Source organism: Mobula hypostoma, chromosome 5 (genome assembly GCF_963921235.1).
Source record: "Mobula hypostoma chromosome 5, sMobHyp1.1, whole genome shotgun sequence".
NCBI classification, from domain to species: Eukaryota; Metazoa; Chordata; class Chondrichthyes; order Myliobatiformes; family Myliobatidae; genus Mobula; species Mobula hypostoma.
Window position 1 is genome coordinate 133562888 of NC_086101.1, and position 288358 is coordinate 133851245.

General features: G+C 42.2%; 1 protein-coding gene across 4 annotated transcripts; it reads right to left on the minus strand.

Annotated features, from left to right (window-relative positions):
* Positions 1-332: 332 nt before the first annotated feature.
* On the minus strand, positions 333-136522 carry plppr1 (phospholipid phosphatase related 1). Of its 4 annotated transcripts, XR_010017896.1 has the most exons (10): positions 136179-136522; positions 131560-131671; positions 58709-58897; positions 43563-43695; positions 32756-33006; positions 23320-23496; positions 7523-7654; positions 4935-5026; positions 3112-3174; positions 333-642 (listed from the first exon to the last, which is right to left on the minus strand). XR_010017896.1 is itself a non-coding variant. In XM_063047652.1 (9 exons), the coding sequence occupies exons 2-8, from the start codon at positions 131629-131631 to the stop codon at positions 3154-3156; spliced, it is 975 nt and encodes a 324-aa protein (XP_062903722.1). In that variant the 5' UTR covers positions 131632-131671; positions 136179-136521; the 3' UTR covers positions 333-642; positions 3112-3153. The 4 variants fall into 4 exon arrangements, 3 of the variants coding, with proteins under 3 accessions (XP_062903722.1, XP_062903720.1, XP_062903721.1); XM_063047652.1 differs by lacking the exon at positions 4935-5026 and having other exon boundaries at positions 136179-136521; XM_063047650.1 differs by lacking the exon at positions 3112-3174 and having other exon boundaries at positions 136179-136521.
* Positions 136523-288358: the final 151836 nt, after the last annotated feature.

The following is a 288358-nucleotide window of genomic DNA, read 5'->3' on the forward strand; positions in this document are numbered from 1 at the left end:
TTAGTTCTCCAAGGCAGTGATTTGGCACTGCACCACCCTAAAGGCTTTCTGCAGCAATTCACCAAGGCTTCTTTGATAGTACCTCCTGAATTTCACCTCTAGTAACTGAAGGGTCAGGGAAGCACCACTATCTTCAATCTCCCCTTTGAATCACATGCAGTCTTAACTTGGCATTTATTATCTGCTGAACGAAAATTTTGGAAATCCTACTGGACTGTCCAGGGGGAATTACATTGGGAAGAGGTCCTGTGGAATCATCAAGTTGGAAACTAGATTGAAAGCAGTTCTTGGAACAAAATACACCGATCATCTCACAAGGTAGTGTGTATAAACCAGACCACGCACTTTATTGTACAAAGACCACAAAACACAACTTGAATTTACATAAGAAATTAGAAATGTTTACATCATATGCTTTAAGAGAAAGGTACTGAAACAGACTATAAGGTCAAGGTATGCTACAACACTTTGTCATACAAAATGTACAAAACACCTGATACTAACTAGACATGTTCTTGAGTTGCACTTTCCACAGTTTAACACTCATTATAAAAAAAAGTACCAGTTTGTGTTTTTATTTGTTTTAAAGAAGGAGAGAAAGATTTCTCTTCAGGTCACTTCTGTTATTGAAGCAGAGTGGTTCTGTAAGAGAACAAATTCAAAAAAATTATAATCACTTCAACTGAATGAACGATGGAATTTAATTCAGCTAACAAAAATTGCATACTGCAAACATTTTTTTTCCAGTGGTGTTTCCAGTTAAAAGAATATTTAATTTAGACACTGCTGAGGAGCTTCCAAATTATTTTATCATCAAGGAAATATTTTATGAAGTGAAGCTGGTTTTGTAATGAAACAGCAGCAATCAATTTGTGCACAGCAGGTTCCCACAGCCATCAATATGACTTCTCACAAATTATAATTTCTTCATGGTGAATAAAATTGTGGGATCAATATTGACTAGGGCACTGACAAAAAAAAACTCTGCTGCTATTCAGTACAGTGAAGGGGATCTTTTCCATGTATCTGAATAAAGAAAGGGTCTTACTTCATGGCTTCATCCATATCACTGCACTTCCAAAGGTGCAAATAAGACGATATCAGGGCATCCCAGATTGTTGGCTGAAACCTTTGAAGTAGTACTGAGTTAAGGAGTGAGACCACTATGTGTAGGTCTACAATCATAAATAAAAAGGTTTCATTATTGTACAATGGTAATCCAAGTAAAATTACTTTGCAAACCACTTTATCACAGTGCAAAATACTGTGTGAGCCATCCAATCACTGATATAATGTTTGCAATGTGCTGATATTAAAGAAAACCACTTATACTGGACAGACACAGATTGCAACAAACATCCTGTGAAGAGGGAGAGAGTCATTGGTGTAAAAGGGTTACCCACAAGGAACAGTATGGAAGACATTTCATGTTAGAACAGACTGAAGTAAGGTCCAAAGCTCTCAAAAGTGGTTCCTGAGAAGATAGTTTCATTCAATCGCAGCAAAAACAGAGTATCTTAAGGATGAGTTTACAATATACTCACTGCTGCTCCAGCTTTATAAACTATGTGGGTGATAATTTACCTTTGATCATACTAAGTGAATGTGTGCATCTCAGCCATGGGGTATATTCAACTCCGCACATTGACTTCAGTGAAAACAGGGGAGGGGGTTCCAACCAGCCACTGATCACCACAATTAGCACTAGTAGCAAAAGGCAAATTTATCCCCCAAGAGATGTCAAGCTAGATTACAAAGTGCCTCAGCCGAGACCTTAAACAAAGTGGAAAATACAGTCAACTTAGCTGGACCTTACCATCATGAACAGAAATGTAATGGAATGTTGAGTCTTCTACCACTATTCAGACACGGGGGTTATTAAAAGATAGAGAATATGTTTTCAACAACACATTCAGAAGACCTTTTTTTTGAAGACTTAACCAAACCATGTATGTCAATGATACAGGATGTTTCAGTTAAGGTAACATCTTACAGCACAAGAGGAGATCATTCAACACATCATGATTGTTCTGGTGCTTGGAGAATTAGACAGGTGGGAGGTGGCGGACCCTTGCAGATCTGAGACATTGTGGAAGGGGAATCCACTGTCCATTAGGCACAGAGAGCAGCAGGAAAGAGAGTGGAGGGGGAATTTGAACAGGGCCAATTGTGAATGCCTGCTACAGTGCAGCCAACAATGGCATTGATAGAGACTAGCGTCATTTATCCTGTGCCAGTCCCTCAGCTGTAGATCAAAGAAGGAGTGAAAAAGGAAAGAAGACTGTGACAGAAAATTAAGAACAGAAGGCCACAATGGGAGAAATTGGAATAAAGCAGCAACACACCTTTGAATCAGCATCAGACTTTACATTACTCTCCTGTTGACCATTATGGAAGAGATTCAAGAGTTGTAATGGGCTTCCTGGCATAACATGGTTTAAGTTGTCAAACTGGAAGTCTAGTGATGGTTGCCTGTGATAATGCAACCTAGTCTGCTACCAAGATGAGCAGGAAATTTGTGTGTATCCTATTTTCATTGCTCCAATCTCTGCCAGAGGTGGGCAAGGTCTCAGGTTGAAATTCACCTCAATGTTGAGGAACATGAGGAAGGGTGGGTGTGAGGAAAGGGCTGATCATTTTAGTGGCTAGCTGATTATTAAATATTGCATTCTTCCTCATTCCATTTACTCAGCCTCTGCCAAGTACATAAACCAAACAAGGAGCCAGAAGTGAGTGGAACCAACAAAAACTGAGCACTTTGTGGCGACCTAAGATATATTTATTGAACCAGTGTGAATTAATTAGCATGTCAAAATATTATTGCAGCAGGTGCTACCTTGAAAGACATGGCTACTTCCACTTCCACTTTGTTTTGATGCTTGCTCAGAATATGTTGGTAGAGGATGGGCCATATATATAAGCAGGATGGGAAAAAAAAACACTCCACCAGCATGGCCCAGGAATGAGTGATCTTCCAAAGAAAATTTGCCATGGATTTTCAACTGGTAGTACTCCCCGCCACATGCTCCCATGGACGGACATAACATAATGGGAGGGCAAGGTGAAATGTCATCAGGCCCTAGGCAAGATGGCATTTGCATGCACACTCACGCGCCCCCTCTTTTCATTGGGAGATGAAAGCACCCATGCGAATCACCTCTGCGACCTAATCACCTGAAACAGAAAGAAAGCCCTGCCTCAAACAGAGGAAAGTCAGATAAAAAGATGGTTTACAATCAAAGAGGCCAGGTGACTTACCTGTCTTAACCCCCTTGTATGCTTTCACGCAATATATGTGGGGCATATCATTTAGTCCAATCAAAGGAAAATCTTTCAGGGGCTCAGTGTTAACTTCAGACCTGTGATAATCTTCAGCTGGCTTGACAAAGAGGTTGGTCCCCTCTGTTCAGCAGAAGTGTTTGCTCTGGCTCAGAGGGCTACTACTCAAGTTTGCAAAGAGTCTTGTACCACAGATTTTCACCGACTGGGCGCTGTTACCCAAAATGCTTGGGCCTTAGAAAGACAATGCTTTCACCCTATTAATTTTGTTTATAATTAAATTCTGGACCAAACCAAGAACAGATTTTCAGCCAAGCTCACTTATCTGAGCGTTTCAAAGCTATTTTGGTATACCAGAAGAATTTAGTAATTGAAACCCTCACTAACCACAAAATAAAGAATTTTAAAACTTAAATAAACATTAAAGCTCAGAAACTGGCAATTTAGCCCCTTTGATCAACAAATGACATCCCACATTGATTACCTTCTGCTGCAATTCATCCTACCCTATCAATGTGCCTCACGCCTTGGGCTTAAAATTCCTTTACATGAGTTCGGTTTTCATGCAGTTTAACGGGACTGCTCATAGCTCACAGAGGCAGTGGAGTGTGTGAGCTGGGTGATAAGTTTATTCTTGTATAGCTTATATTTTGAGAACGCATAGAGGAAGCCTTTTTCCCAGTTTATCCTACCAATGTTCAATCACAATCACAGACTGATAACCCCTAATTCACCAGTGTTGTGAAAAGCAGTGAAAGAGGAGTATTTCTTCTGAATAGCCAATTCTTCCTTCAAATGTCTGAAATGTCTGTTCAACCAGGATAGACCCCTATCCTGAAGAGCTTATAAGAGACAGAGAGGCAGACAAATAGAGATGGAGACAGTGACAGAGACGGAAACAGATACAGATACAGAGACAGGAAAAGCTCCACTACCTGGAGAAGTACTGCCTGAGATATTGGCACAGGAAGCTGCCATGACAGACTATAAATTAGTTCATCAGTACTATTTGATGTTCTATTTCCATTCAGTGAGTGCATAATTTAACACAACATCCAGTCAGAGCACCTCAAATGTTCTCTCATTATTTGCAATACTTAGATGCTGAGGTCCAAGTTGTAGGAGGTAGACTTGAACTACCGACCTTCTGACTTCGACAGATGGGTGCTAACCACTGACGCACTGCTGACTTGGCAAAACTTAGCCTTCTTACCTTAAATCACTTTGTTTAGCAGAATAACCCAAGAGTGTTACCACAGCACAATAACAAAACGATGCAGTTCTAAAGCAGAAAGATGCAAATGTCTATTGCCCAGCACCAAGATCAGGTCTCTGAATGTGCCCACTTGGGTAACTGCAGTAAAATTGCCACAATGCCAGGCAGGCAGGTAAGGACCAAGGCCCAAAAAGAAAACCAAGAGAGGAGGCCCACTGAGAACATCAGAGGCAACATGGCCAAAAGCACAGTAAAATATAGCTAGAAGATGCAAACACAGATTACACAGTGTCAGAGTCACGTGGAACACAATAGAAAGGCCATCAGCCCAGAAGCAACAGAGGCAATCACGCAGAGCAGAATCTCACCACAACACCAGACTTTGAAAGCCCCCAGCTCACAGTGGAGCTCTGTCCTTGGGTGATTATTAAGCATATACCTCCTGTTGACTTGGGTATCTGGCTGATCCTGGAAAATGACCCTGGGACGAAACACCCCCTCTCGGGGGGGCTGCTGATGTCTCCCACCTTGCTGTCATGCCAGCATAAAGGGAAAAAGAGCCACGATATAAGATCAGTGTTACAAGAGCAAAATACCATGAAACAGTAATTTACACTTCTTTCAGTTTAGTTTACCATATCCGACGTGGTCTCCTCTACTTCCAGAAGATTCAAGCACAGATTGAGTGAACACTATGTAGAAAATGAGTGTCATCCAAGTATCTATTGCTTGTCACCTTAATTCGTTCTCCCATTCTGACCTCCTTGTCTGCAGCCTCCAACACTGCACCGACAAAGCCCAACATAACCTCATAGAAGAACATTTCATTTTGTTATGAAACACATTGTAGGCATCCAGGTACAAAATTGAGATTTGGAAGTTTCAAGAAATCATCCTACTTTTCCATTTTCACTCTCTAACCCATGCAGAATGATTTCATAGTCACTGTCTTTGGCCTTTCATTATTCTATCTTTCAATATCTCAACCTCCTTCTTTCATTCTTGCCTTGCCTCACGCCACACATACACCCACTCCTCCCAGCTTTCTTGGCGTCTTAAAAATCCTACTTTAACTTTTTTTCAACCTAATGAAAATGTACAGATCTTAGGTTTATTTTACTCTCCACAGATGCTGTGTGACATGATTAGTTTCTCAGGCATAGTTTTTGTTTTTAGTCACTGACATCTGTCACTCATCTGCGGTTGTCCTTGAGCACATTGTGAGGTCATTTCAATTACTGAATAACTACTGACAAAACAGCTTCTGCTTCTAAATTGGAGGTGAGACTGGAAGCCATCAATTCTGAAGCAAAGTCAGTTTACTTAGAACAGAATATTGAAAGTGTGGATTAAAGAGAAACTATAAAACATCCTCCCATTTAAAGTAGAATATTTTTCAGTCAAATGCTGTGAGTGGAGGATAGTTGCATATAACTACTCTGTACCCAGTCTGTGTTAATCACTTACAGAGGGACAGTCCCGGCCCGAAACGTCGACTGTACCTCTTCCTATAGATGCTGCCTGGCCTGCTGCGTTCACCAGTGTTTTTTGTGTGTGTTGTTATGGCAATTTAACTGGGTTATATGCTCACATGCACTACAGCAGGTTAAACTGGGACAGGATCCATGCACTTATTCTGTTCCATGAAGATCTTACAAGCATGAGGCTTTTACTTTTTTACATTATTTGTACTGTATTTGCTGTGGTCTTATAAACTTTTTAATACTATTTTTTGTTAGTTATTTTTGGAACTATTTATTTTTGCAATTTATGATAAATTTATGAATACCTGTGTACTGTACCACTGCAAAATGACATATTTCATGTCATTTTAGTCAGTGATAATAAATCTGACTGATTCTGAACTTAAAAGCATTTTAAATGATTTTTGATGTTTTCTTAAGTAAAGGCATTTCATTATAAATCAGACTAAAAAGAGAAAAAATCTTATTAATAGAGCATAAATGTTTTAGCTGTCAGAACCTTGACCTAAATGCTCTCGACAAATTGTTTATCTCGTTGAACCAGGAAGAAGAAAGAAAGAACTTTTGGATAAAGATTGTAAAAGTATCTTTCACTCTGCCAATCTTGTGACTCAGTGGAAGATGCATCAGTGACATTGAAATAATTTCTCTGTTATATTTGATAATTAGACAATGCATGTCGAAGTCCCATTCCAAAATTAATTTCTAATGGCTGAGTTATCAATATAACTTACTTTCCGAAATAGAATTTAACACTTGCATGCTTGCAACATACAAACAGAAAGCAGATGTTTGCATCCAGATGTTTTAGTAGTTGACCATTTGTTCTACAGTATCTGCATCCAGGGATACAATTATATTAAATTACAGGACCAGGGATCCACAGATTTGAGCTGGGATAATCCTGGAGGAAAGAGCTGGCGGAATAACGATGACTCAAAAACGTCCAGATTGTCATAAAAATTATTAACATATAAGGAAGTCTGTCAGCTTCACTTAGTCTAGGTTGTAGACTATTGCAGATCCCGGCCTGAGTGGCTGACTCTTAACTGAGATGGCTTAGCAAGCTGTTCAATTCTACTTAATCTTGTTGGAAACATTTCCCCACTTGGTGTGCAGACATTCACAGAGCTTTATTTTGCCACTGATTTCTTTTGGATAATTAGAAGCAGGTAACAAACTTTGCTTTTGCCTGTCTTGTCCATGTCCAGTATGTAACAGCAAACTGGAAATTATAAGTACAGCTCTCACCCGAGATGAATGTAAGGTTAGGAGGAGCGTGTGGCCCTCATTACTGTTAATAACCTAGGAAGGCAGAGGGAACTAGCAAGGCCTTGAGAAGCTGGATGCGGTTGCTAAGTTGGAATACCATTGGTGTCACCTTACTTCACCTTAGTTTGCCAATTCCAAAAATGGACGTTTTGGTGCTATCTTCCCACTCACTCCATAGTTGACTACATACTACAAGTAAGGTGGCTAAAAGGTTATTTCTGTTCATTGTGTGAAACAGGAACTAGAGTAGAAGGCGGTCAGTTGGGCTTACCTGTGCACTCAACGTTTCAAGTGGACTCTCCACCCGAGGGAATGTCATTAATGGCACTCCATGTGGATCCTTGGGTTTCTGCTTAACAGATGTGGTCTGTGTCCCTTTGAAGTTGTGAACAACACATATACCCTGGCAATAAAAATGGATAGTTATGTCATCAATAACTCAGCATGGAAACATATCTGTTGGCCCACTGAGTCCATGCTAATTATTAATATTAATCCTACATCAAACCTATTTTATTATACGCAAATTCTCATCAGTTTCCCCAAGGTTCTTCCATTCATACCTTTACTGGGAGTAGTGGCCAACTAACCTACCAATCTCCATGTTCATGGGATTTGGGAAACTGAAGTACTCAGAGAGAATCCATGCAGTCACCAAGAGAACTTGTAAACTTCATACAAATAGTATTCAAGGTCAAGACTGAGTCCAAGTCACTGGAGATGTTCAAAGCAGGTGAAACATTTTTGGCAGAGTATGCTTTTGATAAGGGCAAACCACATATTGTTTTCTCTCACCCAAGGTAACATGTTTGTGCACCTTCGGTTAGAGCACGGGTATTTCCTGTTCTTCTTCTGGAAACCTGGAGTAACCTCATAGGCTCTGAAAGACAGGTGCCACTCAGCCTAAGGTTCTGATACACCACCTGTCCTGTCCTCTTAAGGAAATATTGCTGTATTCTATTATGCTATAAGGTATAAGTGTTTAACCCTTTCCTCTTCAATCTCTATGAAATCACCAGAAGAAATATCCATGGGAAAAGACCAAAGACTGATAGCTTGAACAGGTCTCCCAAACAAGAACCAATCTGAAGTGAGGCAAGTAATTGAAATAGAGTAGAAATAATCTCTAAATTTACACAATTTCAAGTTTGGGCTCTATATCTCAGAAAGGATGAGCTTGCATTGGAAAGGGTCCAAAAAAGGTAATGAAAATGACCCCAGGAATGAAAGTGTTAACATATGAGGAAAGTTTGATAGTTCTGGACCTGTACTCACTAGAAATTAGAAGAATGAGGGGGTGTGGATCTAACTGAAACCTATCAAATGTTGAAAGACCTAGATAGAGTGGGTGTGGAGAGATGTTTCCTATAGTAGGAGAGTCTAGGACCAGAGGACACAGTATCAGAATAGAAGTACAAGCTTTCAGTACAGAGATGAGGCAGAATTTCTTCAGCTAGAGGGTGGCAAATCTGTAGAATTCATTGCCACAGATGGCTGTGGAGATCATGTCATTAGGTGTATGTAAAGCAGAGGTTGATAGGTTCTTGATTAGTCAGGGTGTTAAATATTATGGGGAGAAGGCAGGAGAATGGGTTCAGAGGGAAAATAAATCATCCATTATCAATCAGTGGAGCAGACTCAATGGGTTGAATCAACTAATTCAGCTCCTTAAATTTATGGAGTCATTATGTGATGGAAACAGGCCCTATAGTCCAATTGGTCCATGCTGAACAAAATGCCCCATCCAAGCTAGCCATAATTTGCCGCATATCTTTCTAAACCTTTCCAGTCCTTGTACTATTCCAATCTATGTGCCTATACTGATAGCTACTAGCACAATGGAATGCTAGTAGAGAGCATCAGCCATCTTTTCCATGTTCTAAGCTCTCCTGTTGATGAGGGTATTTGTTCAGTTACTGAGGGGAAAGGGTGGGTTTTACTGCATAGCAGGTCAATCAATCAGAATGACTCAATATGCAATAAATATTGTCTTATTGCTTGCATGTCTCTATTTTCACTAAGGATAATGTATCTTGCACCAGTGCTCACTTCAGGTGAGGATGTAAACCAAACAGCTCATGACGGACATTCACCTCATATCCCATCCAGAAAAAATGCTATGGCAGCTTCACCAAACCATTGTAATTTTAATAAAGACAGATAATAGTCAAATGAAGGTAGATATCTCAGAGAGAGAGAGAGAAAGAACAAGAGAGAGAGAGAGAGAGAGGAAGAATGAGAGAGAGAGAGAGAAAGAGAGAGAGAGAGAGAGAGAGAGAAATGAGAGAAAATATTCATAAAGAAACAGCCAAAGATAAACGCAGGATTATTTAGGATTCAACCCATTGAGTCTGCTCCACTGATTGATAGGCACTGATTATTTAGATAAGTACAGACTGATACTTACAATATATAAGAGATGATTAAAGAGAGAGCTAAATAGGAGAAAATACATACCTATAACTCTATAGGGAGAACAAATATCTGCACGGAGAGAATTCAATCTAAACAGATGCCTATATGGATTGGGTTAACTAGAACAAGATGCCTACATAGGAAAAACTTCAAAATAGATAAATACCTCGATGAGGAGAGTTAAGTATCAGTGAATAACCATAACAGAGTGTTCTTGACCTAATGGTAATAGTTTGGTGATAATTAATTACAGAGTGATACTTCTATAGAAAGGATTCAATGCAGATACAAACTTTTTAGAAAAGGTCAAACATAGACCCCCCCCCCACCTATTTCAACTGAATACAGACAGATGGATCATAATATAGAGATGGTTAAATTCAAGCAGATAACTGTACAGAGAATAGATCTGAATATTGGCAGAAGCTCACTTAGGGAAAGTTCAATACAGGCAGATACCCGAACAGAAATAAAGTTAAATATAGAGAGGATAAATACTTATGGCAACCTAAATAGAAAGGTTTAAGTTCAGAAAGGTTAAATATAAACAGACACCAATATAAAAAGAGCAGTAGATGTAGTGCATATAGATTTCAGCAAGACATTTGATAAGGTACCCCATGCAAGGCTAATTGAGAAAGTAAGGAGGTATGGGATCCAAGGGGACCTTGCATTGTGGATCCAGAACTGGCTTGCCCACAGAAGTGGTTATAGATGGGTCATATTCTGCATGGAGGTCGGTGACCAGTGGTGTGCCTCAGGGATCTGTTCTGGGACCCCTACTCCTCGTGATTTTTATAAATGACCTGGATGAGGAAATGGAGGGATGGGTTAGTAAATTTGCTGATGACACAAAGGTTGGGGGTGTTGTGGATAGTGTGGAGGGCTGTCAGAGGTGACAGCGGGACATTCATAGGATGCAAAACTGGGCTGAGAAGTGGCAGATGGAGTTCAACACAGATAAGCGTGAGGTGGTTCATTTTGGTATGTCAAAAATGATGGCAGAATATAGTATTAATGGTAAGACTCTTGGCAGTGTGGAGGATCAGAGGGATCTTGGGGTCTGAGTTCATAGGACATTCAAAGCTGCTGTGCAGGTTGACTCTGTGGTTAAGAAAGCATACACTGCAATGGCCTTCATCAATCATGGGATTGAGTTTAGGAACCAAGAGGTAATGTTGCAGCTATACTACTGGTCAGACCCCACTTGGAGTACTGTGCTCAGTTCTGGTCGCCTCACTACAGGAAGGATGTGGAAACCATAGAAAGGGTGCAGAGGAGATTTACAAGGATGTTGCCTGGATTGGGGAGCATGCCTTATGAAAACAGGTTGAGTGAACTCGACCTTTTCTCCTTGGAGTGACGGAGGATGAAAGGTGACCTGATAGGGGTGTATAAGATGATGAGAGGCACTGATCATGTGGATAGGCAGAGGTTTTCTCCCAGGACTGAAATAGCTAGCATGAGAGGGCACAGTTTTAAGGTGCTTGGAAGTAGGTACCGAGGAGATGTCAGGGCTAAGTTTTTTACGCAGAGTGTGTGGAATGGACTGCTGGCGACGGTGATGGAGGTGGATACCATAGGGTCTTTTAAGAGACTTCTGGATAGGTACATGGAGCTTAGAAAAATAGCGGGCTATGGGTAACCCTGGGTAATTTCTGAAGTAGGGACATGTTCAGCACAGCTTTGTGGGCCGGAAGACCTGTATTGTGCTGTAGGTTTTCTATGCTTCTATGTTTCTAAAAAAAGGGTTTAATAGACATTCATCTGTATGGGGAGTTCCAAACTGGGTCATAAAGCTACATACGGCTCAACGCGTGAAAAGGGAGTTTTGAAATGAGACAGATATGTATTTAAAAGAGCTACTTGAATAGTGCCCAGTGACTTTGCAGAGAGAGAAATAATGAAAAAGTGATGGATACCAAAAAAGAACGCAGTTATAATGTAAAAAAAATGTTGTTTTGTCATTCAATTCTATTTTTGTCTGAGCTTCCAACATTCTCAAATGCACAATTAAAAGGCAACAACTCTAACATCTATAACTTTCAGCCTACCATATAATTTTTGAATTAAACTCACTGGAAACATGTACATTTGCAAAAGGCAATCTGTAATACCAGTCGTGGGAAATGTTTACTGTTTTCACAGAAGACAACAGATGTAACGGTCCATTAAGTTTGGGAATGACTAAATGAAAAATTTGTATAAAAGATATTTTGATGCTCTCGAGAAGGATGGATTGTGCTTATATCAAGTTTTTTCTGCAACTGAGCATATCTAAAAGGAAGGTTTAGGCAAACTGAACCAGCTAGTTTACCCCAACATTTTGGACCTTATCCTGCCCCTTCTCCTATTCGATTCCCAAGGATAATGAAAAGTTTCCTTTTTCACCTGTAATCAATGGTCAGCGCAGTCTGGTGGCAGTGTTCAGTGTAATCAATAGTGAATAGTCACTGAACAGTAAATGGTCAGTGCAGTGAATAGTGAATGGTCAGTACAGTCTGATGACAATGGTCAGTGAATAGTGAATGGTCAATCCAGTCGGATGACAATGGTCAGCACAGTCTGATGACAATGATCAGTGAATGGTCAGTGCAGTCTGATGACAATGGTCAGCGCAGTCTGATGACAATGATTAGTGAATGGTCAGTGCAGTCTGATGACAATGGTCAGTGAATGGTCAGTGAAGTCTGATGTAAATGATTAGTGAATGGTCAGTGCAGTCTGATGACAATGATCAGTGAATGGTCAGTGCAGTCTGATGACAATGGTCAGTGAATGGTCAGCGCAGTCTGATGACAATGATTAGTGAATGGTCAGCGCAGTCTGATGACAATGATTAGTGAATGGTCAGCGCAGTCTGATGACAATGGTCAGCGCAGTCTGATGACAATGATTAGTGAATGGTCAGTGCAGTCTGATGACAATGATTAGTGAATGGTCAGTGCAGTCTGATGACAATGGTCAGTGAATGGTCAGTGCAGTCTGATGACAATGATTAGTGAATGGTCAGTGCAGTCTGATGACAATGGTCAGTGAATGGTCAGTGCAGTCTGATGACAATGATCAGTGAATGGTCAGTGCAGTCTGATGACAATGATTAGTGAATGGTCAGCGCAGTCTGATGACAATGATTAGTGAATGGTCAGCGCAGTCTGATGACAATGATTAGTGAATGGTCAGCGCAGTCTGATGACAATGATTAGTGAATGGTCAGTGCAGTCTGATGACAATGGTCAGTGAATGGTCAGTGCAGTCTGATGACAATGATTAGTGAATGGTCAGTGCAGTCTGATGACAATGATTAGTGAATGGTCAGTGCAGTCTGATGACAATGATTAGTGAATGGTCAGTGCAGTCTGATGACAATGGTCAGTGAATGGTCAGCGCAGTCTGATGACAATGATTAGTGAATGGTCAGTGCAGTCTGATGTAAATGATTAGTGAATGGTCAGTGCAGTCTGATGACAATGGTCAGCACAGTCTGATGACAATGATTAGTGAATGGTCAGTGCAGTCTGATGACAATGATTAGTGAATGGTCAGTGCAGTCTGATGACAATGATTAGCGAATGGTCAGTGCAGTCTGATGACAATGGTCAGTGAATGGTCAGTGCAGTCTGATGACAATGGTCAGTGAATGGTCAGCGCAGTCTGATGACAATGGTCAGTGAATGGTCAGCGCAGTCTGATGACAATGGTCAGTGAATGGTCAGTGCAGTCTGATGTAAATGATCAGTGAATGGTCAGCGCAGTCTGATGACAATGGTCAGCGCAGTCTGATGACAATGATTAGTGAATGGTCAGCGCAGTCTGATGACAATGATTAGTGAATGGTCAGCGCAGTCTGATGACAATGGTCAGCGCAGTCTGATGACAATGATTAGTGAATGGTCAGTGCAGTCTGATGACAATGGTCAGTGAATGGTCAGTGCAGTCTGATGACAATGATCAGTGAATGGTCAGTGCAGTCTGATGACAATGATTAGTGAATGGTCAGCGCAGTCTGATGACAATGATTAGTGAATGGTCAGCGCAGTCTGATGACAATGGTCAGCGCAGTCTGATGACAATGATTAGTGAATGGTCAGTGCAGTCTGATGACAATGGTCAGTGAATGGTCAGTGCAGTCTGATGACAATGATTAGTGAATGGTCAGTGCAGTCTGATGACAATGGTCAGTGAATGGTCAGCGCAGTCTGATGACAATGATTAGTGAATGGTCAGCGCAGTCTGATGACAATGGTCAGCGCAGTCTGATGACAATGATTAGTGAATGGTCAGTGCAGTCTGATGACAATGGTCAGTGAATGGTCAGCGCAGTCTGATGACAATGATTAGTGAATGGTCAGCACAGTCTGATGACAATGATTAGTGAATGGTCAGCGCAGTCTGATGACAATGGTCAGCGCAGTCTGATGACAATGATTAGTGAATGGTCAGTGCAGTCTGATGACAATGGTCAGTGAATGGTCAGTGCAGTCTGATGACAATGATTAGTGAATGGTCAGTGCAGTCTGATGACAATGGTCAGTGAATGGTCAGCGCAGTCTGATGACAATGATTAGTGAATGGTCAGCGCAGTCTGATGACAATGGTCAGCGCAGTCTGATGACAATGATTAGTGAATGGTCAGTGCAGTCTGATGACAATGGTCAGTGAATGGTCAGTGCAGTCTGATGTAAATGATTAGTGAATGGTCAGTGCAGTCTGATGTAAATGATTAGTGAATGGTCAGTGCAGTCTGATGACAATGATTAGTGAATGGTCAGCGCAGTCTGATGACAATGATTAGTGAATGGTCAGCGCAGTCTGATGACAATGGTCAGCGCAGTCTGATGACAATGATTAGTGAATGGTCAGTGCAGTCTGATGACAATGGTCAGTGAATGGTCAGTGCAGTCTGATGACAATGATTAGTGAATGGTCAGTGCAGTCTGATGACAATGATTAGTGAATGGTCAGCGCAGTCTGATGACAATGATTAGTGAATGGTCAGTGCAGTCTGATGACAATGATTAGTGAATGGTCAGCGCAGTCTGATGACAATGATTAGTGAATGGTCAGCGCAGTCTGATGACAATGGTCAGCGCAGTCTGATGACAATGATTAGTGAATGGTCAGTGCAGTCTGATGACAATGGTCAGTGAATGGTCAGCGCAGTCTGATGACAATGATTAGTGAATGGTCAGCGCAGTCTGATGACAATGGTCAGTGAATGGTCAGTGCAGTCTGATGACAATGATTAGTGAATGGTCAGTGCAGTCTGATGACAATGGTCAGTGAATGGTCAGCGCAGTCTGATGACAATGATTAGTGAATGGTCAGCGCAGTCTGATGACAATGGTCAGCGCAGTCTGATGACAATGATTAGTGAATGGTCAGTGCAGTCTGATGACAATGGTCAGTGAATGGTCAGCACAGTCTGATGACAATGGTCAGTGAATGGTCAGTGCAGTCTGATGTAAATGATCAGTGAATGGTCAGCACAGTCTGATGACAATGATCAGTGAATGGTCAGTGCAGTCTGATGACAATGGTCAGTGAATGGTCAGCGCAGTCTGATGACAATGATTAGTGAATGGTCAGCGCAGTCTGATGTAAATGATTAGTGAATGGTCAGTGCAGTCTGATGACAATGGTCAGTGAATGGTCAGTGCAGTCTGATGACAATGGTCAGTGAATGGTCAGTGCAGTCTGATGTAAATGATTAGTGAATGGTCAGTGCAGTCTGATGACAATGGTCAGTGAATGGTCAGTGCAGTCTGATGACAATGGTCAGTGAATGGTCAGTGCAGTCTGATGACAATGGTCAGTGAATGGTCAGTGCAGTCTGATGACAATGGTCAGTGAATGGTCAGTGCAGTCTGATGACAATGGTCAGTGAATGGTCAGCGCAGTCTGATGACAATGGTCAGTGAATGGTCAGCACAGTCTGATGACAATGGTCAGTGAATGGTCAGTGCAGTCTGATGACAATGGTCAGTGAATGGTCAGCACAGTCTGATGACAATGGTCAGTGAATGGTCAGTGCAGTCTGATGACAATGGTCAGTGAATGGTCAGTGCAGTCTGATGTAAATGATCAGTGAATGGTCAGCACAGTCTGATGACAATGGTCAGTGCAGTCTGATGACAATGATTAGTGAATGGTCAGCGCAGTCTGATGACAATGATTAGTGAATGGTCAGTGAAGTCTGATGACAATGGTCAGTGCAGTCTGATGACAATGGTCAGTGAATGGTCAGCACAGTCTGATGACAATGATTAGTGAATGGTCAGTGAAGTCTGATGACAATGGTCAGTGCAGTCTGATGACAATGGTCAGTGAATGGTCAGCACAGTCTGATGACAATGATTAGTGAATGGTCAGTGAAGTCTGATGACAATGGTCAGTGAATGGTCAGCGCAGTCTGATGACAATGGTCAGTGAATGGTCAGTGCAGTCTGATGTAAATGATCAGTGAATGGTCAGCACAGTCTGATGACAATGGTCAGTGCAGTCTGATGACAATGATTAGTGAATGGTCAGCGCAGTCTGATGACAATGATTAGTGAATGGTCAGTGAAGTCTGATGACAATGGTCAGCGCAGTCTGATGACAATGGTCAGTGAATGGTCAGCACAGTCTGATGACAATGATTAGTGAATGGTCAGTGAAGTCTGATGACAATGGTCAGTGCAGTCTGATGACAATGGTCAGTGAATGGTCAGCACAGTCTGATGACAATGATTAGTGAATGGTCAGTGAAGTCTGATGACAATGATTAGTGAATGGTCAGCGCAGTCTGATGACAATGATTAGTGAATGGTCAGCGCAGTCTGATGACAATGATTAGTGAATGGTCAGTGCAGTCTGATGACAATGGTCAGTGAATGGTCAGCACAGTCTGATGACAATGATTAGTGAATGGTCAGTGCAGTCTGATGACAATGGTCAGTGAATGGTCAGTGCAGTCTGATGACAATGGTCAGTGAATGGTCAGCGCAGTCTGATGACAATGATTAGTGAATGGTCAGTGCAGTCTGATGACAATGATTAGTGAATGGTCAGCACAGTCTGATGACAATGATTAGTGAATGGTCAGTACAGTATGATGACAATGATTAGTGAATGGTCAGTGCAGTCTGATGACAATGATTAGTGAATGGTCAGCACAGTCTGATGACAATGGTCAGTGAATGGTCAGCGCAGTCTGATGACAATGATTAGTGAATGGTCAGCACAGTCTGATGACAATGATTAGTGAATGGTCAGTACAGTATGATGACAATGATTAGTGAATGGTCAGCACAGTCTGATGACAATGGTCAGTGAATGGTCAGCGCAGTCTGATGACAATGATTAGCGAATGGTCAGTGCAGTCTGATGACAATGGTCAGTGAATGGTCAGCGCAGTCTGATGACAATGATTAGTGAATGGTCAGTGCAGTCTGATGACAATGGTCAGTGAATGGTCAGCGCAGTCTGATGACAATGGTCAGTGAATGGTCAGCGCAGTCTGATGACAATGATTAGTGAATGGTCAGCGCAGTCTGATGACAATGGTCAGTGAATGGTCAGCACAGTCTGATGACAATGATTAGTGAATGGTCAGTGCAGTCTGATGACAATGGTCAGTGAATGGTCAGCGCAGTCTGATGACAATGGTCAGTGCAGTCTGATGACAATGATTAGTGAATGGTCAGTACAGTCTGATGACAATGATTAGTGAATGGTCAGCGCAGTCTGATGACAATGGTCAGTGAATGGTCAGCGCAGTCTGATGACAATGGTCAGTGAAGTCTGATGACAATGATTAGTGAATGGTCAGCACAGTCTGATGACAATGATTAGTGAATGGTCAGTGCAGTCTGATGACAATGGTCAGTGAATGGTCAGCGCAGTCTGATGACAATGGTCAGTGAAGTCTGATGACAATGGTCAGTGAATGGTCAGCGCAGTCTGATGACAATGATTAGTGAATGGTCAGTGCAGTCTGATGACAATGATTAGTGAATGGTCAGCGCAGTCTGATGACAATGATTAGTGAATGGTCAGTGAAGTCTGATGACAATGATTAGTGAATGGTCAGTACAGTCTGATGACAATGATTAGTGAATGGTCAGCGCAGTCTGATGACAATGATTAGTGAATGGTCAGTACAGTCTGATGACAATGATTAGTGAATGGTCAGCGCAGTCTGATGACAATGGTCAGTGAAGTCTGATGACAATGATTAGTGAATGGTCAGTGCAGTCTGATGACAATGGTCAGTGAATGGTCAGCACAGTCTGATGACAATGATTAGTGAATGGTCAGCGCAGTCTGATGACAATGGTCAGTGAATGGTCAGCACAGTCTGATGACAATGATTAGTGAATGGTCAGTGCAGTATGATGACAATGGTCAGTGAATGGTCAGCGCAGTCTGATGACAATGATTAGTGAATGGTCAGTGCAGTATGATGACAATGGTCAGTGAATGGTCAGTGCAGTCTGATGACAATGGTTAGTGAATGGTCAGTGCAGTCTGATGGCAATGGTCAGTGAATGGTCAGTGCAGTCTGATAGCAATAGTCAGTAAATCGTCGTGGCTATCCCTCGAGGTCGAGGATTATGGTCTTTGTTCCATTGATCTATTTATGGGCTCTCAAGTGGCTTACAAGTCTAATCTTGGCTTTGAAAGTTCTTCCACATTCGGGACAGGTAGTTCCAGATGGCAGATCGGGCTTTGGTTGTTGCTACCTCTCCTTCCATTTTCTTATCTTTTCTTCTACTTCTGCACATCTGTTGGCTTCGAAAGTTACTGTTCTTTCTCGGATGATGGCTTTCCAGAGTTTCATGTCCTTGGCATTGTTGATGTTGAAGTTACATTTCTTCATGTTGGCTTTTAAGACATCTTTGAATCTCTTCTGTTGTCCGCCTCTTTTATATTTGCCTTCTTTAAGCTGGGAGTATAAGATTTGTTTCGGCAGACGTTCGTCTTTCATCCAAACAACATGACCGCTCCATCTTAGTTGTTTCTTGATGACATAGACTTCAATGCTTGTTGTTTTTGCTTCATTTAGCACACTGACATTGGTTCTTCTATCTTCCCAGCTGATACTTAAGATGTTTCAAAGACAGCGTTGATGGAACTTTTCAAGTGCCTTCAGATGTCGTTGGTATGTTGTCCAGGTCTCCGATGCATACGGGAGCGTTGGGAACACCACTGCTTTGTTCACTAACATTTTGGTGTCTGTTCGGATGTCACGATCATGAAAGACCTTTGTTCGGAGATGTCCAAAAGCTATTCCAGCACATTTAAGACGATGTTGGATCTTGTCATTAAGGTCGACATTGGAGGAGAGGTGACTTCCAAGATACAGAAAGTGGTCCATGTTTTCCAGGATTGTTTCGCCAAGTTGAATTGATGGTTCTATCTGATTTGTCTCAGTTGGTGACGGTTGGTAGGAGATCTGAGTCTTCTTGGAATTGATGGTAAGTCCAAGTTTCATGTATGCAGGGTTGAAGGTGGTCAGAATCTATAGCAGGTGGTTTTCTGAGAGAGCTGCAACACTGTTGTCATCTGCGTATTGGAACTCGATGAGGGAACTCGTGGATGTCTTGTTTTTGGACTTGAGACGGGCAAGATTGAAAAGTCTGCCATCTGTTCTGTAGACAATTTTGATTCCTGGGGGTAGGTCGTCCTTGATGATGTGGATGATTGTTGCAATGAAGATGGTGAACAAAGTTGGGGCAATCATGTATCCCTGTTTTACTCCTGATCTAACTTGAAAAGACTTACAGTTACTGTTGCTGACCATGACTGTGGCAAGCATGCCATCGTGGAGGAGTCTCAGGATTCAAATGTATTTTTCAGAGCACCCTTAGGTAGTTAGGACATCCCATAGGAGTTCCCTTGATACCGAGTCAAAGGCTTTGGTGAGGTCGATGAATGCCATGTACAAAGTTTGAAGTTGTTCACAACATTTTTCTTATAGTTGTCGCATTTTGAAGATCATGTTGATTGCTCCACGTGATGGTCTAAAACCAGTTTGTGTCTCCGGAAGAATCTTCTCAGCTAAAGGCTTGAGCTGGTTGTTCATGATGCGGGTGACGATCATTCCTGCTGTTGCTAACGGAAATTCCACGATAGTTTCCGCATTCGGATCGATCACCTTTCCTTTTATAGATGATAATGATTACTGAGTCTCTAAAGTCTGCTGGTACGTCTTCACTTATCCAGATCTTGATGAGAATTTGATGCAGTTGGTAATGAAGTGGCGTACCTTCAATTTTGTAGACCTCGGCTGGTATTCCATCAAGTCCAGCGGTCTTGTTGTTTTTCAAGGTTTTGATGGCTTCCTTGACTTCTTCAAGTGTTGGTATTTTGCTTAGGAAGTCGTCAACAGGCTGTTTTGGAATGTTATTAATCACATTCCCGTCAAATGAGACAGTTTGATTTAGAAGATCTTAAAAGTGCTCCCTCCATCTAGAATTGATGTCAGCATTGCTCTTCAGGATGGTTGAACCATCTTTGCTTTTGAAAGGGGCTTGACCATGAGTGGATGGGCCAAAAATAGCTTTAGTTGTGTTGAAAAAGTCTGGAGTGTTGTTGGTGTCTGCTAGTTGTTGGATTTCCTGAGCTTTCTTCCTCCACCATTAGTTTTTCAGGTTTCTGGTGCTCTTCTGGACTGCAGCCTTGTATTCCTGACAGCGTTTCCTTTTAGTAGCCAATTATTGGTTATTTTGTAAGGTGATGAAAGCTTTTCTCTTTTCGTTGATGAATTGTTGGAGTAGTTTGTCGTTATCATCGAACCAATCCTGATGTTTTCTCGTCTTGAACCCAATTGTTTCTTTGCTGGACGTGATGATAGCATTCTTCAATTGATTCCAGTGTTCTTCTACAGATGGTGGGATTTATTGAGGCAGTTGTTCTTGAAAATTTTGTTGGAACTTCTGTACATGGTCAATGTTGACATTGAACATTGAACATTGGATTTCAACATTGAATTTCTTAATACTGTTCTGATTTTGGTGTTTCCTTTTGGGCCGAATCTTCATTCTCATGGTGGATGAGATCAGTCGATGGTCTGTCCAGCACTCATTGGCACCAGTAACAGCTCTTGTTATCAGTACATCTCATTGGTCCCGAGATTGTACGATGATGTAGTCAATGAGGTGCCAGTGTTTGGAGCATGGATGCTGCCAGGAGACTTTGTGCCTGTCTTTCTGGCAAAATAGGGTGTTTATATTCACCAGGTTGTGTTCAGCACATTTGGTGAGGAGGAGTGTTCCATTGGCGTTGACCTTGCCAACTCCTTCCTTGCTTATTATTCCAGTCCAGAGCCTATGATCTTTCCCGACTCTGGCATTGAAGTCTCCTAAGAGAATGATCTTGTCATTGCTAGGAACAGAGGAAAGGACGTTATCAATTTGAGCGTAGAAGTTCATCTTTACTTCATTTTCAGCAGAGTTGGAGCATAGACGCTGATGATAGTGGCGTGCTGGTTCTTGACAAGTTGGATTCGCAGAGTCATGAGATGTCCATTGATTCCCAGTGGTTGCTCTGTCAGCTTCTGAAGTAGGCTGTTTCGGATGGCAAAACCTACTCCATGGATCCTCAGTTGTTCAAGATCAAGTCCTTTCCAGAAAAAGGGGTATTGACCTTGCTCTTCCTTTAGTTGCCCTTATCCATCTCTGCGGGCCTCACTCAGAGAAACAATGTCAAAGTTGAATTTTTGGAGTTCTCAGGCAACAAAGGCAGTTCTCCTCTCTGGTCGGTCTGAGTTTGGGTTATCCATCAGAGTTCGTATACTCCAGGTTCCAAATTTCATAGTTTCACTTCTCGATGTTTTTCGACTGCATGATGGTGATCCCTCTGGACACGGCTTTCCAGACAGGATAGGGTGAAGCAGCCTATTTTTTGGGCACCTTTTCTAGCCCCTTCCCAGTTCAGGGAGAGCAGAGTGGATCCTAAATGGGGCTGCTCAGATGTGAATACTGCTACCAAACAACTTTCCTGCTTCTGTCCAAAAGTTGAGCGACTGAATCAAGTATTCACTGCTTTCATGTCGGTTCTTGATTGGGAGCTTCCAGCCATCACATTGCCTGCTCCCGTCGCCCTCCTCCAATCGCTGAAAGACTTGAAGAAGTGGTCCACAGAGCGAAGACACCTGTGCGTGTAATTGTTTAACGTATATTTGATGTTGCACTCCAAGAATCACACGATACTTCACAAATCAACCAACTGATTCCAATGGCATGGAAACCACGACGACTGGAGCTGATGGATTTGTTGCAGTCTTCATCCGCCTTCACAGCCATTGAGTTCAAAGTAACTTCGTCCATCTGTTCCACCGTTGAGGTCTTGGTTGGATTGTTCTTTGTCAGGGACCTCACCCTTGACCTTACCACCATGGGTGACCCTACCAGGAGCATAGCTCCAGACGGCATCGCTCTTGGGATCACAGGACCACACGAGCTTCTCCACCACGACAAGGTGACAATCCACGGAGAAGTCAGTGCAGTCTGATGACAATGATTACTGAATAGTAAATGGTCAGTGCAGTCTGATGACAATGATTAGTACTAAAGCTTCATCTATGCAAATGTAAGAATATGTAGGATCTTAGAGAATTTTTTCCCCAGTAAGTCAGTGAAACAATGTTGGCAACTGTAATGTTACTGCCTTTCTGAGAGGGGCAGACAATGTCATATGGACACTGCGATCTGGTGTGACTTTGATTATCTGACATACTGGGGAGAAAATTTGCAGACTATTGAACCTTTAATTTTCCTCTGACTTATCAGTCTCTTCCAGGATGACGACAGGGGAAGGGTGTGGAGGAGATGGGGGGAACAAATGTTGGAAAATTAACCATTTGGGGATGCCTCAGTAGGCCTGGCTATGAGACTAAATGAGGGTTTGCATGTAGTTCCAATATTATCCATTTTCAGTTGTACATTGTTGTCTGGAGAGAGAAAACAAGCCCTACACTGGAACAGTCTCTCACAACCTCTTCTGCAAAGTGTGCCCAGAAAAATGATTTACCTGCATTTCTGTACTGCCTTTCATGACCTCACATGTCTCAATACACTTCACAAGTACATTCTGATATGTGATTAACACTGTCAATATTGCATTGAAGATTGCATTGAACTAATAGTTCTCAAACTGAATTAATTAAGAACCAAGTGATCAACCCAAAAGCTCGGATTAAAATGGATGTGTGCTCAAGAGGAATTGGCAAAAATGTCTTCCACAGTTCAACAGCCTGGTTCCACATATTGACAGAGACACAAGCAAAAGCAAATGTTGGAATCTGGACCAATATGCAAAATGCTGGAGGAGAGCTGTGAGTCAGGCAACATCTATGAAGGGAAATGGACATTCCCCATTCCAGGTCAAGACCACTCAGCTGTACTGATTTCACAGAATGTTAGAATGGCACTCAGGCAAGATTCAAGTTAGCCACTAATGTCCTCAGAGGAATGGGGACTGAAGTAGATAAAGAAAATCTGACATGAAACGCTTTGGGCTGCTTTACTATATTAAATGTGACTAGTTATTCTAATTGAGGAAATGTGTTTTTAAATATTTGTAGCTTACTATAAATTTTTACTTTGTTGTTCTGCAAAAGCATCTTTAATTTGATACATTAGCTTCAGTGCCGTAATGTGGACTTACCAAAAACAAAGCTACTGTGCTGCCCAGTACAAAACCCGCAATCACATCAGAGCAGTGATTGCGATATTCCGACACCCGGTTCAGTCCTGTTAGGAAGGCGGCGCAGAGAGCACCCAAGCACAAGACAGGTTTGGCTAACCTGCTGCTTTTGGTCTTTATCGTGCTGGTGATGTACATCTGCAACAGAACAAGGTTGCACATAGAGTTTTAATAGCACACAAACTAGAATATATTACACAGAACAGCAAAGTACCGTAACAGGCCCTTTGTCCCACAATATCTGCATCAAACATTGTGTCAAATTAATCTAAATCTCTTCTGCATGTACAACATACATATCCCTACATAACAGCCTCTTCTTCTTCTTCTATTTCCGGCTGTTTAGACGCATCTAGGTGTATTACAGCCCGCCACAGGATGTATAATTAATTATAGAACTTCAAGGAACTCAAATTCTCGAAAACAACCTAGTCTCACATATAAACTGAATAATAGCCTCTTCAATCAGATGTTGATTCTTTTGATGGCCAAACAAAGATTTAATAGAAAACCAAACTAAACTTACGCCAGATAGCCTCTTGAACAACATGCTTCTTTCAATTTTGTATCAATTACAGCTCAGCAAAACATACTGGACTGTCTCTGGACTACCACAGTCACATAATCCAGTAGGATGTTTTCCTATTATCTTTAAATAATAGTTTAGCCCACAATGCCCCAACCTAAGTCTTGTAAATTTCACCATATCTCTACGAGTTAAAAGGTAACAGTCTGAGACCTTTTTAACTAGTGGGTGACTAGAAAAATAACGCCTGCCCCTTAATTCATTTTTCCAATCCTCCTGCCACTTCTTCTCTATACCTTTTTTAATCCTACTTCTCAATTCTGCTCTGCCTAGGGGAACTCTAATTTCTACTTGCCTGCTCTGTAAGGAAGACTTTGCAATGCCATCCACAATTTCATTTCCCTCCACCCCAGCATGCCCAGGTATTCATGAAAATCTAACTGCACAATCCATCTTCCCTACTCTAAAGAACACTAAGAGAATCTTAATAATTATGTCAGGACGAGCTTTTGATTTACTCCCTTTTATACCCTCTAAAGCAGCAGCAGAATCCGAACAGATGATAAACCTACATGGTCGAGAGTCTTCTATCCACCATAAGGCCCAGGGGATTGCCAATAATTCTGTTGCAAAGACACTAACCCTGGCATTATATTCCAGGTATCTACTGTTACATTTTGTGTATCCAGAAACTAATCAAAAGAAAAATATGGGAGACAGGTTACTTGGATACTTGGTTTTACTTTAGCATATGACGTGGTGGTGTAACGACAAATGCCATTCACATACTTCTTACATATAACCTGTAAACCATTATGTAAACAAACAAAGAATGCCCAAGCAAACAAAATATTTACTATACTAGTCATATATTACTTAAATATTAAATACAGAAGATTCCTCCTTCTTTAGCTGTAAACTCCAACTCAATATAGAATACATCTCAGCTTATATTTGCACTATATATACAGTATACTATATAATACAACTACTATATAGACATCCACAGCAGTGTAAATTATAAATTGTCCCATTCAGATCTCAAAAGTTAATCACTGTGGAAGATTTCTTACTCATCTGGGATATTGTCTTTCATGATGGGCTGGGGATAAGGGAGAAGTCACTCTGCTTGGCAGGTGAGACTTGCGGCTGTGAAACAATCTCAGGTTCTGGGGCCTCCTCTGTGACTGCTTTAGCAGTTGACACTGGGACTTCCAGGAAGTGGTTCTGAAAGCTCTGGACACTTTTCTTCTTTAACAACTGAGACTGCTCTCCTCAATGGCTCGATATATCACCACCAGAGGTCATCAGAGGCAATATCCACTGTGTAGGAGAGTGGACCAATTCTGTCCTTATTCTTTACAAGCACCCATTTTTGATTGCCTCCTTAGTCCCTCGCCAGGTCTGCTTGTCCAGGAGTGAAACATGTTTGAGGAGCTCTCAATTTGGCTCAGCTGGTTAACCTGCATACTCTTCTGAGATTAGGTTTGAGGAGAGTGTGAGTTCAAGGGATGGCCCAGGAATAACATAGCTGATTGCGATGTGTGCTGCATTGAGATATGCAAGGAGAAAATTGCACGAACTTCTGCGTCAGTGTCAGTGCAGTGTGTCCTGATGACATTGCTCACAGTACATTCTTTGCACTGGACAAACAAGGCCATTGGTAGCTGGGTAGTACAGTGCAGATGTACCATGTTTTATTCCATTCATTTTCAGGAATAACTGAAACCGTCCTGCAACAAACTGTGGACCATTGTCACTGATTAAGTCTTCTGGAACACCATTCCTTGAGAGGAGGCTTCTCAACACATCAACAATGTGCAAGGCTATGGTGGATGTGATTGGGAACTTCATAGCTGCATCCACTACTACCAAGAAATTTGTACCCATGAAAGGTCTGGCAAAATCCATATGAATCCTCTGCCAGGGTAATGCAGACCATTCCCCAGGGAGGGACAGGCGCTGCTCTTGGCATCTTCTGGATGTATTGGCATCGCAAACTGTGCATGGAGAGTTGCTTGATCTGCTGATCTAGCCTAGGCCACCAGATAAAGCTTCAAGGCAACACTTTCATTTTGACCATGACTAGATGACTGGCCTGTAGCTTCTCCAACACCAGCTCCCAGCTTCGATGGTACAACAGCACTCAATCCTCACATAAGGCAACCCTCTGGTGCTTTTAAAAATAGGGGAACTGGAATTTCTGCAGCACATTCCAGCCATTTTGCCATGTAGACCTGAACCAGTGTGGGGTCTTTTCTGGTTTTGTTTTGGATCATCTCAGTCATAATAGGGAGATTTAAAGTTTGTATTGGGGAGAATACGTCAAACAGAGTGTCCTCTTTTGTAAATTTTTCAGTTAATTCTTTTTCCAACAGTAAATGGTACAACCCATCAGCATTTCCATAATTAGTCGTCTTCCTGAATTCAATCTTGTAATTTTGTCCTCCAAGAAACAGAGCCCATCTCTGCATTCATTTTGCTGCTGTTAATCGGACACCATTCTGTGGATTGAAAATGGACCCCAGTGGTTGGTGATCAGTAATGAGGGTAAACTTTCTCCAATAAGGTACTGGTTGAAACTGTTAACACCCTAAACAAGATTCAAGGCTTCTCTGTCAATCTCAGCGTAACTTTTACTCTGCAGCAATATGGGAACATGATACAAAGGCTTTGGGGTGTTCACTTCCATCACTCATAACTTGGGACATGATGGCTTAAGGCAAGGCGTCACAGGCAAGCTGCACTGGACAATGTGGATCATAATGTGTGAGTACAGTGTCTGACATCCCCACTTCCTTTAACTTTTTTGAAAGCCACCTCACACTCCTTTCAAGTAGAGGAGATTAAGAGAGGATGTAATTAAGATGTATGAAATTATGATGAATATAAGAAGGGTAGACTGATACAGGAAAAACCCTCCCCGCCATTGTGCACATCTACAATGAGTGCTGCCACAAGAAAGCACTATTTATCATCAAAGACCCACAGCATACCACCAGATTCAGAAACAGTTACTACCTTTCAACCATCAGGCTCCTGAACCAGCATGGACATCTTCACACACTGGAACACCGAGCTCATCATTGAACACAACCTACGGACTCACTATCATAAGAAAATGGGCCTTGTGATTCTTATGGGTGCTCTGCTCTTCTTATGGCAACAGAGAATTCAGTGACTTGTTACACCTACACATTTACTCTATACACCAAAGAAAATTAAATTCAGGAAGTTGGAATTCAGAGCAACACAGAAAACACTGGAGGAACTCAGCAGGTTTAGATGAAGGGTCTTGACCCAAAATGTCTGTGTTTATTTCCCTCCACAGATGATCCCTGAACTACTTGATTTCCTCCAGCATTTTGTACGAATGCTGTGAGTGACGGCAGAGCAACAGTGGGAAAAGATTGTCTTTGTTTGCTCCCCATTGTTCTTCCAATCGGTACTTTGTAGATCTAAATGTTGGCAGGAGGAGTTTAGAGGCAGAGTATAACAAATGTTCCAGCATGATTGTCACCACCAACAACAGACTATTTTCCAAGCCTGAGTGTTTATTCTGGATGAGAATCTGCAGGCAAAGGTCAACAACAAACAAATGACACATCATTCTGCCAGCCAGCAAGATAAACAAAGTTTGGTGGAAGTAAAGGAAGTGGGGTTTTCACATCTTTCATATTAATTAAGTACTGCACAGACCACTTCAACACCTCATACAAGACCATAAAACCATCAGACATCGGAGTAGAGTTAGGCCAATCATCTCATGGAGTCTGCTCTGCCATTTAATCATGGCTGATTTATCATCCCTCTCAACCCCAACCTCCTGCCTTCTCCCTCTAACCTTTGACACCCTTACTGATCAAGAATCCATCAACCTCCATTTTAAATATACCCAACGACTTAGCCTCTGCAGCCATCTATGGAAATAAATTCCACAGACTTATTACCCCTGGCTAAAGAAATTCCTCCTCATCTCTCTTATAAAGGGATGCCCTTCTATTCTGAGGGTGTGTCCTCTGATGCTAGATTCATTAACTACAGGAAACATTCTTTCCACTCTACTTAGGCCTTTGAATAATTGCCAGGTTTCAATGATCTTTTCATTTCAAACTCCAGCAATTACAGGCCCAGTGCAATCAACCCTTTCATTTTCGGGATCAGTCTCGTGAACCTCTTCTGGATCTTACCCAATAGCAACACATCGTTTCTTAGGTAAGGGGCCCAAAACCATTCACAATATTCAAAGTGCAGTCTGATCAATACCTTTAAAGCCTCAGCATTACATCCTTCCTCTTATATTCCAATCCTCTTGAAATGAATGCTAACATCGCTTGTGCCTTCCTCACCACCGACTCAAACTGCAAGTTAACTTTCACTGAATCCAGCACGAGGACTCCCAAGCCTCTTTACACCTCTGATTTCTGAGTTTACTTTCCATTTAGAAAATAGTCTACACCTTTATTCCTTCTACAAATGTGTTCATACATTTCCCTACATTGTATTCCACCTGACTCTTCTTTGCCCATTCTCCTAGTCTGTCTAATCCCTTCTGCAAAATCCCTGCTTCCTCAACACTACCAGTCCCTCCACTATCTTTGTATTGTCTGCAAACTTGGTAATAGGGCCATTAATTCTGTCATCCAAATCACTGGCATTTAATGTGAGTAAAAGTGGTCCGAACACTGAGCTCTGTGGAACACCATTGACCTTCAACAGCCAAACAGAAAAGGCCTCTTTTATTCCCACTCTTTGCCTCCCACCAGTCACCCAATCCATGCTAGTATCTTTCCAATAATACAAAGGCTCTTATCTCGTTAGGCAGCCTCAAGTACAGCACCTGTTAAAGGCTTCCTGAAGATCCAAGTAAACGACATCCACAGACTCACGTTTATCTATCCTGCCTGTAATTTCCTCAAAGAATTCCAACAGATTTGTCAGGCAATATTTCCGCTGAAGGAAAGCATGCTGATTTTGGCCTATTTTATCCTGTTCCTCCAAGCACCCTGAAACCTCAAACTTAATAATGGACTTCAAAATCTTCCCAGCCACTGAAGTCAGGCTAACTGGCCTATAATTTCCTGTCTTATGCCTACCTCCCTTCTTAAAAAGTAGAGTAACATTTTCAATTTTCCAGAGATCCAGAACTTTTCCAAAATCCAGTGATTCTTGAAAGACTTCTTAGGGAAACGACACAAGCATTAACCACCATAAGGCATATAGCATGCACTTAAATTTGCAGTGAAGCTACACATAAACAGTTATATCAGTGAACCATTGACATTTGTTTAGTTTTATATATGGAGGGGTTTGAAAGTGCAGGAGTGATGTCATTTTGAAAGAGATTTATTGCAGTAGAAATCAGCTTGTGGATTATTTTTGGGGGGACTTTAGACAGAGATTGTTTTAATCGAACCGTTAAAACGATGCAATTCTTCAGCTAAAATTCTAATATAAGTATGTAAATACGTTCATGAAGAGATACAGCATAGAAACAGGCCCTTCAACCCACTGTCCATGCTGATCATCAAGCACACATTTTTAAAATAATCCTACTCAATTTGTTCTATTATTCTCTCATTCCCAGCATTTTAACCTCATCCCCAAATTCTGTCACTCACCTGCACATGAGAAGTCATTTTCAGGAACTCCCTTTAGTTGTAGTTACTGATGAGAAACACTTCCTAACATCCCATGAAATCCCTGCAGGCACCATTTTTATTATCTTAAACAAAAGCAAGCTTTAATGTTCTGTATGTCACTATTTCAAAGAAATCAGATTCACTGCAACTCAACCTTCATCCTTGGTGGCGAGTTTTTCATTGGGATCTTGTTAACATTTTGCCGTATTGTTTCAAGAGAACAGCAGGCATCATCTAGCACAACAACAGGAATTCTACAGATGCTGGAAATTCAAGCAACACACATCAAAGTGACTGGTGAACGCAGCAGGCCAGACAGCATCTCTAGGAAGAGGTACAGTCGACGTTTCAGGCCGAGACCCTTCGTCAGGACTAACTGAAGGAAGAGTTAGTAAGAGATTTGAAAGTGGGAGGGGGAGGAGGAGATCCAAAATAATAGGAGAAGACAGGAGGGGGAGGGATGGAGCCAAGAGCTGGACAGGTGATTGGCAAAGGGATATGAGAGGATCATGGGACAGGAGGCCCAGGGAGAAAGACAAGGGGGGGGGGAACCAGAGGATGGGAAAGGGGTATAGTCAGAGGGACAGCAGGAGAAAAAGGAGAGTGAGAGAAAGAATGTGTGTATAAAAATAAATAATGGATGGGGTACGAGGGGGAGGTGGGGCATTAGCGGAAGTTAGAGACACTGGACGCAGTATATCACCCCAGCCGACTCACAGGTGAAGTGTCGCCTCACCTGGAAGGACTGTCTGGGGCCCTGAATGGTGGTAAGAGAGGAAGTGTAAGGGCATGTGTAGCACTTGTTCTGCTTACAAGGATAAGTGCCAAGAGGGAGATCAGTGGGGAGGGATGGGGGGGACGAATGGACAAGGGAGTCATGTAGGGAGTGAACGTCCTCCCGATGTGGCCTTCTATATATTGGTGAGATCCGACGCAGACTGGGAGACCGCTTTGCTGAACACCTACGCTCTGTCCGCCAGAGAAAGCAGGATCTCCCAGTGGCCACACATTTTAAGTCCACATCCCATTCCCACTCTGACATGTCTATCCACGGCCTCCTCCACTGTATAGATGAAGCCACACTCAGGTTGGAGGAACAACACCTTATATTCCGTCTGGGTAGCCTCCAACCTGATGGCATGAACATCGACTTCTCTAACTTCTGCTAATGCCCCACCTCCCCCTTGTACCCCATCCGTTATTTATTTTTATACACACATTCTTTCACTCACTCTCCTTTTTCTCCCTCTGTCCCTCTGACTATACCCCTTGCCCATCCTCTGGGTTCCCCCCCCCCCCTTGTCTTTCTCCCCGGACCTCCTGTCCCATGATCCTCGCATATCCCCCTTTGCCAATCACCTGTCCAGCTCTTGGCTCCATCCCTCCCCCTCCTGTCTTCTCCTATCATTTTGGATCTCCCCCTCCCCCTCCCACTTTCAAATATCTTACTAACTCTTCCTTCAGTTAGTCCTGACGAAGGGTCTCGGCCTGAAACGTCGACTGTACTTCTTCCTAGAGATGCTGCCTGGCCTGCTGCGTTCACCGGCAACTTTGATGTGTGTTGCATCATCTAGCACATGGCCGCCTCCTGATGCTGCCACCAGGCAAGAGGAACAGCAGCTTGAAGACCCACACCTCACAGTTCAACAACAGCTTTTTTTCCACTGCCATCAGCTGCTTGAACTGACTTGAAAAACCCTAACACTAAGTCAGACTACATTTCCTTTTCTCTCTCTCATCTGACATTTGTGTCATTATGTTTGCTTCCTCATGTAAATTATGCATGATTTATGTTAATTTATGTTTATGTTAATTTAGTCTTGTCATGTTTGTAATGTACGGTGCTGCTGCTGCTAAAAGCTCATTTTCAGGGCATTTATTTATACTCTGTGTATACTTGCCCATGACAATAAACATAAACTTGAACTTGAAGATATCTGTATCAGTTTAAAAGTTGTCAATTTCAAAGCACTCCTGGCCATTTTTCCTCTCTCTATCCAATTAAAGCTAGAGGACATTTCAGACTCTGTTGTCCATGTCTGAGCTTATAAAAAGTTCTTTCTGTCCATCACCCCTGTACTTGCTAACACACCTTAGTTTCATCCTGCATTTTAAAATTCTCATCATTGTTCTCCAGTTCTGCCCACCCCTTGATCTTATTTCCTTCCTGTCTCCAAGACTGAGGAATTGTCTTGTTCTTCCATGTGCCGCTCATTCATGGTGCACTCAACAATTAGGTGCACTTCCGGTGTTTAGTCCACACTGGCTCCTGGTACACATGGTACCCAGTTTAAACCATCCAGGTGACACAGAAATACTGCTGTATGAAGCCAACTGGTATGGCAATATCCACCGAAAAAACAATGTTATCAGATGAACAGCAGAGAACTCAAAAACCCTTCTGTTCAAATGTGTTATTCCAACTCAGTTGCCATTAATTTCACTTGCAGTCACTGAAAATGATTCACTGCTCATATTGAAGAATGGAAACTCCCCACATCATGAATCAGCTTGCTGCAAACAAGTCTTCTAGACCCTTTGGCTAACTGCCCTTTTTCTAGACCCAGCAATTAACTTCTGTGGAAGACACTTCTTTCAGAACAAGTGAAATTTAGTAAGACAAATAAATTGTTCACACTGAGATGCACACTGACATTTAAATAAAATTAAAATATCTCAAAACCCAAAAACCCCTGGCACAGAGAACAGTGAAATCAAGAAAATATGGACATAATCAGAATCAGCAAAGAGTGAAGCATAATTAATATTTCAGGCTGATAAATATTTAATCAAAACTGAAAAAGTTAAAGGTAAAACAAGATTTAAGATATATGAAACCAGGAAGGACTGAGAGAAAATTAATGTAAAAATCTGTGTTTAAGCAGATTACTCCAGACTTCCAAGGTATCTTTATGTCTCTGCTCCCCTTTCTCTGCATCTAAAAACTTTTTTTTACCTCTTCTCCCCAGCTTTGATGAAGGAAGTTCATCAACCTTAAACTATAACTGTTTCTTTTCCCACACATCCTGTCTGACTACTGAGTATATCAAGCATTTCCATCTATTATTAAGGCATTCTTTTACTTGAGAACAAGTAATTAATCTAGTATGCTTTGATACAATCTGCCCATCTGATTATAAACAATTGATCAAAATTTGGGAGGGACACACATGAAACATGGTCTGCTCCTAACAATAGGAGTCCATCAGCTAAGGAATCACAACCTTACCGTTGCATACAAGGCACAGTAGATGCTCAAAGACGCATCCTTCGATGGAAAGGATCTCCGCGCATATGCAATGACCTCTGGGTTCCCAGTGCAGATGTGTTCATTGGTTAGAAAGCGTGAACGGGAACGACAGTCAGTTCCTGTGTAATTAGGTTTGCAGACGGTTATAAAGTATGGGGTTAGGCTCCCTGTGACTACTTGGCCTGCGTTTACGAATATATCCGTGGCAAACAGACCAAAGGCAAACACACCTGTGGGGGAGAAAGAAACAGGGAGTCATGAATAGGTGGTAATCCATTCTGCAGTTTGAGATTACGCTACGGTGTCGCATCACTTCATGTGAGGCCAGACATAATGTGGCTAGTGAGTTGCCTAATGCCCCCAGATCCTTTTCACCATTTGTAAGACATAAAAAAGGACCATGATAGAAGATTGTCCAGAATTGTGAATATTATCAAGAAATTCTCAACCCATCCATGACATATGAACCCGGTTGAGCGGCATGTGTTCAACCACCCTAAACAATCATCCCCTCCATCACTTGTGCACAGTGGTTCTGTGTGTGCTGTCTACAAAGTGCACTGTAGTTTCTCATCTAGACAGCTCTCGAACATCGAAAACTAAGGACAAATGCAACAGGTTCATGGAAACATCAGCACTCAAAGTTCTCCCTATTCAGGACATTTACAGCAACAGGTACTTAAAAAAAGCTCGAAGGATCATTGGGGACCCAAACTACAACCACAACCACATACTGTTCCAGCTGCTACCTTCTGGGAAACAGTACTTCAGCATTAAAGCCAGGACCAACAGGCTTCAGGACAGCTTCTTCCATAAGGCCATCAGACTGATTAATTCATGCTGACATAATGGTATTTCAAAGCTATATTGACTGTTCTGTTGTACATCTTACTGTACATACTACTTATTACAAATTACTATTATTTGCACATTGCACATTATACGTAGCATAAAAATATTTACTCCTCTTGTATGTGAGGGATGTAAGAAATAAAGTCAATTCAATTCAATTCAGCCATCCTAATCTGTAAATATATTACTGCTCCGTGATCATCACCAGGTCTATGGGAGATGAGGCTGAGTACAGGGCTACGGTAGGAAACTTTGTCACATGGTGTGAGCAGAATTATCTGCCGCTTAATGTGAAAAAGGCTAAGGAGCTGGTGGTAGACCTGAGGAGAGCTAAGGTACCGGTGACCCCTGTTTCCATCCAGGGGGTCAGTGTGGACATGGTGGAGGATTACAAACACCTGGGGATACGAATTGACAATAAACTGGACTGGTCAAAGAACACTGAGGCTGTCTACAAGAAGGGTCAGAGCCGTCTCTATTTCCTGAGGAGACTGAGGTCCTTTAACATCTGCCGGACGATGCTGAGGATGTTCTACGAGTCTATGGTGGCCAGTGCTATCATGTTTGCTGTTGTGGGCTGGGGCAGCAGGTTGAGGGTAGCAGACACTAACAGAATCAACAAACTCATTTGTAAGGTCAATGATGTTGTGGGGATGGAACTGGACTCTCTCACGGTGGTGTCTGAAAAGAGGATGCTGTCTAAGTTGCATGCCATCTTGGTCAATGTCTCCCATCCACTACATAATGTACTGGGTGGGCACAGGAGTGCATTCAGCCGGAGACTCATTCCACCGAGATGCAGCACAGAGTGTCATAGGAAGTCATTCCTACCTGTGGCCATCAAACTTTACAACTCCTCCTTTGGAGGGTCAGACACCCTGAGCCAATAGGCTGGTCCTGGACTTATTTCATAATTTACTAGCATAATTTAAATATTATTATTTAACTATTAGACCATAAGACAAAGGAGCAGAAGTAGGCCATTCAGCCCATCGAGTCTGCACCACCATTTTATCATGAGCTGATCCATTTTATCCTATTTAGTCCCACTGCCCCGCCTTCTCACCATAACCTTTGATGCCCTGGCTACTCAGATACTTATCAATCTCTGCCTTAAATACACACAATGACTTGGTCTCCACTGCTGCCCGTGGCAACAAATTCCATAGATTCACCACCCTCTGACTAAAAAAATTTCTTCGCGTTTCTGTTCTGAAAGGGCGCCCTTCAATCCTGAAGTCATGCCCTCTCGTACTAGACTCCCCCATCATGGGAAACAACTTTGCCACATGCACTCTGTCCATGCTGTTTAACATTCGAAATGTTTCTATGAGGTCTCCCCTCATTCTTCTAAACTCCAAGGAATACAGTCCAAGAGCGGACAAACGTTCCTCATATATTAACCCTCTCATTCCTGGAATCATTCTAGTGAATCTTCTCTGTACCCTCTCCAACGTCAGCACATCCTTTCTTAAATAAGGAGACCAAAACTGCCCACAGTACTCCAAGTGAAGTCTCACCAGCGCCTTATAGAGCCTCAACATCACATCCCTGCTCCTATACTCTATTCCTCTAGAAATGAATGCCAACATTGCATTTGCCTTCTCCACTACTGACTCAACCTGAGGGTTAACTTTACGGGAATCCTGTACGAGGACTCCCAAGTCCCGTTGCATCTCAGAACTTTGAATTCTTTCCCCATTTAAATAATAGTCTGCCCGTTTATTTTTTCTGCCAAAGTGCATAACCATACACTTTCCAACATTGTACTTCATTTGCCACTTCTCTACCCATTCTTCCAATCTATCCGAGTCTCTCTGCAGACTCTCCGTTTCCTCAGCACTACCGGCCCCTCCACCTATCTTCGTATCGTCAGCAAACTTAGCCACAAAGCCATCTATTCCATAATCCAAATCGTTGATGTACAATGTAAAAAGAAGCGGCCTCAACACTGATCCCTGTGGAACACCACTGGTAACCAGCAGCCAACCAGAATAGGATCCCTTTATTCCCACTCTCTGTTTCCTACCAATCAGCCAACGCTCTATCCACATATGTAACTTTCCTGTAATTCCATGGGCTCTTATCTTGTTAAGTAGCCTCATGTATGGCACCTTTATGGTTCTATTACTATTTATTATTTATGGTGCAACTGTAACGAAAACCAATTTCCCCCGGGATCAATAAAGTATGACTATGACTATGTCTAACTCTTTCCCCAAAGGAAGTGTGGGAGTATCTTCACAGGTGGACCAAATCGATTCAAGAAGTGACTCACCACTGTTTTCTCAAGGACCATTTGGATTGGCCAATAGTGTAGGCCTTGTCAGAGAAGCCTAGGCCTCAAAAAATGAATGTATTAACAAAAATTTTAAATTTTAACATCTCATTCAACTATTTGATAGCCATTTAAATCACTTTCAGGTATTCTTGTTATGTAGCCCAGGGCCTTGCCAATGCCAATGAGCCAAAGCTATGGTCCACTGGCATCACAAAAAAGAGGATTATGTAAAATATGGACATATATTTGTGGGCTTTCAGTCATGGTGGATCAAAACCATTACAGTTTAAAAGTGACGTAGGCAGTTTGTAAAGTCATAAAGCACTTAAACTCCCATTATGTGTGAATTCGTTCTACTTCTTGCTGAAAATTTCATGCATACTGTTACGTACCCTGTACCTAGGTTGCCAAACCAGCAGAAATGGACCACTTAGTTGGAGTCTGGTTAACAGAAACTAATAAGGTTTTATTGAAGAAATAAGTAACACAGTACTCTAATCGTACGGATATAAATGCAACAGGTTAGCAATGATAAAACACACATGTACACAGAACTAGGGTAATAGGAATCAATAAAGCTCTATCACAGTCTAGGGGTAAAATGATCAGTCTCAAGTGACGCAGAGTTCAGTTCAGCTTAGTACAGTTCGCAGTAATCGCTGTTGTGCCGTTGGAGAGAGAGGGAGAGGGAGAGAGAGAGAATACGCAAATCTGATTCAGCAGACCTTTGATGTTCTTTGCAGTTGGCTTTCGAGCGGACCCTTTTATGTCTTCTATGGTCACCGACTGTGGCCCCTCCGTTCCGGATACGACCGTTCTTCCGCGGTGAACCCAGCACCCAGGCAAGGGCGGACACACACACCAGGTTCCCACCGATCGTCCCTTTTCACCCTGTGCATCTATGGTCGGTTCCCGCAACCAGACCTCCAAACTCCCACCAACTTGTGGGGGCACACCGCTCTTCCAGGGTCTCGTTATCTCATGATCTCGTGGTGTGGCATGCGTTAGCGAACCTGTTCTTTTTATCCCCCTGCTGGGGTATCGCCTGCCATCAAACTTCAAACAGTTCAGGTTCAAAGCAATCGGTCTGTCAATATCTGAAATGTGTTTCTTTCTCGTTAATCTCTCTCTTCTCTCTTATTAGCATTTTGAATGTTTCTCCATTGTCTCCCTTATCTCTCTCTCATTAGCATCAATCATCTGATAACTTGGTTTTTCGTCACAATACATAAAAAACATTTTACTCATGGTGAAGTAGTTTTGAATTCTGGTCACTGTTCGAAAGAAAGAAACATGGCAGCCAATCGGTTCACAGCAAACAACCATGAGAACCTGCTGTAGCCTCCCTTCCCTTTCCCTCTTTCTCTCGTTATTCCCCCATTTATAGAAGTCACAGGTTTGGTCCTTGCACAAAACATTTGGGTTCAAGTCATCCTCGCCAAGAAGATGAAGCAGAACTAACTGATGCTGCAGAAGAGCCGTATGAAAACCAGTACAAGATCAGGTGCAAATCTAATTAGAGACAGTGAAGAAGGAGCAAAACGAGCTTGTAAAAGAATTCACCACCACTGGCACACTACCAGCCATCAACCCCCACCTGTATCTGCTACACGGTGAGAGAATGGGATCACAGATTTGAAGCAAAATGGGTTGGAGAGGGTGTAAAACATTCTTGTTTTTTTTCTGATTGTGGAAAAAATAAAATGATTGAAATGTTTGACAAAACAAGTGTCGTAAAGACCAGGTTATCAGCATGTGATCACTGAAGGATACATATTGGATAAGACACAGAGGAGAGATCCTCTGATCCTTTCTCAGCATCGTCCTTGGGATTTTTGTTTAATGTCAGATAGTGTTGGGCTTCTTTTAAGTTAATGGGGCTGTGTTTATCCAGGCAAGTAGAGGGTATTCTTTGATTCACATGCTCAGAGAAATGGTGTTCCCTTTTCATGTGGCTCTGCTGCACAATTAGGTGGTTCTGTTTCATCTTCTTGGTGAGGATGCCTTAAACCCGAAGGTTTTGTATGAGGGCAATTGTGGAATGATGAGAAAAAGAGGGAAATAGAGGGGAGAATGCAGCAGGTTCCCTTCATTTGTGTAAATGGTGGGATCAGGAGGTGAGTCACTCACTGCAGATAACCACACTCTGACCTTTTCTTGCAAACATAGAATTTATGTGGCTGCTCCATTTGAGTTTCTAGTCAATGCCAATGGTGGAATACTTAGCAATGGACATGTCATTGAATATCAAGGGTAAGTGCTTAAGAGACTTTCTTATTGGAGTTACTCATTGCCTGCCCCAAATGTTGCAAGCCCTTTTTCAACTATCTCTGAATATCGTCGATGTTTTTGCTCGATACTGGCAGGGTCTCACAAATACTCACACCTTGATCAACACCATTAATACCTCATTATTCCTTTGTTGTTTGTGGGTGCTCTCGTTGCACTCTGCTGCATTTGCATTTCAACCGTGACCACATTTCACAAACATCACAAATAGCCTTTTCCGATCCATCCTAGTAGATGACTCTCTACCTAGAGAGTGCACCAGCATCTTGACTTCATCAGAATCTAAGGAAATCCAGCATCGTCCTGATGATCATCACCAGTTATATAGATGCACCTATCCAGATGCATCATGGCTTCGTATAGCAATTTCTCTGCGAAATAATGCAAGAAACTGCAAAGTTGTGGACACAGCTCAGCACATCACAAATAGCAGTCTCTCTTCATAGACTTTGCCTGCATATCTCATTTCCTTTGAAAAACAGCCAAGATGACCATAGACCCCTTCCACCCATAGAACCATAGAACCATAGAACACTAGAGCACAGAAAACGGGCCATTTGGCCCTTCTAGTCTGTGCCAAAACATTATTCCGCTAGTGCCATTAACCTGCATCCAGTCCATAACCCTCTAGACCTCTCCCATCCATGTACCTATCCAATTTATTCTTAAAACTTAAGAGTGAGCCCACATTTACCACGTCAGATGGCAGCTCATTCCACACTCCTACCACTCTCTGAGTGAAGAAGTTCCCCCTAAACCTTTTCCCTTTCACCCTAAAGTCATGTCCCCTCGTATTTATCTCTCCTAATCTAAGTGGAAAGAGCCTATTCACATTTACTCTGTCTATACCCCTCATAATTTTGTAAACCTCCATCAAATCTCCCCCATTCTTCTACGCTACAAGGAATAAAGTCCTACCCTGTTCAATCTTTCCCTGTACCTCAACTCCTGAAGATCTGGCAACATCCTAATATATCTTCTCTGCAAAATCTTACTGATATCCTTCCTATAGTTAGGTGACCAGAACTGTACACAATACTCCAAATTTGGCCTCACCAATGTCTTATACAACCTCCCCATATCATCCCAACTCCTATACTCAATACTTCGATTTATGAATGCCAGGATGCCAAAAGCCTTCTTTACAACCCTGTCTACCTCTGACGCCACTTTCCAGGAATTATGTATCTGAACTCCCAGATCCCTTTGTTCCTCCGCACTCCTCAGTGCCCTACCATTTACTGTGTATGTCCTATCTTGATTTATCCTTTCAAAATGCAACACCTCACACATGTCTGCATTAAGTTTCATCTGCCATTTTCTGGCCCATTTTTCCAGTTAGTCTAGATCCCTCTGCAAGCTTTGAAAGTCTTCCTCGCTGTCCACAGCGCCTCCAATCTTAGTGTCATCAGCAAACTTGCTGATCCAATTTACCACATTATTATCTAGATCATTGATATAGACAACAAACAACAATGGTCCCAGCACAGATCCTTGAGGCACACCACTAGTCACAGACCTCCAGTCTGATAGGCAATCATCCCAGACATACTTTCTTCTCCCTCTTCCATTGGGCAGCAAATACGGAAGCCTGAAAGCACATACCACCAGACTCAAAGGCGGCTTCTATCCCACTGTTATAGGAATAGCCCCCAGTACAATAAAATGGACTCTTAACTTCACAATATACCATGTCATTGCCTTGCACCTTATTGTAGAGCACGACAAGACACAGAAGATGTCCTGGTCATCCACTGCATCTAGTTCCATCTCCAACCGTCTCAACTCTTGTCTTGCCACTGGATCCAGATGGGATTTGGGAAGAGAGAGTGAGGCTGACACTGCGCAACTCTCCCTCATTTAAATCCAAATCAAGTGCTAATCTTGACACCATCATGGTGTTGAGGTCTTCATCGATGCGATGAATGAACAACAACATTGTCTACCTGCAGTGCACTTTCTATGGAACTGTAACACTATGTTCCACATTATGTCATTGCTTTTCCCTTGTACTAACTCCGTATCCTGATGTTGTGAAATGATCTGTACGGATAGCATAAAATTACTGTACCTCAGTACATTTAACTATAATAAACCAACTACCAATTGCTTTATTGGCCATGAAATTCTTTACAATATCCTAAGGTGCTGAAATGCACTATATAAACTGAAATATTTCTTTCTAGTGCCTGAAAGTACAAACTATTTTCTAGATATAGATCCACAGGTATTGTCAGTCTTCTAAATTATTTTATCAAAGTACTTGGTTGCTGTTTCCAGGAGAAGAGAAAGCTCCCAAGCTCACCCACCCTGCCCAAAAATGCAACATATCAGCAACAGCAAAATCGCTCAGCCCAACAGCTGTACACATCCTAAATAAACGCACTATAATTACAGTATATCTTTGCATCCTGTCCCCATCTCCCTATATCCCTTCCTGGTAACCACCCCTTGAAATACATTTTTTCTTATTAGATATCAGTAGATATTTATGACTTGCTTTTAGAGAGCTCAACGTGCTTTTGACAGCCTATTAAATTCCATCATTCACTCTGGACCCTTACTTCTCCTGTACATCTTTCAGTTCTTTGTTGCTTCCAGCATCCCAATGTAATTGCCCTCCTCTTTAAGAAAGAGGCATGTAGATTGCATAATCAGCAAAGGTCCATTGCAAGAATTAACCATCTGCTTCTGATCCAGTTCCATAACATGTCATCATCTTCCCTAATGTTCTGAAGTTCTTCTGATTTTGGGTTGTGTGATTCTGAACAAATAACCAGCATCCATCATGGTTCCACGGGAGCGTTCAAGTGATAGTTGAATGTACATTTTCCTCCACTTCTATCTCCACACCAATAACATTTCAGGAACATATTTCTCAAGTTAACTTTTATTGGCTGCTGCTGCTTGGAACCTGGGAAAACAAGTCCATATTCCTGAAAGCATAGGCTGCCTCTAGGTACATGGTCAGTCATCTTGGGTACAGATTAAACATCTTCAAAGTGAGATCTTGTTAGGTATATTTCACAATTGTTATGGTACATTCAAGTGCAGTTTTACTACCCTGGTAATAAAATAGAGTGGGAATTCTAGACTTATGAGCTGTAATGTTGAACAACACCAGTCTAGAAGGTTCTTTCTACCCTGCAACCCACCACAATGTCTGCAGTCTTCCCATTATAATGTTTAACGAAACAGCTATTTCATTCAATCCCACCTCTGGCAACCAAACCTTTAACTGCCATTGTCCTAAACTCTGGAATTCTCTCCCTGCATGTTAACACCTCTTTTTAAGATGCTCCTCTAAACTCATCTTTTTGACTAAGCAGTTGATTTAGAGTTGTAATATTTTTATATACAACTTGGTATCAACTTTCCTTTAACAATGCTGCTTCCAAAACAACTGGGACACTTCCCAATGTTAAAAGAATTGTACAAATATACACTGGATCTCCCAGTGGCCACATATTTAATTCCACATCCCATTCCCATTCTGACATGTCTATCCACGGCCTCCTCTACTGTAAAGATGAAGCCACACTCAGGTTGGAGGAACAACACCTTATATTCTGTCTAGGTAGCCTCCAGCCTGATGGCATGAACATTGACTTCTCTAACTTCCGCTAATGCCCCACCTCCCCCTTGTACCCTATCCGCTATTTATATACACACATTCTTTCTCTCACTCTCCTTTTTCTCCCTCTGTCCCTCTGACTATACCCCTTGCCCATCCTCTGGGTTTCCCCGCCCCCTTTTCCTTCTTCCTCGGCCTCCTGTCCCATGATCCTCTCATATCCCTTTTGCCAATCACCTGTCCAGATCTTGGCTCTATCCCTCCCCCTCCTGTCTTCTCCTATCATTTTGGATCTCCCCCTCCTCCTCCCACTTTCAAATCTCTTACTAACTCTTCCTTCAGTTAGTCCTGACGAAGGGTCTCAGCCTGAAACGTCAACTGTACCTCTTCCTAGAGATGCTGCCTGGCCTGCTGCGTTCACCAGCATCATTAATGTGTGTTGCTTGAATTTCCAGCATCTGTTGAATTCCTCGTGTTTGCAAATATACACTGCTGTTTTATTGTAACTGAAAGCCATTTCAACAGCGTTGACAACACTGAAATGCCAGGCCAACACTGATTGAACAAGAGCAATGTTATAATAAGTGGCTTCTTTGCTTACTAAGCAACCATTGCTGAAAATTTACTTGTTATGCATTGTTAAAGCAAACCTTTCTGTTAATACTGCTCTATGGCCAAATGTGCTATTAAAATAAAATCTAATGAAAACTGGAAAATTCTGCAGAATATTAAAGATGGGCTTGGCTTGAAGAGTATTGTATTGTGAAAAATGTTGTGATCTAAAGGCTGGTGCTGTGAATAGATGAGATGGGCTTAGACAGACTGTTTTCCATGGAACATGCCTGCAACACTCAGTAGCTTTGGATCTTAAATAAACCCTGTAATGGCGTCCCACAACCAGTGATACTCGTCATCCAGTTGATTCTTCTAGAAAGAGTAACTGCTGAACAAAGCTTCTGAAACAGCCTTGTTTGGCTAGTGTTAAAGATAACATCCCATCTTGCTTTATGAAATCGTCTGGAAGGCATGTGACCCCGGATCCTTTGACGCTGTATAACCTGTATGTCCCGTTATATCACTGGCCAGAGTGAAAATTTAAAATTTCACCAAAAGACATAAATCTGAAGACAATGGATGATATCAAATCATTTAACATATAACACAGAAGGATATTGCAAAGAATGCTTTGTAATCCCTTATGGAAGGTTAGGAGAAAACATAATCAGATGTTTACTATAATTAAATAAATCAAAGATTAGACTGAAGTGACTTCTGGGGGCAGAGCTCAGATCAAGGGAGCATAGCAGAGATATCAGGAATACTGCAGCACACTTGGGGAGCACTAGAACTTGCCCCTGCAAACTCAGCAGGCCAACCATGCTGGAAGTCCATTCTGAATTTCCAAACTGAGATTGTCAGCTTCTTCTTAGATCAAGTTTATTGAGAATGACTAATGAAGGTGGTAGGTGGAATCAAAGTACAAATAGAGTAAGTCGTAACCCAGTGAAGGTCAACCCTTTTAGACTACTACATTGCACACAGCAGAAATAAAAGAGGACAAATTTCTACTCATCACCATCCCCTTGTCAGTCTGTGCCTTATGTCTAGACAGATGAAGGAGTTTTCTTTTACCTTCTCTTTCCATTAACTGTGAAATCTGAAGCACCCCTGATAACTTTCTCTCCTCTGCGTTAGGTGCAAGTTAAATAGGTTTCTGTGGTACTTCGTTGAATTATGTGAGGCAACCCATGCCCCTTCACATAGTAAAGATGCTTAATACCATGGCTTACCTATAAACCTTATAATTCTTCGGAACAGAGGACTCAAATAACAACATTCTCCTGTTACGATCGTCTTCTCCTGGCGGAGCAGATTTTCTCTTGTCGATTTTATAAAATACATTGAAATCTCACCGATGAAAATCTGCAATGAAGCAACATATGCTGTATCAGGCAGAATATTAAAATTGTAAATAATTGACTTTATCAACAATGACAAAGTGAGTTGAATGAACTGTGCATAGGGTATGTAATAAACTAGAAGGTGATCTCATCAATACAAATGAGATTCTGAAAGGGATGGGCAACAAGATACCACCAGAGGTTGTAATGTTTGGAATTAGGGGCATATTTCCAGAGTAAGGGGTCATTAATTTATGATAAAGAAATGTAAAGGAATTTCTTCACTCAAAGAGTTGTACATTTTTGAAGTTCTCTTCACCAGAGGTGCTGGATGCTAATTCTGAGTATATTCAAAGGTGAGAATATCTTTGGAAACTCAGGATAATAGAAGATAAGGAGATAGGGCACTGAAGTTCACTTGAAGCATAGGATAAGCCACACTTACTCCGGATTCTATTCCTTCTGTTCTTTTGTAAGAAGATGAGGATAGGAGAAACAAAAACATTCGCAGGTCACATTGCCCTCTGAGCTGCTCCAGCACGTAATCAATGCGGCTGGTCTAAACATCACTCCTCTTTGCAACCTTTTCTCCATAATCTGAGCATCTCTCCAAATATTTAATGGTGCAGCTTCTTGGAGTACAAAATTCCAAATATTCTTACTGTGACCGTGTGGGCTTCCTCTGGGAATTTCATTGCCTCACCATAAGCAGTCATGCCTTCTGTTGCCAATGCCCTGAGCCCTAAAATGTTTTCTCTATACTTCTCTCTACCTCACTTACCTTCTTTAAGACATTTCTTAAAAACCCGCGTCTTTGACCAAGCACTTGGTAAACATTCTTAGTGTCTCCTTTTGTGATTGTGCCAAATTTTATTTTCCTTACAATGCAACAAATCTCAGCAAGTGCATTAGGGCCTTAATGGTACAATATAAATACAGTTCCAAAATATAGATTCATTCCAAAAACTGTCGTTTAGCGAATAGTGAATCAGTGCTCTCTGGGTGTTATTTTCTGCACCAGAGGGATAAATATTCTTTTTCTGTACGAGGCTTTAGTCAACAAAATGCAACTGTTGATATTGCCCCTTTCATGGGTATGTCCAACAATCATCAACCACAAATCTCACACAGAGGAGATTTTAGAGTAACTGATGCGGTAAATGGGGAAGCTGCTTGATTCAATTGAAGGCAAAGATTTGAGGCCACTGTTGCTGACTGCCATAATTATCACTCAGACTGGTCAAGCAAGGCTGCATCTTCACTCCATTTCTGAATCTTCCTTGCAATGCCGCACCTCAACTCCGAAAACTTCCTGTTGCAGTAAGGCCAATCCACAAGGTAACGGACAAGTAGGCCAATCTATGCCATCTCTACTTTAGAATCTACCCTCTGACCTCAGTCACTGAGCAGCGGACACAGACAAAATAACCCATAGTGTGTAATACTGCCCTCTAACGATAAAGGCCCACAAGACACCAGAAAACATGGACCATGCTATAACTTAGGAAAGCAGGCATCAATGATGAAATTTACTATCAACTTGGATAGGTCAGCACAGCCAGTATCCACCTGAGGAAATTAATAAATATCAAAACCCAGAAGTAGTAGGAAGTTCATGGTCCATCAGGCGGTCGTGATCCCACACCCACCTAATGAACCACTGAATGCTAACTCCAGATCAACTGGCAGATTAACTGGCTAAAAATGGTGCTGGTGAAGCCCAGTGACTACTTATTGATGGGAAACAAAATGAAGAATACAACTAAATACTTCATAAAAACTTCATAATATTGATAAAATTTCTGCACTACAAACAATAGAGGTGAGCAGAGGCAAAGCAGAGTTGGGGCAGTGGAGGCATGGTCCATCCAGTAAAACTGAGAGTGAGGAAAGACCTGAGGTTTGATCCGTCTGAGCACCAGGCTGATTTGGGAAGGTTGGGTACAGGCCGAAAGATAATGGCGGGGTCCAGGCCCAGAACATATTGAATTGACAGGGCCCAAGTCCTACAGTGAGAAATTACCCAATGTTTAGGTGATTTAAACTTTGAGTCAGATTGGAAAGGCAGGGTGTCGGGACCAGGGGCAAGGGTCGTGCCAGTTCTGTTCACTGCTTCATGACATTTACTTGGCTCTGCACTGAACTGAGACTGAGACCTGGCCTGCTCCAGGCTTTGTGTCTGTGGACTCACTTTTTTTCTGATTACTATTTGCTTATTTTTATTGTTTGCACAATTTGTTTTTTTTCCCTTTCTCTCTCTCTCTGCATATTGGAGATGATTGACAGTCTTCTTTTTTCAGGTTTTCTTTTGGGTTTCATTGTTTTGTGGCTGCCTGTAAGGAGACGAATCTCAAGGTTGTATAATGTAATAAATGCACTTTGAATTTGAACTTTGAACAGATGCCAGCACCCTCTCCCAGGCCCACTGAGTACCTGATTGCATTCAAACGGACTTCATGGGTAAGTCACATTATTTGAAATCCCAATATTTGAATTTCCAACAAACTCACTGTGTTCAGAGCTTCATGATATCAAGAAACAGCTTTATGGAGAGAGTAAATGATTCTGGCATGTTCTCAACGTTTCCTTGAAGAAGTGTAAAATGCTCAGGAACTCCAGGGAATCCTGTTACTGTTCAAAATGGCAAAAGAGCATTTGGAAGCTATTCAGAACCCTGAGTGCACGGAGATGTAGTGCACTACATCACAAAGTACCCACAAACCCACCAAGTCAGACACGCCCTGCCCCATCTGGGTCAGAGTCCACAGTTCCCACATTGTCCTCATTGGCATGTTCAGAACCCACAAAACCAGAGTGAAGCAAATCATCCTTGATCTAAAGGGACTTTCTATGAAGGAGGGATTATAGAATGCAGAACAACACAGATGTCTTGAGCAGTTTCTACTCTCCTCCTGTAATAATACGCTGTGGAGCATTAAAGATATAAATGCAGATTAATATTTAATTAAGCACTGCTATGTCTTCAAAATAGTACATTATGCAAAATTTTACAAAAAGGATCCAAAGTCTGTTTGATGAAAAGGCTAATTATCAAACTTGTTCCATCACCCCTCTAACCCCTCAGAGACTACAGACCTTAAGAAAATTTGCAACAAAAGCTTATCTAGGTCAGTCACAGAACTGTTTCAACAGGACTTGGAAGCAAACAGCAAATTTGATAACAAATAGGCACTTGCAGATAAAGGGTACAGCCAAGTTTTAACACCTTCAGATTGTTGGATTGGGAAAACTGTGTAATGCTTCATAGTATTACACACTTGTTTCTCAGTTGAATTATCATGGATTTCCATCTAACTCTAGTCTAATGCTTCGGTGCAATACTAAGGGAGTTCTGTTGTATTTTGCTGGCAACGTTGGTAATGTTAACCATGGCACCGTGCCCTCATTCATATTTTAGAGACCTGTGGCACACTTTGGAGATAATTTGAATCAGAATTAGGTTTAATATAGAACATAGAACATAGAATAATACAGCACAGTACAGGCCCTTCGGCCCACAATGTTGTGCCAACCCTCAAACCCTGCCTCTCATATAACCCTCCACCTTAAATTCCTTAAATTTAAATTTAAACTCTTAAATTTCACTAGTGTATCTGCTTCCACCACTGACTCAGGCACTTCCCACCCCTTACCTTAAAGCCATGTCCTCTTGTATTGAGCAGTGGTGCCCTGGGGAAGGAGTGCTGGCTATCCACTCTATCTATTCCTCTTAATATCTTGTATACCTCTATCATGTCTCCTCTCATCCTCCTTCTCTCCAAAGAGTAAAGCCCTAGCTCCATTAATCTCTGATCATAATCCATACTCTCTAAACCAGGCAGCATCCTGGTAAATCTCCTCTTTACCCTTTCCAATGCTTCCACATCCTTCCTATAGTGAGGCAACCAGAAATGGACACAGTACTCCAAGTGTGGCCCAACCAGAGTTTTATAGAGCTGCATCATGACCTCGCGACTCTTAAACTCTATCCCTCGACTTATGAAAGCCAACACCCCATAAGCTTTCTTAACTACCCTATCTGCATGTGAGGCAACTTTCAGGGATCTGTGGACATGTACCCCCAGATCCCTCTGCTCCTCCACACTACCAAGTATCCTGCCATTTACTTTGTACTCTGCCTTGGTGTTTGTCTTTCCAAAGCATACCACCTCACACTTCTCCAGGTTGAACTCCATCTGCTGTTTCTCAGCCCATTTCCGCATCCTATCAATGTCTCTCTGCAATCTTCGACAATTCTCTACACTATCTACAACACCACCAACCTTTATGTCGTCTGCAAACCTGCCAACCCACCCTTCTACCCCCACATCCAGGTCATTAATAAAAATCACAGAAAGTAGAGGTCCCTGAACCGATCCTTGTAGGACACCACTAGTCACAACCCTCCAATCCGAATGTACTCCCTCCACCACCACCCTCTGCCTTCTGCAGGCAAGCCAATTCTGAATCCACCTGGCCAAACTTCCCTGGATCCCATGTCTTCTGACTTTCTGAATAAGCCTATCGTGTGGAACCTTGTCAAATGCCTTACTAAAATCCATATAGGTCACATCCACTGCACTACCCTCATATATATGCCTGGTCACCTCCTCAAAGAAATTTATCAGAATTGTTAGACACGATCTGTCCTTCACAAAGCCATGCTGACTGTCCCTAATCAGACCATGACTCTCTAAATGCCCATAGATCCTATCTCTAAGGATCTTTTCCAACAACTTTCCCACCACAGACATATGTCGAGAAATTTGTTGTTTGCAGCAGCAATACAGTGCAATATATAAAAATACTATAAATTAGAATAAGAAATATATATTCCAGTTAATTGAGACACATCAGGACCAATACACCTTGGTCCAATTAAGTGGCTGCCCCAGTTAGCCAAAATTTCATGGAAATAGTTAAAAGGGTATAAAAAAGAAAAACTACTATTCAACTGAGTTACAAATGAATGATTTCAATGAAATACAGAACAAATAAGAACACTAAAAATATCTCTATAGTATTTTAAAACTGTGTATTAGTTCCTAATAGTTATTGACAGAGAAATTCATCTGCCGTGTTCTTTTGATTGACTATAAATGAACAAAGTCAGTACCTAGTGTAGATAGTGAACTGCCTATATACATTGCTATTGACAATTGAATCCTTCAAATCTTCATTATCATTGTAACATTCAGGATGATTTTCAATATCTTCAAATTCTTCATAGTTCATAACTTGTTGAAGTAGTGAATTTTTTTTTCCAGCCATTTCTGGTATCTCCAAGCCTGCACGCTTGAAACCACAGTGAGCAAACAGTTCTGAGTTGCCTTCCTGCTTATATGTCGCCAACTATCTGTGACAAAAATCACTGCTTTTTGAACACAAACACACACAACTGATGCTACTTAAACTGTTCGCTCTAAGCGCAGTGTAGTATCTAATGGCCATGCAAGTGCACACAACTGAGGCTAGTTAGAAACTGTTCAGTAACAGTCCCCTGCCCCAATGAAGTGGCATTGTGTCCCAAATAAAAGAAGGGAATCCCGGCTATGTTCTTAATTAGTTTTTGTTCTTTAAGAGTTGTTCCAAATAAGTGGTTGCCCCAATTAACCAATGGCCCAATTAACCAGAATCCACTATTGCACAGTACGTGGGATGGTTCATTGTCCATTCAGAAATTTGATGGTGGAAGGGAAGAATCTGTTCTTAAAACTTTGAGTGCATGTCTTCAGCCTCCTGTACTTTCCCTCTGATGGTAAGTAGAAGAGAGCACGTCCTGGGTGATGGGGCTCCTTCAATGATGGATGCTGTTACCTGAGGTATTGCTTTTTGACCATATCCTCAATGTTAGGGAGACTAGTGCTCATTATGGAGCTGGCTGAGTTTGCAAGCCTCTACACCTCCCTCAAATCCTATGCGGAGGCCCCTCCATCGCAGATGGTGATGCAACCAACTAGAATGCTCTCCATAGTACCTCTGTAAAAATTTGCTTGAGACGTTGGGCTCAAGATAAATCTTCAGAGATGTTGACACCCAGGGGGAGAGAGTCAACTGAGTTATTCCAGTGTCCAGGTAATATTTATACCTCATCGTCCTCAGTAGTTATTATTACTGTACTGTTTGTGGGAATTTGCTATGTGCAAACTTGGCATGTGACCTGCACTCCATAAATATTTAATTGGCTATGAAGCCATTCAGGCTGCCCTTAGAGTGAAATCAGGAAGTATATATATAAAAAAAAACTTTTTATTTTGAACTGTTTCAAAACTTACCAAGTATTCTGACCATAAACTCATAACATTTCCTTTCTCCTTCACATGAGTACTAGAGTTGTGAGATGTCAGGAACTCACTCAAACACCAGTTGTTGAGATGTGTCAGCAACAGATTTCCTATTGGATTTGATGCAGCTGAGATGTTTACCTTCACAACTGTGCTTCTGCAAAGATTCCTTAATGAATGTTCCATTCTGCTGGTGAACCTGTGATACCGAGAGACGGAAATAACTCCCAAGGATACTAACAATGACAACTCTAACTCAAGTAGTTAACTTTCTGAGATGGCCAGAGGTTTCCAGAAATTGTACGTTCATCTCTTGGTGACAGGCTGTGAAAAATTATATTGGGGCTTTTTGGTTTCAAGTATATGTTTACTCGTAAAGATACCAAAAAAATGATAAAATTGTCTTCTTGGGGGATGGCAAAGAATCAGTCAGTTGGGAAATAAAGTGACTCTTTCTTTTCCTGTTGCCATTTAAAGTAGGGGTATGAATGTAGGGCAAATGGTAATGGGAACACAGTCTGGCCTGGTCCATCATTCAGTTGGAATAACTGAAACTCAAAAGATCCTGACTCCCCACCACAATGTCATCTCTTGACCCCCTCAATTCCTCAACCCTGGTGCTTGAATCCCCCCGATCCATGAATTCTGACACCCTTACTCCGTATGTCCCTGACACCACAACCCATCACTACATTCACAACTCTTAAACTTCTGTTTTCCTACCAATCTCTGATTACTCCATCCCAGATCTCCAATTTTCCCACAGCCACCCTCATACCCCCTCCAATTTTCTACTCCACCCACCTTTTCCAAACCTTTTTAAAGCCCAGACCTCAAATTCCCTCACCCTTGATTAATTTGAATCCCCACCAACACAGATATCCCATTTCCAATTCAACCTCCTCTCAAATAGCTGAATACTCCTCCCAACCTTTTGCCCTCATAATCACTTCCACTTTGTGACCCAATCACTTCACATCTTCTCCCATACTGGACAGATCCCCCTGGATTTAATTTCCATTGTACATACAGGGAAGCTGGACTTCAGTGTTTACGTGTTCTCTGTCCACTCTAATCTCCTCATGACACAAAATGAAATACGTATCAGTCTCATCTCCTATATCATTTTTATAATTTCAAAATCAGAATCTGAATCAGAATCAGGTTTATTCTCACCGGCATGTGACATGAAATTAGCAGCTGCAGTTCAATGCAATACATAATCCAGAAGAGCAAAAAATAATAAACGAAAATTTTAAAAATTATACGAAATAAACAAATAAATCAATTACAGTATACGTATATCGAATAGATTTTTTAAAAATCATGCAAAAAACAGAAATACTGTATATTAAAAAAAGTGAGGTGGTACCAAGGATTCAATGTCCATTTAGGAATCGAAAGGCAGAGGGAAGAAGATGTTCCTGAATCACTGAGTGTGTGCCTTCAGGTTTCTGTACCTCCTATCTGATGGTAACAGTGAGAAAAGGCCATGCTCTGGGTTCTGGAGGTCCTTAATAATGGATGCTGCCTTTCTGAGACACCGCTCCCTGAAGATGTCCTGGGTACTTTGTAGGCTAGTACCCAAGATGGAGCTGACTAGATTTACAAACTTCTGCAGCTTCTTTTGGTCCTGTGCAGTAGCTCATCCATACCAGACAGTGATGCAGCCTGTCAGGATGCTCTCCACAGTACAACTATAGAAGTTTTTGAGTTTATTTGTTGACATGCCAAATCTCTTCAAACTCTTAATGAAATATAGCCGCTGTCTTCCCTACTTTATAACTACATCAATATGTTGGGACCAGGTTAGATCCTTAGAGATCTTGACACTCAGGAACTTGAAACTGCTCAGTCTCTCCACTTATGATCCCTCTATGAGGATTGTTGTGTGTTCTCCTTGTCTTACCCTTCCTGAAGTCCACAATCAGCTCTTTTGTCTTAATGATTTTGAGTGCCAGGTTGTTGCTGCGACACCATTCCACTAGTTGGCATATCTCACTCCTGTACGCCCTCTCGTCACCACCTGAGATTCTACCAACAATGGTTGTATTGTCAGCAAATTTATAGATGGTAATTTTCAATATAAGCTGCAGCCATTCTTTCTTGTGTGGAGAAGGAAGCAGCAAATCTATAAATATAGGATTAGAAACTGAATTTCATCCATTTTTGCCACACTAAGCCACCATAACATTTAGAATTAAAGGCTGTATTCTGAAATGATTACACAACTGGCCAAAGAGATCAATAAAACTCTGAAGAGATGCTTCACATGAAGTAAAATGTGCTAAGACTGAGCCAGCACAATTCCCAGTACAACATCACTCGGTTTAGCACATCACTCAACCGCTCACTCTAATGATCTCTGACCCTGTACTCCACCAACTCTGTGACCCATGCACTGGTTGATGGGTTGTGCAGCAGACAGCACACAAGCGTGGAGAATCTGTAGTAACTGGGTGTACTGTAGGGTGTCTCTGAGAGACTGTACAGTCTGGAGAATCAGGAAATAACTACATCTTCTGCTGTGGCTCTGGTACTCGCATTGCTCTCACTTTATCGATGCACAGTGGCAGTGGTCAGAGAGAGCACTGCTGGTCCCCAAAAATGTTTGACAGCTTGTCCTCCACGAGGACAAAGGAGCGCCATGGTGGCATTGGGGTTAGTGCAATGCTATTACAACTTGGGGCTTCCTGGAGTCTGGAGTTCAATTCTGGCACCATCTCCAAGACATACCGGTTAATAGGTTAATTGGTTATTGAAAATTGTCCTGTGATTAAGCTAAGGATAAATTTATATATATATATATATATATATATATATATATAGATTATGGATACATAGATACATATAGACAGACAGATAGATCGATAAATCAATAAATGGAGAGAATTTCCTTGAAACAAGGCATTTTCCATGAAGAGACTGCAGTTACTGGAAATTTGGAGCCACACACAAAGGAGCTGGAGGAACTCAATGGATCAGGCAGCATTTATGGATTGAAGCGGCCAGTCAAAGTTTCATGTCAAGACCTTACTGTCACGATCCTGATCAGTTATTCCCTGGTTCCCCTTAAATTTCCTTTGCGTCACTATCAGGACCATTGACTCCTTGTTTTCTTTTAATTCATTGTTTCCCCATGTTATGGGCTCTGTAATTAAAGGCACTTGATTCTCAGCTGAACGGTCAGTATATAGTGTCGGGCTTACAGCTGCTCGGGACTAGGCTGTCACCAACATCACCTCACGTCACTGAAGCAAGTGCCGGAGCGAGCTAAGTCACATCGCTGGAGCAAGTCAAGTCTTCTTCCCGAAGCGAGTGCCAGTAAGTCGCCTCTCCTCGCTGGAGCTAGCCGGTCAAGTTACTGCGCCTGAGGGAGCCACTAAGCTACCGCACCAGAGCGGGTCCGTCAAGTTAACCCGCTGGAGTGAGTCTAGAGCCACTGTCTGTAGTTCCGGGGCCAAGTCAAGAGCTCGCCACTACTTGGAGCCACTTTGTGCCAAGATAAAGAACTGTCTATCGTTGTGTGGTTTTGTCTCTTCGCGTCCTTGTCTCAGCTGGGTAGGTCCAACCGTTTGCCGCTACTTTCAGTTGGGAACTGTCTCTTTGTGTCCTGGCCTCCGCAGGGTAGGTCCGGCCATTTGCCACTACCCTGAGTTGGGAACAGTCTCTTCATGTCCTCGTCTCCGCTGGGTAGGTCCGGCCGTATGCCACTACCTTGAGTGGAGAACTGTCTCTTCGTGTTCTGTGTTCTGTGTCCTGTATCCAAGGAAGAGTCCCGGCTCTGTGTCCTGCGTCCAAGAAGAGTCCTGGCTCTGTGTCTCATATCCAAGGAAGGGTCCCGGCTCTGTGTTCCGAAGTTCCGAGTTCCGAGATCCAAGTCCAAGTCCGGGTCCCAAGTTCCAAGTCCCAGTCCAAGTCCAAGACCGGGTTCCAAGTCCCAGGCCAAGTCCAAGTCCGGGTCCCGAGTCCCAGGCCAAGTCCAGGCCCTGAGTCCCAGTCTAAGTCCAGGGTCTGAGCCCAAATCCAGCCATGCATATTCCAGCTTCCACTTTATTCATTCCTTGATGTCTCTCTGTACAATCCTTGCTTCCCTGCTTTCCTAGTAACTGTTAATAAACTCTATTTTTGTTAATGCTACAAAACGCATTTGTGTCCTGCATTTGTGCCCACCCGTGCTCCGCACTTGTGACGCTTACATCATTACCATTAGGAAGCTCTTCTGGTGGTCCATAACCATAATGAAAATGTGGAAACTTTCCTGTCGAGGAGAAGTCTGTTGTTTTTAAGAGTGCCTCCTTGTAGGCACAAGTGCAGACAATGGCTGTTTGCCCTCTGCAATGCAGGCAGGACACAATGCTTTAGATGTTACCTGCTGGGCACTAACTCTAAAGTAGACAATTATTTTCCCCATGAAACTTGAGTCCAGCTGATGTCTCTGAGGCAGTGTTGAGGGGCAAACTGTATCGTTACCTTGACCTCCATGGTGTAATGGGCAGAGAACTTGCCATATCACTCAGTGATTCCAGCCTAGGAAAACTGACCCAGGGAAAGCACTGTTTATCAGACAGGCTCAGGTACGATACCATGATGGAATCTCTATGCTTCCTTATTCTGCTCTTCACAGATGGCATATATTTGTTTGCTGCCTTGAGTTCCCCCAGCACTGGTGGCTGGTCGTTATCATACTGTGCCTCCAGTAATGAAATGCTATCAGCAATCTCACCAGTGAGTCACCAATTAAACAGCTGTGAAAGACAATAATCCCTGTTTAGATTATGAAGACATGTAGTCCTCTTTTATTGTCATTTAGCAATGTATGCATTAAGAAATGATATATTATTTCCTCCGGTGCGATATCACAGAAACACAGGACAGACCAAGACTGAAAAAACTGACAAAATCACATAATTATAACATATAGTTACAACAGTGCACAATAGCATAACTTGATGAAGAAGTCCATGAGCACAGTAAAGTTCAAAGTTTCTCAAATGTCCCACATCTCACGCAGACGGGAGAAGGAAGAAAAACTCTCCCTGCCATTCCGACCACAATCCGACTCTGAATCATCCGAAAACTTCGAGCTCTGATCAGCTCTCCAACACCGAGTACTGAGCGCCATCTCTGTCCGAACGATTCAACCTCCTTCTCGGTCGCGAAAAGCAGGCAAGGCCGGGGATTTTGAGGCCTACCCTCCGAAAGATTCCCGACCACACAGTAACGACAGCAGCGAACGGGCGTTTCAGAAATTTCTCCAGATGTTCCTCTGTGCTTTCACGTCCATTCTCCATCAAATCAGAATTGTCCACGGCCCCTATTTAACAGATACGATACCATTTTTCACCGGAGGTCTGCGCACACGCAGGCGTGCCGCCAACTCCTCCTCCCGCCTGTTTGTTTCAGCATACTCTGTGGGCTTTGCAAACAAGTCTCTCAATGCCAGCAGTGTGTACTTAACTAATAGTAAAAGCAACAATGTACTGTGAGCTGCTTCCAACTCTGCTGGGATTGGTCTACAGTGGCTGGCTATTGCAGTCTGAAGCTCCAGTTTGTATTGATAAGGGCAGAAAATGGTGTTGCACTCGGACTGATGGTATAGGATGTCCATCTGTCACCGCAATGTTTTAAGACCATAAGACATAGCAGTAGAATTAGGCCATTTGGCCCACTGAGTCTTCACTGCCATTCAATCATGGCTGAATCCTTTTTTCCCCTCCTCAGCCCCACTCCCTGGCCTTCTCCCTGTAACCTTTGATGCCATGTCTAATGAAGAACCTATCAAGCTCTGCCTTAAATACACCCAATGACCTGGCCTCCGCAGATGCCTGTGGTAACAAATTCCACAAATTTACCACCCTCTGGCTAAAGAAATTTCTCCCTATCTGTCTCTGTTTTATATGGACGCTCCTCTATCCTGAGGCTGTGCCCTTTTGTCCTAGACTCCCCCATCATGGGAAACATCTTTTCCACATCTACTCTGCCTAGGCCTTTCAACATTCGAAAGGTTTCAATGAGATCCCCCACTCATCCTTCTAAATTCCAGCGAGGACAGACCCTCATCACTGACTCTACTTGCAAGTTAACCTTTAGGATGTTCTGCACAAGGTCTCCCAAGTTTCTTTGCATCTCAGATTATTGGATTTTTTTCCTGGTTTAGAAAATAGTCTGCAAATTTATTTCTACTACCAAAGTGCATGACCATGCATTTTCCAACATTGTATTTCATGTGCCATTTTAGGGGACAAGATTCTCTTAATCTGTCTAAGTCCTTCCACAGCCTACCTGTTTCCTCAACACTACCTGCTGTTCCATCAATCTTCGTATCATCTGCAAACTTGGCTACAAAGCCATCTATTCCATCATCCAAATCATTGACATACAGCATAAAAAGAAGTGATCTCAACACCCTTGCAGAACACCACTAGTCACCGGCAGCCAACCAGAAAAGGATCCTTTTATTCCCACTCGCTGCCTCCTACCAATCAGCCAAGGCTCTAACCATGCCAGAACTTTCCTGTAATACCATGGGCTCTTAACTTAGTAAGCAGCCTCACATGTGGAACCTTGTCAAAGGCCTTCTGAAAATCCAAATATACACCTTCCACTACATCCCCTTTATCTATCCTTCATGTAATCTCCTTAAAGAATTCCAACAGGTTCGTCAGGCAAAATTTTCCCTTAAGAAAACCTTGTTACATGATTGTTAATGCCAGCTGTGCATGGAAGCACTTAGTTCAATTTCATAATAGTTGTAATTTTACCTAGTAATTATGGGAAGTGTGTCTAGTGTGTTTTAACTGGGCTTCTGCCTGATTTGCACAAACAAGAGTTAGGTCACATAGCTTTTAGACCCTGGTCTTCCAAAATATTTCTAAAGTTAAAAAGAAGGGCGATAGACCTTCTGGAAAATGTCATCATTCTGGGAGTGAAAACAATTGCTTCACCTTTTCATCAGATACTTTAATTAGCTCAGCAATAACACCGGACAACAATTTTTTTTCATAAGTTTTGCTTCCTCAGGATTTTTTTGCTTTTGTTTATGATAGACCACTTGAAAGCTGAACACAAATATAACTTCAGATTACTTGTATCATGTAGGAGTTTGGAAAACCAAAAAAATTAATTTTTATTGAATATAGTGCATTTAATTGCATAACTGTGCTGATTTGACTCTGCATTAGTTCAACTGAGCTAAAAAAAGTTTTTTGATGATTTTCATTTGCACTCAGTGCCTGGAGCTCCTTGCTTCACTGTCCAACAATAATCAGCCAGCATTGATGGATTCCATTTGCTCTGATACCCCTTCTCCATGACCTTTTACCATGCTTGTCACTGACAGTGCCAAGATTTGCAGGGAAGAAGTCTAAATGGAATGCAGAAATGAATCTTAAGTGACATGTTGTACTTCATGGTTTTGTATGCTTGAAGCATGTTGTCAACCAGCTGCAGGTAGTTTGGTGCTCCGCAGTTGCCAAGAGAATTTTCAACATCATCCTTGAATGCCTTCCATGCGATTTTCCCCAGTCCCACCAGAAGTTCTTTAAATTGCCTATCATTGATGACCGTTTGATCTATGGACCAACAAAAATGTGTTCCTTGATTTTGGCATTAGCTATTCTGGGAAACCCCATCTGTCTCAAATATCAAAATACTTCATGGAAATTTATGGACTTTATAGAACCTCTCCTGCCATGCAGCATCCAACCTGCCTAAGCATGCCAGGGCATGCCTGGACAAAGGTAGAAAACTTCTCAGCTTACATTATAGGCATATTTTAATTGACTTGAATTATGAATTGAAATAACAAATAGAGGTGATGTTTTTAAAAACCGGTGTGTGATAGGGAAACTTCATGGTGGTTTTCATGAACAGCAGCCCAAAATCGATAAGATACACCCAAAAGTGTTCAGGAAGCAAAATCTTTGCTGTCCAGTGTGATGGTTCCAATATGGAGAGAAATGACTGAGAGTCTTTCACTGGAAAGACTGATCTCACAGAGCTGTTGTACTTAGCTGGTATCTATGATTTTGATTGATTGGGCTAATGCATAAATGACAATGGAGAAAGCTTAAAATTGTAGAAAAGTAAATAAGAATCAATTTTTAAATTTGCTGTACATTCAAATTAAAACATGGTGAATTTCTAGATTACAAGACACAAGGTGAATCCACTTCTCTCTACCTGTCTGTCACTAGTACCAAGTACACTGTTCACATATAGTAAAAGGCAAATAGGTGTGAGAATATGAGGGAGTGACAGAAACGTCGAATGGAATGTTACTTCAGTGAAACCACTGAGGTTTCATTACAGTCACAGAGCAGCAGCTAGCTTATCAGAGAGTGACATAAAAGCACAAGCATGCGAACAAAAACACCAGCTACACACAGAGTTAGCTATGGAAGGATGGTAGCATAATTTTTCATTTTAAGCTGAATTTCAAACCATAATTCAATGCATTACCAAAACTAGTTTAGGAAATTTTCCAGGAAATCTTTAAAAAAATTATATGGATACACCAAGGTTATGAGCTGTGCTCTGAACTGAAATAATTTCCAAAGGGTATAACATTCTAGTGAGTCATCCGTAAAGAGGAAGAGAAATGAGAAAGAGGGTTGAGCAGAGATGGGTGACAGAGGTACGGTTCTGCAGGAAGAGGTGTTTGAGGGTAGGAAGGAAACTCAAAGTGACAAGTAGGGAGAGTTTGAGAGGAATTATACAGCACTTATCAGTGTAGTTTATGTTACTTACAACAATGGTAGGAACTGCTGCCAGCACACAGTACAGGACGATTGGGGGGATGAAGCTGTCTTCTTCTGGTCCTGGGTAGGGTTTCATTAAGTCAGCATCCTGGCAGAAGAACCCTTGGACGTGCACCTCGAAGGTGTCTGTACACTCAAAGTAATAGGCGAGCAGTACGGTCCCAGCCATTATGACGAGCTGAAAGTACAGCATAGTTAATATAGAGGGGTGCTGTCATCACTCCTGGTTCCTCAGATGCTGTGGTCCCATAGTGCAAGCTCCCTACAGCAACCCAGTGATGCTTCCATATCTGAGTGATATGCTCTCTCTTTGATCCAGCCCTTATATAAACCTTCTGGCAGATGACACAAATGAATGTTTCATACGGAACCGGGGGCCGGGCAAGGGAACTGATGATTTCAGTAGCTGCTTTGTCAGAAGGCACAGCAGTGTCACTAATGATTAAGTGATCAAAGTTGACTACAAAAGCAATGTGTCCTCAAGTTAAACATTAAAATATGCTCTATTTTTATCTACCCCATCTGTTTCCAGTGACATTATGGTTGGCAAATTCTCGTCAAGTTCTCCACATTTCGAGGGTAACTAAAATGTGCTGTAATATCAACCAGCTGCAACTCACTCCCAAAAATCAACCTCAGTTACATGCAAACAGGCTAAAGTCCTGGGAAGTATGGGTAAGACAGTTCAGCACACTGCAATATTTATCTTCAAAAATCACAAATGATTATTGAGTAAAGTTTCACTAGATTCTAGCAGGGTTTAAGGGGCAGTACCTAGCCTAATTTTGCAAATTAAAATTGACATTTGCTTTACTTGCTGGGAAACTAAAATGGAAACAAATACTCAGCAGATCAAACAGCATCTGAAGAACAAAAAACTGATAATATTTTAGGTCAGTTCTGACAGAGTCTTTGAGCCAAAATGCTAATTCTGCTTCACCTGGCATTAGCACTAGTTGACTGCATACTTTTTCCAGAATTTCCTGGAGCTTAATTTTTCCTAATTTTAGAACATCTTCTTTGAGAATTATTTTCTCCACAATTGGAACTACAAAATCGCACAGAATAGAAAATGTATTAAAAAAATGTCATTTGGCACAACAAATCTCTGCTGCTCAGAGGAAAATTAAAGGATTAAAATACAAAATGAACATGTCAGCTCAAGGACTGAGATTCACCACAAGGGCAACAAGGCCATCTTTTCAAGTGATATGAGGAATTGGCAATAGATGCAGGCTTTACTTGACAGTCACAAATCTAATAGATGAATGAAAAAGTTATCTTTCTGCCTGCCTTTTCACTTGGAAGTGTTCAAGGTATATAAGAAATAGACAGAAGGCACAGATTTCAAGCTGCTTACTCCTACCTGGAAAGTGAAACTTAGAAGAACTTACTAAGTTTGTGAGAATCAGCAAATGTTTCTCACACACAGCCATCAACTTCACTCTGACAGAACTTAGATTCATTCCTGGAAAGCAACAGGAGCTGCTTAATATATACCTAATTTAGCAGTAGAACAGTATAATGCCTATACTAAACTGTAACATCATCCTACCCTACTATGAGGAAAGATAAGAGAGGAGCAGTACATTCCCTTTGACTATGTAGACTAGTGACACAGCAATGCAGAGTTACTTTAGTCAATCAGCTTATGTCTCAGCAAAAACAAACCCATTAGCTTTGACAAACATGAACAAATCTGCAGATGCTGGAAATCCAAAGCAACACAGACAAAATGCTGGAGGAACTCAACAGGCTAGGCAAGATCAGTGGAAAACCAAAGGAACATGTTCCAGGCCTACACCAGCATCGCTCCCCAACTCTTCCTATGCTACATCGATGACTGCTTTGGTGCAACTTCTTAAGCAACTCCTTTGTTCACTCGTCCCTCCCCACTGATCTCCCTCTTGGCACTTATCCTTGCAAGTGGAACAAGTGCTACACCTGCCTTTACACCTCTTCTCTCACTACCATTCAGGTCCCCAAACAGTCTTCCAGATGAGGCAACACTTCATCTACAAATCTGCTGGGATCAGCTACTGTATCCAGTGCTCCCAATGTGGCCCCCCCGGTATATCAGTGAAACCCGATGTAGATTGGGAAACCGCTTCGCCAAGCAGTTTGGCTCCACCCGCCACAAAAAACAGAATCTCCCAGTGACAACCCATTTCAATTCTAGTTCCCATTCCCTGTTCCGACATGTCAGTCCATTGCCTCCTCTACTGCTATGATGAAGCCACACTCAGGTTGGAGGAATAACACCTTATATTCCATCTGGGTAGCTTCAACTGATGCCCTGAATATCAATTTCTCGAACTTCCAATCCTTGCCCCTCCTTCACCATTCCCATTCCAGTTTCCCTCTCTCAACTTATCTCCTTCCCTGCCCATCATCTCCCTTTGGTGCTCCTCCCCTTCCTTTTCTTCCAATGTCTTTTGTCCTCTCCAATCAGATCCCCCCTTTATCTCTTTCACCAATCATCTGCCCAGCTCTTTATTTCACCCCTCCTCCCCCCGTTTTCACCTATTACCTACCGCTGTGTATTTCTTCCTTCCTTCCCCCACCTTCTTTCTCTGACTTCTCCACTTCCTTTCTAATCTTGTTGAAGGGTCTTGGCCCAAAATGTCAACTGTTTACTCTTTTCCATAGATGCTGCCTGGCCTGCTGAGCTCATTAGCTTTGACTCTTGTCTAGGTTTCTACTGCTGGCATTGTGCACTGTGATAACATTAATCGATAACCTCATTATGAAAGCACTTTAGACAACAACCACCATAAAATGATAGAATGTAAAGGCAACAAGAAGGAATGAAAATGGAATTAGCTAAAAATGAACTGGCAGATTATTTCAAAAAATCAGGCAAGATGTCAAGGCAGACATTTTAGGGATATTTCAAAAAACATAGAATGGATACCTTCCAGTAAGAAAGAAACTTGCAAAGCAATTTAACTTTATGTCTTTGCTAACTTACATGTCTATCAATCATCCCACAGACATTACAACATAGAAGCTGACCAACAAATCCCAATGAAGTTCCAAGTAAAATTCACAAGTTAATAGGAAAAGTTGAAGATAATATAAATATATAAAAAACATATAATTCCGAAAGTACAAGGGCAGGTCAAAAGATAGGGCGGAATATAAAGAAAACAGCAAAATAAAACTAAAAGAGCAAAAGGAAAAAAAAATGAATATACAATAAAGCTTGGCAGAAACGTCAAATACAGAAAGAGTTTCTGAAGATGTTTCAAAAAGAGTTAAAGTAAGTGTTAGTCTCAGAGGAGTGATTATAGGGAATTAAGAAATGGAAGCGAGCAATGGTTGATCAATTGATAGGTATTTTAGAGAGGTATCCTTACTCTTCCTACAGAGGATACAAGTCACAACCCAGAAATTGTAAATCTAGAAATGGATCAGAGAAATTGCACTAGGACAGTAGAACACGCAATTTCAAAGTGCTTGGATTGATAAATCTTTTCTTCCTGATGAACTTCCTGAAGAAACAACTACTGAGATAGTAGATACATTGCTATTAATTTTCTAAAATTCCATTAGATTGTAAAATAGCATATGTAAATAATTTATTCAAAAAAGGACAGAGACTGAAAGCAGTCAGCTGAACATCTGTCTGAAAGACAATGTTGGAAGTTATTACTACAGTGTTATAGCAGGACACTTAGAAAATAAATCATGGGAATTAGGCAAAGTCAGCATGGTTAGTGAAAGGAAATTTTGTCTGATGAAGTAATTGTAGTTCTTTGAAGAAGTAACATGTAGCATGGATGAAGGATAACCAGTTTTAGGCATTTGTTAAGGTGCCACACCAAAAGGTTACTGTGGGAGACCAAAAAAAAAACATGTAATGTAGGTAGTAACATACTGGCATCAATAGAAGGTTAGCTGTCTGACAGAAAATAGAGAATAAGCATAAATGAGTCTTGAGACACAAAAGAGAGAAGATATTGAAATCTGCTTAAGGAACTGAGTAGGTCCAACAGCATCTGTGAAGAGTAAAGAACTTATCTATGTTTCAAGTCGAAACCTTGTATCAGCACCCTATGCATTATCCTGATGTAAGGCTTTGAACAGAAACATTGACAGTTACTTCCCCCACAGTTGCTTGCTGAACTTGCTGAGTTCTCCAGAAGATTGTTTGTTGCTCCATGGATGAGCCTTTTCTTGATTGGCAAGTGTGGTGTGCCACAAGGAGAGAGACCAGAATCAGAATCAGAATCAGAATCAGGTTTATTATCACTGGCATGTGACGTGAAATTTGTTAACTTAGCAGCAGCAGTTCAATGCAATGCATAATCTAGCAGAGAGAGAGAGAGAGAGAGAGAGAGAGAAATAATAATAATTAATAAAATAAAACATAATAAATAAACAAGTAAATCAATTACATATATTGAATAGATTATTTTTAAAATGTGCAAAAACAGAAATACTGTATATTAAAAAAAGTGAGGTAGTGTCCAAAGCTTCAAAGTCCATTTAGGAATCGGATGGCATAAGGGGAGAGGGCCTCAACTTTTATCATTTACATAAATGATTTGGATGAAGGCACCGACGTATGATTGCTGAATTTGCTGATGTCAGAAAAGTCAGTTGGAGAGGGGAGGGGATATAAAGAGTCTACAAAGATTTATAGATAGGTCAAGAGGGAGGGTAAATTAAATATAATGTTGGGAAATGGTTCATTGCCTAGTTGGAACAAATACAAAAATGAGTACATTATCTAAGTGGAGAGGTATTTCAGATTATTTTATTCACAGAAAGAGTGACTGAAGCATATAAGGTCCTTGAGGGCCTTGTCAGGATGCGTGTGCTGAGGACGTTTCTTCTTGCAGGAATCTGGAAAACAAGGTATCCCTATTTAAAAATCAGGGGTCATCTATCTAAGAAAAGATGAAGTAGAGTACAATGTTATTTTCTTAGTTCGGAGTCTTTGGAACTCTTCCTTTAAAAGTAGGTTGCTTGAATATTTTTAAGACAGTAATAGATGGATAATCGATCAGAAAGGAGAATGAAAGGCTACCAGGAGTAGAAAGGAATGCAAAGTTGAGATAGCAATCAAATCAACAATGATCTTATGAAATGGTGGGGGCATGGTTGCCTAATTGAGGTCCTGCCTCTAATTTATGTGTTTGTTAATTTATATCCCATCATCCACATGATAAGAAAAGACTCACCAGAAGCTGGCCAACAAATCCCAAGCAAGTTCCAAGTAAGACTCTTAACTTGTTAAAAAGCTTAGAGGTTCATAATTTATATTGCCTGCATTTCTAAGCACCTTTGGGAAAACGGGCCATAAATAAAGGATAGTTTAAAAATAAGAAACCATAAATAAGTGAAAACTTTACAGAGAACATGAATGTCACATTGGATTTTGTACTTTCGAATAAGAATCAGAATCAGGTTTAATATCACTGGCATATGTCATGAAATTTGTTGTTTTGTGGCAGCAGTACATTGCAATACATAATAATAAAGCAAACGTTTTGAAGGTGCCCTCAGTGTTACAGAGGCTAGTGCTCATGATGGAGCTGGATGAGTTTACAACTTTCTGCAGCTTTTTCCAAAACTATGCAGTGAGCCATCTATACTAGATGATAATTCAGCCATATAGAATGCTCTCCACGCTACATCTATATAAATTTGTGAGTGTCATTCGTGACAAAACAAGTCTCCTCAAACTCAAATGAAATATAGCTGCTGTCATACCTTCTTTGTAATTGCATCAATATGTTGGGCCCAGGATAGATCTTCAGAGATGCTGACACCCAGAAACTTTGAACGCATTTACACTGAAGAGCAAGAAGGGCTTTCAAAGTGACCATCTCTCATACATTTCCCCAGTAGTTACCTCAGTAGTGGCTCCGTGCTGCTTTTAAAAAACTAAACCACTTACTCTTCAGAGGTCATGTCTTACTTCAAGTCACAAGGAGGATTAATGGATAGTGAAGCCCCGATGCAAAGGCACTTCCACTCATCACATCTCCAAGGTCACACTGACATTCTACCCTATCTTTTATCCAGTGGAAGGCTCTGCTGACATCGTACACTTCAATCCTCAATTTAAACGGGCACTATTTGTAACCTGCCATACTTGAAGCCACTGCACTTTGAAACCATTCTTTCCTCTGCCTCTTGTTATTCTTTCTGCAAATGTCAGCTCCTCATAGGGTAATTCCATCAATCCGATTCCTTGGCTTATTCTTCAGAATCCTAAAAACTATTTTCCCACAAGTACCTAATCAAATTCACTTCTGGAAGTCCTGAGTAATTCAATTTCTACCACCTTTACCACCATTGGGGTCCAAATCATTACTATATCAGCAATAAATTAGTTTTCATTATATGTTATTTGTATCTTTTTCCATCAGGTTAAACCTCTGTTCATACTCATGACACAACCCGTTTCACTCTAATCCATCAGGTTTATGCTGTCTATCAGAACATTCCTATCAGACCAATTACTTGTAACACACACAAAATGATGGAGATACTCAGCAGGCCAGGCAGCGTCTATGGTAAAAAGCACAGCCGATGTTTCAGGCCGAAACTCTTCGGCAAGACAGTTATTTGTAACCTATTTTTTTTTTGCATGCCCCTCAACACCACACCCTGTTCTGGTGAAGGTTATAGGACCAGAGGATGTTCACTTTTTCTTTGGCCATAAATGCTGCCTGACTAGCTGAGATTCTTTTCCCCATCATTTTCTGTCCTTATTTCAGATTTCCAACGTCTGCATATTTTAATTTGAATTTTTAACATCCTAAAGCGTTGCAATGTAAGGAAAATGGCAGCCATTTTTTACATAGCAAGTTCTTATGTTATATTGAGCAAGTAATGCTTCAGAGATTTCAACTGGTGGATAATTATTAGCCAGATACTGGAAACAATTCTGCTGTTTCTTTTTCGTAGTGGTGCCATGAGCACTTTTTGTCTACTTCTGAGACTTAACAGTTATATTTTCTCACCTTTTGGAAGGTGCCTGTGATAGTGGAACACTCCTCACACAGTACCAGGAAGACTGGTATTATGTGCTCAGAGATGGTCTAATGGAAGATAAAGTATCCACCTCTGCACTCAGAGGTAAGGGTCAAAGCTGGCACTGGCTGAGTCCAATTGTATAAAATCTCATATGGACTGTTCATCTCCAAAGGGAGCTTTCTTCCATGTATTACAAAACAGCTTTTTTCTCCCCTGGAATGTATTCGTTCCCAACATTCGATGTATATCAAGAGTGCAACATTGATAGATTGAAATGACCATCACAAACTCAGGTTAAGGTATGGTACATCAATTAACTCTTTCACTGCACATTACCATTGCATGTTTACATCTTTGAAGTGACAGGCGTGGGTAGCTCACTCCTGAAATCAGCTGGTTAATCACTATTGACCGAGGAAGAGGAGTCAGTCTCAACAACATCCTCATAAATCTCCTTTACACACTTTGCAAATTAATAGCGCCTTTCCTACAGCACGGTGACTAAAACTGAACACAGAATTCCAGCAGCCCACGATGATGCTATGATTTCAGTCTCTAAGGCTGACGTGAATAAATCCTTCAGGAAAGTGAAACCACGGAAAGCATCTAGCCCAGACAGGGTCGTTGGCTGAGTACAAAAGACCTATAGTGATCATCTGGCTGGAGCGTTCACCAATATCTTTAACCTCTCGCTTTGGCAGTCTGAAGTACTTACTGCTTCAAGCAGGCTTCATTTGTACCAGTGCCTAAGAAGAACATGGTAACCTACCTTAATGACTATCATTCAGTTGCTCTTCCACCCACTGTAATGAAGTGTTTTGAGAAGTTGGTAATGAAATAACTCCTGCCTGAAAAGTGACTTGGTTCCACTTCGGTTTGCTTGCCATCATAACAGATCAACAGCAGATGCAATTTAATTGGCTCTTCACTCAACCCTGGAACATCTAGACAGTGAAGATGCATACATCAGGGTGATCCTCATTGATTACAGTTTGCCGTTCAATGCTATCATCCCCTCAAAACTAATTAGTAAGCTTCAAGACCTAGGCCTCAATATCTCCTTGTGCAGCTGGATCCTTTATTTCCTTACTTGCAGACCCCAGTCAGTTTGCATTGGCAGCAACGTCTCCTCTATCAGCACAGGTGCACCACAAGGATTGTGCTTAGCTCCCTGCTCTACGCGCTTCACTCTTATGACTGTGCAGCTATATAGAGCTCCAATGCCATATTTAAATTTGCTACTGACACCAGTGTCATTGGCCAAACCAAAGGTGATGATGAATCAACATATAGGAGGGAGATTGAGGAGTGGTGTCACAACAACACCCTCTCACTCAATGACTATTGACCTCAGGAGGATAAAACTGGAGTACCATGAGCCAGGACTTACCAGGGTATCAGAGGTAAAGAGGCTCATCAACTTTAAATTCTTTGATGTTATCATTTAAGAGCATCTGTTCAGGGCCCAGCATATGAATGCCATTACAAAGAAAGCACATCAGCACTTCTACTTCCCTAGAAGTTTGCAAAGATTCAGCATGTCATCTAAAACTTTGACAAACTTCTACAGATGTGTGATGGAGAGTATTCTGACTGGTTGCATCACACATCTAGTATGGAAATACCAATGCCATTGATTGGAAAAGCCTATAAAAAGTTATGGATATAGCGCAGTGCATCACAGGTAAAGCTCTCCCCACAACTACATGGAGCGCTGTCACAGGAAAGCAGCATCCATCATCAAGGACCCCCACCACCCAGGCCATACTCTCTTCTCGGTACAGCACTGCCATCAAGAAGAAGGTACAGGAGTCTCACAAGTTTCTGGAACATTTATTACTCCCACCATAAGGCTTTTCTCTCCCTTCACTCTCCCAGTTTCACCTATCACCTGTCACCTTGTAATCCTTCCTTCCTTCCCCCCAACTTCTTACTCTAAAGCCTTCCCTTCTTTTCCAGTCCTGGAGAAGGGTCTTGGCCTGAAACATTGACTATTTACTCTTTCTCATAGATGCTGCCTAACCTGCAAAGTTCCTCCAGCAATTTGTGCATGCGGCTCTTGAACCAGAGCGGATAACTTCACTCGCCCCATTACTAAACATTTCCACAACCTATAGATTTATCTTCTAGCGCCCTTCATCTCATGTTCTTGATTTTTATTTTTTATTATTATTATTACGTTTATTCTCTCTCTTTTTGTATTTTCACAGTTCGTTGTCCTTTGCACATTGGTTGCTTGCCTGTCCTATTGAGTGTGGTCTTTCATTGTGTTTTTTATATTTACTGTGAATGCCCCTGAGAAAATGAATCTTAGGGTTGTATATGGCGAGTTATATGTACATTGATAATATATTTACTTTGAACTTTGAAAGTGCAATATCCTATCGAACTGCAACATTACATTCCCAACTTCTATATTCAGTGCCATGACTGACAAATGCCAGTGTGACAAAAGCTTTCCTCAATACTCCGTTTACCCGTGACACCACTTTCAGAGAGGCATGCACTTGTACTTATAGGTCACCCTGATCTACAAAATATTCAAGAGCCATACTATTCACTGTGAAAGTCCTACCCTTCTTTGTCTTCCCAAAAAGTAATACATTTTTTATCAACAGATATTCATTCCTTTACAGCCATCCAACTTACTTTGTCTTTGGAGTACATGTGTTTGATTCGTAAATATTGTAATTAATAGCACTCTCTACTCATGGGATTACACAGCATGAAAATAGTGTTTAACCCAGCTTTGTTGATTTACAATATTTCGTTTGGCAATGTATTTCCCAGGAACGTATCCTTTTTCACAGATCAATGAACAGCTCTTATAATACTAGTCAATTGGCTGGTTTATTGATTGATCCTAAGGATTTTGTTGAGGCAATTATAACATTTTAAAAATGTTGATCTATTTAAAAGATGTTTGTCATACTATTTGGAAAGGGAACAAGATACCACATCCACTTCAATACCGCTCTCAAAGTCTCAAGGTCAATTCAAGCCTCAGAGTTGCCAATGCAATTTGATAGAAGCAAGCTGGGAATATCAGGCAACATACATCAAATTTGCTGGTGAACGCAGCAGGCCAAGCAGCATCTATAGGAAGAGGTGCAGTCGACGTTTCAGGCCGAGACCCTTCGTCAGGACTAACGTTTGGGAATATCAGGAATGTTTCATGTGCCCATTCAATAATCCAGAGATGAGAGACCAAGGACAAGAATGGCATATTATATGTGGTAGAAAGAATGAGGCACTGGCACTGAGAAGGGGGATAGCAAACATGATTTTATTGGAGTCACACTGAGTAAGCAAGAAATGGTTGCAAGAGGAAGAACTAGCATCAGAATAAATAGGATAATGTGAGCTGATGGGGTGGATAACGTTGAAAATGTTGCAGCAAAGCCAAATTGAGGTTGTGGCATTATTTAATCCCCTTCTAGACTCTTTCCATCTGAACCATTGAACATAATCCACATTTTTTTGCTTTGAATTTATTAATGCACCTTTTAATGCATCTCCAGTACTCATCATTGAATTTCACATGTTAACATGTTTAAGTTTCCTCATCAATAATGTCATGTTGACCAGCTGCATTTATGAAGTCCATTAGCATAGTAAAACATCACAACACTCCTCCTTAAGTGTATCTTATTGATCCCAAAATGTCTGAACTAAGAGAATACACAACAATGGGAAACTACGAAATCAGAACTTCAGACTTCTGCGCTTTGTTTTGACAATTTACAACTCGAAACAGTAAACTGATAAACCACGGCAAATATTTCTTAGTCAAATAATTTACATCAGAGTTTGCCAGTCCAATCCATGTGACATAATAACAATGGAAAAGTAGTACCAGTTAGTAAGACAATAAGACCATAAAGCACAGGAGCAGAATTAGGCCATTCGACCCATCGAGTCTGCCCCACCATTCCATCATGGCTGATTTATTATCCCTCTCAACCCCATTCTCCTACCTTCTCCCCATAACCTTTCACACCCGGACTAATCAAGTACCATTCAACCTCTGCTTTAAATATATTCAATGACTTGGCTTCCACAGACATCTATGCAATGAATTCCACAGATTCACCATCCTCCAGCTAAAGAAATTCCTTCTTATTTTTGTTCTAAATGGACGTCCCTCTATTCTGAGGCTCTCCCCTCTGCTCCTAGATTCCCCACAAGCGTCACCTCCACATCCACTATTTCTTGGTCTCTCAATATTGGATAGGTTTCAATGAGATCCCCCCTCCCCCTCAGGGACAGCATAAGCTGGTAGATCTGTTAGGAACTGATCATGCCGCTAATCACACACTTACACAGGTGGATAATAAGGATAATGTGGAGGAGGTGTTGATGTCAAAAATGGATCCCAGATCCCATCCAAAAGCCAATAGGAGATCCAATAGTGTTAAACCCGAGGCAGGTACCTAACAGCTGGAGCCAGGAAGAACAGAGCATAATCCAACATTCTGCATCGGTAACAACCCTGCCTTTTTGAACATTGAGTCACTTCTGGGATTTTTGCAATGCTGGCAAGACCAGCATTGATTACCCATCCCCAATTCCCTTAAGCCAGTGATGGTTTGCCACCTTCGTGACCCATGATATTCCTTCTGGTGAAGGTGCGCCAACAGTTCTGTGCTTTGTGGCACAATGGTCAGCATTCCTTGCCATTTTATTAACATTTCTCTGTCTTTTTTTTCATGAGGCCAAATTGCTAGCTTGACACTCACCCAGCACAGGTGGAAAGCATGCAAGGAGGTGACGGGATTCAAACTCAAGACGTCTAGCCTTGAAGTCCAGTGCAGATGCTACTACACGAACGGCTGGCTTTGTTCCAACAGTGGCATTAGATTACGAGTTCCCAATGGCATTGGAGGAATACCTATAGATTTCCAAGTTGGATGGTGCGTGAATTGGTTGGGAACGTGCAGGTGGTGGTGTGTCAATGATCCTGCTACCTTGTCCTTCTTGTGGATAGAGGTTGCATGTTTGGAATGTGTTGTCCAAGTAGCCTAGGTAAGTAAATATGGTACACCCATCAGCCACTATTTAGAGGTGGTGGAGAAATCAACTGTTTAGGGTGGTCAATGGGGTTTCATTTAAGTGGGTTGCTTTCTCTTGGATAATGCTAGATTTCTTCAGTGATTTTGAAGCTGTACTCATTCAGGAATGTGCAGTGCATTTCAACATATTCACGCCTTATAGTTTATAGTTTATAGTTTATAGTTTATGGAAAAGCCTTGGGGTGTCAGGAGGTAAGTCCCTTTGCCACAGGATCCCCTGCCTCTGACCTGCTCTGTAGCCACTGTATTTATGTAGCTGAATCAGTTGAGTTTGTGCCAAATTTTAACTTCAATAATATGGATAGTGGAAGACTTGGTGACAGTAATGTTATTGAACAAAACAGGAGGTGGTAAGATTCTCTCCTTTTGGAGAAAGCCTTTGTCTGGTTCTTTTGAGGTACACGTGTTTCCAGCTGCTTATCATCCCACGTCTGAATGTAGTCTAGGTCTTTCCTCATGAACGCTGAAGATAGTTGGGTCAAAAACTCTGTCCCGATGTCCTGGGCTGAAATCTTTGACCTCTAACAATCGTGACCATGTTTTTGTGTGGGATATGATTCCAACCATAGGAATGTTTTATTTCTTTTATGTCTATTGACATCATCCTGGCCAGAGTGCATAAATGCCACACTTAGTTAAATGCTGCCTTCATGTCTCCCTCAATTCACAGGTGAAACTTATTCTTTAAACCATGTTTGATACAAGGCTTTGAGGTGTGTGAAACCAGTAATCTTGTCAAAACCCTCCTCAGTGAGCAAATTACAATGAGCAAATAGTACCATCAGTGATGGCTTCCATCACTTCACTGATGACTGAAACTAGATTGAATGGGCAATAAGGAGGTAATTGGTTTGTCCTGTTTATTGTAAATAGGCAATCCTAAATCAGAGTGCCAGTATTCCTATACCAATAAGTAGATAAGCTCTATAGAAACACTGCTGATATAACGAAAGCTTGTATTCAGGTCTTTTATTTTCCTAGAAAAAGGTCAACATGATGTAAGGGTGGCAGAGTGGCAGAGTGGCACAGTTAATTGAGTCACTGCTTCACAGCACAGGAGACCTGGGTTCAATGGTAACCTCAGGTACTTTCAGTACTTGTACACTTTCATTGTGACTGGAGGAGTGCTTTAATTTATTTTCCCCATATGTGACGATTGTTCAATTGTCTCTAGGGTGCAGCTGAGTGTTAGAATCTGGCAGGAGTTGATTTATTGTGGGGAGAATACAAATAAGTATGTGTGCACCCATCCAAATGGCCTGTTCCATGCTGTCTGTCTCTGTTATTCCATAGCAATTGCTAACGCGTGTGTGTGTTGGGGGATGAGTTTGTGGAGAGTGATGAATTTTGGGAAATCTGGTTTGGTTGGATCATAGTCATAGTCATAGTCATAGTTTATTGATCCCAGGGGAAATTGGTTTTCATTACAGTTGCACCATAAATAATAAGTAGTAATAAAACCATAAATAGTTAAATAGTAATATGTAAATTATGCCAGTAAATTATGAAATAAGTCCAGGACCAGCCTATTGGCTCAGGGTGTCTGACCCTCCAAGGGAGGAGTTGTAAAGTTTGATGGCCACAGGCAGGAATGACTTCCTATGACGCTCTGTGCTGCATCTCGGTGGAATGAGTCTCTGGCTGAATGTACTCCTGTGCCCACCCAGTACATTATGTAGTGGATGGGAGACATTGACCAAGATGGCATGCAACTTAGACAGCATCCTCTTTTCAGACACCACCGTGAGAGAGTCCAGTTCCATCCCCATAACATCACTGGCCTTATGGATCATGGTTGTGTGTGTGTGTTTGTATGTGAGTATGTATGTATGTGCATGTTTGTGTGTGTGTATGTGTATGCATGTGCATTGTGTATATGTGTGTGTGTATGTATGTCTGTGTGTGTGTGTGTGTGTGTGTGTGTGTGTGTGCGCGTGCGTGTGTGTGTTTATGTCTGTGTGTGTGTTTTTATGTCTGTGTGTGTGTGTGTGTGTGTGTGTGTGTGTGTGTGAAATTTTCCAGATTGGTTTGGGACCAAGATATTATGCTAAAAGAATGCATTAATATGGGTACAGTGAAAGTGTTTATTGCCTTCGTTCTATGAAGAGAGATAGTGAATTCTCCTGACTTTCAATGGCTAAGTGAAGGGGGGAGGTGTGATTACCAAAGCAAAACACGTCTGCAGAGAACTACTGGACTGTTCTGTACTATAGTTAAACAATTTCCAATTCATGAGGAAACAGTACACTGATCAAAGCTGCCATGGCCAACGTACCCAAGATAGTATTTTTTTTAATTAGAAGCTGGAAATATGAAATGGAAACAGAAAATGCTGGAAAAAATAACACATCATGTAGGATCCATGGAGGGAAAAGCAGGTCAAAGAGTACCAAGACAAAAGAAATAATCTGAATTATGAACTCTTTTCCCCTTTCCACAAATGTTGCTAATTTTTTCCAGTATTTTTACAGTTCACATTGCAGCCAAGCAGCCCTGGACAACATGGCAGGTTAATAATGATGCCACATACCTGTGGCCAGTCAGGAAGGAGAAGAAGCCTGTGAACAACCAATCACACATTTAAACTACTGGACAATGATGATAATAAACAGGACACATGATAAAAGAAAGGGCAGTCTGGACATGCGGACTACAGTCAGAGGAGGTGAGACAGTCAGTCAAATGAAGAGATTTAGTCAACTGAACTACAATCAGAGGAGGTGACCTAATCAGTCATAATACATTCAGGAAAAAAGGAGCTGGCCTTGTGTACAGCAAATTGGAGAGGGGTTGAAATAGCAAGTCAGAGGAGTCATCAACATAGTTAGTTGAATTGTGATTGAAGGAGAGGCCAATCCTGTCATTCAAGCTGCAGTTAGAGGAGAAGCCTTCCAAGTCTGGCGAACAAGTCAGTTGAGGTGATCCAGCCAGTTGAAATCAAGGAAGTATTCTTGGCTCAGACAGAGAAGCTGAGGAATAATCTTGCCCAGCAACTACAGTATTAACTAAGTTAGGTCTCTGTAACATTATAATAATTTCAGAGATCTGTTACAGTGCGGGAGTTTTGGTAGTATTTGTGGGAGTGCAACAAACCCTTAAATGAAGTTCACTACTTCAAGAATGTTATTTGCCTTGTAAATGGAACTTCTATAACAAAGTGAAGAGTTTAAACTATCCCATTGCTACAATGCACAGGAGCATGAGAAAGGGACACAGTGTTACAACAGGATGTAGATATTTAGGAAAAGATAAAAAGGAGCAAACAGAGATGTAAAAGTAGATAAGTACAGGGAGGAAATTCCTCAGCTTTTAGAGAGGACAGTCCAATAAGTCTGCAGAACATGGAGCACAAAATATAACCAGCAGTATGAAGATAACCTCCCAAAATTGGTGACACTGAAACTGCATAGTTGCCAAAAAGACGTGGCTCAGATGTAAAAGTTAAACAAATGTCAGAAATCTACACAAATAACCTGTTGAGAGCCAGCAGCATTTGCATTAAAGAACAGAAAAGATGACCTTGACCAAAAAGACAAGTTTAAGGGCAAATGCAAAATAAAAATAAGGCTGTCCTCCTTTCCTTACAAAGGGAGCCACCTTGATATGTGTTGGACCTAAATCATGTTCACTTCCCCTCCGTCATCTACCCCTTCTATAACTCTGCCCAGGCAATATATCTGCAATCTATCACTCAAAGTTCAAAGTACATTTATTATCATAGTATGTATACATTTTACAACCTTGAGATTCATCTCCTTACAGGCAGCCACAAAACAAAGAAATGTAAATGAACCCATAAAAAATAGACTGCCATACACCCAATGTGCAGAGAAGAAAAAAACAAATCGTGCAAGCAATAAAGGCAATCAAATAGGGTTCAGAAGTGAAGTCCTTGAAAACGTTATTACTCACAGACACAAAGCGTAGCTTCAGTTCGGCACAGAGCCAAGTAAATGTCATGGAGCTGCAAACTAAACTGGCCCATCCCTCACCCCAGGCCCTTATACCCTTCCCATTTCGGTTTGGCCAGCAACTTAAATCAAGTCAAGGCAAGTTTATTGTTACTTAATTATATATGTGTATAACGTATATAACCATATAATGTATATAGAAATGATAAAACGTTTCTTCGAATCAGGGTGTAAAGCACAGTAAATCATCATCCAAATATTGGGTTCTACCACTCTGAAGCGCTCTGGACCTTGGACCCCACCACCTCAATTTGGCCGATACCAAACATTTCCAATTCAACCCAGTGCTAAAATAGTCGACGAAACATCCGGTTCTGTCGTTTCAATACACCCTGGGGCCTGGTCCCTGCCACCTCGATTCAGTCTGTACCCAACCTTTCCAATTCAGCCCATTGCTAAAATTGTTCAAACTTCAGTTTTTTCCTCACTTTGGCGATGGGACCGTTACCTCGCCTTGCCTCAGTTCTGTCGCATCAAATCGCCTCCAAGTCCAAAGAGAAGTTACAGAAATCATGTACTTCTTATTGTTGAAATAGAGATCTGTGAAACTGAGAAAAGCATCTATTTAGGTCACCACTCAAAATATCTATATTCTGAGGATTAATCAATACCTTTCACAGAACATGCCTAAGGCTACTCTGACCAGAGGTCAATACAAACACCTGTAAATCGAAATCTTTGCTGTGCTTAAGTCGGTAAACAGGCTAAGACAAATGGAACCATCTCCTGGAGGTATGTTCATAAATAGAATAAATAAACTCATAGTAGTTTGCCATCACTGAAGCTTGGAGCACAGTGACTCTATTGGTGTTTATATCCAGGGGCCTGGAATCCTGATCTGCACTCACAAGTTTCAGTCCAGGCATAGTAGTAGGAGAATTTAAATTCAAGGAACTAATAACCCTGGAAATGAAATGATTGTTGTAGAAGTCTCTCTAGTTCACTAATGTTCTTCAAGAGACTGAACCTGTCGCTCATACCTAGTCTTGACTGTAGGTGACTTCAGGTTTGTGCCAATGTAGCTGACCCACAGCCAGGCTCTGACATGGCCTGGCAAGGGAGAATAAGTTGAAAGGCTGCAGCAAAATGGGAAGGCCAAAGGAATTGGGGTGAATGCTCTATTGAGAGCTAGTATGAACCTATGGGCTGCTCGGCAGTCACTCTTACCGAAGCACTGAGCTTGTGCGGCCATTTCCCTCGTACGCAGATGAAAGGATGTTTCCGATATTCTTAGATTTATGTGATCATTGGACTGTACTTTATTTTGGTTTCCTTCTGTTCCTTGGCGTTTTTTGTTTCTTGAGGACAATTGGCGGGAGGGTGGGTGGTCTGCAAAGTTCTCTGTGTAAGGGGGGAGTTGGGAGTTTTGATGCTGCCATCACTGTTCTTTTCTGTGTGTGAGGGGGTTGGGGTTTGTTATTATCACTGTTTTTTCTGTGAGTGAGGGGGTTGGGATTGTTATTGTCACCGTTTTTTTCAACAAGTGAGGAGGTCGGGGATAGTTGTCACTGTTTCATTTCTGCGGCTGGATGTTTCAGGGATTGTTATTGTTGCTGTTTTGTCTCTGCAAGCGGGGATTGTTACTGTCACTGTTTTCTTCTGTGAGGGAGGGGAAGATCTCATACTGTTGCCGCTGATTTTTTTTTTCAGCGGGGTGTGGATTTTAGGGTCTGCAAGTTTTGTTTTTCTTTTTTGTGCCGGTGGGGTTGGGGGGTGGGGAGGCCTCACTGCTCCTCTACATTCTCCTCTCCTCCCTTAGGTTGCCCCCTTTAGTGTCCTGGTATCAAACATGGCGATATTGTTCCCATCCCAGAGTCTGGGATACTTTACTAGGTTGAGGGCAATGAGTGAATATAGCTCACTGTTGTATCAGTCAGATTACATTAGGAATATATTATAAGAATGACTGGATGTTAGGAAAGTGCTTGGGGTTGGAGAGGTTTGAAGATGCACAAACATAATCATTCATCAGGCCCAGAGAAGGTCCACATCTCTGTGGCCGAAGGTACAATCCACTTTGAGAAGTAGGAAATCTGAGTTGGAGCTTCATCACCAAGTACCACTCACCCATGGCTGTTCTAGCAAGCACATTCATTGCCAAGCAACAGTGAGGCTACTGCTTGTCTAGAAATGGAACAATGATCATACTAGACTAATCCTGATCTCTCAGGAAACACAGATAGCATGCTAACCTAAAAGGCAGCATTTCATGACTATGACATACATTCTTACCTAACTGACATTCAGAAGTAGCAATGCCGCTGTTCAATTAACCTTTAAGTTCACTCGGGACGGTCCTGTCTTAAACTACAAAGTACTTCCGTGGCTGTCCTGATGTTTGTGAGAGCCATATCCCAGTAATAGCACACTCCCACATGGAGTTATGATGACAGAAAGATCCTTGCCCTGAGACCCAGGCTTAAGAACGCTTACTGACACTCCTGTCAGCATATATGTAGAGTATTTTTCAGATGAAGCATTTAGCCGAATTCCTGGCTGTTCTCTCGGATGGAACTGAAACAGCTGAGACTGGGAAATCTAGGAGAGGCTGTGTGGTGCCCGGATCAAAATTAGTAATTGGTTTATTATTGTCACATGTACTGATATATAATGTAAAGTTTTTTTTTAATTCCATCCATACAGATCATTCCAAACATAAGTAAATACAAGAATTACAAAAGGAAAGGCAATAAGACACGATAGTGTTGTAGGTTTTCACAAACAAAACAATGTGAGGTATTTTATGTTTGAGAAAAACCGTAACAACTCACTTATTGTACTCCAAACCCTGAACACCAAGCACAGTAACTGAACTTCATGTAGTTACAACGTCATGTCAGACCAGCATCTTAAAGTGAACCCCAACTCAATGTCAGTGGTTTTGAATTACGTACGTTTTCCCCCAATTACATTGCCCTACACGAGTGCCCCAGAATTCACTAAAATCGATATCGTGAGCCTGTCTGGACCTTAGATACGCCGCCTGGCTCGAACCCTATGTTCCATGGGTGGAGAAACAGCAGGTGTCTCTGGCTCGTCCAGAGGTGTGGACGACACACTCATGGCCACGTTGTGATACCAGGGGCATTGTAGCAGAATCCTCAGAATCTTGGTGGGATGGTTTAAGGTGATTCTACCGAAATACATTCACTTTTACCCTTCTTAAAGTCTTTCCTCTCTGTTCGCAAATGCAGAATGGGCCATTGTAAGGGGGCCTAACGAGATGTTGGTTGCATCATGGCGGACACAAGCAAACATGGCAGTATGCTGGTCAACTGGAAGCCAAGAGTGTTACATGCCATGATGGGAGGCAGGAATAGGTTCAAAGGAATTGAATTTATTGAAGATGGTAGAATGCTGTTGAGAGACTAACCAGGCAGTCACAGCATCAGGAGTAAAATCATCTGGCACTCCTAATGGTTGCCCTATATCAACTCAGTTGCAGACAGCTGCAGGTCCTCTTTCGGAGCTGTTCTGAGCCCCAGCAGGACCCACGGGAGATGATCATGCCAACACTTATCCATCAGGGATGCCCTCCGAGTAGCCTTTACAGAACAGTGAAACTGCTTGCATAGGCTATTGGGTCATGGTGTGATGTACCCTAACACCAAGGTTCTGGGCCAGATGTCCGATATGTATTGGGGACCGCGGTCAGAGGGAGTATTGGATGGAATGCTAAACCGAGCAACCTAGGTGCTGATGAACGCCAGAGCCACGTCTGCAGCCATTATTGATGCTGGAGGAATTACCTCTGGCCACCTGGTGCTCTGGTCCATCATGTTAAGGAGGTGCGTAATGGGGGAAGAGCACTAACAAGGTCCAGTCTCTCAGGGACATCAAAAGGTGCCAATGGCATCTGAACATGACAGCTAATTTTTGCCCGCTGCCACTCCACACAGGCTGTAGTCCAATCATGCACGTCTTTTCTATGGCTGTGTCATGCAAACTTTGGTGCAAACAATTTCTGTGAGGCTTTCCAGCCTGGATGTGAGAGGCCAGATATGGAGACGAAAACAGTCCGTCTTCCATTTGCAGGCACTGGAGGGCAAGGGTGACCAGTTGAGACATCACACAGGAGGGAAACTTCAGCTTCCCTGAAATTAATGTCAGCCAGCCACAGGCCCATAACTGCTGTCCAGTAAGCCTGGCCTCTAGGTCAATAACTTGGTCATTCCCATACCGGCATAGTCAATCCCTCTGTGTATAGCCTCAATGGTTGGCCGTGAGAGGCAATCAGCCACAGCATTATTTTTCCCCTTGATATGTTGTATATTAGTTGTAAACACTGATATGCAGACCAAACTGCGTTGTTGCCGTGCAGACCAAGGATCTGATATTTTGGACACCATGTGCATGAGAGGTTTGTGGTCAATATATGCGGTGAAATGGCGAACCTCCAGAAGAAAATGAAAATGGTGGACAGCCAGACAGAGACCAAGAGACTCACAGTCGAACGTGCTGTACTTCCTTTGCGGGGGGAGGTAAGGGGGAACAGAACTGCTGTCTGAAGAACACGAGCGGCTACCACACACCTCCGACCAACTGTTCGTGCACAGACCCACAGCACAGTCTGAAGCGTCAGTAGTAATTGCTATAGGTGTGTTGGGGAGTGGGTGTGCCAGTAGGATCGCGTTAGAAAGAGCTTGATTTGTGTCATGATATGCACTGGTCATGTCCCTTAACCAGTTAAGCATGTGATTAGGGGTATTGCCTTTAAGCGGACTACACAGAGAAAATGTAAGTTCAGCAGCACGCGGAATGATGGGATGATAGAAATGCACCATACCTCAAAATTCCTGCAGTTTTTCAGTAGTGTGGGTGGTGGGAAATCCATGATAGCGGCTACTTTTGATGGAAGGGGTTTCGCACCTTCTGTGGAGATGTGATGGCCGAGAAAGTCAATGCAGACAACCCAAACTGGCATTCAGCAGGGTTAATAAACAACCCATGTTGACTTAAGTACTCAAAAAGTGGGCGGAGAGAAGATACGTGTTCAGATTTGGATGCACTGTATGTCATCCACATAAATAAAAAGAATGTCTAAGTCTTTTAATACAGCGTCCTTCAGCTGCTGGAAAGTCTGTCCTGCAGTTTTCAGTCAGAATGGCATGCATAGATACTCAAAAAGTCCAAATGGGGTTACCACAGCTGTTCTGGGAATGTCCTTCAAGCACAAAACCATCTGATGGTAGCCCTTAACCAAGTCAACTTTAGGAAAAATATTAACTTTCCGGCTAAATGTGCTGAAAAGTCTTGGATGTGTGGGATCAGGTAGCGATTGAGGGTGGAGACCTCATTAAGGTGTCAGTAATCGCCATATGGGCAGCAACCACCTTTGGTCCTAGGGACCATTATGGAGGGGTGAGGCCCAGGGGCTATTTGACCGGTGTACAATTCTGAGTCTTTCCATGTTGGCAAACTCAGCCTTCGTGGTTGCCAGCTTTTCTGGATCTTTTCTACATGGACGGGCATGGACTGGTTATAGAAATGTGGTGCTCGACCCCATCCTTTGTGACTGTAGTGGAGAATGTGGGCTTGGTGAGGTTTGGGAATTCACCCAGCGGTCGAGTAAACTCACATGCAGAGGTGCATGCGCTTGACAGAGTCATTTTGGGAACTTACTGGGGGAGCAGGGCAATGCCCCAAAGTCCTTGACATCCACTAACAGTGCATGGGCACACAGGAAATCTGCACCAAGCAGAGGCCTAGCCACTTCAAACAGGACAAAGTCCCATGTGTAACGTTGCCCACTGAAGCAGAGTATCACCCGTCGTGTCCCATAAGTCTGGATCCTGTTGCCATTAGTGGCCTCCAGCGAGGTTTTGTTGTTCTATGCCCTCTCATTACAGGCGATGCCAGCAACACGCTCATCTGAGCACTCGTGTCACACAGGAAGTGTCGTCCTGAAAGGGTGTCCATAATGAACAGTAGACAGCAGCTGGAACCCATGGTGTTCACAGGCGTCTGATGTCCAGATTACGCAGGCACTGTCGAAGTTGTAAGGTGGTCGTCATTTCCTGGCACTCGTACCAAAGCGAGGATGGTAAAAACACAGAGCCAGCATTGTCTGTTTGAAGGTTTTGCTGACTGGGCTGATTGAGGCAGGGAAAGGAGGAGGAATTATGCATCTCTGCCTGGCTGTCCGCCTTTTTAGGAAGCACCCTACAGTCCTGCATGGGTGCATTAGTGAAGGCTATGCAAACTTGATCAGGCATTTGCTGCATGAAAAGTTCTTTAGAAATAAAACAAGGATGATGATTTCCCAGGAGAGACAGCATGTGGTCCATTAGCTCCAACGGCTTAGCATTGACGAGGCCGGGCAAGGAGAACAACTGTTTGGCGAGCTCAAACTCCAGCAGTCCAAAATTCTGTAAGATAAGTTTTCAGCAATCGGTATCTACTGTTTTCATGCAGATGTTCAAGTAGACTCACTACTCTTGCAGCCGTGGAGTTGCTGAGCGATGGCACCACATAGAGATATTTGGTGTTGTCAGCAGAGATTGCTCACAGCACAAATTGGGCCTCGGCTTGTAAAAACCTAGCAATGGCATTTAGCTCCCAAAACTCCAACAGTTTCAAAGCGACTGCATTGGTCGACACGTTCAAAATCTCTGAAATCATCCTAGAGCATTGGGGTCACCAATGTAGATTTTCACAAATAAAACACCATGAGGCATTTGATACTTCAGAAAATACTTAACAACCCATTTATTGTACTCCAAACACTGAACGCAGAACACGGTAGCTGAAATTCACGTAAGTACATCATCATGTCAGACCAACATCTTAAAGTGAACCCCAACTCAATGTCGGTGGTTGTAAATTATGGACATTTCCACCAATTACATTACGCCACTGTGTTACAGTTACAGAGAAAGTGTCGTGCAGGCAGACAAATAAGATGCACGACTATGGCCCTTAAAACAAAAAACTTGTACCTTGGCCTTGGGATGTCAGACACCAGTGAAGCACCTTCATAAGCAGAAAAGCATCAGCAGAGGTGTGCACTGCAGGCCCCTATAAAAAGTGATGCACTAATGACCTGTAAGCCTGGTTTAATGATGGTAAAGACAGATAAGAATGGGCCAGTATTCCTGGGGGAGTTAATGCCATGTAACCTCATTTACATCTGAGAAGATACAGAGCACCTTACATTAACATTACATCCAAAAGCACCCTCAAGCACTGGACTGAAGCATCGTCCTTTTTAGATCACAATCCTAACTAAATCTTTAACTCTCTCCTGGGATATGAATGCCATCAACAGAGCAGATACCAGCAGGTGCACCACCAATAATCCAGTTCTCAATTTCTTACCCACTCCAGACCCAGCTGAGAATAGAATTAAACAGATGAGTTATTACTCATAAAAATCTTTTGATGAAGCATATAAACCAGTATGCAAATTTACCAGGAAGGCATTTGGATACATTAAGTCTCAATTAATCTAAATTAATATTGAGGTGACTTGCTTTTGAGAGAAAAAGGGTTCAGGGAATTTCTTTCAGCTTGGGAAATGACATTTGGCTTCATTTCATTTGCACAGGAGAAAATATGCTATGATATATTACCAGACTGTAAATGATAAGTGATGATTGTGTCCCTGTAGCCCTCAGACTGTACATCATGTCTGTAAGGCGCTTGGAAAATTGTGAGCAGTTTTGGGCCGTATATTTAAGAGAAGATGTGCTGACGTTGAAGACGGTTCAGAGGAGATTCGACAGAGTGATTCCGGGAATGAAAGGCCTATTATATGAGGAGCGAAGATGGCTCTGAGCCTTCACTCACTGGAAATGAGAAGAATGGGGGGGAGTGGGATCTTATTAAAACAAATGTTGAAAGGCCTAAATAGAGTGGATGTGGAAAGGATGTTTCCTATGGTGCGGGAGTCTAGGAACGGAGGGCACAGCCTCAGAATAGAGGGAAGTCCATTTAGAACAGAGATAAGGAGGAAATTCTTTAGCCTGAGTGTGGTGAATCTGTGGAATTCATTGCCATAGGCGAATATGGAGGCCAAGTCATTGGGGATAATTAAGGCAGAGGTTGATAGGTTCTTGGTTAGTCAGGGTGTGAAAGGTGAAGAGGAGAAGGCAGGAAAATGGGGTTGAGGGGGAAATGGGTCAGCTATAATGAAATGGTGGAGCAGACTCGGTGAACTGAATGGCCTAACTGTGCCTTGTGTTATTATGTCAGCGTATTCTGGATGGATGTCACTCCCGTCTTCTGACCCTTAAGGCCAAGCCTCACTGAAGAGCTGAGCCAGTAAGAGCAGCATTACTAGGATGTGTTAAACTATTAGAGGGCCTAGATGGAAACCTGTGAGCTGCCTAAAATGATATGCTAAACGGGAGCTGTGTGGCGGCTTGTTGGGGGTGTGGGATGTGGGTGAAATTCTATTGTATGCAAAGCCCGGGCTCTGCATACTTCATGCACTTCAAATCACTGAATGATATCAGGAAGTTCTCCAATGATTTGTCCACTACAAACATTTAAGTGATCAGCCTTTGTTTACACAATCTAGCCCTGGTATCACGTTAACTGTTTTCCGCTCCTCTGATACTATAGTTACAGCCAATAAGCCACGAGAACCTGTAGCATTTCCTCCCTTGCTTTTTTTCAAAAGCACAGATATATTTTACCTGATCCACAAGAGTTGTCCACTTTAAATATACCATATCAGCACCTTGTAATATGTAAACAACAGGAATTCTGCAGATGCTGGAAATTCAAGCAACACACCTCTTCCCACAGTTGCTGCCTGGCCTGCTGCATTCACCAGCAACTTTGATGTGTGTACGTTGTAATATGTCCTCACTTTCTATGTATAACCTTTACAAAAATGCCCTTATCTTTTTCCATAACATCAGTCACCTCTTCCACAAGGACATCTCCAGAGAATTTGTTCAGAACTATACACCAGTCTCCACAATCATAAGACCATAAGACATAGGAGCAGAATTAGGCCCTTCAGTCCATCAAGTCTACTCTCTCAATTCCATCCTGCCTGATTTATTAATTAATATCCCTCTCAACTCCATTCTCCCGCCTTATCTTTGTAAACTTTAACATGCTTACTGTTCAAGAAGCTTTCAACCTCTACTTTAAATTCTACCTCACCTCTGTTCTAAAGGGATGTCCTTTTTTCTGAGGCTGTGCCCTCTGGTCCCAAACTTCCCCACTGTAGGATTCATCCTCTCTACATCCACTCTGTCAAGGGCTTTCAATATTCAACAGACTTCAATGAGATCTCCCCATCATTCTTCTAAACTCCAGCGAGTACAGGCCCAGAGCCATCTAATGCTTCTCGTACTGTATGTTAACCCTTTCATTCTTAAGATTGTTCTTGTGAACTTCATCTGGACGATCCCCACTTCCAACACATCCGTTCTTAGATAAGGGGTCCAAAACTGCTGATAATACTCCCAAGTGCAGTCTGAACAATGTCTTATAGATCCTCAGCATTACATTCTTGCTTTTATTTTCAAGTCCTCTCAAAATGAATGGTAATATTGCATTTGCCTTCCTTACAACTGATTCAACGTGGAATTTAACCTTTAGGGAACCCTGCACTCAGACTCCCACGTCCCTTTGCACCTCTGATTTTTGAATTTACTCCCAATTTATAAAATAGTCTACACCTTTACTCTTTCTATTAAACTGATGTTTAATTTCCTACAGACCCCCTCTTCATCTTCCATACTCTTCCTTCAAACACCTCAGATTTATGTGCCCTTTAATTTCTGGAAACTTCATCCCTGCTGAAATTCTGCAAGGCTTCTATTGTGGTGAAATCTCAGTATTTCTTATCTACTTCATTCTTTGACTAAACTTAAATCATGGCCATCTAGATTTGGAAGCTCCCCCTCTACTTTCATTGGAAATATGTTTGTTTGAGTGCTCACTAGCTCTTCTCAAATGCCTCACACTGGTCTGGCAATGGTCTGGCAACCTTCCAGCAGTGTTTCCAATCTCCTTTCCCTGAACCGTTTCTCAGCCAGCTTCCCATCTAGGAGCTCCCACCACAAAACAGCCAGCAGAGGAAATCATCTGGCTTCAGATGATGGAGGTGAGGTGGGGATTAGGCTGATTTTGGAATCCAGGTAGCTTGAACAACGTAATCATTTATCTGTGACGCTGATGTCATTGGGAGCGGGGGGTAGACATTTAAATAGGGACTAGCTAGGTAGCAGCAGAAGCTTCAGACTCTCCAACGCTGAAACATTAGACATGACCCTCCTTAACTAAAGTTTTTGCACTACTTATTTAATTTAGCCATTTAAAGTATTTTTTCCATTCTATTATTATGTATTGCATTGTACTGCTGCCGCAAAGACGACAAATTTCACGACATATGCCGGTAACATTAAACCTGATTCTGATTCTGATGACTCAATCAATGTTCGAAGGCACAGGTTCAGGATGTTTGCGAGTCTCATTTACCCCAAAAATTTCTATCACTATGTAAAATAAATGCACATACAGAACTGCCTTTGCTATCTAAACAACTCATAATGAATTTCTGAAATGTGATACAGCTGCAGTAAGCTGTGCACAGAAATGTTGCCCTCCACAATAGAATTTCTAGGACATTTACCAGATGACATGACAACTTGAGGCTCCATTTGTGGATGTTGGGGCCATAGCTCTTCCCAGTATTCCTAGCAATCAGCCTCAAAAAAGACACACCACTATTTGTGGACGTTTGTTGTGTATGAATTGACTGTCTTGTTTCCTGTGTTACAACAATGACCCACTTTAGAAGTGCTTAATTGGCTTATGGGACATCCTGAAGTCATGCCCTGTCTTTTCCAATCTCATGTTTCCTTCTACTTTTGATTTGAATCATTGGATACAGCTCAATTGTTCAATAACAAGTTCTACACCCAGCTCTCCAGCAGCACTCACATCTACGGTGATGAAGTGCTTTGACAGGCTGGTTATGGATAGAATTAACTCCTGTCTCAGCAAGGACTTGGACCCACCACGATATACGTATCGCCACAATGGGTCCACAGTGGATGCAACCTCATTGGCTTTTCATGCTGCCTTGGATCACCTGAACAATGCTAATACTTATATCAGGATGCTGTTTATTGATTACAGCTCAGCTTTTAACACAATCATTCCTACAGTTCTGATCAAAAAGCTCCAAAACCTGGGCCTTTGTACGCCCATGACTGTGAGGCTAGACGCAGCTCAAATGCCATCTGTAAATTGGCTGCCGACACAACTATTGTTAGCGGAATTTCAGATGGTGATGAGAGGGCATACAAAAGCGACATGTATCAGCTAGTTGAGTGGTGCTGCAGCAACAACCTTGCGGTCATTGTCAGTAAGGCCAAAGAACTGATTGAGGACTTCAGAAAGGGTAAGATGAGGGAGCACACACCAGTCCTCAGAGAGGGATCAGAAGTGGAAAGAATGAGCAATTTCGAGTTCCTGGGTGTCAACATCTCTGATTATATATCCTGAGCCCAGCATATTGATTCAGTTACAAAGAAGACTCAACAGTGGCTATATTTCATTAGGAGTTTGAGGAGATTTGGTGTGTCGTCAAAGACACTGGCAAGTTTCTACAGATATACTGTGGAGAGCATTCTAACAGGCTGCATCACTGTCTGATATGGGGGGTGGTGTGGCTACTGCACAGGATTGAAACTAGCTGCAGAGAGTTGTAAACTTAGTCAGCTCCATCAAGGGCACTAGCCCCCGTAGTATCCAGGACATCTTCAAGGAGTGATGCCTCAAAAAGGGCGGCATCCATCACTAAGTGCCCTCATCACCCAGGACATGCCCTCTTCTCATTGCTACCATCAGGAAGGAGTACAGAAGCCTGAAGGCACACACTCAATGATTCAGGAACAGCTTCTTCCCCTCTGCCATTTGATTTTTGAATGGACTTTGAACCCATGAACACTACCTCACTGTTTTTTGCACCACTTACGTATTTAATTTAACTGATAGATATATATATATACACACACACACATACATAAATCAAAGTATTGAGTACAGGAGATGGGATATTATGTTGAAGTTGTATAAGCCATTGGTGAGGCCTAATTTGGAGTACTGTGTGCAGTTTTGGTCAGCTACCTACAAGAAAGATGTAAATAAGGTTGAAATAGTACAGAGAAATTTACAAGGATGTTGCTGGGCCTGCAGGAACTGAGTTCTATGGAAAGATTGAATAGGTTAGGACTTTATCCCTTGGAATGTAGAAGATTGAGAGGTGATTTGACAGAAGTATACAAAATTATGAGGAGTATAGATAGAGTAAATGTAAACAAGCTTTTTCCACTGAGGTTGGGTGGGATTACAACTAGAGGTCATAGATTAAGGGTGAAAGGTTAAAAGTTTAGGGACATATGAGGGGAAACTTCTTTACTCAGAGAGCTCATGGGAGTGTGGAACAAGCTGCCAGCACAAGTGATGCAATGTGAGCTCATTTTCAATGTTTAAGAGAAGTCTAGATAGGTACATGGATGGTCGGGTTATGAAGGATTATGTCGATAGGAGTAGGCAGTTTAAATGGTTTGATATAGATCAAATGGGCCCAAAGGCCTGTTACTGTACTGTACCTTTCTCTGACTCTACTTATCAATTAGTTAAATTGATATTTTCTTAAAACCAATAACCTGTGAAGAATAACTTAAGTTAAATAAACTTCTCCCTGCCCTTTACCTGAAGGCAACCCCTGCATTTTTGTGACACCCACTACACTCAATTACTCTCCCTTCCAAATTCCAGAATGAAAGCAGGAAATGTCTGGGGTACCAAAGTGGCATAGTCATTTAAAAGAAGAACAAAATTTGGCTTTCAGTTTCTAACACCTATGTCAGGAGTTAGACTATTTACAGTGAGTTTAGGATTCTCTCCAGTGGTATGCTTTGAGGCAGCTGGCTATAGATGATCATAACATAAATCCAGCTTTAATACCTTGGTTGTCCAAGTCTGAGAAACATTTTCAAGGGTTGCTACTAATGAGGAAGTGAGGGAAGTATGTTGTCAAGCAGAACCTTTCTTCATCCAAAATTTAATAAAGCTGTAAATAAATTATAAGGGAGACTAGTGATGTGAACAGATTTATTGGACCTCAAAGGCAATTTGACGAGATTCATCACACAGTGAGAATGAGAGTATAGGAGACAATGAGAGAGGAAGAATGAAAGTTGTAGCTGGAAAAAAAGCAAGAGGAAGCAAAAGAGAGCAAATGAGAGAGAGCTTGAGTGAAATATGGGGCTAGTGTGCATGAGGAAGAGTGAAAACAAGACAAAGAAGAAGAGAAAGACAAAGTGTGTCCGTCTGTATGTATGAAAAAGAAAGGACATCAAAGAAAATAGAGCAAGTGTGTGAGAATGGGTGTCAGTGCCAGTGTGTATAGGTCAGAGAGAGTGAGATTGCAAATGGCAAAGTAACTGTACAATGTGAATATGTAACAGTGGTAAAGAGTCAGATAGACAGAAAGACTGACAGAGAGTACTGAAGAACTGCCCAAGGGTTTAACATCCACAAAAGGACCTTTTGACTATTCCATGCCTCAAAGATATTCATGCTTGCTTTCTTTTGTTATTTTCCCTTTGCTAGATGATCCGATTCCACTGAAATCAATACGTCAACTAGAAAGGTCTCTTCATTCAGCCCCCTGGTAATAAATCAGGCCATGCATTACCTACTCTGTCCTTCTAATGGTCAACATCATGCTTCAAGCGATGGCCTTATTAGTTTGACGTGGTTAACAGTTTAGTTCAGGATCACTCATGGCTCAGTGAATGGTGCCTGTACCTCTCTGTCTGAATGTTGTAGGTTCAAGTCCCAATGTGCAACTTGACTGCAGAAACCTAAGCTGCTGTACTGACTGCTCCATTTGTCAGATACACTGCCTAATGGATGAGGCAGAGCCTATATCCCTTTGATGTGTCAGAGCAAATGTGTGTCCACACTGTGACAGCCAATCTCCACAGTAAGCCTTTCATCTGACATAGAATTACAGAAAGCTCCCAGCATGTTTCTGCACTAAAATTGCAGCTGCGCTTCATTCATCTGTTGAAATTTGTTTCAATTGCTCAAGAAATATCAATTAAATCACTGAACCGGTGAGCCACAGAGCCCTACTGGAAATTCACCATTGGTTAGTCATGCTGGACGCACAGAGTGATGGCAGCCATGGACAGTACTCTGAAAATGGGCTTCCATAGAACTGAGCTCCTGCAGCCCCTGTGTTGCACATTTGGTGCCAACAACCGAGAGCTCATTTTCACTTTGCACTTGTTTCAACTTTTTTGCTTTATGCAGCAGCTTAGTGGAACTCATCCTGAGAATGGAGACTGAAGTCTAATCTTTGGCCTTCTGGAGTACTGCTGAATGGCTCAGCTGGATGCCTATCCTCAGCAAGGCATCTTTCTGACCTCTAACCAGCCGTGTTGACCTGTTCTGTCCTCAGATCCAATTCTGGCCTTCCCTCCTTCCTTTTGTCTTCAAAGCCATTCACACCCAGAAATAAAAGTCTTTGCACTTCCCTTCCCTCCCCAAACCTACTGCTGCAATAAATAGCGAGGCAAAATTTGGATTAATCAAGTCCCAAGTTGACAAAGGCAGTACTTAGACATTTTGTGAAAGAGACAACACTGCCAAGGGGCTGAATTGCTCTCTCTGGGTTGCTGTTGGACTTTAGGTGCAACAAATACCACTTGGAACAGATGTAGGATTGAGGAAAAACTGTGAGAAGGGCTTTGAATTGGCACAAAGTTCACAGTCCCCCAGATAGAAGTGATCCCCTTCCTCCTGTATTTTTCTGAGTTATGGACTCCATTCAACAAGTATCTGTAACATTGGATGTTTCCTCTGGTGGGGAGTCTAAGACCAGAGGACACAGCTTCACAGTAGAGGAGCATTCTTTTACAATGGAGATGAGGAGAAATTTCTTTAGCTAATGAATGGTGAATGTGTGGAAGCCAAGTCATTGGGTATATTTAAGGCAGAGGTTGATAGATTCATGATTAGTCAGAGCATGAAGGGATATGGGGAGAAGGGAGGAAATAGGGGGCTGAGAGGGAAAATGGATCAGCCACAATGAAATGGCAGAGCAGACTTGATGGGCCAAGTGGCCTAATTCTGCTCCTGTATCTTATGGTCTTATGATCTCAAAGTAATGGAGAGATACCATCAGCTGAATTTACAAAGTCCTCCAGATTCAGTGAAAAGAGAATCAACCAAACATCACTATTACTTCTCAGGTCAACACCCCCAACACTGATGTCCTATTTAGTCTCAGTCAACTCCAATAGGCAGGCATGTCATTCACATGCCCCACAGTAAACTCCTGAAAGAAATTCTTTACTCCAAGTTTTGTCACAGGAAGGGATTACAAGGAAGTCGAAGGAAAAGATTCACAGATGTTCTTAAAACCAGGATGGGGGACTAAAGTAGAAGACAAAGGTAGAGCTAGGAGTGCTTGCATGGAACCAAGTTATGGCTGCCTTTGTCAGTTTACAGTTCAGTCCTACTTGGGCCCCCTCTCCCAACACTTGTTCCATTATAATGATGACTGCATTGGTGCTGCTTACTTGAAAATATCATCACTTTTGCAGCAAATCTCCATTCCCACTCACTTCCAAATGGTCCATCATTTACTTCCTGGATCATTCCAATATCATCTCAAAAGGTAAGGCTGCCACAAACATCTATAATAACCCACAGATCCTCCCCCACCACAAGATTTCATCTCACCCTGCCTCCTGTGAGGAAACCTGTCGATTCTCCAAGCTCCCCATCACTGTTCCGATTGCTCCAAATTTTTGATATTCCATACGATCTTTCTTTACTTTTTTCCCCATTCATTCACAATATGGACATTGCTGGCAAAAAGCATCATTTATTATTCAGCTCTAACTGTGTCACTTCAGAGCTGGTCATGTCCCTAAGTCATGGACAGGCCAACCAGGAGAGGACGGCAGATTTTCTGCCTTGAATAGCAGCAGTGTAAAAAATGAGAATGTTTCACAATCCAGAAGTTTCCAGGATGAGTGAGGAATGTGGCTGAGGTTGAATCAATTTCGCTCAATAACAGCAGTGCAGTTTCCAAGCAAGATTAACAGGAAATTTACCCAATCATCTCCACCTTGACCAGCGACATCATTGTCACTGTATGCTGTTTTTATTTGATGCCTTTACATTAGTCATGCCGGGCCAGGTGGATTCAAGGGGCTGGATGTTGGGACCAGAGGTGAGGGTAAGGCTGGTTCTGCTTGTTGCTCTGTGACATTCACTCTGCTCCTCACTGCACTGAGGCCAAGAGTGTGGGCCTGCTCTGGGCTCTGTGTCTGCAGACCCTATGACATTCACTCTGCTCCACACTGAACTGAGGCTGAGGCTGTGGGCCTGCTCCGAGTTCCATAGCTGGGATACCATGACATTTACTCCGCTCCTCACTGCACTGAGGCCGAGAGTGTGGGCCTGCTCTGGGCTCTGTGTCTGCAGACCCCATGACATTCACTCTGCTCCTCACTGAACTGAGACTGAGGCTGTGGGCCTGCTCCGGGTTCCATAGCTGGGGATACCATGACATTCACTCCGCTGGGTGCTGAACTGAGGCTGAGAAGGTGGACCTGCTCTGGCTGCTCCAAGCTTCATGTCTGAGAACTCACTTTCATCCTAAATACTATTTGCTTACTTTTATTCATAGCACGATTTGATTTTTTCTCTCTCTCTGCACATTAGGTGCTTATTGGGATTTTTTTAATGAGATCTTTCGGGTTTCTTTTTTGTTGCTGCCTCTAAGGAGACAAATCTCAAAGTAGTATAATGTATACATACTTTGATAATAAATGTGCTTTGATCTTGAACTTTGAACTTTGCATTTTCTGCAGCAGAGTTACAAATACTAGCCTTTAATTCCCAGATACTTCAAACTGACCCTTAAAGGGATGGCAACACTACGTGTAAGGCTCAGCTGAGATTTAGTGATTAAGCTGTTAAAGTATGAAGCAAATTACATTTGTGCACTGAAGAAACCCAGCTAAATGCGTAGTGTGTTCATAATCAAGAGACTGCCTCCAGGTGGTAATGAGTAAGGCTGATAATTGACAGGAGGAGGTGGGGATGTGAGCAGGAGAGGGGATGGCCTGAGGCAAGAGAAAGTGATGGAGAAATATTCACACATCACAGTCCCTGCATGAAACAAATGCAAACCTCCCACTCACATCACGGCCTGCATTGAAATGCACTCTTTTCACATTCCCTGCTCATTTAACCCCACAATGCTGCTTAGTGTCATACAGACCCCACTTCATTTCAGACCTATTAGAGAATGCACAATAATGTCTGTTGGATACATTTAAAGGTAAACTGTGTCAGTGGCTCAGCAGGCAAAGGTGAAAGAAAAACGCTAACAGATCAGGATAATGAGGGCTAAGAGGAGGAAGTTTATGCAAAATATGAACTCCAGTGGGAATCTATGGAGTTCCTGTGTGGCGAAATTCTCTACAATTCTGAGTCTAACAATGCACAGATTCCACATTTTTCAGAAAATGTTCCAGATGCAGTCATTCACTAGGTATAATTAGATGAAAACGTTGTTCCTCAAATATTGTCTCTAAATCCCTTCGACCTATTAGTGAAAATGACTCACTATAGCCTTCCCAGACTTGGTGATATGATCCGTCTATTTTAAAATGATTGACAGATTGAGCTTCCAAGATCACTGAGCTGACACTATAGTTATTGATCCAGTAACGGTGACAGTCTCAAAGCATAAGCACATTAACCCAAAGGGCTAACTCTTGCTTTTTGCAGTCCATGAAACTTTCTTTTAAATTCTAAGGTAATTCCAACAGAGAGCAGTTAATGGAACTAAGCAGGTACATTCTAATTATATGCCCTACAGTGGAGCCATGCTGTGCAATCTCTGATCTAGGAACCTTGTCGTGAAATCATAATAGGTTATGAAATCTCAGTAAAGAAGTGGAACATATTGAGTATGCTTTCTTTCTGGAACAGTAATTTATCCCACACCCCTACTCTTTCTGCACAGACCAGGACATGTTTTCACCAGCAGGATTTTAACCAGTTCCTACCTTACAAGAGAGCCTACACTTCAGATCATGCACAGACGCAATTCTGGGACGTCCTGAAATGGCAGAGTAAGGTGATCCGTGATCATTGTTGGAAATGTGACGGGCAGATTGTGCGCAGGAAGCTCCCATGTATAACCTGCGCTGATGAACACGTATTTCACCTACTGGAAAATGCACCTGGAATAACCTCCCCGCTTTTCTTCACCATGATATCAGAGGATCGTTTACATCCACGCCACAAGAGTAAACCAGGCTGAGATAAGACATCTTAAATTGGAGGTGGCAACTCCAGCAGCTGAGCACTCTCCCACACAAGCTATGCAAGTGCCAGCCAAGGTTTTTATTATTTAAACTTTGAAGTGGGATGTGAATCCCGAACTTTCTGCCCCTTGTGTGTTTGCCATGCACTAAGCCAATGCTAACACTTCATGTAATTATCAAGGCTGCATTAAGGGCAAGAAGGAAAAAGATGGTAGAGGAATGAACACAAGGATACATCTGTAGGTGCAGATACAATAGTCGGTGGGTGAAACTTTATATCGACATTTAAAAGACTGGTTTAAAGGCTTTTGCACAGTAGGCCTGATGCAATATTCAGTTAATCCTAATCTTCTATAAATCCTCACTGCAGTTTATACATAGGAGATATTTTGGAGGAAAGAGGCCAGTTGAACAATGCTTGGCTATATCTTTCTAAGCCTCCCTCACTACCGTGAATCACTGCCAGCTTCTGCCCACTAACACTTACCTATCCACATGCTGACAAGTCTGCTCTCTATACCAATGATTAACTACTCAGCCTTGGCATCACTCCCTTTGACAGCTCCCTGTGAGATGATTGCAAAGGCCTGTGAACTGCTAAATATATCTCCAATACAGAAATATTTAAAAACCAACTAAACTAAAACAAATCATAAATTTTTTAAAAAATTATTTAATTTGAAACATATCAAAAATGCTAAAAAACTATTAAAGAGTAAAATAAAAATTGACTTCTTGTTCATAGAGTCATAGAGTGAAACAGCTCAAAAACAGGCCCTTCGGACCATCGACTCAGTACTGACCATCAACTACGCATTTACACTAATTCCACATTAATCCCAGTTTTTATTCTCCCCATTTTTTTTACCAACTCTCCCAGAATTCCACCACTCACCACACACCCGAGGCAACCGAAGGTGGACCATCAACCACCGTGTCCCTGCAGTGTGGGATAAAAATCATGCAGTCACAGAAGGAACATGCAAACTCCCCACACACATGAACACTCCAGGTCACTGGAAGTGTGAGCTTGTGGCTTCTCTGTCTAAGCCAACATGCCATCCAGTACTACTGGAGGGTTGGTGGGGGGGGGGGGGTGTAGGGATGACCAATATCCATATCCAGTCACACAGTCACTGTGGCAAAAAAGATGCCAAGTTTCAAACACCACACAAGTGACGCGGTTTCAAAGGAAAAACATGTGCATGCCTTTGAGGCTGCAGAACATTTTTTAAAATGGCAAAGGAATAGTGGTTGTATCATCTGTAGCTCAGGAGACCTTTGGCTAGGGGTAATATTCCCAGGACAGCTGGGTCAGTGAGGGACCTGTGTTTGGGAGATTGCTGTTAAACCATGGAGGAAGGCAAGGGAAGACAATAAAGAATGAAGTCATACTTATAGATCTTAATGAGGCTGTAACCTGTTCAATCCCTTCGTGCATGTTTATTAAAGCAGAGGAAGAGATGGTTCCTTAGTACAGGCTTGGACGCCTGAGACCAGCTAATCCTGCTCTCTACAAATTTGCTATCGTTAGCAGTTCAATTCTGCCACCCTCCTTTGTTTTGAAAATATAAATATTCATGAAACATTTTAAAAGAGACTTCAATGAAAGATGTATCAGTCTATTAACTATGGATTATTGCATACAGTGCATACATTGCTCTGCGACAACACTGGTGCCAAGCTGTATCAGCCCTTGCCCTTCTCTTGGACAACATCGGTGTCGTGGAGAGGAGAGACTTGCAGCATGGGCAACTGCTGGTCTTCCATACAACCTTGCCCAGGCCTGCGCCCTGGAGAGAATCTCTCATGACTCTATCACTCACCTATACATAAGGAGCAAATTACTATACTCAGTTAAGCTGCTAATCTGCAAGCCTTTGGGATGTGAGAGGAAACCAGAGCAGTTTTAAGGAGGACATGACAACACCCACAGTCAGAATTGAACCCAAGTCCTATTGTTGTGAAGCAGTGAGCTAATGATGTTTTAATAAAGTTACTTTAAAAATGAAGAAGATATAACATTAGACAGCTTCTATATGGTGTTCTCATTCATTGCAAAGATCATCTTTAAATGAAGCCAGTCCAGTTTAAAGCTACTTTCAGAATAAATGCAATTTATTATTATTAAGGCATCCATTAGTCTTGTGAGACCATGGATCAAAGGTAGGGAGATGAATGTGAGCGAATAAAATAGGATTAGCATAGTTACTGATCGTGGTTCATGATCAGCGTGGACTTGAAGGACTGGAAGTCCCGCTTCTCTACATCTTTGCTATGTGCCCACAAATTATTTCCCAGTACTGATGAAATATGACCAATCTGAAACATTAACTCTATTTCATTAGACAGTACAGCCCAGGAACAGGCCATTTGGCCCACAGCATCTGTGCTGACCATGATGAGTTGTGAAACTAATCCCGCCTGACTGCACATATTCCATATTCTTCCATTCTTTTCATGTTGATAACTCTCTATAAATACCTCTTAAACACCACTTTTTGTATCTGCTTCCATCGCCTTAACTGGTAGTGTGATCCTGTGTAAAAAAAAACTTGCCTTCCTCAGTCCCTTTGAACTTTCCCCCTCTCATCCTAAAGCTATGCTCTTTCGTATTCGACATTTCTACCCTGGGAAAGTGACTCTGACAATCTACCCCATCTATCCCTTTCATTCCACGAGCTTCTTTCAAGTCTCCTCTCAGCCTTGGATACGCCAGAGAAAACAATCCCAGTCTTTCCAGCCTCTCTTTATAGCTAATATCCTCTAATTGCTTTGCATGGTTGCCTGACCTGAGCATTTCCAGTGCTTTCTGCTGTTAGGATCCAGAAGCTAAAGTCTTTTCCTTGGTGTCATTTTGGGGGGCCACAAGCAGAAAGCTCCCAATGAGCCAGTGGCCACAGGCTTCTCTATCTAGGGTACATTTCAAGTACGAATGTAACCTCAGAAAAGGGGAGGAAGTCAGCTTGGCCTTCCAATAGACAATGGAAGCTGTTATGTGGTTCTTTGTAAGCACTAACAGATCCTGTACTGGGCTTTGAAGCATCCCGAACAATGTTTAGCATTCACACAAGAATGATTTCTTTTCTTTTATGGGTCACATCTGACCCGACGAGCCTCCACCCCCAGTACCCTCAGGGGCTGAAAAAGCAAGCCATACAATTGCAGAGTTTCTCAGTTCTTGTCCTTTGCGTCTGAATTCTTGGTTTTCAAACCAACAGACAGAAGAATGATGGATGTGCCTGCTGCTAAAAGTCATGGGAAGAATGCCTTTTTAACATGATCGTGACAAGGAAGCTCCCTGAACTTAGCATCCTCCCTGCCTGCTGAGCTAAAAGAGACTTTATAACTCTCTGGCTTCTAACTTTCTCAAGCTGCTACCCCAATCTTATCCAAAAACATTGTCTGAAGTGACACCTTATTAAGTGCTCAGGTAACTTCAGACAACTTGTAAATAATGACGTGTCCTCTTTACAGTTCACTGCTTTGTTTGAAACAACAGGCTGTGATATCACTGCCTAATTTACATAAATATGTACCAATGAATATTGTGACAATGTTACTTTAAACTCTAGGCTTTCTCAAAATATGCACATAATCATAGAAATGCAAAAAGCATTCTTTCAAGAACCAGGGCAAATTTGATCTCAGTCACGACTTGGAATATTGTTATCCTTTTAGAAGTTATCTGCTTATAAAAGAGACCTCAACAGCTGTATAGAGTTGCAATTTCGTGCTGAAGTTGTGATGTCTATTTTGTCTTTAAACAGAGCAGCCCTGCTAGTTTGGAGGCTTTTTTTGCTTTCAATCGCCGTGCATCTGTACCGATATCTTATACAACTGTGATCATTCATAAACAAGAGAAAATCTGCAGATGCCCGTCGAAGAGTCTCGGCCCGAGATGTCGTCTGTACTCCTTTCCGTAGATGCTGCGTGGTCTACTGAGTTCCTCGAGCATTTTGAGTGTGTGACCATTTTTCCTTGACTAATAGGCTAAGGTGTAGTTGGATGAGGACAAGTGACACCTCAGTGCTGAAAAATTGATGGGATGAGTCTCGATGATGCATCAAGCTCACCACAGCATTTCACCCTCTGATGGTAGTCTGGATTGGAAGCTGAACACAACCCATTTGTGTTGTAATATTCTTTGCTGAAGAAATTTTGGACAAGTTCTGTACACATACTTTAATAATAAATTTATTTTAGATCGTAGAGTTATACTGAATGGAAACAGGCTCTTCAACCAAACATATCCATGCTGACCTGCTTGCTAATCCCATTTGCCTGTGTTTGGGTCATATCCTTTTTAAAGCTTTTCCATCCACGTGCCTGTCTAAATGTCTTTAAATTGTCATTGTACAGTGGCATGCAAAGGTTTGAGCACACCTGGTCAAAATTTCTGTTACTGTGAATAGTTAAGTGAGTAGAAGATGAACTGATCTCCAAAAGTCATAAAGTTAAAGATGAAACATTCTTTTCAACGTTTTAAGCAAGATTAGTGTATTATTTTTGTTTTGTACAATTTTAGAGTGAACAAAAGGAAAGAAGCACCATGCAAAAGTTTGGGGACCCCAAGAGATTTGAGCTCTCAGATAACTTTTACCAAGTTCTCAGACCTTAATTAGCTTGTTAGGGCTACGGCTTGTTCACAGTCATCGTTAGGAAAGGCCAGCTGATGCAAATTTCAAAGCTTTATAAATACCCTGACTCCTCAAACCTTGTCCCAACAATCAGCAGCCATGGGCTCCTCTAAGCAGTTGCCTAGCACCCTGAAAATTAAAATAAATGTGCCCACAAAGCAGGAGAAGGTTATAAGAAAATAGGAAAGCGTTCTCAGGTCACTGTTCGTAATGTAATTAAGAAATGGCAGTTAACAGGAATGGTGGAGGTCAAGTTGAGGTCTGGAAGACCAAGAAAACTTTCCAAGAGCACTGCTCATAGGATTGCTAGAAAGGCAAATCAAAACCCCTGTTTGACTGCAAAAGACCTTCAGGAAGATTTAGCAGACTCTGGAGTGGTAGTACACTGTTCTACTGTGCAGTGACACCTGCACAAATATGACCTTCATGGAAGAGTCATCAGAAGAAAACCTTTCCTGTGTCCTCGCCACAAAATTCAGTGTCAGAAGTTTGCAAAGGAACATCTAAACAAGCCTGATGCATTTTGGAAACAAGTCCTGTGGACTGATGAAGTTAAAATAGAACTTTTTGGCCTCAATGAGCAAAGGTATGTTTGGAGAAAAAAGGGTGCAGAGTTTCATGAAAAGAACACTTCTCCAACTGCTAAGCACGGGGGTGGATCGATCATGCTTTGGGCTTGTGTTGCAGCCAGTGGCACAGGGAACATTTACTGGTAGAGGGAAGAATGAATTCAATTAAATTCCAACAAATTCTGGAAGCAAACATCTCTCCATCTGTAAAAAAGTGTCATATTGGGGGGTGTTGGGAACAGACCCAAATGCAAGACACAGACACTGAAGTTGTAGGAACAGGACTTGACCAGAGAACTAGAGTTAGGGATGGGACTGGAAGCAGACAAGGGGTTGGGACAGGAACACAGACTAGGCTAGGGAAACAGGACCAGGATGAGGGACTGGGAACAAGGAGCCTGGGCATGGACTCCGAGCCAGAGACTGGATAAGGACCCAGAACCTGGGTCTTGACTCGGGCTCGGACCCCAAAACCAGGCGAAGACGTGGCGAGGCTTGGGTTCCTGGAGAACAGGCAAAGATGTGGCAAGGCTCGGGTTCCTGGAGGCTCAATGAGGACATGACGGGGCAAGGGTAGTTCAAGTCAACTCCTGGGCAGGACACAGGACTCACGCCCATAGAGGCAAGGACAGGAAGGGACAGACCCAACCATAGGGTAACAGTAAACAGCCTGGCTTACCCAACAGAGGCAAGGGACAGGAAGGGAGCTAGGTCCGGGGTGGCTCCAAGACCCAAGGCAGCTGGTAACCTTGGCAGGCTACGGAACAGCCAAATCCATATCCTAATTACCGCACTAGCCTTCCACCAGTGGGTTGCTCCAGGGGGAGACTGACAAGACAACCCAGCAACCACACTCGATCCCAGGGCCACTTACATTCCCAACTCCAAGATGAGCATCAGGTGCTTATCGTTAAGTCCAACCAAAACCAGGGACAGCCGGAAGACCCGGAGTCCGGAGTCCGCGGACCGGACTGTGAACCGGAATGCGGACTTCAGACCAGACCATGACAAAAAACTGATGATGAAAAGAGGATGGCTTCTACAGCAAGATTATGATCCTAAACACACCTCAAAATCCACAATGGACTACCTCAAGAGTCATAAGTTAAAGGTTTTGCCATGGCCCTCACAGTCCCCCGACCTAAACATGATCAAAAATCTGTGGATAGACCTCAAAAGAGCAGTGCATGCAAGACGGCCCAATAATCTCACAGAACTAGAAGCTTTTTGCAAGGAAGAATGGGCGAAAATCCTCCAAACAGAATTGAAAGACTCTTAGCTGGCTACAGAAAGCGTTTACAAGCTGTGATACTTGCCAAAGTGGGTGTTACTAAGTACTGACAATGCAGGGTGCCCAAACTTTTGCTTTGGGCCCTTTTCATTTTCTGTTATTTTGAAACTGTAAAAGATGGAAATAAAAAAGTAATCTTGCTTAAAATACTAAAGAAATGTATCTTTAACTTTATGCCTTTTGGAAATCAGGTCATCTTTTACTCGCTTAGCTATTCACAGTAACAGAAACTTTGACCAGGGGTGCCGAACTTTTGCATGCCACTGTATAACTACCCAACTCAGCAACTTTCTCTGGCAGCTCGTGCCATATGCCCACCATCATGTATGTGAAAAAGTTACCCTTCAGTTCCTCTCTAAATTTTTCCCTTTCCTCTTTGATTCTATCCCCTCTGGTTTTAGAGTCCCCGACCCTAGGAAAACACTGTGCTTATTCACCTTCCCAGCACAACCTCATTCCAGTGCAGCAGAAAATTGTGTGTTAAAGGAAGACCTGCATTGGTATACCAACTGTCATCGGGCCAATCTGTCTAAAAACATGTTAGAACCAACTTCTCTGGTACAGGCACTCTTGTAATATAAGAAACAGCACAGCAAGTTCCCACAAATAGCAAAGTAATAATGACTAGAACATCTGCCTTTAAGAAAATCCTGACAATTCTGGAAAATGTTTCTTACACTCTGCATGCCACCTTGGCTGAACAGAGGAAGACTTTTAGTCATAGACTAAGACAACTGCGCTGCTATATGAGTTCATTCTTACCCTCGACCATTAGGCTCTATAATGAGTCAACCTTTTGCCGGGGTAGTGATGATCCATTCCTGTTAGACTGTTTGTGGTAACTTATTTTTTATTCTTTCTTACTTCTCTTCCAATATTTGTATATTTGTATATCTGTGAACTTGTGACACTGTAGTTTCCTTTGGGATCAATGAAGTATCTATCTATCTACCTGTCTTTCACTGTTGACTATGTTAGGCAGAATTCTCAAGTTCCTTGCTGTAGAGCTAAGAAACATTTGCCTGGGGGGGGGGGGGGCAGAGGGAGCATCAGTTTAGAAGTAACACATACACGTACACATGGTCAGGTGGTCGGCGACTAAACTGGCTCCCCCACCAGACTTGCCTGGTGAGGAGGGTGGCTAGACACCCTGCAGGACAAAAAACAAGACCTGTCAAAGGGCTGATGAACCCTCTCGTAGGGTCAACGGCCATCTAGCAAACACGGCCGTGAAGCGCGGAAAGGGCATCCCTTGCATCAAAGCTTGGTCTGGCTACTCACTGCAACAGAACTTCCTCCAGCCATCTTGGACCCCAACATGCCACTGAATCCGGGAGGGGATGTCGAGAGGGTGGGTCTGGACCTGTGCAACCCCCTATTCACCTAAAATCCATTCACGCACACGCTGTTCCTTTCTGAGGAGTGGGGTATCCTCAACACACCCAAGTCCTGTAGCGATGGACAAGTGGCAAAGCGGTAGGCTTGACCAGCTGGGAGCCATAGTCACAAGTCTCCATGCAGGCAGCAGGGGGAGAGTGGTCGCACATGGATTACAGAGCGGAGATCCAGTGAGGCAGCGGGGGAGAGTGGTCGCACGTGGAGTACAGAGCAGAGATCCAGTGAGGCAGCATCCTCTGCGTCTGAGCAGCCCTGTTTAGGGAGGCACTGGTCACCCTATCATTAGGGAAGGGCCTAGAAAAGGTGGCTCAAACAAAGCCCGCTCACATCAACCTGGCCAGTCTGCCACGGCTGGTGGGTCGTCCAACTCTAGCGGTAAGAATCACAAGCAGAATCTGATCGTTGCCTCATGGAACATATGAACTCTGTTGGACAATGCTAACTCAGATCGCCCAGAGAGACGCACTGCACTTGTTGCTCATGTGCTCAAGGAGTACAGAGTGGGCATTGCGGCTCTCCAGGAGTCCCGACTTGCTGAAGAGGGCGTGCATTGTGAAGAGAAGGGAGGGTACACATTCTTCTGGTCTGGCAGGCCCAAAGAAGAACGAAGAGAATCTGGTGTGTGTTTGGCTATCAAGAACTGCTTCGCAGCAAAGCTACCAACCCTGCCTGTTGCTGTAAATGACCAAATCTAGACCTTGCGTACACCTTTGCAAGGAAAACGCCACCTCACCATAGTCAACGTTTACGCCCCAAGTCTGACTAATCCCAATGTAGTCAAGGAAGCATTCTACAGTGAGCTGAAAACCACCATCAGTAGCGTGGCAACTTCTGATAAGCTGCTGTTGCTGGGAGACTTTAATGCTCGGGTTGGCAAGGAGTCCACTGTGTGGCCCGGTGTGATTGGACGCCAAGGGGTTGGCAACGGTATCAGTAACGGTCTACTGCTCCTCTCGATATGCACAGAATTCAAACTGTGCATTACTAACACACTATTCAGATTACCAGACAAGCTCAAATGCACATGGATGCATCCACGACCTAAAAGCTGGCGTCTCATTGACTATGTCATCACTCGACAACGAGACATCTCTGACGTTCGTATCACCAGAGTTAAGCGTGGAGCTGAGTGCTCAGCTGATCATCAGATGGTGTGGTCGGATCTACGTTTATCGATCAAACCTCCACGCAGACTGAACACTGCCAAACCACCCAAAAAACTGAACACCACCAAATTGAAACATCGCGAGTGTGTTGATGTCCTGAAATCCTCTATGGAAACTGCTCTAAGCAGACTGGTTGAGAATCCACCAGACGATATTACTGAGCACTGGAATACCTTCAAAGAAACGGTCTACAGCACTACCCAGCACACCTTGGGGAAAGTCAAGTGCAAGCATCGGGACTGGTTTGATGAGAGCAACCAATCTGTGCAAGACCTTCTAAGAGCTAAGGCAGCTTCACACCAGGCTCTTCTTCAACACCCGAACTCAAGTTCCAAAAAACATGCCTTTTTGAGTGCAAAATCAACTTTGCAGAGGCAGCTCAGAGCTATGAAAGACCAGTGGTGGACGAACAAGTCCAAGGAGTTACAAGCCTTCGCTGACTATAATGACTCAAGAAGCTTCTATTGAGCATCAAAGTTGTGTATGGTCCATAAAAACAAGGCACCTCACAACTCCTGAGCAAGGACAGTACATCCATCTTCACTGAGAAGTCAGAGCACATGAAAAGATGGCAAGAACACTTCCACGAACTGCTGAACAGACCAGGAACCATCACCGATGAAGCACTGGGCAGAGTACACCCTCGACCCATACTGTTCGAGCTAGATGCTCCCCTACTCTTCACGAGGTCATCAAAGCCATCAAACAGCTAAAACCCAACAAAGCACCAGGGCCTGACGGTATCGCAGCTGAGAACTACCAGTATGGTGGTCACACATTGACATCATGCCTGCACCAGCTGTTCACAAAGTTGTGGGGGAGCTGCAGAACTACCACAAGACTTCAAAGATGCATCAATGGTGACCATCCACAAGAACAAGGGAGACAAGAGAGACTGCAACAATTACTGTGGCATCTGTCTTCTTTCAGTTGCGGGAAAATGCCTCATGAAGATGATCCTTAGGTGCTTGGTGTCCAACATCAGTGACAACATCCTTCCAGAAAGTCGGTGTGGTTTTCGAACAGGCCGTATTACAGTGGACATGACCTTTTCACTGAGGCAGCTCCAAGAGAAATGTGTTGAGCAGCAGAGAAGTCTCTATGTCACATTTGTTGATCTAACCGAAGCATTTGACACTGTTGGTAGAGATGGCCTGTGGGAGCTCCTACCAAAATTCAGTTGCCTCCCACACCTAACCAACATCATCTGTCAGTTCCACGAAGGCATGGAAGGCCGCATCAACATGTGTGGTGAGTTGTCAGACCCATTTTCCATCAGCAACGGCGTAAAACAGGGTTGTGTTCAGGCTCATACTCTGTTTGGACTATTCTTCAGGATGCCACATCAGACCTGAAGTTGGGTCTTCCTACAAATGAGGGCTGATGGCGGGCTCCTCAACCTCACAAGATTGAGAGCAAAAACAGAAGTCAGGGACATTGTGGCGCATGACCTACAGTCTGCTGATGACTGTGCACTGGTTGCCCACTCTCTCGAAGACTTACAGGAGATCACCAGTCACTTTGCCAGTGCAACCAAAAGCTTCAGACTGACAATCAGCCTGAAAAAGATGGAAGTTTTGTACCAACCGGCTCCTGGCTCAAGCTATGAAGAACCAACTGTCCTCATTGATGACACTCATCGCAATGCTGTCAAAAAGTTCTGCTATCTGGGCAGCATAATAACATCCTCAGCTTCTGTGGATGTAGAGATTGAGTCAAGAACCAGAAAAGCCTGCTTTGCCTTTGGTCAGCTGAAAGATCGAGTTTGGTCACAGAACATCAGGTTGGCCACCAAGTGCAAGGTATACAGGGTCGTTGTCATATCAACCTTGTTATATGGATGTGAGACATGGTGCCCATATCAGAGACACTTACGCCAGCTTGACCAACTGGAACAGCGTCACCTACGTTCTCTGATGAGGATCACCTGGCGAGACAAGGTCTCCACTACCGAGGTCCTCTCTCGAGCCAGAATGCCAGCAGTTTCAGCCTTGGTGATGTCAGCCCAACTGCGCTGGGCAGGACATGTTGTCAGAATGCCTGATGGAAGACTGCCCAAGGACATCTTGTACGGCCAACTGTCTAGCGGTACCGAAAACGAGGAGGTCAGCGACTATGGTACAAGGATGTTCTGCACAGGAGGCTCAAGATCGCTCACAGTAGAGGGACGCCATCAGAAAAGGTGTGGACGCTGCTGAGAACAAGCTCAACGAGGCAACAGAGGAAAGGCACAGGAAGCGTCACAACAGACCTTCTGCCCCTGCTGCCCCTCCAGGCCTCACCTGCCAAGTCTGTGGCAAGCAGTGCCTGTCAATGATCGGCCTGTATTACCACTCCAGGACACACATATCAAACCCCACTAACTGACTGAAAGGAACCATCATCATCCTGTGCGATGAATAGCCAGAGAGAGAGGGAACACATACAAAATACTGGAGGAACACAGCAGGTCAGACAGCATCTCTGGCGGGGAATGAACAGTCAACATTTTAGGCTGAGACCCTTTAACAGGCCAAGAAGGATCTCAGCCCGAAATATTGACTGTTCATTTCTCTCCACAGATGCTGTTTGATCTGCTGAGTCCTTCCAGCATTTTATGTGCCTTGCTCAAGATCCATCATTTCAGAATCTTTAAGTTTAAAGGAGATATCTCTAACAGTGCTCAAGCGAAATTTTAAATAACGTATCTTAAAAGTTAAATAGAAGAGTATAAGCCTATACGTATTTATTGCTGTGTGCAACAGCGGAGCAGCGGAAAGTGGGCCCAGCTTCACAAACTTCACAAGAACAATTAAGATACCATATCTTTCCCCAAGGCTGACAAGTGATACATGGAGGCATTATGCCTGTTTGGCTGCAGAATATACCAGCAAACACAATGCACAGTTGTAAACTTACGTGAACTCTACCACAACGAAAGAGAGTTTTTTGGTACATTGGCCTTCATAAATCAGACTATTAAGTACAGGAGTTGGGATGTTTTGTTGAAGTTGTCTAAGATGTTGGTGAGGCCAAATTTGGAGTATTTTGTGAAATTCCAGTCACTTACTTACAGGAAAGAAATCAGTAAGATTGAAAGAGTACAGGAAAACTTACAGGAATGTCGCCAGGACTTGAGGACCTGAGTTATAGGGAAAGGTTGAATAAGTTAGGACTTTATCCCCTAGAGGGTCAAAGAATGAAGGCAGGTTTTTCCCCACTGAGGTTGAGAGAGACTAGAATAAGAGATCATAGCTTAAAGGTAAAAGGTGAAATATCTAAGGGAAAACTGAGTATGAACGCTTTCAATCAGAGGGTGATGCGAGTGTGGAATGAGCTGCCAGCAGAAGTGGTGGATGTGGGTTAGACTGCAGTATGGAACAGAGGTTCGGATAGGTACATGAATGTGGAGGACAATGGCACTAGACAGAATAATGGTCTGTTTCTGTGCTGTGATGCTTTTTATATCTATGTCTACCACAAAGCAAGAGAGCCCGTAACAGTCTATGTAGGCGGAAGCCAAGTCATGATCGCGCTAAACTGCGACTCCTTCGCTTTTATCTATAATTTCCATATTTAATATCTCTGCTTTTCCTTTTCAAGGTGCATGGGGTTCTGTTGAAGACCCTGACTTGGAGTAATACTCTGACTTTGGGGGTGAGACCCGCCGTCGGGGACTCAAGACCAGCCGATTTTTGATATCCCAAGGACACAGCCTAGAAGACAATCGTGCCTTCGGGGTTCCGAGGTTTCACGGCCCTGTGGATGTGACGATTCTGAGCCAGTGCCACCAACTAAAGTGTTACAGGAGAGAACAGAACAATGGGAACAATGACTAGCTGTCAGAGGCTGTGTACTTGGCTCTGTCTTCCTCTCGTCAGTGGGGGAAAGATTGTTACTGATTCCCGAGTCACAGAACTCAGAGGAAAAAGCAGCGTGATGGACTTTTAACATTGTAAATCAGCAAGTTGTTTTGTCATGTCACTGTGAAAGAGGACGCCTCTTTTTCCCTTATCAGGGAGAGAGCGAGCCTGTGTAATGTCAAATTGTCAGTTGAATGATTATTTTTTGTTGTACTGTAGATCAGCTATTGCTTGCTCAGTGGGTAGAGGATGTTGATGCTTTTTTGCGGAAGTGGGTGGGGGTGGGGGAAAGTCATTACTTTCCTGCTACTTGTCTGTGGGAGGGGTGGGTGGGGGGCTTTGGGGTTCTAATGTTTTAGATGTCATTCATTCTTTGGGGCACTCTTCTGTTTTCGTGGTTGTCTGCAAAGAACAAGAATTTCTGGATGTATAATGTATACATTTCTCTGATGTTAAATGAAACCATTGAACTATTGAATTACTTGGCCAGGATTAGTTACAGAGTTAAAGAAAGCTAAAACAATTTGAACAAAATCTGCCAAAACAGGACAATATATTTTAATTTCTAAACTTTCTCAATGCCAGTGACAAACAGTATCAAAGAAGAAGTAAAACCCACCTTCCATGCAATTGTGTAGGACTCGTACTAAGCTAGAATGACCGTGATTTACTCAATTGCTCCCATAACATACATGCTCCTTCGGGCAGCTTCTACGCTCACTTTCAGAGCTGTCTCTACTCTCCTAGCTCCCACTGCCTGTGGGTTGTGGAGTGGAAGAGGAATCAGAGTGGATGACGTACTGGGGAAGAACTGAGCAGAAGACTGTCAGAGGACAGGAGAGAAACAGAAACTGGAAATTAGGAACATTATGGACAGGTTTCTAACCGACTGGGATTCCTACTAAATTCCCTGGAATGTGGGTTTCATTTCCTTCCTGATTCTTCTTGTCGCTGACACAAGAAACAGTAAATCTAGCAGAGTATATTATCCTGTCAGGTGGAAAAGCCACCTCAGGGAACGATAGCCAAACCAGATATCTTTTCTCTAGAAAATGGTGAGCTGAGAGGGTGTTCAATTTGAGGCCTTCGAACATAGCAAGATGTGTGATAGAGAACCATGGTGAATCTCAGTAGCAAGACAGTGGAATATCAAAATTAGGCCGCAAAGGTAGGATCAAGATGTTCAGAGAAGATTTACTTTTATAGACTACTGTTTCCCTTTGGATTTATGAGACTTCCCCTTGGTTTAACCACCCCCGGACAGAAAATTGTACACTTTGACCACTCTCTGACTGAAAAGGCTTTTCCCAAAACCCAGCTGCATTTATTAGTAACCCTTTTCTGTGGATAGCCCCCAGCATAATGAATGGCAATAGTGACCGTGTCACCAGAACACTATGAGTTCAATTCCCGTTCAGCTGCCGATAAACTTCAATACAGTTTATTCAATAAATAAATCCAGGGTTACAAAATTTGAGAAAATCAAAACGGAGCTTGCTTCACAGGTTACTTCCAATTCAATTACGGAATGAGTTAATTTCCCACACCCACAAACAAATAACCACTCAAGATCTTGAAACCAGCAGTGAAGTCATGTACCATATACAGATTACAGAGAAGGAGGTGTTTGCTGTCTTGAGGCAAATTAGGTTGGACAAATCCCCAGGGCCTGACGAGGTGTTCCCTTGGACCCTGTGGGAGGCAAGTGCAGAAATTGTAGGGGCCCTAGCAGAGATATCTAAATCATTCTTAGGGACAAGTGAAATACCAGAGGATTGCAGGATAGCTAATGCTGCTCCGCTGTGAAAGGGAAAAAAAGGCTCTAAGAATGAACCAGAAAATTATAGGCTGATGAGCCTGACATCAGTAGTGGGAAAATTGGAAGATATTCTAATTGACCGGATATGACTATTTGGACAGTCTGCATAGCTTTGTGCATGGTAGGTTGTGATTAACCAACCTTATAGAGATTTTCAAGGAAGTTACCAGAAAGGTTGAGGAAGACAAGTGGATGTTGTTGACATGGACTTTAGCAGGGCAATTCACAAGGCCCGGCATGGGAGATTGGTCAAGAAAGTTTAGTTGCTTGTTTCAAGATGAGGTAGTTAATTCGATTAGACATTGGCTTTGTGGGAGAAGCCAAAGAGTGATAGTACATGGCTGCCTCTCTGACTGGATCAGTGCTGCGTCCATTGTTGTTTAGCATCTATTTCAACGATCTGGATGATAATGTGGTTAACTGGATAAGCAAATTTGTGGGTGACACCAAGATTGGGGATGTAGTGGACAGCGAGGAAGACTATCGAAGCTTGCAATGGGATCTAGACCAGCTGGAAAAATGGGCTGAAAAATGGCAGGTGGAATTTAATACAGATAGGTGTGAGGTGTTGCACTTTGGGAGGACCTGCCAGGATAGGTCTTACACAGTGAGCAGGAGGGCACTGAAGGTGGGGTTGAACAAAGGGATTTGGAATACAGGTCCATAGTTCCATGTGTCACAGGTAGGTAGGGTCATAAAGAAGGCTTTGGCACATTTGTCTTCATAAATCAATGTACTGAAGACAGAAGATGGGATGTTATGTTGAAGTTGTATAAGACATTGGTAAAGCCTAATTTAGAGCATTGTGCACAGTTTTCGTCACCTACCTACAGCAAAGACTTAAATAAGATTGAAAGAGTGCAGAAAAAATTTATACGGATGTTGCTGGGTCTGGAGGGCCTGACGTATAAAGAAAGATTGAACAGGTTGGGACTTTATTCCTTGGAACATAGAAGACTGAGGAGAGATTTGATAGAGGTATACAAAATTATGAGGGGTATAGATACGGTAAATGCCAACAGGCTTTTTCCACTGAGGTTGGGTGAGACTACAACTAGAGATCATGGGTTAAGGGTGAAAGGTGAAATAATTAAAGGGAACATGAGGAGAAATTTCTTCACTCAGGGTAGTGACAGTATGCAACAAGCTGCCAGTGAAAGTGGTAGATGCGATTTCTATTTCAACATTTAAGAGAAGTTTCGATAGCTACATGGATGGGAAGGGTATGGTCCCGATGCAGGTCGATTGGACTAGGCAGTTTAAATGTTTCAGCATGGACTAGATGATCCAAAGGGTCTATTTCTGTGCTGTACTTCTCTATGACTCTAAGTAGACAGTAACAAAATTTGTAGTTTAACATCACTTTACTGGTCAGGTCACCACCTCTGAAAAGAAACTGCAGAGAGTTATGGACAACCTCATCACATCACAGGAACCAAACTCCCGTCCATGGACTCTGTCTATACTGGTCTCTGCCCCAGGATAACTTCTATCCCACTGTTACAATATTATTGAACAGTACTGTAATACAATAGGTGGACCCTGGACCTCACAATCTACTTCGTTACGGCCTTGCACTCTATTGTCTGCCCGCACTGCACTTTCTCGGCATTTATTGCACTTTAATCTGCATTCTGTTGTAACTTTCCCTCAACTACCTCAATGCAATGTTGCAATGAAATGATCTGTACTGAAGGCCTGTCAAACAAGGTTTTACACCGTACCCCAGAACATGTGACAATAATAAACCAATCTGCCAAGTTACCAATTTCAGAAATGTCAAAGCAGTACCAAACAACTGACAAAAAGATATAATCAAAGGTTATTGTGATTCATTAGGGGTAGGCAAGGTATTTTTTAAGAGCTTCTGTTATTTTGTTCATGAGACACTGCCTTCTTGTTATAAGCCTAGTTATGTCACTAATGTCCTTTAGGAAAGAAAGTCTGTCATTCTCACCCAGTCTGACTCCAGACTCTGAACTGTCCTCTGAAATTTGCGAGGTGAGCCATCAATTCCATAGAATGGCTTCGCCGGCACTTCACAGAATGAACTTTGAGTTTTATCCAAAACTGGTGCCTACACTTTTCCAAGAAGTAACAGTCTAGTTCAATAAACAGCAGAATAGTTCAGGGGCAGAGGCCTCTCCAGTTAATTTGCTGGACCTGTGAACATAGTAAGGATGAGGGTAATGGGGCATTTCAGTGAAAGCCAACAACGTGCCATCCTAGCCAATGCAATCTGGGGATTGAGGAAGATCTAGAGGAACAATGGAGGAGGAAATGGAGCAACACCAACTTCCATGTATGCATTGCTTTGGAGAAATGAGAAGGCCCAAAGTGCTTGAAAGACATGTTGGGGAGATAGTCAAAATAGTTATGTAAGAACATAAAAAATAGGAATAGGACAAACAAGAGAAAACCTGCAGATTCTGGAAATCCAAGCAACATACACAAAATGCTGGAAGAACTCAGCAGGCCAGGCAGAATCTATGGAAAAGAGTATAGTCGACATTTCAGGCCATGACCCTTCAGCAGGAACAGAAGGCTGTTTGGTCTCTCAAGCCTGCTCTGCTATTCAACGAGATCATAGTTCAACACCTTCTTCATGTCTGGTCCTCATATCATTCGAGTCTTCGGCTATGCTGGAATGTATGTATAGACCTCAGTTTTGAATATCATCCCTATCAAAACCTCTACAGCTACCTGGTTAAGGAATTCCAAAAATTCACCATCTTCTGAGAAAAGAAATGTTCCCTCATTTTAGTCCTAAGAAATCAACCCTTTATTTTGAGACCATGGTACAGTTCTATTCTCTTTTGCTAGAGTAAGCATCTCCTTTAAGTTTCAATGAGGTCTCTTCTCATTCTTTTAAATAGTATGAGCAGGGCCCTAGTCTCCTCAGTGTCCCCTCAGACAAAATAACAGCTAACCCAGGAACCCACCTGGTGAATCTTCACCACTTTTTCTACAACAGAATTAAAAGCAGAAGTTGTTGAATCACTCAGCAAGGTAGGTATGGAAAGAGAATCTAAATTAATATTTTGGCATTTTCGATTTTTATTTCAGATTTCAAGTATATGCAGAATTTTTTTCAGCTTCTATCACTTGTATTTTAGAGGAGTTTCACAGAGTTCAAAGAAGTGGATAGGAAAGGTTGAGAAGCTTTAGACCAAATGCAGGCAAATGGGACCAGCTTATTAAGCACCTGTGACTCAAAGAGCCACTTCCTTGCTGTGGTTCTCAAGACAGTGGCTTCATTTATCACTAGTCTCTGTATGAAGTATGGAAACATCAAATGATCCACTTTGATGAATAGAAAACTAGAGCGTGATTTAAATGGAAAGGTTCTAGAATGCCATGAGGGCCTATTTGCTGGACACTAGAGCCCTTTGACTCCAAGACAAAGGAATGTCTTAAAAGCAGAGGATGAAGGGCGGAATTCCAGGATAATTTATAATTAGTCAGCTCTACCATTCATGATTTTTCTGCAACTTAACTCGTTGTTCAGGTCTCTACCACTAACCAACAGAAGCTTTTAAACACACTTCTAGCTTTTCCAAGTTTAGGGGAGAAGTTAACAGATTTCCACCAGCTATTGCCTAGGCAACCAAACTTCCTTGCATCAACTCTCAGCCCTGCCTCCACTTTTTAGGTGCTGCCTTTGTCAGGAACTCTCATCAACTTTTTCCCGCACTGGGAGAAACTAACCTAAATTCTGTTGTAAGTCTCTGAATTGGTTGTTAGATAAAGATGAACTCTTCATCTCTGTCTCGGCATAACCCTTACAATTTATTTGTTTGCCTGCACTGAAATTTCTCTGTAACTGTGACACAATATTTAGCATTTTGTTATTGCTTTTACTTCTGTTCTACTTTGGGTAGGACGGTAGAAGTTAGTGTAACACTATTACAGCACCAGTGACACAGGTTTGATTCCCACCGCTGTCTGTAAGGAGTTTGCATGCTCTTCCTATGATCACGTGTTCCCTTCGGGTGCTCTGGTTTCCTCCCATATGTCAAAGGTGTAGAGGTTAGTAGGTTAATGAGCACATGGGTGTAACTGGGTAACGTGGGCTCATTGGAACGGAAGGGCCTGTTACTATGCTCTATCTCTACAGATGTACTTTAAGGAATGATCGCAGATATCCCACCTCTCCCGGAGGCTCCAGGAGTCTCCCGCATATCGATAGTGGCTCCCTGACACCCGGAAGTTATATACAATATCCTGGAAATTGATTTTTTTGAGAGGGAGAGCGAACATCCTGATTGGTCTCTGTACGTGCTAAGAGTGGTCCCCAAGCACTGGCCCTCAAGGAAACAATATGATTTGGCGATATGAAACGATATGAGTCAGCTGCACCTTTCCTCATTCCCTGTCACGCACTGTTGAATTTTAATACACACGAGGTCATTAGTGACCCGAGACGTGCAAAGGACTGGGTCTGTGACCCATTTGTGAATGTCCCCGGTGAATCATCCATGTCAGCGCGGGAAAAAGATCAACTCCTCAAGCTTGCAAATGACGGCGGGCTGAAATGTATGTTTAACATAACATCTCTGCCAGCATTCTGGATCAAAGTCAAGGCTAAATATCCTGAGATAGCCACGAAAACACTGAAAACGTTGCTTCCATTTCCAACATATCTCTGCAATGAATGCAACGAAAGCTAAATTGCGGAATAGACTGGACATAAGGAACCCCCTTCGAGTATCGCTGTCTCTCATCACCCCTCGATAGGACCGTCTTGTTGCAGTGAAACAAGCCCAGGGCTTCCAGTGATTCAGTGATATTGGTGTGTTGCAATGACTTTATATGTTCATACGAGGAGAATATGCGCTGTGTGTTTAATATCCAAACATTACTTAAAACTTTATGATGCTATTGACTTATAAGTGACTCATAATTCAGTGGTCCCTAACCTCCGGGCCGTGAAGAATACAGCGGTGGCCGGAACGCACCCAGCACATCTTTAATAAAAAAGCCAAAATAAACAAGCTAATTAATTACGTGCCGCCCGACACGTAAATGTCGGCCCAGATCAGAGGCGTTTGCCGATTGCGTCGTCTCTGATCTGGGCCGACATTTACGTGCCGGGCGGCACCTAATCAATTAGCTTGTTTATTTCGGTTTTTTTCTTAAAGATGGGCTGGGTGCATTCTGGCTACTGCTGTACCGCTGCATTCTTCGCAGCCCGGAGGTTTGGGACCACTGTTATAATTGACTTATCAGTACATTCATGTGAGGAAAATATGCGCTGTGTGTTTAATATTAAATCTGTTAGATAATCCCCTTTGGACTTATCACCTATATTACGGTGGCGTTTAACCACACCCCCCCCCCCCCGGGATCCGCCGGTCCGAAAAAATATTGTCAATATTAAACCGGTCCGCGGTGCAAAAAAGGTTGGGGACCCCTGATTTAAACTAGCTGGGTGGCTGCCAAGGAGCTACGCTATTGATGTCCTACGTGATGAGGCCAATCTCCCTGTAGACTTGTTTAAAGTTTTGATAGAATAAACATGATAATACAAGTACATATTTTAATGTCACATTTGCTGCATATACGCAACTACCCAACTTGGTTTACAGATTAGACAAAATCACTAAACAAAGTATTACATACACCCTTGGAGGTCGATGGGGGGGGGGATATGGGGTTGGGGGGGTGGGGGTGCTACTTCCCTGAAATGAGTGTTTGCGGGGAGGGATGTCTGTGATCAGAATGACAGCAGAACAAAACCTTTCACTGTATCTCAGTACCTGTGACAATAATAAACCAATTACCAATATGTCATGGTTGTGTGACTAACACAGTCAGTTTAACCCATCCATACTGATTGCATCAGACACACCATATTGTACAGTCACGGCCCATCCCCGCTTTCATCTTGGCCTAAATCCACCCCACAAATTCCATTTTAGTCAGCTTAAGCACCCCAGTCAGAGAGAGCAGGAGAGAGGGTCGGATTCTGGTGGGGTGGGGTGGAAGGGGAGAATGAGGTCCTCTGTAGTCCTGTACATGTGTCATCCGTGTGTGTGTGTGTGTATGTGTGTGTGTGTGTGTTTGTGTGTGCGTTCATGTGCATACACATGACACGGTGTAGGGGGTTAATTAGACTGATCTGAGGGTTTTCTCAGCTCCACCTTTCAAGCCCCTTGGCACGTCAGACACCGAACAAAAGGCAGAGGAATCTGTCAGCAAACTGAAACCAAACAGAAGTGCGGTGGCAGGTGGTGTTCTCAAATTAGATGTATTTATCTTGTTGCAGTGGGGGAGGGGTGTGTGGGGGGGTGGGGAGTGAAGACAGGGCCAGCCCCAGCAAAGTCCCAGCTGTCCAATGGAAGGTGAATAGATTGATCTCCTCACAAGCTTCACACAGCCTGGATCCTGAGTAACCACTTCAGCTGCCTAGGACCCACACTCAGTGACTGAGGACCCTCTGCAGTCGAACTATGCATCAATTCAGGGGTCCCCAACCTGTTTTGCACCGCAGACCGGTTTAATATTGATAATATTCTTGCCGACCGGCTGACTGGGAGGTGGGGGGGGGAGTGCGGGGAAGATGTTCAAGTGGGGTTAAACTCACCTCATCATGTCATTTACAGTTAGGGTTGCCAACTTTCTCACTCCCAACAAAAGTAGCAGTCAAATCCTGACGAAGGGTCCCAGCCCAAAACATCGACTGTGCCTCTTCCTATAGATGCTGCCTGGCCTGCTGTGTTCACCAGCATTTTTTGTGTGTGTTGATGGAACACTTGTGTTTACCCCGAGGAAGACTACCATGACCATGAAGCCTTGCGCGGGACCTGTGCGCACATGCACGACATGCGCATGCGCGTACGTGTCGATTTTTTTCCCCACATATCGGTTTTGGCTTAATCTTCCTGACTACACTGTACATACATTATTTCTACATTATATAGGCTGTGTATTTATCATGTCATTCCTGCTTTTACTATATGTTAAAGTTATTTTAGGTTTTATGTGTTATTTGGTATGATTTGGTAGGTTATTTTTTGGGTCTGGGAACGCTCAAAAACTTTTCCCATATAAATTAATGGTAATTGCTTCTTCGCTTCACGCCATTTCAGCATGAAAGGTTTCATAGGAACGCTCTACCTTAGCGGGGAAATACGGGACAAGAGCGGTCCCGTATGGGACAAACCAACTTAGCCCAATATACAGGATGTCCCGGCAAATACGGGACAGTTGGCAACCCTATGTTCAAGTTCAACAGTGCGTGACAGGGAGTGAGGAAAGGTGCAGCTGATTCATATCATTTCCTTGCGGCCCAGTAGCACATGCTTTGCAGCCCGGTGGTTGGGGACCGCTGCATTAATTCATTTGCTAACCACAACCTGAAACTTGAGTATTTTACAAAACATTTACAAATCAAATAAAACAACTCTATGCATAAGGTAACATGTAACAGTTCAACTCTGCTTCAGGGGATTCAATTCCTTGGGAAATTATTGAACTAGGTTTCTGAAGTAGACTTCTACACACTTATGCTAATGGCTGACATTGCTTTGAAGTTTCATTTAATGTCCATATCTGGCTCTGATTAATAACGTAAAGTCTATCTCCACTGACTACAAGTGCCTGAACCACAACTCCGCTCCCCACACTTCCTGTAATGATTACCAAGTTCAAGTTTAATTACCATTCTGCCATACATGAATATATAGTGAAACAGTGTTCCTCTGGGGCCAAGGTGCAAATCACATTACCAACAGCACACAGCACACTACACATAGCACAAACAGTTGTGATTTCAGAAAAACATGCTGTCACAAAGAAAAAATATACTGCTCAGGTCCCTGAGTAGCTTAATTGCCCTGGGCCACTTTGTTCTTCCACCAAGCAAACACCAGAGGCCAACCCCAACCTGGTATGATTCCAGTGCATCCAAAAGCAGTTCTCCCACACTGCCTCAGCTCCCCTCGCCTCGGCGACTCCAACGGACAAGCCCATAGCTTCTGCCTAGTCCTCACCACATCCGAGGACACGCAGCTCCCCCACTGTCGGTGTCGCCAATAAACCAGTGACCTGGATTTGCAGTATTCTACATTACCAATCTCCAACAGAGTCTTGTCTTCAAAATAAAAACATCCAAGATAACCACTCACTCCGTTTGTTTGGATTACGCACCGTCTCAGCACAATGGTGTGCAACAAGTCCAGGTGATAACACAACAACAATATGCAGTATGTCCGGCTCCACCACTATCGAGCAACTTGATGACAGGATAGACCTGTAGTACTTGATGTCCTTAGTATCCAGCAGTGATTTGCAATCATAAAAAGAGTGAAAGAGTGCACCATTCCACGCTTGGGAGCAGTGGAAAAGGAATATGGGTGAGCTATGCCATTTACCCTCTCAAGCCTGCTTTCTCTTTCAATTAGCTGATTCATATCTGAATTCCACCCACCAACCCTTTACAGTCTTTACCAAATGGAAATCTAAAAATTACCATCTTGAAATTTCACCTAGTATCTGCGGTCTCGAGAGCTTTTACGGAGATAGTCCCAGATTCTGACTCCTTTTCTGGGATGGTATGCTTTCTGAGGTCACACGGATGGACTGGCCCCGATTTACACCCCACAGGTCCACCCTCCACAACTGCTTTTCCACCCTCCTGTCCTACTCCTCCAATCCTCAAAACTCTTCCACTCCTGTTCACCACCCCTCCACTGTTCTTCCATTCATTATCCCTCCAATTTACTCCACCCTTCTTCGTTGCCCTCGATCACTCCCTAAAACCCCTCCACAGACTTTCAACCAATCTTCTACACCCTCCTCCACTACTCCCCAACCCCTCCAGAGAAACTCCGTGCCTCTTAAAGTCGAACTGCAGAAGCCAAGGATCTGGGAGGAGGTTTTACCATGTCAGGGTATTGGTCACCTGGACAGAGGCAAGGCAAAGGAGACTCAGGCTTGCAAAAGGACAAACCTTGTCACCTACGCTGCCTCTAGTGACTGCTCCCAGCACAGTTCTGACTGGCAGGGGCCAGCATAGTTTCCAGAACAGGCTGCTGGTTCACATCAGCCCTCCGTCAGGACCCGCAGCAAGTTTGGGAACAATGCCAATGCAACCTTGTGCTTTAAAAGGACAACTGGTAAAACTGGGCTGGGAAGGTTTGCTGCTGCGCCACCCACAGTGGTGTACCTACCTTCTGCAGGGTAAACCGTAACCCCTGAGCTTCCACCACACTCAAAATGCTAGAGGAGCTCAGCGGATCCAGCAACATCTGCGGAGGGAATAAACAGTCAATGTTTTGGGCCAAAAGGATCTCAGCCTTTAAAGTCCGTCAAGATGAAGGCTCTCAAAAAAATATCAGCTGGTTATTTCCCTCCCTAGATGCTGCCTAACTCATTGAGTTCCTTCAGTACTTTCTATGTGTTGATCTAGATTTCCAGCATCTGTAAAATCACTTGAGACATCTCTCAGCTTTATACTGTGGCATTATCAATCAGAGATAATTGATCGACAAGCTTGGCATGTTTTGGTCAGGAAGAAGGGGCTGGAGAGTTAGAGAGGTTTAGGGACTGGGGCACTGTCCAGCTTGTAAGCATGGCTGCTAATAGCGCAAAGATTAAATTCAGGAGGCCTAATAGGAAAATAGCCAAGATTTTGGAGGGCTGTGGGCAGAGGAGATTCCAGGGATGGTGTTGAGTCTCAGTTCTCATGCTTTGCGAACAATGCAATGGAAAGAAAGTATCAATTCCACGGACACAGTCACCATTCTCCAGCCATTTGTGGCACTACAGCTTTGTGAGGAAACGATTTACAACTAATCACAATTACAGGCTTGACTATCCCAATATTCTGCCTTTCATCCTGCTGCTTTAAACAGCCTATAACCCTGAAGTCACACAAAACTCTGTTGTCATAATCTTACCCGTACCAAGTGACATTTAATCATCACCCTTGATCCCTGACCTCATGTAGTTCCCCATTAAGAAACATCAAGATTAGAATCCTCATCTTTTGTTCTGAAATCCCCAATTTCCTCATCTGTTTCTTGCTTCTATGTTCTCACCCTCCTACAGATCTCTAGCTTCTCATCTCTCTTGCAACTCTGACGTCTTGAGCGTACCACTGGAAAACTTCCCAGGAGATGAGAAGACTCCGCACTCTGGGATTTCCTTATTGAATACGTCCACCTATCATTCCCTCCAGTTTATTAAATCCTACTCTTTTGACAAATCGTTTGGTCATATGTGGTTTGGTGTTAAGTTTTATTTGTTAAGTATATGTTATATCTACTTTTATACCCTTGATGCCATTAAATTTACCTGCTGAACACTAGCCTCAGTCAGCATCCAATTCTTCACCGAATTTAATTCAGGAAACTTTTGCTTCTTCACTTCTCAGTGCCACCAGCAGATGGCAGCAGACACCATTTTTTCCTTTTGCTGCCCAGTGGTTTCAGTGAGAAATCAGAATCATGTTTAACGTCACAGCATATGTGGTCAAATTTGTTGTTTTGCAGCAGCAGTGCATTGCAATACATAGTAATAAAAACTATAAATTATATATATATATAAATTAAATAAATAGTGCAAAAAGACAAGGAAAAAAGCTGAGGAAACATTCATGTGTTATTTGTCCATTCAAAGATCTGACGGCAGAGGGAACAAAGTTATTCCTGAAACTTTGAGTGTGTGTCTTCAGACTCCTGTACCTCCTGCTTGATGGTAGCAATGAAAAGAAGGCATGGCCTGGTGATGGAGGTCGTTAATGATGGATGCCACCTTTTTGAGACATCACCTTTTGAAAATGTCCTCAATGCTGAGGAGACTAGTGCCAATAATGGAACTGGCTGAGTTTACAACTTTCTGCAGCTTTTTCCAATCCTGTGCAGTGGCCCTCCATACCAGGAACGTTGACTCAGACCATGAGAGGCCTGTGTAGTACATTTTTCATGCCTTACAAGGAGCAGATTGGAAGTCTGTGTGGGGCGCCACTCCTTGCACAGACACTAGAGCAATGTGTGGTTAAGTGCCTTGCTCAAGGACACAAACACACTGCCACAGCTGAGGCTCGAACTAGTGACCTTGAGATCACTAGACGAACGCCTTAACCGCTTGCCCACATGTCCATACCAGACATTGATGCAACCACCTAGAATGCTCTCCACAATATATCTGTAAAAATTTGCGAGTGTCTTTGGTGACATACCAAGTCTCTTCAAACTCCTCATGAAATATATCCACTGTCATGCCTTCTATGTAATTGTATTATCATGTTATGCCCAGGATAGATGCTCAGAGATGTTGACACCCAGGAACTTGAAACAGCTCACCCTCTCCCCTGCTGATCACTCGATGAGGACTGGTATATGTTCCCTTGACTTCCCCTTCCTGAAGTCCACAATCAATTTCTTGGTCTTATGTATGCGAACTGCAAGGCTGTTCTTGCAACACCACCAAACCAGCAGATCTATCTTGCTCTTCATCACCATCTGAAATTCTGCCAACAATAGTTGTGTCATCGGAAAATTTATAGATGGTGCTGTGCTGTGCCTAGCTACGTACATATTCATGGCCATAGAGAGAGTAGAGGACTGATCTAAGCACACATCCTTAAGGTGTGCCAGTGTTGATTGTCAGCAAGGAGGAGATGTTATTTCGGATTCATATTGACCGTAGTTTTCTGGAGATGAAGAAAAGGATCCAGTTACAGAGGGAGGTACAGAGGCCCAGGTTCTGGAGTTCTTTTGTTAGAACTGAGGGTATGGTTGTGTTGAACACTGAGGTGTAGCCGATAAAAAGAAGCTGTTGTCCAGGTAATCCAAGGCCGAGTGGAGTGCCAATAAGATTGCATCTATTATAGACCTCTTGTGGCGATAGGCAAATTGCAGTGGAGCCTGGTTCTTGTTTAGTCAGGAGTTGATTCTAGCCATCTCCAACCTCTCAGGTCACTTCATCACAGTAGGTGTGAGTGGCACTGGGTGATAGTTGTTGAGACAGCTCACCATGCTCTGCTTGGGCACTGGTATGATTTTCGTCCTTTTGAAGCAGATGGGAACCTCTGACTGCAGCAGTGAGAGATTGAAGGTGTCCATGAACATTCAGAGCCCCACCAGGTACACCACCAGGGCCTGATCCCTTCCGAGGGTTCACCCTCATGAAAGATGCTCTGACATCAGCCTCCAAGACATAGATCACAAGTACACCAGATGCTGGTGTAGTTTTATTTCCCCTTTCAAAGCGTGCATAAAGGCGTTGAACTTACCTGGGAGTGAGGTATCACTGCCATTCATGATGTTAGGTTTCTCTTGGTAGGAAGTAATGGCCTGCAGACTCTGCTGTCGTGCATCCCATTCTGATTCCAACCTCAACTGGAATTGTTTTCTCGCTTTTAAGGTAGTCTTCTGTAGGTCGTACTCAGACTTCTTGTATAGTTGAATGAATGAATGAAATTTATTTCAGTCAGTACAAACATAACAAAAAGCATCATTTTCAACGATGAGTTCATAGGACAAAATTACAACAAAAAAAAATTGATGTTCTTTAAAACAGACCGAAAGGGTGTAGGCTGAAGCTACAGCTTATTACGCCTACCCCTCTTACTTATACAACAACATAATTGGTGTCAATCATCACATCAAAACAAAAAATCATCGGTCTTGAATGCCATAATTGTAGCCCTCAGCACACTATGGATCACCTGGTTCATCCACAGCTCTTGATTTGGGTATGTCCAGTATGTTCTCCAAGGGACACATTCATCCACACAGGTTTTGATGAAGTCGGTGAAAACTGTGATGTATTCATTCAGACTTGAAGATGAATTCCTGAATATTGTCCAGTCCAGCAACTCAAAGCAGTCCTGTAAGAGCTTCTCTGCCTCCCTTGACCGTACCAATTTGGTCCTCACCACCTGTGCTGCAGTCTTTAGTCTCTGCCTATACGCTGGGAGCAGAAGAACAGACTGGTGATCGGACTTTCCAAAGTATGAGCGGAGGATGTCACAGTAAGCATTCTTGATGGTGGTGTAACAGTGGTCAGGTGTATTAGCTCCTCTGGTTCTACAGGTGATATGTTGGTAGTTGTTCAAAGGCTTCTTCAAGCTGGCCTCATTGATATCTCCCTCAATAATAGGGAAGGCGTCAGGGTGGGAAGTTTTGTGCCTGCTGATGACATTGCTCAGCTCCTCTGGAGACTGCCTGACGTTGTCCTGTTGTGGAATGCACATCGCCACCAGGAGATGGTGGAAAACTCCCTAAGCAGATGAAGTGGACGACGTATGACTACTAGATATTCCAGGTCAGGTGAGCGGGACTGAGACAGACCACCATGTTTGTGCACCACAATGAGTTAATCATAAAGTATACTTCACCTCCTCTGCCTTTAAAATACTGAGCTTTCCCGTCTTTGTGGAGAATGATGAAGTCACCAGGCTGCAGCGCTGCATCCAAAACAGTGGGGGATAGCCACGTTCCATGAGGCAAAGTACACAGCAGTCACCGATATCTCTCTGGTACAGCCATCTTGCTCTTCAGTTTTGTTTTCCAGAATCTGTACATTTGCCAGAAGGACGGTTGGGAGTGGGGGTCTAAAGTCTCGGCATTTCAATTATACCTGCAGACTGAGGCACCATTTCCATTTCTGTTTTCTTAAAGGGGAACTGCACCTGCAACCTGAGACTGTCTTCTGAGGTTTGTTAATTTTGAGTATCGATAGATTTTTTTAAAACATCTTAAAATGATGCTGCTTACTTGGCAGTGACTGTGGATTTCAGCCACAGTAGCCCTAAATGGGAATATCTAATGATTCCTATCGGAGCTGCATGCAAAGAGTTGCCACTCAATGCCATCATCTCACTGGGTTACTTTTGTTCCCAAATATTGCTTCAACTGTTCAGCTTTCACACATAACAACCAGAACATTTCAACTGTAGTTGCTCTGAGCTTCAAGGTATCTCCAGGTTTTTAACCCAACTACCAGAAAAACCTGAAAGTCTTACATTATCTTCTCCATAATGCATGACATTTTGGAACATGAGTACTACTTTCACGTAAACAACATTGTGATAACTGGATTTATTGATATGTCAGCCTTGTAGCTACTTAACAACAGTCCCAAATCATCAGACTAAGATCAAACCTAACCACAAACATGAAACTGAAAACAGATAAATATTCAAACCTTGATGAAAATCAGCTATGAGATACCAACTTACAAAATTCAACAAAGGTATATCTCTGAGAAAAGTTATAATTTTGATAAACACTAACTCTGTTAAATGATACAAGCTCACCCTGATTACATATACAGTACATTGCAAGTTAGTTCCCTGCGTGAGTCACAAAACTTTCCTTGCACTTTGCTGAGTACAAAGCACATTGGGAAGTTCTGGGTTTGTGAAGGTGCTGTAGAAGTCTGGGCTACTATGGTTAATGATTGGTTAAAGGGTATTGGGCAAAATTTGGAAGGGAGGAGAATGAAAGAGAGACCTGAAGAAGATGAAGACAAACAAATCGCTGATTTTCTGCCATGAGGTGTTCTGGAAAAGGGCTGGTCTACTGGGCACCCAGGCATTGTCACTGACTTGCTGGTGCCTGCCTGACTCATCAAATGCTGTGATATTCCGACTGGATCTTCCCTTCCACTCTTGGTACGATCAAAGCTGTTCAAGAAACTTCTGGTAATAGCCCACTCCCTCTCTTTCACTATTCTCCTTTCCTGTTTCCCTCTCTCACCTTATCTCCTTACCTGCCTTTCATCTCCCTCTAGTGCTCCTCCTCCTTCTTTTTCTTCCGTGGTCTTCTATCTTCTCCTCTCAGATTCCCCCTTCTCCAGCCCTTTATCCCTTTCACCAATCAGTTTCCCAGCTCTTTATTTCACCCCTCCCAATTTCCCAGTTTCACCTCTCACTGACTACCTTGTACTTCTTCCTCCCCTCCCTTCACCTTCTTACTCTGACTTTTCCTCTTTCTTTCCAATCCTGATGAAAGGTCTTGGCCTGAAATGTCAACTGTTTTCTCTTTTCCATAGATGCTGCCTGGCTTTTAGAGTTCTTCCAGCATTTTGTGTGCGTTACAGAAGTTGTGAGGTGGTGGTAGGGGGAAGATCAGAAGGCCACTGGAGCAGATCAGAGGTAAAGATCAGAAGGCGAAGGGGAGGATTAAGTGTTAGGAGAAGATCAGTGTGTGGTACTGCCCCACCCACTGTCAGATAGTTGGCACAAGATTTAGTTTACCTAGCTGTGATGATCAGTCCTGGTTTCATCCAATGACAGCCTGTCCCATTTCAGCCCGGTACATGCTGTGCTGAAATAAACTGTGCTCCACAACCTGCTGTTTATCAGGGACCAAAGAAGTCAAAGCAACAGGAATTAAATCTCCATTATCTTTCTGGATGTGCTGACAATAAACTGTACCAAGGTCTCATCTGGATGGACTGGCATTTCTGACGGAGATGTATTTTCAGCACGAAGTGTCAGGCTGCATCGCTGAAAATGTTAAGACCTTGAGAGAGACTTGAACTGACAGCAGCACATCTCAGAGACAAGAGCAGGAGAATTCATGTAATCAGTGGCGACACTTCTTGCAAGCTCTTTCTTGAAGCTGCTCAGTAACCATGGAGCTCAAATGGGCTGCTGGCCGCCTGGATGTGACAGCTCTCAGTACGTTCAGCACCTCCAGGGCAGAGACCATGCAGGATGTCCGGGTCAGTGGACCAGCACTTTGATGCAACATGGCTTGGGCAAATCTCAATAAACCAGTCTATATTTAAGACAGGTTATACTACATGGACTATCCAGCATTGGAACTCCTGCTAGGGCTGGAAGAACATCAAATCGGAGCCAGGAACTACGCTTGGATTCCTTAGATTGGCATCAATCAGGCAGGCATAAAATTACCAGGCATAAGTAAGTCAATCGAGCGCCAGTGCATTGTCCATCGAGTTGATAAGTTGACAGTGTAGGAGCATATCTCTATCACCTGTATCACACACTGATCTCAGCGCAGGGAATGGTGTGCAGACACAAAGTATTCCTACATAACACCAGACCTAGATTTCAGCCTCATGATGTCCATCCATCAGCCCTGCAGGCTTTCCCAATACAAATGCATGGTAGTTTCACCCTATGAATCCGCCGTGAAGCTTTGGCTGTTGGACTGTGTCCTGTTCTTGGCACATAACATCAAAGCCTTGGAGATGGCATGAGATTATGAGATGGTCTTGTTATGAAGAACTTTGAGGATGCTGTGGAGTAAGCTGATTCTGGACTATTCTTTGGGACATACAGAGGTCAGGAGTGGGGATAATATCAATGCAGGATTCCTTTCCATCAAAGTTTCAATAAGCACAGGGGCCCTGAATGAGAAGGCGGGGAGCAATTACTTCCATTGTCAGGGTTGCAGTAAGGTCCCCACACTTAGTCTTTTTTAGGGAGTCTGTGTCCGGGCACCATGGCAGTGTGGCAGTGCACGGGGGCCATCTCAGTGCAGGCAACAGAGTTCACTCACAAGATGGGCCACCCACACCCCCCAACCTACCAACTTCCTAACTCATGGGCTGTCAAAGCTGTTAGTGTGACTGAGCCACTGAGTGCTTCTTATGCCTGGCATTCACAAACTTTAGATTAGATTAGATTATGAGGACATTCAGTCCTCGTTTATTGTCATTTAGAAGTGCATGCATTAAAAAATGATACAACATTCCTGCAGAATGATATCACAAGAAAACACAGGACAAAGCAAGACTAAAACTGACAAAACCACATAATTATAACATATAAGAAGATGGCGGCGCGACGCAGCGTGCGCGGCCTCTCCAGTAAAAGATATCGGTATTTGTATTAGGATGCCGTGCATAATTCAGATTTGATGGAGACAGACGTGAGAAGCATGAAGGAACATCTGGAGAAAACTTCTGAAATGCCTGCTTCGCTGCTGGGGCTACTGTGCAATCAAGAATCTCCAGAAGGGAAGGCCCCAAATCCCTGGCTTTGCCTGTTGCTGGCGGCCAGGGCTGGAATCGAAGCACTTGGCAGAGATGGTGCTCGGTGCTTGGTATTGCAGGGCTGGTCGGAGGTTCGTTGTTTTCGGACGGACTGAGAGTCGGACCGTGGTCGGGTGCTTCCAGGGTGCTGCATCGCCAAGTTTGCGGCGCTGGAAGCTCATGGCAGGGAGAGTTTTCTTCCTTCTACCATCTGCGTGAGATAATGTGACTTTCGAGAGACTTTGAGACTTTTTTTACCGTGTTCATGGTCTGCTCTCTATCAAATTACGGTATTGCTTGCACTGTTGTAACTGTATGTTATAATTATGTGGTTTTTGTCAGTTTTTCAGTCTTGGTCTGTCTTGTGTTTCTGTGATATCACACTGGAGGAACATTGTATCATTTCTTAATGCATGCATTACTAAATGACAATAAAAAAGGACTGCGTGTCCTCATAATCTAATCTAATCTAATATAGTTACAACAGTGCAAAGCAATACCATAATTTGATAAAGAGCAGAACATGGGCACGGTAAAGAAAAGTCTCAAATTCCTGATAGACTCATCATCTCACACAGGCAGCAGAAGGAAGGAATTCTCCCTGCCATGAACCTCCAAGCGCCGCCAACTTGCCGATGCAGCACCATTGGAAGCACCCGACCGCAGCGGACCCTGAGTCTATCCGAAAACTTCGAGCCTCCGACCAGCCCCTCCGACACAGCCTCTCCGAGCACCATCCTCTGCCGAGCACTTCGACCCCGCCCCAGCCGCCAAGCAACAAGCAAAGCTGAGGACTCGGGGCCTTCCTCTCCGGAGATTCTGGACCACACAGTAGCAGCAGCAGCGAAGCAGGCATTTCAGAAGTTTCACCAGATGTTCCTCCATGCTCTCATGTCCGTCTCCATCAAATCAGGATTGTGCACGGCATCCTACTTGACAAATAACAGTCATCACCACCGGAGTGGCCACTGCAAGCTGTGTCGCGCCGCCATCTTCTCCTTCAGAACTCTTAGTAAAACGCAGAGTTTGGGCAGATGGTGTCATTCCCAATTCAGGAAGATCCCAACACTGGAAACTAAGGATCTGCAAGCAGCCATGGGGAAATCCTTACATCAGCACTGGCACTGGGTTGGAAGCCCCGGGACAATATGCCGCAAAAGGTGGTTGAGGCCTAACCTGGTCAACTTTTAAGGAGTTGGAGCAGAAAAGGAGGCCATTCAGTCCATCAAGTCTGTGCTGTTTCTGCTTCCACACTAATTTTCCCCGTTACCTACTGCTCCCACATTATAACGACTCCCAGATTCTACCTCTCACCTACATAGTAAAGGTGATTTGCAGCAGTCCCTTAACCGACAGACCAACATGACTTCGGAATGTGGGAGGAAAGCCATGCCGTCGCAGGGAGATAATGCAAACTCCACACAGACAGCAACGGAGATCAGGATGGAACCCGAGTCACTGGAGGTGTGAGTCAGCTGCACAACCGTACTGCACTGAGATCCCTCAACTCCCTGAAACTCTCTCATAAACCCTCTGCCACTAGGGCTGCCAACCCCACCAAGAATCCATGGTGCCCAAAACAAAATTAAAGGCTCATCTCTTAATCTGAGGAGAAAAGTCTTTAACTTTATTTATTATTTGTTTATATATTAAATGTTATTCCTTTTCATTTTGTTTGAACACTGATGCTTATTGGAAAGTAAACTACTGGAGATCTTGGTTAAAGGCTAACCATCTGGACCTGCAGAGCAGTCAATTAGATTAGATTAGATTATGAGGACACTCAGTCTTCTTTACTGTCATTTAGTAATGCATGCATTAAGAAATGATACAATATTCCTCTGGTGTGATATCACAGAAACACAAGGCAGACCAAGACTGAAAAACTGACAAAAATGACATAATTATAACATGTAGTTACAACAGTGCAAACAATACCATAACTTGATGAAGAACAGGCCATGGGCATGGTAAAAAAAAAGTTCAAAGTCTCCCGAAAGTCCCACATCTCACGCAGATGGGAGAAGGAAGAAAACTCTCCCTGCCATGCCCGACCACAGTCTGACTCTGAGTCGTCTGAAACCTTTGAGTCTCTGACCAGCCCTCCGACACCGAGCACCGAGCGCCGAGCACCATCTCTGCCGAGCGCATCAACTCCAGCCCCAGCCACCAGCAGCAGGCAAAGCCGAGGAACTGGGGTCTTCCCTCCGGAGATTCTCAATCGCACAGTAGCAGTGGCAGCGAACTGGGCATTTCAGAAGTTTCTCCAGATGTTCCTCCGTGCTTCTCACGGCTGTCTCCAACAAATCAGAATTGTGCACGGCCCCTATTTAACAACTACGATATCATTTCACCGGACAGGCTACGCGCGCTGTGTTGTGCCGCCATCTTCTCCTCCTGCTTCTTAATGGGCCACGTTATGATTCTTCAGGAAACAATCCACTAGCAATCAGGTATCTGATGGGCCAAGTGGCCTGCTTTCACCCAGCCGGCCCCATTCCTTCAATCTTCAACTTCCTAGCGTTCCACACAACGTCTGATGCCCCTCACCCACCTTTCAGTTGCAAAGGAAGATGGTTGAGTCAGAAGGGCGGCAGCCATATCGTAGAGCGGTGAGTGCAATCGTTTTACTGCACTGGTGATCACCGGTCGGGATTCGATTCCTGACGCTGTCTGTAAGGAGTCTGTACTCCCTCCCCATGATGGGGTGCATTTTGTCTGGTGCTCTAGTCTCCTCCCACAGATGTACAATTAGGGTAATTGTCAGTAAATGGTACCTATGCTATAACTGGTGCCAGAAGAATGGTGACACATGTGGGCCACACCCAGCACAGTCCTCATTGATTTTAGTTGATGCAAGTGAACCATTTCACTCTATGTTTTGATGTTTCAATGCACTCATGACAAACAAAGCTTATCTTTTGTGTTTTTCCTGACAGTCAAACATAAAATTGAGCCTTGGACTAACATACTCAGAGGAAAAGAGTTCAGTGGGACTACACCAAGCAGGAATTCCCTCAGACTGACTATCTGTCTGGCATGTAATGGCAAGAGTTCATTGTTTTCAATTTGTCTGCCATGCCTTTCACATTACTTTGCCCTAAATCTCCATCACTGGCCACCCAGATAATTCGTTCATGCTGCTCTTGACAGGGGACAATTTCCTGACTTTTTAAAAAGGGTGAAAAATGTTTGACAAAGAAGCCCTCATTTTCAGTGCAACGTTCAACTCATACACGTCCTGTATTTAGAACTTTGAACCTGCTTCACCCAGAAAATGAGTCGTACAGCTCTGCCTGCCAGTTTTCATGCCACAGGAAGTCTCGGGCATCCATGCATTTGCACTCAATCCTGAAATCACAGAACCATGAAGATCAGACGCCAATGCTCCATTGCTTACCTCACCATTGCACCCTGCTTTGGGAGACTAATGTGCTGACCAGAGGGTCAAATTCACTTCATAGACAGCCTCACCTTTACATCAGGGAGATCCAATGTTCAAATGGCACCTTGTTTATTTGATTGGGGTCAAATATCTTGTGGAAAAAGAAAGCTGAAGATAAATGCTCTCCTTACTTAAGTAATCTAATGCTTTTGTTATTTGCTGGTGTTTTATTGTACTTTTAATTCATTGCTATTTATTTTATTGCAGAAAGTAAACTAAATCTACTTGAATAGTTCTGAAATGTTTCTACTGAAGATATTTAGCAGCTGGTAAAAAGCTTTAGATGAGGTGAGCTGTTGCTCTCTCTCTCACATTATATATCAGTCCCATCCCCTGTTAACAGCCAAGCCACAGCATTTAGTGTTCCTTTTTGGTGATCTACACCCTGACACGGACTACAATGGTCCCGTTAATTTTACAGCAAAGTTCATGCCGCACAAAAACAGGCTAATCTGACTCCTAAGTCGTTGCCGGCCTTCAAACACTAATCTTACACTTTTTCTACTTCATTCTTCCCATATTCACAACTGTTTTAAAACAGTGCCAAGATATAATTTTAATCAGTTCTCCTGAATAAGGTTGGCATTTTAAGCACCATGGTGAACAATAATGCACTTGAACCGTTTATTGATTACACCAGCATAGTCATATCCACACTTCACCACACACGTGTGTAGACACACTTCACACAATTCAGCTGTGACCATCTTACCCTCCTCTAGTCTCACCCATGGCAGGGACTCAAACCAACCCACCAGCAGTTATCACCCTGCTTCTGCCCTGCCCATAATTTCTAGTCACATCTCAATAAAGATTTCCAGTCATCCATCATTCAATTGTGATTGATTTTTTTCAACCTAGTTCTCCCTTCTTGTCCCCATAATTTTACCCACACACTGTACCAATCAAGAATCAATCAATCTCTGCCTTAAATTGTAACAAGAGAGCTATGGATGGAGGTGAACCCAAATGAAGGATATGGTCTAGAATTAACTCAGACTCAAAATAAACCAGTCGGCACAAACAAAATCCAAAGGCAAAATCACAAATGGTATTGTTAGAAATAGAACTCCTATGATTGAGCACTGAGTGCTCAGCACGAGACCTCTAAGTACAGACTTTCCATGAAGGAATGTGGCAGGCAATAATTGGCAGTCTGCGTCTTAAAGGCACAACGGCAGCTAACTATACTCCATTGCTTGGATGCCTGCCACTGTTTAGTCAGACCAAGACATAAATATATCCAATATATTTATATTGTTTATCTATTCATATTTCTGTGTCTCCACAGTCCTCTGCAGCAATGAATGCCACAGATTCTCTGTCCTCCGGGTGAAAGATATTCCTCCTCATCTTAGTTTTAAAAGGATGTCCTTTTATTCTGAGGCTGTGTCCTCAGAGCCTAGACTCTTCTATTAATGGAAACATCCTCTCTACGTCCACTCTCTTTGGGCCTTTCAGTATCCAGTAGATTTCAATGAGATCACCCAACTCAAGATTCTGAAATTTCTGTTGAAATTCTTTGAGGAAATAACAGGCAGTATAGAAAAAGGGGAGTCAGCGGATGTTGTTCACTTGGAGTTTCAGAACACCTTTGCACAGAAGGCTGCTTAGCAAGATAAGAGCCCTGGGACCACAGAAAAGATACTAGCAGGGATAGAGGATTGGCTGACAGGCCGGAGTCAGACTGAGAATAAATGGGACCTTTTCTGGTTGGCTGCCAGTAACTAGTTGTGTTCTGCAGGGATCAGTATTGGGACCGCTTCTTTTCACATTGTACCTCAATGATTTGGATGACGGAATTTATGGTTTTGTGGTAAGGTTTGCAGACGATACAAAGATAGGTGGAGGGGCAGGTAGTGTTGAGGAAGCAGGGATTCTGCAGAAGGATTTAGACAGATTGGCGGAATGGGCAAAGAATGGACAGGGGGAATGCAGTATCAGGGAGTATATGGTTATGCACTTTGGTAGAAGGAATAAAGGTATAAATTACTTCATAAACAGGGAGTAAGTTCAAAAATCAGAGGTGCAAAGGGACTTGGGAATACTTGTGCAGGAACCCTAAATGTTAACTTGCAGGTTGAATCAGTGATAAGGAAGGCAAATGCAATGTTAGCATTCATTTCGAGAGGACTAGGATACAAGAGCAAGGATGTGTTGTTGAAGCTTTATAAGGCATTGGTCAGAGTGCACTTTGAGTATTACGAGCAGTTTTGGGCCCTTATCTAGGAAAGGATGGGCTGGCATTGGAGAGGATCCAGAGGAGGTTCATGAGAATTATTCTGGGAATGAAAGAGTTAATGGCTGAGGAGTGTTTGATGGCTCTGCGCCTGTACTCACTGAGGGGGTATCTCAATGAAACCTATAGAACTGGGGTTCACAACCTTTGTTATGCCATGGACCAATGCCATGAAGCAAAGGGTCTATGGTTCCCAGGTTGGGAACCGCTGTTACAAAATACTGAAAGCCTTAGACCGAATGGATGTGGGGAAGTTAATTACTACAGTGGGTGAGTGTAGGACCAGAGGGCACAGCCTCAAAATAGAGGGACATCCAATTAGAACAGAGAATAAACGGAATTTCTTTAGCCAGAGTGCGGTGAATTCATTGCTACGCATGGCTGTAGAGCCAAGTCATTGAGTATATTTAAAGCAAAAGTTCTTGGTTAGTCAGGGTGTCAAAGGTTATGGGGAGAATACAGGAGAATGGGGTTGAGAAGGATAATAAATCAGCCTTGATGGAGTGGTGGAGCAGATTCGATGGGTCAAGTGGCCTAATTCTGCCCTATGTCTTATGGTCTTACAGTATATGTTGAACTTTTTATCTTTAGCATCATTCTTGTTAAACTCCACTGGATCCTCTCCTGGCTCAGCATACCTTTCCTCAGGAGAGGGTTCAAAATTGCTCAAAATATTCAGATGCAATCCTCATGTAACCTCAGCAGTACATTCCTGTTTTATATTCTAGTTGTGCAGAAAAGGTGCTGACCTTCAAGCTGAGACTGGTTGATCCCATGTGTAGCTGTTACAAACTGCACAGCTTTGTCTTGAAGAAGAGCAGGGGACTTATCCTGAGTGTTCTGGTCAGTATTTAATTGTCACTCAATATCACAATAGCAGAGTTTCTAGTCACTAATTCACTGCTGTTAAAATGTGCTTTCTTCAACCACATTAGTGTTCCATTTCCAATGGCTACACATCAAAATCTAGGTATAATGCACTTTCAGTCAGGTGGCCATATTAATGTGAGTCTCCTCTTTTTGTGCTTTCTCCTGCTCGTGTGTACTAGTTATGCCCAGTCATTTACAAATGATCCTGCAGGCAGAGTTTCACCCACTTACCTCCACAAATATGAAGCAGGGAATGATAGAGTAACTCCTCTGAATATTGTTCACTTCCGTAGCCATTCTCATGCATCAGGTCACTCTTGAGAAAAACCAGAGTCTTTCACACCTGAAAATCAAATAATTCCTCTTTAGCCACAGACCTCCATCAATTTGCTTCATTTTAATCCGATTAGTACAGCCTGTTGGAAATCAAGGGGGAAATATTCTGCAGTTATAGACTGACACAGTAAAAGAGCCTGCCACCATGCCCATGTCCACCATAGTATGAAGTATTATTAATGCTTTTAACTTGGTCCATAGCCTTCTGTATCTTGGTCATTCAAGAACTGATACAGCCACTTCTTAAATGTTTTGTGAGTCTCCACCTCTACCACTTACTCAAGCAGTGTGGTTCAGATTCCAGTCACCCTATCGGCAAATACATGATACTTTAAATCCTCCCTAAAACTCCTACACCTCACGATAACACTATGCCCTCTAATTTCAGACACCTGCGCCATGGAGAAGTGTGACAACACAGTAGCATGGGGGTGGGGGCTCATCGTAGTGTAGTGGTTAGCACTGTCACATTACAGCACCAGCTATGAGATCTGGGTTCATTTCTCGTCGCTGTTTGTGAGGAGTTTGCTTCCACTGGGTGCTCCAGTTTTCCCCCATATTCCAATGGTGCACGCTTAGGATTGGTGTGTTGTTGGCACTGGAAACCTGGTGACACTCGCAGGCTGCTCTGCATAACACTCACTGATTTGATTTTGATGCAATCAACACATTTCACTGTTATGTTTTGATATGCGTATGACAAATAAGGCTAATCTTTAAATGTTTCCTACAATCTACCCTTTCCATGCGTCTCATAATGCACCAGATCACAGTCATTTTTCTCCATCATACTGATGGTTTTCTTTCTTGGAGTGGAGAAGGCCAAGGAAGATGCAACTTTCTTTGACATCAAGTCTCCAAGACAGAAACAAGCTGCATCTGTTCACTTATACTCCATTTAGCCATTCCCAACTCCCTCCATTAACCTCATGAACATAACTTTCAATTCAACGTAACACACACAAACTGATGGAGGAACTCGGCAGGTCGGGCAGCATCCATGGTAATGAACAAACAGTTGGCATTTCGGGCCAAGGCTCTTCCTCAGGACTGAAAAGGAAGGAATAAGTCATCAGAGTAAAAAGGTGGAGGGAGGGGAAGGAGGCTACCTGGAAGGTGATCGGTGAAGCCAGGCGGGTGGGAAACGTAAAGGGCTGGAGAAGAAGGAATCTGATAGGAGAGGAGAGTGGACGAAAGGAGAAAGGGAAGGAGGAGGGTACCCAAGGGGAGCTGATAGGCAGGTGAGAAGAGGTAAGAGGCCAGAATGGAGAATAGAAGAAGAGGGGGGGGGAGAATTTTTTTTACCAGAAGGAGAAATTGAAATTCATGCCATCAGGTTGGAAGCTACCCAGACAGAATATAAGGCGTTGCTCCTTGCCACAAGAGGAGGCTATGAACCAACAGGCCGGAACAGGAAAGGGAATTGGAATTAAAACGTATGGCCATCGGAAATTCCCGTTTTTGGCGGATGGAACAGAGGAGCTCGATGAAGTGATCCCCGAATGTATGATGGGTAGAGGGGGCGGCACTGAGAGCACTGGACACAATAGTCAACCTCAGCAGATTTGCAGGTGAAGTGTGCAATTCAATTCTCTCAAAGTATTTATTGCTCTTCCATTAAGGTATAATATTGACAACTAATTATATCATTAATGAAGCAAGCATTTCCTAGATTGTAGCAACAATAACTCCCGAGGCACATAGTAATGTGGATGACCAAAATCTGGCAACTGAAGGAAGAGTCACCAAGAGTGGACTGCTTAAATTCAGAGAGGTGCAAGTGCTCAAAGACAGAGCACTGCAGAGTGCTTAAAGGATGAGAATTTAAAATCAGGGATTTCCTAGTAAGAAATTAATGAATGTACATGGACTGACAGGGTGTGGTGTAAGTCAGCATAAAAACTGGTTTAAATGTTCTCAGTATAGAAGGAGAGATGCCATTCAGGAGAGTGCTGAAGTAGTCAAGATTGAAGATAATAAGGAGCAGCTGAGCAAAGTCAGGGATGAAGTTTGGGAATGTTGCAGAGAGGCAAAAACTGGTGATGGTGCAAATATATGGTCAAAGTCTAGTTGTGACACCAGTGTTGCAAACCCATACTTCGCTTATAAGCGAAAGGTTTCTTCGTTTATATACTTCTATCAAAGATTAATCAAAATTGCTAAAATGCATTGAGATCATAGAATCATACAGAATAGAAACAGACTCTTCAGAATGTCCAGAGCAGCCTTTTTGCTGTTCTATACTGATCCCATGTTTCCACATTATGACTATGTCCTTCTATGTTTTACCTAGTTATGTGTCTACCTAAATGTCTCTTAAAAGTAGTAGAAATACTTTTGAAAAAAAACCTCAATGGACATATTTTCAAACACTGGCCTTGGATTAGAATTAATCTAAAAATTAGGATCTTAAAAGTTACAAATGAATCAATTCCAGCTGTCCATTACAATCTTGTGTAGGAATATTATTTTAAAGGTACATTGGAACTATTTTTAAAGCTATATTAGGGCCAAACTGAACTTTCCAGTACCTTAAATGCCATAAATTTCCTTCTTAAAGAAGAAAGGGCAGAATTGAATAAGATAAATCAGTATGTTGTAGTTTAATGCATCATGCATCAAGTAAGAGGGCAAGCCTGATGAAAAGCAGGTGATGCCTGTAATTTTTCCTATAATTGAGATCCTCCTAATGAAAGCACATAGACAGCCAGCATATGTTTCCAAGCTGTGTCCTTGGCTTTTAAATAACAGTTGATTTATAATAGGTTGCTCAGAGGATCTCTCAATTATTCTGAAAATGAGAATTATCTCCTAATTTCCTTGTAACCTCAGAGAGGTTAAAATTAACAGATCGGGTGATGGTTTGGAGATCTTAAATTCAGTTATTTTGTAATTGGGTCTGTGTATCCGCTAAATTTAGCAAAATCCAGCCCTCTCAACGCAAAGCAGACTTCATATTCTGTATTCCTCTGGTGGATTCACAGTGTGCAGAGCAAGCAGAGACAAAAGTCATCATGAACAGTTTGGACATAAAAAAAAATGATGGAGCGTGAGATGGGATTTCTCACGTGACCCCTCGGAGCAGACTCCGATCAGACAATGGTGGCTGAATTATGGTTGCCTGATACTATTACTGGAGTTAGAACTAAAGGCTCCAGACCGACTGAAGTGTGCTCGTTCTCATTAAAAGATTTCATGGCTTCATTAAATCAACGCTCACGGCGAACAAAGTTGTAAAGTAAAAAAAATGTGTTTCTATAAAAGGCACAGCTTTATACACAGTTATAGCATCCCCGTAAATTGTCACAAAAGCACACACGGGACTTAATAAGTAAATGGATTATTGAGGCTGGGATACATGTAGCTAACAGGTTTGATAGCAAAACAAACTAATTACTCACAGGTTTTCATACCTTAATTAAAGCAATCCTAGTATTTCCTCTTCTAACGGTGGAGTCACACAGAGGCAAGTGTTCAATAAGAGAGTTCCTTCCCGTTTCCCTTAAGATGATGCCCAGAGGGGGAATGAATATAGGGCATCACACATGCAACATCCCGGAATTTATGAAACACAGCTCAGTAAAGTGAGAGTCAATGCATGCACGGGTTTGCTCTTCAGTTACTGACTATGCCTGAGTGTAAACAGAGTGCAGTCTGTTCAAACTGAGCACAGATGTGATGTAGTTCTCGTCAATTCTTATTTCCATTTTTCGAAGTGTGGACGGTGCCAAGATTAACTCAAAATACTCTTGCTACACAAGAGAGTTTTTAGCCACCTACTAATCCGCCACAATCTGGTCAGTGTTTCCCCCGTAAGTGCAGTGTAATCGCGCAATAAATAAGGGACTGCTACATTTCACATAAAAAGAAAGTAAGTTTCCCTCAGAGCTTTTCCAATGCGGCCTTCAAAGGGATGAACGGACCCCTTTATCGAGTGGAATGTGTGTATTTGCTTTACAACAATGGCTTGACATTGAATTGAAGCTAAACGGTTTGCAGGACCGGTCCGAGGCAAACAATGCATCGACCAGGGACGAGAGAGAGAGAAAGAGAGAGAGCGAGAGAGCGAGAGAGACAGACAGACAGACAGAGAGAGAGAGAACTGGATGTCAGCACACATCAAAATCACTCCGAATATCGCCAGAAACACATACTATGCCATCATGTGCACTTAGCTGCGCTCACCCGGGGTAAAAAAATATTTTTTTAAAATCTCAAAAATGTGGTGCTTCATGGATGTTAAAACAATGTCCTAACGCAGGACAGAAGGTTGCAGTCCAGAACAATAGTAGTGACAAATCTGTTTCAAATATCAAACCTGCTGATACTACATTGTTGGATTAGTCAAAGACTGGCTGCAAAGATTGACCGTTCGTCACACACTTTAAGCTTTGGGGAGCAATCAACGTTTCTGTTGGAGAATCTGGCCGCGTTTTTAGAATTGCTGTTCCCTTCCAAACAAAAGGAGCGATAGTCGGAGTGAGGCAGCGAGCTGAGCCGGACTTATTTCTTACCTGTGTTGGTGCCACACGCCGCCAAGCTGGTACCGTGCCCAACGCTACCAACAGCACCATCGGGGCGCGGAGAATACCCGGAGTTACAACGGCGGCGGGGTGGGGAGGAGGTCGCTGTTTAGTCCCTCCGGCAGCTCATCCTCGCTTTCTCATCACCCTCCTAGCAAAGGCACCATCCAACAGAACTGCCCCTCTCGCTGCCGCTCCTTGCCATTCACGAATCATTTCCTGTGGGGAGGCTTGAAGGAGGCGGGATTACTAGCCAAGTCAAAGAAGTTGCTTAGAACCTGCTCTCTCTCCCTCTTAACACACATAAACGTGAGTTAGGAGACAGTCTGGAGTCTCACGTTAAATGATCCTCGATCATCCTTTAGCTGAGAGCTCCAATCGGTCCTTCCACTGGCTCAGCTCGAAGTCCATCTATTCCTTTACTTTGAAAGAAAAATGGCCTTAATATATCGTTCTAAGCGCTTTGTGCTAATCAATCCGTCTGGTGGGCTGATTTTTGTGTAATATATTCAGATGAGTTAGGGTGACATCATTACCTAAAAAGCACATTTCTCCGGGTAATAATTCACGCAATCGGGGGTTGGAGAGGAGTTAGCATTCTCCTTCTCAATCATTCCTGCTATTTAATTAGATCACCGCAGATCTGAAACCGCTACCTTTTCCAGACACAGGAAAGCAGTTCGGCCCTTCTAAGATGATCCGCCATTCTGTCTATGCCTCAGTTGATAAAAATACAAACTGTTGGAGGAACTCAGCGAATCAGGCGGATCTGTGGAAAGAAATGTACAATCGACGTCTCAAGTCGCGACTCTTCTTCAGGATGGACGTCCACAGATGCTGCTTGATCCGCTGGGTTTCTCCAGCAGAGACACAGGAGGCTACAGATGCTGGAATCTGGAGTATCTGTGGTTGATGCATCAGGACTGATGCAGCTTTTCGACCCGTAGCGTAGACAGTTCCTACCAACACCCACGCCACCCCCTACCCCCAGTGATGCTGGTCAACCAGCTGAGTTCTTTCAACAGATTGTTTTCTGCAGGCTTCGGCAGCTGTGACATCCAGGAGAAAGTTGCCACCAGTTAACCAATGCGATTCAGGACCCTTTGGATGAAACAGTGGGAAAGCCGAAAATGCGCATGGGGTGAATCCAAGTGACCTCAAAGAAGAGTAATAAAGTGGATTAAGAGATTAAGAGATATTCAAATAGGGTTAGAAGAGTGTTTTAAAAAGGTTGTAACATAAGATTCAAGAAACGTAGGATGGAGACTCCTCAACTGTTGCCTTCCTGGGAGGTCCAACTTTCAGAGCTATTGCAACCTTGGCTATGACAGGCAACTCATTCATCGACAATCAACCAGGCTTGTTTGCATTGAGTTTAATCCATATTTACAGGGAAAATCATAAGCAAGAGAAAGTCTGCGGGTGCTGGAAATCCGAGCAACGCACGCAAAACGCTGGAGGAACTCAGCAGGCCAGGCAGCATCTTGGTAAAGAGTACAGTCGACGCTTCGGGCCGAAACCCTTCGGCAGGACTTGATTCTCATGGGAAGGAGCTGAGGGCGAACAACTTTTACATAGTATATTCCGTCACAATGTCAGGTTATCAGTAGAAAAAGCACACAATATACTTCTTTCAGCCATCGTTGTCTAATCCAAACGATTATTTAACTCCTTCCTCCCTTGGAAATTCGTTTTCTTTTGTAAGGCACTGACAGAGCAGCGTGAGTCTATTTACAACGGGATGCAATTCAGAACGCAACTCTTCCTCATAACTGTTGATCCAACCTTTGACGAGTAATAGCGGCAGATGCTTCGAACTCACGATTATAGTCACAATGCTTTCAGGGGCATTTACTAGCAACTCATTTCATTGCGACCTGGGGCCCTGTTTGCTCTCTCGCCAGGTTGGTTCTCCTCTGTGTTCTGGACCTTTGTGAACATCGCTAAACAAATAATTTCACCATTGCCACATCACCTCTAAAAGGATATTGACCTGGAATGCTGACTTCAGCCACTACAGATGCAGCTGGACCTGGTGACTATCCCCAGAATTTTCATTTTTTTATTCCAGATCATCCATCATCTGCAGCATTATATGTTTCTATAATCCCATTGCCATTTATTTCTGTTTCAAAGATGCCCACAACTTAATTCTGCAAGATTATAGGATGACAGGCTTTTAAGATCATAAGACAGCTGGATCTACATCATTTCACATACTGATTTATTAACCCTTTTAACACCATTCTCCTGCCTTCTGATGCAATAGCCACAGCTCTACACATCGTCCTTACACACCTGGAGAAGAAAGATGCTTCTGTGAGAATGCTGTTCTTGGACTACCGTTCAGCATTCAACACCATAATTCCCTCCAGGCTCGACAAGAAGCTCAACAACATCAACCTTCACCCTGCCTTGTGCATCTGACTCCTGGACTTCCTGTCAGATCACCGGTAGGTGGTAAGAGTGGGCTCCCTCACCGCTGACCCTCAAAACAGGAGCCCTCCAGGGCTGTGTCCTAAGTCCCCTCCTTTACTCTCCGTATACCCATGATTGTGTTGCCACCCACAGATCCAATTTCCTGATTAAATTTGCTGATGATACTACATTGATTGGACTAATCTTAACTAATAATGAGGTAGCCGACAGAGAAGAAGCCTGACACAGTGGTGATAAGAAAACAACCCTTCCCTCAATGTCATAAAAACACAGGAGCTGGTTGTGGACCACAAAAGGAATGGACACTGGCTCATCCCTATTTACATCAATGGATCTGGGGTTAAGAGGGTGAACAGCTTTAAATTCCTCAGTATACAGATCACTGAGGACTTCACTTTGTCTGTACATATCAGCTGTGTGGTGAAAAAGCACAACAGCACCTTTTTCACCTCAGACGGATGAAGAAGTTCGGCATGAGTCCCCAAATCCTAAGGACTTTCTGCAGGGCACAATTCAATTGAGAGCATCCTGACTGGCTGTATCAGTGCCTGGTATGGGAACTGTACTTTACTCAGTCACAGGACTCTGCAGAGAGTGGTGCGGACAGCCCAGCACATCTGTAGATGTGAGCTTCCCATGATTCAGGACATTTACAGAGACAGGTGTGTAAAAAGGGCCCAAAAGATCATTGGGGACCCGAGTTACCCCAACCACAAACTGTTCCAGCTGTTACCATCCAGGAAACAGTACTACAGCATTAAAGCCAGGACCATCAGGATCCAGGACAGCTTCTTCCACCAGGGCATCAAACTGATTAATTCATGCTGATACAATTGTATTTCTAAGTTACATTAACTGTTCTGTTGTATATCTTACTGTACATACTATTTATTTCAAATTACTATAATTTGCATATTGCACGCTCAGATGGAGATGTTACATAAAGATGTAACATGTATGTGAAAGATGTGAGAAATAGTGTCAATTCAATTCAATCCAGTTCTCCCTGTAACCTTTGATGCCCTTACTAATCAAGAACCTATCAACCTCCATATTAAATATACCCAAAGAATTGTCTATGGCAAAGAATTTAACAAATTCATCAAACTCTCACAAAGAAATTCCTGCTTATATCTGTTCTAATGGGATGTCCATCTATTCTAAGGCTGTGTCATCTGGTCATAGGCTCCCCCACTATTGGAAACGTGCTTTCCACATCTAATCTATCCAGGCCTTTCAATATTCAATAGGTTTCAATGAGATTTGCACCCCCCCCCACCCTGTTCTAAACTGCAGAGAGTACAGACCAAGAGCCATCAAACATTCCTCACATGTTAACCTTACACTTCTGGGATCATCCTTGTGAACCTTCTCTGAACCATCTTGAACAGCACCATGGAAGTTCACCTCTTCTGCTCCCTCCCAATGGGCACAAGATACAAAAGCATGAAAAAGCATATTTCCGGGCTCAAGAGCAACTCCTATCCTGCTAGTCAAGACTCTCGAATGCAGCTTATGCATGATAAGATGGATTGTTAACCACCTAATCTATCTCATCATGGTCTTGCATCTTTGTTATCTGCCTAACTGCACTTTCTCTGTCACTGTAATGCTATTTTGCTTTACATTGTACCACCTCAATGTGCTGTTACAATGAAATGATCTATTTGAATGGCATGAAAAATAAAGTTTTTCATTGTAGCTTGGTACATGTAACGATAATCATCCAATCACCAGTGACCAAATATTAGCACATCAACATCCAATATTTCCTATTTACAATTCAGATAAATAGAGCAGGCAGTTGTTGGTTATCTTAAAGTGCACAATTCCCCTAAATATATGCCTCCCACAGTCAGCCAGGACAGTGCACATTTCCCTGCATGTTTGGGATGGTGGGTTAAGTGGATCTAATATTGCTGGGACTCATGATACTCCATCTGGTAGGTAAGACTGAAGTTGCAGTGTGTGTCCCTGGGGAAGGAATATCTAGACACGTGACGTGATAATGAAGAGCATATATCATAAGTAGAATATTTAGTGCACTATGAAATTCATTCCCCATTGTGAATGCTTTCTAGTACTGACAGAGCTTCATTGATTGTCTCTCAAGCTAATTCCATTAAAGCCAGTGGAATCGAATTTCAGAGGTAACATTCTAGCAGACTGCCACTGCAATAAAATGCCTTTAGTTACACAAAGCAGGAAGCACTTTCAGAAATAATGCCTTATTATGATCTTGCCCATGCACTCATGATTAAGGGTAGCATTATCAAACAACCAAAATCAAATTTGTAACTTTATTCCATGCTCTACAGAGCTGACAAGTTAGTTGCCTGGACTGGTACACTTGGCTTAAAGAATAAGGGACGCAGTATCCCCTCACCTGTGCAGACCTGTTGTTGTTTTCAAACAATAGAACATGGAGAGACACCAAATGGAAACAGGTCCTTCAACCCACCAAGTCCATCAACTAACTAAAGCTACGTTAAATCCATTTTTAATCTCTCTACATTCTTCTCAACTTCCTCCTTGTATTCTACCACTCACCTGCACACTACTGACACTTTACAGCTGTGACCTGTGTGTTTTGGGGGTACAGGAGGAAACTAGAACACCTGGAGGAAACCCATGCGGTTACAGGTAGAAGGTGTACGCTACACACAGACTGCGCTCCTGTCAGGATCGAACCCGGGTCTCTGATACATTGAGACAGGTGGGTCTCTGAGGCAGAATCATTACTAACTGCTGCACTGAGCCAGTCCTCAGTGTTGCTCCTCTGGGGACATCATACCTTCAACCACGCACCACACCTCATGAATCTTACACCCACTAACATGTCAACCAATTCCCCTGTGCTCTGCAACATCCTCAGCTCTTCAACCATTAAAACCAGTTTGCATTCACTCTGGCAGTTGGCAGAGATGTCACAAACTGGAAGAACCATCATTTCAGTAGGAGGTTTAAATAGTGGCGATATTGGTTCCCAGCAGCGTGGCCATCCCCATATTAAATTGGAGCTAAGCAGCCTCCAGAGTCATAACAGACATCATCAGAGCAATTATTTAAGGACTTGAGCCAAAATCTGGATTTCACCTCTGAGTTCTTTGGCTCCCAACTGTACTTCATTCAAAAGTAGACCCAAACGTAGAAATCTGAGGACAATAGTGTGATGTTGAATTGAAAAGGAATCATTCAGTTACAAAGGCCTGCACTTTCTGTGCACAGACATAACCGTTAACAACAATTGGCATTTTGATAACAGCACCCTTGTGCACACTGACCTACTTTGGTTCCTGCATCAGCAAGCCATCAGTTTTAAATGTTTCATCCTTGTGTTCAAATGCTTTGCTTTCACCCTCCTCACTCGCCCCTTTAACTCATCCAACCTGACCTTCCCCTGAGCTCCCAGAACCATCAGGCACAAGCATATATCAGCAAATATCTATCATCGCACTTGAAATTCAAGAAGAAAAACTCAATCCAATTAGTTTTTTTTAAACTGCACCTCAATCCCATATCCCTGAGGGCAAGCAGATTGGTGGGTCTGGAAGCATGGGTTGACTGGGTAAGGACTGCAGAATGCATGTCTTTCAGGGAAGGAAATGGAAGCCAAATGTATGCCTCAAAGTTCACTTACTGGAGAGGAAAATTCCTCCAACTTTCACTGAGTTATTATAGGATGCAACAGGAGAAGAACTGATAAATCAAAAATTATAAAAGATAAAATTATGTCAATCTGCTAATGTACTGACTTGAAACTATTGTAAACTAATTGCCCACATTTTAAATTGACATTGAATGCCACTAAGAGCAGCATTGATTAGTCCTTCTTAATTTCCCTTGAATTCAGTTACTAGTTGAGATCTATCAGTGGATAGTTAAGGTCCATTCTAATGTCTGGAGTTCCTCATAAGCCACACCATTTAAGAGCTGTAGATGTCCATCCCTAAAGGCTATTAGTAAACATATAAGGCTTTCAGCAACAATCCAATAGCTCTGTGGTCACCATTAGTAATACTTCTTCTGTTTTACTGTTCCATTATCAAACCTGGGAATTATTTCAGCCTAAACCATTTGTTGCTGCCTCCTTGACATTATAATTCATAGGCAGCATCAAGTTACATTACTGGCCTCAATTAAGCATGATTGAGGAGTTTGACAATGGATTGGGAATTATAATGCGTAAAATTATAAATATTGCATGTATGCAAATTGAAATGTGTTCACAAAGGATTGGTTTACTTAGCAGTTAAATATTGTGACCCAGTTCAGGCTTAACCAAGATTGAATGGATGAAACATTGATCTTTTTTAGATAGTTGTCGGGAAAGTGAATCTGGGTTCACTTGAAGCAAAAGAACAAACTGCTGGAGGAACTCAACAGGTAAGGTTGCCATCTGTGGAGGGGAATGGACAACTGATGTTTCAAGTTGAGACCCTTCCCTTGGATTGGATGAAAAGGTTTCACCTGAACATCAACTGGCCATTTCCACCCAAAGACCATAAGACCATAAGATATAGGAGCAGAAGTAGGCCATTTGGCCCATCGAGTCTGCTCTGTCATGAGCTGATCCAATTCTTCCAGTCATCCCCACTCCCCTGCCTCCTCCCCATACGTTTTGATACCCTGGCTAATCAATAATCCCATTTATTTATTGGGATACAGAGCAGAGGTGGCCCTATCGGCCCTTGGAGCCCCGCTGCCCAGCTATGCCCCAATTTAATCTGAGCCTAATGACAGGACAATTTACAATGACCAATTAACCTACCACCCAGTACACCTTTGGACTGCGGGAAGAAACCGGAGCACCCATAGGAAACCCATGAAGTCACAGTGAGAACATACAAGCTCCTTACAGGCAGCGACAGCAATTGAACCCGGGTTGCTGGTACTGTAAAGCATTGTGCTAATCACAATGGTACCACACGGTCCTGCTGATTTCCTCAAAGCATGTTCCTTTCACTCAAGGAACTTGCTTGATCCAATGGCTTATACCTGATATATGCTCCTTTTTCCAGGCCTGATCAATCAGGTTTGCTGACCCTGACAGCCTCCTCTCCAGCAGGCTACCTAAACTCTCTTCCAACTTACTCTTACAAGCCTTCTAGTTATCAAAACACCCTTTAATGAACAAAAAGCCAATCAACCTTTGTAAGTTGCTGTCTAACACCATCAAAATTAGCCTTGCCCAAATTTATGATTTTAATAGGTGCATCAGTCCCACTTTTTCCCATAATCATTTTAAAACTGAGAATTATGGTCGCCAGTCTCAAAGTGTTCCCCCATCAACACATCTGCACTTGCCCAGCCTCTAAGGCATTACTAATCAATACTTGTGAAGTTTAAACAAAAAACACTTACCATATCACTATTCCAATATCTACCTTCACCTGCTTATATATTTGCTTCTCTAATTCCTTGCTGGCAATTGGGAGACTTATACTACAGCACAATGATTCCTAATGTGGGTGGTACCAGTGAAGGGGGCACCAGGAGAAATAGAAGTCGTCGTGAGGCACTCACGATTCTTTGGGGAGGGGGGGTTAAAGTAGCACCCCAACCTGAGGCACAAGACCTGACTGACTGTAGGTACAGAAGGCACTTCTCAGAAAAGAAAGGATGAAAGGAGTTGTCTGATCCACTAAATTCCTCCAGCAATTTGTTATTCAAAGTTCAAAGTTCAATGTACATTTATTATCAAAGTATGCATACTGTACATTATACAACCCTGAGATTTGTCTGCCTACAGGCAGCCACAAAAAAAAAACGACAAACACCCAATGTGCTGAGAAAAAAAAAACAAATTGTGCAAACAATAAAAGTAGGCAAATAGCATTTGGATCGAAACTGAGTCATCAGACATGCACCCTGGATCAAGCGGAGCAAGACCACAGCCTCAGCCTCGGTTCGGTACAGAGCAGAGTCTTTCAGCTTGGATTCCAGCATCTGCAGTCTCTTGTGGGGGAGAGTACTGCTAACCATAAGTACATGAGAAGTACAGACTTCTTCTAGGTAAGAAGGTCAACCATTGAGGTCAGTAGTAAACCTAACTCAGTGGTTCCATTTAAAATAACACCACTTTAACTGAGGGTTCATATTGCCTCTCAAGTACATAAAATTATGTTTCATTGTTTGCCATGACCAAACTTCTGCCAGAAGGATGTCTTTCAGCTTGCTTTGTGTCCAAATGTTCTCTTTTGCCCTCTCATTTTCAATAGTCTTTGTTCTGCAGTTCCTTTTACTGAAATGTGTAAGTTCAAATACAAAGTTGATGAAAATGAAAAATTCTGCAGATACTGGAAATATGAAATAAAAACAAAAAAAATGCTTGAAACACTCAGCATGTCAAGCAGTATCTGTAGAAAGGAAAGCAGAGTTAAGACTTCAGGTCTGTGATCCTCAGACAAAGAGCCTTCAAACTAAAATAATAATTCTGTTTTTCCTTCCGTAGATGTTGCATAACCTGCTGAGTGTTTCCAACATTTTCTATTTTTATGAGCAAAATTGCTGATCAGTTCCCAGGTGTAATAACAGCATTTGGGTATTATTTAATAGCACCAAAGTTTGTCCTTTAAATTTTAGATTATTAGAGAAAGAACCACTATGAATTATTATAGAACTAGCATTTATTATTCTTGCTTTCTCCAGGAGGGATCCAATATTGATATATTTTATGATTCAACTGCTTAACGTGGTTAGTGTTTTAAAACTGATCAGTAATGCTTTCCTCTGGAATTTTGGAATTTCTGAGTAACAGTCTGCTCACTGGGCTGCTTTGGGACCAGTTAAGCAAACAGGCAAAGTCGTCAGTGAAACCAACTTCCATGCTCAGCACCATAGATGAAATGACTCATGCACCACTGGACAGTGGTGTTATCAGACTTCATTCCACACCTAGCCACAGACAAAGTCATGAGGACAGAAAGGAAAGACAAGAGGGAGAAAATGGAGAGGAGAAGAGCTTTCAGAGACTGAAGCTGAAATGTATGCCCCACAACCTCCTCCCCCGATGGTGGAACATTGGAATTGGTGGTGCTAAAACGAATTAGGACTGGAGAGCTGGAGTAGGGTTGTAGAGAACAGGGCAGCAGAGTGATGCAAAACTACCTGACACGTTTAGGGCGATATACACAAGAGATTCGGCAGATGCTGGAATTCTTGAGCAACACACACAAAATGCCGGAGGAACTCAACAACTCAGGCAGCATCTATGGAGGGGAATAAATGGTCAATGTTTCAGGCCATGTTGAACTTTCAGGGGAGTGGATTCAATTCTGACCCTTGATGCTATTTATGCAGAAAATTTTTCTGTAAATGTATGAGTTTCTTCTAGGTGCTCCAATTTCTTACCTGGGTGGTGGGGTGGAGATACATCTCCACCAAAGGAGATGTAAAGTGCTCCTTATCTCCACTAGCCTGCTGGTCACACTTGGACAGGCACCCGCTTAGCCCTCCCACTCCCCAATCAGGGTCACATGAAGCCATGGGAACAGGTGGTGGATGGTCGTATGAGCAGCTGGTGCATATCACAAGTCATGGTTATGCAACCACTGATGCTAGGCAGACAATTTCTGAAGAGTATTAATAATAGCTGGTGACACCTGTTAAGACACTGCCTAGAAGAAAGCAATTGCAAACTGCTTCTGTAGAAAAAATTCCCAAGAACACTCATAGTCAAAGACCATGTTCGCCTGTATCATACTGTACGAGATAGCGCATATGATGTTAATGAATTTCTTCCCACTTCTCAACATTGTGCTAGTAATTAACAGCCCACTGTAACTTACCCCTGAGTGGAAGGAAGTGACTGAAAATCCAAGGGGGAGATAAGGGCACAAGACAGAGAATACATTGCAAATAAATAAAGGGGGAAAACAATTGATGGATTGTTCGCCAACATGAACCCGATGAGCCAAATGGCCTCCTGTGGGGTGATAAGTATCTTATAGGGAAAGGACTGGACAAGAGATGGTAGAATTTGAAAGGATAATACCACTTGATAATTATAATGTAATAACAAAATAGTGCTGTAGGATCAATACCATATCAATATCAATATAAACTTTGTGTTTATAATGCTTACTTTGAATTTCATATCTATAGTAGGAGACGCATCTGAATATTCAATCACCTTTCGTGGGACACTCTAATTGCAAACTTCCCGGAAACCTGTTTAGAATGGTACAAATTACTTAAACCCATTACTCAAACCCTGGATTGAAGCAGGCCAGTTAGCACAACCCCATTGTCTTAATGTATGGCAAAAATATTCGCAAATGTCTCATGGTCACCATTTTGAGAATCATATATTTTAGTCAGTAGGCAACCTCAGCTCCACAGATAGTGAGAAGGTATGCTTTTAACTTCCATCTACTGCTTGCAACTTGGAATACACAATAATAACTGAAGACTGATTCTCGCCTAAATTAACATCTGCCATTTTCACGTAAATCCAGAATACTACCTACCAAAGCTCTCTGTATTAATATGGCCACATTAAAATACTAGAAAGAAAAACCTTCAGCAGTGAAGTTAAACAAATTTAAGAACTTTATTTCTCTGTCATGTATTCTGCAACACATTTTATTAACAGATCCAGTCAAAATGGCATCAGTGTACAATGCTCTCTCAGCCGACATCTTCCAGATAGCTCATGAAAATGTCTTTCTTCCCCTTTTCTTACATCTACTTTCACCTTAAGTGTATTTCTGGGACTGTTAGAGCCTGCAATTTACAGTTTAAAGATCATTTGAATGACCCAGCACTTTGCTGTCTCCGAGAAGATTCCAGGAAGCGAAAGCGTACTCAAACGTTCCCTATGTGAAGAAACTTCAAGACGCAGCACGAGCTGATGTTTGTCTGTGTTTCACTGGTTAGAGCATCCATTAATCGCTGAATGAAGTGTCAAGGAAGATTGAGACACCAAGGTGAGTGCGGATGGCAAGGGAGAGCTCAGCACCGATTGCCTTCCTTTTGACTGCTGCCAGAGAAAGAGTCTGTGAATGGCCTATCTCTGTGTGACTTGCTGTGGCAGGTGGGTAGGCCTCAACATTGGTGTGGTGCCCCTCTCTTTTGATGAATGTTGGTAATATCATAGGATGCTATCTTGGTTCTGCGTTTATGGATTGGACCATTACGTTTATGAGCTGTGGACTTTTTCAGACTAATGGTTTTTATATGCTGTGTTATATTTTGTATTTGTCTGATCCCTTTCCATTTTGTTGTGCGGGGGAGGATTTTTGAGGGTTGATGTTAGTTCTTTTGTGCAGTGGAGGGGTTGTATTTTGGTGGTCAATGTTCTTGTTCTATTTTTGTGTGGGGGAGGTGTTTTGGTGGTCGATGATTGGGATCCACTTTTAATGCAGTGGGGGTGGATTTGTTCTCTGAGTGATTTTCATGTTCTTTCTTTGTTTTGTGGCTATCTGGAGAAGACAAATTTCAGAAATGTATATGGATACATGCTTTGATAATAAATGAACCTTTTCAGCCTCTTTCTCAGTTTGAATAAAGGTCTGTGCAAGAATTCAATGGTTTCAATGCTTTCTCTTTGTCTTATTCAGTGATTAATATTCATAGATCCCTGAAAGTTGCCTCACAGGTGGATAGGGTAGTTAAGAAAGCTTATGGGGTGTTAGCTTTCATAAGTCGAGGGATAGAGTTTAAGAGTCGCGATGTAATGATGCAGCTCTATAAAACTCTGGTTAGGCCACACTTGGAGTACTGTGTCCAGTTCTGGTCGCCTCACTATAGGAAGGATATGGAAGCATTGGAAAGTGTACAGAGGAGATTTACCAGGATGCTGCCTGGTATAGAGAGTATGGATAATGATCAGAGATTAAGGGAGCTAGGGCTTTACTCTTTGGAGAGAAGGAGGATGAGAGGAGCCATGATAGAGGTGTACAAGGTAATGAGAGGAACAGATAGAGTGGATAGCCAGCGCCTCTTCCCCAGGGCACCACTTCTCAATACAAGAGGACATGGCCTTAAGGTAACGGGTGGCAAGTTCAAGGGGGATATTAGAGGAAGGTTTTTTACTCAGAGAGTGGTTGGTGCATGGAATGCACTGCCTGAGTCAGTGGTGGAGGCAGATACACTAGTGAAGTTTAAGAGACTACTAGACAGGTATATGGAGGAATTTAAGGTGGGGGCTTATATGGGAGACAGGGGTTGAGGGTCGGCACAACATTGTGGGCCGAAGGGCCTGTACTGTGCTGTACTATTCTATGTTCTATATATTATCACCAGGCTACCCTTGTAAATCTTTTGTTGTACAATTTATAATGCAGAAATTAATTCAACATTAAATGCTATCATGGAAATTTGGTTGCTTTCTACTGACACTGCAGTAATATCCTTATCTACGCAGTGGAGACAATTTGTCATCCAAATTTTCACTCAGAAATCCATCAGCAGCTTCTGATCCACGTCTCCTGTACACTTCTCATTTCCATTTCTTCTTGACTGATCCCCGCCCATCTAATTACTATAATTGGCAAAGGGCATTGCCACATCTTAAACTAAGCTTTCACAGATCTTAAATTACAAGTAGATCATGCGGATGTATTTAAGGCAGCAGCGAACATACAAGCTTTGAGTACAATCTCCAGCATTACAATTACTAACCTACTCACATTCCTTTGGTTGGTTGCCACCAGTTTATAAATCATTACAAATACTACACATTAATGGAAAGCAGATGGTCAATGTGGTATTGTCACAAAGCACCAATTCAATGGTTGCAGTTCCAGGATGATGACTTTATAGCTCTGTAGTTGGCAACATTTCCAAATTCACAAATATCTCAAAATGAATCTGAAGCATCATGAAATTTTAACAAAAACCTTTATTCCTGAGATTCAGCTCATCTACACAACCATGTTTTCTTGGTCCACTTCTTCTCCTCACTATTTTACACTGATGATCTCCCCTCCAGTCTTTCAGTGCAGGTGAACAAACTCAATCCAAAACATTGACTATCCATTTCTGGAAGGTGCCAGAATAAGAAGGTGGAGAGAGGGGAAGGAGTATAAGCTAGAAGGTGATAGGTGAAGCCAGGTGGGTGGGGGAGGGGGATGACGTGCTGTAAGAAGATGGAAGCTGATGGGGGGAAAAGTTAAAGAGCTGGAGAAGAAGGAATCTGTTAGGAGAGGAGAGTAGACCATGGTTCATTCACGGTCAACCTCTGCTCTGGTTTTCTGCCTACTCTGGATCTTTACATCTCTAATTCATGACGCATCTTCTTATTCTAGCATTATTCAATGTTTATGATGTTACTTCAATCCAAGTGGTTACTTAGTATAGAACAGAAGAAGGCTAATTGGCCTACTGCGTCCATGCCATCTCCCAGAAGATCCATTTCCCCTCCTTGATTCTCTGTACTCTGGCAAATTAATCCACCAAACATGCAAATCAACTTCCCTTCGATTCTTTCACCACTTATCTTTAGATGTGGGAGGAAACTGAAACACTAAGGGAAACCCTCACAGTCATAGGGAAAACACACAAACTCTACACAGATAATGCCTGTGGTTACATCGAACCCAGGTTGCTGGAGCAGATAACTCATGGCTCCATAAATGCTAAGATCTCCAGCTTTTTGTACGTTGTACATATCTAAAATAGTTTCAATGTAATGAACAATGCAAGACAGCACACAGGTGCATTATCAAAGATAAACAGAAACTGGATGACAACCAGATTGGACGAGAGGACTGGATGTAGGAATTTAGGGAATTAGGGTGCAAAGGCCTTTGGCAGCTACAGACATGGCTGGCATTGCCACACCAATTAAATCCAGGGGTGCTCAAGAAGCTAGAATTACAGAGCAGTGGGAATTTGGAGAGCTGGAGGATGGGTGGAGCCTACAGAATCATGGAGCCTAGGAATTATGTAGCTCAGGCCAAGCCCTTTGGCCCAACTAATCCACACCAACCATCAACCACCAGTCCCTTTTTAATTATCCAGAAGAAGTGAAGAGGGACGGGATGAAATACGGATTTGAAAATAAGATGCTATTGGATAACATACCTGCAAATTTTTAATGTTCAAAATATATATTGGGTTTATTTTGTGTAGGTATATTGCACTGACGCACACATCCAGTTGTAGTCCCAATCACTGCAGGCACTTTCAGGTGCAATTCCCCTCAGAGTGGCTGATGTTTTTGACGACATAATGTCATCAACATATGCAATATTTATCTCTGCCTTTTTGCAAAACAATGTCCAAAACGTCCAATGATCTTGATATTAATCCCCAGTAAAATTAAAGCAACCCATTGATCAGGCAAGCATGTAGAAAAGTTAAAGGATCCATCATTCAAAATTGTATTACACATTTCTGCCCCCATGCCCACCGACTCCCAGGTTCATTGCCCCCTAATGACCCCATAACTCCATGACCAGTTATAGACTGTTGTATGGGAATTGTCTTTTCACAATGCTAGCATTCCTCCTCCTCCTGTTACTTGCCCTTCCCTTAGTTACCATCTCTATGACTTCCAAGGATACTGCACTTTCAGGATCTCCCTCATTTCCCAGCAGGCATCATGCTTAGGACATGTCAGTCATGAACATTCCAGGCAGCTGCTTCTGGGAAAGGTACATGTAGTATTTTAATAAGTGACTTAAGATTAAATGGACTTCAAAATTTTTCTAAAAGCACTTACACCATATATGGGGAAGATTGTGCATTTTAGTATCAGGGCTAAAGGCTATCCCATGAAGCATACCATCTGGTGCAGTTTAAGTAAGTTCAAAGTAAATTTATTATCAAAGTACATTATGGTTACCAAATACTACCTTGAGATTCAATTCTGTGCGCACATTTACAGTGGAACAAATACAAACACTCAGTACCAACTTTATTAAGTTCTTCCTGTACCTAATAAAATGGCCGCTGTGTGCATGTTCATGGTCTTCTGCTGTTGGCGCCCATCCACTTCAAGGTTTGATGAGTTGTTCATTCAGAGATGCTCTTCTACACACCACTATGGTAATGCGTGGTTACTTCAGTTACGGTTACCTTATTTATGCCTCGATCATTCTGGCCATTCTCCAGTGACTTCTTTCATGAAGAAGGTGTTTTCACCAACAGACTGATGCTCACTGGATTTTTTTTCCTTTGTTTTTCACACCAATCTCTGTAAACTCGAGAGATCGTTGTGCATGAAAATCCCAGGGGAACAGCAGTTTCTGAGAAACTCAAACCACCCGACTGGTGCCAACAATGATTCCACAGTCAATGTCACTGAGGTCACAGTTCTTCCCCATTCTTATGCTTCTCGTGAACAACTGAACCCCTTGATCATGACGGCATGCTTTTATGCATTGAGTTGCTACCGCATAATTGACTAATTAGATATCTGCATTAACGAGCGGGTATACATGTGTACCTAATAAAGTGGCCATTGAGTGCAGAGTCAATGAAAAACTACACACAAAGTTCGACAAACAACGAATGTGCAAAAGAAAACAAACTGTGCAAATAAAATAAATAAATAATACTGTGAACATGAGCTGTGGAGTCCTTCAAAGTAAGTCCATAGGTTGTGCAATCAATTCAGAGTTGAGGTGAATGAACTTATCTATGATGGTTGAAGGGTAATAACTATCCCTGAAACTGGTGATGTGGGACCTGGGATTCCTGTACCTCCTTCCCGATGGCAGCAGTGAGAAGAGAGCCTGTCCTGGATGGTAGGGGTCCTTGATGGATGTTGCTTTCTTGTGGCAGCACTCCTTGTATTTGTGCTCAGAGGTGGGGAGGGATCACACTGCGATGGGAGGCTGTGCTTAGCACCTTTTGTTGGCTTTTCCACTCTGATGGTGTTTTCGTACCAGGCTGTGATGTAACGAGTCAGAGTCCTCTCCAATCTGCATCTTCAGAAATGTGTCAGAGTTTTAGCTGACATGCAAATCTGCGCACACTTCTAAGAAAGTAGATGTGCTGCCATGCCTTCTTTGTGAAGGCACTTATGTGCTGGTCCCAGGATGGATCCTGCAATGTGATAACACCAATAAAATTAAGGTTACTGACCCTCTCCGATCCTGATACCCTAACGAGGACTGTCTCATGGCTCTTTGGATTCTTCCTCCTGTGGTCAATAATCAAGTCTTTGGTTTTGCTGCTGTCGAGCAAGAGGCTGTTGTCATGACAACACTCAATCAAATTTTCAATCTCCCTCCTAGATGCTGATTTTTCATCACCTTTGATTTTCCAACAACAGTGGTGTCATCAGCAAACTTAAATATTGCATTAGAGCTGTACTTAGCCACACAGTCAAACAGTAAGTATTAAGCAAGTAGAGCAGGGGATAAGCACATAGACGTGGTGCACCTGGGCTTATAGTGATTGCGAAGGAGATGTTTCTAGTCTGTACTGAATGGGGTCCACAAGTGAGAAAATCAAGGATCCAGTTGCACAAGGAAATATCAAGGCTCTAGGACTTGGAGCTTTGTGATTAATTTCGGAGGGATGGTAGTGTTGAATCCTGGGCTGTAGTCAATGAAAAGCATCTGGGTGCATCAATCTTCGTTGTTCAGATGTTCCACAACTGAGTGAAGACCCAATGAAATAGCATCTGTTGTTGACCTGTTGCAACAGTAGGCAAATTGAAGTGGATCCAGTCACTCCTCAGGCAAGAATTGATTGCTTCTCAGCCAAAGTCTCAAAGCACTTCATCACAGTGGATGTAAGTACTGCTGGATGTTAATCATTGAGGCAGGTTTCCATATTTGCCTTGGGTTACAGTATGATTGAAGCAGGTGGGTACCTCAGACTGCTGAAGTTAGAGGTTGAATATGTCAGTGAACACCCCAGCAAGGGGAGTAGCACAAGTCTTCAAAACTCAACTGGGTACAACATCTGAGCCAGATGCTTTCCATGGGTTCACCTTCCTGAAGGATGCTGTCAGGTCTGCCTCAGAGACTGAAATCACAGCATTGTTGTGGGCTGTGGGAGTTTGTGAAGTTCCTCTGTGTTCTGTCAATCAAAGTGAGCGTAAATGGGATTGAGCAAAACATTGTTGTCATTTACGTTGCTTGGTTCTGCTTTGTAGGAGGTGATGGTATTCAAGCACTGCTACAGTGATCAAGCATCCTTCTACGATTCCTTCCTTCTGTGGTCCAAACTGTCAATTCACATGTAAGATGACATTCCTTGTCGCCAGTCCTGAATATTATCGATCTAACCTTCAGCAGATTGGTGATTTCTTGGTTCATCCAGGGCTTCTGGTTGGGTAGAACTCTGAGTGACGTTGTGGGAACACACTCATCCACAAGTGCCTTTTCAAAGTCTGTGACAACTCTGCATATTCATTCAGATCCTCTGATGACTCCTTGAATATGCCCTGGCCCACTGACTTGAAGAAATCCCATAGCTGTTCCACTGCCTACTGTGACCTTACCTTTGGTGTCCTGTTCTTTCACCTCTGCCTCTATGCAGACAGGAGGAGTACATCTATACAATCATATTTCCTAAAATGGGGTCCAAGGATGGAACAGTAGGCAGTCTTTATCTTAGTGTAGCAGTGGTTGAGTGCGTTGGGTCCTCTGGTGCTACTGGTGATGTGCAGATGGTAAATGGGCAGAGATTTCTTCAAGCGGACCTGAATAAAGTCACCAGCAAGGACAAGAAAGGCATTAAGGTAGGCTGTTTCTTGTTTGTTAATTATGGCACTCAATTCATCTTGTTTATTAATGAACAATACGCTTTCGGTAAGTAGAATGGTCGGAACTTAATCATTAGATGTTCCCCATTTCCGATTCTGCAGTTCCCTCCATCAGAACTCAAACGTACATTACTTAAAGAGAAATTACAGGCTGCAGATTGCATCAAAAGCAGTTCATATATCACGTAATTTTGTGTTCTCCCTGTAAAACGTTGCTGTACATTGTCAGCATCATCTTGGTTAACTAAGAAGACATTAGTGAGACCTCATTTAGAGTATTGTCCACAATTTTGGTCACCCTGTTATAGGAACAAATCACTCAAGTGGTAAGAGTGCAGAAAAGATATGCAAAGATGTTGTCAGGACTCACGGGACTGAGTTAAAGAGAGTGGTTGGGCAACGGAAGGTTTTATTCTTTGGCACATAGTGATTGAGGAGTGATCTTATAGTGGATAAGGTCCTGATGGGTATAGATAGGGTCTGATGGGCATGTGGTCTATTCCCCAGAGAAAGGGAACTAAAAACTAAAGGACAAAGATTCAAGATGAAAGATGAAGGATTTAAAAGGGACTTGAGGGGCAGTTTCTTCACACTGTATGTAGTGCATATATATGGAACAAGCTGACAGAGAAAGTGCGTGAGGCAGGTTGAAAAGCAACGTTCAAAAGACTTTTGGATAAGTTCATAAATAGGATAGGTTTAGAAGGATATGGTCCAAAAACAGAAAATGGGGCTAGCTTGATGGGCACCAAGGCCAGCCTGATGAATTGCATTGAAGGGCCTCTTTTCATGCTGTATTACTCTATGATCCTATTACCCTAATAAGGGTGAAGTCCAATTTCTGCCCATTTTATAAATAATATTGGACGTGTGTGTCCTCTGCTGATAGTCAAATGCTGTTTCATTTATTTTTCTACATGATATGAACATCACCGGCAAGGTTACCACTTCTAGAGTAGGTATGACCTCTTGGTGACTGTGCCATTAGGGAGCGAGTTCTAGGATTTGGACAAGATGATTGATATAGACCATGGTAAAGAGGTTGAGTTTGAGAAATGAGCTAAGTCAGTGACTTCATTTTGAGCTGACTAGAACATTGTAAGCTTGGTAGACTTGATCATAGAGCACAGGAAATACAATCAGGATTTTTGTTCTTTAATTTTCTCCTTTCGCCAGATAAGCTGCAGGCATTCACTGAGTGGGATACAAGTTGACAAATTCCTGCTTGGCTTAAAATGAGAGGGTGGCTACCACCTGTAGAACAACAGACAGCATGATTCATGATTAAGCATCACATCAATGAAGCTGAGCGATCCATTAACCATTAATGGACACTATCAATGTTCTCGCCCATTAGCAACACAACTCTTCAATGCTTAATAAATGAATTGTGATCAAAGGTAGGACACTCAGCTAGGATTTTCCTCAAAGACTACAAATTCTGCAGATGCTGGAAATCCTAGCAAATTGTTGGAGGAATTCAGCAGGCCAAGCAGCATCAATGGAAAAGAGTAAACAGTTGACTTTTTGAACTGAGACACTTCATCAGGACTGGGGGAAAAAAGATGAGAAGTTAGAGCAAGAAGGTGGGGGAAGGGAGGGAAGAAGTACAAAGTGGTAGGTGATAGGTGAAACTGGGTGAGGGGGATGGGTGAAGTAAAGAGCTAGGATTCACACAGATAACCCAGTGAATCAAACCCCAATCGATGATTGCTATTGCTGTAATGCCATTATGCTAAGTGTATTGCTAGATTGCTGCCTTTATCTGCCATAACAATTTTCAAGCCCTTCCATTATAGTGGCACCTTTCCCAGTGACAAGATGCCTTTCAAATGCAGTCACTGTATTGAACAGGGAACAAAGGACAAGCTTCCACAAACAACTCTTTAATAGCAACCATATAATGTAATTTTAGTGATTGTGAATGAGGAATAAATATTGGCCAGGACACCAGACATATCTGCTCTTCTTGTAACCAAGTGCGATAACATTATAAAGCTGGCTGTAGTGTGAGGAAGATGCAAATCTTCAACAAAGGAATGTGTTAAGGAATAAATAAAGATTTGGCAAAAAGAGGGGAGAAGATAAGCTTATATCTTATTCATTAAATGCAAAAAATTAACAGGCAGCTGTAATGAGCAGTCATGAAAATAAGCAGCAAGTTAACTTGTGGTGAAAGTGCAAGAGGCTTGCTGAAGTTTCTGGGCTTCTGGTGAGTTCTGGGTGCAGCATAGGTCTCCTCACACAAGAGGAGGGCAAAAAAAATTGCATTGGATTGATTTTCAGAATGAGAATGTTGAGAACAGTAGAATAGGCCTTTGTTTATTAGTCCTTTGAAGAATGAGAAGTGACGCCGTTACTGCATGGATGACTTTGAGAAAGATTGACGAGCAGACTCTGAAAGGTGGTTTCCTCAGGGTTGTGAGACTAGAACAAGGAGAGTCACTTCAGGGTAAGGGATCAACCTTTTCAGATTGAAATGAGAACACATTTATTTATTGAGAGATTTGCATATGTTTGGAGCCATCTACTTCATTGGATTGGGGTGCACAGTCATTGGTTAGATCACTTTAGAGATAAAGCAGGAAGGTAGCTGTGTGGTAAAGGTTAAGATATAATTCTATGAAGTGAAGAACTCCTGGAAAAAACTTTGTTCCTTCTCTTCTAGGACTGGAGGGCTGAGATACTGCCTGGTCTAATGGCCAATCTTCTCATTGATCTACAGTATATTTACTACATTTGGTTCTTGAAACAACCAGCACAACCCTAATCAATATGGTATAGGAACTAACATCAAAGGGGACTTAGTTTCTGTTTATTCTGATCATAAAATTGTGTGTAATTTATGTTTTTCTTTGGATGCGAAACCGATGTGATACTGCTGCAAGTAAGCTTTTCATTACACCTGTGCAGACACGTAGTCATGTTTATAGCAATAAGCTCAACTTTGGAGTCACACTTGTGAACTCTCCCCACCTCTAAAAGCAACAAAATAAACAATAAATCATGGACCCCAATAAAAGCGAGTGAAACTGGACTGGGGTATTGAATTAACAGGACTGATCGACATCGTAGCAGTTTCTGATGAGTCTGGAGTCTGAACTTCCAGTAAAGAGTACAGTAAACACAAGATAGTTAACTCACTGCCAAAAGATGGACAGCCTAGTCCTAAGAGATTGGAGGTGGACGTTCTCCAGCTCTAGGGAGTCTACAAACAATGCAACAGAGCATTCCCACTTGAATTAAGTCATTCCTGTTTTGATTCTGCTGCTGCATTTTCCAAGAGCTGGAAACTCAGCATGATAAATGTTACAATTAAGCCAAGTTCCCAAATCTATAGCGACGGACTGATTGATATATATATATAAAAAAAAGCACTGCAGAAAGAGAGCAAAGAAAATAAAAAGCAGAGGTGATGCAAATGGATTCATTGTCCATTCAGAAATTTGATGGTAGAGGGGAAGCAGCTGTTCCTAAAACATTGAGTGTGTGTCTTCTGGCTCCTGAACCTCCACCTTGATGGTAGCAAGGAGAAAAGGAAATGTCCTGGATGACGAGTGTCTTTAATGGTGGATGCAGCCTTTTGAGGCACCGCCTTTCAAAGATGCACTGGATGCTGAACTTCAAGATGGCTTCAGCGAACAACACAACCAAAAGCAACGTCCTGCAGGCAGCTTATGAAGCTACTTCTTTTATTTCTTCTTCTTTCAAATACGATTCTTCTACTAAGCTCCATGCAGTTGGAACCTGTGATTTACATTTTGGTCCGATTGAGCGATCTGGTGTTTTACTGTCTCTGAAGGACTTTGGTAAGCCTGGGAGCAGAATGTGTGGCCTGGAGGCCCAGAAGCCTGGAAACGGGGCACCAGGCCATGATCGATTGCACTGCTTCTCGTCGATTTAGGCGTCAAGCAAGGTTGAAGTTGATGAGGACGAGAGCAGAGGGTTGGCAGATGTTCGGCACCATCAGCCTGCATTTGACTGGCCTTCCTGACCCCCTTGCTAGCTGCTATCGGAAGAAAGTGCAGGAGTCTTGGAATTTACATTTCAAGGATGGATCAAGGTTGTGGACTTGTTTTGGGGACTATGAGGTTCATGTTGCATGTGTTTCAGTATTCTGGTTACTGTTTTTTTTACTGTCTTTAAGTAGTTTGGTCAAGGCAACCATTGTGGATTGGGGCACTTCGGCAAAGAATGGCTCTGTGGCCTACAGTGGGCTAGCGGCACTACACTGAACTGAACTAAACTGAATACTCCTAGACTCCTGGTTTGATGTTTGACATTCTATGTGTTGTTCACTCGTTTTTTACCTTTTGCACTATTTGTTCTTTTATCGCGCATTGGGTGCTTGATGTTTTCTTGAACAGGTTCCAAGGTGTTTCTTTATGTCATGGCTGCCTGTGGGAGGATGAATCTCAGAGTTGTATTTTGTGTACGTACATTGATAATAAATGTATTTTGAATCTTTGAACCTTTGCTGGGGAGGTTAGGGTCCATGATGGAGCTGAGTGAATTTGTAACTTTCTGCAGCTTTTTCTGATCCTTTGCAGTGGCCCCTACCAAATGGTGATGCAGCCAGTTAGAATGCTTCCACGATACATCTGTTAAAATTTGCTAGAGTCTTTGGTGACATACCATGTCTTCTCAAACTCCTAATGAAATATAGATACTGTCATGCCTTCTTTGTAATTACATCAATATGTTACGCCTGGGATAGATCCTCAGAGATGTTGACACCTCTGCTTGAAACTGCTCACCCTTTCCACTGCTGATACTTTGCTGAGGACTGGCATGTGTTTCCTCAGCTTCCCTTTCTTGAAGTCCACAGTCAATTCCTTAGTCTTACTGACGTCGAGTGGAAGACTGTTGTCACGACACCACTCCACCTTCAGATACTGAAAAAGTCAGAAATATTAGTTGAAACTTGCACATTTTAGCTGCCACAGTGATATCTCTTCTACAGCACAGTTCTTTATTATTTCATAAGGTGCAATGTTGTTTGTAAAGACAGGATATTCATTGCTGCCTTTTATAACTCAACTCTAATTGCCCCTGTGAAGGCAATGGTGAGCCACCTTCTTGAATTGCTACAGTTCTTCTGTTAAAGGTACTCCCACAGGAAATTTGATGGAATGTTCTAAGATTTAGAGCCGGTAACGATGGAAGAATCTTGGAGCGTGGATCTATTGGCTACCTAGCCCATTTCAGAGGACCAGTTAAGGCTGCAATGAAAAGGAGTCATACAAGCAGATAAAGAAAAATGGAATTCCTTCCTCTAAGGACCTTAATGAATCTGTCACCAGTAATGTTCTTAACCTTATTCTCTCCAGGTGTCCTGATGAATTGTGAGCTCATGTCTTGAATAAGTCGACACAAGCCTTTTGAATTCTATGTTCACGCACCCCACATGTGCAGGTTGTTCAATAACAAGTGTCAGAACGCTCGGAGGTACCATAACTTACTAGCTATTAATCTGAAAATACACTCTCAACAGATTAAAAAAATTAAAGCTTCATGTATCATAGCGACTTTCACCCCAGTAACCATAAATGATCTGTGAGGAAACAGTTAGTAATTGCTTCCAGCTTTGCAGGAGGATTTCTTTTGATGCTGAACTGCCTTCAGCAAGAGCAAATGAGCAACATCTGAAAACAGGAAGTGGAAGCCTTAAGCACTTCAGGATATCCCAAGTGGATTATGGCTAATCAAATTCTTTTGAGGTGCAACCTCAACTGCAGTGCAGGAAATTGATACCCTACTTACACAAAGTAGGACCCTTTAAATGATGATATAACAAAGGCCAAATTATTTGTTTAAGTTTTGTTGATTGAGATATAAATATCGGCACCAGTAAGAACTCACATGCTTTCCTTCAATAGAGTAACACATACAAGATGCCAGAGGAACTCAGCAGGTCAGGCAGCATCCATGGATGCTGTGATAGTGCTGTAATACTTTGTATAAACTGACAGAATAAGGCCTTGATTTAACTTTTGATCAGAAGGATGGATACGCTCATCAGTGCAACTCTCTCTCAGGAATACAAAATGAGATTTTATACTTGTGCCTAAATGCACAAATAGTTGCTTCAGTGATAAGTTTGTTATCCATCACACCAGTGTGATTCTTGCTGCAGGGTAGCTGATGGCTGCCTTATTACTGTTGCTTTACATCCAAAAAATCTGGCACTTCACACATCATTATTACCCTGCAGCTCCTTCCAATGGTGTTGGTGACATCTCTGCTATTTGCACTGGGATGGTTATATCTGCTGATAACTCCCTGAATCTTTTAACTCAATGGGCAACCTTTTAACAACAGTCACTTTGAGATGATCATAATTCCTAGAAGATGGGACGTATTTAATATTTAATTTGGTCAACAGTTCAGCTTATGCACAACTATTTTTTGGGGGTGGGAGGGGTTGATTCAAACCTTAAGTTAAGCCACACACAAAAAAAGAAAATTATGCACAATATCCTGAAGTATTGTGATAGATATTCACTGTCCAGGCCAGTGGGGAGGGGATACAGGGGCTTAATTGCCAAATTCAGCTTTCTAACATAGCAGATGACACTTGTAGAAATCAAAGAGTTGTTTCTGAGTAAGTTTAACCTACAAGCAATATTTTTGTTCAGGTTCTAGTTATTAACAGGAGTCAGTCTTCAGTTTTTTCAATATTAATTGCAAGCAATCAGCAGTTCAAAGTTAAAAGAAAAGCTTTGCTTATGTTAATTGGGCCTGTATCAAACCAGACAACAAAGTTATTTAGTTCAAGGAAGTTTGCAGACCAGATTGATACTATCACTTAGCACATCAAATAGCTGATCTACCAATAGCAGTGGACAACAAAGACTTTCCTTTCTGAATACTTCTGGGTGTACCTTATGGATTTTGGACTGCTGATCATGAAAATCACCGAGGCATGACTGTACGGGCGCATGGACATCAGCGAGTTAGACCGACAGAAAGAATTTTAAAAGAGGATAGCTTTATAGAGCAGATAACAGGGTAGAGAAGTCAGAGTAGAAGGGATTTGGCTCAAAGGGGCTTCGGTGATAACAGGTCGACGTGAGGTAAGTTAATTGTGAAGAATAGGATAGGAAGCATGTCTGCGAAGCTGGTGTTCTGTACTGGGTGTCAGATGTGGGATGTTCGGGAGACTCCTAGGTGTATCGAGCTGTAGCTCCTTAGGGACTGGGTTAGCGAACTGGAGATGCAGCTCAATGACCTTCGTCTGGTCAGGGAAAGTGAGGAGGTGATAGAGTGGAGCTATAGGCGAGTAATCACAGTGGGGCCTCGGGAGACAGATAAGTGTGTAACAGTCAGGAGAGGAAAAGGCAAGAGTCAAGTACTAGACAGTATCCCTGTGGCTGCCCCTTTAACAAGAAGTACTGCTGCTTGAGTACTGTTGGCGGGACAACATACCTGGGGGAAGCAACAGTGGCTGTGCCTCTGCCACAGAATCTGGCCCTGTAGCTCAGAAGGGTAGGGAAAGGAAGAAGATGGTGGCAGTGATAGGGGAATCTATAGCTAGGGGGTCAGGCAGGTGATTCTGTGGATGCAGCGAAGAAACACAGATGGTAGTTTGCCCACCAGATGCCAGGGTCCGGGATGTTTCTAATCGCATCCACGATATCCTGAAGTAGGAAAGTGAACAGCCAGTGGTTGTGGTACATATTGGTAACAACGACATAGGTAGGAAAAGGGAGGAGGTCCTGAAAACAGACTACTGGGAGTTAGAAAGGAAATTGAGAAGCAGGACCTCAAAGGTAGTAATCTCAGGATTACTGCCCGTGCCACGCGACAGTGAGTATAGGAATAGAATGAGGTGAAGGATAAATGCGTGGCTGAGGGATTGGAACAGAGGGCAGGGATTCAGATTTCTGGATCATTGGGATCCCTTTTTGGGCAGGTGTAACCTGTACGAAAAGGATGGTTTGTACTTGAATCCCAAGGGGACCAATATCCTGGCAGGAAGATTTACTAAGGCTGTTGGGGAGAGTTTAAACTAGAAATGCTGGGGGGTGAGAACCAAACTGAAGGGACGGAGGAAAGGGAGGTAGACTCACAAATCGAGAAAGCTTGTAGACAGTGTCAGAGGGAGGAGAGCTAGGTGATAGAGAATGGATACACTCAGACCGATGGTTTGATTGTTTGAGACGTGTCTATTTTAATGCGAGGAGTATTAGGAACAAAGCAGATGAGCTTAGAGTGTGGATCAGTACTTGGAGCTAAGATGTTGTTGCCATTGCAGAGACATGGATGGCTCAGGGGCAGGAATAACTGCTTAGAGTGCCAGGCTTTAGATGTTTCAGAAAGGACAGGGAGGGAAGCAAAAGAGATGGGGGTGTGACACTGCTGATCAGAGATAGTGTCACGGCTACAGAAAAGGAAGAAGTTATGGGGGGATTGTCTACTGAGTCTCTGTGGGTGGAAGTTAGGAACAGGAAGGGGTCAATAACTCTATTGGGTGTTTTTTATAGACCACCCAATTGTAACAGGGACATCGAGGAGCAGATAGGGAGGCAGATTCTGGAAAGGTGTAATAATAACAGGGTTGTCGTGGTGGGAGATTTTAATTTCCGAAATATTGCTTGGCATCTCCCTAGAGCAAGGGGTTTAGATGGGGTGGAGTTTATTAGGTGTGTTCAAGAATGCTTCCTGACACAATATGCAGATAAGCCTACAAGAGGAGAGGCTGTACTTAATCTGGTATTGGGAAATGAACCCCGTCAGATGTCAGATCTCTCAGTGGGAGAGCATTTTGGAGATAGTGATCACAATTCTATCTCCTTTACCAGAGCATTGGAGAGGGATAGAAATAGACAAGTTAGGAAAGTATTTAATTGGAGTAAGGGGAAATATGAAGCTATCAGGCAGGAACTAGCATAAATTGGGAAAAGTTGTTCTTTGAGAAATGTACGGCAAAAATGTGGCAAATGTTCAGGGGATATTTGAGTGGTGTTCTGCATAGGTACATTCCAATGAAACAGGGAAAGGATGGTAGGGTACAGCAACCATGGTGTGCAAAGGCTGTTGAAAATCTAGTCAAGAAGAAAACAAGAGCTTACGAAAGGTTCAAAGAACTAGATAATAATAGAGATCTTGAAAATAATAAGGCTAGCAGGAAGGAGCTTAAGCAAGAAATTAGGAGAGTCAGAAGGGGTCATGAGAAGGCCTTGGCGAGCAGGATTAAGGAAAAGCCCACGGCATTCTACAAGTATGTGAAGAGCAAGAGGTTAAGATGTGAGAGATTAGGACCAATCAAGTGTGACAATGGAAAAATATGTATGGAACCGGAGGAGATAGTTGAAGTACTTAATTAATATTTTGCTTCAGTATTCACTATGGAAAAGGATCTTGGCAATTGTAGGAATGACTTACAGCAGACTGAAAAACTTGAGCACATAGATATTAAGAAAGAGATGCGCTGGAGCTTTTGGAAAGCATCAAGTTGGATAAGTCACCGGGACTGGATGAGGTAAACCCCAGGCTACTGTGGGAGGTGATGAAGGAGATTGTGGAGCCTCTGACAATGATCTTTGCATCATTAGTGGGGACAGGAGAGGCCCTGGAGGATTGGAGGGTTGCAGATGTTGTTCCTTTATTCTAGAAAGGGAGTAGAGATAGCCCAGGAGATTATAGACCAATGAGTCTTACTTCAGTGGTTGGTAAGTTGATGGAGAAGATCCTGAGAGGCAGAACTTAAGAACATTTGGAGAGGCATAATATGATTAGCAATATTCAGCATGGTTTTGTCAAAGGCAGGTCGTGCCTTACAAGCCTGATTGAATTTTTTGAGGATGTGAATAAACACATTGATGAAGGTAGAGTAGTAGATGTAATGTATATGGATTTCAGCAAGGCATTTGATAAGGCACCCCATGCAAGGCTTATTTAGAAAGTAAGAAGGCATGGGATCCAAGGGGACCTTGCTTTGCGGATCCAGAATTGGCTTGCCCACCGAAGGCAAAGAGTGGTTGTAGATGGGTCATATTCTGCATGGAGGTCAGTGACCAGTGGTGTGCATCAGGGATCTGTTCTGGGACCCCTTCTCTTAGTGATTTTTATAAAATGACCTGGATGAGGAAGTGCAGGGATGGGTTAGTAAGTTTGCTGATGACACAAAGGTTGGGGATGTTGTGGTTGGAGTGGAGGGCCATCAGAGTTTACAGCGGGACATTGATAGGATAAAAAACTGGGCTGAGAAGTGGCAGATGGAGTTCAACCCAGATAAGTATGAGGTGCAACACACATCAAAGTTGCAGGTGAACGCAGCAGGCCAAGCAGCATCTATAGGAAGAGGCGCAGTCGACGTTTCAGGCCGAGACCCTTCGTCAGGACTAACTGAAGGAAGAGTGAGTAAGGGATTTGAAAGCTGGAGGGGGAGGGGGAGATGCAAAATGATAGGAGAAGACAGGAGGGGGAGGGATAGAGCCGAGAGCTGGACAGGTGATAGGCAAAAGGGGATACGAGAGGATCATGGGACAGGAGGTCCGGGAAGAAAGACGGGGGGGCGGGGTGACCCAGAGGATGGGCAAGAGGTATATTCAGAGGGACAGAGGGAGAAAAAGGAGAGTGAGAGAAAGTATGAGGTGGTTCATTTTGGTAGGTCAAATATGATGGCGGAATATAGTATTAATGGTAAGACTCTTGGCAGTGTGGAGGATCAGAGGGATCTTGGGGTCCGAGTCCATAGGATGCTCAAAGCAGCTGCACAGGTTGACGCTGTGGTTAAGAAGGCATACGGTGTATTGGCCTTCACTAATTGTGGAATTGAATTTAGGAGCCGAGAGGTAATGTTACAGCTATATAGGACCCTGGTCAGACCCAACTTGGAGTATTGTCCTCAGTTCTCGTCACCTCACTACAGGAAGGATGTGGAAACTATAGAAAAGGTGCAGGAAAGATTTACAAGAATGTTGCCTGGATTGGAATAGGTTGAGTGAACTTGGTCTTTTCTCCTTGGAGCGACGGAGGATGAGAGGTGACCTGACAGAGATGTATAAGATGATGCGAAGCATCGATTGTGTGGATAGTCAGAGACTTTTTCCAAGGGCTGAAATGGCTAACATGAGAGGGTACAGTTTTAAGGTGCTTGGAAGTTGGTACAGAGGGGATGGCAGGGTTAAGTTTTTTACGCAAAGAGTGATGAGTGCGTGGAATGGGCTGCCAGCAACAGTGGTGGAGGCAGATACGATGGCGTCTTTTAAGAGACCCCTGGATAGGTACATGGAGCTCAGAAAAATAGAGGGCTATGGGTAACACTAGGTAATTTCCAAAGTAAGTACATGTTCGGCACAGCATTGTGGGCCGAAGGGCCTGTATTGTGCTGTAGGTTTTTGATGTTTCTATGTTTCTATGAAATTTCCCTATCACACACCATTTTTTAAATCACCCATATTTGTTTTTTCAATTCATAATGCAAGTCAGAATATCTGATGCCAAGTTTAAGGAAAGCATTTTTATTAGTTCCCAAATCATAGGTCATCAATCACAGGCAATTTAAAGAACTTCTATTGTGACCAGAGAAAATCATATGGAAGGCATTCAAGGCTGTTGTTGAAGATTTTCTTGGCAATTACAGACCACCAAACTAAGTGCAGCTGGTTGACAACATGCTTCAAGCATACAAAACCATGAAGTACAACAGGTCACTGAAGATTCATTTTCTGCATTCCCATTTAGACTTCTTCCATGGAAATCTTGGCACTGGCAGTGATGAGCATGGTGAGAGGTTTCCACAGGACATTGCAGTCATGGAGAAACGGTATCAGGGCAGATGGAAACTATCAATGCTGTCTGATTATTGTTGCACACAAGCAAGAATCCTCAGACACTGAGTACAAATAAAAATCATCAAAATTTTTTTAGCTTAGTTGAACAATTGCAAAGCATCAGCACTGTTATGCAATTAAATGCATTATATTCAATAAAAGGTAATTTCTTGTTTCTCCAAATTCCTACATGATACAAGTAGTCTGAAGTTATAATTGTGTTTAGCTGCAAGTGGTCTAAAACAATCTGGGGAAGTGTCACTTTCAAAAAAAATTGTTGTCCAACGTAGTTAGAAGAATTTTGTACTCAGAGTTAGCATTCACTTTGGATGTCTGGGACCTCTTTCTTGAGAAACATTTAGATCATCTGTCTGAAAAGGTGTCTGAAAAATTATTAATAAATCAGGAACAGCTTCTTCCCTTCTGCCATCCAATTTCTGAATGGACATTGAACCCATCGACACTACCTCACCACTTTTTAATTTTTATTTTTGCATTACTTATTTAATTTAACTATTTTATATATATATATACACACACACTTACTGTAATTCACATTTTCTCTATTATTATGTATTGCATTGTACTGCTCCTGTAAAGAAAACAAATTTTAAGACCTATACCAGAGATATTGAATTTGATTCTGATTCTGAAATCATCCAAGTTGCAGGAAAAACACTATACATGTAATAGAGCGGTCAGTCTTGTGAGGAATGGTCAAGGAACAGCAAGAAGAATGACAGAAAAATGGAACGGCTAGAATCTATTTGTCTGCCTTCTATTTCTAAGATGGCTCATCTGAAATTTGTTGGTATATCTTCTGAGTTTATTAGAATTGCACCTGTATTTTGGAAATTCTGTTTTAAGAAATTGTTTATAATTTGGAAATCTTTTATAAGATTGAGAACATTGGTTAATTTTAAATGTGTTTTTAGAATTTTGTCTGGTTTTAAACCCAATTTCCCTCAGGATCAATAAAGTATGTCTATCTATCTAAACATGTATCACTAAAAATAAATGAACTGTGTTTGAACTACTTTGTTAGTTGGAAGTATCTCCTCCTTGGTGGGATGGCGGGGGTGGGGGGGGGGAAGCATCTCTCAATTAGTGAGCATTCAGAGCTAAAAACCCACCATGGATGATAAACAAGGAAGTGAATTAGCCTTTGAAGAGTAAGTTTCTACCATAAAACCTCCCTTTAGTAAGGGTACCCATAGCTATCTATATTGGATAGGGCTTAGGATCTTTGCAGACAGCAAATCTAATACTATCACAATATGGCTACTGGGGGCATCCAGGCTGTTCTTCAACATGCAAGGATGGAGCTCGGAGAAGGTTTGCTAGATTGATACCTGTAATGAAGAAACAAATGACTGCAGATGCTGAAAGAAATTAGTAGGGCAAAAAGCAACTGTGCAGGGTAATGAAGTTTTTGGGTTGAAATCCTTCTTCTGGATAGCCGTTATAAAGAGGTGAGGGAAAGGGGTGGAGCAATAGTTGGCAGACATTGTGGATCCAGATGAGGAGAGCCGTTAGGCTGATGGAGGGAGGGAAGAATGGAAATAACATCAGAGACTGGGTGATGATAGATGCAGGCAACAAAAAGCTGCAGATGATAGAATATCATAGGAAAGGAAGGTGGAGCACCTTCATTGTTGACCTGAAATTTCAGGTAAAATGGTCCCCTTCTGTCCCTTTTCCTTCTCTTGCTGTTCCTCACATTTACTTTTAGCTGCTTCTTTCCATTTCTACACCCACTCCATATCACACACACCACACACACACACACACACACACACACACACACACACACACTCCTTCCACTGGGTCCCCGCCCCACTGTTCCCCTCCCTCACTTTCCTTCCATTCCTTTCATGCTCCATCATCTGCAGATGCCACCAATTATCTCCCAGCCTCTATCACAATTTCCATTCTTCCATTCTCCATTTACCTATCATCTCTCCTGGATCCATCTACTGCTCATCAATCATCAAAAGCATATTTGTTATTTGTTTCTATATGCAGAGCCTATTGAACAGTTATAGAGTTCAAAAAATTCATAGCCACAGGTTGCCAAGTGGCATCATGTTGCTGCAGTAGTACTGCTCCAAGGCTATATCAGGACGTATCAGCCAAGCTCCTAGTATACCTTTCCAGATCATAAAACTTCAGCATGGGTTCTTCAGTTAGGGCTGTTTTCAGCCTTTGGAAACACTCTTCTTGCTCATGAGATCAAATCCACTCATTTTGCTGTCAAGCAGTGACCTAAGTGGTACTGACACAGTAGATAGTAAAGGGATGAACTTATTCAGCTAAGTCACCATCCCCAAGAAATGTATCATCTCTTCAAGCAACACACATAAAAGTTGCTGGTGAACGCAGCAGGCCAGGCAACATCTTTAGGAAGAGGTACAGTCGACGTTTCAGGCCGAGACCCTTCATCAGGACTAACTGAAGGAAGAGCTAGTAAGAGATTTGAAAGTGGGAGGGGGAGGGGGAGATCCAAATGATAGGAGAAGACAGGAGGGGGAGGGATGGAGCCAAGAGCTGGACAGCGGCTGGTGCTCCCGACGCAGCCTTCTCTATATTGGCGAGACACGACGCAGACTGGGAGACCGTTTCGCTGAACACCTACACTCTGTCCACCAGAGAAAGCAGGATCTCCCAGTGGCCACACATTTTAATTCCACGTCCGACTCCCATTCTGATATGTCTATCCACGGCCTCCTCTACTGTCAAGATGAAGCCACACTCAGGTTGGAGGAACAACACCTCATATTCCGTGTGGGTAGCCTCCAACCTGATGGCATGAACATTGACTTCTCTAACTTCCATTAATGCCCAACCTCCCCCTTATACCCCATCTGTTATTTATTTATGTATTTGTTTATTTATATTTATTCTTTTTCTCTCTCTCCTTTTTCTCCCTCTGTCCCTCTCACTATACTCCTTGCCCATCCTCTGGGATTCCCCCTCCCCCTTTCCTTCTTCCTAGGCCTCCCGTCCCATGATCCTCTAATATCCCTTTTGCCAATCACCTGTCCAGCTCTTGGCTCCATCCCTCCCCCTCCTGTCTTCTCCTATCATTTTGGATCTCCCCTTCCCCCTCCCACTTTCAAATCTCTTACTAGCTCTTCATTCAGTTAGTCCTGACAAAGGGTCTTGGACCGAAATGTCGACTGTACTTCTTCCTATAGATGCTGCCTGGCCTGCTGCGTTCACCAGCAACTTTTATGTGAGTTGCTTGAAATTCCAGCATCTGCAGATTTTCTCGAGTCTCATCTCTTCCTTGTTTTGGGGCTTCTCTTTTTTTTCAATGGCTGATCTCTTTCTTGGGTTAGGTGTCACTCCCTCTTCCAATATGACATCTCCTATGAAAGTCTGTGTCTTAACAACAGACTCACATTTCCCTTTGTTTAATGTCAAATTGACATTCTGTGTCACATCAGGCATTTGTCTCAATTGTGAATCATGTTCATCTTTGGCAGATCCCCAGACACTAATATAATCCCTCATGGTCTCAACACCAGGTATCATGTGACTGGCTTTATGGTAGACTTCTGGTGTGGACAGAATCCCATATGGTAGCTGAAGAAAGCAACATCTTTCCTGTGGTGTGTTAAAGTACACAGTCTTGAAATTGCTTCTTCAAGCTTCATCTGCCAAAACCCAGATGGTGCCTCGACCTTGCTAAACCACTTGGCACCTACAAACCGGGACATGATCTCCTCCTGTACTGGCAATTTAAAATGCCCTCTCTTGATTGCTTTATTAAGATCTCTTGGGCTAGGCAAATCCACAATGCTTCACTTTTCTTTTGCACAATGACCAGTGAGCTCACCCAGTCTGTTGGCTCTTCAATTGTCTGATTGACATTAATCCATTCTATACATGCTAGTTTCTGTTTAAGTTTGCCTCTAAGTGCAAACAGAACTTTCCTGCATGCATAGACAACTGGAGCTACTGTATCATCTACATGAATTTTGTGTACACCTGGTAAACATCCAGTAACCTCAAAGATATCTGTAGATCTTCCATGAGTGAAGTGTAGTCATCTTTGGTCTGTGAAGCCACTATGAAAACTCTTTTCACCAAGTACAGTTTTTCACTTGCACTCAGACCTAATATTGGCTGTACTCTCTTTTCTATAATCAGTATCTGTGCCTTTAGCTGCTGCTTCTTTGTGCTTGAAGGTCACTGTACAATCCCTTTTTACTGAAATGTTATCTCCAGTATAACCCTTCACTTTTAAATTCACTGGGTAAATTTTGTTCTTTACTTTGAGAGTCTTATAATCATCCATGGATAACAGATTCACCTGGGCTCCAGTGTCAAGCTTAAATGGAATTACTGTCTTTTTCACAGTCACTGGAACAATCCATTCTTTCTTCCTAGGACCAGCAGTCTGTAAAGAATCTGCAAAGGTTTCCGCCATTTCCTCAGCAACTGTGTGTATTCTTTCTCTTGTTAGCCCCAGTTTTCAGCGCTTTACAGAATGATTCTTCTTCCCACAATGATTACAGGACTTCCCATAAGCAGGACACGTCTTCGGGATGTGCCGTCCTCCACATTTGCTGTATTTGCTCTTTGCTTTGGGAAACACATTGTGTGCTGCCCCGCTGTTTTCACAGTTTGCATTGTTGTGTCTGTCTTGTGCAGCTCCACAGCTCTGGTCAGCCAAGGTAGCATGCAGAGGATGAGTTGTCCAGAGTTGTCAGATTTTCCTTTATTCTATCACAACCTCCAGAATGTCCAGTTTGACTCCTATAACAGAGCCAGTCAATTCATTGAGCCTGCTGGCATCATTTGTGTTGATGCCATTGCCCCACCACATGGAAGATTGTACTGGCGACAACAGGCTGGTAGGGCATGTGAAGGAGAGGCCTTCATACTCCAAAGGACCCCAGTCTCCTCAGGAAGTAGAGGCATCTATGGCCCTACATGTACACAGCCTCTGTGTTGGTGCTCCACTCAAGTCTGTCATCCAGGTGCACCCCAGATGCTTGTAGGTCCTCACCACATCCACATCCACACCATCAATAGTAACAGGGAGCAGTGCAGGCTTATTCTTCCGAAAGTCCATCACCATCTCCTTTGTCTTACTGATGTTGAGCTGCAGATGATTCAACTTGCACCATTTGACAAAGTCCTCCACTAGAGCCCTGTATTCATCCTCCCATCCTCCCTTTATAAAACCAACTATTGCTGAATCATCGGAGAACTTCTGCAGATAACGTGACTCAGTATTGTGCCTAAAGTCCGAAGTATACATGGTAAACAGAAAGTGAGCCAATACAGTCCCTTGTGGGGCCCCAATGTTGCTTGTAGTCATGTCTGACACATCGCTCTGAAGCCACACAAACAGTGGTTCAAAAGTCTGAACGCATGTACCATCAGGCTCGAGGACAGCATTTATCCAGCTATTAAAAGACAATCGAATGATAGTTAATACCATAACATGCACTCCTGACCTTAAAATCTACCTGTTTATTCCTTTCACCTTATTGTCTGCCTGCACTGCATTTTCTCTGTAATACTAACACTTTATTCCACATTCTGTCTTTGTTTTCCTTTGTGCTCTCTCAATACATTAATGTGATGATATAATCTGTGTGGATAGCATGCAAAACAATGTTTTTCACTGTGCCATAAATTCCCAACCTGCTCATGGTATATTACAATGCTTTACAGTGCAGGTGACAGGAGTTCAATTGCTACTGATGTCAGGAGTTTGTATGTGCTCTCTGAAATCGCGTGGGTTTCTTCCAGGTGCTCCGGTTTCCTCCCATAGTCCAAAAACGTACTGGTTGATAAGATAGTAGGTCCTTGTAAATTTCCTGTGATTCGGCTACGATTAAATTGGGGAATTGCTGGGCAGCACAGCTTGAAGGGCCGGGAAGGGCCTATTCCATGCTGTATCTCAATAAATAAATAAATAAACAAACAAACAATAACTCAGTCACATGGATCCTGGTAACATCCTCATAAATCTTCTCTGCATCCTTTCCAATTTAGTGGCATCTTTGTTCACCTGAACTCAAGAAACTGCAGTATAATAATTTAGGCTGTGGTGGTCATACATTACTGAGGAGGTGCTGCATTGTCCTGAGGTTTTGCCTTTCTGAGAAGCCAATAGACCAATGCTTTGTCAGAATCAGAATCAGAATCAGAATTAGGTTTATTATCACTGCCTTATATGATGTGAAATGTGCTTTGTGGCAGCATTACAGTATCAGGCCATTAAATTGCTATAAATATCAAAAATAATAAATTATGCAAAAAATGAATAATGGCTCATGGGTTCATGGACCATTCAAAATCCTGATGACAGAGCGAAAGCAATTTTTCCTGAATCATTGAATCTGGGTCCTGTCCCTCCTCCCTGATAGTAGAAAGAAGAAGAGTGCAGATGGTGAGGATCCATAATGATGGACGTCGTCTTCTTAAGGCATTGCCTCTTGGAGATGTCCTCAGTGGTGGAGTCGGCTGAGACTTTAACCCTCTTCAGCCTTTTGTAATCCTGCGCCTCCATATCTGGCTGTGATACAACCAGTCAGAATGTCCTGCACCATATATCTGGCTATATACTATACCTCCTCAAACTCCTCAGGGAGCAGAAGCACTAGCATGCCTTCTTCATTATTGCATCAATGCATTGGGCCCAGGACAGATCCCCTGAGATGTTGACACACCGGAAATTAAAGCTGTTCTTGCTTTTCACCGCAGACCCTTCAATGCATGTTCTCCTGACTTCCTCTTCCTCAAGTCCAAGATCAATTCCTCAGTGTTGCTGACATTGAGTGCAAGGTTGCTGTTGAGGCACCATTCAACGAGCTGATCTACAGCATCCCTCTCCTGTACAATATCTTTGAAAGGTTTGTGTGACTTTATTTTGCAGAGATATGTGCATGACAAAATCTTGTTAATTAATCAATGTCATTAATGCAAATTATTTTGTCTCCAATCACAAAAGGAGTTTGCTGGGTAAAATTGCCTATGTTTTTACCTGCATGACTAGTAGTGACTACAGATAGGTATTACTAAGACACATTGTAATTATGATTCTCTCCTTTGACAGATTTAGCATCAAATGTCAAGAAATCTTTGGAATATAATTGAGCCATTGTCCTGATGAGCATCCATGGTAACAGAAAGTAAGGAAATGACTGTACTAATGTCGGTTAGTAGAAAATCAGCAACTGGTTTTATAGTACGTCAAACAGATGATCCAGTTTACCGATCTTTACTAAAACAAAATCAAGAGGAAAGATAAAAGAAAGGAACCTTTTATTTATATCTCTCTTTTCACATTCCTTGTACATGTCCAAAAGCATTAAATATTTACATGAGAAACTCATGGAATTTAGGGAATTCAGAGAAGAGAATAGTGATGTCCTGAAACATATCAATATTTTGAGAGGAAGTGCGGACAATCTTGAGGCAAATAAAGTGGACAAATCCCTGTATCCCAGGATGCTGTGGGAGTAAGGCAGGAAGTGCTAGAAAATAATCTCAGCAAGTGAGGCGGCATCTATGGAGAGAGAGACAGAGTTAATATTTCAGATGAAGGATTCTTTTTCAAACTGTAAGAAGTGCCGCAGCCAATTTGGATATATTGAACTCCCATACGGATAGTACTGTGGTAATGCCGAGGTAATGCTTTTTTAGACCCTTTGATTAGGGAAAGTTATTGTCAATGGATAAAAATGATTCACTTTTTTAGAGATGGGTCTTCCTCCATCGTGAAAGACTGTCTCAGAAGATAAAAGGGCCAGAATGTACTGTATTTGCTGCTCCATTCAATTAGTTGCTCTGAGCCAATTACAATATTTTATCCTCCATGTTTTAAACTGAGCAAATATTTATCCCCATACAATTGCTATGGCTCTTTTTTTGTAACTTTTCCTTGTATTAATCTCAAAGAGTTCTTTTAAACTTGATTTTACCCATTAAGAGTGCCGAATTTTCTGCCATTGTGATTTTCACTATACAATGGTTAAAATAGTTTATGTAGAACTTTTGAAAGCACTTGCTTCTGCTCAAAATAATCTAACTTTCAATGATTTTATCTTTTGTTTACACATCCAATGCTAATTAAGAAATAATCAAATTTACCCTTTTTATTCAATGAGGCTGAACAGATAGATCTGCATGCCTGAGGGAGCACAATGTGTCCTCAGGGCAGGTTAAGTTGCAATGAGTACAGTTGATATGTTAAAGTTGATTAATCTTGAGCCCTGCTGTCAAGGTAACACACACAAAATACTGGAGGAACTCAGCAGATCAATAGCATCTTTGGAAATGAGAAGAACAGTTGGCATTTTGAGCTGAGATCCTTCTTCGGGATTAGAAAGGAAGGACGCCAGAATTAAAAGAAGGAAGAGAAGCAGGAGGACCAGCTAGAAGGTGATAGGTGAAGCCAGGTGGCTGGGATAGGTAAACGGCTGGAGGAGAAAGCGAAGGAGGAGGTGACATAGTTGAAATAATAGGCAGGTTAGAAGAGGTGAAAGGCCAGCGAGGGGAAGAGAAGGGGGGGCGGAGAATTTCTTTTTTACTGGAAAGAGATATTGATGTTCACGCCATTAGATTGGAGACTGCCTGCAGGGAATATGAGATGATGCTCCTCCATGGTGAGAGTGGCCTCATCGTGGCAGAAGAGGATACCATGGACTGATAATCGGAATGGAAATGGGGATAGGAATTAAAATGGTTGGCCACCAAGAACTTCCCCTTTCGAAGGATGGAGCTGAGGTGCTTGATTTACATGAGGTCTCACCAAAGTAGTAGAGGCCGCACTGGGAGTACCAGATACAATGTACAACCCCAGCAGATTCATAGGTTGCCTCCTCTGGAAGGACTGGGGTCCTGAATGGAGGTGAGGGAAGAGATAAATAGGCAAGCATACTACAAAAGATGACCCCAACAGATTGGAATTGCTGTCAAGATGTTATGTACCTCATGCCTGGTGGTATTTTTGAACAAAAAACAGTGGAAATAAATGTTGCAGATTAAGAAATAAAGAGCCAGATTTTTCAGACTCTAAACCTGATTCCTGGGATGTTGGCCTCACAGGCAAACCAATGATTTACTGGTCATCTCTAATTGCCTTTGATGAGGATGGTTTGTTGGACATTTAGTGTGGGTAGTTAAGAATCAGCAACATTGCTATGGGTAACATCTGGCCAGAGTAGGTAAAAACAAATTAATTGCCTATCTAATCTAGCATATCCTCTGTGCTATTATTTTTGAAGAAAATACATTATTCAAAAGAGCACCTTTAAACCAGCTTTTGCCAGGTAATGAAAGAAGAATGTCAGAAAGTCATTGTCTTTAGTGAAGATACTTTTTAACTGCCTCCAAGTATTCCTGTAAAACAAAGAGGCATCTGGCCAGCTATGCAGAGATAACTCTGCAATTAGTTAGATTAGATTAGATTAGATTAGATTATGAGGACACTCAGTCCTCGTTTATTGTCATTTAGAAATGCATCCATTAAGAAATGATACAATGTTCCTCCAGAGTGATATCACAAAAAACCAGGACAAACCAAAGACTAACACTGACAAGACCACATAATTATAACATATAGTTACAGCAGTGCAAAGCAATACCATAATTTGATAAAGAGCAGACCATGGGCACAGTAAAAAAAAGTCTCAAAGTTCCGATCGACTCCCGATAGTCCCGATAGCAGGCGGCAAAAGGGAGAAACTCTCCCTGCCATAAACCTCCAGGTGCTGACAACTGCCGATGCAATGGAAGCACCCGACCACAGCCGACTCTGAGTCCATGGGAAAACTTCAAGCCTCCGACCAGCCCTCCAAAACCGAGCACCGAGCACTATCTCTGCCAAGCACTTCAACCTCACCCCGGCCGCCAAGCAAGAAGCAAAGCCGAGGACTCGAGGCCTTCTCCTCCAGAGATGCTGGATCACACAGTAGCAGTGGCAGCGAAGAAGGCATTTCAGAAGTTTCTCCAGATGTTCCTCCGTGCTCTCACGTCTGTCTCCATCAAATCAGGATTGTGCATGGCACCCTACTTGACAGATAAAAGATATCATTCACCGGAGTGGCCGCTGCGCTCTGTGTCGTGCTGCTATCTTCTCCTTCTAGTTGGTACATATTGTGGCTTACTTGTCTAATCCTTGCCTTGGGTTAGAATATTATGGAGTTAAAGTCATTCCAGAAGTTGAAATACAAACACAGAGGTTGGCACCTCAGTCCTGTAATGAGGAATCTTTACAAAAGAGAGGTATCAATGAGATGCTGAGTCTATGCCCCCTTCCAATCTCCTAAATGAACCCTGGGTACTTTTCAAGTGGAGTTGGAATATTATTTGCTAAGCTAATATTTATTCCTCAGTCAAAAGCATTGAAGAAATTATCTGATCACCCTTTACCTAAGGGAGGATTTATTTGATATGAAGGAGTGCAGTAAATGTTCGTCAGATTAACTCCTGTGATGACAGTTCTGTCAGATAAGGAAATATTGCATTGACTAGGCCTGTCTTCGGGCGAATGAAAAGTAATGTCAATGAAGCAGACAAAATTCTGACAGACTGAGTGCAGACAGGATGTTTCCCCAGGCTGAAAGATCTAGAATAATGTTCAAAGCCAAGGATGTGAGGCAAGACATTTAGAACTGAGTTAAGGTGAAACTTTTTCACTCAGCTGGTGGTAAACTGTGGAATTCTCAGCTAAGTGATAAAGTCCAAGTCACTGGAGAAGAAATTAATATGTTACACAGATAAAAGATCAGACTCGATCATGCTGGTTTCAAAGCAGCTCAAGCGACCTAACCTTCCCCTGTTTTCTATATTTCTGAGCATTTGCTGTGAGAAAATGAGCTGCTGAATTTTATGAAATACAGTACTGAGCACATTTTAACTAAGGTGTTTAATTCTTTAGGCTTTCCTAACACTATGTAAGGTGTTATGTAAGTCTGCCAGAACAGGTTGACAATGTAAATTCCGCTAATCTTGCCCCTTTGCCCAGTTAGTCACTCCTCCTGTCCCTGGTTCTGTCCCTGGTCGAGATACCCCAGCCGTTCAAACATTTTGCCCTCTCAACCTGCAGCTCTTGGGAGTTCACTATTTACACACCCCAACAGTATAACAATCGCTAGTTTGGCTAATCAAAACAATCCCTTGCTTTAGTGGTTTATAACTCATTAAAACAAGGATTCTAGACAGGCGCATTCTAAACAGTTTCATTTATTTTTACTCACACTGTTACATTGGTTTGTAAATAGAACAGCTCAAAAAGACCCGAGGGACAGTTTGGGGCGTCCTAAAATAATGCCCGTGTTAGTGAGAGCAGGTGAACTACACCCTATACAGGCAACACCACTGGAGGGAGACATTATTTATATAATAATAATAATAATTATTATTATTATTATTATTACATTATTGATCCTGAGCAGGAAATTATTTTGTTACAGCAACATTTTTAAAGCACACAACAATAATAATAAATATAACAATAATACTATTAACTAATAATAGAATGCAGAATAGTAAACACAATCATAATTTATCAGTGCAATAATATGTAATAATAATGTAGAAAATAATAAAGCAGAGATTATTGTACTATGATGTGTGTTCTCCTGTCGGACAAAGATGAACTGTTGTATGTGCTTATTGCAATTGGTAGGTAAGATTTTCTGTGACAATCCTTGTGACAGCGGAGCTGAATGAACCTGTTCAAAAGGATGCTCTGTTGCTTATTCAGTAAGTTATGGAGAGGATGTACCTGATTGTCAGTTTGTTAAGTGGCCTCCTCTCCACCTCCACCACCAACTCAAAAAAGTCCAGGTTGTAGCCGAGGATAGATGCAGCCTTTTTGATGAGTTTATTTAGTCTTTTTGCATCACCAGCACCGATGGTGCTCCCCCAACATAAAGCCATAAAGAAGACTGCACTCGCTATAACAAACTGTTAAAAGATCTCCATCATCCTGCTACACACTTTGAAGGATCTCAGCTTCCTTAGAGAATAGAGTCTGCTCATCCCCTTCTTGTAAATAATCTTGGTGTTGGTTTTTCAGTCAAGTCTGCTGTTGAGGTGAATACCTAAGTATTTGTACTCCTCCACCACCGCAACTTCTTCTCCCAGAATGGATACAGAACTTGTCACAGTCCTCTTCCTCCCCGGTCATCTCCCTGGTGTTGGCCATTTTCAGGAGCAGGTGATTCCTCTCACACCACTCCATAAGCTTGTCCACTGGTCCTCTGTCCTCTGACTCCTGCCCATCTCTGATACACCCAGCCGCCGCTGAGTCAACAGAGCATGTGGACAGTGACCTATGGGTTTAACTAAGGCATTTGCTGTGGAATAAATATGTGGGGTGCTTGAATCCCATCCCTGTTTTAAACGTTTCAATTCTACATCTGAAATAATTATTATAGTCTGGTCACGTGATTATACCCCCCTCCCCACCCTCAGACTAATAGTAGAATTTCCTGGTCCTGCCAAGCCAGGTGAAGACAGATATAAAGATATCTCTTTGATAGAGAGGTGCTGAGGTTGGATTTGATGGTTGGTGAATAGTTATATTGGAAAGTTAAGGGCAAAATGTGCCGTACAGAAAACCTCTGAACACTTGTAAATTTTCGTATACATATTTGTTTTCAATTGTCTATTGTAAGTACTTTTTTTCTGCATAACCCTGAATCAGCTTCTGCATTTTTTTCATCTGGAACTAAATAAAACCCCTTTGCACTAATGTGCTGTTGCAGCTTACCATCGTTTTTTTTTTCCCAACTGGTCACCCTCGTGGGGCACGCTTACTCACATGTGATAAGTAAGAATACAACACGCAGGAGGTTGGTAGAAGGTAAGACCCAGACCCTGTTTTGCAAATATTGAGTGTAACATCCAGTTACTCATTTACTTAAGTGAACAAGTCAATGTTAACTTGGAGCTCAACCTCCTACCATTCGCAGATCCAAGAATTGTCTGCAGCTGGATGACTCAAATTGTAGTGACCTTGACTCTGGACAGAGATGGTATAGGTTGAATATTTTCTCAATTATCCTGGAGATTACCTCTAATCCGGCAAGAAGCTCGATGGAGTTGAGACATTGCAATATGATGAGAATGACTGAGAAACTGAGAGGATGACACAGCTTCATGTGACTCCAGACTGTACTGAACTCCGGCCAATTTTGGCCCTATTGTTTAAGATCAAGGCCTGCGCGTAATCATGTCACTGATGATGTAAGATCATACACTAGGGTGTGAAAGTGAACTAGATGGAGATGACACATATCAAACGCAAGAATCTGTGAGAGTTCCCAAACACTATCCATATGGTCAGACAAAATATAAAGGAAGAAATAGAAGGAACTTATGGGAAAGTTAAAGTGATAAACATGTTGAATCGCAATCCAACATATGGGAAAAAATTACCTGGCCAAGGATCAAAGAGTGTTTCAAGATCATTTGTTAGACCAGTACACTTTGGAGCCAACCATAGGGCAGGTGTCACTCGAGCTGGTATTATGTAAAAAAAATGGGATTGTTAATGACCTCATTGTAATGGTTCTCCCAGATAGCTGCAATCATAAAATGATCAAATGTTACATTCAGTCTCAGGAAGAAAAGAACAGCTTTGTCTTATATTTTGATCTTATGAAGAACAACTGAGAAGGCAAAAATGCAGAACTAGCTAAAGTAAAGTGAGAGAGGCAAGTACGGAGGGGGAATTTTCAGAGAAAGAAAGAGAAATAGAAAAAGTAGGAGAAGGAAAAAAAAATCAAAGGGGACTACGCACCAACTACGCCTAACTATAAACGTTTGTTAACTTTAAAGATAGTAACAAACTGAAAGACAAGCATATAATTGCACAGAAATGATGGTGGGTCAGAAGACTGGACAAATAGAAAAGAACAAGCATGACTGCACGATTAATCTGGAAGAAGAATTTTGAAGCAGAAAGCAAAATTAGCCAGAAATATCACAGCAGATAGGAAGAGTTTCTATCAATATTTGAACAATAAATATGTCAACAAAGTAAGGGTTGATCCTACGGAAAGTGAGTGGGGAATTAATAATGGAATGCAAGGATGTGATTAATTAGATGCAGATGTGACTGGTTAGATCTGGAAAGGATGTTTCCCCCTATGGAAGAATAAATAGGACTGATGTTTAAAAATAGGGGCTCTCTAAGTAAGACAAGAGGTTGCATATTCCCATGCCTGTGTTGGGGAATCTCTGCCTGGTTATCATCGAGATATTGGACTTTCTTCTCTCTTTCCACCCATCATTTTTGTGCATTGTCATCTCGGTCTTTCATTGCTTGTAGAACTGCTTAATTTTTCTTGAGTTGTGGCATTTGCAAACCAAGTGTTTCAAAGTAATTACCTCCTGAATCTCCAGGTCATTCTTATCATGCTTTCTGGTAGAGAAGGCTAGAGTTTTGTTAAAGGTGCTTATTGTGATGAATTCCATTGTAGTACAGGGATCATGGGAACCTCCTTTGACTGGAGATCACCAGTTACCTGTAGAATGCTGAATGAGACAAGCAACACACACAAAACGCTGGAGGAACTCAACAAGTCAGGCAGCACCTATGGAGGGAAGTAACTTCATAGAGGACACTTGATCTGTAAGCTAATCTGGCAGTTTGCCTATGTTGCTCAAGATTTCCAGCAACTACAGAATCTGTTGCGTCTGCAAATGAGACAGGCAATCTTTGCAAGAACCTTAAGGCTTTCAACATGGATTTTCTTGTGGCAATAGTTTATATTCAAATAATGATATAACCTAATCAATGTCAATGCCTGAGTCTGGGTGTAACCATGAAGTTTTGTATTGCCACTCTCTTTGATCATCCAGTGAAAATAATGGTCTGCAACAACACCCTGGAACATGTGGACATTCTCTTGTATCTCAGGAACCACCTGCCATTGAAGGCAGACATTGATTATGAAATCAACCTTTAGTACCCCAGTAAAACTTTTGGCAGTTTGAAGAAAAGAACTTTTGACAATTATACTGCATGGTCTACTGGGCAGCAGTGATCCCCAGCTCCTGTACACTTCCACACAACAGATTAACTACACAAAGCAGATGACAGGAATCACAAGCACGCCCTCCACATTGTACTCCATTCAATTGGGCAGATAAGCAATAAACTTCAGCAGCCCTTCCCAGGACAAAAAGCCTCAGCATTGAGACCTTGGCTACATTCGATCGACTACTTTGGGCATTATGAAGGAAACAATGGAACACAAAGGTAAGCCAGGCAATAATGTTAGAGAGGATACCAAAAGTTTCTTCAGAGACATAAAGTGTAAAATAAAGGTGAGGATGGATATCGCACTGCTGGAAATTATGTTAGAGAAGTAGTAATAGGGGACAAGGAAATGGTGGATAAACTAAGGAAGCATTTTGCATCATTCTTCACTATGGAAGACAATAGCAGCGTGCCTGCAGTTGAAAAGTGTATGGATGCAGAAGTGTGTGAAGTTGCCTTTACTGGGGGGAAGCTTCTTGGGAAACTGAAAGGTCTGAAGGGAGATAAGTCACCTGGACCAGATGGTGTATATCCCAGGGTTCTGAAAGAGATGACTGAAGAGATTGTGGATGTATCAGTAATGATCTTTCAAGAGTCAGTTGATTCTGGTATAATTCTAGAGGAATGGATAATTGCAAATGTCACTCCACCCTTCAAGAAAGGAGAGAGGTAGAAGAAAGGAAACAATAGGCCAGTAAGTCTGACCTCAGTGGTTGGGAAGATGTTGGATCCTATTGTTACAGATGTGGTCTTGGAGTACTTGGAGGCACATGATAAAGTAGGCTGTAGTTGGCATGGTTTTCTTAAGAGGTTACCTTAGCTGTTGGATCTGTTGGAATTACTTAAAGAAACAACAGGCAAGATAGACAAAGGAGAATCAATGGATCTTGAGTACTTGGACTTTCAGAAGGCATTTGACAAGATGCCACACATGAGATTCCTTAACAAGTTAAGAGCCCATGGTATCACAGGAAAAATACTAGCATGGATAGAGACCATGGCTGATAGGCAGGAGGCAAAGAGTGGGAATAAAGCGAGCCTTTTCTGGTTGGCTGCCAGTGACTAGTGGTGTCCCACAGGGATCTGTGTTGGGACAACTTCTTTTTATATTATATGTCAATGATCTGAATGATGGAATAGATGGCTTTGTGGCAAAGTTTGTGGATGATACAAAAATAGTTGGAGGGACAGGTGGTTTTGAGGAAGTAGAGAGATGACAGAAGGACTTAGACAGATTAGGAGAATGGACAAAAAAGTGGCAGATGGAATACAATGTCAAGAATTGAATGGTCATGCACTTTCATAGAAGAAATAAAAGGGGAGACGATCTTCTAAATGAAGAGAAAATTTAAAACATCTGCAATGCAAAGGGACTTGGGACTCCTTATGCAGGATTCTCTAAAGGTTAAGTTGCAGGTTGAGTCTGTGGTGAGGAAGGAAAATACAATATTAGCATTCATTTCAAGTGGACTAGAATATAAAAGCAAGTATATAACGTTGAGGCTTCATAAAGCACTGGCGAGGCATCACTTGGAGTATTGTGAGCAGGTTTGGGCCCTTTATTTTAGAAGGGATGTGCTGAAACTGGAAAGGGTTCAAAGGAGATTCACAAATATGATTCCAACATTGAAAGGTGTTGTATGAAGAGCGTTTGATGGCTCTAGGCCTGTACTCACTGAAATTTAGAAGAATGAGGGGCGACCTCATTGAAACCTATTGAATATTGAAATGTCTCGATAGAGTGGATGTGGAGAGGATGTTTCATATTCTCCAGACCAGTGGACACAGCCTCAGAATAGAGGGGCATTCTTTTAGAATGATGAGGAATTTCTTTATGAATCTGTGGAATTTGCTGCTACAGCCAGCTGCGGAGGCCAAATCTTTATGTATCTTTAAGACAGAGTCTTATAGTTTCTTGATTAGTCAGGGCATGAAGGTATACGGGGAGAAGAGAGGAGACTGTGGCTGAGAGGGAAAATGGATCAGCCATGATGAAATGGCAGAACAGACTTGATGGGTAAAATGGCCTAATTCTGCTCCTGTATCTTACGGTCTTATGATTTTAAACAACATTGTTGAATGCTTAACATGTCGTGAAGCAGACATGTGATTCCAGGCTCTGTCACGGTGGAGGATTATCAATTAAAAACTCTGAGGGTGGTCTCAAAGCCTCTGTGAAAGTATGTAAAATCCTCCAATTCATGGATATCCCTGGCCCATATCCATTGGAAATGGAGAAGGAGCATTCAGAACAGCACTAAGAACCTTGCATATATTGTTGAAAGCACAAAGAAGTCCAACATATAGTAAATGTTATAAGAAACACAAGCCTGATTTTTAATCCTCCCACTCTGATACTTAAAATGCCCACACAAGCAACTATCTTGTTGATATTCATTACTCTGATGCTGAGAGATGGCCATTTAGGGAAAGCGATAGAATTTTGCCAGTTCTGATGCGTCACCATCTTTATGAGATGATAGAATAATAGGATATATTGTAATTAAGCATCTGTCATATCCTGCTTTGGTATTAATGTCATAGCACAAATTAATTAAAGGTGAGTTAGTATCTAATTTTTGATAAACATGAATTAAAATAGGAAAATTTTGCAAGTGTTCAGCCCTTCAAGATTCCTGGGATTTTGCATTGTTGATTCCTTCACGGCTGTTGATCGCCGTGCTTTTGCTTTAAGCTCTGGAATTCCTCCAAGTCAGTTAACTCCTTTACTCCTCTTCCTCAAAGACCGAACCCTTAGACCATGTATTTGGTTATTGTGATATCTGCTTCAGCAGCTGGGTGCCTTGGAGCATTTAATTAAAAACACTGGATGAACACAACTCATTGATATTCAACAAAATGGTGGCTAAAAAAAGCAAACTGTTGCAGGAACTCAGCTGGTCAAGCAGCATCTATGGAGGCAGAAGAATACAGAGAGATTGACCATCCTTATGCCTCCGATGTCAACCCACTGAGTTCTTCCAGCAGTGTGTTGTTCCAAGTTCCAGCATCTATTGTTTACTGTGCTCTCAGGATGCTGGTAAAATTTAGGTTGGCAATGCATTAGGCTGATATGCGATGTGAAGTGTAAAATGCAAATGGACAATTCAACCAGAGTGACACTCGTGCCCACACAAGGTGAACAGCAGGGACGGCAATGATTCCCTTTTTCGGAGCTTCTCCCAGCTTCACAGCCTTCTGTCAGTTTGCTGATTGGTTGCTTCTAGCCATTGCTGGACTGGGATTGCAGCATTATATTAACTCATACTGAGGGACATCCCCTTCAAATGTGAAAGGCAGGCCACCGTACTCCCTGCCCTTTCTGTGATTGGAGATCTGCAGCACATCTGGTGAGAAATAGTTTGCTTTGGGAATAAGGAGGTCAACAGATTATAAGATTGTATGCTTAAGGCACTGGCAGTAGACACAATGCGAAAAAGGAGGATTTTCAGGGTATATAGGGTCAAGATGGTATACTTATTAATCATTATCTTGTACACTCTTACACTCTTTAATAAATAAGCTATTTAGAATATAATTTTATAAGCTGAATTGGTGAATCTTTGAAAAGTACTAAGCTGTTCCTATCTTGCCAAAGATATATAAAACAATATCTTCAACTTTCACATCCCTTTAAGATGTCCAAAGTCTTTTTACAACCAATGAACTACTTTTAACTTGTTGGCATTATTGCAAAGTACAGTAAGAAACCAGTCATCCGATGCATGGCGAGGTTACACAGGTGGTATTGACTAGCTGGTTTTGGAGACAGTAAGGGATAACCATTGATTAGGGCATCAGGGAAAGCTTCCTGTTCTGCCTGAATGCATTGTAATGTGATGCTTTACGTCCCGTTGGTAAGGAGACAAAGATTCAGTGTACAATCTTGTTTGATGACTGGTGCCTGCAGCAATGTAGCACTCTACACCGCTGCAAAGCAGTGTTAGCCCAAGTGTTTTTGTGTAATTTTCTGGAGTAGAACAGTGCATTGCTATCATTGCTGAGAATTCCCATGAGTTGTTTCCATCAGTATCAAGAGTGAGCTCAATATCCAGAGAAGTTTAAATGTTCCTCTTGATCTCACCTTGAACACTTGGTCTTGATATGACCCATCTACCACTGCGGTCCTATATTTCAAGAGAAAATCTGCCTTATCATAACTTGATATATTTCAGACAAATCTGAGACAATCGTAAAACTCTGCTCATGGAAGAAGCTCATTGTACCTCTTGCAGCTCCTGAAACATCTATCAGGTTATAAAATACGCAAACACGAGGAATTCTGCAGATGCTGGAAATTCAAGCATCACACATCAAAGTTGCTGGTGAATGCAGCAGGCCAGGCAGCATCTCTAGGAAGAGGTACAGTCGATGTTTCGGGCCGAGATCCTTCGTCAGGACTAACTGAAAGAAGAGATAGTAAGAGATTTGAAAGTGGGAGGGGGAGGGGGAGGGGGATGGGGAGATCCAAAATGATAGGAGAAGACAGGAGGGGGAGGGATGGAGCCAAGAACTGGACAGGTGATTGACAAAAGGGATATGAGAGGATCATGGGACAGGAGGCCCAAGGAGAAAGAAAAGGGGGGGGGAAACCCAGAGGATGGGCAAGGGGTATAGTCAGAGGGACAGAGGGAGAAAAAGGAGAGAGAGAAAAAGAATGTGTGTATATAAATAAATAACGGATGGGGTACGAGGGGGAGGTGGGCCATTAGCGGAAGTTAGAGAAGTCGATGTTCAAGCCATCAGGTTGGAGGCTACCCAGACGGAATATAAAGTGTTGTTCCTCCAACCTGAGTGTGGCTTCATCTTTACAGTAGAGGAGGCCGTGGATAGACATATCAGAATGGGAATGGGACGTGGAATTAAAATGTGTGGCCCTCCCCCTCCTGTCTTCTCCTATCATTTTGGATCTCCCCCTCCCCCTCCCACGTTCAAATCTCTTACTAGCTCTTCTTTCAGTTAGTCCTGATGAAGGGTCTTGGCCCAAAACGTCGACTGTACCTCTTCCTAGAGATGCTGCCTGGCCTGCTGCATTCACCAGCAACTTTGATGTGTGTTGCAGGTTATAAAATAATTCTCTTCCACCATCCTTTCAGACAGCGAATTCCAGACCAAAGCAAGTTGCTGCATGGGTCGAAGTATTCATGTGTACATGGCCGCAAAGTGAGGCAGAAGCAATACTGTTGACTAACAGCTCCAGTGACTTGTGTTCTGTCCCGACCTCTAGTGCTGACTATGTGGAGTTTGCATGTTCTCCATGTAATTGCTTGGGTTTCTCCTGGGTACTCTAGTTTCCTCCCGTGTCACAAAAAAATGGTATGTTAACTGGTTACAGTAAACTTCCCAAAGTGTGGGTAGGTTGCAGGAGAATGAGAAGGGAATTAATTGCACGTGAAAGAGAATTGGTTACCAGGAAAAATGTGGCGATGTGGGATTGACGAAGTTACTCTAACAGAAAGCATTGATCAAGGACTGAATGGCTGCCTTCAATATTTCAACATGAGGGAAAATAGGAATAAGGAATTAGGTCAGGGATATAACCAGACAGCACTACCTGAGGTCTAACTGTTACTTGTGAGTCATGCTGCTAGGCAGGACAGCTATGGTGGTAAAGCTTTGGGGTCATTGGGATGTACATAGTCACAAAACTACTGTAGGAGGCATGGAGTAAAAGCTCTCCCCTCACCTCTTTGGATATTATTGGCCTTTGAGTTCATATTTCTTTTGAAACAAAATTTATTTGAAGCTATAAGGTATAGAAACAACTTTAAACTAATTTTCATCTAACAAGCCTCGAGTAACACTTCTGTTCAGTTCTTCAGACAGAAAAATATTCTCTTTAAGCAGCATGACTATATGAATGAAGCAGAATTTCTAAAATACATAGCCCCCAATGAAAACACTTTTACTATACTGCAGCTCATTTTCATAGGCTGCTTATGTTACCTATGTATCAGAGCTCAGTATATTACTGGGTACAAGGAAGAAACTGATACGTCTCGTGGCTGAATAAATTTTTGCACACTGCTACAAGTATGAAAAATCTTTGGTTCAGTTTCAGCTTTCTCATTCTTGGAACAGTTGCCATTGCTTACAAACAACTGTTGGAACAGATTTTTGAACTCAATTCTGAAAACACACTAAACTTCTGACAATTATTGCTGCAGGATTACTCACAATGACAAAGGAAGTTAAACCTGAAGTCTACGTTCCAGTGTTGCATATATTCTGGTGTTTGTTCTATTAAAAAGTTATTAAGGGCATAGAGAAGGTCTAGTTTCTTCCATCTCATATCCATATTGAGATAGATGATCATCCCTGTCTCTTTATAACCCCATGAGACTTTTTAAGTCATCCGTCTGACTACACGTGGAGTATTATGAACAGTTTTGGTCACTATATCTAAGAGCGAGTGTGCTGCCATTGGAGAAGTTCCAGAGATTTATGAGAATGGTCTCAGGAATGAAAGGGTATGAGGACCATTTGATGGCTCTGGGCCTGTACATGCTGGAGTTTAGGAAAATGACAAGAGGATCTCATTGAAACGTACCAAATATTGAAAGGCTGAGATAGAAGGTACATGGAAAGAATGTTTCAATAGTGGCAGAATCTAGGAACATGGGCACTGGCTCAGAATAGTAGAACTTCCCCTTAGAGGAGAGGTGAGGAGACTTTTCTTTAGTTGAGAGAGCAGTGAATCTGTGGAATTCACTGCCACAGTTGGTTGTACAGGCCAAGTCATTGGGGTATATTTAAAGCAAAGGTTGGAAGTTTCGTAATTAGTAAGGGCATCAAAGGTTATAGGGAGAAGGCAAGACAGTGTAGTTGAGAGGGAAAATAACTCTGCCATGATTAAATGGCAAAGCAGACTCAATGAGCCAAATTACTTAATTCTACTCCTATGTCTTATGGTTTTATGGTCTCCTTATCTCACTATGTCCTGGCAATATATTATCTCTCACATCTACCCATCAGCTGTTTTTTAATCCCTTTCTCCATGAAGTAACACTGAGAGATAACTCATGGCAGCCAACTAGCTACTAGCAAACCCTTGGGATGTGGGAGGAAATTGGAGAACCCAAAACAAACTTACATGATCATAAGGAGAACATGCGAACTCAACAGAGTCAAGATAGAATCGAATGTGCTGGACCTGTGAGAGAGCATCATTAACTACTGCAACACTGTGTCATGAGTGCAAACATTTTATGATGTCGCGAGTCAAGCACTGGCTTTTTCCACCCTTGCAACATGAACTTCTGCTGAAATTCATAAAAAGCACAATATGTATGGACACAACATCACTAATTAGGTATCAATGAAAAGATCTTAGAATTGGTGCCGAAGTATGTAGGCAGTTATCAATACTTAGGAAAAGGGAAACCTCATTAGTAGCAAATTGCAGCCTTTTTATACATCAGAGCCTTATACTATGAGATCTACTATTACTCATTGTCCTGTTATTCACAGTGACACCACACCCTCATAACCCAGGACTCTTGTTAGAGCAGACAATTGCATGTTAGAGATCCACATGCAGAATACTACTATGTTCTTCCCTCCTTTGCATTTCCCCCACCATAATGGCAATGGAATTTGTCTATTATTGTTCTAATCGTATTCTTTCCTGTAAAAATTGTGTATACTGTATTTGTAATTTATGCTTTGTCTTGCAAATGCTACTATCTGATGCTATAGTGTCTATAAAAAGTATTCACCTTGCAACAACCTCCCCCCGCCCCCCCCGGAAGTTTTCATGTTTCATTGTTTTCCCACATTGAATAGCACAAGATTTAACCAGGCTCTTTTTGACAGTAATCAACAGAAAAAGACTCTTTCATGCCAAAGTGAATACAGATCTCTGCAAAGTGATCTAAATTAGTTACGAATATAAAACACAAAATAATTTATTGCCCATGTATTCACTCCCTTTAAAATGATACACCAAACCATCACTGGTGCAGCCAATTGATTTTAGAATTCACATAATTAGTTAAATGGAGATCTGTTTTCAGAGACCTTTTTGCAGTCAAGGTGTTTCAATTGATTGTAGTAAAAGTGCACCTGTATCTGTCAGGTCCAACTGCTGGAGAGTCAGTATCCTGGCAAAAACTACACTATGAAGACAAAAGAACACTCCAAGCAACTCTGTAAAAAGGTTCTTGAAAAGCACAAGTCAGGAGATGGATACAAGAAAATTTCCAAGTCACTGAATATCCCTTGGATTATACTTAAGTCAATTATCAAGAAATGGAAAGAATGTGGCACAGCTGTAAATCTGCCTAGAGCAGGCCATCCTCACAAACAGAGTAACCATGCAAGAAGGGGACTAGTGAGGGAGCCCATGAGACCTATGACAACTCTAGAGGAGTTACAAGCTTCAGAGGCTGAGATTGGAGAGACTGCACATACAACTGTTGCCCGGGTGTTTCAGCAGTTGCAGCTTTAAGAGAGAGTGGAAAAGAGAAAGCCACCTTTGAAAAAAACTCACATGAAATCTCCGCTAGAGTTTGCCAGAAAGCATGTGGGAGGCTCTGAAGTCAGCTGGAAAAAGGTTCTATGGCCTGATAAAACCACAATTGAGCTTTATGATCATCAGACTAAATGCTATGTTTGGCATAAGCCAAACACTGCACATCATGAAAAACACACTATATTCCTACAATAAAACATAGTGGTGGCTGCATCATGCTGTGGGGATACTTCACTGCAGCAGGCCCTGGAAGGCTTGTGAAGGTGGATGGTAAAATAAATGCAGCAAAATACAAGGAAATCCTGGAGGAAAACCTGATGCAGTCTGCAAGAGAATTGCAACTTAAGAGAAGATTTGTTTTCCAGCAAGACAATGACCCCAAGCATAAAGCCAAAGTTATACAAAGTTATACAAGGTATGGCTTAAAAATAACAAAGTTAAAGTCCTGGAGTGGCCAAGTCCGAGTCCAGACGTCAATTCAATTGAGAATTTGTGGCTGGACTTGAAAAGGGCTGTTCACTCACGATCCCCATGCAATCTGACAGAGTTTGAGCATTTTAGTAAAGAAGAATGGGGAAAAATTGCAGTGCCCAGATATGCAAAGCTGTTTGAAACCTATTCGCACAGACTCAAGGCTGTAATTATTGCCAAAGGTGCATCTACTAAATACTGACTTGAAAGCTGTAAATACTTATACAATCAATTATTTTATGTTTTATATTTGTAAATAATTTAGATCACTTTGTAGAGATCTGTTATCACTTTGACACAAAAGAGTCTTCTTCTGTTGATCAGTGTCAAAAAAAGCCAAATTAAATCCACTGTGGTTCAATGTTGTAAAACAATAAAACATGAAAACTTCCAAGAGGGTTGAATACTTTTTATTGGCACTATACGTGATTGTGATTATGTTGCAAGTGTGTTTTTCATTGTATCTGCACTTACAAGTACTTATGCAGTCGCCTTTGACTTTTTGTAACCCTCCTGTAGGTGCCAGGGTAGAGTCCCCTTGAAGTCCAATTCACTTTCTGTTAATCAGCACAGGCCAGCAGAGTCACATTTAATTTGTCTTCTATGTACAACCACACAGATTCCATTTTAGCTCATCGTTCTGGAGGTGAACTGCCATAATACGGTCTTTCGCCAATTTGCTATACTACAGTCTAATATGGGAATTTACTCTACATAACTTATCTAAATAGGATATCATAGGTCTCATTCAACATTAGTATAGAGCATTCCATCTCCCGTCATTTGCAGCTACAAAGATCAGGTCCCTGACAGGCATGGACATAAATGACTTATTGGCCCTGCAATCACCTATTGAGACGGTGGTCCAGGATTTGTTGGAAGCACTGAGGAAAACCCATGCCCTGCATGCACGACTTTTTCAATTATTTACCTAATTCCCTTAAGGGATATAATTTGGAATCTGCTCCTACCACTCTTCCAGGCAGCGAATTTCAAACAAATAAGACTGGTGTTTTTTTTTTATCCTTGTCTCCCCCTTGAATGCATATGCCAATCAGCTTAACTCTCCCAAAATCAAATTGCTCTAAATTACTCGTCAGTTCAGAGAGCAGTGAAAAATCAATCATGTCAATCGGGTTGGAGTCAATGACAGGCTACATGGAAATCCTGGCACAAAGGAACTGCACCACATTTCTTACTGAAGAAAGATAGTGAACCAGAAGGACTTCCAGTGTTGCCAAAAATTTAATGGTCACCTTCACTGGTGCTAATATTTTCTTTCAGGTTCATTTAATTATTTGAATTTAAATCACCTCACTGTGATGTGATTCAGATTTATATTTCCAGATTAATAGCCCTGATCAATGGTTTTGAGCCCAGTAACTCAACTGTGATATCATATTCTGGTAATGGTAATGACCGCTCTCTCTTTATCCTATTGAAACCATTCACCATATTCTTATGTAAGGGGGTTCTTCTTTTATGTTACTGCTAAGGCTAATAAAATGGCTTCTCTCTCCAGCAGCTTGTTTGGGTTATAATTACTGACAATGAGAATTGCTATTGTTTTCATGGGCTTTGGGCAGAAGGCGGATGGGGTCGGAGAGAGGAGACGCAATGCTGTAAGCTGGGCAACGGAACGGACCCCGAGCAGAAGTCCAAGGCCCAGGGCTTTTCGGGAGGAGAACCGAAGAGGAAGGACGCGCTGGACACACTCTGGTCGACCAACGTGGTTGGTCCCAGGCAGCGGGTCAAGGAGGTTGGCAGAGATCAAATGGTGGAACGAAGATCCCATTAATTGAGCTCCAATGGCTGTGCACGAAGTGGTTGAACTTTGATAAGTTTGGCGCCTTTTCCTTTCCTTTTATATTGTATCTCTATTAATTACATAGTTCCAGTAAGATCTATAAAGTGTAATTATTTAATCGCATATGGTGTACTGTCTGTTATCTGGCTGGGAGGGGGGTACCCCAACTTGATTACCCAGTTTGGCAGGGCCGAAGGCTGCTTCCCCTAGATGAAAGCGAGCTGAGCGAGGCTCGAGCTTACCAGGGGGCTACATTGTGGGGTTACGCGTCCGGAATTGGATTCTGTGGAAGCTGTGTGATCAGCCTGTTTAAATTATGCTTGCTGCGGGGGCGGAAAGCTGGTGTACCTCTGTGGGAAAGCTGGTGTACCTCTGTGGGATTGCTGGTTATTACTGCATGCCTGCTGGGTGGGGTGGCTGTTGGTACCCTGGATGTCTTTGTTCGAGTTCAGACTAGCGCTGAGGAGAGGGTGGTGGGACTGCCAGTGTCTATTGGTGCCCTAGGTGAGGCAGGCCATGGGCTGTTCATACTGTTAGGAGAGAGAGGAGAGAGAGGAAAGAGAGGTCTGATTCGGAGGTAGTGTCTGCGAATAAATGTCCCAGCTATGGCAGGCTCCGCCTGGTTTTTGGGATAATGTCCATCCCTAAAGAGACAGAGGTGTATGAGACGTGGGTGGAACGGATCTCTCAGTTGTTAGATGAGTGGCAGTGCTCAGTTGAGGGAGAGCGGCAGGGTTTGGTTGAAAGTTTGAGTAGGCGGGCTGGTGACGGTGTTAGAACTGTCAGGGTCAATTACCCCGTAGTGACAGCTGCCAGTTATCTGAAAGTGGGGGAAAATGTGTCTGGTTCGACTGGAAGTAAAATGCAGCACCCGGGGGGTTTTCCATACCTGTGTCAGGAGATTAGGGAAAAGCTTTCAGTGTATCTTCTCTGGCTAGGGGTGCAGCTAAATTGCTTGCAGTGCCAGAGGGATCACTTCAGGGGATCAGCCCCTCCCTCAGTTGTTCAGCTGATCAGAGTGGTGACGGGAAACTTAGTGGAGGCCCAGTGGGGGAATGGCTTGGGGTCTCTGGGGAATCACGTTGCCAGCAATATACCAAGGAGCTCCTGAAAGGAACAGACCCTATTCCTGAAGGCTTAGAGGGACCACACCCCCGTGTGTCCTTACGGATAGATGGAAGCTATGCTGAAGCCATCCTCAACACCGGGGCGCAGGTCAAGTTGTTGTACAGTTCGTTTTACAACCGGTTTCTGAAGCATTTACCCCTGACAACATTAAGGGCATTGGAGATTTGGGGTACCAGTGCCAGTGTTTATCCAGACGATGGTTATTGGTCAGTGAAACTGGAGCTCTTGGAGGCCAAGGTGTGGGTGTCAGAGGGTCGTGAATCGTTAATGCTGATGTGTCCTGGACCCTGGTGCGACGGGCAGTGTTTCGATTCTGGAGCGGACCAACATCCCACTGATGAGGAGGTGCATGAGGGCCTGCCAGGAGGAGGCGGGTGAGAGCTATTTGGGGCCATTGTCTGTGCACCCAGTGTTTCGAGCTGCTTGTGAGGACGTGTGTAGCAGCATTGGGCCAGTACTGAATTTAAACGCGAGCTGGTGGCGGTACGGCCCGGGAGAAGTATCTGAGAGTGAGACCCTCTTAGTAGATGTTCTGAAATACCACGAGGGAGGGTAGCTGACCGCTGAAGACACCTCAGTGAGAGAGAGGTTGCAGCGACTGGACCCTGCAGCCGTGGAAGACGTAAGCAGCATGTGTGTGGATTATAGGACTCTGAACAGGTGCACTGTCATTGACCAGTATACAGTCCCGAGGGCTGGAGACGTGATGGTCTGTCAGAGCGGTGCGACGTGGTTTAATGTGCTGGATCTGAGGAGTGGATGTTGCCAGATCCCAATGAGTGAGGCCGACAAGGAACAGACAGCTGTTATAGGTTCCCTAGGATTCTTCCAGTCCGAAAAAATGCCACAAGGCATATCCAAAGCCCCTGCAACCTTCCCGTCAGGTATGGGGAAGACCATGGCAGATGTGAGCTTGTTTGGAGTTTTGGTGTATTTGAATGATCTCCTAGCATTGAGATTCGCCTTGGAAGACTATGACGCGAGGTGAGTGAGGGATCCTGGGCGAGTAGGGATTAACGAAGTAAAACTTTCTTTGGACGTGTGGCAGGTCTGGAGAAGGATGCAGCTCCTGAGTGAGGAGATTTGCACAGCTGAACTGACCACTCAGAAATGCAGGCTGGAGACAGAGTGCTGCAATTTTGGGACAACCTTTGAAGAATTGGAGTCCACGCTCGTCAAAGTGGAGATGGGGAAACGGAACTCCGAGCTGAAACAATGGTTATTTACTGATGAATTAATCCAGAGAGACGAAACAATGACCAACCTTCGAGAGGATCAGCAGAAGCTCAAGAGATCGATCCAGAACAGATTAGAAGAAGCTGGTGGTGTAATTGCATCCCAGATGGAGATGAACATGAAGCGTGAGTCAGAACTGTTGAGACTGTGGCGAGAGTTGGAGGAGTCCAGGAAGAAGCTGACATCTCGATTGCAGGATGCTGAAGAGGCTGCAGAGGCAGCCCAGGCTAAGTGCTTCAGTTTGAGAGAAAATCAACCAGCAGCTACAAATTGAGGAAAAGGGGAAGAATACGGATTTGACGGATGATGAAATGGAGGTATGGTACATGCTGCCTTTCGCTAACTTCCCCTTGTTGGATGAAGAGACTCCTGGCCCTTCTCCCACTGAGTCAGGGGAAGTGAGGAGGGATATCTGTGGGCAGCCTGGGTTACAGTAGGACCCTGAAGGAAAAGAAGTGGGGCCCTGGACACGGGGCTCCAAGTTGCAGTGGGGGCATGAGTGAGAGATTGAGAGAGGATCTGGCAAGCAGACCCGAGGTATCCCCAGTAGTGTCTGAGCCTGAAGGGTTTAGGTGAGGGGGTACAGAGGATTCAGAGGATTAGGAAACTCCCAGATAGGTTGGCCTATGTAGTGCCTGAGGAATAGGGTGTAAGGTCTACTGTTTGGGGAGCAATGTCACTGTTTGTACCTAGATTGGGTTTTTGTGTCTGCAGGAAGGGTTTATTCATGAGGACATGAATAAATTTGGTGGGGGGAGAGTGTAAGAGGTTTCTTCTTTTATGTTACTGCTAAAGCTAATAAAATGGCTTCTTTCCCTAGCAGCTTATTCGGGTTATAATTACTGATAACAAGAATTGTATTCATTTGCTAACCAATTGGGATAGATGGTATTCTTTCTTGTATGTCTGTAAGCTATTGTTTTTGGGGGTTTTGGGGCAGAAGGCGGATGGGGGCAGAGAGAGGAGATACGATGCTGTAAGCTGGGCGACGGAACGGACCCCGAGCGGGAGTCCGAGGCCCAGGGTTTCTCGAGAGGGGAACAGAAGAGGAAGGACATGCTGGACATGCTCTGGTCGACCACCGTGGTTGGTCCCAGGCGGCGGGTCGCGGAGGTCGGCGGAGATCGAATGGTGGAACAAAGACCCTGTTCATTGAGCTCCAACGGTTGTGCACGAAGTGGTTGAACTTTGATAAGTTTGGTGCGTTCTCCTTTCCTTTCATATTGTATCTCTTTTAATTACATAGTTAGTTTCCTGTAAGATCTATAAAGTGTAATTATTTAATCGCATATGGTGTACTGTCTGTTATTTGGCGGGGTGGGGTACATCACACAGCATCTACACCAACTTGATTACCCAGTTAGGTGGGGCCGAAGGCTGTTCCTTCTAGATGAAAGCGAGCTGAGCGAGCCTGAGGCTTACCAGGGGCGACACTGAAATGCAAGGATTTTTGCAGAATCAGAATCAGAATAAGATGTGTTATCATTGACTTATATGATGTGAAGTTTGTTTTGTTGCAGCGGTACACTGCAGAGACATAAAATTATTATAAATTACTAAATAAATAAATAGTGTAAAACGAATTGACAACACAACACACACAAAATGCTGGAACTACTCTGTAAGTCAGGCAGCATCCATGGAAGTGAATAGATAGTCGATGTCAGGGACCGAGACCCTTCTTCAGGACTGAGAAGGAAGAGGGAAGATCCCAGAATTAGAAGGTGAGGGGAGGGGAAAGAAGTTAGCTGGAAGGTGATGGGTGAAGCCAGGTGAGTGGGAAAGGTTAAGGGCTGGAGAAGAAGGAATCTGATAGGAGAGGAGAGTGGACCATAGAAGAAAGTGAAGGACGAGAGGACCCAGGGGATGTAACAGACAGGTGAGAAGAGTGAGAAGAAGTAAAAGATCAGAATGGGGAATAGAGGAAGGGCAGAGTGGAATTTGCTTACCAGGAGGAGAAATCTATATTCATGCCATCAGGTTGAAGGGTACCCAGATGGAATATAAAATGTTGCTCCTCCACCCTGAGGATGGCATCATCTTGGCACAAGAGGAGGCCATGGACTGACACGTTGGAATGGAAATGGGAATGGGAATTAAAATGCATGTCCACCGGACCAAATGTTTTAACTAACAAGGTAGGTTTTATGCATTCATGGATCAGTCAGAAATTTGAGGGCAAAGGGATGACATCTGTTTCTGAATCAATAAATGTCCCTCTTCCCCAGTAGTAGTAACAAGAAAGAGGCAGAGGCATGTCCCAGATGATGTGGCTCTTCAATGATGTACATGTCTCCCGGGATCAATAAAGTATGACTATGACTATGACTATGTCAACTTCTTAAGGATCTACCACTTGAAGGTGTCCTTGATGGTGTGGAGTGTTGAGCCATGGTGGAGCTAGAGAGTCTACAGCTTCTTCCAATCCTGTGCCTTGAAGCCTTTATGCCAAGCTGTGATTAAATCAGTCAGAATAATTTTCAACTTAGTCATAGTCATAGTCATGCTTTATTGATCCTGGGGGAAATTGGTTTTCGTTACAGTTGCACCATAAATAATAAATAGTAATAGAACCATAAATAGTTAAATAGTAATATGTAAATTATGCCAGTACATTATGAAATAAGTCCAGGACCAGCCTATCGGCTCAGGGTGTCTGACCTTCCAAGGGAGGAGTTGTAAAGTTTGATGGCCACAGGCAGGAATGACTTCCTATTACACTCTGTGCTGCATCTCGGTGGAGTGAGTCTCTGGCTGAATGCACTCCTGTGCCCATCCAGTACATTATGTAGTGGATGGGAGATATTGTCCAAGATGGCATGCAACTTAGACAGCATCCTCTTTTCAGACACCACCGTGAGAGAGTCCAGTTCCATCCCCACAGCATCACTGGCCTTACGAATGAGTTTGTTGATTCTGTTGGTGTCTGCTACCCTCAGCCTGCTGCCCCAGCACATAACAGCAAACATGATAGCACTGGCCACCACAGACGTATAGAACATCCTCAGCATCGTCCGACAGATGTTAAAGGACTCAGTCTCCTCAGGAAATAGTGACGGCTCTGACCCTTCTTGTAGACAGCCTCAGTGTTCTTTGACCAGTCCAGTTTATTGTCAATTCGTATCCCCAGGTATTTGTAATCCTCCACCATGTCCACACTGACCCCCTGGATGGAAACAGGGGTCACCGGTACCTTAGCTCACGTCAGGTCTACCACCAGCTCCTTAGTCTTTTTCACATTAAGCTGCAGATAATTCTGCTCACACCATGTGACAAAGTTTCCTACCGTAGCCCTGTGCTCAGCCTCATCTCCCTTGCTGATGCATCCAACTATGGCAGAGTCATCAGAAAACTTCTGAAGATGACAAGACTCTGTGCAGTAGTTGAAGTCCGAGGTGTATATGGTGAAGAGAAATATGTATCTATAGAAATATGTAAGAATCTTTAGTGACATACTGAGTCTCCAAAAACTCCAAATGAATTAGAGTTGCTAGCATGTCTTCTTCAATGTGTTAGGTCCAGGCTAGATCTTCTGAGATGTTAATGCCTAGGAACTTGAATCTGCTCACCATCTCCAGCACTGATCCCTCACTGAGGACTGGTGCATGATCTTCCGACTTCCTCTTCCTGAAGTCTACAACCAACTCCTTTGTCATGCAGACGTTGAGTGCGTGATTATTGTTGCGACACCAATCAGCCGATCCCTCTCACACCTGTACACATCCTCATCACCACCTGAGATTCTACCAACAATAACGGTGTGATTGCTGAAGTTAGAGATGGAATTTGAGCTGTGCTCAGCCACACAGTCATGAGTGTAGAGAGAATTGTCGAGCCATTCATACTTAGCAATGGAAAAACATATGGCAATGATTCCCAACAATCCTTTCAATCTTTGCAGGTGTTTTGTTTGCCGCTGAACAGGACAGGCAGGAGCACAGATCAACAGAGGTTCACCAACCTCAGTTTCAGCATGCTGTGCCTTTGAAACACATTTTCATCTAACCATTGCCAGGATCAAGATTCCTGTCTGACACATGTATACATCTTGTATTGAGGCCATGGTCTCAAAATAAATGCCATATTACAGGATGGATAAAATTTTAATGTGCAAGCAGCTAAATATAGTGGATCTTCTACAGAGCTTCAGAAAGACCACAACATCAACAGAAGATGACAACTCAGTTCTGTGGCTTTTGTTATGTGGATTATAGTAATGCAGAACCTTAATGATGAACTGTATTCAGTTTTGCTTGCGACGTTGTGGGAAAGGATGTGAAAAACCTGAGACAGCCCAGAAGAAAGTTACGAATGGTTACTCAAGTGAGATACCGCAGTCACAAGGACAGATTACAGAGGCTTAGGATTGTTTGCTTTGGAGAAAGCTGATTTGATAGAAGCATTTAAAATGATGAATGGTCTAGACAGTGTGGATAATGAGATACTGTTTTCTTTGGTGGATCAGACAAGGACCTGAGGTCACAGGTACAAAATGAAGGATAAGAAAATTAAGAGTGTCTTGAGAAAAACATTTTTTATGCACGGTGTGGTCGGAATCTCAATGTGTTGCCTGTATATGAGGTGGATCTGCTTGCTTTGCGGCATTCAAGATAGAATTAAATTAATGTGTAATTTGCCAAGAGAGAGGCCTTGGTGACATCCTTTGGTAGAGTTCGAGTTCAGATACAATGGGCCAAATGGACTCGTGATATGTTGTAACCATTGTATGATTCTATGCTCAAATTTGTAATACATTGAAATCAATTGATATTCCAGAGAAAAACAAAGGCATGGTTTGATATAATGGCTTTCATGAATACAGAAGACATGCTGGTCCATGAAGCTGTTTTTACAGTCATTAGTGCTGTGGGAAATGCTGCTACCTTACAAACAGCAGCAGAATAATGGTCAAGACAAAGCATCAAAGTTGGCTATGGAGAAATATATAGCATACAAAATTAATGGCAATTTAAATCTTAAATAAGTACCACAACAGTAATCAAAATGTAGCTTCTGATGGCAGATTTAATGGCACGATGACAAGAAAGTTCGGGGTACAAGGAAAGATTGCTTGTCGAAGCAAAAAATTGATTACAATGGAATGAAACCTGGAATACTCAGGAAGCCAGGCAGCCTCTAGTGAATATATCAGGCTGATTCAAGATTCATATTGTTTAATGTCATTTCCTGTAGACAAGTGTAAAGGAGAACAAAATAATTGTTACTCCAGATCTGATGCAGCACAAAAAAAAGATGAAGAACATAATAATAATAATAATAATAACACAATAAATATAAATATATAAGATAGTTTATACAAAATTGGTAGCGCAGTAGCATAGTGATTAGCACAACACTTTACAATACAAGTTCCTGCCCTTGCCCATGAGGAGTTTGCACATTCTCCCCGTGACTACGTGAGTTTCCTCCGAGTTCTCCAGTTTCCTCCCACATTTGAAAGATGTATCAGTTAGTAGCTTAATTGGTCATTGTAAAGTATCCCATGATTAGGATAGGATTAAATGGAGGATCACTGGGAGGTGTGGCTCGAAGGGCCTATTCTGCACTGTATGTCAATAAATTTAAAAAATAATATACATGATTAGTATATGCATAGATGAATTGTATGTCCAAGCCAGTAGTTGGAGATCAAAAGAAAAAAAATAAACAAATTGGATCAGATGTCTACTGCTACATTCTGAGAGAGAGGAGAAAAAGAAGTGGTTATCTGAAATACTTAACTTCAATATTAGATCTAAGGTCTGCCATTTGCCCTGATAGAAGACAAGGTGTTGTTCCTCAAGCTTCCATTGGGCATCTTTACTGTAATCAAGTTCAAATTTAATTATCATTCAATTATACACACAAGAGATTCTGCAGATACTGGAAATTCGAAGCAACACGTACAAAATTCTGGAGCAACTCAGTAGGTCAGGCAGCATCGATAGAAATGAATAAACATTTGATGTTCAGGAGAAGACCCTTCTTTAGGGTGCCTGTCCTGAATAATACATAATATGACCTTTCGAGCACTATATCAAGGTGGAAGCAGGTTCAATGGCAACATTCAAAGAGAGTGGAAGAAATACTTGAAGATGAAAAATCTGCAGAGCTATGATAAAAGAACAAAAATTGTTGGATAATTCTAACTATGATGCAACACATGTACCCTGGGCAAAATGGTATTCTTCTACAGGGTTGACATTTGCCCTTAGTCATTTAAACCTAATGTAAGTCCTTGATATTGACAGCACAGTGTACCTTGTTTCTTCCAATGAAACCAAACTTTGAGTGTGCAGTATGAAGCAAGACTTTAGACCAAATGTCTGTAGAATAATTCCTTTCCTGTATACTTCTATATGAAAAGAAAACCATTTGGTCAATCTGAATCCCAGTATTGTGATGCTGTTGCAAAAAGATGATCATTTAATTGCAAATGTGATAATGTTGCTGTTGGCCTACACTGTGACCTCATATTCATTTCTCTTAGCCACATGAAACACTTTTCTGGATATTTACGCATAATAACTATATGTGAATGCTGTAGGATATGTTTTAATGCTAAGCATATAATAGACATTTTATATATCTCTATAATATAGTGTAGGGCCCTTGGGAGTGAAGTTTCTGTTCAGTATTTTGTGGCTTTGATTCGGTGTATAATACAAAAACGTGACTGTGTGCCATTGTCTTCTAGCTATAACTTGAAACCATTGTCCAAGGTGCCATTAAAAGATGGCTGAGGAAGTAACAAAGGGGTGCATAGTTCAAGATCAGGAAGACTGCTTTCATTTATTAATAACTAGTGTAAACAACGACTGTGGCAACAATTAGGGGACACGGACAAATGAATAACATGGCAGCATCTATTTTCTCTTCTAACTTTCTTTGAGGGTGAAAAGACAGCCATTAATAAATGGTATACATAAGAGATTCTGTAGATGCTGATAATCTTAAGCAACGCATACAAAATGCTGGAGGAACTCAGCAGGTCAAAGTTCAAAGTACATTTTAATATCAAAGTATATATATATGTCACTCTGAGATTCATTTTCTTGTGGGCATTATCATCAAATCTGTGGAATAGTATCAAAACAGGATCAATGAAATATCAACTAGAGTGCAGGAGACAACAAACTGTGCAAATGCAAATAAAAATGAATAGCAATAAATAACAAGGGCATGAGATAACGAGATAAAGAGTCCTTGAAAGTGAGATCATTGGTTGTGGGAACATTTCATAGAAGGGGCAGGTGAAGTTGAGTGTGGTTATCCCCATTTATTCAAGAGCCTGAAGCCTGAGGTGAAGTAACTGTTCTTGAGCCTAGTGGTGTGAATCCTGAGGCATTTGTGCCTTCTACCTGATGGCAGCAGCGAGAAGAGAGCATGACCCGGATGGTAGGGATCTCTGATGATGGATGCCGCTTTCCTATGACAGCATTTCATGTCGGTACGCTCAGTGGTTGGGAGGGCTTTATCCGTGATGGACTGGGCTGAATCCACCACTTTTTGTAGGATGTGCCATTCAGCGGCATTGGTGTTTCCACGCCAGGCAGTGATGCAGCCAGTCAAAACACGCTCCACTACACATCTATAGAGGTCTGCCAAAGTTTAAGATGCCACAGAATCTCTGAAAACTCCTAATGAAGTAGAAGCCCTTCTGTGCTTTCATCACAATTGCACTTAGGTGTCGGGATAAGATAGATCCTTCAAAGTAATAACACCCAGGAATTTAAAACTGCAAAACCTTCTCCACCTCTGATCATCAGGTCCTGATGAAAGGTTCTTGGCACAAAACATCAACTGTTTATACATCTCAATGGATGCTACCTGACTTGTTAAGTTCCTCCAGGATTGTGTGTGTGTGCTCAATATTAAAGAGGTCAGACTGGCACATATTCCTATCAATATTGTATATCATAAAACAACAAAGCCAAAAGTCAGAAGACATTTAACAACAGTATGAAATATGTTTGGAAACAGATTTTAAAATGAATATCCACATATTATTGTGGTGTAATATACAGTACTGTGCAAAAATCTTGGGTACATATATATATCTATGTATCTATCTAGGATTCCTAAGACTTTTTTCACTGTAACGTATTTGTCAACATGGAGCTGAGAGCTAATTTATAAATCTGGTGGGAGCAAAGGAGGTTGGGACAGCTGGCAGAGAAGGAGTGCCGGGGCAGGGGGTGGCGCAGTTACAGACACACCCAGCCCTGAGACATCAGGCAAGGTTATTTGATTCCCAACAATTGGTTTATTGGTCAGATCAGCCACGTTCTTATTGAATGGCAGAGCGGGCTCGAAAGGCCAGATGGCCTACTCCTGCTCCTGTTTCTTATGTTCTTATGTTCCTATTACAGAATGCCTCTCCGATAATTGCCACTCCCTCCCATCTCCCTTCCCTTTATCCCAGCCATGAATTCCCCTCTGCCTGCTCCCTTCCTACGCTCAGTCCACGGTAGAAGCCCATATCAGAATCAGGCTAAGCATCATTTACATAGAGTATGGAATGAAATTTGTTTTCTTTTTGCATCAGCAGTATAGTACAATACATGAAATTACTACAGTATTGTGCAGAAGTCTTAGATACCCTAGCGATATAGATGTCCCTGACGCTTTTGCACAGTACATACATGAAAACCATATAAGGGAACTGGTAAATTTGAGAGTTGCTCTTGTGCAGGATTATAGTATAATGCCTCGTCTAGAAGCTGTCTAGCGGAGCTTCTCTCCATTAGGTTTGGATTAGAGCCTTTTGATACAGATGCATCTCACCAGAGACTTGTTAAATTAGATTACATTCAGATGACAGTAAAGCTGCCAGTGCAAATGAGAATTGAACATGGGAAATTTAGCGACCTGGCCTTTCTTTAAATGTCACTTGGAAGAGAATTTATCTCCTAATCTAAATTGCAGCAGATTTCTAAATGCAAATAGACGTTACAATTAAGAAGCAGAACTGAAAAGACAGATGAGGGAAGGATCAAAAACACTTGGACTGAATATTAACACACAGATTTTCATAAGGTCATAAGACGTAGGAACAGAATTAGGCCATTCAGCCCATCTAGTCTGCTCCGCTATTCCATTGTGACTGATTTAATTAACCCTCTCAACCACATTCTCCCGCCTTCTCTCCATAACCTTTGAGCCCTTACTAATCAGAATCTTTCAACCTCAACTTTAAATATACCCAATGATCTGGCCTCTATAGCCAAATCTGGCAATGAATTCACCACCTTCAGATTAAAGAAATTCCTCCTCATCTGTGTTCTAAATGGACAGCCCTCTATATTGAGGCTGTGCCCTCTGTTCCACACTGTCTAGTCCTTTCAATGTCCAATAGGTTTCAATGAGATCCCCCTCATTCTTCTAAACTCCACCAGGTACCGACCTAGAGCCATCAAATGTTACTGATACATTAACCCTTTCATTCCTGGAATGATTCTCATGAACCTCCTCTGGATCCTCTCCAAGGCCAGCACATCCTTTCATAGATAAGGGGCCCAATACTGCTCACAATACTCCAGGTGTGGTCTGATCAATGCTTTATAAAGCCTCAGCATTATATCTTTGCCTTAATTTGGATTCACAGAAAGTTGCTCCCCTGCAGAGTTCATTTCTGAGAAAGGTCAGCTAATGCAACACTGTGTGGAAACAAGGTAGCTGAACTTGAAGAGGAGGTAGCTGTTGTAGAGAATTGGCAGGTGAGCTCCAGATATCCTGTAGGATGATAGGGTGCACTTCAAAAGAGCCACAGGTTGAGACTCCAGACCAGAAAGAAAGAGATAGGTGGGTGACCATGGGAAGGAAGTGCAGGGTAAGAGATGCACACTGTCCAGGGGCATCAACCCCAGAGTTGGAAATGTCCAACCATTTTGAACATCTAGCCATACTCAACAACGACCATGAAACCTCTGATCCTAAACCTAAACCCTGTAAAAAGGGAGTAGTGACAGTAGGGGAATCAGTTCTCAGAGGGGGTTGAGAATCAGATGTGTACTGATGTAAAGTCTAGTACGGTGTGTTGCCTACTAGGAGCACGAGTAGGAGACCTCCCTGGATGAGTAATAAGCTCCTGGCCAGAGCTGCTGTGGATCCAGGAGTCATCAGAACAAATGACAAAGGTAAGGGCAAGCTGTCAGTTCTGCCAGACAAATTTATAGAGTTAGGTGGGAAGCTTAGGGACAGAAGTGACAAGATAGTCTTCTCGGAAGATCTGCCTGTGCCACGTGCCAGTCCAGGTAAGATGGAGGAGGTTAGAAGCTTTAATGTGTGTTTCAAATCACGGCGTAGGTTAGAGGGGTATAGGTTTATGGGATATTCGGGCAGCTTTTGAGGCAGGTGGAACCTATACCACCAGAAGGTCGCATTTGAACTGGAGGGGCACTAATGTACTGGGCAGATGTATGCTTCAGTTAGTTGAGGACTGTTTAAACCAGCGAATGGGGGCAAGGAACTTAGAACAAGCCAGGCTCAACTGTTTAAAAACTTTAGTGGAGAATAACATATCAGGACATAAACTGATTATCGGCTTCAAAACTATAAAAATGGATCAAAATGGGGTGAAAAACATCAGTAATAGACTAAGGCTGGCCTGTATAAATGGAAGAAGTATTAAGAATAAAATAAATGAGGGAATTATATGTAAGCCTGTATAAGTATGAGACACAGTAATAAAAATAACTGAAACCTGGCTGACCTCAAAGAGTGATGATGAGTAGAGTCCTAAATGATATACTGAGGAAAGATAGGCAAGATCATAAAGGTGGAGGAGTAGCCATATACATAAGAGAGAATTTAAGCATGAGGCTGCTTATGACAGGAGATGAATCGAAATTTAGTGACGGTATCTGAGTGAGAATTGAAAGCTGTAAAGATAAAGGAATAACATAGGGTGTGTGTTTGAGACCCTTTAATGCTGACAGTGATTTTAATAAACAACTCTATCAGAATATTTAAGTAAGTTTTAAGAGTGATGTCATAGGTATGGGTGATTTTAATTTCCCAAATATTGAGTGGGAGAACCCAGTGACTAATGGATTACAGGAAAGTGAATTCATTGAGTTATTGAATGATTATTTTTTGATGCAGTATGCAAATACACCAACAAGAGTCGAGGCCTGCCTAGATTTGATAATTGTATAACTATCAGGATAGAATTTTGAGTACAGACATTGTTGAGCCTTTTGGAACAAGTGATCATAATATTGTTAGTCTCAAAGTGTTTTTGGGAGATTATCAGTAAAGACCAAAGCCATTAAATTGAATTTCAGAAAGGCAAAGTTTGTGCAAATGTGGCAAAGTCTTCAGATGATACCCTGGAAGGAACTGCTTGATGTTGAGTGAATTGAGGAACAATGGGGACTATTTAAAGAGGTAATACATTCAGTGAAGGAAATGTTTGTACCCAAGGTTGGGAGAAGCAATAAAAACAATAGATCAACTACATGGATGAATAAAGATAGACATTAAAATTATTGAAGAGAAGACAGCTACATAAGGAGATCAGGAAAAAATAGCAATGATGTTAACCATAGGGACTTTGAAAATATGACAGCTACAGTCAAGAGGGAAATTCGGATTGCCAAAAGGCAGGTTGAGAAGGATATTGCTGATAATGCTAAGACTGACTCTAAGATTCTTTACTACTAAATACTTCAGTAGAAAAAGAAAAGTTAAGGAGAAAGTTAAGTGTATTAGGAATAATAGTGGGGTGTTAGATTATGCAGAGAAGGATGTAGCAGAGACTTTTAACTCATATTTTGCTAACGTATTCACCTGCAAAGATGTTACCAATATGCCAGTTAGTGTAGAGAAAAATAAGGTTGTTTTAAGTGACTTCGAGATCTTAGAAAGTGAGGTCCTGCTTCAGTTGAAAAGGCTGAAAAATAATAAATTCCAGGGCGAGACAATATATATCCAAAGATACCTAAAGAAGTCTGTGATTATATATACAAACTCCTAACATGTCTTTTCTAAAAGTTATTGAAGACTGGTGAAATCCCCAAGGACTGGAAATGGGCTAACATTGTCCCAGTATATAAGAAGGGTGACCATGCTGACCCTGGTAACTATAGACCAGTAAGCATATTGTGTATCGTAGGTAAGATGATGGAAATATTAATAAAGAATGAGTTGGAAAAGCATCTGATAAGAATAGGCATGTTAGCAGAAAGCCAGCATGGGTTCAGAAAGGGGAAATTATATTTTACTAAAATGCTGGAGTTCTCTGAAGAGGCAACTAAAATTTATGATAAAAATAAAGCAGTTGATATTGTTTACTTGGACTTTCAGAAGGCTTCTGACAAGGTACACATGAGAGGTTAATAATCAAATTACAGGAGGTAGGGATTCAGGGTAAGTTGTGTGAATGGGTGCAGAATTGACTCAAAAACAGAAAACAATGAATTCTGGTGAGAGGATCATTTACACACCTAGAAGATGATAAAAGTGGGGCTCCACAGGGATCGGTTTTGGGGCCGCAGCTGTTTTTAACTTACGTTAATGATATGGATAAGCACACAACAAATAAGCTTGTAAAGTCTGCCGATGACACAAAATTGGGGGGACAGACTGATAACATTCAGGCAGCATAATCAATACGATTAGATCTAAACAAAATCCAGATGTGGGTAGATAAATGGCAGATGAAATTTAATGTAAGTCAATGTAAAGTATTACTGTATATATAGGAAGTAGAAATATTAGATACAAATATACAATGGGGGTCTTGAGTTAGAAAGTGCATTGTATGAGGAGGATTTGGGCATCCTTGTAGACTCATCACTATCAACATCTAGACAATGCACAGAAGTGATTAGGAAGACTAATAGAATGCTGGGCTATATAATGCACTCAGTGGAGTTCGAATCAAAAGTAATTCTCCTTAAGCTGTAAGACACACTTGTGAGGCCACACCCTGAATACTGTGCACCATTTTGGTCTCCATATTGTGTGAGGGATGTGAAGGCACTGGAGAGAGTCCAGAGAAGGGTGACTAGACTCACTCCAGGTCTGCAGGGTGTGAGCCATGATGAATGATTGAAATAATTAAATCTTTTTAGCCTAAGTAGATGTAGAATGAGAGGAGACATGATAAAGAATAAATCATTAAGGGTATAAGTGAAGTGAATGCTTGCTGCTACTTCAGAGTTAATCCAACATCAGGGACATGGTGCCATAGCTGGAGAATAGTTAAGGGAGATTTCAGACTAACATCAGGAAGTATTTCATTACACAGGGAACTGTGGGCACATGGAACCAACTATCTAGTTGTGAAGTTGAGATTAGTGCCTTAGAGACTTTCAAATTTAAGCTGGATAGTTATTTCAACACACTATATGAATAGGAATTTGGCAAGCTATGTTGCACTGGATGGCCTGTTCTTGCAAAAACTTTCAAATGTTCTAATGTTCTATATTATATACCTGCTCATTTGCTTTTATGCTGTATTGGATTTCCCTTGTCAGCCAAGTTTGCCCCATTTCCCGTTAGAATACATTTTCAACTTTGGGATGTTTCTATCCCGCACCTTCCGAACTGTCTCCAGAAACTCCAGTCATTGCTATTCAACCCTGATGGTGACCGTTCCAATCAATTTTGGCTAGCTCCTCTCTCATGCCTCTACTCCACTGTAATACTGATACATCCTCGCCCTGTCAAATTGCAGGGTAAATTCTATGATATTATAATCACCACCTCCAAAGAGTTCCTCTACCTTGAGCTCACTAAACAAATCCGCTTCATTGCACCCCTCCTTGTCCTGGTCGTCATGGCTTTGTTGCCAACTTCAGGTTTCCTGAGGCCTACTGTCAAAAACCCAATTGTCAATCATTGAAGTTGTTTGGGATCTGATATTCCTGTACCTCTAAGATAAGCTGTGTGCTCAAGTCCCACTGCGGCCACTTAAATACAAACAACTACACAGTACCCTGGTGCTGGTTATTTTTTCCATTGGGTGTACTTAAGGCAGAGATTGATAGGTATCTGAGTAGCCAGGGCATCAAAGGTTATGGTGAGAAGGCAGGGGAATGGGACTAAATGGGAGAATGGATCAGCTCATGGTAAAATGGCGGAGCAGACTCGATGAACCGAATGGCCGACTTCTGCTGCTTTGTCTTATGGTCTTATGGTTAATAGTAACACTGTAATTGTCTGCTAAATAAGATGATTAAATCTGGTTCAGCAGTAAGAGATTTTATAGTTTCCTCAATATCCAAGGCTGGTAAAAAAATTTCCTTTTCTGAATACTGTATTTATGCTATGTCACACTCTATCAGGCCCTAGTCGTTCAGAGTCTCTAGTGAGATAAAATCCAATGTGTGCACAAATGAAGCACAGAAGTATTCCAATGTCTCAGGCACAAAGCAATTCACAACTGATCCAATATGCCATATAGTGAGGTCAATTTATCTACAGATACCACAATTGGTTTATTGCAATAGACAGATTTGTTCAGGCTGAGCAAACTATTCACCCAAAATGCAGTACAAGAACCCCACTGCAGTATCTAAGTACCTCTTGCATATACATTCAATAAGACCATAAGATACAGGAGCAAGAATTAGGCCATTTGGCCTGTCAAGCCTGCTCCACAATTTCATCATGGCTGATCCATTTTCCTCTCTCAGCCCTAATATCCTGTCTTCTCCCTGTATCGCTTCATGCTGTAATGAATCAGGAATCTATCAACTTCCACCTTAAATATACCCAAAGACTTTACCTCCACAGCTGCCTGTGGCATCAAATTCCACAGATACACCACTCTCTGGCGAAAGAAATTCCTTCTCATCTCCGTTCTAAATAGGCGTCTATCTGTTTTGAGGCTTCTGGTCCACCCCCACCATAGGAAACATCTTCTCCATATCCACTCTATCAAGGCCTTTCAACATCGAATAGTTTCAATGAAATCCTCCCTTCATTCTTCTGAATTCCAGTGAGTACAGGCCCAAAGCCATCAAACACTCTTCATATGATAAGCCTTTCAATCCCAGAATCATTTTTGTGAACCTCCTTTGAACCGTCTCCAAAGTCAGCACATCTTTTATTAGATAAAGTGCCAAAAACTGTTCTCAGTGCTCCAAGTGAGGCCTCACCAGTGCCTTGTACAGTCTCAGCATTACATCCTCACTTTTATATTCTAGTCCTCTTGAAATGAATACTACTATCTCGAGATAGATAGGTTCTTGACTGAGATAGATAGGTTCTTGATTCAAAATAGGTAGGTTCTTGATTCGAGATAGATAGGTTCTTGATTAGCCAGGACATCAAAAGGTATGGGGAAAAGGCAGGGGAGTGGGGATGACTGGAAGAATTGGATCAGCCCATGAATGAATGGTGGAGCAGACTCAATGGGCCAAATAGCCTACTTCTGCTCCTATATCTTATGGTCTTACTAACATTGCATTTTCCCACCTCTCCACCAACTCAATCTGCAAATTAACCCTAGGAGATCCTGCAGGAGGGCTCCAAGTCTCTTTCTACCTCTGATTTTTGAATTTTCTCTCCATTTAGAAAATAGTCTAGGCTTTTATTTCTTCTACCAAAGTGCATGACCATACATTTTCCAACACTGTATTCCACCTGCCACTTCTTTGTCCATTCTTCTAATCTGTCTAAGTCCTTCTGCAGCCTTTCTGCTTCCTCAACAGTACCTGCCCCCTCCACCTATCTTTGTATCAACTACAAAAGTGGCCACAAAGCCACCAATTCCATCATCCAAATCATGGACATGCAACATAAAAAGAAATGGTCCCAATACCAACCCCTAGAGAGCACGACTAATCACCAGCAGCCAACCATAAACGGCTCACTTTATTCCCACTCTTTACCTCCTGCCAATCAGCCAATGCTAGTATCCATGACAATCCATGCTATTATCTTTCCTGTAATACCATGGGCTCTTAGTTTGTTAAGCAGCCTCATGTGCAGAGCCTTGTCAAAGCCCTTCTGAAAATCCAAGTAAACAACATCCACTGACTCTCCTTGTCTATCTTGCCTATTTCCTCAAAGAATTCCAATGGATTTGTCAGGCAAGATTTCCCATGCTGACTCCAGCTTATTTTATCATATGCCTCCATGTACCCAGAAACTTCATCCTTAACAATCAACTCCAATGTCTTCAATAGACAATAGACAATAGACAATAGACAATAGGTGCAGGAGTAGGCCATTTGGCCCTTCAATCCAGCACCGCCATTCACTGTGATCATAGCTGATCATCCACAATCAGTATCCAGTTCCTGCTTTATCCCCATAACCTTCGATTCCACTATCTTTAAGAGCTCTATCCATCTCTTTCTTGAAAGCATCCAGAGACTTGGCCTCCACAGCCTTTTGGGGCACAGCATTCCACATATCCACCACCCTCTGGGTGAAAATGTTTTTCCTCAACTCCGTTCTAAATGGCCTACCCCTTATTCTTAAACTGTGGCCTCTGCTTCTGGACTCACCCATCAGCGGGAACATGCTTCCTGCCTCCAGCGTGTCCAATCCCTTAATAATTTTACATGTTTCAATCAGATCCCCTCTAATCCTTCTAATTTCCAGTGTATACAAGCCCAGTTGCTCCAATCGTTCAACATATGACAGTCCCGCCATCCCGGGAATTAACCTTATGAACCTACGCTGCACTCCCTCAATAGCAAGAACGTCTTTCCTCAAATTTGGAGACCAAAACTGTACACAATACTCCAGGTGTGGTCTCACCAGGGCCCTGCACACCTGCAGAAGGACCTCTTTGCTCCTATATTCAATTCCCCTTGTTATGAAGGCCAGCATGCCATTAGCTTTCTTCACTGCCTGCTGTACCTGCATGCTTGCTTTCAGTGACTGATGTACAAGAACACCTGAATCTCGTTGCACTTCCCCTTTTCCTAACTTGACTCCATTTAGATAATAATCTTCCTTCCTGTTCTTACCAACAAAGTGGATAACCTCACATTTATCCACATTAATCTGCATCTGCCATGCATCTGCCCACTCACCCAGCCTGACCAAGTCACCCTGCATTCTCATAGCATCCTCCTTACATTTCACACTGCCACCCAGCTTTGCGTCATCTGCAAATTTGCTAGTGTCTTGCTAACCACTCAGGACAGGCTCACTGGCCTATCATTTCTTTTCTTCTGCCTCTCTTCCTTCTTGAAGAGTCAAGTGATATTTGCAATTTTCCAGTCCTCTGGAACCATGCTAGAATCCATTGATTCTTGGAAGATCATTACTAATGCCTCCACAATCCCTTCAGCTACCTCTTTCAGAACCCTGAGATGTACACCATCTGGTCCAGGTGACTTATCTACTTTCAGACCTTTAAGTTTTCCAAGCACCTTCTCTCTGGTAATGGCATGTCCACTCACTTCTGCCCCCTGACCCTCTCAAACTTTTGGCATACAGCTGGTGTCTTCCACAGTGAAGACTGGTGCAAAACAATTACTCAGGTTGTTTGCCATTTCCTTGTCCCCAATACTACCTTATTTCCTGTCACCCATAAAACATCACTGTTAAAGAAAAACTGGTGACTCATATCAGAAGATCACAAATACAGGTCAACAACACATTGCTGCTTGTAGACCTTCTTGGTTCCAGATTAAGTGCTGCACTACCTAAAAGTTGACCACACCTCAGAAATACCAGGTACTCTGAAGGGTCCTGCCTTTTTTGATGAATGTTCTTAAAAGCTGAACACCTTTTGCAAAACGACTAGTGGGACTCATCCTTCTTTGCTTATTTGAGTTAAAGCCATAAGTCACCAGGGTTTCCACTGGCAGCATACTTTTTCCAGTTTAACTATCTCAGCCTTTCCATGCCCATGTGCTCTCCTTTGATAAATCTCTCTCCTGTGTGCTTGTTATTTGATTCCCAGTTGTCCTAGTACTATCTAGAGACAGGTTGTTTATAAATTTGAACCATATTCAGTGGCATGGTGAGTAACACGATCAAGATCAGAGAAAACACAATGGCTCAGAGACTATTAAATGAAATGAAAAAGCACTTAACAGGCAATCAAACTGACATAAACATAGAGGGAACTCATTAGATATGGACCAACTATAAACAATCAACAGGGATTTGTAAAGGATGAGTCACATTTGATGAATTCAGTCAAATCCTTTGATGGAAGTATTAAGCTTCTACACAGAGCTAAAGCATGAGATGAGTTTTTAAAAAGACTGTAGGACAAAAATTACAAGTCATGCTACTTAAAAGCAAGTGCTGTGTGGATGTAGGGATTAGTGAAGTATAGGAGCTAAAGAGTGGGATTAAATTAACATCTGTGGGTTTCAAATGCAATCCAGGATTCTGTGATAACACCCTCTTGTTCTGTTCCTCATAATAAGTATGCAAAACATTAAAAATAGGACTCAAAAGGGAAATATTTTCTGTTGCCCTATGGTTTTCATGCATCGATCTCTGCACTCCATATGTGATTTCACTAGGAACCACCTGGGTCTGAGAAATCACAAATGGTGAAGGAACAATGCAGATTGGACTTCAAATAGTGCCTTCTGAGGCTTAAAGATTAAAGTTTTAGATCAAGAATTGATACTGAAGTTGATAAAATGGTCAACTCCATTCAAAAGGTCATATCCAGTTCTTAATGTCCCAAAAAATAAAACACAGAGAAGCTAAGCTAAACTTGGGTGCACTGGAATAGCAGCATAGATTAGTGGAAATAACTATGAGAAATTTGAAAAAAATAAGGATAAAGAAATGGTCAAGGAAATGAAAATGAAAATACTTAAAATTGTGAAAGGATTTAAGAAGATAAAGAATGAAAGATTACTACTAGAGATTAACAAATCTGCTGAGGTGAGTTACAGAAAAGATAGTGTTATCTTTGTATTAGAGTAAAGGGTGTATTGAAATAAATATTGTATCATATCATTGAAGAAGGAATCAATGTATGTATGAGCAGAAATCTCGAAGGATGGATGCATAGGAGGAGAGAAAGAGTGAAATAACTGCCGTTATTAGCATGATTGTTCATAGCTAATGAAGCACTTCTGAACAGTATTTGTTGCAATGTAAGAAGCACAGGAGACAGCCGCACACAGCAAGCTCCCAGGAACAGCAATGTGATAACAACTGGATTACCTATTTTTGGTTTAGCTAATTGGGGGAAGGGTTGAGTTTACTTACTGTTATGGGGAAATGAAAATGAAAGGAGAGAAGGTGTACTTCAATTATACAGGCCACATCTGGAGTGGTGAGCATAGAATTAGGCTGCTTATTTAAAGGATGATATTAATGCACTAGAGTCAATTCTGAAAAGGTTTGTTAGTCTAAACCCTATAATGGGTGGGACTTCCTATGAGCGAAAGGTTAGACAAGTTAGGTTTGTAGCAACATAAACTGAGAAGACAGGGAAGGAGCTTGACTGAAACATAAGATCCTGAAGTGTATTGACAGGGTGGATGTGTGCAGGATTCACATCCCAGATCTCTTGTGGGAGAATCTAAAACTAATGGTCATTGCTTAAAAATTAAGAGATCATTTACTTTTCATAGTGGTAAGGCTTTGACTTTCTCTTGGACAGGGGTCCCCAACTTTTTTTGCACGGCTGACTGGTTTAATATTGACAATATTCTTGCAGACCGGCCGACGGGGGGGGGGGGGGGCGGTTGGTGTTAATCACGACCGGAATATAGGTGATAAAGTCAACAAAGTCACTTTTAAGTGGCTAATACACTCAATTTCGTTTCTAAAAGGGTTTATCTAATAAATTTAATATTAATCACACAGTGCATATTTTCCCCGTGTGAACATATAAAATCATTGAAACACACTAATAGCGCTGAATCAGTGGGAGCCCTGGGCTTGTTTCCCTGCAACAAGATGGTCCCATCAAGAGGTGATAGGAGACAGCGATACTCGAAGGGAGTTCCTTGTGTCCAGTCTAATCCGCAATTTAGCTTTCATTGCAGAGAAGCCGGCTTCACAGAGATGTGATGTTGGAAATGGAAGCAACATTTTCAGTGCTTTCGTGGCTATCTCAGGATATTCAGCCTTGACTTTGATCCAGAATGCCGGCAGAGATGTTATGCCCAACATACTTTTCAGCCCACCATCACTTGAAAGCTGGAGGAGTTGATCTTCTTCCCGCGCTGACATGGATGATGCGTGGGTAATGACCTCCCGTGGGCAATGGCCTCGCATGTGTTCAAGTTCCAACAGTGGGCGTGACAGGGAATGAGGAAAGGTGCAGCTGACACATATCGTTTCATATCACCAAATAATATCGTTTCCTCGCGGCCCGGTAGCACATGCTTTGCGGCCCAGTCGTTGGGGACCACTGCTCTTGGAGGACCATAAATCTGTGGAACTCTCTTTCTTAAAGGATGGTGAAAGCAAAGTCTTTGAATACTATTAAGGGTAGGGCACAGCTTTTTGTTTAGAGCTGAGGAGAAAATCTGATTGAATGGGGGCAGAGTCACAGTCTCCCTCTCTTAATATGTTCATGGATAAATATTAGCCTGGGCATCAGAGCTAACATCCTTGCTAAAGCCTCAGAATATCTGATGGGATGCCAGTATAAAAAAAGTTATCAAAGGCAAGAATACTTCTTCCAAGACTAAAATTTTCAAGGACTGTATCCCTTCTCCTTGCACACAGTAGCAATAGAGCAGAGCAAGTGTGGTGGAATAGGCTCCAGCCTGCTTCTGTCACTGAGCACATATGTCAGAAAGCCAGATAATGGAAAAAATAAAAGTGCAATTTGCAATCTTTTGACTGAAGATAGACATGGATTTCAACTTATGGCCTTGATCAAGTCAAGTCAAGTCATGTGAACTCTGACCTTGGTAGTGCATCAAAAGGCCAAGAGGCTCATTTCTCTTTTCTTTATGGAGCTCAAGAGAGCAACATTTTGGGCCATTGTCCCTCCACTCTCACATATAGTGATCAATCCTCCATCTCACCTTTGCTCCGCGCCTCAGTCCAAGTAATTCCACTACACTCTGATCAGAAAGATGGGGGATGGTTAGTCTAATATCAAATAGCCCAATGCAAATGAGATCTACTACTCCAAAAATAAGCAGGCATTCCATCAGGACAAGAGGCTGGCAAAGCTGTATGTTCCGCAAACCACAACCAAGACTGCTCATTGATTGAAGCTTGCATTGAGTACAGGGTGAGGGTATATACAGACATATACTGTAAATAGTAGGGCATTAAGGGATGTTGATGAACAGAGAAAGCCAGTGATCCAAGTCCATAGTTCCCTGAAAGTGGTCACATAGGTCAATAAGAAGGCATAAGCCAAGCCCACCTTCAATAGATAGAGTCATAGAAAAAGAGGTGTAATGTTTTCTTGCAACTTTATAAAACACTGGTTAGGACACAGATGGAATATTCGGTGCTTTTCTGAATGCCACACTATAGGAAGGAAGTGATTGAACTGGAGAAAGTTTCAGTGGAGATTTACCAGGATGTTGCATGGATTGGAGGACTTTAGAAATGGGAAGAATATGCTGGTTTTGCTTTCTGTGCGCTTAAGGAGCTTAAGGGTGTTACCTGATAGAAGTATACTCTCAGTGGCTAATTTATTAATTACCTCTTCTACCTCATAGAGTGGCTATTGAGTGTAAGTTTGTCTTCTGCTGCTGTAGGCCGTCCACTTCAAAGTTGGACGTGTTGTGCATTCAGAGGCACTGTTCTGCACACCACTGTTGTAACACATGAACCAATCAGCTTGAACCAGTCTGGCCGTTCCCCTGTGACTTCTCTCATTTAAAAAAAGTGTTTTTGCCCACACAACTGCCACTCACTGGATTTTTTTTTTTGGTCTTTTTTTTTGCACTATTCCCTGTAAACTCCAGAGCATGTTATATGTGAAAATCCAAGGAGCTCACCAGTTTCTGAGACCCTCAAACCACCCTGTCTGGCACCAACAATCATTCCACAATCAAAGTCACTTTAATCATTTAGATCACATTTCCTCCCCCATTCTGATGTTTGGTCTGAATAACAACTCTTGACCACGTCTGCATGCTTTTATATATATTATGTTGCTGCCAATGTATTGGCTGATTAGATATTTGCATTAAAAGCATGTGAACAGATGTACCTAATAAAGTGGCCACTGAGTGCACAATTCACACACTGCTGATGGCAAAATTCAGGCCGTCCTTCGCTGTTAAATAAAATGACAGATAAATCTATTCACTGATACTTTCAGAAAGATGATTAATTTCTTGATCTTCAGTAACAGTTATGAGACATAAGGCTTTTAAATTGCTTCTGCTTAAAACTATTCTGTTCTACTTCTCCTTTTATTTAATTCGCTTCACATATATGATGTGCACTTTATGTTGGTGAGATATGTACAACGTCTGTCATCTTGAAATATTAATCCAATGCTGTACAGGAGCCTTACTTACGCTAAAGGTTATCACGTTGATATAACTCAAATTAAACTAAGCAACTGAGAGTGGATGTGCAAGCAGTATGAAGCTCTGACTTAAATGAGCTAAGGCTACAGGCAGAGACAATCCTCTCAAATAAAAAAAGCACTTTTAAATTCCCAGCAGATTTAATTTGGTACTTTAAACATATTATACCATGCTGTGTCCAAACAAATCTGATTCTAATGTCTTTGTTGTACAATATGCAATGTATCTCCATGTCCAGGCTACACTGATACCATACCTGGAGTCTCTACAACTAAGAAGGTCAAGAGGATCAGGTTCTACAGATTTCACCATCCTCTCTCGGAAACATTGCCAGTCCTCCATTGTCACTGGCTGTAAATTCTGGAATGCCCCCTCCAGTGGCACTATGGACATTCGTTCATAAGGACTGCAGTAGTTTTAGAAGGTAGCTCACCACCTCCTTCTCAAGGATCAGTCCGATCCCAAAAAAATGAATTGAAGGAAATGTGTTGGAAGTGATGTCACCCGTCTTGGCTTTGGTGGATTTGGCTTTCAGCTTTCGGTTACAACACATGGAAATGACACATAAGAATGAGGAATCTTTACAGTCAAGTAGCATCTGAGTCTGTTGCTTCAGCAGTTCATGCCTAAATTTTCACAGATTCCTCGCTGTGCTCATCCGATTAGAGATGAATGACAGCACAGATAACGTGACACCTTAAGAAGGAACAGCAAAGGCAGCGAGTGAGGTACTTTAATTGGGAACTTGCTTCATGTGGATGTAAAGTGGAATAATTAACACTGTAGTGAAGTGGTAAAGACGTGGGGTCAAAGTACCAAATGCTGCCGCACTCAGGATCTAAATACAGAATAATTTTAGGCAATATATAGGACTGCATCTTTTCTTGAATAGTGTGAATTTCACAACAATGACAATATAAAGAGAAGATGAATAAAACTTTGAATAACGTACACAGCACAGTAGTCAAATATACAACTCAGCGGAGTGCATTTCTGTTTAAAAATGCCTATTTTAGATTATCAAATATTTCCCACAGATACCCTATTTACAAAGACACCATTCTTCTGCCTTGCCTGGAATTAGACAAGGCTCGATACAACTGCGACGGACTCTAATGGAGACGGATTACCAAACGTGCAGGGATCATCGGGGCCAGGGATTTTGTGTGCATTTTATGATACGCTTTCACTCCATCAATGTGCATCGTCACTATAAATCACCCTGAGGCTTCAGGCCCAGAGTTGCCATGGTAACTGTTTCATTGCATGTTATTTATAGAGACACATATTTGCTATAGCTCAACATATTCAATGGAGGAAGATAGACTGAAAATCAATAAAATATATTATATTAAAATATTTCTTATTTATTAATGTGCCAGCATGTATTTTGCTGATTAAGAATTAAAACTGCAAAATTCAAAAGAAAGCATAACCTACATCCTGAAATTCATCTTAGCATTGCAATTACTATAACTTGTTATTCCAAACATAAATTTACCAACATAAATTTACAAACAGTGATCACAGTATTTACAAGTAATTTAAAGTCAACACTTTGTTAAGTTGGTGAAATAAGTAGTACCAATGAGGGTAAATAAAGGCTTGTTCCTTGTCCTATGCTAAATCAGATGATTGAAACTGGTGCAACAAATTCAAGTTTTATAACTTACATCAAGATCCCAGACTGGTTCCAGGGTCTCACCCAATGAGTCACTGTTGTAATTTGCAGAGTAATTCTTGGGAAACATGAAGAAAATTAAAAGATGTGACAGGTGTATTCCTAATTTATCCAACGTTATCCTGCACAAAATCATACACCTGTTTAAATACATTGTGAAATTATTCCAGTTTTTCAATATAGACTACAGACACAATCTAGTCCAACAGACTGATTTTGTCGAGGCAACATACCACCAAAAGCATCCACAGAGTCCGAGATCATATCAGTCTCATCTCTGAGTGAAAGATCTACAGATTCTAGTCCAGGTACTTGGGCCAATAATAAATAGATAGATAGATAGATAGATAGATAGATAGATAGATAGATAGATAGACATACTATATTGATCCCGAGGGAAATTGGACATACTTTATACTTACTCTATTAATCTAGACTAATCCTCTGGTGCATTACTGGGTAGATATTACATTATCAAAAGAGGTGAATTTCAGGTAAGATGTTAAATTCGGGTCTCATTGGCACCAGCTGTATGGGACAAAAATCACTTTTAATGAAAACAGGTCACAGGATCAAACCCTGATCTTATGTCCTACATTAATCTTTCAAAAAACTTTCTGATTATCACTACATTATTGTTTGTGAGATCTTGCTGTGTGTAAATTGACCCCCATTTTACTTACTTTCTTACTTTCTACGGAGAGTATGCTTCAGTAAGTGTTCGTTGACTGTAAGGAGTATTGGGATGCACTACGTTGCATGTCTTCTTTTCTTTGAGTACTCTGTACCAAGTTGCCTCCATTTGTCCATTCTGTCACCATCTCATTGTAATCAAGCACTATCAGTTTTTTCGGCCTTTATATTACACACAACTGATGCAGCCTGATCCTAAAAGCAGATACCCCTTAATGGAATGGTTATTTCTGATGACCCATGGGAAGAATGTGATGCAGCATTCCTTGATAAATCCCCTCTGCACTCTTTCCAGTTAAATCCTCTATACAGTATGGTGGCCAGAAAGGTCCATGGTATTACATGGTTCATTGTCCTCTCCTATCAGTTTCCATCTTCTTCAGACCTACCACCTCCCAGCTTCTAACTTCATCCTCATTCTCCCCCTTCCTCACTTGTCTATCAACCCCCCACCACCACCACCTCATCCAGGTTCACCTTCCAGCACCAACTCCACCCTTTCCCCCGACCTTTTTATTCTGGTGATCTCACCTCTCTCTTTTCAGTCCTGTTGAAGGATTTTGATCTGAAATGATGACTGCCCATTTCCTTCCATAGTTTCTGCCTGACCCGTTGAGTTCCTCCAGCACTTTGTGTGTTGCTACGGATTTCCAGCATCTGCAGTCTCCATTGTGTCTCCACATAGCATTCCAGCTGAGAGCTAAACAAAGCCCGATAGAGTTGGAGCATAACCTCCATACTATTGCATTTACAGCCCCAAATAATGAAAGCCAATTTCACTTTGTATGTCCCAGATTTCCATTATCCTCTCACTGTAGTTATTCTCACAGCTGTCTAGGTTTGTGTACTGTAATTTCCTCCTAAGCTTCTCTACCTTGTTCTTTTTTGAGACAATGATGAAAAAAATATTTCAATGGCCATGTCTTTTATTATCTGCCCTAATATTGTTTTATAGTGGCTTATTGGCAAACGCAGTTGGACGTTGTACCTATGAAGTACAATGGAAAGATTTGGGTATGTAAACAGTGTAAAGATTTCCATCAATATGTTAGTGACTAAGACTCTGAAGAAATTATCACTCCTCTGCTTCATCAGTTTCCCCATAAAGTGATTCTGGTGTTCTGATAAGTACACTGAGTTGTGAACAAACCTCCATTAGCTTTGTTGTGTGGCCCATTGTCTTATAGACCCTGCGACTAAGAAAGCATGGGGAAATGAATTGGAAAATTGCTAGAAATGCTCAGCAGTCTAGACAAGAACAGTGGAATTTAGAATTTGTCAATGTTGGCATTCATTTCTAGAGGTATAGAATATAAGAACAGGGATATGATGTTGAGGCTCTATAAGGCACATGTGAGACCACACTTGAAGTATTGTGTGCAGTTTTGGGCTCCTTATTTCAGAAAGAATATACTGACATTGGAGAGGGATCAGAAAAGATTCACAAGAATGATTCCAGGAATGAAAGGGTTACCGTATGAGGAATGTCTGACAGCTCTTGGGCTGTATTCCCTGGAGTTCAGGAGAATGAGGGGGCATCTCATAGAAACATCCCAAATGTTAAAAGGCCTGAGCAGATTAGATATAACAAAATTATATCCCATGGTAGGGGATTCTAGGGCAAGAGGGTACGACTTCAGGATTAAAAGATGTCCATTTAGAACAAAGATGCGAAAAATTACTTTAGTCAAAAGGTGGTAAACCTGTGGAAATTGTTGCCACGAGTGGTTGTCACTGGGTGTGTTTAAGGCACAGTTAGATAGATTCCTGATTATCCAAGGCATCAAAGGGTATTGAGAGAAGGTAAGGGGGTGGGGATGACTGGAAGAATTGGATCAGCCCATGATTGAATGATGGACCAGACTCGATGGGCCGAATGGCCTACTTCTGCTTCTATATCTTATGATCTTATGGTCAGCTTACAAATATGCAGAGTAAGGGAGTAGGGAATGGCAAGTAAAGAGCACGGTCTGTGTTGGCATAGAAGGCATGATGACAGTATAAGGCAAAAAGATGTCATTGTGAGATGTAATGAGTCGAAAGGTCTAAACAGAGACAGTAGAATCATTGTACCTACTGCCTCAAATAGTTGGGAATACTACAAGTGATCTAAAATGGTTAAATTCAGTATGAGGTTAAAATACCATAAAGCGATCAATCAAAATGAAAATTTGTCCATTGATCTTATTGCATGTAGAACACTAAGACAGTCATTTGCAGTGACACTTTTGTTATCCTTAAATTACTTGCAGCAGTTTTCAATATTACAGAGTATTGATTATGTTTTTGTACAAATAGGAAAATATTGGTCTATTCAAGTGAAGATGCAATTCCGTCTCAGATGTACTGAAAGTCAATCAGATCATTAGTTGTAAATTCTGCACCATCATTGGTTGCAATTTGAAAGCAAACCTTTTTGTTTTAAAACCTACCTTCATGGTCAATTTTCCAAGCATTCCTTGAGTTACAATGAATGCTTCCACTACATTTTTTACTGCTTCAGATGATTCCAAAGTATGCTACAACAAGTTAAGGGCTTTTTGAAATACAGTAACCATAATGCAGAAGTCAGCTTATGCATAGCAAGACCCCACAAGGTGTCAACAAGCAGATTTTTTTTATATTTCAAAAACAGACTTTATTTATAATAAATATATAAACAAAAGAAAGAACAATACAAAACAACTTTTACACTCATGGTCTTTACATTGAATAGTGTAAGCTTTGAAAGAAAGGAAACACAAACAACATTTCAACTGACATGGCTCTCTGAGGTGATAGATTCATTATTTGAGGAACTCACCACCTAGTTCAGCCCCTCCATGTTCAATGGCAGAAGGAGTCTAGACTGTGGTCCATCCCCACAGAGTTTTAGCACTGGCTGCACCACTTCAGTGCATCCCTGCAGCCAGTCTGCAGCATGTCCTTATAAATATCTAGTATGCTGAGAAACCAACAAGTTTACGGCACACCAATAGGAATCTTTCACCAAATTGCTGGCCTTCTAGCAGGACCTGATGTTTGTCTCAGTGTGTGTCCCTGGCAACGGCCCCTAGATCAGAGAATCTACTGATAGGCAGCTGCTGGAGATAAACCAGGGACAGACTCTTGCATCCTTCAACATACCCTCTTAGCAAACCACAGTCTGCTGAAGTGGATGACCTCCTCCACTCCACCACAGCTGTCCCAAGGGCAGTATACATTGGAGTTGATTTCTCTGTCCGGGAGGGGTCTGGCTGTGAAGGCCGCACTCACTGTTGGCCAAGTGAGGTTTTGGTGCTTGTTGGTCAAATCTAGCAGAGAAGGTTTCTGCCAGATAGCTTGGACAATCTGCTTAAGGAACAAACCAGCAGAATCCCTAGTATTTCTGTCCCTCAATGTCTTCAGTATGTTCTGCGCTGGCCACTGCCTGATGGGCTTATGGTCAAAGGTGCTTATGTGGAAGTACTCTTCCACAAAGAACAGGTAGTGCAGCAACATCCAGCTGACTGGGACGTTGCATGGTTAAGGGGCCTGGCCTATCTTCCGCACTATCAGGGACAAGTAGCACTCTAGCATGCAGTGTGCACTTGATCGGGAGTTTACAGAGAATGGTGTGGAAAAAAAACTCCCTGTAATCGGCAGTTTCGTGAGCAGAGGAGAGTGTCCAGACTAGTTCAATCTGACAGGAAGGCGACAGTAACTTAAATAACCACACATTACAACAGAGGTGTACAGAAGAACACCTCTGAACGCACAACACATATATATACATACATTACTCCTCCTTTCTGACATTTGGTCTGAACAACGACTGAATCTCTTAACTATGTCTGCATGCTTATATAGATTCTGGAACGGTTCCGGAAGACTGGAATATTGCAAATGTCACTCTACACTTCAAGAAGGGAGAGAAACAGAAGAAAGGAAACTATAGGCCAGTTAGTCTGACCTCGGTGGTTGGAAAGATGTTGGAGTCGATTATTGAGGATGAGATCTCAGGGTACTTGGAGGCACATGATAAAATAGGCCATAATCAGCATGGTTTCCTCAAGGAAAAATCTTGTCTGATAAATCTATTGGAATTTTTTGAAGAAACAACAAGCAGGATGGACAATGGAGAATCGGTTGATGTTGTGTACTTGGATTTTCAGAAGGCCTTTAACAAGGTGTCACATATGAGGCTGCTTAACAAGCTATGAGCCCATGGTATTACAGGAAAGACTCTAACATGGATAAAGCAGAGGCTGATTGGCATGAGGCACAGAATGGGAATAAACGGAGCCTTTTCTGGTGAGCTGCTAGTGATTAGTGATATTCCATGGGGTCTGTGCTGGGACCAATTCTTTTTATGTCATATTTCAATGACTTGTATGATGGAATTGAAGGCTTTGTTGCAAAGTTTACAGACATTATGAAGAAAGGTGGAGGGATAGGTAGTTTTGAGGAAGTAGAGAAGCCACAGGACTTAGACAGATTAGGAGAATGGCCAAAGAAATGGCAGATGGAATACATTGTCAGGAAGTGTATGGTCATGCACTTTGGTAAAAGAAATGAAAGGGTTGACTATTTTTACAAAAAACTGAGGTACAAAGGAATTAGGAGTCCTTGTGCAGGACTCTCTAAAGGTTAATTGCCAGGTTGAGTCTGGTGAGGATGGCAAATGCAATGTTAGCATTCGTTTCAAGAGGGCTAGAATATAAAAGAAAGAATGTAATGTTGAGATTTTTTCAAGCACTGGTGAGGCCTCACTTGGAGCATTATGAGCAGTTTTGAGCCTCTTATCTTAAAAAAGATGTCCTGACACTGGAGAAGTTTCAAAGGAGGTTCACAAAAATGATTCCAGGATTGAATGGCTTGTCATACAAAGAGAGCTGGATGGCTTTGAGCCTGTATTTGCTGGAATTCAGAAGAATAAAGGGTGACCTCATTGAAACCTATCGAATGGTGAAAGGCCTTGACAGAGTGTGTGTAGACAGGATGTTTCCTATGGAGGGCGAGTCTAAGACCAAAGACTCAGAATAGAGGGGGCGTACTTTTAAAGCAGAAATGAGGAGGAATTTCCTTAGCCAAAGAATGGTGAATCTGTGGAATTCTTTGCCACAGGCAGTTGTGGAGGGCAAGTCTTTATGTAATGTATATGTAAGGCAGACGTTGATAGATTCTTGATTGGCCAGGGCATGAATGGATATGTGGAGGAGTCGGGAGATTGGGGTTGAGAGGAAGATTGGATCAGCCATGATGTAGTGGCAGAGCAGACTCAATGAGCCAAATGGCCCAATTTTGCTCCTATATCTTATGGTATTATATATTTAGATGGATAGATAGACAGACTACGAATGTTAGAAAACTGAAATAAAAACAGAACATTTTGAGAAAGCTCAGTCAGTAGGCAGCATCTGTGGAAAGAGAAATGACAGATAACATTTCAAGTCAATGAACATTCATCAGATTTGGAATTAATCGGCCATTTTCAAAGAGATTCCACTTCCAGACCCATCTTCACCCCGTCAGTATTTCTTCAGGGAATGTTCCCTTTTGAGACTCTGGTCTACTGTTCTCCCCCACCAATCAAAGGGCATGCAACACTCATCTATCTGATGAAGAGTCTCGGATTGAAATGCCAAGTGTCATTTGCCTCGATAGATACTGCCTGACCTGCTGAGTACCTCCAGCATTTTGAGCATGCTGCACGAGATTTCCAGCATCTGCAGAATCACTTGAGTCCCCACTCTAACCTGAGGGTCCATAGGCTCTTGTTCTTTCACAGTGAGGCCCAATACAGGGTCTCCCTGAATTGAGGAACAATATCTGATCTGGTGTCAGGGCACATTGCAGCCTTCTGAACTCAATACCAAATTTTACAACTTTGGATAACTTGATTTCTGATGGTATCCGTCATCTATTTGTGAAATTGCCTCATCTAGGTTTTTCCCCTTCCCCTGTTTTTCTCTGTAGGAGTAGAGGACAAGCCCAGCCTGCCCTATCAATTTGCCTTTGTTCTTTGGTCTCTGTTCTCACTCTACGACTGCTCCCATTAAGATAATTTTCTTTATGGCTTATCCCCATGGTTCCCCTCCCTCTCCCCACCCCCCAATTTACCCTACTAGAGACATCCCCTTCCCCACTCTCGCTGCAGCATAAATAGCTTCTTTTATCACCGTTCCAGTTCTGACAAGGATTTTCAACCTGATACTTTAACTCTGTTCTTCTTCCCATGGATGCAGCCAGACCTACTGAGTGCTTACAGCATATCAGCGTATTAGAAACACATCAGTAGTTTAATTCCAGGCATTCACTTTGTTTATCGTTTTTATATGGAGAAAAGTTGAAGATGAATACCTGTACTTATTCCAGTCTTGATGGGGAAATTGGATGACACCAGTGAGTTTTTAATGTTATTATCTTTTACACTGATGCTTTGGCTCAGCATTTGGTCACTTGTACCACTGCATTGTCCTCGGTAATGCATTTCTTTCAACTATCATCACTAACACAGATTAAAGAGAAACTGATAATTGGATACCCTCAGGGCTCCAAAGACACTGGTCCATCAGATTTACATCAATGCTTTGGTGATCCAGATGGAATTTCCAAATAATAGAATACTATTGGTGTTTTGACATTGCATCAGGGGCCAGAGTCAACCACAAAACGAGCTAAGCCATGCTGCTCAGCAACTGGGCAATCTGACCCAATGCCACTTTCATTGTCAGGTCTGACTGCCTGAAAGTGCTGGGGATCTGCTTTGGAATGGTTGAGATGGGAATGGTAGGAAAGATTCAAATTCACTTACCAAATACAGAAACATATCAGTAGTTTAATTCCAAACATCCACTTGGTTTACTGGTCTTATATGCAGAAAAATGGAAGGTGAGATCAAATATCTGTGAAAGAGTCATAGGCAGGAATATTTTCCTATAGATTAGAAACCAGTCCCTGAGGTAGAATGTGCTGAAACAGCATAAACCTGAGAAAGTATACAGTTACTGGAAATCCAAAGCAACATACACAAAGTGCTGGAGGAACTCAGCAGGTCAGGCAGCATCTGTGGAAATGAATGAACAGTTGACATTTCGGGCCAAGACCCTTCTGCTGGACTGACATCGCTTAATTTCTAAGTAATGAGCTGTCAGTTAATCTCTCTTGTTTTCCACTTGCATCAGGTGCCCCATTTATTCTCCCTCCCTTCCCTTTCTCTATATCCTAAAACTTATTTTATCTCTTCCAGCTTAGACTTGTGTACCTGCAGATTATTTCAAGGAGTCTGTGCATTTTTTGATTTTGGAGTTCCAGCAGCTGCAGTATTTTAATTCTGACCATAGTTATCCTGTTCTTTTATTTCATTCCACTTTACCAGTCATCCATCATTTGTTCCATGTTTTCCACATCGGTTGTCCAAAATATGTCAGTTTCTAATTGGCCACCATATCAAGCAAAAGGAGGCCTTTGTTTAGCTGGTTCTCCTGGTTGCTATGGAATTCTGACCGACTTTTATAAAATCAACTGTACTTCACATCAATGTTATATGGCTACTATATGCTGCTCATAATTCGGAATAAATTTATAGACAACTATATATTAAGATTGTCAGGAGAGGTGTTGGGCTGGAAAGCTGGTGTAATGCATGACTGAGTTCACAGCAAGCAGCCAATTGTACAGCAAAAAAAAACAGGGTTGCTCAAAATAAAGCAAGAACCTATTCAAAAAGGTTGTAAGAAACAAAACTTGACAATTTTGCTGGTTTATTTCTATTTTGCAATATCCTAAGGATATTTCAAACCATGAAAGGAACCAAAGGGAATTGACTAAAAGGTGAAGGCTAGAACTGTTGACTTTGTTTCTTCTGAATATGCTTTTAAGCAATCCATCAAAACACGTTTAGTTCTATTTTGAAATAAGAGGGCTTTTTTCCCCTTCCCACAATTATACCATACTGAAAAAATCTATACTGAAGAAGTTGCAAGCTGTAATAATTATGCTGCTTTTCTAAGTTGGATTTGGTATCCAGAGTTTCACTACTATTAGTCTGAACAGGGTTTACCCTTAAGGGGCAGATTGTTCTGTACTGTTGAATAAAGGTATAAAACAGATGTTCACAGAATGCCTGTAGGCATGGTCTGTCCAATGTGTGTTAAAGAAGAAATAAAACAATTTCATCTCTTTGATTAAAAAAATCAAGATTTCACAAAATTGGGCAAGGGATTTCCTTTCGGTATAGATGTTGAAGTGTCCTCGTCTCTAAATAAAATCCGTGCAAACTTATAAAACTGCTTGGGGTGCATCCCGAGCTAGTTGAGCTGTAAGTTCAAGATGTATAAGATGGCGCCGGTAACTGGCGACTTTGCGTGTGCTCTCCCGAGCAAACTGCCCTCTCCACTATCCTATACCCGAGAAACCCTTCTAAACCTTCAATCTAGCAAGATCAAGATCAACAACACCCTGGGGAAGCAACTAACCCAGCTGGAGACCACCGTGCCAGAACTGCTGCTTAAACTCCGGACCGCACCTGGACCCGACCAGCGTGGCCCACCACGTTTCCGGAGACCCGCGGTCTGCTATCGTGCTGGAGCGCATGAGGTAGGTGACCTACCTACCACCTACCTCCGTGCTTCAGTCTAAGATCCCCTCGTGTTTTAGGAAGGCAACGATAATCCCGGTGCCGAAGAAGAGCAAGGTGGCATGCCTGAATGACTATCGACCTGTGGCTCTGACATCAATTGCTATGAAGTGCTTCGAGAGATTGGTTATGGCACACGTCAACCACAGCCTACCGATCAACCTCGACGCTTTGCAATTCGCCTACCAGAGCAACAGGTCAACGGCAGATGCCATCTCTCTGGCCCTACATTCCTCCTTAGAACACCTGGAGAATAAAGACGCATACGTAAGGCTCCTTTTCATTGACTACAGCTCTGCCTTTAATGCCATCATTCCAAATAAACTGATTACTAAGCTCCAGAACCTGGGCCTTAGCACTCAGATCTGCAGCTGGATCTTCAACTTCCTCACAGACAGGATCCAGGCTGTAAAAATAGGGGACAAGCTCTCCTCTCACTCTGAGCACCGGTGCCCCTCAAGGCTGTGTACTCAGCCCCCTTCTGTACTCACTGTACACCCATGATTGTGCAGCCAAGTTTCCATCAAACTCAATATATAAGTTTGCTGATGACCCCACAATTGCAGGCCATATCTCGGGTAATGATGAGTTTGAGTACAGAGGGGAAAGTAAGAACCTGGTGGCATGGTGCAAAGACAATAACCTATCCCTCAATGTCAGCAAGACGAAGGAATTGGTTGTTGACTTCAGAAGGAGTAGTGGAACGCATAACCCAATTTACATCGGTGGTGCGCAAGTGGAACAGGTCAAAAGCTTTAAGTTCCTCTGGGTCAATACCACAAATGACCTGACTTGGTCCAACCAAGCAGAGTTCACTGCCAAGAAGGCCCAACAGCACCTTTAGTTCCTGAGAAAACTAAAGAAATTTGGCCTGTCCCCTAAAACCCTCACTAATTTTTATAGATGCACCGTAGAAAGCATTCTTCTAGGGTTCATCACAACCTGGTATGGAAGTTGTCCTGTCCAAGACCGAAAGAAGCTGCAGAAGATCGTGAACATTGTGTGCAGTTTTGGTCCCCTAATCTGAGGAAAGACATTCTTACCATAGAGGGAGTACACAGAAGGTTCACCAGATTGATTCCTGGGATGGCAGGACTTTCAAGTGATGAAAGACTGGATCAGCTAGGCTTATACTCGTTGGAATTTAGAAGATTGAGGGGGGATCTTATTGAAACATATAAAATCCTAAAGGGATTGGACAGGCTAGATGCAGGAAGATTGTTCCCAATGTTGGGGAAGTCCAGAACGAGGGGTCACAATTTGAGAATAAAGGGGAAGCCTTTTAGGACCAAGATTAGGAAAAACTTCTTCACACAGAGAGTGGTGAATCTGTGGAATTCTCTGCCACAGGAAACACTTGATGCCAGTTCATTGGCTATATTTAAGAGGGAGTTAGATATGGCCCTTGTGGCTAAAGGGATCAGGGGATACGGAGAGAAAGCAGGGACAGGGTTCTGAGTTGGATGATCAGCCATGATCGTACTGAATGGTGATGCAGGCTCAAAGGGCCAAATGGCCTACTCCTGCACCTATTTTCTATGTTTCTATGTAACACAACGCAGCACATCACACAAACCAATCTTCTGTCCTTGGACTTACCTTACAGCGCACGCTGTCGGAGCAGTGCTGCCAGGATAATCAAGGACACAACCCACCCAGCCAACACACTTTCGTCCCTCTTTCCCTCTTTCCTTCGGGGGAAGGCTCAGGAGCTTGAAGACTCGTACGGCCAGATTTGGGAACAGCTTCTTTCCAACTGTGATAAGACTGATGAACGGATCCTGACCCGGATCTGGGCCGTGACCTCCAAATATCCAGACCCGCCTCTCGGTTTTTTTTGCACTACCTTACTTTCCATTTTTCTATTTTCTATTTAGGATTTATAATTTAAATTTTTATATTTACTAATTTTTACTATTTTTAATATTTAATATTTGTAATCCAGGGAGTGGGAAGCACAGAATCAAATATCGCTGTGATGATTGTACATTCTAGTATCAGTTGTTTGGCGACAATAAAGTATAAAGTATAAGTATAAGTTCTAATTCTGGACAATAGCCCAGATTGGTTATTGTGAATTGCCATCCAATGCAAATGAAGCTTGTGCAATAAGTTAGCTGAACTTATCACTATTAACAGTAGTATGAGTAAAATTTCCCCCCACTCCCAGACTTTGAAACTTGGACCCAGACTACTGACTTTGATGAATTTAGATCAGGGATTGTGGACATCTCTGATGCACCTTACCAGCAGTAGGCGTCCCAGAATACAATAGTTCCATTTCAGCTCCGGACTGAAAATAATTTATTGAGATACATGATCAAAGATTCAGTTTCTCCCAGTGAAACCTGGTCTGGGTTGAAAACAAACTAAAAGAGACTCTGTTATTAGTCAGCCTTGGGAAAGTGAAGGCCACCAGATAACGTTGCAGTAGCCCATGAGAGAAGGTTGTAAAAAAACTCAGTGACAAGAGCAACACACACAAACTGCTGGAGGAACTCATCAAGCCAGGCAGCATTTATGGAAAAAAGCACAGGCAACGCTTCGGCAGGACTGGAGAAAAAAAGCTGAGGGGTAAAGTTGAAAGGTGGAGGAGGGGAGACAGAAACACCAGGTGTTAGGTGAAATGTGGAGAGGGAGGGATGAAGCAAAGAGCTAGGAAGTTGATTGGTGAAAGAGACAGAAGGCCATGGAAGAAAGAAAAAAGGGGGGAAGAGCACCAGATGGAGGCGATGGGCGGGCAAGGAGATAACATGAGAGAAGGAAAAGAGGAAGGGAAATGGTGAAGTTGGGGGAGGCATTACCAGAAGTTTGAGAGATCGATGTTCATGCCATCAGGTTGGACCCTACCCATAAGGTGTTGTTCCTCCAACCTAATTGTGGCCTCGTCATGACAGTGGAGGAGGCCATGGCTGAACGTCCTGTTTGTTCTGGTGGACAGAGCGTAGATGCTCGGAGAAGCGGTCTCCCAATCTACGTCCGGTCTCACCAATATACAGAAGGCCACACCGGGAGCACCAAGCACAGTATATAACCCCAACAGACTCACAAGTGAAGTGTCGCCTCACCTGGAAGGACTGTTTGGGGCCCTGAATGGTACTGAGGGAGGAGGTGTAGGGGCAGGTGTAGCACTTGTATAGGTGTAGTGACAAGAACTTGGGTCCTGGGGAGAAGTTCAAAAATCTCACCAGAGTTGTCAAGCTAAATGTATTGCCCAGTTCTTTCCTTACAACCTCCAGTTCATTGCCTCCTTTTCACTCTTGCAGTTAGTATATTGTAGTTCTCCTCAGCTATTGTTTCTCACCCACAGAGGGCCTTGTCTCATCTCACATTAACCCTGGCCACTCAACTCCAACACTGCAAGCACTGCATGGAAACAGCTTACTCACTTCTTTCTCACAGGTAAACCTTGTAAACTATTCATGGCACAGGATTGCAATGGAAGAAGGTCAAACCTGGAAAACATCCTCTCCACACTCAAAGAGTAAAGTTATAGATTTGCTGGATATTAGTGCAGGAGGAAGCAATCCCTATGCTTTCTTAACGTATCTCACTCACTTTTCACAATCAGCATTTAAAAAAAGCTGCCAGTCTTCCTTCCTGCGTTATCCTTGAGCACTTGAACCATCTTTTGCTTCTCCTTTCAATTCAGGGCCTGGAACATGTGAAGGGACCTCAGGCAGTTCCTGCCCCTCTGAAGAGGTACAGGCAAACAATTTCACCCTAACCGGAAGGGCGAAGCTTGAATTGACATCATCATTCAGAACATGGAGGTCATTCAGTTCAGATGGATTGAGCAGCCTTCTCTGTTAACACACTGGTAGGCAATGAATATAACAGGGCTTTCAGCCCACCTCATCACTCCTACACTCCGCTCTCACCTGCAATCATTTTGGTGAAGAGGTCTTGTCACTGGAGAGGCATATGTTGCTGACTCTCATGACCAGAGCAGAATAGCCCCATGCTATTTCTCTTGCACTTTCTAAGTACCAGCTTGGGCTGAAAGAGATGCTGCCACCTCCAGATGGGACCACAGGATCCAAATCTGCTCCAGGTAAAGTTACCTGATGAATCCACAGATCCAACTCCAGCACCTTCCGATAATTGTCACGTTGCTGTTGCGGGAGCTTGCTTTGACCGCCACTTTCATTCAGTATCAGAATCAGGGGTAATGTCATTGGCATATGTCATGAAATTTAATCTTTTTGTGGCAGCAGTACAACACAAACCATAATAATAAAACTGAGAATTACAGTATATATATATATATAATAGTTGAATTAAGTAAGCAGTGCAAACAAGTAGTGAGGTGAGGTAGTGTTCATCCAGAAATCAGATGGCAAAGGAGAAGAAGCTGTTCCTGAACACTGAGTGTGTCACTTCAGGCTCCTGTACATCCTCCCTGATGGCAGCAATAAGAAGAGGGCAGGTCCTGGGTGATAGGGGTCCTTAATGATGGATGCCACCTTTTGAAGATGTCCTGGATGCTATGGAGGCTGGTGCCCGTGATGGAGCTGACTGAGTTCACAACTTTCTGCAGCTCCTTTCAGTTCTGTTCAGAAACTACCCCACCCCACCCATACCTGGCGGTGACTCAGCCAGTTAGAATGCTCTCCACAGTACAACTGCAAAAATTTGTGAGTGTCTTTGGTGACATATGAAATTCCCTCAAACTTCTAAGGAAATATAGCCATTGTTATGATTTCTTTGTAACTGCATCGATATGTTGGGCCCAGGATTGACCCTTAAAAATGATGATTTCCCCCTCAGGAACTTGATATCACTCACTCTTTCCACTTCTGATTCCTCTATGAGGCTCTGGTGTGTGTTCCTTTGTCTGACATTGAGTGCAAGATTGTTGCTGCAGTCTTGCTCCAGTACACCTTTTTGTCACCATCTGAAACTGCTTTACAGCAGAGACTAGATGTTAAAATGAGCAGTAAGTCATTCAAGGTGTAAATCATTTGTGTTTTACACAGTCTTCCATTTTTCATCACTTTTCTTATAAATGGTCCTCATAAGAGGATTATTGACGGGTTAAGTAAATGGATACGGCAAATAGAAAGAAAAAAAAAGAGTTACTGAGATTGTGCACTCATTTTCATTAATCCTACGCTAACCCACATAATTGATCCCCCCCTCCGAAGATTTAATATTCATCTGCACACAAGGGGCAACTTACAGTGACGAACTAACCTGTCAGCCAGAGCATTTTTGACAAGTTGGATGAAAGTGGAGCACTCATAGCAAACACACGTTATCTGTGATGGAACATGCAAACTGTACACCTTCAGTACCAGGATTGAAACTCAGTTGGTGGAACTGTAAGGTGCAGCCATATTTGCTGTAAAACCTAGAACAAAATGTGGAAAATGTGCAGTCATTTACTTTAGTCAACAGCAAAGTGAAATGCCGATTATTTTTTAAATGGTTACCATTCAAAGGGACCTGGGGTATCCTTGTGCAAAGGACATAGTATAGTACTGCAGAGGAAAGACCCTTCAGCCCAATCTTCACCAGCCATGATGCCAATTGAACTAATGCCTGCACATGCTCCCATATCCTTCCAGGCACCTACTACGTACTGCGTATAAAACCGGCCATACAAATTTCCTTTCAGCTTTGCCCTTCCCACCTTAAAGCTCTGCCCTCCATTCTTTGACCTTGTCATGTTGGAATAAAGGCTCAATTGGTCAGATCTCTATCTCTCATAATCTTATGCAAGCAGCTGATGCTCCAGAGAAAACAATCCAGGTTTGTCTGTCCTCTCCTTATAGCGTATTCTCCAGTCCAAGCTAAATCCCAGTGAGTCTTCTAAGTGCCCTCTCCAAAGTCTCCACATCCGTCCTGTGGTGTGGCATTGAGAGTTGCATATAGTACTCAAGTTATGGCCTAGTTAGAGTTTTACGCAGCTACAACAAGACTTCCTGATATTTCAAGTTCAAGTTTATTATCATTCAACCATATACACGTTACCACTGAATAAAGCAACATTCCTCCGGATCAAGGTACAGCACACAATACATAAGGTAATATTACCAGATACAAATTAAAGGTGCATTTACAACACAAGTCAAAAAATAAACAGTATATGCTACTGGCGCTTCATATGTGATGAGTCCTCGTGGTGGCAGAGAATTCAGTAGTTTCACAGCCTAGATGAAGGAGCTGTTTCCCACCCTAAGAGTCCTTGTCCTAATGCCCTGATGAGAGGGCATCAAAGAGATTGTTGGAGGGATGGGAGGGATAATTGATATTGATAAGGGCCCTGCATATACTACGCTCCTGATTAGTATCTCAGATAGGTGGAAGAGAACCCCAATGATTCTCTCAGCAGTCTTCATAACCTTTGTAGGGTCTTGTGGTCAGGTGCCTTGCAACTCCCATACCAGGTGGTAATGCAGCAAGTCAGGGCACTCTCAATGTCCTGTAAAAATTGATTAGAGTTATGAGGGAGAAGGGAGCCTCATTCGCCTCAGCCTCCTAAGGAAATGGAGACACTCCTGTGATTTCTTGTCTAAAGAGATGGTGTTGAAGGTTCAAGTGACATAGTCCATTATGTACATTTCCAGAAACTTGGTGCTCCAAATTCTCCATGGAGAAGCCATTTATGTGCAGGGAGGAGTGGTCAGCCTGCACCTTCCTAAAGTCTGCAATCATCTCTTTAGTCTTGTCCACGTTCAGACTCAAGTTGTTCTGCTCACACCATACTACCAGCTGATCTACATTCTCTCTGTATGCAGTCTTGTCATTCTTGCTAATTAGCCAATCACTGTTGCATAATCAATGAACTTAATGATTTGCTTTGAAATGGATCTAGCAGTACAGATATGCATCAACAGCGTGAGCAGTAATGGGAGGGAGGTGGTGCTAAGTGTGACTGAGCTAGAGATGTTTCTGCCAGCACAGATTGACTGTGCTCTTTCTGTCAAGAAGTCCAAGATCCAGTTACAGAAAGAAGTGCTGAGACCCAACTGGGACAGTTTACCCACCAGCTTCTGAGGGATGATCGCATTAAATACTGACCTGAAGTTGATAAACAGCATCCTGGCAGAGGAGGCACCATTTTCCAAGTGGGACAGGATGGAGTGGAGCGCAGAGGATATGCCATCATCAGTGGACTGATTTATATTCACTGCCCTGACTGATAAAGGCAAACATTCTGTGCATTTTCTTTACCACTCTATCCATTCATTTGTCACTTTCAGAGAGCTATGGACCTGCATACCAAGATACCTATGAATCTTGAAGCTCCTGGGGTTTCTGCCATTTATTGTATTCCTTCATCTTGCGTGGTCTCACATGGTCTGTACATACTGGCTGTGTCTTTCACTTCAGACGGTTGAAGAAGTTTTTTTTAAATCGAAGCAAGTTTGGCATGAGTTCCCAAATCCTAAGGATTTTCTACAGGGGCACAATTGAAAGCATCCTTACTGGCTGCATCACTGCCTGGTATGGGAATTGTATTTCCCTCAACTGTAGGACTCTGTATAGAGTGGTGTGGACAGCCCAGCGCATCTGTAGATGTAAACTTCCCACTACTCAGGACATTTACAGAGACAGGTGTGTAAAAAGGGCCCCAAGGATTATTGGGGACCTGAGTCACCCCAACCACAAACGGTTCCAGCTGCTACTGAAATGGTACCACAGCATTAAAGCCAGGACCAACAGGCTCCAGGACAGCTTCTTCCATCAGACTGATTAATTCACACTGATACTATTGTACTTCCATGCTATATTGACTGTCCTGTTGTACATACAAATTACTATGAATTGCACATTGCACATTTAGACAGAGGCATAACAAAGATTTTTACTCCTCTTGTATGTGAAGGATGTAAGAAATAAAGTCAATTCTATTCAATTCAATTCAATTCTTGCATTATGCCTCCCAAAATTCAAAATGTCACACTTCTTAGAGTAAACTCCAACTGCCTTTATTAATATTGGCAAGTTGTAGAATATCAACACGTTCTTCGTCATCATCCAGGTCCTTCTTCTTGGCAAATCCAATGTCTTACTTTAGTTCCATGCATAAATTCCCTCCTTTGTCCTTGAATGGACCCGTTCCCTAGCTACCCTCTTGTCTTCAATATATACTCAATGGCCACTTGATTAGGTACAGGAATGCAAATCGATATGGTCTTCCGCTGTTAGTAGCCCATCCACTTCCGCATTCGATGTACTGCCCTCGCTGAGGTGATGCAACATCAGCTAGACAGTCAGCCATACTCCATACAAAAATGACATGAGAGTCAGGAAATAGCATCATAGTTCCTTGGTTTTATTTGCAGACTCGATGGCATGACAGAGTGAATAAGGAAATGAAACTGAGAAACAACAAAATAGAGTGCAATTTCTGTATTGTTCTATTCACACAAGTTTTGACCAAACTTATCTTTTGTAATCCAAGGTTTCCAAACCCAGCCATACTTACAATATCTTTCATCCTCACTGGAATAATGACCTGGCCAGGCTCATTTCCCAATATAATGGCCTCTTTCTTATTATAGCATGTACGTAATGTTTCAAGAAACCCTCATGAAAGTACCAAACAAATAAACTTCTGGCACTTAGGGGTGGCTGGTAATGTGGGAGAAGTTAAAATCAGCCACTACACTGTTACTTTTACATTCTTCACTGATCAGACTGCATTACTGCTCCTCCAGACACTGTTTGCTATTGGTTGGTTTATAGTGTAATCCCATCATTGTAGTTACCATGCTATGATCTTATTGAATTATGGATTAGGTTTACAGAGCAGAATGACCTGCACCTGCTTCCATTTCTTACGTTTTTATGTTCTTATAACATTAAAGAGATTTGGCAGGTAACCATATGAGCTTTCTCCACTGTAGCTGCTTCTCAATCTTAGCTCTATTTCTTTCAAATGATGCCATATTCGTTGAGTACATGAATTTATTAATCTCGGTCTTGGATATAAAAAATGAATGAGGCTTACTAAAACTTATAGAAAAAACAATTTTTTTCTTTGCCCAAATTTTTAAACAGTTGACCTCATATCACAGGACCGAGCTTCCTGATCATATTTGTACGTGAATTATCCTGTTATTTGTGTGATGATGTCAGTCCTTCCTTACAATGGACAGCAATTTCCAAATCCATGTTCACCCTCACTTCTAAGAGCTACCTCCAGGGATCTAAAAGGCAATACCGGCTGGAGTCAGGACTTTATGCTTTGGCTCTTGGTAAGGTCATCCATACCAAACAGGTCAAAGGGTAGAGGACAGACTAAGGGTGCTCCACTGGTTCTCCAGTTTCATAGGTTCAGCTCAGGGTGAACATTCTTGACTGGAAAAACAAAATTGTTATTGAAGCAGCAAAGAAGAATTCTTCTACATCTGAGTGTGATGGTATTCCTGAGTCTCCACCTGGGACTTGCATGACTGACAGTAGTGACAACTGACAGGAAGCTATTGACATGATGAAGGAAGCCCTGAACACCATCAGAGATGGGGGACCTTTATTACTGCCTTAAAAGACAGTGGCATAACAGGCAGCAAGTAAGACAGAAGAATAAAGGGAGCAGATGATTGCAAAATGTACATGTATGTCATCACCAAGATATTCCGTGTATATGTGTACAATGAAACTCACAACAACATTCAAACAGTATGAATGTAGAGAAAGTCAACTATTTCTTTTTTATATTTTGAATGAATAAACGTTAGCTTCAAAATTAAAATAAACCACATTACTCATGAATAATCTGTTTCATATATACCTGTCCTTAATATATTTTATCTTCAGTAGTTTTACTTCAGCAAACATTTGTCCAAGTTTACTTCAAATGTAAAAAAGAAATCATTACATCAATGTAAGATATTTTGCACAGAAGCACAGATTTCATTAGCCAAGTGCTTTTTCATTATACTATTAAAGGAACATTCATCAATAAGAATGCATTTCCCAGTGGCATGTGTGATTAACGAGACTAGATCATATTACACCAGGGCTGAGTAAAATCAGAGATAGGGTACATAACAAGTAGTCCACATTTCATCAAAAGCCATAGGATGTGTATGATTGGACTCTATTTTGCAAGGTGCTATGGAAATAATGTAATTTGATTCAAATTATGATGGTTGAGTAAAACATCCATCCAGTTATTTGGATTAACTGAGTCATGTTTTGTGAACATTTCTATGCACTTATAATTTTTGCCTTCACTAAATTTTGTACATCATTGTCTTTTAAGCTGTTGGCAATTGCAACATTCAATGGCAGACTATAGTCAAAATAGGGAATCAACCAATTACCTAAAACATACACTATGCCAGTAAAATTACATTACAAGCTACTAGCTGATATTCTAAAATTAAGCAAGAATTTTTATTCTTAAACCCGTGGAGCACGCTGAATCATTTTTCAGAAAATGAAGTAATTTTGATACATGGTCACTGTTACAATGATCAAATGTCTTTCCTGTGAAATTGGTTGAAGGATAAATATTCACTAAAGCCCAAGAGAGAGTTCAAGTGCTCTTCTTTGAACGAGTCCCTTGAGTTCATTCATGTTCACTTAGAGTAAAAATGTTACTGGGGATAAAGTCTTGTAAAGGATATGGTATTTCTAACAATGCTGCAAACTCCACAATAGCATAAAAAGTTGGTCTGATTTGTCAATAAATCCCATTAGTTAAAGTATTTCCTCCACCACTAAATAGAAAATAAATTAAGAGTATGCTACAGTGACCACAGTGGAGCAGCTCAGCCAATGGCAATAAACCTTTTAGTTGGGGAAGAAAAGAATTGTCAATACACTCAGAGGTCACTTTAATAGGTACCTCCTGAACCTAATAACTACGATGGATCAGACAATGCGTATGACCTTGGGGATCTTAGGGAGGTAGCTTCCAGCAAGAAGGCGTGGTGTACAGGAGTCCATGAGGTCACGAAGTGTTGAACTCGACTTAACGATTGAACAACAAAAACCCAATAAAGTGGCCACTGAATGTACGTTCATGGTCTTCTACTGCTCTAGTCCATCCACTTCAAGATCCAATGTGTTGTGTATTCCAACATGCTCTTCGGCACACCACATAATGCATGGCTATTTGAGTTAAAGCTCAAAGTTCAAAGTAAATTTTATTATCAGAGTACATAGATGTCACTACGTACAACCCTGAGATTCATTTTCCTGTGGGCATACTCAGCAAATCCATGGAATAATAACTATAACATGATTAATGAAAGGTCAATTGGAATACAGAAGACAACAAACTGTGCAAATGCAAATACAAATAAATAGCAATAAATAATGAGAACATGAAGTAACAATATAGAGAGTCCTTAAGGTGAGATAATTTGTTGTGGGACCATCTCATGGATGGGCAAGTGAGTATAGTTATCCCCTTTTGTTCAAGAGCCTGATGGTTGAAGGTCAGTAACTGTTCTTGAACCTGATGGTGCAAGTCCTGAGACTCTTGTACCTTCTATCAGATGGCAGCAGCAAGTAAAGAGCATGGACTGAGTGGTGGAGATCTCTGATGATGGATGCTACTTTCTTACGATAGCATTTTATGTAGATGTGTTCAGTGTTTGGAAGATATTTACCTGTGATGTACTGGGCTGAATCCATTTCCTTTTGTGGGAGTTTCTATTCAAAGGCATAGGTGTTCCCATACCAGGCTGTGAGGCAGCCAGTCACTAAACATCTATAGAAATCTGTCAAAGTCTTTGATGCCATGCCAAATCTCTATAGAATCCAAAGGAAGTAGAGGCACTGTTGTGCTTTCTTCGCAACTGCACTTGCATGGCAGGTTCTCTGAAATAGTAACACCCAGGAATTCAGAGTTACAACCCTCTCCACCTCTGATCCTATATTGAGGACTGGCTCATGGACATCTGGTATCCCTCTCCTGAAGTCGGCAATCAGTTCCTTGGTCTTGCTGACAGGGAGTGAGAGGCTCTCGCTATGACACCATTCAGCCGAATTTTCAATCTCCCTCCTGTAAGATGATTCATCACCATTTTTGATATGGCCCACAACAGTGGTGTGTGTCATTGGCAATCTTGAATATGGTGTTGGAGCTGTGTTTAGCCACACAGTATTAGGTGTAAACTGAGTAGAGCAGGAGGCTCACAGACCTGTGGTGCACCTGTGCTGATGGAGATCGTGGAGGAGATATTTTTACCAATCTGAACTGACTGGGGTCTACAAGTGAGGAAACGCAGGATCCAATTTTCACAAGGAAGCGTTGAGGCCAAGGTCTTGGATCTTATTGAATTGTTTTGAGGAGATGATTGTATTAAATAATATGGTCACCGTCCTCTCAGTTTGAGCCAGTCTAGCCATTCTCCTCTGACCTTTCTCATTAACAAGATTTTATTGCCCCCAGAATTGCCACTCACTGGATGTTTCTTCTCTCTCACACCATTCTCTGTAAACCGAAGAGACCGTTGCGTGTGGAAGTCCCAGAAGATCAGTAGGCTCTGAGTTACTCAAACCACTCCAAATGGCAGCAACAACCTTTCCACAGTCAAAGTCATTTAGATCACATTTCTTCCCCATTCTGATGTTTAGTCTGAACAAGAACTGAATCCCTTGATCATGTCTGCATGCTTCTGTGCATTGAGTTTGTTGGCCAGAAAGAACTACAGTCTACAATTCAGTGAATTTGAATGAGTCAAGGAGAGTAGGAGCAGAAAGACCAATAGCCTTTGTTCTTGCCGTGAGGGAGGAGATGGATTGCCACTTTATGAAGAGACTCTGTGTTCTCCATTTTGTGAGATGAAGTTGCTTGGCTTGATCAGTGTTTTAAAGTAGACACAATTATGCTGAACTAGGGATCATTTCCAAATAAGAAGTTATTTGTGAGGTATAAACAAAATGGAAACTAGGCCTTTTTAATCCTCAGCCATTCAAGAAATTTCTAATCTCATCTATCATCAGGGAACCCCGCCACCCTGATTATGCTCCTTTCTCACTGCTGCCATTAGGAAGAAGGTACAGGAGCCTCAGGACTCACAACCATCAGGCCCTTGAACCAAAGGGGATAACTTCACTTGCTCCATCACTGAACTGTTCCCACAACCAATGGACTCATTATCAAGGACCCTTCATCTCATGTCTTTGATATTTATTGCTTATCTGTTTATTATTATTATTGATGGATGGGAGGAGCTAAAGAAAGCACCGGAGGTTTTTTCGGACCTGGGCAACTTCTTCCAGTTCATCCGGGAAACAGTTTAAATCTCATCTTCTCATGTCTTTTTTTTTCCCTCTTCAAATTGGCTGGGATCCTGTTGGAGTCCATATTCTACAGTAGTGGGTTCTCACTCTCAGAGCTCACCGCATGGTCTGGTGTTTCAGATTCTCCAGGAGTGTCCTGGAAGACATGCATCTTCAGGGTGCAGCCCTGTGGACAACCCGATTCCTCACCAATGTCGCTGACTGAAGCGCCATGGGAGAGTGAAACATCGAGACAGCAGGCGCAGATGTTGGAGGCCTCTCCCTCTCTCACTCTCGATGGTGACTGAGAGTTTACCGGTTGAACTCAAATAAGCAATGCTGCAGATTGTAACCTTGAAACAGCGAACTGTTGGCCTCCGCTCTTGCTGTGGCAAGACCAATACCAGTCTCACCCTTGCTAGTGATGTCAGAGATTTTGAAGTGTTGGGTTGGATAGTAGTCTTTCATGGACTCTACACCATGGTCTCAGGGATCTTTACTATTGCTAGCATGGCAGGTGGTGAGGGGTTGATGCTCTTGCTGGAGCAAGTGAGTTGGGGGGGGGCTGATGCATTTTCCTGCTGATCGTGCATGGGAGGGGCGAGTGGGGTTCTAATGAATAAAATCTTCTCAGGTTTCCAGTCAGGCACAGATAACAATTATAACCGACATTTAATTGACAAACTCAGCCACCTTCTTCAGGGATGATGCCTGAGCACATCAAGTTAGGTGGTATTTATAGCCCTTCAGCCCATCCCTCCTGACCTGTTAGTCCTCATCCAATCAGGTTTCTACTCTGCCCACCTTTTGTACAATAGAATTCCAGTTTTTATTTAGAGTGAGAACTTCAACTTTGTTGAAATTCTTTTCCTCTGGATTTATTTCAATGGCTTCCTTTACCAGGCGGTCCTAAAAGCCATTGGTGCGACACAGTAGTTTTGTGATGTCGGGGTTATAATGTTTTCTGTCATTCATTGTTTGGGTTTTCTTCTGTTTTGTAGATGTCAGTGAAGAGTAAGGATTTCAGATTGTCTGCTGACTACATTCTCTGATATTAATTGAACCATTATTTTTATCCTTTTTGTATTTGCACAGTTTGTTGTCTTTTGCACATTTCTTGTACACCCAGATGGTGTGGTCTTTCATTGATCTTTTCAAAATGAATCTCAGTGTTGTATATGGTGACAAATTTGTACTCTGATAATAAATTTACAAATGGTACTTTGAACTTGGATTTTAAAAAGATGTAAATGAACACATTGTAACTGTTATAATGACCGACAGGATTAGTGATTCCAGTGACGTAATAAAAAGGAACAATTGGCTGGTAGTGTAAAGCTATGAACTATGCCCATCCTATTCCACTACACTGATGTTATATTAGTTGCTTTACACACTGCATAGGTGGCCATAATTTCAGAGCTCTGTCCCTGACTAATAACAAAAATCACACAATTATTTCTGATTTAGTGAACTGCTATTATTTGCTACACCAAACACTTCATTGAGGAGCAATATTCATTAATGATGCGTTTACATTGGCGGCCTTGGGTGATATTGCCCTCACCCACATCTCCTCTGCCTCCCCAATATCCGCATTCACCCTATCTTCCCGTTTCCTTAACAGTGATAGAGCTCCTTTTATTCTTACCTACCACCTCATGAGTCTCCGCATCCAAAACATAATTCTCCAAAACCTCTGCCATCTCCAAAGGGATCGTACCACCAAACATACCTTTAATTTCCTCTTCCCTCCACTTTCTGCAGGGTTCGCTTCCTCCATGATTCTCCTGTCCATTCATCCCTCCCCAGTGATCTACCTTCCGACACTTATCCCTGTAAGTGGCCTAAGCGCTAGACCTGCCCATTCACCTCTCCCCTCACCTCCATTCAGGCCCCCAAACAGTCCCTTCTGGTGAGACAACACTTCCCCGTCGTAAATTTGTGGAACACTTTGTCCAGCACCTCCATTCCATCCACTAATAGCGGAACCTCTGGGTGGCCAAACATTTTAATCTCGATTCCTATTCCTGTTCCGACATGTCATCCGTGGCCTCCTCTTGCTCCACAATGATGCCACCCTCAGGGCTGCGGAGCAACACCTTATATTCTGTCTGGGTAGCCTCCAATCTGATGGCACGAATATTGATTTCTTTTTCCAGGTTAAAACAAAAACACCTCCCGCTCCCCTGTTCTTCTATTCCCCACCGGCCTTTTATCTCTTCCCACCTGCCTATCACCTCCACCTGGGTCCTCTGCTCCTTCCCTTTCTCCTATAACCCACTCTCATCTCCAGTTGGATTCCTTCCTCTCCAGCCCTTTACCTTTCCCACCCACCTGGCTTTACCTAGCACCTTCAAGCTATCCTCCTTCCACTACCCCTAGTTTGTTATTCTGGCATCCTCCCCCTTCCTTTCCAGTCCTGAAGAAGGGTCTCAGCCTGAAACATTAACTGTTTAGTCATTTCCATGGATGTTGCCTGACCTGTAGAGGTCCTGCAGCATTTTGTGTCTGTTGTTTTGGATTTTCTGCATCTGCAGAATGTCTCTTGTTTCTGATTTGCCATGATATTGCCTGCTTTGAAGAATTTCTGTTATAAGAGAGGACTGGATAGGCTGGGTTTGTTTTCCCTGGAGCAGAGAAGGCTGAAAGGTATATAGGGATGTGTAAAATTATGAGAAGTCGATGGGTTAAATAGAAAAATTCTTTTATTGTGTTTATGAGTGTTTAAGACAAGGTGCATAGGTTTGAGAGGCAGGAGTTCTGAACTGGATTTGAGGAAGAATATTTTCACACAGAGGGTGATTGAAGAATGGACGTGTTATCTGAATACATGCTCAGGCAAATACTTCCACAACATTCACAAAGCCCGTAGACAAGCACATAAATAATCAGCACATTGAAGACTGGACAACGTGTAGGTAAATGGGATTAGTGTAGACAGGTACAGAGGGTGACATGATAATGGTGTGATGAAGGCTTGTTTCTTTATGTTTTGACTCTATGACCCTTTAACACACATAGCTGAGCAGTTCAATGTGCCTGGTCTGGCTTTTTGACAGATGGGTCCATGCAAAGAAAACTGTGTTCTTAAAGTATATGAAGTACCTAAAATGAAGGATATAAAGTACATTAAAGTACAGTATATGAAGAAGTATTCAAAGGGAGGATTAGGCAACCATAGCAGACAAGAAAGTCAAAGATAGCATAAATCAAAAGAGAAGACATATAATATAGCAAAAATTAGTGAGAGCTAGAGGATTAGGAAGTTGTTAAAAACCAATAGAAGGAGACTAAGAAAGCCATAAGGAGAGAAAAGATAAAATTGAAGGTAAGCTAGCCAACAATATAAAAGAGGATCCAAAAATAGAGATGAGTGTGGATATCAGGCTGCTGGAAAATGATGCCAGAGAGCTGGGGGACAAAGGAATAGCAGATGATAAGTAGCTTGCATCAGAATCACTGTGGAAGACACAAGCAAGATGCCAGAAATTAAAGAGTGTCAGGAGGCAGAAGTGAAGGCAGTTGCTATTACAAAGGAGAAGATGCTTGGAAAGCTGAAAAATCAGAAGATAGATAAGTCACCTGGACCAGATGGACTACAGCCCAGGGTTCTGCAAGAAGTGGTTGAAGAGATTGTGGGGGGATTAATGGTAACTTTTCAAGAATCACTAGATCCTGGAATGGTTCTGGAGGACTGGAAAATTGTAAATGTCACTATTCTGTAAGAAGATAGGAAGGCAGAAAAAAGGGAAATTATAGGCCAGTTAGCCTAATTTCAGTGGTTGCAAAGATGTTGGAGTGTATTATTAAGGATGAGGATTTGGGGTAATTGGAGCATATGACAAGATAAGCCAATATCATCATGGCTTCCTTAAAGGGAAATGTTACCTGATACATCTGTTCTTGACAGGATAGACAAAGGAGACGGTGGATGTTGCTTTCTTGAATTTTCAGAAGGCCTTTGACAAAGTGGCAGACATGAGGCTGATTAACAAGGTAAGAGTTCATTGTATTACAGGAAAGACACTAGTATGGATAGAGCAATGGCTGACTGGAAGGAGGCAAAGAGTGGGAATAAAAGGAGCCTTTTCTAATTGGCTACCAGTGACTTGTGGTGTTCTGCGGGGGTTGGTGTTGGGATTGCTTCTTTTTACATTATATGTTATTCATTTGGATGATGATACAAATATAGGTGGAAGAGAATGTAATGTTGAGGAAGCACAAAGTCTACAGAATGACTTAGACAGATTAGTAGAATAAGCAACTATGCGGCAGATGGATTATACTGTAGGGAAGTGCATGGTCACTCACTTTATTAGCAGAAATAAAGGCGTAGACTATTTTCTAATTGGGGAGAAAATTCAAGAAACACCAACCCTAGCAGAACACACCAGGCCATTTTCTTCTCCCCTTCCTTTCACCATTCTGAAAGAATTATTCCTTCCTTGACTCCTTTGCCTGCTGACAGCCACAGGGATGCAACATGTGCTCTTTTACTTCAACTCGTCTCATCATCCACCTACCCATTCTTTACAGATAAAGCAGCTTGCACTTTAAATTAAGTGTATTGCTATTAAAGCTGATTTTGTTGCCCCCTTTACTTCACAAATTACTTCGATTCAGTTTGTGAGGACAATACTGAGTTTCCAGCCAGCCATTAGTTTAACTCTCCCCTGCCTAGTCTGACCTCTCTGGCTTCTGCCTTTAAAGTTGCACAGCAAAATGTTAAGGACATGGTGGAGATAATACCTCTTCTACCTTCTGGGCATCTTCCTTCCTATCCTTCCTCATCTCCCTCCAAACTCAATGTTGGAGTTAACAATCTCATGTCAGCATATTTCTTGCCTTCTCTCTCTTTACAGATGAATTGAATTGAATTAATTGACTTTATTACTTACATCCTTCATATACATGAAGAGTAAAAGCTTTTACATTACGTCTCTGTTCAAATGTGCAATGTGCAATTATAGTAATTTATAATAAATAGTATGTACAACAAGATAGTCAATATAACATAGAAATACAGTTGTATCAGCACGAAGTAGTCTGGTGGCCTGGTGGAAAAAGCTGTCCCGGAGACTGTTGGTCCTGGGTTTAATGCTGCGGTACCGTTTCCCAGATGGTTGCAGCTGGAACAGTTTGTGGTTGTGGTGACTCAGGTCCCTAATTATCCTTTGGACCCTTTTAACACACCTGCCTCTGTAAATATCCTGAATAGTGGGAAATTCACATCTACAGATGTGCTGGGCGGTCTGCACCACTCTCTGCAGAGTCCTGCGGTTGAGGGAAGTACAGTTCCCATACAGGCAGTGATGCAGCCAGCCAGGATACTCTCAGTTGTGCCCCTATAGAAAGTTTTTAGATTTTTGGGGGGGGGGAGGCATACCAAATTTCTTCAACTGTCTGAGGTGAAAGAGGCACTGTTGTGCCTTTTTCATCACACAGCTGTTATGTATAGACCATGTGAGAAACTGTTTATGCCGAGAACTTAAAGCTGTTCACCTTTTCAAACCCAGATCCATTGATGTCTATAGGGGTTAGCCGGTCTCCATTCCTCCTGTGGTCCACAACCAGCTCCTTTGTTTTTGCGACATTGAGGGAGAGGCTGTTTTCTTGACACCACTGTGTCACTGTGATGACTTCCTCTCTACAGGCTGCCTCATTATTATTTGAGATTAGGCCAATCAGTGTAGTGTCATCAGCAAATTTAATTAGCAGATTGGAGCTGTGGGTGGTGACACAGTTATGCGCATACAGAGAGTAAAGGAGGGGGCTTAGTACACTGCCCTGAGGGGCACCTGTGTTGAGGGTCAGAGGGGCAGAGCTGAGGGAGCCCACTCTTACCAACTGTCAGTGATCTGACAGGAAGCCCAGGATCCATCTGCACAAGGCAGGGTGAAGGCTGAGGTCTCTGAACTTCTTGTTGAGCCTGGAGGGAATTATGTTGTTGAATGTTGAACTGTAGTCCAAGAACAGCATTCTCACATAAGCATCCCTCTTCTCCAGATGTGTAAGGACGGTGTGTAGAGCAGTAGCTATTGCGTCGTCTGTTGATCGGTTATGTCGGTAGGTGAATTGTAAGGGGTCCAGCATGGACGGCAGCATGCTGCAGATGTAATCTTTGCCCAGCCTCTCAAAGCATTTGCTTGTTATTGAAGTGAGTGCAACAGGACGCCAGACGCTCAGACATGTTACCTTGGTCTTTTTAAGTACAGGGACAATGGTGGATGTCAGTCAATATCAAAATGCAGCAGTGAAAAGACATGGCTGAACTCTTCCATTTCAAGTAGTTGGTCTCCATCCTCCTGCGCTTCACTGCACCCTCTTCCTCTCACGCCTGTTTTCTCATCTTTCCCAGTTCTGATAAAGTTATTGATCTTGAATGTTGATATTGTTTCTCTCCCTGTGGATGCTGTCTGATCTTTCATTAATAATACATGAAGAAAAATGTGGTAAGTTCATGAGAATTCATGCATCCTCCTGAGAGAATCAACGTATCACATCTGCAACCATCTTCACTGCTCTGGAGCACCACCTTTGATTTCCAGTTACATGTTCGGATCAGACCTGGAGCCAGAGCCTTCAGGGTCTATGCAAAGAGTGCTATTCACTGAGTCACACCTGAATGTTTATGGCCAAGAAGATATCCACTCCAGCATCACAGGCAGTAGATTCAGACATCAATCATGTTATGCATCATTTATACATCGATTAAATTTCAAAGTAAATTTTATTATCAAAGTACATATATATCACCACATACAACCCTGAGATTCATTTTCCTGTGGGCATACTCAGTAAATTTATAGAATAGTAGCTATAACAGGATCAATGAAAGATCAACCAGAGTGCAGAAGACAACAAACTGTGCAAATACAAATATAAATAAATAGCAATAAATAATGAGAACATGAGATAACAAGATATAGAGTCCTTGAAAGTGTGATTATTGGTTGTGGGGACATTTCAATGATGGGGCAAGTGAAGATGAGTGTATTTGAGATCCTGATGGTTGAGGCGTAGTAACTGTTCTTGAACCTGGTGGTGTGAGTCCTGAGATTCTTGGGCCTTCTACCTAATGGCATACATGGTAAATGGTAGGGCACTGAAGAATGCAGTAGAACAGAGGGATCTAGGAATAATGGTGCATAGTTCCCTGAAGGTGGAATCTCATGTGGATAGGGTGGTGAAGAAAGCTTTTGGTGTGCTGGCCTATATAAATCAGAGCATTGAGTATAGGAGTTGGGATGTAATGTTAAAATTGTTCAAGGTATTGGTAACACCAAATTTGCAGTACTGTGTACAGTTCTGGTCACCCAATTATAGGAAAGATGTCAACAAAATAGAGAGAGTACAGAGAAGATTTGCTAGAATGTTACCTGGATTTCAGCACCTAAGTTACAGAGAAAGGTTGAACAAGTTTGGTCGTTATTCTTTGGAGCGTAGAAGATTGAGGGAGGACTTGGTAGAGGTATTTAAAATTATGAGGGGGATAGATAGTGTTGACGTGGATAGGCTTTTTCCATTGAGAGTAGGGGAGATTCAAACAAGAGGACATGAGTTGAGAGTTAGGGGGCAAAAGTTTAGGGGTAACATGAGGGGGAACTTCTTTACTCAGAGAGTGGTAGCTGTGTGGAACGAGCTTCCAGCAGAAGTGGTAGAGGCAGATTCGATATTGCCATTAAGGACAGGAAAGGAATGGAGGGTTATGGGCTGAGTGCAGGTTGGTAGGACTAGGTGAGAGTAAGCGTTCGGCACGGACTAGAAGGGCCGAGATGGCCTGTTTCCATGCTGTAATTGTTGTATGGCTATATGGCAGCAGTGAGAAGAGAGCCATAACCTGGGTGGTGGGAATCTCTGATGATGGACGCTGCTTTCCCACGACAGCATTTCATGTAGATGTGCTCAATGGTTGGGAGGGCTTTACCCATGATGATATATAAGACAGTGAAAAACTGTACAAAACAAGATATTGATGTAAAACAGAAATCTATTTGGATCCATATTGTTTCATTGGTATGTACAGTCAAGGTTATGAAGGTCAGTTCAAGAATCTAATTGTTGTTGGAAAGTAGCTGTCTCTAAGCCTGGTGGTAAGGGTCTTCAGGTTTTTGTGGCTCCTGCCCGACAGGAGCTGAGAGAAGGGGGTATGAGTAACCCCTAGCCCTGAGAATAAAGTGCTAAAGCTATCAATGCTCCCCACTGGGGTACACCTGCAACTATGGATGTAAAACATTTCATGGTCACTATTTTGAAGAGAATAACTATTAAACACCAACACTGATTTTTGCTTTGGACATTACTGTACTCAATTTAATCTGTACAAACCATATTTTACTTCAAGTCCTCTTCAAGCTGGACAATTGTTAGTTGATTCACTGGGATTTGTGATTTCTTGCTTCATATTTCTGGAATAATTTTAAATGCACTGTGAGCAAGGTCATTGATCCCTGCTAGAATCTGATTGATTGCTTCATTTTACAAGAGCTTCTCTACCAAAGGAGCTGACTTGCAATTCTGTATGAGACACATAAGGGCAGAGGGGAGGAAGTAATATAATTTTCCTTTGGATAGTTAGCACATCACAGTTATGCATACAAGATCATTAGCAAGAGACGTTATTAAGATACAGCTCCAAAAGGAATCGGAATCTAATTTGCATACAAAAAGCAAAGTATGTGAATCATTAAAATTATAATAGATTAATCCCTCTGAGCCTATATATCACCAGGACCATTTGAAGTGAGGTTCGAAGAAAAGCCCTCAGCATACTAACTGTAGCGGTTACTTTAAAATAAACTGAAACCGCTCAGAGGCTAAGCACCAGGTGGGGGAGGGTTGATTCCGTACGATGTGCTCGCCATCAAATAATGATGTTCTGAAGCCTTTTATTGAGAAACAATCAAAGATGAACTATCTTCTAACAATAAAAATAATGAAGTTAAGAGTTGCAGTGTAAGTGTGTTCAAACATACTTAAGACAGTTATATTAAATGTATTTAAGTGATAAATGAAGCGAGGCGGTCAACAGAAAAAATATCATTCCCAGCTGCCTGTAACTCTAAACAGACTAAAAGCTGAACTAATCTTAAAGCATGAATATGTAACTATACTCTTCACTTCCATCACACCCCAACATACGTAACAAATTACCCATAATAAACGCACAACACCTCAACAGACAGACAGACAGACAGAAATTAGATTCATGGCTTTGCAACACTTGCACTTGAACCAATATGACTGATTTCTGCTGATTAAATGTCAGCACATTAATGCTCAAAGTTCAAAGTAAATTTATCATTGAGCTGCACATATGTCACCATATTCTACCCTGATATTCATTTTCTTGTGGGCGTCCACAGTAAAAAGAAACACAATAGAATCAATGAAAATCCACACATGACAGAGGCGGACAAACAAAGAATGTGCAAAATACAACAATCCATGCAAGTATAAAAAGAAAATAAAAATAATAATAACTCCACATGAGCATATGAAATCCTGATACGCAGTATACACCACTAGACTTAAACAAAAGCACAACCCAGAAGAAGAAATGATCACTATAGAAGAAAAGTGGAAAAGCATGATCCTCCAAGGAAGGCATCCTCACAATCTGAACAGATGAGATGTTGACAAGGAATTTCGAATGCCTGGTTCAGAGTGGGAGACCTCTTCCCAGAAACAGAAAGGCTCCTTGTGACAATACAGGACCAGGTGGTTTACACAAAAATATCAAAAAATCATAATAAAATACCAACAAATTCATGATGATAAATGCAGAATATGCCAAAAGAAAGCAGAAATAAGAAACAATCCAACACATTAAATGATCCTGCAGCAGTTTAGCTCAATCTAATTACTTACACAGGCAAGATCAAGTGACAAATATCATTCACCAAAATCTTGCTTTAAAATAAAAACTCATAAGAGACACCATACTTTACTATAAGTACAAGCCTGCTCCAGTTTCAGAGAAAGAATCCTACAAATTACATTACAACTGATTCATTATTACAGATAGGGCAATCCATAGTAACCACCCGGATATAATAATGCAAGATAAACAAGCAGGAACAACTTACTTATTAAATATAGCCATTGCAAACACATGTAACTTACAGAAATCAATAAGTAAAAAACACCAGAAATATGCTGAATTAAAAGAGGAAATTGAAGGACTATGGAACGTGAGCAGGGTATACATTGTCCCAATAGTAATATCTACAACTGGTATCATCCCAAAGTCACTACACAATAGCATTAAACAATTAGGCCTACACAATTAGGCCTACACAGCAATATTAATGTAATCTTTAGATAGCCACAACACCACTAGAATAGTCTGAAAGTTGCTAGCATATGAGAAGTGGTGTACTTGGCCATGCCAATACTCAGACTTTACCAGCTTGAGCTGAGAAAAAATGAAAATATAACAATAACTTTTAAACATGTGGAATTCTGCAGATGCTGGAAATCCAAAGCAGTGCACACAAAATGCTGGAGGAACTCAGCAGGCCAGGCAGCATGTATGAAAATGAAGAGATAGTCACTTTTTCGAGTTAAGCCTCTTCTTCAGGACTGAGAAGGATGGGGAGGATGTCAGAATAAAAGAGTGGGGGAAGGAGAAGGAGGCTAGCTAGAAGGTGATAGGTGAAGCCAGGTGGGTGGAAAAGGTAAAGGGCTGGAGAAGAAGAGATCTGATAGGAGAAATGAGTGGATCATAAGAAAAAGGGAAGGAGGAGGTTATATAAGTAATAACTTTATTTATATAGCACCATTTATACATTAAGATATAGACTCAAAGTGCTTTACATATATTATAAAGATAAACCAATACAGTCATAAAATACGAGACAAAATTAAAAATCACAAGTAAAAGCAAACATTATATGGAATAAAAAGTAATCAAATATACCAAATTATGTAAGTGTAATCAACATCAGCATGCATTAAGTAATCCTATAAGTAGGCCAAATTAAAAAGTAGGTTTCTAGAAGTGTTTTGAAATGTTGCACAGTGTTAGCCTGCCGTATGTCAGTCAGTAGAGTATTTCAGACTTTTTCGTGCATAAGAGCAAAAGGCATCACCAGTTCTTACAGTATATGCTTGGCTCTAGGAACACTAAGCAAATCAGTATTCATGGAGCTAAGATTGCAATTAGGGATATAAGGGGATAGACACTCCAAAATATATGGACGAGCTAGATTATTCAGAGCCTTACATACAAATAAGTGTATTTAAAAATCGATCCTAAAGGACACAGACATCCTGTGTAATGATACTAAATCCAGTGAAATGTGCTCAGATTTTCTTATTTTTTGGTTAAAATTCTTGCTATTACATTTTGAACAAGTCAATTTATATCTTTCTCAAGCAGTCCTGAAAACAGTGCATTACAGTAGTTTAATTGCCTAAATTTCTTTCATTTCATTATATATATATATATATATATAGATGGAAAAACACATTGGAAATCTTTTACATTCTTAGTGTCATTTATTTTTAGTGGTGTAAACCTAACACAATTGCCATTCAAATGACCCCTGGTGTGACACACACTAGCATTGTTTAAGGGCTTCCCCTCCATGACTAGTAGTAGGAGAAGTCTAGACTATAGTCCTTGCCCACAGAACCACTGAGCTGGCTGCACCAAGCTTCAGTGCATCCTTCAGCAGTACTGCTGCAGTCTGGAATGTAGCAGCTGGCGGTTTTCCCTTACAGACGTACGATCTGTGCAACTTTATTAGCTACCTCCTCCACCCAATAAAGTGGCCACTGAGTGTATGTTCATGATCTTCTTCTGCTGTGGCCCATCCACTTCAAGGCTCGGTGTGATTTGCGATCAAAGATGCCCTCCTCCTGCACACCTCTGTTGTAACGCATGGTTAATGAGTTACTGCCGCCTTCCTGTCAGTTTATCTAGTCTGGCCATTCCCCTCCGACCTGACTCATTAACTAAGCATTTTTGTCATGAACTGGCACTTACTGGATTTTTTTTTAGCTTTTTTTCACACCATTCTCTGAAAACCTGTGACTTGTCCATGAAAATCCTAGGTGATCAGCAATTTCAGAAATATTCAAACCGCCCACCTGGTATATCAACAATCATTCCACGGTCAAAGTCACTTAGATTACTTTTCTTCTGTACTGTTTGATCTGAACAACAGCTGAACCTCTTGACCATGTTTGCATGCTTTTATGCATTGAGTTGCTGTCGTATGATTGGCTGATTAGACGTTGGCTATAAATGTACCGTGGAGAGTATCCTGACAGGCTGTATCACTGCCTGGTGTGGGATGGTGACTACTGCACAGGACCGAAAGAAGCCGCAGAAGGTCATAAATTTAATCGGCTCCATCTTGCGAACTAGCCTACAAAGTACGCAGGACAGCTTCAAGGAGCGGTGTCTCAGAAAGGCAGTGGCATTATTAAGGACCCCCAGTACCCAGGGCATGCTCTTTTCTCATTGCTACCATCAGGTAGGAGGTACAGAAGCCTGAAGGCACACACTCAGCGATTTAGGAACAGCTTCTTCCCCTCTGCCATCTGATTCCTAAATGGACATTGAATCTGTGAACACTACCTCACTTTTTCAATATATATCATTTCTGTTTTTGCACACTTTTTAATCTCCAATATGCATATACTGATTGATTTCTTCTTCTTCTTCTATATTATGTATTGCATTGATCTACTGCTGCTAAGTTAACAAATTTCACGATACATGCCGCTGATAATAAACCTGATTCTGACTCTGATTCTGTATTAACAAGCAGGGGTACAAACATACCTAATAAAGTGGCCACAGAATGTATCACTGTGCTGGAAAACCAGAAATTTAGGGCAGACTAAAGGACATCTTTCACCCTTTTGATGATCTCCTAGCAGAACTTGATGTCAGTCTTGATGAGTGTCTCTGGGAACAGTCAACACACAATTGCTGAGGATAAACTGAGGCTTGGACTCTTGCATCTTCTCTGTACCTTCTTAGCAAACCCACATTATAGAAAGAGGTGAGTGATGTTCTTTCCACTGCAGCTATTCATGCATTATGGAATGGATTCAATAGGGATGTTCTGAGTGAGGTAATGTTAAACCTATATAAAACCTTAGTTAGACCCTACTTGGAATACAATGTTCATTTCTGGTCACCCCAAGATAGGAAGAATGTGGATACTATAGAGAAAGTGGAGAGAATATTAATAAGGATGTTGCTTGGATTGGAGAGCATGCCTTTTGAGAATTGGTTGCGTGAACTTGGCCTTGAGCAACAGAGGATGAGAGGTGACCTGATAGAGATGTATAAGATGACGAGAGGCATTGATCGTGCGGAGAGCCGGAGGCTTTTTCCCAGCACTAAAATAGCTAACATGAGGGAGCATAGTGCTTGGAAGTAGGTACAAGGGGGATGTCAGAGGTAAGTTTTTTACACAGAGAGTGGTGGGTGCATGGAATGCACTGCCAGCAACAGTGGTAGAGACAGATACAATAGGGTTTTTTAAGAGAATCTTAGATAGGTACATGGAGCTCAGAAAAATAGGCTATGCGGTGGGGAAACTTTAGGCAGCTTCTACAGTAGTCAGCACCACATTGTGGGCCAAAGGGCCTGTAATGAACTCTAGATTTCTATGATTTTACATCCAAAAACTAGTGTTCCCCTAAATGAAGGCTGGCTGGGTCACAGACTACTGCAGCCTCCACAGAACTCCACAGAATAGAGAACTGGGAACCGTCAGAATATTGGTCATGCTGAACTGAAATTAATGCAAGAAATTACTGAAAGTGAGAAATTCTGACCAGTTGCATGAACGAAAAGTGCCTTCTTTTGCTTGAAAGTTCGAAGGTGTCATTTGAATTTAATCCATCTTGGGAGAATGGAGATCCCTGCCCCACAACCTTTGGCTGCCAGTTCTTGAGGGGAGCCCCAGTGAAATAAATGAGATCATCAGGCTGAGGGATCAGATTTTATTCGGATTCAGATTTATTTATCACATGTATAACTTGATAAATCTGAATTAGTTGAAATATGTAATGGAGTAACGGAGGGGAAACTCTTCACTCAGAGAGATGTGCAAGCTTGGAACGAGCTGCCAGTGGAAGTCAGTGTGAGGTCAATTTCAACATTTAAGAGAATTTTGGATTATACATGGATGGGTGAGGTATGGAGGGCGATGGAAGAATATGGTGCAGGTGCAGGTTGATTGGTCGAGGCAGAATAACTGTTCAGCATGGACTAAATGGGCTGAAGGGCATGATACTGTACTGTAGTGTTCTATGACTTTATGACCAAATCCACAAAACTAGCTAGGCAACACATTCAGTTGGAGATCACAGGTAGTGGTACTATAGGAAGAATGGGTCACAATGGATCACAATAAAAGTTCATCAGTTAGTGACAGTGCAGGAAAAGAGAAAAAGTAGAGACAAAGGAGACCGCAGAACAAACAACAGCTGAAGGAACTCAGTGGGTCAAGCTGCATTAGTGAAGGAACAGGGATGGTCAACACTTCAGGTAAGATGTCAATAGAGAGGCAGACTGAATGGAGTATTGGCTCCCTACCTATACCTCACTTGCAGGGTTGCATTCAAAGCTTCTCGCAAACTCAGTATTCTTAGTTCAAAGTTCAAATTTATTATCAAAGCACATAAACATCACCATTTACAACCCTAAGATTCATTTTTTGTGGACATATTCAATGAATCCAAAATTAGAATTAATGAATGACTGTACCAACAGGGCAGACAAGCAGTGTGCAAAAGAAATAGAATAAATAATAATAATAATAATAAATAAACAATAACAAACAAGAGAAAATCTGTAGATGCTGGTATTTCTAGCAACACACACAAAATTCTGGAAGAACTCGGGAGGCCAGGCAGCATCTATGGAAAAGATACACTCAGCGTTTTGGGCCGAGACCCTTCAGCGAGAATGGAGAAAAAAAGATGAGGAGTAGATTTAAAAGGTGGGGGTGGGGAGAGAGAAACACAAGATGATAGGTGAAATTGGGAGGGGGAGGGATGAAGTAAGGAGCTGGGAAGTTGACTGGTGAAAGAGATAAAGGGCTGGAGAAGAGGGAATCTAACAGGGAAGACAGAAGGCACGGAAAAAAGAAAAGTGGGGAGCAGCACCAAAGAGAGGCAATGGACAGGCAAGGAGATAACGTGAGGAAAGGAAAAGGAGATGAGGAATGGTGAAGTGGAGGGGAGGCATTACCAGAACTTCAAGAAATTGATGTTCATTCCATCAGGTGGAGGCTATAAAGTGAGAGGGAATATAATGTGCTGTTCCTCTAACCTGAGTGTGGCCTCATCACGACAGTAGAGCATCCAACAATAAATACTGAAAGCATGAGATGAAGAGGTGCTTGAAAGTGAGTCCATTGGTTATTGGAACAGTTCAGTGCTGGGCAAATAAATTTGAGTGAACTTATCCCCTTTGGTTCAAGAGCCTTTTCACAAACCTGAGGCTCCTGTATCTTCTTCCTGATGACAACAGCAAGGATAAGCATGACCTGGGTGTTGGGGGTCCCTGATGATGGATGCTGCTTTCCTGTGACAATACTATGCATAGATGTAATTAATGGAGGGGAGGGCTTTACCTGTGATACACTGGACCATATCCACTACTTTTTGTCAGATTCTCTGTTCAAGGGCATTTGTGTTTCCATACCAGGCAGTAATGCAGACTAGTCAATATACTCTCTACTACACATCTATAGAAGTTGGTCAAAGTTTTAGATGTCATGTCGAATCTTCGGCCAACTTCTAAGGAAGCAGAGGCCCAAGACTTTCTTCTGAAATTGGAACTCTGAGGAATTTAGTGACTGGTAGTGACCTTCCCACTTTGTCATCCAATTGACTGAGTTGAGAGAAGCTTGTAGAAGACCAGTGATAACCTCAACCACAGCCAGTGAAGGCCTACTCCAAGGGCTCCTATTACTGGAGAGAAGATGGCACTGGCTCTAGCACTGGATGAGGCAAGACTGCAATGGTCATGAAGAGCAAAGAAATTTGGACTCTGGGAACTCTGTGAAGACCCCCATAAACAGTGTCAAGTGTAACAGATAGTGTTTTGGACTATGACATTTAGTTAGAGCCTGAATTAAGTATTGCAATAATTAAGTGTGTGCTAATGAGTGTGCATAAATAAAGCGGAGTTTGCCCTGTCCTCTTATTTTCTTCAGAAGTGTAAACAACCAGGGTAAAACACATATAAAGGGATATTAGCTAACAAGCTCAGAAAATGTAGGAGTGGTATTCAGCTTGGAAAATGCCCAGTTATGGACAATCAGCCAGCAGATCTCTACACGTCAGCTGCAGATCAACCACCTTTCCCAGGGGAAGCATCTGGCCCAGACGGGGTACCTGGCCGAGTACTGGAGACCTGTGAGATTCAATTGGCCGGTGTGTTCACCATTATCTTTAACCTCTCACTTCATCAGTCTGAGGTACCCACATGCTTCAAGCAGGTTTCAATTATACCGGTGCCCAAGAAGAGTGTGGTAACCTGTTTCAATGTCTATCGTCCAGTGGCACTTACATCCACTGTAATGAGGTGCTTTGAGAGGTTGGTGATGAAGCAACTCCTGCCTGACCAGTCACCTTCATCCACCCCAATTTGCCTACCTTCACACAGGTCAATATCGGATTCCATTTCATTGGCTTTCCATTCAACTATGGAACATCTGGACAGTGAAAGTTTGTACATGAGGATGCTTTTCATTGACTACAGCTCTTCATTTTATACTAACATCTCTCAAAACTAATCAGTAAGCTTCAAGACCTTGGCCTCAGTACCTCCTCGGCAACTGGATAGTCGATTTCCTCATTTGCAGACCCCAGTCAGCTCAGCTTGACAACATTTCCTCCACAATCACCATCGGCACAGGTGCACCACAAGACTGCGTGCTTTGCCCCCTGATCTACTTATTCCGTACTTATGACTGCGAGGTTAAGCACAGCTGCAATGTCAGATTCAAGTTGTCATGGGCCAAATCAAAGGAGGTGATGAATCAGCATATAGGAGGGGGATTAAAAATTTTGCTGAGTGGTGCCACAACAAGAAACTCTCACTCAATGTCAGCAAGACCAAGGAGGCGATTACTGACTACAGGTGGAAGAAACCGGAGGTCCATGAACCAGTCCTCAACAGGGGCTCAGAGATGGAGAGAGTGAGAAACTAAATTCCTCAGTGTTATCATTTCAGAGGATGTGTCCAGCAGATCTCTATCATTACAAAGAAAGCATGGTAGTGACTCTAGATTCTTATAGGCTTGCAAAAATTCGTCATGTCATTGAAAATTTTGACACTCTTCTGTGGAAATGTGGTGGAGATTATACTGGCTGGTTGTATCACAGCTTGGTTTGGAAACACCAATGCTGTTGAACAGAAAAGAAGATTACAATGAGTAGTGGATACAGCCCAGTGCCTTCACAGGTAAAGCTTTCACCATCATTGAGCACATTTACAAGATGCGCTGTCACAGAAAAGAAGCCCCAACATCCAAGCCATGTTCTCTTCTCAATAGTGCTATCAGGAAGGAGGTATAGGAACACCAATCCCACACCACCAGGTCCAGGAACAGTTATTACCTGAATCAGTAGGGCTAATTTCAATCACCACAACACTGAACTGATTCTAAAACCTATGGACTCACTTCTAAGGACTCAACAACTCATGTTCTTGATAGTTATTGCTTATTTATTATTGTTATTATATATTTTTAAAATTTTTCTCAGCTGGTAAAACCTGAGGTACGATCATAGCCACGCACACTCATTTCTCAATTACAAGAAACTTTCGGACTATACTAATGGTGTTTAGTATTTTAGCTTTCTGGAGATTTATAGAAGTATTGCTTTGTAGACCCAGTTGTTTAATGCTATTGTGTAGTGACTGGGATGATACCTGATGTAGATATTACTACTGGGACAATGTATACCCTGTTCATGATCATACACTGCATACAATTATAATGAAATTATATTTATGAATGTTAACTTAACTAAAGAGTTATTAAAGAAATAAATAAAAATAATACAAAAAGGGCTCATTATAATTAAACAGTCAAACGTGCACGTAAGTTGGAGCTCATCTTGAGGTTGTCTGTAACTCATGCACTGGACCCTCGGTCTATGTGAAAGCACACACCACCTTCCGAATGTCGCTTGAAATCCATCTCAAATAAATGGGCTCTCTCACAGGAATATTGGTCCTCCCTCCTGAAGCCATTCATCTACACAAAGTGCCCTGTGCAACAGGGATGGCATACTCAGCCATCTTCCCTCCTGTCTTCTCCCAGCTCCCCCCAAAAATGCCTCAACCCACACCACTGTCAGGCACAAAAACCTTTCTGTCCAATATTCTCTTGAAACTTCTCCGAATTCCACCATCCTGATTGGCTGACACAACGTTCCTAAGTTGAACGACAAAGCCCCTTATCTTAGCTCAAACCCAAACAGGCTGAAAGCAGAACAGACTGCTCTTACAGAACTGCTAAAATGAAATACCTACAGCATAACAGTAAAAATCTTAACCAGGGCATTACACTCCCTATTCTCACTGTGCAGGACCTGCTCCCCCTTTCTACCTATGTTATTGATGCCAATGTGCACAACGACCTCTGTCTGCTCACCAATCCCTCTTAAAACATTAGGGCTTCTCTTTTGTGACCACAGAATCTGCAGTCTAACCCCCTGACTATCATGTTTCCTATCACTACTGCTCTGCCTGACTTTACCCTTCTCTGCTGAGCCTCAGAGCCCGCACAATGCCACAGGCCTCACAGAACTAATAGATCATCCCACCCAGCAGTATCCAAAGGGGTATACTTGGTTCTGAATGGAATGCAGACATCCCACCCTGCAAAAACTCATTTCAGGGAGCTAGCACCCCCGCACTCGGCAACCCCATATCCCCCCACTCCAGTCGACCTCCGAGTGTGTATGTAATACTTTGTTTAGTGATTTTCTCTAATCTGTAAACCAAGTTGGGTATATGCAGAAAATGTGATATTAAAATATGTACCTATATTATATTATATTATCACGTTTATTCTATTACAACTTTAAGCAGGTCTACAGGGAGTTTGGCCTCATCATGTAGGACATCAATAGTGTAGCTCCTTAGCAGCTAGCCAGCTGGTTTAAATAACGTTAGCTATGCTAATGAATGAATGACACCTGTTAAACTCACCTCAACATGTCTCTTACATTTTAATCCACAATGGGCAATAGAAAAGTCACTGTTGCAAACAGTGCAGCGAGCAACGCTGTCATTTCTGAGGTTGACTGTAAAGCCCGCCCACAGGATAGGTCTACTCAGCACAAAGAGAGATCAATCAGGATGCTTGCTCTCGTTCTCCCTCTCAAAAAAATTAATTTCCAGGATATTGTATATGATTTCTGGGCATCAGGGAGCCACTATCAATATGCGGGAGACTGCTGGAACTTCCGAGAGAGGTAGGATGTCTGGGAATGGCTACAGGGGAATCTGCATTAACTGCTTACTTGACTTAACTTTCTAGGTGGTCACCCATTTATTATCTAAAGCCTGCACTCTGAGTGTGACCAGCTCAGTAAAAGTCTCATCTATGAAGTCTTCAGCCTCCCGGATGTTCCTGAGTGCTTCCAGATCCAGCTCCTGTTCCTTGAACTTGTCAGTCAGGAATTGGATGTACTTCCTGCAGATGTAGTCATTAGGTAATCTGAAATCGATTTAAGTGCCAGGCCGAATTGGAAAGGTTAGGCACGGCTGAATTGTGGCAGCAGATCTCAAGCCCTAGGGCAGTTCGAGTGTAAGGAACAACCTGATGTTGGATGGTTTAAATGCCTGGCCAGATTGAAATCGTCAGGTTGTCGGGACCTGAGGCAAAGGACAGGCCGGTTCTGCCCAGACCTGCTTGCTGTTCCCTGACACTTATTCAGCTCCGCACTGAACTGAGGCTGTCGAATGCAGTGATGTCCAGCTTCATGCCTTTCACAAAATTGTAGTTCTGAATGCTATTTGCTTGCTTTTATTGTTTACACGATTTTTTTTCTCTCTGCATATTGGCTGTTTGATGGTTTTTTTTAATGGGTTCTTTTGGGGTCTCTTTGTTCTGTGGTTGCCTGTAAGGAGACAAGTCTCAATGTTGCATAAAGTATCAATCCTTTGACAATAAATGAACTTTGAACTTTATCCAGTGCTTGTTCTCACTCAGCCCTTAAATTGGTCATTCTAACATTGTCCCAACTGGCCCTGCTCTCTTTCTAAAACTGGCACGTAAAGTTCACATGGAATTGTCTCCACTCACTCTGCGACCTCCCACACCACAGATAAGGATACGGCTAGATAATGAGATTCTCAGGAGTTCCAGTAGCCAGAGAAAACATTGCAAGTGTCCATGGTGGTTTGAGAAGATTCTTGAACTCTTTTTTCTGTCTGCCTTGGTAATCTCTCCCATTACAGAATTGAACGCTGCTTTGAGAGTTTGGGAGAAAGGTTAGATGAACACCTTATGGTCAGCAGACAGCAGAAATGGACTGAACCTTCCCCTGTGAACTCCGACTCTGTTCACCGTTTGGGAAATAGGTATAAATGTTCTCTTGGTAACCTCAGACACTGTTCACCATTTGGGAAATAGGGATAAGTGTTCTCTTGTTGAGCGCAGACACTGTTCACCATTTGGGAAATAGGTATAAGTGTTCTCTTGTTGAGCTCAGACACTGTTCACCTGATGGAAATAAGTGTGCCATTTTCCTTGTGTTCTCGGACATTGTTCACCAGTCAGCATATAGATATGAGCATTCCCTTGGTGAACTTGGACATCGTTCAAATGCTAAGAAATTCCACCAGAAGCAGAAGGAAAGGAACTCATCAGCACCTGAGAGAGAAAATTGCTGAGATTTGGCCCATTTTCTGTTGTTGCAAGTTGCTATGCAGCAAGATCTGATCATTTGTCTCTGTAGGACCAAACAGAAAGGACATGGGCAAATGGTATTTAAAGTAACAGGCAATTTACTAAAGCTGGTGGGCACCAGGAGACCAGTCAAAATTGATATACATCAGTGCACATTTGGAAAAGTTTTTACATTCTCAGCTGAGAAGATTGCATGGATTTTTGATTAACAGTATAACTAGGGTTTGAACTAGGGTGGAAGCCCAGTGTCTCTGAGTCTGAGTGTCCAGGGCCAAGGACTGGAGGCCCATGAGCAAATTGTCCTGGGGTTGGGTCCTGTATGAAAAGGGTAGGTAGGTGGGTAGGATAATGGCTTGTTTTGCTGATATTGTCCCATTTAGTTCTGTTGATATTGCTGGTGGTGGTGTTATTCTGCTAACTTTGTGGGCATGTTGTGTTGACATTGGAATGTGTGATGATATTTGTGGGCTGCCCCAAGAACTTTTTTGCATGTGTTGGCTGTTAATGCAAACAAAACATTTCTATGCACATATGCACACATGTTTCAATACACATGTGATAAAAAACTTAACTAATTTATAAACTAGTTCTTGATTGTAGAATAAAATGGTTATCCACAAGTCTAAATTAGTTAACAGTAAATCCAATTTTCCATTACAACAATGGTGTTTGCTGTAACAGTATTAATGGAGTTCTTGAAATGTTGGTGTTATCACTACTGCACTCCATGTCTCTACATTTCAGTTTTGTCTGTGGTTCTCTGCTACTGTATTAGCACAATCCACATCCCTATTTACTGGTTATTAGCCTTAACTATTTTCCCTACAGCATTTCCTTTAACTGGTGCTCACATCTACCCAATTCCAAACTAAAGCAAGCTATGTCAGCATGGACTGGAGTGTTTTTGGGTATCCATGCTTTGGTCAGTGTTATTGACTAACCCATCTTGTAATCATTTAAAGCAGGAGACTGTTGAGGCATTGGTATTAATTTAAAGCCTTCAAACACTGCAGCAAAAAGCATGTGTTTAATGCTGCTATTAAGCAGGCATGTTGACCTTCAAATGATAAAATATCAATGTCACAGCAGCAAATGGCTTACTATACACAAATACGCGTTCATTAAATAAGTGCAATTTAAAATGATCAATTTATTCCCCTAGACGCTTTGGGCTCTGCTGGTTAATTGAATATAATCAATTGTCTCTGGATAATGTGTAAAATCTAGGTCGCTTCCTAATCAAACCTGACTATATCTATGTGCAATGAAGCATTTTACACTATCCTGGACCCAGAAATCATGCCACTATTGTCTGAACAGCGAAATATAAAGCTACTTTTCTGTCCACCTGATCTAATGTAGAGTCAGCTCCTTCATCTTTAACAGGTTTCCAGATATAATACATAGCACACTATTAAACTGTCATTTTCACAATGCTTTATTGCATCTGAAGGTGCAAAGAATGAATCCTGCCTTAAGTATTAAAATGGTTCATTGCAGGAGAGACCAAATGGATCTTTTGCTTAACCATGGACAATAACTAATCAATCAAAAATGTGTCTCTGCCAAACAAAAATGGTTACGATTTTGCGGAAGAAGTGAGGATTGAAAGCAAACAAAACAAATATGGACATCCTACATTATCCAAAAGGCTTCTCTCCAAGGATTACATGAGCTGTCTTATTTGGCACACAGTCCACAAAACAACACCAAAAACAAATGAAGGCATATCCCCAGGGCAGCTGCTAAACTATGATGTAACCAAAACTGGGACGTCAAGAACAAAACCTAGCACTAGAATGAGATATAAATATATTCAGTGAAATATGTTGTTACATGAGGGCAGTTAATCAGTGTATTGAACATTCAATATTGTAATTGTAGAGCTGCATGAGTAAGGTAAATCATCACTCTGAAATGAGAATAATTAGAAATAGTAATTATGGAGTGAGTTTCAATGTCATTTTGTCAGTGGAGCTGGTTCAAGACTTATGATGGGACCCACAGTAACCAATTGCTATTTACTCATCAAATAGTAAACAAAATCTATACAGCAAGTTGGAAAAAGGGGCCTAGAAATCCAAAATTAGTACTGTGCATTGTCCCTATATTATTTTAAAGTAGTGTCTAAGGATTTTCAATCATAATCTTACTTCACCTACAGTATATAGTCAGATTTCTTTCCTCAAATAGCTCTTATTTGGAAAGTGGCTATCCATCACGAAAGCCTCCAATAGAATGCTGTGCTATTGCTTTAGCTCTTAAAGGGACCTGTGCAACTTATACTCACCCTGCAAAGAATGAGGATAGGAGAGCAACGGAAGCAAGGCTCCTCCTCCCGCTCCTAGCAGCCCACACCAACAGTGTCAGAGAATTGTGGATTTTCTGGAAGAGATTCACAGCAGATGGAGGTGCTCTATGCCAGAGAGGCAGGAAGATATCCAAAAGTGCAACCTGACTCACCTGGCAGGAGGTGGGGGCGGGCTGATCTCCAGCAGCAAGACATTCTGAAGTACAGAACGATATAAGAAGGACAGATGTTTGAGTTCTTTACCATATACATTCCTCTAGAATGTACTGGCTTAGGCTGCTACACCATGATCACTCAGGTGCCAGGCTTGAATCCCCAGACCTCACCGATAATGCTGCAGACACACTATCCTTTACTCCCTTCCCTAAACTAACAAGGGTTAACCCCATCCTCTCTCACACTTCACAAGTGCCAAACAGCGATCCCCCTCACTTCCTCCCTACCGCCATCCCACTGTGGCAGCCAGACAGACTTCTGTTCTTCCCCCAATCCAAATACAGACCAGTCTGAGCCCTACTCACTCTCCCTCTGACAAAATCATAGATTGGCAATCAAAACTCATATCCACTTACCACCATGCTCACTGACAGCTGTTCACAGGTACACATCTTCACCAGGCAGAAAAAAAAACTAAAATATAGAAATAAACCATGAAGGGTAACTAAGTTGAGGCAGAGCAAGCACTTCTGTGGAGTACCTGTGTCAGTCTGCAGGATGACCATATGCTTTCCACTTTAACTCCCCATCTTACTCTCATTCTGTCCATGGTCTCCTCCATTGTTTTAATGAAGCCCAATGAAAGTTTGAGGAACAAGAACTTATTGTCATGTTGCAGCCTTCAAAACTCAATACTGACAACATGTCCCACATGTCTCAACTCAGGACTCAACATGTCCTACAGCCTTATTAATACCCACACATTATACAGGTAAAGAATGGTAATTTGAGTTTTACTACTTCTTGTCCTTTGGTCTCACTCTATCAGAGATATTGATGTTGTCCTTCCCTTCCCTCTGTCATTTTCTTTCTCCTACCAAATTCTAACAAGTTTTTTTTCTCTTTCCTGGTTTGATAGAGGATTCTGGGTCAAAATATGACCTATTTCTCTTTTGATAAATTTTGCCTGAATTCATTTCATGCTGGAAATCCAAAATTAAAGAGAAAATGATGGAAGTTTTTATAAATTTATTTACGTTAACAAAAGACAGAGTATACTTGAAATGGAATGAAACTGCAGAACGCTGCAGAGCAAGGGGTTTTGGGATTCCTGTGAACGAAACTTAGAAAACTGTATGGGAGTGCAGCAGATTATGAGGAAGCTAAAAAGTGTTTTGCTCTTACTTCAAAAAGGTTTGGAAAATAAAAGTAGGGAAGTCTTACTGCAGGAGGAGAAAGGAGATACAGTATTTATTTGTCACATATACGTTGAGACATCAAAACATACAGAGAAAATTTGCTGGGGACTGGAGAAACTGAGTTGTAAGGAAAATTAAATAGATTATGATGTTAGCCCCTGTAACATAGAAGATCAAGAGGAGATTTGATAGAGGTATACAGGATTATCAGAAGTATAGATAGGGTAAATGTATGTAGGCTTTTTCCACTGAGATCACAACTAGAGGTCATGGGTTAAGTGTAAAAGGTGAAAAGTTTAAGAGGAGGAGATAAAGGTGGAGCTAGAGATTTTTGAGGACCTGGCTGACTTCTTCGAGTTCATCTACAAAACAGTTTAAATCTCCTGTTTTCATGCCTCTTTTTTCCTTTTCAGGGTGGCTGGGGTTCTGTCGGAGTCCAAGATCTACAGCTGCACCCCAACTACACAAATTACAGACGGTAGGTTCTCACTCTTTGGAACTCACCAAGTGGCCTGCATTTCGAGATATCCAGGAGCGGCTTGGAAGATGTGTGACTTATGGGTGTGGCCCTGTGGATGACCTGATTCCTTGACGATGTTGCTGGTTGCTGACTGAAGTGTTACGGGAAATCAAAACATCAAGACAGGTGAGAGAGTCTACTGATTCTCGAATCAGGGAACTCACAATTAGCAAGGCTGCGGACTGTAACATCAAACAGCGAGCTGTTATCCTCCCATCTCACTGTGGTTGAGGCAATATCTCCCTCCCTCCCTAGTTAGTGAGAGAGGGGGCCTGTTGAGATGTCAAAGTGTTGGGATGGACAGCAGTTTTTAATGGTCTGTATCATGGTCTCTGGGTGCTTGCTATTACTTGAAGTGGGGTGGAGGGGCTGATGCTTTTTGTGGGAGGGGAGAGGGGCTTTGAGGTTCTAATGTTTCTTCTGTCATTCCTTTTTTTCTCTCTTTGTTTCGTGGATGTCTGTGAAGAGGAAGGATTTCAGGTTGTATATGGTATACATTCTCTGATATTAAATTGAACCATTGGGCACAAGGGGAGCTTTTTCACTGATAGGGTCGTGAGAGTGTGGAATGAGCTGCCACTGCAAGTGGTGCACGCGAACTTGATTTCAACGTTTAAGAGAAGCTTGGATAGGTACACAGGTAGCAGAGGTATGGAGAGCTATGGTCCGGGTGCAGGTCGATGGGACTAGGCAGTTTAAATGGTTTGGCATGGACTAGTTGAGCTGAAAAGCCTGTTTCTGTGCTGTACTTTTCAATGAGTCTATGACCCTAAATGCATCAATTACATAACAATCAACACAGTTTGAGGATGTGCTGAGGGCAGCCCACGAGTGTTCCCATGCGTCCAGCACCAACATAGCTGCCTTCAACTTACTAACCCATACGTCTTTGAAATGTGAGGGAAAACTAAAGCATCTGGAGGAAACCCACATGGTCAACAGGAGAACATGCATACTCCTTACAAACAGTGGCAGGAATTGAACCCTGATTGCCTGCACTGTAAAGCATTCCACTAAGCATTCTGCTATCAAGTAGGCACCAGTGAGACCACATTGCTAGCACTGTGTGTCATGGTCCGGTCCGTGAAGTCCGCATTCTGGTTCACGGTCCGGTCCGTGGACTCAGGACTCCGGGTCTTCCAGCTGTCCCTTGTTTGAATTAATCATAGGCACCTGATTCCCATCTTTGGGCTTGCAATATAAGTAGCCTTAGGATGGCATATGGGCTGCTGGATTGTCTTGTCAGTCTCCTTTGGAGCAACCTGCTGATGGAAGGCTAGTGAAACCATTTGTGATCTCTAGGCCTGGTTGGAGGACCACTGCTTCATGGACCCTTGTTGCCACTTGTTGGAGTGGTCTTTGCGTTATGGATTTGGCTGTTTCCTGGGCCAGCTGAGTGGCTGCCAGCCACTCCAAGCTAGGTAGGGATCTGGCTGTTTCCTTAGCCAGCTGAGATTGCTGGCTGAACTGAGACTTGGAGCTTCCCCAGAGCTAAGGTGGAACTGTCTGTTGTTCTTTGGTGTTTGCCTTGTCTTGTCTTTGCCTCTGTGGGGTAAGCCAAGCCATTTTGCTGTTGCCCTGCAGGGGGATCTGTCTTGTCTTGTCCTTGCCTCCATGGGGTAAGCCAGGCAGTTTTGTCATTGTCCTGTGAGGAGACCTTTCTTGTCTTGTCCTTTCCTCTATTGGGTAAGTCTGGCTGTTCTGCTATTACCTGATGGAGAGATCTGTCCCATCTTGGTGTGGAGATGAAGTTGAGTCCTGGCTTGATGTAGGATAAGTCCTGGCTCATATTTGTGTTGTGTTAAAGATGAGTCCTGGCTTGTTGAAGGATAGTCCTGGCTCTATGTTGAAGTTCAGTTCCCAGTCTGTCTCTCAGCTCCAGTCTCTGAGTTATCAGCCTCTGCATTTCAAGATGAAGACCCCAAGCAGTTCAGAGAAGGTTCACTTAGATAATTCTGGGTATAAAAGAGCTTTCCTACAAGGAATGGTTAAACAGTCTGGGACTCTATTCATTTCACTTTAGAAGATCCCGGCTGGTGGTTCAGTGGCATTAGTGCCAGACTTTGGAGCAAAGGCTGCTGGAGTTTGAATCCAAGTCAGGCCACCCCCTGAGCATGCTTTCCACCCATGCCAGGCTGAGTATTGAGCTAGCCACTTGGCCTTGTTTTTTTCAAAAAAAAACAAAAAAAAAAAAGGGTTGAGTCAGGAATGTTCATATCGTGACCCAGTTAATCTGAAAGGAGACTAATCCTGACACTACACGCCAGATAAGAATGGCTGACTGTGGTGTGACATGCTAGGAAGGACTTTAGAAGAATGAGAAATGATCTCCAAATTCAGTCTCAAGGTCAATTTTATTGTCATTCAAATGTCTAAATCAATACTAACAAATTAAACAATGTTCCTCTGGACCAAGGTGCACAACACAGTACATATAACTCATACACAACACATAAAGTAATACAATCAAAAATAAATCAACAAATAATGAAATATATTCCAGAAGATTGACATTTAACATAACATGCATTTAAAATACAAGTTAAAAAGCAAACAACGTAGTGCTACAGGTGCTTCATAAGTGATGAGACCTAGGTGGTGACAGGGAGTTCAGTAGTCTCATCGCCTGGGAGAAGAAGCTCGTTCTCATCCTAACAGTCCTTGTCCAAATATTATGGTACTTCCTGCCTGATGGTAAAGGTTCAAAGAGACTGTAGGACAGATGGGAGGGATCCTCAACAATGCTAAGAGCCCTGCATTCGCAGTGCTCCTGATAAGTATCTCAGATGGGTGGACGAGAGACCCCGATGATCCTTTCAGCAGTCCTCGCAATCCTTTATAGGGTCTTGCAGTAAGATGGCTTGCAATTCTCGTACCAGACAGTAATGCAGCTGGTCAGGACACTCAACAGCACTCCTGTTAAAAATTGGTCTGAATGGGGGGGGGGGAGCCTCACTCATCTCTATCTCCTCAAAGTGGAGATGCTACTGTGCTTTCTTGACTAAAGAGGTGTTGTTGAGAGACTAGGTGAAATCGTCCATTAAGTGAACTCCCAGAAGCTTGGTGCTCATAACTCTCTCCATGGAGGAGCCATTTATGTGCAGTGAGGAGTAGTCAACCTGCACCTTCCTGAAGTCCATAACCATCCCTTTAGTCTGTGCACTTTGAAACTTAAGTTGCTGTGTCACACCATTCTACAATCCATTTTACCTCCTCTCTGTACATCATCTCATTGTCGTTGTTGATCAGGCCAATCACTGTTCTGTCAGCAGATCTGATGGTTTGCTTTGAACTGGATCTAGCAAAACAGTCATGTGTCAACAGTGTGACCAGCAGTTGGCTGAGCCCACAGCCCCGGGGCTGCCAGTGTTCAGAGCTGAAGATGTTGCTGCCAAGACAAACTGACTGTGGTCTTTCTGTCAACAAGTCTGAGATCCAGTTAGAGAGGTGTTGAGACCCAACGAAAACAGTTTACCCACTAGCTTCAGACAGCAACCTGGTGTATAAGGCACCATTTTCCAAGTTGGACAGGACAGAGTGGAGGGGAGAGCCTATTGCATCATTAGTGGACGGATTTAAACAATAAACAAACCAGAAAGGGTCCAATGTAGCAGTCTTATTGAAACATTTGGCTCTTAAGAGGCTGGGCAAGGTAATACTGTGAATATGTTTCATATTGTGGGAGAGTTCAGGACCTGATGGCATGATCTCAAAATAAGGGGCCCATTTGATATTGACTGGCAAAATAATTTAATCTACCGAAGGTTATGATTCTCTGAAACTCCTTGTCAGGAGATCTGTAGAAGCAGAATTCTTGGATATATTTAAGAGTGAGTTGGGTAGAGTTCTCATCAGGAAGAAAATCAAGGATTATAGGGAAATCGAACTTCAGGAACGTCAGATCACACTTGATCTTAAGTGGCTGAATAGGCTCGAAAGAACCGAATGGCCTATTTCTGTTCTTGCTTCCTATGGTTTTATGATCATGGTAAACAGCTTATAGAAGCAATCCAGGATGCTGCCTGGATTAGGGGATATGAACTATGATGAGAATGTGGACACACCTGGGCTCTTGTCTCTGGAGGGTCAGAGGCTGAAGGGAGACTTGATAGAAATTTATACAATTGAGTGGTAAAGATAGGGTAGGCAGTCAGAACCTTTTCCTCAGGGTAGAAATGTCAGATACAAGAGGACATACATTTAAAGTGAGAGAGGGTAGGTTTAAAAGAGACGTGTGAGGAAGTATTTTGACATCATAAGTGATGGGTGCCTGCAATAGGCTGCTGTGGGTAGTGGTGGAAGCAGATACAACAATAGCATTTAAAGGCTTTTCATGCAGGTATATGTAAGAATAGAGGGATATGGATCATGTGTAGGCAGAAGAGAGCTGTATGAACATTGATTTCTCTAACTTCCGTTAACGCCCCTCCTTCCCTTCTTACCCCATCCCTTATTTATTTATTATTCCCCGGTGTCCTTTTTTTCCTCTTTTTTCTCTCTTTGTCCTTCTCATAATCACTCCTTGCCTGCTCTCCATCTTCCTCTGGGCTCCCCTCCCCCTTTCTTTCTCCCTAGGCCTCCCGTCCCATTATCCTCCCCCTTCTCCAGCTCTGTATCCCTTTTGCCGATCAACTTTCCAGATCTTAGCTCCATCCCTCCCCCTCCTGTCTTCTCCTATCACTTCGGATCTCCCCTTCCCCCTCCCACTTTCAAATCTCTTACTATCTCTTCTTTCAGTTAGTCCTGACGAAGGGTCTCGTCCTGAAACTTCGACTGTACTTCTTCCTACAGATGCTGCCTGGCCTGCTGCGTTCCACCAGCATCTTGTGTGTGTTGCTTGGATTTCCAGTATCTGCAGATTTCCTCGTGTTTACTTTAAGTTCATATTACGCTCAGCACAGACGTTGTGGGCTGAGATGCCTGCTCCTGCACTGTACTGTTCTATGTTCTATTTTCTGTCCCTGACATCTCAGTTAATAAACAACACAGAGAAAACCAGCATTCATACAAACATTTGAATTAGGAGCAAGAGAAGGCCACACACGGTAACCCTTCACTGCTCATTATATACAGTATGCTGTTTGAAGCAACATTCTGTATATAAATGGATGGTTAAGCCACTTTGGCTGTAGCTGTAAGGTCACAAGTACTTTGTTGGCCAAAATATCCTTTATATCCAAAATATCCACTGACCGATATTGTGAAAGGTCCTCTGTCTATAAAGCTCTTTCCATTTATCTGGAACATATGCTGCTGCTTGTTCGAATTATTGTACTAACATAAGATGTGGTGAGGCCCCGTGTTACATAACTCCATCTCTCCCCACGGAAGGCTGTGGTACTTAATAAAGAAAGAATCCACTGCTGCACAATCCCTTTTAGAATTGTGGACCCCTCAACACAGTGAAAAGCTGCCAGAACAGGTATCAGGAGAGCTTACAACTGCTAATGGCTTCTGCTGTCTTCCCTGGAGCTATTTGCGGCCATGGTTTAAAAAACCACGTTCACAAATGAGTTCACTGTGATACAGCAGTTTTGTGAGGCAGCCTCCTTATGAAACCCATTGGGGTCTCTGAGCACGTTCACCTGTGAGCATTTAATGGGCACGAACACAGCAGGATTTTAAGAGAAAAGAAGAGACGAAACACAGTGGGAAGCAAAGTGTTTTATTGAATGTATTGTCTGGGGTAAGATCTATCATTAAGAATTTTGGCAGCCTGTCTATCACCATCCATGAAACAATTACTTGTCCAGTGAAAGATCAATTAAAGTAGACAAGAAACCTATTTTGGTGTGTATTCCTTAAATATAAACAGTTCCATAAATGTCCCCCTTAGATAAACTCTGAAAAAGCGGTATCATCAATTTATACAACACCTTCATGACCACAACAAGTCCAACAGATCTTTATGGCAAATTATATACATCCAAAGTCCTTGTAAGGTACAGCAAATCCCACAAAGATATTAAAGATAATAATTTTAGTGACAGATTTTGATTGAGAAATAATTATTGACAGACCAACAATTTGCAATTGAGAGGTTGGATTAGGGTGATGGATTGGAAACGTTTAGAGTTCATAAGTCTTCAAATTCGAGAAGAAAGGTACTTTTGACAACTGGAAAGGTGAAGAGTCTGCTATTTATATGAAAGCTAGGGAAAGAGACATGCTCTAGTGAAATAGGTGTGATTGGCTGACTTAAAGGACAGATTCTGATGATGCTGTCTATTGAAGAACACAGACAATCCCAAATATTATATTACTCTTTCAAATAAAAAGCTTGTCAAATGCAAATAAAAGTCCATCATTATATATATGGAAGACATGGGACACAGTGTTTAAAAGATGTGTGTACAATTCCAAGCTCTGGAATATTCAGTAGATTAATACAGTGCAAATTAAAATATTAAATATAGCTTGCATTATCATCTTTCACACTTATGAACTGTCCTGAAACCCTTTCCAGCCAATAAAATGCCTTTATATTGGAGGCTCTGTTGCCATGATGGAGCTCACCAGTCACAGACTCGATCAGAAGGAAAATGCTAATGAAGGGGAAACTTGGGTCTAACCGTGACATTATCTTCAACATATTGTTATCTTTCACTTTTTGCTTAAAGTGAGTTTTGTGTTTTATGTTACGTGTTCATGTCTTACGCAATAAATTTCAATTACAAGGGGACGTGTAAGGCAGAATAAGTCATAGAGGTAGAGAGGGGTAAATGGGACTAATGGGATTGCCTTGCTGAGACAATGGGCTGAATGGCTTTCCTCTATGTCATTATAACTACAAGATGTATGAATATGATTCTCTGCGGTGCTGAGGCTGTGACACTGCTCCAGCTGCCAAGGCGCTTTGCGTCTGCGAGCTTCACGGCAATTTGCCCCGCTATGTGATGAACTGAGACCGAGGTTATGGGATTACTTCGGCTGTTCTGAGATTCAGGTCTATGGGCTCCATTTGGTTTGAAGTGCTGTTACTTGCTTATATTGTTTGCATCATTTGTTTCCCCCCCCCCCTCTGTTTCTCTGCCCATTGGGTGTTGTTCTTCTTTTTAAATGGGGTTCTTTACTAACTTGTGGCTGCCTGTAAGCAGACAAATCTCAAGGTTGTATAATTTATTCATACTCTGATATTAAATACACTTTGAACTTTGAACTTGAACCTTGAACATGGTATCCTAATGTCATAAAACATCTCAAAGTACTTCATGGCAGTAATCATGAAACCAAATATCTCACTGAGACACAAAGGAAAATATTAGGTCAGTGAGGCATATCTAAGTGGGAAATGTAGCTTTAAGAACCAAATGTACCATGTGCTATGATGTTGACTCATTGTTGTACTAGCCTTGAAATATGTTCTTGAATGGGTCTTCATCTGTTCTCTGCCTTGGCAAGCAGCAAACTCCAAAAGTGCCTCCAGACGATAAGCAGGGGTAACAAGAAATCTGCTGGAGGAATCGCAGTGGCTTGAGCAGCATCTCAGAGTCAGAATCAGGTTTAATATCAACAGCATATATCATGTCATTTGATGGCAGGGGGATGGGAACCTACATAGAAAAGAAGGAAGTGATGCAGAGACCAAAGCTAGAGTTAGTGAAGAAAAAAGTAAGAGTAGAGTGCATAAAAGTAAAAAGCAAAAAACGCATAGGTCATGAGATTCTAAAAGGACAATGAGTAGAAGGGCACTTTACCAAAATGCCCCTAGTATCAGAAACAAGGTTAGTGAACTTGTGGCACAGATCAGTACCAAGGCATATGATTTAGTGGCCATTACAGAAACCCGGTTGCAAGGTGGAGATGACTCGGAATTAAATATCCAAGGGTATCAGGTAATATGGAAAGATAGGGAGGAAGGCAAAGGAGGAGGGGTGGTGCTCTTAATTAAGGATAAGATCAGGGTGATTGTGAGAGATGATATAAGAGCTACAGAGCAGAATGTTGAGTCCATCTGGGTAGTGATTAAGAATAGTAAAGGGGGAAAAAAAACACTTGTGGGAGTTGTCTATAGGCCACCAAATAAAAATATTGCAGTGGCAGAGGCGATTAACCAAAAAGTAACTGAGGCTTGTCAGAACGGAACGGCAGTTATCATGGGGGATTTTAATTTCCACATAGATTGGGTGAATCAGGTTGGTCAAGCAGGTCTTGAGGAGGACTTCATAGAATGCATCCATGATGGCTTTCTTGAGCAGCATGTTAGTGAGCCTACAAGGGAAAATGCTATCTTGGATCTAGTCCTGTGCAATGAGACAGGTAAGATTAACGATCTTGTAGTCAGGGAACCTCTTGAAAAGAGTGATCATAGTATGATTGAATTTTGCAGCCAGATGAAGGATGAAATAGTTAGGTCTAAAACCAATGTATTATGCTTGAACAAGTGAGACTACAATGGGATGAGGAAGGAGTTGGCTAATGTGGATTGGGAGCTCAGGCTATTTGGTAGGATAGTTGAGGAACAGTGGAATACTTCCAAAGAGATTTTTCACAGTGCTCAACAGAAGTATATTCCAGTCAAAAGTAAGGACAGTAAGTGTGGGGAGAGCTAGTCTTGGATAACTAAGGAAATAAAAGATAACATCAAATTAAAAGCTCATGTATACAAAGTCACAAAGAGTAGTGGGAGACTGGAGGATTGGGAAAACTTTAAAAATCAACAAAAAACAACTAAACAAGAAACAAGGAAAGGAGAAGTAGAGTATGAAAGTAAATTAGCACAAAATATAAAAACGGATAGCAAAAGATTTTATAAATACAGTATATAAAGCAGAAGAGGGTGGCTAAAGTCAACATAGGTCCCTTGGAAGACGATAAGGGGACATTGATATTGAGTGATAAGGAAATGGCTGAGAAATTGAATGACTATTTGGTGTCTGTCTTCACAGTGGAGAACATGTCTAATATGCCAAGGAATGATGTTATGGACGAAATGGAAGGTGAGGACCTCGATAAAATCACTGTCACTAACGAGATAGTGATGAGAAAACTCGAGGGCCTGAAGGTAGATAAGTCCCCTGGTCTGGATGGGATGCATCCCAGGGTGCTGTGGGAATTGGCAGAGGTTATAGTAGATGCGTTGGTAATCATTTACCAAAATTCTCTAGTCTCTGGGCAGGTCCCAGTGGATTGGAAAACAGCAATCGTCACGCCACTTTTTAAAGAAGGATGTAGGCAAAAGACGGGCAACTATAGGCCAGTTAGCTTAACATCTGTAGTCGGGAAAATGCTTGAAGCTGTCATTAAGGAAGAAATAGTGAAACATTTAGAAAGGAGTGGTTCCATTAGACAAATACAGCATGGATTCAGAAAGAGCAGGCCCTGTTTGACAAACTTACTTGGATTTCCAGAAGGTGTTCGATAAGGTGCCGCACAAGAGACTTATAAATAAGATACGAATGCATGGAGTCGGAGGAAGTGCATTGGCATGGATAGTGGATTGGTTAACTAATAGAAAGCAGAGAGTTGGTATAAATGGGTGTTTCTCCGGTTGGCAGTCAGTGGTGAGTGGGGTGCCACAGGGGTCGGTGCTGGGCCCGCAGCTGTTTACCATTTACATTGCTGATTTGGAAGAGGGTACTACGTGTAGCGTAGCAAAATTTGCTGATGACACTAAGACTGAGTGGAAAAGCAAATTGTACAGAGGATGTGGAGAATCAGCAGAGGGATATACAAACAGGTTTAGTGAGTGAGCCAAGGTCTGGCAGATGGAATACAACGTTGGTAAATGGGAGATCATCCACTTTGGAAGGAATAATAGAAGAACAGATTATTATTTAAATGGTGAAAGATTGCAGCATGCTGTTGTGCAGAGAGATTTGTGAGTGCTTATTCATGAATCGCAAAAAGTTGGCTTGCTAGGAAAACAAGTTATTAAGAAGGCAAACAGAATGTTGGCCTTCATTGCTAGAGGGATTGAATTCAAGAGCAGGAAGGTCATGCTGCAACTACACAGGGTACTGATGAGGCCGCACCTGGTGTACTGTGTGCAGTTCTGGTCTCCATACTTGAGGAAGGATATACTGGTTTTGGAGGCAGTGCAGTGGAGGTTCACCAGGTTGATTCCAGAGATGAAGGGATTAAGCTATGAGGAGCGATTGAATTGCCTGGGACTATACTCTCTGGAATTCAGAAGAATGAGGAGGGATCGTATAGAAACATACAAAATTTTGAAAGGGATAGATAAGATAGAAGTAGGAAAGTTGTTTCCATTGGTAGGTGAGACTAAAACTAGGGGACATTGCCTCAAGATTCAGGGGAGAAGATTTAGGATGGAGATGAGGAGAAACTGTTTTTCCCAGAGAATGGTGAATCTGTGGAATTCTCTGCCCAGGGAAGCAGTTGAGGCTTCTTCACTAAATATATTTAAGATACAGTTAGATAGAATTTTACATAGTAGGGGAATTAAAGGTTATGGGGAAAAGGCAGGTAGATAGAGCTGAGTTACGGACAGATCAGCCATGATTTTATTGAATGGTGGGGCAGGCCTATTCCTGCTCCTATTTCTTATGTTCTTATGCTTTTGCAGCAATAGTACAAAGCAATAATAGTAAAAGAACTGTGAATTACAGTATATGTATATATACAGAGGCAGTGTTCATGGGTTCATTGTCCATTCAAAAATCTGATGGCAGAGGGGAAGAAGCTATTCCTGAATCGTTGAGTGTGTGTTTTCAGGCTCCTGTACCTCCTCCTTGATGGTAGCAATCAGATCATTATCACCCCCCCCCCCCAGTTGATGGAGGTCTTTAATGATGGACACTGCCTTTTTGAGGCATCGCTCCTTGAAGATGTCCTGGATGTACTGGAGGCTAGTGCCCATGATGGAGCTGACTAAGTTCAGAACTTCCTGCTTCTTTCGATCCTGTGTTGCTTCCCCCCCACCCCCATACCAGGCGGTGATGCAGCCAGTTCCATGGTGCATCTGTAGAAATTTGTGAGTGTTTTTGGTAACATACCAATTCTCCTCAAACTCCTAATGAAATATAGTCACTGCTGTACCTTCTTTGTAGCTGCACTGATACGTTGGGCCCAGCAGAGATCCTCAGAGATACTGACACCCAGGAACTTGAAATTGCTCATTCTTTCCACTTCTGATCCCTCTATGAGGACTGGTGTGTGTTGCCTCGTTTCATCCTTTCTGAAGTCCACAATCAGTTCACATTCATCTGTGGGAGGAAATAAATTGCTGACATTTTGATTCAAAACTCTGCATCAGGCAGGGCCTTGTCAAAGAGTTTTGGACTGAGGGGATGAGGGAGAGCTGCAGGGAAAGCATAGCCACTAGTGGGAGGATTAAAACCTTGGGTAGCAGATCTTGACTTACAAGTAGTATCAACACCTCAACTAAGAGAGGCCCTCCTGTGGGTTAGCACAGTTTATGAGTGTGTAAGTAAGTTATAGCCTCACATCATGGATCACTGTGTGCTGTGTTTACTGAGGCTTCTGGGATCTGACGTGCAGAGCTTCTAGCAGATAAAAAGGAGGCAGCCACCTCTCTTAATTGTATTGCAGCAAACACCCCAGGAAGAAGCATTAACAAGTAGAGAGAAAAGCTGGCATGTTCCCTGGAGTCACATTACCATACATCACTTGCTTCCTGGTACCTGAAGGAAAATTCAAGCATAATTATCAAGCCAGCAATAATCCTGTACTTTATGCTCTCAGCAGCAGGGACCAGAAATAGACATTAATAAATTAAAGTTGTTAATTTTTCTTGGCAACTGGTTTTGGAAAAGGTGATCGGCTCCATCCTCTAACAATAAATTCACCTCTGGCTTGAGCTGTTTGATCACCAGTTATGATGCTGGGTCATCAAAAATCATCACCGATCATCAATTTGACATTTTGTTGAATTATTCACTTAGGAAGAAGCAAACTGTTTGAAGTACATCATCATCTCGATTAATTCAGTTTTAGATTCTGACAATCAGCACTGTGTGTAGAATGCAAATTATTAAATGCCTTGTAGCTAACAGCATTGAAATAATTAAAGACTTTTTTGAAAAGCCACCTCGTCTTTTCCGGAATTTTACACAGATAGACTAGTGGCAACTGAATGCGATCATTCAACTCTCATCTTGGATTCTCAGCTTTTATTTCAGCTTGGCGGTGTCATTTCCTGTACAGGATTTATTTTCCCCAATTTACACTGAGGCAGACAAGATTTGTCACTTTCTCTTACTGGGAGTAGTCAAGGCAAATTTACAGATATATTTAAGAGGGAGATTGGATACTTGCATGAAGGGAAACAGCACAGAAGGTTGTGATGATGGGGTGGAATTAAAATAAGTTAGAGGAAGGGGGAAGGTTATAAACTCTGGTGCAGGCCATTTTGACCATATGATCTATTTCTGTTCTGTTAATACCGCATAATTCAAAAACATACAGTAACATCATAACTTGGCAGTGACATGATTTCACTTTCTACAGAAGCCATTGATCAGACAAGCTCAGCCCGAACATGTTTATGGGGGAAACTAAAGCCAAGGACTGTAAGTAAGCTGCAAAGAAATAAGCTCAATAAGGAATTTAAGGAAAAAAATATTTTTAGTCAGAATAAAAGTAATAAGCCTGCAGTGAATTTAGGAATAAACATGGGAAGGAAAGTATAAAAGGAAATACTGGTTGGCTGAGGTAAAGTAGACCAGAGGGAACATGGACTAGTTGGGCTGAATGCCTGTTTCTGTATTGTAAGTTTATTTGTTGAAAAATAATGCAATGATTTTCATGAATAAAGCCAAAATTAATGTTAGTATCAACAGCTATAAATGCTCAGTCATTATATGCATTTGCTTAGGTCATTAAAACCAATAGAGTGGGAAAGCTGGATTCTACCAGTTATTGATAATATGGCTTCATTAATAAGGCTGTTGATTAGTTTCTGTTTGGGATTATGTATTGTTTTGACCATTAGGATGTTTGCGGAAAGCTCCTGGTCATTCAGAATATCAATAGTCAATGATTACCATGGTTTTCAATACTAAAATTGATTCTATCAGGTGGAGTCAACTCTTTCCATTTACACAAAGCACTTTGAGAAAAAAAGACTATTTTAAACCAGAAGGGCCATGTGACTGCTTACTTTCCTGACTGGATGTTTAAATATTCTACAGGACTACTAAAGCAAGTGATATATCAAGGATTCCATTGTAACCATCCAGCGATATCCACCAACCATTTGCAAAGGCACCTTACACAAGATGAGAAATATTTTACCCCATCACTATTCACAAAGATTGCGGCCAACCTTTTACGTCAGTGCCACTTCCCGCATTAACATCATATCCCTTGATTCCCTTAATTTTCAAAAATTCTCGAAATTCTGCCTTGAATTTATTCATTAACTAAACCACCACAGGTTTTGTGGGGAGATTTACAAATTGAGTCCACCCTCTGCGTGAAGAACTTCCTTCATGGTTTAGTTCCGAATGGATCTTTCCTTATTTTGAGACAATGACTTCTGATACACAAAGCCCCAGCTAAGGGAAACCTCTCATTCTTCTAAAATTGAGCATATAGGCCCATCTGCTTAATCTCTTGCCATTTCACAAAACTCCAAACACCAAGACAACACACATGAAATGCAGGACAGGCAGCATCTATGAAAAAGAGTAATCAGTCAACGTTTTGAGTCAAGACCCTTCATGAGGACTGAAAAGGAAGCTGAGGTCAGAATACGAAGGTGGGGGGAGGGGAGGAAGAAGTACAAGGTGGCAGGTGATAGGTGAATCTGGGGGAGGGGGAAAGTGAAATAAAGAGCTAGGAAGTTGATTGGTGAAAAAGATAAAGGGCTGGAGAAAGGGAATCTGATGATAGAGGGCAGAAGACCAGCCACGGAAGAAAGGGAAGTGGGAGGACCACCAGAGGGAGATGATGGGAATAAGGAGAAGGTGTGAGAGGGAAACAAGAATGGGGAATGGTGGTGGGGGGAACAATTACCATAAGTTCAAGAAATCGATGCCATGAGGATTGAGGCTACCCAGACAGAATATAAAGTGTTGCTCCTCCAAGCTGAATGTGGCCTCATCGTGGTAGTAGAGGAGGCCTTGGAGAGACACGTCAGAATCGGAATGGGAGGTAGAATTGAAATGGGTGGCCAATGGGAGATCCAGCTTTTTCTGGCTGATGAAGTGAAGAGGCTTGACAAATCAGTCTCCCAATTTACAGGATGCCACACTAGGTGCGCCAGATACAGAAGATGACCCCAACAGACTCGCAGGTGAAGTGTCGCGACACCTGGAAGAACTGTTTGGGGCCCTGAATGATAGTGAGGGAGGAGGTGTAGGGACAGGTGTGGCATTTTTTCCGCTTACAGGAGGGAAATCAGTGTGGAGTTACAAGTGGGCAAAGGGTGTCGTATTGGGGTGATCCTTGTGGAAAGTATAAAGTGGGAGGGGGGGACTAAAGAAAGATATGCTTGCTGCTGGTATCCCATTGGAGATGGAAAAAGTTACGGAGAATTATGTGCTGGATGCAGAGGCTTGTGCAGTGGTAGCTGAGGACAAGAAGAATCCTTGAACGCCCCTGGTGTGGTGAAGGGAGAATGGGGTGAGGGCAGATGTGTGCGAAACGGAAGAGACGCGGCTGAGGGGCAGCGTTGACACTCTTACACACCAATATCTTTCAACTTTTCACATTTTTGTAATACTCTACCTTTCCATTTTCTCTGTCAAAGTATTAATTGCTTGATGAGATCATTCCATGTATGTTACTTAATGGGTTTAACAGCTGAGACTGACCTGCCTAGTAATTACACTAGGCATAGGCTCATCGAATGAAAAACCCTTTTTGTAAACAAGTCAGCTAAGAGTAGTTAATGAGTGCAGTTGCATAATAATTAAGTAGCATCCAGATTATTGAAACGGAGATAAGTGAATGATTTTTATCAAGATGCCTGAGAATTTTAATATCAAGTTATTAAGTGGATCTGAAATAGCATCAGTAATTGTGACTAAGAAACTACTAGATGGTTAATTCATCAATAGCATTTGGGAAAGACTTTTAGGAAATTTCTATTTACCAACAAAATGTGTTTGGAATAAACAGCACACAATTGCAGTCAATCCTTCTGAGAGCCACCATAAAGCAACTTTCTTCAGTTTAGTACCGTTTTAGTTGACAAACTGTGCTGCTTCCATTTCTATGCAAATTAATTTTCATAGTGATGACTGTTATCGAGGTAGCACAGTACTGCAATTGCTTTACGGTATTAGCGATTACTAGTCTGGGTTTGATTCCTGCTGCTGTCTGTAAGGAGTTTGTACATTCTCCCCATGACTGTGTATGGTTCTGCCGCATTCTCCAGTTTCCTCCCTCATTGTAAAGACATATGGTTAGTGTTAGTGAGTTGGGGGCATACACTATTGATAGGAAGGCATGGCAACACCAGCGGGCTGCCCCCAACACATCGCCAACAATGATGCAAACGACACACTTCACTCTATGTTTTGATGTTTCGATGCACATCTGACAAATTAAGATAAACTTTATTTTTATCTTTAAATTGGCTTGAGCTGTACCTCCATTGCAGTATTATGACTGCTGACAATCTGACGTAAAAACAGAAACAACTGGAAATATTCAGTATCCTGGAAAGGGAAGAAATGGGAATTCTTTTCTCAGCTCAACGGCTTTTTATTAATATTACTTGCAAGCTGAACTGCCTCTTTTGAATGTTGGTGCCTCTACGTTTAATGAACACTTGTAAACTCAAGTGAGGGGTATCCAGCTTTAACAAAAACAACAGAGAGCCTGAGCCAAAAACCACAGTATGAGTTAGTTTCATTCCTGCATTCCAATCCTGCACCCACTCAACATCAGGCTTTGAATCATAATGGCAGTCAATGAATCAGAACCAGTCAGAATCAGGTTTATTATCGTTGATATATGTCATGAAATTTGTTGTTTTGTGGCAGTAGCTCAATGCAATACATTCAAAGTATTATAAATTACAATAGGAAATATATTGTGGCACTCTGGGGGCACGGTCGACAGCTCACCCCTGTATTTCTAGCAGCTAGCACTATTCCTGGTTTAAATTGTGCTCATGGAACTATGGCGAGATGTTCGTTCATTCATTCTTCCCTTTTAACTCAGGTTATATCGTTGTTTGCCTGTGTATTTATGGGTCACCCTGACTTAAACGAAGGTGGATAATAATCACCTCCCCCATCTGTATGTGACTGAGTTGTTCTCTCCCAGGGTCATAGCGCTCAGTTTGTTTTGGTGCTTGTCAAAATAAAAATCAAAGTTAGGTTAAACAAGCTCTTCTCATCTGTTGTCATGGACCAAACGTTCGCCACAATATATTTTTTAAAAAGTTAATTAAGCAGAGCAAGAAGAGAATAAAAATAGTGAGGTAGTGTTCATGGGTTCATTGCCCATTCAGAAATCTGATGTTGGAGGTAAAGAAGTTGATGTTAAGATGTGGATGGAAAATTTTTGCCACAAATATGCATATAACAGTAGTTTATTGTTCTGCTTTTCTCAAGTGGTGCTCTGTTGAAGTCAATGGATCCAAATTTGAGAAATGAAGTATAATAACCAATCATTAACAGGTATGCTTTTATCACATGTATGTGAGGATGAATCTGCCTAAGGGAGGAATCTTTGCGCCACAACCAAATAGCAAAAAGTGGAAGACAAGAGGCTGAAGATGATAGAGCAACAAACAATCAGTGGGTCAAGCAGCATCTCCAGGCGTCAAAGGAATCGTTGATGTTTCGGGTCAAAAGCTTGCATCAGGACTGAAAGTGAAGTGGGAAGATAGCCTGTATAAAGAGACAAGGAGTGGTAAGGCAGGGGCGTGAGGTGAGAAAAGGTGTTGAAGACAAAATCCAGCTGCCACTAACCACACTGACATCCTTCTGGATGAAAAATTTGCTTTTGCCTTCATTATCACTTCTAAAAGTTGCAACTACTTTTTATTGGCTTGCAGGAAGAAGCTCATCTGTCCTATACTCTCTTGCTAGATTCAAATGGTTAGTAAAGAAGCATTTTGACCTTTTGAGACTGTGAAAGGGCCACTCTTTAGTTCTATTCTCCTTACTCTTGTCCCATACCTTGCAATATTATTTCTTTTTAAAGCATTTGCACCATCCTCTTTTTAAAAAGTTGCTGTTAATTCTGCATTGCCTTGCCTTTGAAGCAACACATTCCAGATCATTGTACATCGTGTAAAATAATCTCCTACAATATCATCCCTGCTGTTTTGATTTACTATCTTAGATTTATGCCCAGCAGTAAATGATCCTTGTACATGCAAATACATTTCTCTGTATTTACTTTTTATTTTCACCTGCTCTTTGTGGTTTATTTGTTAACATTACCATCTCCAGATCACAGTTGTGGGTACATATCTAAATTCAGAGATTGAAGCACAAGTATGTGGGAGGGGAAAGAACAGCAGATAATGGAAATCTGAAATATAAACAGAAAATGGCAGAAACATAAAACAGGTCAAAAAAGAACATCTACGGAATAAGAAACAGTTCGTGATTCAGATCACAACCTTTCTCAGAACTTGTCAAGAGAGAAAACAATTTAATTTTCAGAAACAAAGAAGAGAAATGAAAACTGAATTAAATAAAGGGAATACCTCTGATAGGATAAAATCAAATGCATTAATATAACAGCTAGTGTGGGCACGTGGCCAAGTGGTTAAGGCATTGGACTAGCAACCTGAAGGTCATGAGTTTGAGCCCCAGCTGAGGCAACATGTGTTGTGTCCTTGAGCAAGGCACTTAATCACACATTGCTCTGCGGCGACACCGGCGCCAAGCTGTATGGGTCCTAATGCCCTTCCCTTGGACAACATTGGTATCGTGGAGAGGGGAGACTTGCAGCATGGGCAACTGCTGGTCTTCCATACAACCTTGCCCAGGCCTGCGCCCTGGAGAGTGAAGACTTTCCAGGCGCAGATCCATGGTCTTGCAAGACTAACAGATGCCTTTATTTATTATTATATTAGAGGAGGAGATCACATCTGGCCATGCTTCTTTATCAATATGCTGTGTTGCTCGCAGTAAGGTTGTAAGACTGGGCCAGCGGGACAGACTATGCCAAACTGAGTTCAAATAATGACAGGCAATGATCGTCTTTTCGAATAGATAGAAAGAAAGGGTGAGTTACCTGAGATTGGAGAAATTGATGTTGCAACTGGATCCCACAGAAAATTAGATATTGTTCCTCTGGTTCAGGAGTTCCCAACTTTTTTTATGGCATGACCCAATACCATTAAGCATGGGGTCTGTGGACTGCAGGTTGAGAACCACTGCTGCAGTTTGTACTGGGCTTTATTGCTACAACATAGGAGTTCAAGGGAGATCAGTCAGAGAGGGAATGAGACGGAGAATTAAAGTGGACTGAACCCATGTACTCCGCAAAGTGATCACCCAAGGTGCCCTTGGTTTCTCCAGTGTCGAAGAGATCGCATTACAAACACCAAATATACTACATCAGATTGGAAAAATCTTAAAGGAATTGTTGCCTCATCTGGTAGGACTGCTGGGTCCCCGTCTGGTGGGGAAACAAGAAGTGAAAGGACAAGGGGTGAATCACCTGCATTTGTGAGAGAAAGTGCTGTAGGATGGAAGAGTGGACCAGGCAGTCATAAATAGAGCAATCCATTCAAAATGCTGAAATATGAATTGAACTGACTTTATTACTTATATCCTCTATATACATGAAGAGTAAAAACCTTTATGTTATGTTTTCGTCTAAATATGCAATATGCAACTTATCATAATTTGTAATGAATAGTATGTACAACAGAACAGTCAATATAACATAGAAACACAATTGTATCAGCATGAATTAATCAGTCTGATGGCCTCGTGGAAGAAGCTGTCTTGAAGCCTGTTGGTCCTGCTTTTCTGTTGCAATACCATTTCCTAGATGGTAGCAGCTGGAACAGTTTGTGGTTGGGGTGATTCAGATCTCCAGTGATCGTTTGGGCCCCCTTTACACACCTGTCTTTGTAAAAATCCTGATTAGTGGGAAGTTCACAACTACAGATGCACTGGGCTGTCCGCACTTCTCTCTGCAGAGTCCTGCGATTGAGGGAAGTACAGTTCCCATACCAGGCAGTGATGCAGCCAGTCAGGATGCTCTCAATTATGCCCCTGTAGAAAGTTTGAGGAACTTTGTGGAATATTATTGGAGCTGGCAGAAATTGGGAAGAACATGCCTTGTTCTCATTGCTAGCATCAGGAAGGATGTACAGAAGCCTGAAGGCACACACTCAATGATTTAGGAACAGCTTCTTCCCCTTTGCCATCCAATTTCTGAATGGACATTGAACCTATGAACACCACCTCACTACTTTGTTATTTTTATTTTTATACTACTTATTTAATTTAACTATTTTATATACAGTATCTATGCTTACTGTAATTCACATAAATTTTCTATCATTATGTATTGCAATGTACTGTTGCCAGTGATATTAAACCTGATTCTGATTCTGAAGTTAGATTGTGTATAAAAGGAAGATATCTTATCCCTCATTCCCAAAGTCCACCAGCTCTAAAAGTTCCCCCCTGTAATTAATATTTCAGATCAATGGATTTTTACAGAATGGGAAAATTAGGTGTAAGTCGAAAGGGATGAATGAAGACAGAGGAAACAAAATGCTAGAATTGTGAGGTACAATATAGGTGCCAGAAGTATGAATAAAAGAAATTGTTAGAAGTACTCAGAAGGTCAGGAAACATTTGATGATGGTTAAAATTGTTAATGTTAGAGATTAGTGACCTTTCATCAGACCTGACCTGTTCTGATACAAACTGGGGACCATCTCAAGGTAATTTTCTAACTTCTCCAAACTCATCTTTCAGACTTTTCAAGTCATACCAGAAAGGCCATCTTACTCCATGTTCTTCTCTCCAACTGCTGACTGATCAGTTGAGTAGTTCTAATATTCTTTATTTCGGAATCACAGCATCTTCATTTTTCTTAATTTTACATTATCCCTGATGCCCTGGCCAGCAATCATCCTTAAACTGAGACCTTCAGTACATATCTAGTTTGTCATTGTAACATTGTTAATTGAAGAACATTGGGTTGTACAAATTGGCTCCCATAATCACCAATGATTATGAACATACCTCAATACTATTTGATTTGCTGTAAGCTTGTGAATGGTGCCTTACGAATGCAAATCTTTCTTTCTTAACATTACAGTTTTACTTATTCTTGGATATCCCTGAAATAATTTTGGAATGCACTTACATCAAGTGTTAGCATTGTAATAGTTCATCTTACTGTATATCTTGAGAGTATGTGAGTCCTTGGTGAGTGATTTTTCGATGGAGACTTCTGAAGTTGAACGTGCTGTTAGTGAAATTTATTACATCAATACCTTTTTATAATTTTTTGGCACCTGTAGCCACATAAAAAAGTGGAATAAGGAATGTCAAGCTAAAAATTGAAGGCCTAGTTGTAATTAATTATATATTACTTTAATACATCAGAGACCTGTTTTCTTTACTGTTGTATTTCTCTCCCCTGCTGAGATAATTTCCCCCTTATCTGTTTTGCTCTACTCCGAACCAATACTACAATAAAGCTTGGTTTTCTAGTATGGTAAATTTTTTTGGAGCTCTGAAGATATTTGTCAATAAGAATTTATCTTGCAAAAATGGTCATGATTTGGAAGTTTAAAATACCCTGAGTCAGTCTGATTCTAACCCCTTTACCCAGAAAAGATTGGCAAAGTCCAATAAAATTAAGTGAGATGTAGCAGAGCAGCCACTGTAGTCCATTGACAGAGTGGACAGTGTTAGAGTGGTCGGATTTTGGCTCAGCAGGCTTAGGCAAGAAGGGGCAAAGACCTTAATTAAGTTTCTAATAAGTTATTTTTCTCTTTCGAGTGCAGTAAGAATGGGTCTAGGGTTAGGAGTATATTCTTCATGTGAGATGTGGGAACCTCCAGTCTCCCTTATACCAACATCTGCACGACGTACATCGAGCTGCAGCTCCTTTGATACCATTCTAAGGAGTGCAGGCTGCAGCTCGATGACATTCGGCGCATTTGGGAGAAACTGGAACTACAGAGAGGTAGTCACTCCCAAGTTGCAGAAGGCAGGTACCTGGGTGATTGTCAGGAGAGAGAAAGGGAATAGGGAGTCAGTGCAAAGTAACCATGTGGCCGTTCCCCTCAATAATAAGTATACCACTTTGAATACTATTGGTGTGATGACCTACAGGGGAAAGCTGTAGCTACTGGATCCCTGACAGTTAGTCTGGCTCTGTGACATGGAAGGGAAGTGCAGAAGTGATACGTGATTCCATTGCTAAAGGAGCAGATTTATTTATTTATATTATATGGCTTTGGAAGAGGCATATTTTGCCTCCCAGGTGCCAGGGTCAGGGATGTCTCAGATTGTGTCAGTACCATTCTAAACAGGGAGAGTGAGCAGCCGGAAGTCATGTTACATATTGGTACCAACAACATAGGTAGGAAAGAAGAGGCAATTTATGTCATGGTCCCATCTGGCTGTCCCCCATCCCGCTCCTATCTCCTTGATTATGCCTTAATTCCAGTCATTAGATTCCCAATTGCTGCTAGTTCACTCAATTACAGCACACCTGGTGTCCATCAAAGACTGCAGGATAAGAACTCTGGAGTCACAACCACGGGTTGCCAGTTCGTTGGTTGATTCCTGAGCGTTAACCTCATTTCCTGATCTCTTAGGACTGTTAGTTCAAAGTTCAGCTCCAGTCTCTAGATATGCTATGAAAACCTTGTCTCCGGGTCAAGACTCCCCTGGTTATCTGTTCTACATTTGCGACTGTGCAAGCACCTCTCAACCCTCTCTCCGTGTCGGTGTCCTGCACTTGGGTTTGCCTCCCAGTCACTCCATGTAACAGAACGAACTGGCCAAGAATGAACCCAGCGGACACGAACCCCCTGCAACAAGCCCTTGTCAACCAGGGTTCCCCTACACGATCAACTGCTCAGAGATATCATGGAGAACCTTCGTGCCCTGTCCGAGAATGTAAAGTGAGCAGGTCGACTAAGGATCCGCTCCTCTTACTCCATCCCTTCCGAGAACTCGGTCTGACCAACCCGCACAGCCTGGGATGGCAATGCCCTATGGGTCGGCAACACGATCACCAAGAGAACCGCATGTACCCGAACCGGAACCCTGCGCTGGGGACCTAGGGAAGTGCTGGGCTCTCTTACTGCAATGCTCCTTGGTTCCTGAGCAGTGGCCATGTACGTATGCTATGGACAGATCAAAGATAGCGTACATCATGGGGTTGTTGCAAGGAAATGCCTTACGATGGGCCACCGTGATTTGGGATAACCAGCCAGAGACCTGCTCTTCTTTTCCACCTTTATCTCTGAAATGAAGAAGATTTTTGAACATCGCATTCGCGCTAAGGACGCCGCTAAGCACTACTGACTCTTTGTCAGGGCTCACTAAGTGTAGCCGAATACTCCATAGAGTTCTAGACACTAGTGGCT

What these genes read in the sequence shown, in the direction of transcription:
- plppr1 (XM_063047650.1), bottom strand. Translation starts at nt 131,631, where the DNA reads ATGAGAATGGCTACGGAAGTGAACAATATTCAGAGGAGTTACTCTATC. An exon ending in CAGCAGTTCCTACCATTGTT is followed by an intron (nt 43,696 to 58,708) that starts GTAAGTAACATA and finishes GCTTCATTGCAG; the next exon opens with ATTTTCATCGGTGAGATTTC. An exon ending in TTGAAACGTTGAGTGCACAG is followed by an intron (nt 5,027 to 7,522) that starts GTAAGCCCAACT and finishes CTGGCATGACAG; the next exon opens with CAAGGTGGGAGACATCAGCA.